General features: G+C 43.8%; 1 protein-coding gene across 6 annotated transcripts; it reads left to right on the forward strand.

Annotated features, from left to right (window-relative positions):
• The first annotated feature begins 39096 nt into the window (after window positions 1-39096).
• On the forward strand, window positions 39097-236461 carry STOX2 (storkhead box 2). 6 transcript variants are annotated; one of them, XM_027962615.3, is made up of 5 exons: window positions 39097-39538; window positions 215944-216096; window positions 222363-224628; window positions 224789-224837; window positions 229771-229884. In XM_027962615.3, the coding sequence occupies exons 1-4, from the start codon at window positions 39175-39177 to the stop codon at window positions 224793-224795; spliced, it is 2790 nt and encodes a 929-aa protein (XP_027818416.2). In that variant the 5' UTR covers window positions 39097-39174; the 3' UTR covers window positions 224796-224837; window positions 229771-229884. The 6 variants fall into 6 exon arrangements, with proteins under 6 accessions (XP_027818416.2, XP_060262895.1, XP_042097320.1 ...); XM_060406912.1 differs by having other exon boundaries at window positions 224789-236461; XM_042241386.2 differs by lacking the exon at window positions 224789-224837 and having other exon boundaries at window positions 229771-236461.
• The last annotated feature ends 43503 nt before the right edge of the window (window positions 236462-279964 follow it).

The following is a 279964-nucleotide window of genomic DNA, read 5'->3' on the forward strand; positions in this document are numbered from 1 at the left end:
ACGGGCCAGTTTCTGTGTCAGCAGCTAAAGCATAAAGGAATCCTCTTCCTGAGGACCAGCAGTCCAGGGCAAGATGCTGCCATGCAATGAATGCAATAGAGGTGGGCACAAGACCGGCGAACTGATGAGATGTGTGGGGATGGCTTTAAAATGCTCCAGAAAACAAAATAAAAAACCGGAAGACAACCTAGGTCAGTAAGAAGTGGATGAAACAATATTTGAAAAACGTTGATCATTCTTTAAAGCAGGTAAAGAGTGCCTGGGGGGCTGTACTTTTGGATATGTCTGCAATTTTCCATGATAAATTCATAAAAGATTCAAGGTCGAGAGGAAGCCCAGTGGAGGTGATTGTAGAGTGTGAGTGAGGAAGCAGCAGAGAGGAGGGGCTCACTCCTGGAGTGACACTGGAGTGGCTTCCACGTTCCTAATGAAACTCGTGGGGGTTTTTCCTGTAGGGAATGTGTTTCCATCGCCCCTGAACCAACACTGTTTCCGGGAGCTGGGTTTTTAAGACATAAAAGTTTGTAAACTAGACAGGTCAGGTAACGAAGAGGTGCTGGCTGATGTCGGCTCCTGCCCACCTCCTCGCACGCCAAGCTCTCTTAGTGTAGACAGACTTGCACCACTGAGTAGCGCTGGCTTTGTTTTCCTTGCCTGAGAGGTTCACATTTAGTGATAAAGAGAATTAGGGGAGGAATGAAACTCATTGAAAACTGAAAGAATGCTCGCTGCTCTTCAGCACTGTTGCTTCTGGAGAGCAGAGCTATTTCTGTTAGAATTTGATAATTTTGAACAAAGTCTGTCTTCTTGTTAGTTGTACAATGCTCTCATCAGAGTATTGAGTTGCAGCTTGAAAAATGTTTGACCCTGGATGGTAATCAAAAACCATAGTCTGAACAAAGGACTGAATCCCAAATACCCAACTTACCAGGAAACAGTAGGGAGCCCTACATTCAAGATGTGTTTAAATATTGAATTGTTTAAACACAGGATAGCTCATGTGTTGACTGAGCGACTTCACTTCACTTTTCACTTTCATGCATTGGAGAAGGAAATGGCAACCCACTCCAGTGTTCTTGCCTGGAGAATCCCAGGGATGGGGGAGCCTGGTGGGCTGCCGTCTCTGGGGTCGCAGAGTCGGACACGACTGAAGCGACTTAGCAGCAGCAGCAGCTCATGTGTCTATCAGAGGTGTTAGTGCCTACAAGTTGTTCAGACTACATTTACAATATTTTCTCTGCTTGTAATTCCTACCACTTAATTCATTTTACTCTTTTATAGAGAAAATTTCCAAACATATACAAGAGAAGAGGCTATAATACACCTCCATGCTTCTACTCAGCTCTGTAACCATGAATACTTTGCTATCTACCGTCTACATAGCACTGTACCCACATCTATTCCCCTTTTGTATAATTTCACCCATAAATAAAAGGACTTAAAAAAACATACAATGCAATAATATTATTACATCTAATAAGTTGCCAATAATTCCTTAGAAGTTGCCTAATATACAATATATGTTCAATTTTCCCTAATGGACTAAGCAGTCTTTTTAGAGTTGGTTTGTTTCAATCAGCATCCTAACAAGGTCCATCATTATGTTTAAGTATGTCCCACGGCTTTTTTGAGCTTCATTTACTGTAGAACAGTCCCTTCCCCACTTCTACGCCTTATCATTGACCTGTTGAAGAAACGAGGTCAGTGTCCTGTAAAGTAGTCCACACCCTGGTGTTGGCCGGTTGCTTCCCACGGTGTCATTGAGCTTGTTTCTCTCTTCCCTGGATTTCCTGTGGACTAGGAATTAGGGTTTAAAGCTCGCCCGAGTCCCTTTCTACCTACCTCCTCCCTTGCCCCATTTTTTTTTTTTTTTAAGAATATCTCACAGTTGATCTGCTGCATATCTATTGCCACACAGATCTGATTGCCTCACTTTTAGTGATGCTGAAATGGATCAGTGGGTTTACAGGATGACGGCCTAATCCCTTTATTATAAGGTTCAGCTAAACATCCATCAGTGGCAATTGTCTGAATCAGTCACTTAATTAGAAGTTGCAAAATATAATTTTAATATGCTAGCCTGCATTTATTGGCTAGAATTATGCTGTCGAGAAGCATTCTTCCCCCCTCACCTACTAGGTCTAGTAATTACTCTAATAAATAGTTCCTATAGGAAAGAAAGAATTTTTAATAACTTCTTTCTCTTTATAATTTTCAGGGTAATGAGGCATGCCTTAACTAACTCTTTGTTAGCCAAGAGCTTTGGTTTTTGTTTTGGTTTACTGGTCCTCTTCTTTTCTCCTATCTTATGAAATAATCGTAAATGAGAGACTGCAACACAGGGGAGCTGGTGTGAGGACTTTCTACATTTTGGTGGCTGTTGTCCCCTCTATAGGGACGCTCAGTGCCCTCCATCTGGCTTCATCTGAACAGAGGGATTCTTTTTTTTTTTTTTTTTTTTAACTTTATTTCATTTAGGCTATGCTGGGTCTTCATGTAGGGCATGGGCTCCAGAGTATGGGGTCAGTAGCAGCAGGTGGGTTAGTTGCCCCAGGGCATGTGGGATCTTAGTTCCCTGACTGGGGATGCAACCCATGTCCCCAGTCTTGGAAGGCAGATTCTTAACTGTTGGACCACCAGGGAGGTCCCCAGAGGGATTCTTATGCCTGTGTTTACCTCTGTAAAGTCTCTGCTTTGAAAAGTAAAGTTGGCAAGGAATCTTCAGCTGTAAGAATGAGACCAACAAGAAAACTACAAACTTCTGTCAGACACTCACTTCTGCAAACCTGGGCCAACCACACACTACAAATCAATATTACAGAGGTTCCAAGTGATTCCTGGAGGAATTAGTGCAAGAGCCTGATACAGAGGAAAGATTCAATGATGTTTAATAAATGGATTTTCTATGAATTCTTTGAAAACCGATGATCACAGCATGGTGGATCTTTCAACACAGACGCAGATACTGTTAAAAAATTTAGGATACTTGTTAATGACAGTTAGCCAGACTTATTCAAAAGAGGCTATTGCGATGGGGTTTTGTAGGGGAGCGAGATCAGATTCAACTCTGACAGAGATGAGTGTGGATTTGAAGGCAAGGAGCCAGTGGGCATCAGTGGATGGGAAATTTGTTGTTGCTTAGTTACTCTGCCATGTCCTACTCTTTGTGACCCCATGGACTGTAGCCCACCAGTCTCCTCTGTCCATGGGATTTCCCAGGCAAGAATACTGGAGTGGGTTGCTATTTCCTTCACCAGGGGATCTTCCCAACCCAGGGATCGAACCTTCATTTCCTGCATTGGCTGGTGGATCCTTTAGCACTGAGCCACCTGGGGATTTTTTTTTTTTTATTGCTGAGGCAAACCCTAAGGGGTAAGAGGGATTTTTGCTAGACCAACTCAACAGAATGCCTGCTGAAGGCAGCGGAGATGGTCGAGTACCATTCTCCATGGACAGGCAGAGAAGCCTGTCAGACCTGGTTGAGCAAAGGTCTCCAGAGGAGCCTGATTAAAGTTTGGTCAAAGGAGGGGTAGGTGCCCACTTACAACCATTAACCACAATGTTTTATTTTTCAGGTTAATCATTCTTCCTCTATCAGGTAGTAGAGTATTTGCTGCTTTCAAAGTCAAGACTGTCTGAGCGGGTTGGGTAAGCTGAACCTTTCTTTTCAAGTGTTGCCACCAGCTGCCTCCCAGAAGATGAAACCAGGGCCTCCCCTTGCGAGAGGCTCAGCTAGCATGAACAATGCTAGCTCAGGACGCAGGAGGACGTCGTCGCATGACTGACTCCACTCCGAGTTCTTCGAAGCAGAAAGAAATTTCCAAAGTGGTTAGACAGGCTGGGTGACTTCAGGACAAGGCGCCTTTATGTTTTAAAATCGGAACCCAGCTGTGACGAGCCAGCGAAAAGGTTTTCTTGTACCTGCTGGGATGACCTGCAGAAACCCTGGCTGGGCGGGTGAGCGCGGACTCCGCACGCACGCACGCACGCAGGCTCCCCTCCACTGCACCCCCGGATCCCCCCATCCCCGGGTCCCTGCACCCCCAGTTCCCTGCCTCCCCGCAGCGCGCGCTGAAGGGTTACCACCGCTGCAGCGGCAACCAGGCTGGGCTCCAGCGTGAGGACCCCTAGCGCGTCTGAGACGGATGTTCACCCTAGTGGGATCACCCCTGGCTTAAACGTGGTGCAGCCCCTTCCAGAAAGCCGGCCCAGCTGCTACTCTGAGACAGGCCCCTGAGGGCGTTTTCAAAGTGAATGCAAAAAAGCTTCTAAGGATTTTGCCAAGCCCACCTAGGGTGTGGAGCCCTATTAATTAAATCTACCTTTTCTTTCCAGGAGGAGGCATCATAGTCCAGAAAGACAGAGGTTGTGTCCAGTTTAGAACCTCCAGGCCACCCGCAGATGTAGGGACCGGGTGTCCTAACACCCCGGCCTTCCCGAGCTCCCGGCTCACCCCCACCGCTTCAGATGCTGATAGAAGAGTGGAGAAGCTGTGTCCAGAAGGCAGGCGGCTAGTATCTGAACCGGGAGTCAGTTGCTGACTGGCACTTGCCGTGGGGGCTCCCCATCCACCTCTACAAGGATTAAATCATCTGCTACTGCTGACCTCCGACACCCCCTGAAGGGCCGGGGGAGGAGAGCAGAAACGAGGCACTCTGTGCTTGGGGTGAACTGGCAGGACAGGTCTTCAGAGAGTTAGCTATGCTCAGGAACTAATTTTATGAGCCCAATTCTTGTATTTCCTCATATCTAGAAAAGCACTAAAATCCTTCATGGTGATGACTGTTTCTCGTGACCTAGCAAAGCTTCACGAGACTAGTAGAAACCTTCTGGAAAAAATATGTGCTTGATTACGTGTATTCCCCTTCACCAAAATCACATATATAACCTAACCTTTCCCCCCTGCCTCTTTGGAGCTGTCTCCTAGAGCTACCTGAGGCTCTGACTCCAGTCTGCAGTCCTCATTTTGCCCCAATTCTAACTGAACTGGCAACTCTCATGTTGTGTGTCTTTTTTCAGTCGACAGAGGCCTGGGGATGAGGGCAGTGGACGCAGGTGCCTCTGGAATGTTCCCTCCAGGAAGGGAGCGTGGCCTGCCTCGCAGGTGCCAGCACTGCTAGGCTCAGATCCTGCCTGCATTCTCTCTTTTCCTGTTTGGTTTGGCAGATCTGCAGAACCCTCACGGACAAGTCTGTCTTTGTTAGAAGGGCCCTCCTCCCTGGTGAAATCACCTTTATCCAGATACATAGGTCTGATCAAAGGGAAATACTTTAATAACACGGAAAATGGTCACTGGTACAGTGTTGTGGGGGAAAAAAAGCATGTTCCAAAACAGTATGTTATCTGATCTTGTTTTGTAAAACAAAACCAAACAAACACCACAAAAACACAAATACATACTCAAAGGAAAAAGATGAGAAATATATGCATCAAATTCTACTTTTGGCTTTTTGGATGATAGGTGATTTTAATTTTCTTCATTTTACTTATCTGTTCTACAGTGATTTCAACAGTAGACATGGTTTTTTCCTAATAAGAAAAAAAAATGACAAATTTTATCAAACAAACAAACAAACAGTGTCACAGGCCCAGTGGGAAAAGAGTCCATAGGTGGGCACACCTGGTGATAATATACCAATATACCCATTAGAAGCACCCGTGTGGATTGCTGGAGACTCTCTGTCTTGTAGAAGACACAGATCTGTTCCTGTTTTGCGGCCACTCAAGGAAGAAGCAGATGAACCCCCACTGCTTTTATAACCAAGATGCTTTTCTCGTACCCAGAAGATTCCTCAGGATATTGGTGACTCTGATCTGTTGCTTGGCAACATGTTCATTGAATTGGTTCTCTTCCAATTTCCAATCCTCTATGGCCAGGGGAATTCTCTGTCGGGCCTCAGCTTTTGGATCATAGGAGGCAGGTCTCAATTTAGGTCTCTGACCTTGGGGACGATGTCAAAGGGACCCAAAGAGCTGCGAAGTCTTAACTAAATGGGACCCAATAGCTTCCTTCTTGCCATAGCACCCTAAATGGGCCTTCCAGTAGAACCACAAGAATGTAAGTGCCCAAAAGATAGGTTTTATTCCCTGCGCTGCCTCTAGCTCCTAGAACTATTCCTGACACATTAGAAGGAACCGGTAAATATTGATATCAATAAATACAGCGATAAACTGTAGACTTACTGTTTGAAAATCTCTCAGGTGTTCAGATTTCTCTTTCTTTTACTTTCTTAGTTCTTATCCTTTGTCCCTCTTCTTTTCTTCTCACTTTTACAATTTATCAGGAGAACTCTTTCCTTACCCACCCCATGCCCATTTGTCATTTGCTCACTACCAATCCAGTTATTTACTAAAAACGACAACGAAACCCACAGGCCACAACTGTTGTCTGAGCCCTTGAAACTTTCAAGTCCCACCCAACAAAGTCTTGAGACATGGGAGAGCCAAAACCAAAACTCAAGCAATTCCAACTGTTCCCGTTTTTCTGATTTCCAGCTTCTTGTAAACGTGAGGATGACTGGAACGCTGGTATTTCCACACTAGGGATGCCAACGATTTTTTGTCAAAACATGAGAAGGAGGGCTTTCCCTGGTGGTCCAGTAGCTAAGCTCCCAGAGGGAGCAGAGGGTCCAGGTTTGATTCCTGGTCAGGGAACTAGATCTCACGTGCTGCTGCTAAGACCCAGGGCAGGCAAATAAATAAATATTATTTTTAAAACGTGAGAAGAAGAAGCTGTTTCAGACACTGCAGGCCAAGGGCCAGTGTAATTTGTGTAATTCGGAAGCCATAGGCACTGGACTCTGTTTCTCTTTGCAAAATCCCCTTGTCTCTCTCCAAGCTGTGTTTCTATGTCCTGAGCCCCAGTGAAAGCTCTAGAAAATGCTGTCTCTGGGGAAGAGGTGGAGAGGTGGGACTCATCTGCAAAGGTAAATAAAATATGAGGACAGTTTAATGATATTTTGATTTTTTTAAAAATTTCTTCAAAAATTCAGTATGGCATTTTCATCATCATAAAAATAAGAAGAGAGTCATCTGCCCAAGGATTAAATAAAGCAGGACATTCTAGGAGGAATGGGACCAAGGCCGAAGCAAATGTCGCTCACTTTCCCTCCTGCTGCCTGCTGTACTTGTGCTTGCGTCTTCAGGACCCTGATTTGTAAGAAAACTGTGTGTGTGCCTGCTAAGTTGCTTCAGTTGTGTTCGACTGTTTGCAATCCTATGGACTGTAGCCCGCCAGGCTCCTGGGATTCTCCAGGCAAGAACACTGGAGTGGGTTGCCATGCCCTCTTCCAGGGGATCTTCCCAACCCAGGGATCAAACCCGCGTTTCTTAAGTCTCCTGCATTGGCAGGTGGGTTCTTTTACCACTAGCGCCACCTGGGAAGCCCAAGAAAATTGTATTTCCTGCATTTGGAGTCCTGGTCTCCTCCCTACTGACGTAAGAAATAGGAAGAGGCGTGGTCAGGCGGCCATGTTGCCCAGTTTTGTCCACACTGAATTTTGTGACTGGTGGGTCCTAGAGCTATGCGCTGTGAATGCTCTAGAAGGAGAGAGGCTGGGGCCAGTGAGTCTGAGTATCACTGTGGGACATCCTGCTGGCCAGTGTCATTTCTCTATCTTAGTGAAAGTTCTCTGCAAGATTTTGCTAACTTACATTCTTTGCATCAAAAATAGAGTGATTTAAATTTTTTTTCTCATTGAAATCAAGGCATCAGGATGTGAGTCATGGATACATAGAAATAGAACTTTTCATTGTCTGATATTTCCCTCTTGGAAACCCCAAAGAGGCACAGTTGTTGACAGCACATATTGATCCTTCATTCTGATTTCTAGAGAACCTGGGCTAAGATAAGTTTATTCCAGAATACCTTTTCACTTAAATGAAAAATTTTCTTTGTAAAATTTTTACCCAGACCATTCACTTTCTTATTACTGTATTATTTTTAGTAGCATTATCCATGCAGAGCAGAAAACTTGGAAAATGCAGAAAAATATGAAGAACTCATAATCTCATTACCTAGTGATCAATACCTTGAACATCTTGGAGAATTTATTTCCAGTGTTTATTCTTTACATCAGGGAAGGTTATTTTCTGAATCATCTTGGTCTAAGGCAGCCAAAACCTATTATTTTCATACTATTTCTTATGCCTGGCAAGAGATCCATTTGCAGATTTTTACATGGGCAGCTTCAACTAGAGCAGTATAAAGTCACAAGTGTATTCTCAGAAATTAATGGACATTCCTAAAGTACCTAACATGCTTTAAACATGTTAGTCATGGATAGATTTTCTAAATACATGTAAACTCATCTTCTTTTCTCTTCACATGCAATGGCACTAATAATAAGCTCTCACAAGGATGCTCTGAGAACAATAAGGCATGGAGGAGGGCTGAGGTTGAATCACTATAAATAGGAATAGTCATGAGATTCAGTGGGGAGATGCTAGGCACTTAAATGTGTGTGTGCTTAGTCAGTCCTGTCTGACTATTGGCGATCCCACGGACTGCAGCCATTTCTTCCTCCAGGGGATCTTCCCAACCAGGTTTTGCATTGCAGGCAGATTCTTTACTGTCTGATCCACCAGGGAAGCCCAGCCACTTAAAGTGGTGATACCAAAATAAAGAATATTCATGCTGGTTTATTGGAAGTTATGCCAGTGTTTTGGGAGACTATGATGTCATTATTAATAACAGACTTTGTGATCAGCTGATTCTGACTTTTCTCTTTATATGTTGTGTGACACTTGGGTATTATTTAGCATTTTTAAGTCCCAGTTTTCTCATCTGAAACGTGAGAAGAATAATAGATGTCTTGCAGAATTGTTCATTTATTCAACTAGTATTTGCTCAATGCCAGTTATTCAACAAATATGTATGCAGTACTGTGCTAATCTTTGGGGCACCTTATAGATCATGTGCATTTGTAAGAAATAAAACAGAAGGATCTTGTGTACCCTTTACTAGTCTCCCCAAAGGTTTACCTTAGGTAAACCTAAAGTACAGTGTCACACCAGGACTTTGACGTTTTTGCAGTCTATCAATGTCATTCAGATTTCCCCAGCTATAATGACCTCAAAATAAAAAGTTTCATTTAAAAAAAGCCCTGCTCAGAGCTAACTAATGTTTTAAAATCAAATAAGGGAAATTTGGATGATGAGGATGGTAGTCATGGTGACAGTGGTGATGATGATACTAATTACCAATTTGCAGCATCACTGCAAATTCCAAGAGGACTGAGGAGTATTTATACCCTAAAGATCAGCAAATACTACATGTCAAGTTTGTTTCTGAGTTTGGTTTGTTTTGGTGTTTTTTTTTTTTTAATGTTTTAAACTGTTTTGAGAGCTGGCTCCTACACCCTCGGAACTCCCTTTTCTCTTAACCTTAGATAAATTCCCTTAGAATTGTTAGCCTATAAAGGCTGTGAGTAGGTTCCATGGATAGTGGTGGTTTGGTCCTACCCAAACCACCAGAGTAAACCATGTCACCTAATTTTATCAAAAATACTGTTTGAGGATTGTTTAAAGGTTGCTCTCCTATTGTGCTGATGGGGATTTGGAAATATTTATAAATGCTATTGCCCTGAATGAAAGCCCCCAGAAATGATATTATTGGGAATAACAATCTCTATGTCTTTATAATACAGTAATAATGTTATCATATCTTTATAGAAGCACTGTACAGTCTACACAGAGTTTTCACGTAATCTCCTTAGGAGAAAGATGGAGCAAAGATAATTTCATTTTGTAGGTGACAGAACAGGCCCACAAAAGTCAAATGATTTATTCATTTGCAGGTGACATGTGGCAGAGCTGGAATTTGAACTTGGGTTTTCTAACTCAAACCTAGTGATTTGCATTAAAGTGCAAATACATTTGCTAAAAATGCTTAAGTTGAGCTAATATGTGATCAAAATACAGGGCAGTGTTCAGATCGTTGGCCTCTCATGGACTAAATATCCAAATGTTTGACCAAATTGCTTAACTAGTCATCCTTGCATGGTAATATTGCTTTCTAGTTTGTCCACTTTGGGAAACTGTCCTGCACTCTCCTGGACGCTCAAGTTTAAAAGGAAAGTGGTGGCAAAGAGGTGTCCCCCTCAACACGTGTGATTCAGGAATGCCAGAATGTTGTATTCTGTTTCCCTCGTGTCCTCCACACAAATTCCTCCTGGTTCACTGGTGCCTGAAATTCCATAATTTATTGTTTTGGCATAAAGCCAGGAGAAAGGAAGAGACATAAATCTTTTCTTTTCTAGAGCTGACTATGTGCCGGGTGCATACTTATTTATTCTCCTCATCAATCTTATGCATTACCCTCTTTTATAAAAGACAGAACTGAGGCGCAGAGAAGTTGAGTAATTTTTTCAGGGTCACAAAGCAGGTAAACAGAAGGGATTGTAACTGGACCGGAAGCAGGTTAACTCTAAAAGCGATAATTTATCTACTATTTTAGGCTAACATTATGCTAATATGTATGCGCTGCTACTGTATGAAGTTGCAGACGGAAATGACAACCCATTCCAGTACTCTTGCCTAGAAAATTCCATGGATGGAGGAGTCTGGTGGGCTACAGTCCATGGGGTCGCAAAGAGTCAGATGCGACTGAGCGACTTCACTTTCATTTTCACTGAATGAAGTACTACACTCACCAAACAGCATTTATTTCAAAAGCAACAGACTCTGAATTCATGGACTGAACCAGGGAGAAGACCTTATTTTCGTTTTCTGGGACTGTCAGAACTAAGTGCTACATGCCTAGTGGCTTTAAAGCACGAAAGTTTATAATCCTGCAGTTCTGGAGGCTGGACGGTTGTGATCAAGGTGTCAGCAGGACCATGCGCTCTCAAAAGGCTCCAAGGAAGGACCCTGCCTTGACTCCTCTGAGCTTCTTCTCGTTGCTGGCAATTCTTGGGACTCCTTCACATGTGACAGCGTAACTCCAACCTCAGCCTTGTCCCCATGCGGTCCTCTTTCCTCCACACCTCTGTTTCCAAATTCCCCTCTTCTTATAAGGATAGCCATCATGGGATCTACCCAATCCAGTAGAATCTCATCTCAACCTGATTAGATCGGCAAAAATTCTGTTTCAAAATTAGGTCACATTTATAGATTTTGGGTTATAGACATTTCAAGGAGACATGACTTAACCCAGTATAGACCTCGGCTTGTCCGTATCTCTTGGCAACTTGCTCTAGGTAGCCAAAAGACCATTTTTCTTTAACCCCTTTGGACAAAATATTTTCCAAACATTTAAACATCAAATCTACTGATTCCAGTTGTATTTTTTCGATAGGTGTAGGCCATTCACTGTCTGTCAGAAAGGTCTGTGATGGGGTGGGAAGCATGGCTGAGCTCTCTGACCCTTGGGTTGGCCGTTTCGAGCTTACCCATTTTCTTTCCCTTTATTGTTATTGCTTGTCATTTCTTGTTGATGTTAGCATTTGTGTTTGTGTAAACCCTCTCTCACTTCTATCTTCTGTGAGTTGGAAAGCCAGAACTCCAAGTTTACTATAACTGTAAAATTTAGCCTTACACAGACTTAATAACCGACCAAGAGGCTTCTCTCTCTCTTTTTTAAACCTTTTATTTTATATTGGAAGTGTAGCTGATTAACAATGTTGTGATAGTTTCAGGTGCATCGCAAAGCGATCCAGCCACGCAGGTACACGTGTCCATTCTCCGCCAAACTCCCCTCCCATCCAGGCTGCCAAGGGGCTTCTCTTGAAACCATGTTGCAAGCAGCATACACAGGATTAAGACAAGATTCTAAAGGCTACTGACTTGGAACTTGTTGAGAAAGCTTGAACTCAACAAAATAGCATCACACCTCATTTGGAGAAGGAGAAGGAAATGACAACTCACTCCAGTGTTCTTGCCTGGAGAATCCCGGGCATGGGGGAGCCTGGTGGGCTGCCGTTTATGGGGTCGCCCAGAGTCGGACACGACTGAAGTGACTTAGCAGCAGAAACAACCCTATGTATTGGTATTCTATTCCTTGTAATTAGGGAACAGCTAATAACGTTTCAGTCTTGCAGCTAAGCATGCGGTCCATGTTTCAGCCATCCGGATGCTTCACCTTTGCGTGTTGTCCCTGGGCTGCTGGCTCTTCTTTTCCGCAGTAAATCTTTCCTGTTTCTTTAAGGCTTGTATTAGTAATCACAGCTATATGCCCTTTTTCAAAGCAAGGCCTTGAAGCATGCAAGTTTCATTAATTGATTTCTTTAAAGGAATTTGCTTCCCTTCGATATACTCCACAAGATGCGGACTGCCTGCAAGTTAACGGGTATGGTTACACAAGGCTCTGTCCATCTGTCTGTCTGTCCTTCTGTCTCTAATCCAAACACGGTCTTTCCAGGCCTGTCACCTCCACCCCTTTTCTGCTTTCCTGATTCCAACTTACGCATTTGCCGTGTATCTGAATGGTAGCTGAGTGAGGTGTTGCTGTGTTTACTTAGTCTGATAATGTGAAGAAGCTTAATTGGTAAAGGAATGTACAGTTCTTATATTACCGAGCCTCGTACACTCAAGTCCATTAACCTCCGGCCCCTTTTCCTGCCAGAATTCAACAAAGGAGAAGTCAAAAGTTGAACTCCAGGGTAGGAGGAAATTGACTGTATAAAGGCAGCTTCTTCTAGGCATAAAATGAGGGCTCAGAGGCTGCCCATTGGGTCCAGCAATCATTCCTTCTGAGAAGAGGGTCTGTAGGCTTTTCATTGAGCAAGTTTTAGACATTTTGCCATTAAATCCAGTTTTGCAGGTGCTGGTCTGGCTTTGGGTAAAACCATGATCATGGCCAAGATTCACTTGTTGCCTTCACAGCTGCCGTCTGACTCCTCCCCCATTCCACAGTCCCTTCTCAGATCAGGCCCCACACTGCTCTCGCCCCCCTAGACTGCCCCTTGTTTTCCAGATCCCCCTAGTTCTCAAAGCTTAGGCCTGTCCCAGATTCTGTTCCCTCCAGTCGGATCTAGACATTGACACAACCCAGAATCTGGGAATTTTCAAACTGAAGGAACTTTAGAAATAAATTCGATGGATTAATTTAGTTAAATATAGGATAGGGGATACACAAGCATATCTCATTTCATTGTGCTTCTCTCAATTGCATTAGCAGATATTGGTTTGTTTTCTTTTTTAAAAAGATTGAAGGAATGTGGAGACTCAACACCGAGCAAGTCTATTGACACCATTTTTCCAACAGCATTTGCTCACTTCATATCTTATGTTACATTTTGGTAATTCTCACAATATCTTGAGCTTTCCATTATTAATCTTTATTATTGTGACCCGTGATCAGTCATCTTTGATGTTGTTAGTGCAAAAAGATTATGCCTTGCTAAAGGCTCAGATGATGGTTAGCATTTTTTTTTAAGCAATACAGTACTCTTTAGTTAAGAGACATGAATTTGTTTTTAAGATATAGTGCTGTTACACACTCAGTAGACTAGCGTGTGCTTAGTAGCTCAGTCATGTCTGACTCTTTGCAACCCTGTGGACTGTAGCCCGCTAGGCTCCTCTGTCCATGGGATTTCCCAGGCAAGAATACTGGAGTGGGGTGCCATTTCCTCCTCCAGGGAGTCTTCCCAACCCAGGGATTGAACCCACACCCTCTGTGTCTCCTGCATTGCAGACAGATTCTTCATTGCTTGAGCCATCGAGGGAAGCACTTAATAGACTGGAGTATGGTATAAATATAACTTTTACATGTGCTGGGAAACCAAAACAATTTATGCGACTTGCTTTATTGCAATATCCACTTTGCTGCAGTGGTCTGGAATCCATTCTGCAATATCTTTAAAGTTTGCCTGTGTGTATGTACACACACACACAGACCATGTGTATGTACACACACGCACAGACACAATTCAGGTATAATATAGTACAGAGGTGGTATGTGGGGGTCCTCCCAGTTACTCCATATCAAAGGTTTACTCCCTCAAAAGACCTGCTTGGTAAATGATAACACCGCTCAAATGAGCTTATCTCTGGTTCAGAAAGCCAAACCCAAGACAGCATTATACTAACTAGGAGAGATGAGTGGACCATTATCTTCCTTGGGAATTTTTGTTGTGAGAGTTCACTCGTTATTGATGAGACTACAAACCTCTGTAAAATCTTGGAATTCAGTAATGCTTTGTATTTAGAAATCTTATTTTGAAATAATGAGATAATCACATCTCTTGCAGTTGCATCTAGTACTTTAGATTCAGGCTGTCATTTCACATTCTGTAGGGTGTGTTCCATACACAATGCTTGATGGATAGACTAATAAAATAACTATCATTTGTTCCTCGCAAATGGTCTCTTGAGGAAAGTAGTTTTGAAAATTACTGGGCCCAGGGATAAGATGTCAATGTTCCAGGTTATTCAGTGGTTTTGTGTTTGTGTCTTATGCATTTCTCATTTTTAGAGTATTCTTATTTAGTCTTTACACATACAATATGTTGTTGTTCAGTCACTCAGTTGTGTCCGACTCTTTGTGACCCCATGGACTGCAGCACACCAGGCCACCCTGTCGTTCACCATCTCCTGGAGCTTGCTCAAACCAATGTCCATTGAGTCGGTGATGCCATCCAACCATGCCATACAATATGTACTTAGCTCATTATGTCTTGCTGTTAATTAGTGAGCATGATGAACTCTACTCTGAGAAATGCTAGAACTTTCTTCGCAGACCTGGCCAGGAGCGAGGCATGAGCAGGGCAGTGCAGAGGCTGCATGGAGCTGAGGGCTGGGGGGTGGGGGTAGTGCCTTCCTGAGTTGTGAGGCATCTCTGGTCCTGGACACCCTGTGGCTCCCGGATACGGTTCCCACAACACAAAAGGAACAGAACTTCCTTTAGACCAAACTCACCCACAATGAGTTCTATTTATCATTCTTTCGTCTCCCTCTAGAATCCTGACAGGGAAAAACACTGCCTCGGGGTTGCTGTGCTGCAAAGAACAACAGCCCACTCTCAGAAGACCATAAATATTTGGAGTTTGAAGTGGATTGGGAACTTAAAAACAAAAACCCTTAAAGAACTAAAGTTTGGGAACAAGTTAGCCAAGCCCTGCTTTCCTTAAAAGGCGTCTGATATGCCTTGCATTAAAGCTGACCTTTTCGTAACAGTTTCTGGAGGAAAAATTGTGGTTAGTGATTTTTTTCCCCCCTTCTTTTAACATGATAAAGATTCACTCTGTCAGCTGAGCACATACGGTGGGGTGACAGCAGGTTACTTTCTCGGTGGGAGAGAGAAGTGTTAGAGCGAGGCCCTCCGGGGGAGTTCTTGATGCTGGCTACAGCTTTGACGAAGGCTTAAGCTGAAAGATACATTGAGTTTGAAATACATATTTTACAAGTGGGGGGCGCGGGACGGTGTCCTGGATTCCAGCAGGCATGCACGGAGCATCCTGTCACGCAAGGCAGAGAGCAGGGTTGAACTCATGCCTCAGATCCCTTGTGAGGGGAGATCCTCTCACTCACCCTCAGGAGCAAAATCACAGAACTCCTAAGACCTGTTCAGACGACAAGTCAACTCTCTCAGTCTGGGGAGGGCAAAGAATAATGCTACAGAGATAAAGAAAGGAAGAAAGAGAGGGAGGAAGACAGAGGAGGGAAAGAAGGAAGGGAAAGAAAAAGAAAGGATGGAGGCAGCGAGAGACAGAGAAAGAGAGGAACAAAGAAAGAAAAGGCAATTCATTTGACTGTCATTTGCTGAGGTTTTAAAACTCTCTCCTTCATCATCTGATGGGAAAATCTGAGAGCAATTATGTTGTAGGAAGGGGGGTCCCCCCTCTAGGGCCCCAAGAGAGGGCTTTTGTCTAACACTCAGGAAAGAATTGTCCGAGGAGACAAGTGCTGACAAAGCAAGAGGCGTTATTGGAAGAAGGCATCCAGGCGGAGAGCAGCAGGGTAAGGGAACCCAGGAGAACTGCTCTACCACGTGGCTTGCGGTCTTGGGTTTTATGGTGATGGGATTAGTTTCCGGGTTGTCTTTGGCCAATCATTCTGACTCAGAGTCCTTCCTGGTGGTGCACGCATCGCCCAGCCAAGATGGATGCCAGAGAGAGGGATTCTGGGAGGTGGATGGACACACGGTGTCTCCTTTTAACCTTTCCTGAACTCTTCCGGTTGGTGGTGACTTATAAGTTCCTGGTTCCTTACCTTATTAGTTCCCTGTTCCTCCTGTCATAAAACAACTGATGCAAATGGTTACTAGAGAGCCTGGCCAGGGTGGGCGGTTACAGTCAGTGTGCTTCCCCTAACAATTCCAGCAGTGGTTTGGTTTGTCCTGTGTAGCCATAGTTCTCAAGGCCATGAGCAGAATGGACGATGGGGTCAAAGGCAGGGCCTTGGTCTTAGATCGTCCTGTCCTTGGGGGCAGCCAGGGAGTGGAGGGAAAGAGAGCAGGGATAGAGTCAGGGCTGGGCTCCAGGATGGGGAAGAGCGATGCTGGCAGACGTGAAATCAAGCTCTTCTGACTTGCAAAGCAAAACTGTTCTTGTTTCTTTAAATCACATCCTCTGGCTGAAGACCACTATTGAAAGCAAGGCTAGCTCAAACTTTAGGTCATGGATTAACTCCACTGGGTTATTAATATTTTTAACATTTCATAGAGGGGACATTTGGTGACAACCAACGTCAAGGGCAGATCCCAAAGGAAAGAGAAAGCCAGGAGACATCACAAAAGCACCTTCCCCAGAGGTGTGGAAGCAGACAGGTAGCTCTGACCATTCCCGCCTTGTATCTGTGTATTTGGTTACTTCAGGTCCTTTTTACCAATGGCACCCCACTCCAGTACTCTTGCCTGGAAAAAGCCCATGGATGGAGGAGCCTGGTGGGCTGCAGTCCATGGGGTCGCTAAGAGTCAGACACGACTGAGCGACTTCACTTTCACTTTTCACTTTCATGCATTGGAGAAGGAGATGGCACCCCACTCCAGTGTTTTTGCCTGGAGAATCCCAGGGACAGGGGAGCCTGGTGGGCTGCTGTCCATGGGGTCGCAGAGTCGGACACGACTGAAGCAGCTCAGCAGCAGTAACAGTGGGGCACCAGGCTCTTTCTCCATCCTTCGCCTCTGACTCTGGGCAATTTCTCCACTAACTGCCCCAACCCTGTTGCCTTGAAGATAGCTCTGGTCCCAGGCTCCAAATGCAGAAGGACAAGTTCCCAAGAGTGCAAACAAAGGAGACAAAAGAATTGGAAAGAATAGCTCCAGGGATCCATTCGGATCTGAGTCTGGAAGTAAAGACAGTCATTGGCCTGACACTAGCAAAGTGGTTTTATTTTAAATTACCTTAGGATTAGGCTTGCCCAGTTTAGCACATAAAATAGGATGCAGTGATACACACGACAACATGGATAAACAATGAAGCCATGCTAAGTGCAAGAAACTGGTCACGAAAGATCACGTATTGTATCGTGAGTCCTTATATGTGAAATGTCCAAAATGGGCAAGTCTGTAAAGACAGGAAGTAAATTAGTGGTTGCCTAGGGCTGTGGAAAAAGGAATTGGGGAAAGGAGTGACTGATAATGACTACAGGGTTTCTTTTCTGGGTGATAAAATGTTTTTAAAAGTAGATTGTGATGGTGGTTGCGTAACTCTGAATAAACTAAAAACCACTGAATTGTACACAAAGCTCTGGAATTTTATGATACATGACTTTCTTAATAAAGCTGTCTTTAAGCATATAAGATGCCAAGTGAAATTTGAATTTGTGGCCCTAACAGCAAAATTTTAGTATATCCTATGCAATACTTCTCAAGAGGTGGGTCAGGGGGTCTGGTATTCCCATCTCTTTCAGAATTTTCCACAGTTTATTGTGATCCACACAGTCAAAGGCTTTGGCATAGTCAATAAAGAAGAAATAGATGTTTTTCTGGAACTCTCTTGCTTTTTCCATGATCCAGAGGATGTTGGCAATTTGATCTCTGGTTCCTCTACGTTTTCTCAAACCAGCTTGAACGTCTGGAAGTTTACGGTTCACGTATTGCTGAAGCCTGGCTTGGAGAATTTTGAGCATTACTTTACTAGCATGTGAGATGAGTGCAGTTGTGCGGTAGTTTGAGCATTCTTTGGCATTGCCTTTCTTTGGGATGGGAACGAAAACTGACCTTTTCCAGTCCTATGGCCACTGATAAGTTTTCCAAATTTGCTGGCATATTGAGTGCAGCACTTTCACAGCATCATCTTTCAGGGTTTGAAATAGTTCAATTGGAATTCCTGTTTGCCTCTTGAGAAACCTATATGCAGGTCAGGAAGCAACAGTTAGAACTGGACATGGAACAACACACTGGTTCCAAATAGGAGAAGGAGTACATCAAGGCTGTATATTGTCACCCTGCTTATTTAACTTATATGCAGAGCACATCATGAGAGACGCTGGGCTGGAAGAAGCACAAGCTGGAATCAAGATTGCCAGGAGAAATATCAATAACTTCACATATGCAGATGACACCACCCTTATGGCAGAAAATGAAGAGGAACTAAAAAGCCTCTTGATGAAAGGGAAAGAGGAGATTGAAAAAGTTGGCTTAAAGCTCAACATTCAGAAAACGAAGATCATGGCATCTGGTCCCATCACTTCATGGGAAATAGATGGGGAAACAGTGGAAACAGTGTCAGACTTTATTTTTGGGGGCTCCAAAATCACTGCAGATGGTGACTGCAGCCATGAAATTAAAAGACGCTTACTCCTTGGATGGAAAGTTATGACCAACCTAGATAGCATATTGAAAAGCAGAGATGTTACTTTGCCAACAAAGGTCCATCTAGTCAAGGCTATGGTTTTTCCAGTGGTCATGTATGGATGTGAGAGTTGGACTGTGAAAAAAGCTGAGCGCCGAAGAATTGATGCTTTTTCAACTGTGGTGTTGGAGGGGACTCTTGAGAGTCCCTTGGACTGCAAGGAGATCCAACCAGTCCATCCTAAAGGAGATCAGCCCTGGGATTTCTTTGGAAGGAATGATGCTAAAGCTGAAACTCCAGCACTTTGGCCACCTCATGCGAAGAGTTGACTCATTGGAAAAGACTCTGATGCTGGGAGGGATTGGGGGCAGGAGGAGAGGGGGATGACAGAGGATGAGATGGCTCGATGGCATCACTGACTCGACGGACATGAGTTTGAGTGAACTCCGGGAGTTGGTGATGGACAGGGAGGCCTGGCGTGCTGCGATTCATGGGGTCGCAAAGAGTCGGACATGACTGAGCAACTGAACTGAACTGACGCAATATTTGGGATGTATAATAAAAATGTTTTTATTGTTTGCTTAAAATTCAGTTTTAACTGGATAACTTATATTTTATTTGGCAACCTTATATTTCAATTAAATGTCTCAGAAACCACCAGTTTACAGAAGTAAGAAGAAATAGTTCATGAGATGTCATTTAAATGAGATTTAAGGAGACCCCTATGTACTTTGGGGATTAAAATGCTTAACAATTAGCCAAAACCAAGAATTTATTGATTTAATGATAATCATTTAAAAAAAATCTAATTGTAGCTATTGAAGCAGAGAGGTCAGAAAGAGAAGAAATAACCTTTAAAATGTTTTATTAAAAATTTCTTCAAAATATAAAAATTGTTTAGAAGAGAGAATTGTATATTTTATAAGAGTCTTATAGCTTTTACATTTTATAAATCTTGCCATTGAATTAGAAACATTCTGGGGAAAGTTTATGTGTGTGTAGCTTCAAAATTTTGACTTAAGTGGAGAAATTATTATTAAATATTTATTATATAATGATTGTTACCCAGTGATATTTACCATAAAGCAAAGACTATAAGATTGTTATAAGATTGTCATGCTTTGTGGAAGAAAATGGAGTCTCCTTCCAGTAAAGGTCTCGCGTTTAAGGCGATGTCTCTGTTTATCAATTCTGGTGAGCAGAATTCTTTAGGTTCACACATGCATAATGCTCATGTTTACAGAATGACCACACCCCTGCTTTGATTCTGGAAAATCCAGCATGAAATTGCTACAGCAGCATAAATCAGTGCAGGATTACTAAGCAGTTATTAGCAAGTGGTGCTTGTAAACCTCTGTTCATGCTCTCTCTATCTCTCTCTATTTTTTGGCTACCCCTGAGGCATGCAGGGATCTTAGTTCCCCCAGCAGGGATCAAACCAGCGCCTCCAGCAGTGGAAACACGGAGTCTTAACCACTGAAACAGCAGGGAATTCCCTGTTCACACTCTCAGTACAGTGGGAACAGCAGTCAATATTTTTCTTATCCTACAATTGGGAAAACATGAAATTGCAATAAATTGTTCTGGATTTAATAATTAGATAAATTGGAATTCAAATATGTTAGGGGTTACATAATGCAGCATTTAACCAAACCATAGATTTTTTTTTTGCTAAATATTTCTAATAAATCAATTCAGTTCAGTCGCTCAGTCATGTCCGACTCTTTGTGACCCCATGAATCGCAGCGTGCCAGGCCTCCCTGTCCATCACCAACTCCCAGAGTTCACCCAAACTCACGTCCATCGAGTCAGTGATGCCATCCAACCATCTCATCCTCTGCCGTCCCCTTCTCCTCCTGCCCCCAATCCCTCCCAGCATCAGAGTCTTTTCCAATGAGTCAACTCTTCGCATGAGGTGGCCAAAGTACTGGAGTTTCAGCTTTAGCATCAGTCCTTCCAAAGAAATCCCAGGGCTGATCTCCTTCAGAGTGGACTGGTTGGATCTCCTTGCAGTCCAAGGGACTCTCAAGAGTCTTCTCCAACACCACAGTTCAAAAGCATCAATTCTTCAGTGCTCAGCTTTCTTTACAGTCCAACTCTCACATCCATACATGACCACTGGAAAAACCATAGCCTTGACTAGGCGGACCTTAGTCGGCAAAGTAATGTCTCTGCTTTTGAATATACTATCTAGGTTGGTCATAACTTTTCTTCCAAGGAGTAAGCGTCTTTTAATTTCATGGCTGCAATCACCATCTGCAGTGATTTTGGAGCTCAAAAAAATAAAGTCTGACACTGTTTCTCCATCTATTTCCCATGAAGTGGTGGGACCAGATGCCATGATCTTCGTTTTCTGAATGTTGAGCTTTAAGCCAACTTTTTCAACCTCCTCTTTCCCTTTCATCAAGGGGCTTTTTAGTTCCTCTTCACTTTCTGCCATAAGGGTGGTGTCATCTGCATATGTGAAGTTATTGATATTTCTCCTGGCAATCTTGATTCCAGCTTGTGCTTCTTCCAGCCCAGCGTCTCTTATGATGTGCTCTGCATATAAGTTAAATAAGCAGGGTGACAATATACAGCCTTGATGTACTCCTTCTCCTATTTGGAACCAGTGTGTTGTTCCATGTCCAGTTCTAACTGTTACTTCCTGACCTGCATATAGGTTTCTCAAGAGGCACATCAGGTGGTCTGGTATTCCCATCACTTTCAGAATTTTCCACAGTTTATTGTGATCCATACAGTCAAAGGCTTTGGCATAGTCAATAAAGTAGAAATAGATGTTTTTCTGGAACTCTCTTGCTTTTTCTATGATCTAGTGGATGTTGGCAATTTGATCTCTGGTTCCTCTGCCTATTCTAAAACCAGCTTGAACATCAGGAAGTTCATGGTTCACATATTGCTGAAGCCTGGCTTGGAGAATTTTGAGCATTACTTTACTAGCGTGTGAGATGAGTGCAATTGTGCGGTAGTTTGAGCATTCTTTGGCATTGCCTTTCTTTGGGACTGGAACGAAAACTGACCTTTTCCAGTCCTGTGACCACTGCTAAGTTTTCCAAATTTGTTGCATATTGAGTACAGCACTTTCACAGCATCACCTTTCAGGATTTGAAATAGCTCAACTGGAATTCCATCACCTCCACTAGCTTTGTTCATAGTGATGCTTTCTAAGGCCCACTTGACTTCACATTCCAGGATGTCTGGCTCTAGGTGAGTGATCACACCATCGTGATTATCCGGGTCGTGAAGATCTTTTTGTACAGTTCTTCTGTGTATTCTTGCCACCTCTTCCGGATATCTTCTGCTTCTGTTAGGTCCAGACCATTTCTGTCCTTTATTGAGCCCATCTTTGCATGAAATATTCCCTTGGTATCTCCAATTTTCTTGAAGAGATCTCTAGTCTTTCCCATTCTGTTCTTTTCCTCTATTTCTTTGCATTGATTGCTGAAGAGGGCTTACTTATCTCTTCTTGCTGTTCTTTGGAACTCTGCATTCAGATGCTTATATCTTTCCTTTTCTCATTTGCTTTTCACTTCTCTTCTTTTCACAGCTATTTGTAAGGCCTCCCCAGACAGCCATTTTGCTTTTTTGCATTTCTTTTCCATGAGGATGGTCTTGATCCCTGTCTCCTGAACAATGTCACGAATCTCATTCCATAGTTCATCAGGCACTCTATCTATCAGATCTAGGCCCTTAAATCTATTTCTCACTTCCGCTGTATAATCATAAGGGATTTAATTTAGGTCATACCTGAATGGTCTAGCAGTTTTCCCTACTTTCTTCAATTTGAGTCTGAATTTGGTAATAAGGAGTTCAGGATCTGAGCCACAGTCAGCTCCTGGTCTTCTTTTTGTTGACTGTATAGAGCTTCTCCATCTTTGGCTGCAAAGAATATAATCAATCTGATTTTGGTGTTGACCATCTGGTGATAGTAGATGTTAAATTAATCTCACACACTGTAATGGCCTAACTTTTCCATTATGATATTAGTATGATAAAGGATTAAATTTCCTAAATAAAAAAAATGGATAAAATAAATTAAAATGAAATCAAATTGTCAAGTTCCAAATAAATTCAGAGAAACAGACCAAATACTGCCCTTTGAATAATTTCAAGGAATGTAACTAATGTTAACATAAATGATGGGTGTTATAAATGAGTTCAACATTCGGCAATGATTTTCAGAAAATTTTCTTTCTTCTGCTTACACCAAACGTTTTTAAAAAACATTATTCACCTAGGTCACACATTATGATTTTGATTCCTAAAATGCCATTGCATAATTGTTCTCCATTTACAAGTATTTTTTAAGGTAAGATGGTAAAGAATCTACCTGCTAATACAGGAGTCACAGGAGACATTGGTTTGATCCCTGGGTTGGGAATATTCCATGGAGTAGGAAATGGCAACCCGCTCCAATATTCTTGCTTGGAAAATTTCATGGACAGAGGAGCCTGGCGAGCTACAGACTGTAGAATTGCAAAGAGTTGGACACGACTGAGTGACTAGGCATGAAAGATCTTTAAAGAAAGAGTTGTCAAAAAAAAAAAGTATATACTTTTTTCAAAATAAGAAACAGAATATAAGAGCATGAACAGTATTTGGGAACGGAAGTGCTTAAAAGAAGACAAATTCAGGCAGCTGACTTATTTCTTAGACCCATGAAAGCTTTTTCTGCTGAAATTCTTAAAGACTGGAGTGTTTCTGGGGCCAGGGGCCAGGAGAGTGAGGAAGCCCCCAGAGCTGGCATTGAATTCCGGCTCCTCCTTTTCCTCCTTGTCTAGAGTTGGCTCGTGTTGTTTGTTGGATTCTGGCCCAGGCACGTTAATTAAACCCACCAAAGACATGAAGAAGTTTACATTTTCCTAACACACAGAGGTAGGAAATTTGGGGTCAAAACTGAAAGTCACAAAACTGGTGGAATCCGTAGTTCTTAGAAATGAGAGAGTGCTCACTGGCCTCAATCACAGGACTTGTTCCATGGGAGAGAGAGCAACGGAAAAGGAAGGGTCTTGTGCTTGAATGACTAAATGATTTAATTAGAACTGCTCATTAAAATTAACCACATCTCTCAGACTTTAGCACGCAAGAATATTTGCAAATTGCAAATGGTACACAAAGCTGGGCAAAAATGACCCACAGTGTTCAGACGTGGAACTAGTTAAAAAGCAAAGACAAACCTCACAAAGGCTGAATCTCTTAGACTGGGAATTCAACTGAATTGGACTTTGGTTTGGTTTTCAGAAATCTTGGAAAAAGGTTGTTTGTTTTTAGGGAGACTATGAAATATTTCAGGCTTCCCAGGTGGCACTAGAGGTAAAAAAAAAACCCACCTGCCAATGCAGGAGACACAAGAGACGCCGGTTTGATCCCTGGGTGGGAAAGATCCCCTGGAGGACATGGCAACCCACTCCAGTATTCTTGCCTGGAGAATCCCCATGGACAGAGGAGCCTGGTGGGCTACAGTCATAAGATCACAGAATCACACATGACTGAGCACGCATGCATGCGCAAAGAATATTTGTTATCCTTCAGCCAGAGCTTCAGCTGGGGATTTAAAGCCCTGAGCTCATCATTTTCTTTACCCAAGTTCTCCAGACTGTAGCCCAACAACCTCATTGTCTATAAAGTGCTTTTTTTTATTGAAGAAACTTCTTAGTCACCTAGAGTCTTGCTTTCTATGAACGTTTGATTGCAAATAATAATTAAAGTAATTTTTGCCACCTCATCTCATGGACTACCATTATTAGTTATTATTAATAATTCTCATCACTAATAACTTTAAATTGAGTCCAATCAGAGAACCAGTTTCAGATGGCCTAGAACTGAGAACACATCCTCTGGAACCATTTCTGATACAAATTTCTGTATAATCTGGGTTCAGTCAGAGAACCAGGATCACTGTAAGTGAAAAATTGATTTATTCTAGGAATGAGACCTCACATAATAGTGGAGGCTGCTGCAGGGCAGAGTCTATGCAAGGCTGTTGCCTCTGCATCTGGTGATGAGCCTGAGGCCTTTACAAGTTACCTGGGTTACCAACAGTGGGGGCAGGAAAGCTAGATAGGAAATGCGATCAGCCCAGGCCAACTGGGACCCACAAGAACAAACCAGAATCTGTCTATCTATCTCTACTGCCCCTAACCCTGCTAATACATGTAGCCTGCTGATGAAGCTGCTGCTCTTCACCACCGAGCCGCACACATGCCTGGTCCAGGGGTCAAAGAAGCTAGGCAATAAGATCCGGTGGGAAATGGAGAAGGAGCTGCTTGCTGCATCAGGCGTGGCCAGATCGGTGACACCACACGTGAGCTGACGCGATGCTTGGGCCCCTGCACTGACTTTATTCACAGGATTCAGAGCCTACAAACATGGCACAGGATTCACCTGACTTCCAAATACCGTGCAAATTTCTCTTGTGGTCAACCCTAACCCCAGAAACATGCTGGAAGAAAATGCTGGGCAAGTTCTTCCAGCCTAATCAAGCTGACATTGCATAATCACCCCCGCAGCAAATGATCAATAGTCCTGTTCTCATGGAGCTTACATTCTAGTGAGAAACCAGATTAAAAAATAGAAATATTACTATAGATACATACATATGCATAAATATGTTTGTGTGCATTCTTTATTACAGCCTTTGGAGATAAATACTTTTATTATCTCCATTTTATAGAAGAGGAAAGAAACTAAATGAGAAATAGGTGAAGTATTTTGCCCTGGTTCTCACAGCTAGTAAGTACTAAACCCAAGCTTCTGACTAAGCCCAGGGTACTAACTGCTACTCTGTTTTATTTGGCACAAAGTGTTCCCCAAACACTCACCTCAAACTGCACATTCTTTTCAGGTGATAATCACAGATTTTAGCAATTCATGGCATTCACATTCTAGTTTTTTTAATTAATTAATTGATTTGACTGCACCAGGTCTTAGTTGAGGCACCCAAGATCTTTATTTAGCTGCGGCATATGGGATCTAGTTCACTGACCAGGGATCGAACTCAGGTCTCCAGCATTGGGAGCGCAGAGTCTTAGCCCCTGGACCACCAAGGAAGTCCTGCATGCACTTTCTTTAAACTGTGTTGTGTTCATTGATAATTATCTCCTCCAGCTGAATATAAAACTCTCTGAGAGATGGTGTGAATTTTCTTTTTGCAGGCTCACCTCCACTGCTAATTAATAGCGCCCATTCAGCGGGCCCCTCAGAACCTCCCACACTGACTCAGTGCCTCGAAAACGTCAGAGTGAGGTGTGCAGACCCGGGGCCCCAAGCAGCTCTCTTTAGGAAAGAAGGTTTTTTTGAATTGCCTGTGTCCATTCTTGGAAATGTGCTGAAGCAAAGAGAAAGTAGTCAGGGTGCCTTCAAGGATTCCCCCGGGGGCTGATAATTCCCCGTGATAATCACATAATCCAGGCAAGTCAGGGCAGGGAACAGTCAGGGAAGAAAGAAGGGTCAGAGTTAGAGCCGGTCAGACGGAGCCAGGCGTTTACCTCTGCTCTGAAGAAGGATCATCGCAGGGATTGTTACACGAATTCCTGCAGTTCATTCAGCCTCGGAAGAGACAGAAACCTCAGGCCTAAAGCCTGTGTTTTTGTATACTTCCAGAATGAAAGGACTTTTGTTGTTTCTCCTTTAGATTTATTGAATGTTCAACCCACAGAAAACGGAAGGTGGGGGGTCGACCTGGAGGGGAAAGAGGCCCCCACCCACCGCCCATCATTTCAGCTTTTACTGTTATTGGCTCCCATGAAAACACCGGAGAGGGATTTGTTTTGTGGTAGGGCTTCCTTTTTTTTTAACATCATGACTAGATCTGCACTATTTCCTCAAATATGTAAGGGGAAGGGAGCGGTGACTTCCTAAAGGAAAGTATTTGTATTTTTAGACTGAAATATGCTTTGACAAAGCTTTTCTAAAAAAAAAAAAGAGAGAGAGAGTTCTGAAAAACAGAAAACCCCTCTTAAACCATAGTGAAGGCAGTTTGGCTTAAAAATACATATATTTTAATGTCATGAAAGAAAGATGAGCAATTTTATTTTCAAGGATGACCCCTCCTTCCCCAGCCTCCAAAAAAAAGCTTCTGGATTTTAGACTACTTGCCTCAATTCCACTTTGCTTCTGAACGTTTTTGCTTTAGGGTCACACATCAGCAGAATCAAGGAGAACCAGCCCCTGGGGAATGAAAGGATCAGAATAAGGTGACCAGTGTGGGTAATGAGTGAATGGAGAGGGAGTAGGTGTGAGGAAGAAGTAGGAGAAGGCCTGGGGAGATACTCCTGTGAGGACACAAACCACTCTGCTTTGTCGTGAACTTACAGTGTATTACATGTCGATGGAGTCCTGGAGGTCAGACAGTCCAGTGTTTTTGGTGTTTGAGTTGGACTGTGAAGAAGGCTGAGCGCCGAAGAATTGATGCTTTTGAACTGTGTTGGAGAAGACTCTTGAGAGTCCCTTGGACTGCAAGGAGATCCAACCAGTCCATTCTGAAGGAGATCAGCCCTGGGATTTCTTTGGAAGGAATGATGCTAAAGCTGAAGCTCCACTACTTTGGCCACGTCATGTGAAGAGTTGACTCATTGGAAAAGACTTTGATGCTGGGAGGGATTGGGGGCAGGAGGAGAAGGGGACGGCAGAGGATGAGATGGCTGGACGGCATCACTGACTCGATGGACGTGAGTCTGAGTGAACTCTGGGAGTTGGTGATGGACAGGGAGGCCTGGTGTGCTGCGATTCATGGGGTCGCAGAGTCAGACACGACTGAGCGACTGAACTGAACTGAACTGAACCATGTGCATCAGTTGTGTCTGACTCTTTGCGACCCTAGCCCGCCAGGCTCTTCTGTCCATGGGATTCTCCAGGTGAGAATACTGGAGTGGGTTGCTGTCTCCCCCTCCCGGGGGATCTTCCTGACCCAGGGATGGAACCTGAGTCTCCTGCGTCTCCCGCATGCATTGGCAGACAGGTTTTTTACTGCTGCACCGCCTGGGATGCGCATGCTGAATATGCAGCCTAGGAGAGTCAACCCGTCCACAGCTGGGACCATGGCAGTACTTCTCAAAGGAGCAGTGGGTGGTCCAGAGGAGGCATGGGACTCAGAGCAGCAGCCAAGTTAAAGCAGAACCCACTTTGAGACATGTGGCTTAAGGAGGAACATGGTGTGCCCACGTGGGTGCAGACAGGTGGATCTGGCCTCTGTGATGTCCTTTCTGGGTTCTGGGAAGACATCCGCCTCCCCCACTTCCTCTCACTACTTGCTCATCCTGAAATCCCTAAAAGAAGTCACAAAGCCTTTACGTCACAGTTGGAGATAAAATGCTCCTTAAAAAGGTAAGAAGTTAGCATAAACATACCACAAGTGAAGGCGATGTGGTAGCGGGCACCTGCCCGTTTCTGAGCAGATGTTGATATGGCAGGGAGAGGTGGCATGAAATGACATGGGACCCGAAAGGGAGCCTTGAACCAAGGGAGGGTCACAGATCACAGATTAGAAACCGGCCTGATAGCTCAGTTGGTAAAGAATCTGCCTGCAATGCAGGAGACCTGGGTTCAATCCCTGGGTTGGGAAGATCCCCTGGAGAAGGGAAAGGCTACCCACTCCAGTATTTGGGCCTGGAGAATTCCATGGACTGTATAGTCTATGGGGTTGCAAAGAGTCGGACACAACTGAGTGGTGACTTTCCCTTTCAGAAGATAAAAGTGCTGTTTACAAATTTTGTATTATAAGAATTTTCAAGCATTCAGGAAAATTAAAATAGTATACTGATTACTTAGATAATGACTTGTTTATATTAAACATTTTAACGTATCTCCACATTTGCATCATCTATCTGTATCTGTGTGTGTATGTGTGTCAGTCAGGGACGAACAGCTTCTTAAGAATGTGGAGTGCAAGACAGGGCAAAATGACACTGCAGAGAGGTGTCAGATGTACTCTGGGTCACAGACTCCGAGAGGAGGGACCACACCCAAGACTCCAGACTCTGCTCCTTTCCACTGAGCAACGTATCCGCTGATTCATTACAACGCTCCATCCCTCACCCTCGGACCATACTTCTGAGCCTTCAAGCTGCTTTCACATGATGCACGTTATTTTCAGTGTCTTTCCACCCAGGGTGAAGTAAAGAAGGAAATCACAGGGAAAGGGAGGTGACGTTGCATGTCAGGGTCTTGAACGAAGAATCTTTTCCATGAGGTAAGTTCCAAAGATGACGTGCGGTCTTCCTCGCACTGAGATTTACGGTTCTTTTGAAAATTTGAACAAGAAAACTGGAAAAATCAATTTGAGGCTGGAAACTCCTAAGGTGGGGCTATAGAACTTCACAGGGAAACCAAAGAAGCAGTTTTATTCAGAGGCTGCATTTCTTATATTCTGCACACAATGCTAGAACCAGGAGGAAGACTTACCTGGTTACATGCCCTGTTTCAGCGCTTCCTGCTGCTCTTGGGGCTCCTCACACACTGTCTCCTCTTTCTAAAATACCCTTCTTGGGTCGTGTGCCCTCACCCCACCCCAGCCTCTGCGCCCCACCCCACCCCACCCCACCCCACCCCACCCCACCCAGTGCTCACCCCTCCGGCTGCATTTTTAATCCGGGTTGTAATTTCCTGAGTATTTGTTTCCTCCGCTGGACCACAGACTTCACGAGGACTGAAACTGCATCTCGTGTATTCATAGTTGCTCAGTTGTGTCTGACTCTTTGCGACCCCAAGGACTGTAACCCACCAGGCTCCCCTGTCTATGGAATTTTCCAGGCAAGAATACTGGAGTGGGTTGCCATTTTCTCCTCCAGAGGATCTTCCCTACCCAGGGATCGAACCTGCATCCTTGCATCTGCTGCACTGGCAAGCAGATTCTTTACTACTGAGCTGCCTGGGAAGCATAATTGTGTCTTAACTGTCTTTATAGTCTCCCCGCTAAACTCAATCCCTGCCGCGAGCAGATGTGCAGTAACATTTGTTGAATGAAACCATGAACTCAGTTTTAACTTGGTGTAGTAAGGTTCAATGCAAGCGGAATAAAGTGTAGCCGGACTTGTTTGTGTTTCATTTTGGGGTTTGTTTTTCAAGGGTGAGAGGCAAGTGAGGGAGGTTGGCAAATATCAGAGGAAGGGAGGAAACAGACTTGAATATAGTTAAGACAGAGGCTTAAGTAGTTTGGAAGGCAGCCCAAGAGAATGCTTGAGGAGCTCATGACCCAGTCCTGGGGACAGAAGGAATGGAGGTGTTCAAACAAAGAGCTGCTTGAGCTCGGCGCTGCAGTCAGAGGGGGTAAGCGGAGGGAAGGACCAGCGGAGAGGGGAATAGGGGTTTGGCCACCGCCCTGCCCCGGAGCCACTGCCTTGCTGGGTTTCAACAAAGAGCAAAGGGGATTCCTCTCAAAACAAGCTAAAACTCTGTGGATAGCCTGAGCAGAACTTTCCCAGTTTCCAAAGGAAGATATATAAGTTTCCAGAGATGTTTCGACAATATATTTTAAATAACATAAAATTCACCATTTTAAGCCATTTTACAGTGTACAGCTCAATGGCTTTAGTATGTCCCCACTGTTGTGAACCATCACTGCCATCCATCTTCAGAACGTCTTTCATCTTCTCAAACTCTGTACCCTCGGGGGAGAAAAGGGGACCATCCATCAGGTCACCTACCCACAGCTCAGGGACCCCCGGCCCTAAGAATCTCTCCATGGCCGGTATATTCGCAGATTTCCCCGTGTGCCCTTGTAGGGCAGAGGCAACCTCTGTGAAGGATAATCCCTTAAAGATGAGGACTGGTAGGGTAGATAAGAGCCTGGGAGTCTGAGCCGCTGAAATGGTCTGAGTCTCCAGTCACAAAAGGACAAATGGGAGAAACAGACGTTGCCTGCGGGGATATTTTTAATATTTAGAATCTGATTCATCAAGTTCAGGTGGTAATCACTGAGATCCCTGGCTACCAAACAAAAATGTGCGAGAGCACTTAGCTCTTAATGAATGCAAGATAAAGCAGAGATGCCTTTTCCCTTTCTGGGGACACAATGCTTGGACCAGTCTGACCATATTCAGAACCACGGCTTTGCTTTTGTTTTGCCAATACTTTCTCCAACTCAAACCATATTATAATATTGGTATAGATATTAGGTGATTTGTAAAGATGCTGAATTATACCAAGATCGTGACCAAGTAAGTTTATTTTACTTTTTGACAGTCCCCCAAGTAAGTTTATTTTTATTAATATATTGTTCTTTAAATTTACCCAGATGGGTTGGAGATTTAGAAAACGGCCTACAGATCGCTATGTCGAGTTCTGAGTCAGGAGGAAAACCGAGCATCCATAGAGAAATCACATTTTCGTAGAAAGTATTCATTCTAGCTATGGCTGGGGTAGGCTTGTCTGTGATCTTCACTGAAAAACTAAGTCAAAGCCTGGGTTAGAGACAATTTAGGATCGTGATGGAAACAGTCTGGAGGAAATGTGGAAGCCAATTAACTGTAATAGGTTCTGAGCTTGGAGCCTATACACTCAGCTGTGCAGAAGTCCTAAGGAAAAGGCAACCCCAAGCCCTCTGCAGTGGTAGGTGTAACACAGCCTCCATCGGCATGATTAGAACTTGCCCAATCCCGTCAATCACCCACTTTCTGGTGTTTGGTTTCTTGTGTGAACCTAGTAGTCTGTTTGTGGTCCCAGCAGGGACAGTGACAGACATGCTGTTCCCAAACACAGATGCACACACCACATTCACATATTCCACAGGTGCAAATCACGTGAGCAAACCACTAAAATACATTCTAAGGGCATCCTTTGTTGGATCACGTCATCATTTTTATTTGCTTTTATCTTTACTAACTGCCTTCCCGAGATGTAACTTATATAGCAAAACATTCACCTCTGTTAAGCATACAAGTCAAAGAATTTTAGTGTATCCACAGAGTTGTGCGATCATTACCACTGCCTAATTTTAGAAAATTTCCATCATTCTTAAAAGAAACCCCTTCTCCATTAGCAATCAGCCCCCATTTCTTCCCCAGCCCTTGGAAGCTACGAATCCTACTTTTCTTCTCTAGAACTTTGCCTTCCTGGATGTTTCATAGAAATCAAAATCATACATTTGATTTCTGGACAAATCAAACACATTTTTGATCTGTGGTTGGTTGAGTCCACAAATGTAGACTTCACAGATATGGATGATCCACTGAACTATGGAATCTGGAACCAATCCCCCATGAATACTGAGGGTTGACTTATTCTGTGGCATGGATAGTCAACATTTTGCTATCCAGTCATCAGTTTATGGACATTTCAGTGATTTCTATATTTTGACTATTGTAAATAATGCTGCTATGACTGCTGTGGACAAGTCTTTGTGGGGATATATGTTTCCATTTCACTTCTCTCTGGGCAATCTCTAGAAGTGGAATTGTCGGGTCATATATAGGTCTGTTGCACTTTTTGAGGGACTGCTGAACTGTTTTCCAAAATGACTATATCATTTGACATTCCCACCAGCTCTGTATGAAGGCTTCAGTGTTTCCACATCTTCAACAACGCTTGCTATTGTCTGCCTTTTTTAAAATTATAACCACCCTAGTAGGTAAAAAATGATATATTGTCTAGACTTAAATCCATCCTTTGAGTTCTAATTTAAAAGATTTTCCTTTCCATTTTTGAGTGCTTGTACTGAGAAGTTTTGGGGCTTCACTAGTGGCTCAGTGGTAAAGAATCCGCCTGCCAGTGCAGGAGACACGAGTTCAATCCCTGGGTCGGGAAGATCTCTGGAGAAGGAAATGGCAGCCCACTCCAGTATTCTTGCCTGCAGAATTCCATGGACAGAGGAGCCTGGTGGGCTGTAGCCCATGGGGTAACATGACTACAACAAAAAACTGAGAAAATTTTAGGATGTCTACTGTGCTCTATTGCCAGAAATGGAAGGCCTAAATGTGCTTTTTTCTTGATAATAAATATGTTTTCTAATAAAATGTTGTTTTTATTGTATGTATATATTTAATTCTGATATGAAATATTTTTAGACATAGAGTGCTTATCTAATTACTTTTTCAATTTACATTTACACCCTTTAAAATATTTAAGTAGGATAAACAACATAAATTAACAGCTGTGTGCTGAAAACATACTAAGATTCACAATAACTGTCACAGATGGTAGACAAGTCTTGTTGACTTGCCACTTATTTTGCATTTCTAAATTTTCAGGACAATCCCCATTAACAGTATACAGGAAATATAACAAATTACAAATAAAGCAACTTCATTTTTTTTTTAGAAAGGTACATTTATTCATCTAGAATAAATGAGACAAATGCTTAGAAGTTAATGACTTTATTTTGAATCACCAAGAATGACTAACTACATATAATTAGATTTCTAAACTCTGGTTAGTCACACTTCAAAAACACCATAAGAATCAAAGTCCATTTGTAACTGAAGGCCCAATGTAGATGATTTTGAGTTCCACTTTAACAAATACAACACGAACAAGATCATTAAGCGTTCTCTTGCGAATGATTGTGTCTGTCTTTTAAAATGCTTTGCTATCTGCATGTTTCAGATAGCAGCTATCTGATTAACTATAGCATTTGCCTAAAACCATCTATTTTTAGTTGGCTCTTTTCTTGCATGTGGAGATCTGCCATCTGCAGTGATTTTAGAGGAAGGCGGGCCTGTTGACTGGGCAAGATGACAGGGTCCTGGCAGGTTATAATTTCCATTGTTGAAGATCTCAGACTCTGAGCATCCACTTCCATATTTGGAGGAGACAAAATCAAGGGTAGAACTTGGCAACTAGGTTAAAAAAAATCAACAGATAATGAACTGATTCCATTCCAGTTAGTAGGAGAAATACACGAGAATTATGTTTGTTTTCTCTCGTTGTTTTGTTATTAATATCAGCTGTTATTTCACATGAAAGAGCCACAAGGTGTTATATATGCTCATCCATACAATTATGAAATTAATGACAGTATAGTATGTATCATGGCAACAGTTTGCCATGTTTTCTTCCCCCAACACAGCCTACACAGAAGATGCCATTTACATGAGGGACCAAACCTCATGGGACCACTGGTGAACTGCACAAACCCTGGCAGGGTGGCTGTAACTCCAGCCCCTTTCTTTTGTATCTAAGAAAGCCTAGCAGAATATAAAGGATTGAGCAAACTTATTTCAAGAGGAACTTTGAATCTACCCTATTTTAAAAATAAATAAAAAGGAATCAGTCCCAAACAGGTGCTATTGTTTATAACCATTTTCTTGGACACACTGCCCAGCAACTAAGACTCACGAATGGATCATGTCCCTTATAGGTTGGAAAGAACTGTATGTACCATGTCAGCCTCATACAGTAAGTACTCCTCTTTCAAGTCTTAGTTCAATTTTATTCACTGTATGAAGTCTTATGTCATTCTCAATGTTGCCCATTTAATGAATTTTTCCTTCCTTTTATCTCCCTCCCCATTGTAATATGTACTGCTAAGTCGCTTCAGTCGTGTCCAACTCTGTGTGACCCCATAGACGGCAGCCTACCAGGCTCCCCTGTCCCTGGGATTTTCCAGGCAAGAACCCTGCAGTGGGTTGCCATATCCTTCTCCAATGCATGAAAGTGAAAGTGAAAGTGAAGTTGCTCAGTCGTGTCCAACTCTTAGCGACCTCATGGACTGAAGCCCACCAGGCTCCTCCATCCATGGGATTTTCCAGGCGAGAGTACTGGAGTGGGCTGCCATTGCCTTCTCTGCGTAATATGTACAATTGTCCACTATTGCACTAATAAGGCCTAATGTCATTTTGGGGGGATTACTGTCTGTCTCCTCTTGCAAACTGTAAGCTCCCCACAAATAAGCATTATGTCCTATTTACTTCTCTATCTCTAGTTACTCAGCATACTGCCTAGAATACAACAGTTTTTTGATATATGATTCTTAATGAACGGTAGTAAGATTTAGTAACTTCTAATCACTTTGAGTTAAAGACTGAGGCATGCATGCTAAGGACATGGACATCTGCTATTTAAAACACTTCACTTAAAAACCCACAATAACTTGATATGGCCGATGAAATTTTTGTTCAAATAAAATGGACTTCTGGCATAAAATTTGGAGTATGTTGAGTTGGGTTTACAATTATAGTCAGGAAGAGTATAAAGTATTTTAATAGGAAAACTAGGCTGGCTTCTATTCTTAACCGCTCCCATGTACAGCTTTAGGAAATGAACAAGAACCAACCACGCATAGAAACAGAAGACAAAGAAAAGTACATTTTACACACTGCTCTTTGAAAACTGGTTTCCGACTGGGATGGGCTTCTGGTTTGTGACAGAGATGCCAGGGCTGGTACAATATGAATGCCAGAATATAGAAGCGTCATGGCTGGGTTACTCTCAACAGAGGCATTATTCAGAAGATCCAAGAACCAGCCAGAGTTCATTTTTAGGCTTACATGAGGCTCTCAATTATGGCAGCAATATTAAACTTTGTCTTAGAAGAGATTCATTCTTTGGGGGCGGGGAATGAGCGAGGAATCAGCATAGCATTTAAGAGCACTTTGAGCTATTTTGAGAAAGTGTCTCAAGCCATCAAAAACTGTTCCCTGTAGGGAAGATCAATACAGGTCTTGACTAAGTGAGATATCTTTGGTAGGCTGTCAGAAGTGAAGCATCTGACGTCCTTTTGCAGTGTTTCAAACATCAAACTCATTCTCAACCACGATATTAAGCCAGTATCCTCAAGTGACACACAAGTGTGGCTATAATAACAAGATAATCAGTAACTCTTTAAGAAAAGTGGAGGGGGCCTTAATGCAGTTGTTAAGAACACCGATTCTGGAACCAGACTGCCTGGATTGAATCCTGGCTTGAGGACTTTACACCAAGTCACCAAGACCTTGAGCATATTAAGTTCATCAGGGTTAAGTTCTCTGTGGATCAGTTTCTCATCTATAAAGTTAAGATGACAAAAGTATCCAGCCGATAGGGTTTCTGCACAGATTAGATGAATGAGTATAATAAAGTGTCTACAGTGTATATGACACATAGAAAGCACCATGATAATGTTAGCTATTCTAATTATTAACCTGGGATAAACAGTATCAGACATTCCACTGAGAGCATCTTTCTGGCTAGTAGGTAAGCACATAGACATAAACATCAAACAGAATCACTAATACTGCATAAGTCATGGGCTTCCCAGGTGGCACTAGCGGTAAAGACTCCACCTGCCAATACAGGAGACATGGAAATGTAGGTTTCCACCCCTGGGTTGAGAAGATCCCCTGGAGGAGGGCATGGCAATCCGCTCCAGTATTCTTGCCTGAAAATCCATGGACAGAGGAGCCTGGTGGGCTACAGTCCATGGGGTCGCAAAGAGCCAGACATGATTGAGCGACTGAGCATGCAGGCATGCACGTGCTACAATTAAGGGGGTTGGTGGCTTACCCTTGAAAGAATCCTCTAGGAGGCTTTTAATTCGAATAAGCGGTAACTCCAGTTATAAGATCTCTGTGGGAACTCTTGGGCTTCTACTGCAGTGAGGTTTTATTGAGTGGTTTGTGCAGATGCCATTCTTCCTGACACATTAATCAATTGGTGCCTTGAATTATGGAGTTAGGAGTCTAAACCACCTATCACACTTGTGAGATAAAAATAACAGCAGAATTTCCATTTTGCTTTATAAAAGTTGACTTTCCAGAGGTGCCACAATGAGGACATCACTGAAATCTTCTTTCCTGCCTAGATTCTTACGTTAGACTTTCCCAAGAAGCATGCAAAATTACCACAGCGCAACATTAAGTAGTGCAAACATTATAACAGCGGTCCACTTATCTATTGCTTTGTAATCATGTACCTCAAAACTCAGTGATGAAAAACAGCTGCCATTTTATTATGCTCATAGTTGGGTGGATCAGGAATTGAGACCAGGCACAGCTGGGGAAGGGTCACCTTGGCTATACAAAGCTTCAGTTGGATTGACTTGAATACCCAGAGATGCCTGGGACAGCTCGATTGGGGGTTACTCCGGGGCCATGGTTCTACGATATTTGGTGTCTGCTGGGGCTAGAATATCTCTTTCACTCCTGTGTTGGTGTCTAAGCTGGGAAGGTGAGAATGGCTGGGAACTGGCCAGCACTGGGCTCTTTTCATACCTCCTCCTCATGACTAGCTTGAGCTTCCTCACAACATGGTGATCTTGGGGTACCTACACTTGTTACAAGGTGGCTGCTTCCAAGAAGCTTAACTGAGAGCTAAGAGGTTAATCAGTCTACTCCCAGAACCGGTACAGCATCAGTTCATGTGTGCAAAGTCACTTTAGTTGTATCCAACTCTTTTCGACACTATGGATCATAGCCTGCCAGGGTCCTCTGTCCATGGGATTATATCCAGGCAAGAATCCTGGAGTGTGTTGCATGCCCTCCTCCAATTCATCTCTGCTCTACTGGTCAAAGCAATCAGAGGTCCTAACCAGAGTTCAAGGGGTGAAGAGAGAGATTCTATGTCCAGACAGGGGAGTGACAGGGTCACATCATGAAACGCACACGCCTGGGAAGTATTGTGGCAGCTCTCTTTGGAAAACACAATCTACCATGAACAGAAATTCCAAAGTGATGGCCCTTAGTCTGGAATGCACCTCCCTGAGTGATGACTGTCTGAGTGTCTGTTATATCCCAGTGGACAACCAGCAATTGATAAGCCTGGAGCAGAGCAAGTTTAGCAAAGCCCTCTCTCCTTGCAGGAATGGCAAGCAGTTGACAGCAGGCAGTGGGGAGAAGGGCTGATAAAGAATTTAATTCACAGTGCTCTTTCATTCTTTACATCCCACTTGATCTTGAGCTTCAGTATGGAGAAAACTGAGGCAAGGGTTCTCCCCAGGGAGTTTGAGGATTTCTTATTTGATAAGTTACCAAAAATGTCTGATTCAAATCTTGGGTTTATCAACTATTCATTGTGTGACCTTGGCCAAATCAGTTAACATCATTTTTCTCCTTGGAAAAATCGGAATAATAATTGTTCCTCCTCTTTGAGTTCTGTAAGAATGAGGCACTGATAGATGTTAAACAGTTTTCCTTGGAAAATAACCAGGAACTGTCTCCACTACATGGGTCAAGATAAAGGTCTTGGAGCCTGAACCTAGGGAAGAAACAGTTCCTTGCCAAGAAACAATTTGCATCTTCCTTCATGATGATGTACCCAAGTGCCTCGCTGAAGGGGATGTAAACACAATGTAACTTTTCCAGGGAGATCAGCAGTGTGGCCACTGCAACCTTGGCAAGAAACCCTTCAATGATCCCTCTCATCATATAACATATATATATATATATATATATATATTTTCAGGTCAGGCATTTTCAAAGTGTGGCCCAGGACCACCACCAGCAGCAGTTAGCTGAGAATTTGTTAGAAAGAACAATTATTAGGTTCCACAACAGACCTACTGAATCAGAAGCAGTGAGACCCACATCCTGGTACCTCTGTTTTGACAAAAGCTGCAGGCGACTCTGTGAGCACTTAAGTTTGAGAAATGTTGCTCCAGGAAAATGTAACATGATACCTTGGGGTCAATTAGGGTTCTAGATATACTAGTCTTTCTCAGTGAAAAAGAAGAAAAACGGAGTTTGTACAGAAAGAAGCTTAATGAATCGGTTTTTTGTTTTGTTTTGTCTTTTGTTTTCGTTTTCTAAAAAAGTGTAATCATTACCTTTCCTGGTGAATTTCATATCCTTTTCGTCAATGGAAGAAGACACTGGGAATGACCGGGTTTCTTCTACCTTAGGCCCACAGTACGGGATGGAGATACGGGAGAGAGTTCCTACAGGGGTTTGGGAGGAGGGACTGATGACAATTTTTCGTGGTTGACTAAGTTTTTTAAAAAGCCACTTCCAAGGGCACATCAACCAGTCAGCGGAGGCACTTGTTCCAGCAGGAGGTGGGAGGTGGGGGCGGGGTGGAGCGTGGGGAGGAGCGACACGCGCAGCTCGGGGACTCGGGGCCTTCCGTGAGTCGCCGTGCGTCCCTGGACCCGCCACCCAAACGCACCCCGCGACCCGGCCATCCGCACCCCCCGGGACCACCTTCCGCTGCAGGCTGTTGGGGATTCCCCCGGACCGGTCCGGCCAGGCGGGTTCCCCAGCCTCAGCGCGAACTGCCCGCCCCCCTTCCGCGTCTCCGCCCCTCGCCGGGGCCGCCGGGCGCCGAGGGAGGCAAGGGTGCCACGGCTGGAAAATGAGCGGTGCCCGGAGGGTGGCCCGCAGCTGCAGGTAACGCGCGCCAGCCCCCGGCCCGAGAGGGCACCGCACACGCGCCCCGTCCACGCGTGGCGACCACGCTGCGCCCACTCGCAGGCTTGCGCCCAAGCGGGTCCCGGGGCGTCCTGGCGTCGGGGCGCAGGGTGGCGGGGGCGCGGCCGGCTCCGGGGGGCGGCACTAACGCTCCCCGCTTGTCCCCCAGCGCAGTTCGCGCGGCTGTTCCCGGGAGCGGCGGGAGGCGGCGGCGGCTGCTGTGAGTGGGGTCACGCGGCGGGCGCCGGATGCCTCCGAAGATGGAGAAGTTTCTGCAGATCGCGCCTCACTCTCTGGCCATCGTCCTGGGCCCGGCCGAGGGGCCGGCGGGGCAGAGGTCCGAGGCCGCCCGGCCCGCGTCCCCGGCCGGGCCCCAACAGCTCTCCCGGCACCACATCGGCTACGAGATCTTCGCCGACTTCAAAGCCGAGAACATGCAGCACTTCTGGAACAAGAAGGTCACGGCCGCGGTGGCCGAGACGTTCTTCCTGGGCTGGATCGACGAGCAGGTTCTGCTGATCCAGGGCAAGGAGGAGCATCTGGAGGCGCTGCGCGAGGGCTGGTCGCGCCGGGCGCTGCGGCCGCCCTCGGGCTTCCACATCCGCTGCCTCGGTGAGTCCGGCCGCCGGGCGCCCCGTCCCGTCCCGCCGGGTCGCGTCCGGTGCCGTAGCGCCGGGGACCTCTCCCCGCCCTGCCCGAGCCGGTGCGCAGGCCGGGCTCCCCCGGGCGCCCGCGCCTCTCTCCACCCCCGCGCCGCGCCGGGGGAGGGGCCGGCGGCCTGGGCGCGCGCGGGACAGGGGAGCTTCCTGGCACCGAAACCCCGGGAGCAGTACCTCTGCGCGCACGGCGCTCCTGGCCGGCCGGCGGGAGCCTCCCTGGCGGCACCTGCGGGGCGGTGCCTGGGGCCGATCAGGTGGGCGGCGGCGCGGGAGGCTTGGCGGGTGCTCGGCCGCTCCGGGTCTGCCGGGTTTCCATTTCTGCGCTCGGCTCTGGCCGCGGGCGCGCGTGCGGACGAGGGAGAGGTGGAGACAGACGGCGCCCAGGTAGCTTCTGGCGGCAGCGGGCTCAGCCGCGGGAGACGGCGGCTCCCGGTCCAGGTGCGCAGGCGCCCCCGGGTGCATCCTGTCCGGGGACCGGGACCCGGCCGCTCCGCGCCACCTCTGGCTGCCTCTGCCTGGCGGGAGGAGGGTGGGGGGGTGGGGGGGGGGGGGGGTGGGGGGGGTGGGGGCGCGTCCCTCCCGGGGTGGGTTGACTTTTAAGCGCCGGTGTTTCTGTGCACGACTGAGCTGTGTAGATTTCGTTGCCGCCCATACATCTTTCAAGTCATTTTGTGAGTTTGAAGGTAGGAAGAGACACGAGGACCAGAGAAAAAAGTCTGATCCTCAACAAAAGAGAAAGCAGTGTCCGGGAAGAGCCCGCAAGGTGCTGTTCACTGCTGCATTTCTAGCGCGTCTCGATCTGCTGATTATTTCTTAAATTGCATTACTTTTTCTTAACCCAGTCTGCATCTCTTTTAGACTATACTGTTTATTTTTGTACTTTAGGCTCAGTGGCTCAAAACGGATATAGTAAATAGTAATGTTTTGTGAAACGATTTCGGGAGAGAAACCATTCTTCTAGTCCCAAGGTTTAGAAATTCTTTTGTGACATTTTGGGAGGAGGTCAAGAGTTCAAACGCTAAAAGATGGTGAAGCGGCTCTTTTCGATAGCCAGGGTTGCTACGCTACCTTCTGCTGAAAGCAGAACTTTTTACCTGCTAACGTGCCTTCCTCTGCGCGGATGGCAAATTTATAGCATTTTTTTTGTTTTGTTGTGTTTTGTCAATTTTCGAATAGCAGAGATCTTTGCAAAACTTTCTTTAAATCGAGCAGACAAAAAACTAGTAAAGCTTACCTCTTGTGTGTTTTACAACCTGTGTTGAAATTTCGAAAGGTGCCTTCACTTTCTTTTTTGACGTTAGCAAAAACCTCAATGGAGTCCCTGTAATTAAGCTGCCTTAGTAAAAGGCCAAGATTAATATCTCTGAGATTTCATCTGTTCTACTGTAGAACGGCAACACACTAGGAGGTAAGAATATATGTAGTCATTTTTAGGCACTGCAGAGATTGCATTTCAGTAGTTTTTAACCTTGACTTCATACTTATTCTTTACTTTCTATTTTGGAAAATTTCAAACTATGCAAAACTGGTACAGTGGTTCTCTCCCTCTCCCCTTCTTTGCCAGGATATTCCAAGACCTTGAGTAGATGCCTGCAACCTCAGATGACTCTATATGTTAATATTTTTTTTCCTATACCTTCATACCTATGATAAAATTTAATTTTAAAATTTCTTACAGTAAGAGAATATCTGAATTGCTAGCATCATTTCTCTTCTGCTTTGGGGCCATTGTTTAGTAAAGTAATGGTTGCATGGACACAAACACTGCAATATCACCACTGTTGAAGTGATGCTGGCAGGGCAACTGCTAAGTGGCTAATGGGCAGACAGGTAACCTATGCATTGTGGATTCGCTGGGCCAAGGGATGATTTACATCCCAGGATAGGGTGGGATGAGGGAGTGAGTTCATGAAGCTACGAAAAATGGTGCCCAAGGTAAAACGTATGAATTGTTTGTTTCTGGAATTTTCCATTTAATATTTTTGGATCTCAGTGGACTGCAGATAACAAACTGCAGAAGCAAAACCTTGATAAGGGTTTTGCTTATAATCAAAAATGCTATATTGAACTCCTATGAACCCATTATCCAGCTTCAGAACTTACCAGTATATGACCAATCTCATTCCATCTTTAAATTTCTCCCACTGTTTGAAATCCCAGCTATTATAACAATAGCGTTTGATTTGTAAATATTTCGGTTGTTTGCATTATTTTTCACTTTAGCAGAATTGGTGAGCTTATGGGAATTGGTAATTTGTCATATCAAGCAAAGAGAACTATTTTGGCATTTTAAGGGTTACAGATTGCTGTGGTTCATTGACTGTAGCCTGTTGCCTTGGTATCTTGAACTGTCTCAAGCTCACTGGCAGCTGGCAGGTAGAGTAGCTGCACTGGCTCAGCCCTTACCTCAGTGCATGATGGCCAGCACGCAGAACACCTCCTAAAACCCGCAGCAGACCAAGGAGCGTGAGTGATGTCTTCTGGGATCCAGGGGGTTAGCTCTGGTGAAGTGCTTGGGGATTCAGTAACAATGGTAAAATATTGAATTGTTTCTGACGGTTCACCTCCTGTAAAACTTCTCTCAGGGAACCTCTGTGTTGGCTGCAAGGCTTCCTAATTTTTTGGTGGAAGATCTTTTATTGAGCTTTGAAACTCCAAAGTCCAGAAGCCCCTGATGACTGGTTCACAACCTTTTACTCTGAGGCACAGTATATATGTGGACAGGTTCATGCACTCAAAAATACAAGAAACAAAACCTCAGCCATGGATGTGTACTCAGAGGGAACCTAGCTGTAAATCTGGAAAGAGTGAGTGCCATTCTCATAGGCACTCCGTCTAATTTATATGCAAAAGTGGAGTTGATCATTATCTGTGAGACTTTATTACTAGTAATGCATTTCTGCATGATAACTTTCAGTGGATCCCTCAGACCGACTACCTATATTATCAGGTGCTTTTATGTGGTTTTGTGATTTTCCCTGATTATTTTGTGGGTATGAGACAGCCACAAAACCAGACAGAGAGGAGCCTTCCGGAGGGCATCATATTTCCTCTTGTTGAACTTGAATTAAATTCATCAGTCACAAGTAGTCCTCTTAAATAACTGGTAGGCAAATGCCAGTTTGCATTTTATTCTACTTATGGTTAATAATTATTCACAAAATTTGGTTGTTTTCCAGGTAGTCTCTGAGAGCTCATTTCTAGGTTGTGGTAATAAAATTGTTCTGTTAGATCCTCCCAGTGACGAAAGGGGAAGATTGCTTTTGTTCCATCTCAGAGTACCCTTCTCCTCATGGGGTGTGTGTGTGCGCATGCGCGCGTGCGCACATACGCATTAACCCATGGACAAGAAGTCTGCCCAGGCCCTCTTTTTTGGCTGGGCCCCAGCGCTGGTGAGGCAAGCCTACGCTTTCACCGCAGGATTGAAAACAATCTTGTCTTGCTTTGTAACTTGAAACATGCGTCTTGAAGTTGCCAGCAATTCCAGATTACTTTTGCCTGTAATTCCAAAAGTACACTTTTCAGGTCGAGGTTCAACAAGGAGGAGATGACTATGGATTCAATAAGAAGCGAGGAATTAAGGAACTCAAAGGAAAAGTAGTTTTGATTTGGGATATTCAAACCCACTGCTTAGAAATGACCTACTTTGGACATGGAGGGAATAAAAATTCAGACTTTTGATTTACGGGGCCCTCCAAAGGAAGGTGTAGGAAGAAACTAGCAGTGTTTTAAAGTTGTGCTGTGTACTTTAACACTCAGTTGGACGCCTGACTTGTTCCCTGAGTGACTGCTAGTCCCCGGCTCCGTGTCCTTCTGGAGGTTATGAAGACTGATGAAGGCTGCCGTCTTTGTAGAGATGCTGACTCTGGAACTGGGCATGTGCGGAGGCCTCTGAGCTCAGGGAGTGAGGAGCAGTTACTTCTTCCTGGTGGCCTGGGAGAGGGGTTCCTGGGGAAGAGGCTTGCCCTGAGCCTGGTACAGGGCTTCCTTCAGATCAGGACAGCTCTCCCACCTGGGCAGGAGCATAAGCGGTCACTGGATGGAGGAATCCCAGACGTGTTTGGGGGCTGGCTGGCTGGGGAGTAGGGGGACAGCGGTGTGATCAGACAGCGGAAAGGGGGGCTTGGGCCAGAGGTGCCCACTGAGAAGCCCTGGTAGCTTCTGAGCAGGGAAGGGAATGACGGGGTTTGATCTTCAGTATCCTGAGAATTCTGGGGCAGGGGAGGGGAGTGGGCCCAGGTACAGCAGCTGAAAGCCTATCGAAAGAGCGGTGGGGAGAGGTGGTGGGCGCTGTGAGGGAGCGTTTGTTCTCTCTCTCGGTCCCTTCCCGCGGTCGGGGGTTACTGTGCTTTGGAACATAGCGCTGTAGCCTGGTTGAGTTTGGAGGGCCCTCCAGCCTCCCCGAAGCCCCGAGGCCCTTGTGAGTCCCCTGTGGGGAGCCCAGATGTTTCTCCCTCCTAGGGCTCCTGGGGTTTCCCAGCTGTCAGCCTGATTCAGATCCGACCATCGCCATAGATGCTCCTAACTTCAGATCTCAGGGACCATGGCCCCTCCAGTGGCTCTTTATACTTAGATATTGTATTTTATTTTATATAGTATTATATAGAGTCGTGTCCAATTCTTTGAGACCCCATGGACTGTAGCCCACCAGGCTCCTTTGTCCATGGGATTCTCCAGGCAAGAATACTGGAGTGGGTAGCCATTCCCTTCTCCAGGGGATCTTCCCAACCCAGGGATCGAGCTTGAGTCTCCTGCACTGCAGGCGATTCTTTACCATCTGAGCCACCAGGGAAGCTCCATATAAATATATATTTATATAATTATATAAATACGAATAAATAAAGGTATATAAATTGAATCATATTATACTTTGTGTGTGTGCTCACTTGCTCAGTCATGTCTGACTCTTTGTGATCCCATGGACTGTAGCCCATGAAGCTCCTCTGTCCATGGGATTCTTCAGGCAAAAATACTCCAGTGGGCTGCCATTTCCTTCTCCAAGGGATCTTCTTGACCCAGGGACTGAACCTGTGTCTCTGGTCCCTCCTGCGTTGGCAGGCTAGTTCTTTACCACTGTGCCACCTGAGAAGTCCATATTATAACTTTATCCTTAGCTATTAACTTAGTTAGGACCAAACATACTTTTTAGCCTTTAAATCAGAATTTATATTTTACATTATAAAATTTTTAGCTGTTGTATCCCTGAAACTCACATAATATTATACATCAGCTATAATTCAATAAAAAAAGGAAAATTGTTTAGAACATAAGGGCATCAAGCATTTCTTCTATTCCAACATCTTTATTGGTTTTTTTCAAAGAGAGTTGCTCTCTTAAAGTGGCTTTTCTGAGTAGTAACTTTAAGACAATTGTTTTAAAAGGATACACTTCAAAAGAATTTGTGTATATCCCAACCAAAAGCTGATTTATTTAAGTCAACTTAAAATTGAATAATATGCCTAGGCTCATGTCTGGAATTGCCAAATGAGTGTTATAAAGCTTTTGGAATTAAAGGTACCGAGTCATTCAACAACTGAAGAACCTCCTCCTATCTCCTAGGATTTGTTCTGGGAATTGAAGTGGAGAATAGGTCAGACAAAGCCCTTGTACTTTTGGATATTCCATTCTAAGGGGGCAACAGAAATTTAAAAAATTAAACAAGAAGTAAGAATTTCAGAGTGTTTTAAGGGCTTTAAAAATTAAGCAGGTGAGGACTTCTCTGGCAGTCCAGTGGTTAAGACTCTGAGCTTCCACTGCCAGGATTTCAGGTTTGATCCATGGTTGGGGAACTAACATCCCAGATGCTGTAAAAAACAAAAACGGGTGATAGAGAGTGACAGGGAAACATGAGATGATAACTAACATTTATTGATCATTTACTATTTCATAAATGCTTTATTTCTGTTCGCTATTTAGGTATCACTATTTTACCCGTTTTACTGTTGAGAACACTGAGGAATAGCAGGACAAGTCCTTCTCCGAGGACACCTAGTTAGTAAGAGAGAGAGCTGGGGTCTGATCCCAGGCAGTATGCTGCTGCTAAGTCACTTCAGTCGTGTCCAACTCTGTGCGACCCCATAGAAGGCAGCCCACCAGGCTCCCCTGTCCCTGGGATTCTCCAGGCAAGAACACTGGTGTGGGTTGCCATTTCCTTCTCCAATGCATGAAAGTGAAAAGTGAAAGTGAAGTCACTCAGTCGTATCCGACTCTTAGCGACCCCATGGACTGCAGCCTACCAGGCTCCTCCGTCCGTAGGATTTTCCAGGCAAGAGTACTGGAGTGGGGTGCCATTGCCTCCTCCGTCCAGGCAGCATAAGTTTTGCTTGTTTTTCTTTTTCTGTTTGGTTATACAGATGAGATTCAAGTTCAGGTTGCTGGCCCCCAATACACACTCTCCTAGCAGTTTAGGGTTCCAGGTAGCCCAGAGGCCACGGGTTTGCTTGGAGGTGGCTGAGACCACACAGGGAAAAGGGAAACCAGCGCTGGTCCAGGATGCTGCGAGAGACCATCACGATTGAGCTTCCTTTAAGCCTAACAGTTCGGTCCATTGCTTTGTGTGGTTAATGATCTTTCTGTGGGGCTCACTCACAGGAGGGCAGATTCTTCATTTTCTGCCCAAAGCCACATTCCCCGCCAGGGCTTTGACTGACAGCTCAATAATACCTCTTGTTTTGAGTAGCACTTGAATGATGGATGAGGTGGTGGCCAGTGGTGGAGGAGCAGATGAAAATCAGCTTGAATGCCAGAGGGACAGAAAGGAAAGCCCTTGAGGCTGATGCTTGTAGAGCCAGCCAGAGAATGGAAGGTGTGACCGGAGATGAGGTCAGAGGGGCTGGCCGATGCCAGGTCATATGGGGCCTCTTGGTATTTTATTCTATGGTGACAAGGTTTTGAGCATCCAGTATAGTTAGGACACTGGGTTGGGGTCTGTAGAATATCCAGAAAAGCGTCAGACAGGGGACCCTCTCTTAGAGAAGCTTACCTCCCATATTAAAATCTCACTGTTAGGTCTGGACAGTGAACAAGGATGTATTTCAACTTTCATTAATTTCTAGCTAGTCGTAAAGATATTTTTATGAATTACCTCACTCTGGCTCGAAGAAATTTTCAGTAAAGGTGTGCCAGTTTCATCGTAATGAAGTGTTTAGAGTGAACTTCAAAGACTCAAGGCCTTGTGATAACTGTTGTAATTTAGATTACACTGACATGGAAGGATACAGCTGTGGATATTTTGATATCAGTCTCTCTTGACACAGATCTTGGACAGGGTCAAGGGTCAGAATTAGCGGTATCTCTTTAAAGAATTTGATAAATGATTTGGGTCAAGAGGTACAGGGAATTTATCAGAGCCTTTGGGGGTGTAAGTCTCCCAGCGAGGCAGACCCACGTAGCTGTGAGAGTCCGCAGGATGGTGGTAGGCACCCCGTGGCATGGCCCCCCGGGCTTGAGATATTCTTTTGATATTAATGCAATGAAACAGACCTCCCTACTGTTGATGTGACTCTTACAGCTCAACACACACAGTAAAATTCTTCCTCTTCCTTTATTTCCTGGGAAGGCCCTATGCTTGAATTTTCTATGAGAGCCCATCTGTGGATGTAAAATGGCATGTCTCTGAAACAGGGATGTCACCTCCTCTTCCCAATACCAAACACGTGGGGGAGGCTTTAAAGTCCCCTGGTCTGCGTGGATGCCAGCTGTTTAATAGTAAGTCCAAAATTACCTCCTTCTCACAAAGCCACGGGTCTCTGGAGGTCCCAAAAGGCTTACCAGTGTCTCTTAGCTGTGGACCCAGTTTGGCAGGATTGCACCTTCTGACCACCTGCGATCGCTGTGGCCTCTGTCTTCACGGTGAGGCCGCTGGTGCTCAGAGGATTCGCTGGGATGCTGTGACTGCACCCCCTCTCACCATCTCCTTCCATCCCTGTCACCCTTCCCCTGACGCTGTTCAGACGCCCTCCTCCCCATTTCTTCTACTTTCTCTCCAGGTTTGGGCTACTTTTCCTTTTAAATCTTGCAATAACGGGTGATGTCTTCTCTGCCTTTCTACTTCAAAAGCCACATGCCCCCCCCCACCAGCCAAGAGCCCCGTGCCCGAGTTTTTTAGAACCTGAAGTTCTCGTTATGTTACCATTTCCAGGACACCAGAGCTCCATCACCTGGTCTTCTAAAGAACATTGTCTTTGGCAATTCCAGGCTCCTCATTTTCCTTGGAAGTGATCTTCATGAGTCAGGATGGTTTTCTGACACTTTCACGCTGAAAAAGAGGGGAAGAACTTCTATACATTTAATGTCTCCAAGGGGACACCATTCCAGATGTGATTTTCAAAATAAAATTTTATTTATTTATAGATGTTCCCAAACATGTGGCTCTCACCCCTTGAGGCTATTTTCTGCTCTTGGGCAGGTCCTCTCTGAAGTTTTTTCCTGCCCATCTCACCAAGGCTAGGGGGAGCGTTACAGGATCTAATCTGTGTTCCTGCAGTAGAGGGTTTTTTCTTTGCTATGTGGAAACATCTGTCCAGTCTGGCTAGTTCGTGTAGCTTCTTTGTTTTTTCTTTTTTTTTTCCTTCATGTTAGTTATTTTATCTCTGCTTCTGGACAAAAATATCAGACACTCTCTGGACTCCTCCAGAGGAGGCAAAAGGATGACACAGTCCAGTGAACACTGCTGTCCTTCTGGAAAGAAATTCCAAATCTTTATCTCATCGATTATAATTGCGTTTATGCCATGTGTGTGTGCAGGCACACGCGCGCTCAGCCATGTCCTACTCTTTGCAACTTCATGGGCTGTAGCCCACCAGGCTCCTCTGTCCATGGGATTTTTTAGGCAAGAATACTGGCATGGGTTATCATTTCCTCCTCCAGGGGAATCTTCCTAACCCAGGAATCAAAATCTCATTCTGTTGTTACAGTTCACCCAGATCCTCAAACAGTGTTCCTCCAAGATCTTCTCTTGGCCTCTAGGTTCTGATGGCTGGTCCTTTCCTCTTTGGTTCATTCTGTTTGGGTCTTGTTAATATCAGCTCGGGGAGATTTGGAAAGCTTGCTGACTTTACAGTCAATATACAATCGCAGGATACATAGATAATCCTTTCATTTTTGTTATTATGGGGGACAACTTTGTGACCAGCATACCTTGTCTAGGTTGGTCACTTTCCTTTTATCAGAGTCCAGTTATTAGTTTGTAAAAAACAAATGGCTTTAGGTTAGTAGACTGAAGTACTAATATAGAAAAATGAGAGCGGTACTTTAGAATCCGTGTCTCTGAACGTGCCAGATGATGGTGGTTACTCAAGCATCCTTCTTCTCCTCTTTCCTGTATCTCGAACATTTCCTCTTACATCAGTACTAAAGAAGGACCATTTTAGAGGATGGTCTTTATGCTCTTTGCTCCTTCATTTTATTAAATGCTTACTTCAGAGTTGGAGAAGGGGTGAGTAGAGTAGGGAGGAGGAAAAGTCTGTTGATGTTCACTGTGGGTCAGGCATTGTTCTCAGCACTTTAATATAGTCTCATGTAACGTTGTGCTAATACTATTTCCATTCTATAGAAGAAGAAACAGATTCAGAGAATATTTATACGTACATGTTTAATACAAGTCCTTTCTCATCCTTTTCACCTTGAAATTTTTTCCCAAAATTAATACTGGAATATCTCTGCTTTTTGCTTGGTATATTGATTGCCACCTTTTTCTTTTTCATCTTTTGTATGCTTTTATTTTAGTGTGTGTTTTATAAGCAGGATATCGAGTTAGACTTTAAACCCAGTATGAAATTTGTCTTTTTAGAAATATTGAACCACTAACTGTATTGTAATAACATTTGTTTGCTCTTGCTTGAAACTTTTGTATGTCACATGGTAGGCCCTACAATGTCAGTTTTGTTTTTTTTTTTTAACACAAATCATTTATGTTGAAATGAAGTAGTACACTCTTTTTACAAATGAATTAAATACCTTCTTTGGTGCTTTGCTCTCGACCTTGTAACTAAAGCAGTAGCTATAACCAGCGGCCTAGTTATTCTGTAGCTTAGCTGAATCCCAAAATCTCTACCATCGACCCTAAGGAAGTGAAGCCAAGAGGGAGATAACCATAGCTGCTCCCATAACACCTCCTCAGGGAGGGAACCAGTATAGACCTGGGTTAGTAAAATAGTCACTTCCTGGCTTAGAAACCCTCTTTGGACAGTGTTGATTTGGACCAGAGGCTGTGGAGGCTGCCCCTGCAGGACCAAGGCTGAGGATGGGGAGGATACTTGGACAGGGCGCCAGTTAGCATTTGGTCCTATCCAAACTGGCCATGAGACATTGGGTCCTCACCCAATGGTCCTTGATACTTGGTCCTGTCCAAAACCATCTGTCATGGACCGGGTATGCTCACAAAAGTTTTGAGCAGGACCAAATGTCCTGCAAGGGTGGCCTTCATTTAGTCTAAGGAGGCTACATCAGTGTCATTTGGAAACTGGACTGTTTTCTTTTGTTTAGCTTCTGTTTTTATGAAAACTTGTCAGTTTATACTGTGCAAAGAGTCTTAGATCCAGGATCAAAAGCAGAAGGGTGAGGGATGTTGGATGTTACTGAGTTAAACTGGCTCTCAAGGTAAGCAGCAGGCTCCGGTAATTGTAGAGAGAGATTTTGAGGTGATATAAGAAAGAGTAGAAGCTTCTTGTAACAGAGGCGCATCTTCGGTTTGCGGAAGTCCATGAAGACAGAATTAGATGGAGACTGCTGATGGTGATAACGCAGTGACCTGTGACTGATGACTGTGGGGAAAAGGTTTAATTTGATGAACTTTTCCCCTCTTCTTTCAAAAGTGAACACACTGCATATCTCTTTGACACTGTGAAAGAAACAAGGCTCAGAAAGCCCCAAAGTTTCTTTCCTTTAAAAAAAAATTAAGTATAGTTGATTTACAGTGTTATGTGTTTTCTTAGAATACTATAAGTTTATCTTGTTTTCAAGTAGGTGACCACTCGTTATAACGTGACTGCTGCTGCTGCTGAGTCGCTTCAGTCGTGTCCGACTCTGTGCGACCCCATAGACGGCAGCCCACCAGGCTCCCCCGTCCCTGGGATTCTGGTGGGTTGCCATTTCCTTCTCCAATGCATGAAAGTGAAAAGTGAAAGTGAAGCCGCTCAGTCGTGTTCAACTCTTAGTGACCCCATGGACTACAGCCCACCAGGCTCCTCCATCCATGGGATTTTCCAGGCAAGAGTAACTGGAGTGGGGCGCCGTTGCCTTCTCATAACGTGGCTAATAGTAAGAAATCCTAGATTCCGTAAAATCCAGCATTATCTAGCTATAGTTGTGGTGAAAATATAAAAGCCAATTTAACCAGCAAATTTACATGCAATTTGAATAAGTGGGATTTTAAATTTCTATGTACTCAAACCAATGATTAGTTGATAAAGTTTTGTTGTGTATAATGCCTTTTTAATGAGCCTAAATATTTGAATGACTTTAGATTTAATAACTATTAAAGTGCCATGCTGAAATAAGTATCACATTTTTTTAAATGACTTTTTTCTCTCCTCTCCCATTAAAAATTCTGGACATTTATTAGCAGAAGAGGGAAGGATTGGTTAAATGCTAACAGAACATACGTTGAAGTTATTTCTGAAGAGCAGTTTGATGTGAGTTGGTGAGTTCACATCATTTCAGTGACTGTTTGTAAGACAGACTGTAAGAATGTAAATCTGGAGTGGCTGAATCCAAGGGTCAAGTGTATGATCTATTCAACAAATGCTTTTAATTTCAAGGGGAGGGATTTAGAGTATGCACAATTGTTCAAGGAGAGGGAATGTGAGTAATTTTCTCTGAGCCCTGACCCTGTGTACGCAAAAGTTCTGAGGACTTACGCATGCAGACTTGAATGAGTGAATGTCGTCCTTTGTAATATTGCCAACATATTTAATTTTCCAAGTAGGCAGGTCATTGTGTTGACTTTGTCCTCATGCCAGAACCATTATCCAGGCTTTTCAATTAAGATATTGCCTTCTCAAGTCACAAAAGTTGAAAATGACTACCATTTATATGCTCACCTGTTTTAAAATAACTGGCACTTATATTCTACTTGCTTATATTAGCAGTTCACTTTGAATGTGTCTTTCCCATTAGTTTGTCATTTCTTTGAGGATGGAGACTATAATCCTCAGTTATGTGTCCTACTTCAGTTCTCTGTGTGATGTGGATTTATAAGCGTAGCATGAGTGTACTTAGAAGTATAGTTAATGCTAACTGGCTGCTGGTGGTAATTTCTAAACTCCCTTTTGTGAAAATAATTAGACAAGAAGATCATTAAACTGGGGTAGCCCTAGTGTCTTTGGTAGCTTATGAAAGCAAACTGAATCCAGAGTCGACTAGATTTTTCTTGAATCTGAGAAAACGAAACTTAAGAACAACTACTAACAGCTGAGTAAAGTTTCTTACGTAAGCCAAACATTTAAGATACAGCCAAATAAATAATTACTTTGCTTCCCCTCTTCTCTATAAACACCTCTGCTGTAGCCCCCCACACTGGGAAGCCCCCTAACCACTTTTTGGTTTTGGCAATGCCTGAAATATTATAAAAGATATATTGATGATTATAGTTAACAGCCTATATTAAATTTGTTTGAGTTACAATTCTGCTTTAGAAAATAAGACTTGGGGTACAGGTTTTAAAAAATAAGTCAGATGGCATGTTAATTATATTTCAGTTAAAGAGGAAATAAATTGGATGATTGAGGAAAACCACAGAGAAACTGGCCTCCTCAGCTGTTTGAAAAGCAAGAGGGAAATCTACTATACCTCAATATTTTTGTTGTCAAGGGAGGGGAAAGAATTTGAGAGGAAAGGGTGTGAAATGAGATCATAATGGGAAATAATGGACTTTATTGTTAATGTGCAGCCATGTGACCTGAGCATGCAGGTTGCCATGTTGGTCACCCAAGGCAGCAGCCACAATTTGGGGCCTGAAATACATTAAAAGTGTTGCCGCAAAGTTACTGTGTTTTAGGAGGACAGAAGAAGACGTCACATTTATTCATAGACAAGTTGTATGTGCATGTCCTGAAAAGAAAACATTGAAAAAGTTGTGTTTGTATTTCTGTATCCATTAGGATGGGGTTTCCCTTGTGGCTCAGCGGTAAAGAATCTGCCTACAAGGCAGGTGATGCGGGTTGGGTCCCTGGGTTGGGAAGATCCCCTGGAGAAGGGAATGGCAACCCGCTCCAATATTCTTGCCTGGGAAATCCCATGGACAGAGGAGCCTGGTGGGCTGCAGTCCCTGGGGTCACAGAGTCGGACATGACTTAGCAACTGAACAGCAACAAGAAGTCCATTAAACAATATATTAGGATACACGAAATGATCAAAACATTTACTTCCACGTCTGGATGCCTGTAGCAGCCTTAGCCGCCAATGTTCAACTTCAGCGTCTTTTTTACTTTGCAGGCCTGTCCAAACAATCTTCAGAATTCCTGGGTGAATTCAGGAGATAATAAATAATTTCATGAGGCATTAGTCACACATGGATTCACAAATGTACATTGTAAAGAATAAAATGCATATTGTATAGTTTTTTAAAAGTAGAGTCATGATGTCATTTAGCCTTAGCCATGAAAACCTTATTTAGAAAACGGTGACTTTTTTTCCCCTCTGGGAAATTCACTTTTCTTCAGTACATGAGATTGGATGAAAGTAGAACAGGTTATCAGAAATTCAGAAAAGCTGTGAAAGTTTTAATTTGGGGAATCTCTTGGGGGCTTTTCAGGTGGCACTAGCAGTAAAGAACCTGCCTGCCAATGCAGGAGACATAAGGGATGTGGGTTCGATTCCTGGGTTGGGACGATCCCCTGGAGGAGAACATGAAGAATGACTCCAGTATTCTTGCCTGGAAAAGAAAAATAAGTTTTCATGAAAGAGAGTCTCATGAAAACTAGGTTTTTACATCCACCAAAACTCTTTTGCAGGGCAAGTGGAGAATTCCAGAGGGTGTCTGTCCACCTCTAAGGCCAGTACTGAACTGGCTGGATTGAGAACTCAGGTCAAGCTATTGAATTTTCATTGTAGTCCTAGCTCACTTTTGCTGTCTGCCGTGATCATTGAAATTTTCCTCCTGGTCTGGGTACCATATATACTGGAAGTAATGAAGGAAGTGAAAAGGACTGTCTTGTCTTCTTAAGGTAGGAGAGCACTCACCACCACAGCTTTGAAATGGTGTCTGCATCCTTGGAAGATTGTGAGTTGAGTCAAAGCAAAGAAAACCCTCTGACAATTTTTGGGCCAACTTAGAAAACACTGGCTTCCAAAACTGCTCAGTAATCTAGGAGAAGACCTCAGTCCTTACTCAGTGCTTTAATTGTGTCCAGGAGAGTATGTGAAACATCAGGGAGGTTCCTTGCTTGGTGAACCTTTTAATGCTGATCACAGGGTTCATCCTTTGGCACCCTACTCCAGTACTCTTGCCTGGAAGATCCCATGGACGGAGGAGCCTGGTAGGCTGCAGTCCATAGGGTGGCTAAGAGTCGGACAACGACTGAGCGACTTCACTTTCACTTTTCACTTTCATGCATTGGAGAAGGACATGGCAACCCACTCCAGTGTTCTTGCCTGGAGAATCCCAGGGACAGAGGAGCCTTGGTAGGAGGCTGGCTGTCCCACAGAGTCAGACACGACTGAAGCGACTTAGCAGCAGCAGCAGCAGCACAAGGAAATATGATTTCCAGGTTTGTGAGTAAAAACACTGAATACCCCAGTTTTGGGAGCTCCAGGGAAAAGGCCACCTTCTTTGCATGCATGAACAGTTTTCATTTGGAGCAATGCATATTTCGTAGAAGAAAATTGAAGCTCTGAATACACAAAAATCGATACTTAAAGTAAAACCCCAATCAATATTTAAAATAGTGATTATAAAGTGATTTTGTGTTTTCCCTCATTATTCTGTTTTGGAGGTGTATTCTCGTTGCTCAGTGAAGAAAATCTGAGAAGTCCAGATTAATTTTATTTCGATAATAAAATGATATTCTGTGTCCGTGATAAACTGCTTGGGCTTATGCCTCTCACTTTCTGTTTATTTTTTTTACTGCTTGTCCCTATCATTAGTGTCTTACCCATGAAGAGGTTCATTACATAATACCCTTTCCCTTTCTGCCTTCCATGGAAGGCTTTGGAATGCCTGAGCAGTCCCTGTAGCTCGCTGGCCTGGTGTATGTAAGCCTTTGCCAGGTGATAAGGCTGGGTGTGGTGTCAGAGCTCTGGTTGGGTTAGGGTTCTCATTTCCCCTCTGAATTTAGCAGCTGTGGGGCTCAGACCAGACCCTGTTCTGTTGGAGTAAAAAAACATAATTCATGAAATTAAAAAAAAAATACAAATATAGTCACTTAACCTACAGGACGGGGAAGCCTGGCGTGCTGCTGTCTATGGGGTCGCAAAGAGTCAGACACGACTGAGCTGAACTGAACTGAACCATTTTTATTTTTTTGGTTGGTCTACTTATTTTTACGTAATGATCTATTATTAGTATGTACATATCTTGTATCCTGCAAAGGACTGAATTTTTCGTGCTTGGTTTCCAAGGAGACTGATTGAATACCAAGCTGTTAGATGAGTGGAATTTGGCTGATTCCAGTCATGGTTTTTGAGATGTTCGAAGTCACCTTGAAACTGGACGTGCAGACAGTTGAGCTGAAGCGTGTTTTCCGCTCACGGTTCCGTTGGCGGCGGGGCTCTGCTCCCCTGATGCTAAGCCAATAGAGTGTAACGACGTTTATTTCGCTTCTGAATTGTACACAGAGGCTGGGTTAGGACCTCCCTTGGCTGGGCGCCCTCGTGTAAGCGTAGGGAACTTCACGGAATGCGGGTCACGGCTTCGTTTTCCTTTCCGTCTGAGGAGGCGGGAGCCTGTGCGAGCAGGTAGGGGTGCTTTTCTATGAAGCGCAGTGAAAGCAAGACGCCCGCGAGGTTCATGCCCGGCCCCGCGGACGGCTCGGCAGTTCTCTTGCCGCTACTGTCTGGGATATTTTCATCCGCGACTCTGAAGAGAACGGAGGGTGTTCCAGACTCTGGCTTTAAAGGTCAGGGCGCGCAGCTTCATGCATTTCTGTGTTCCTGGCTCTGATATCGCAGGTGCTGGGCCCGGGGTGGGGGGAGGGCTTGCAGGGGGCCTGGCAGGCGGCTGGGTCTCCAGGGCGGGGCTGCAGTGCCCCCCCCCCCCCCCCCCCCGCTCGAGGCTGCGGGGTTCCGCGGGAAGGAGGCCTTGATCTCTCAGGCAGCACCCCCATCCTTGTCCCGGTCGGGCTGGGCCCCCAGCTCTTGCCTCAAGGGGTCTGTGAGTGAGTAGGCAAGTAGCAGGGGGTACCTGGGGCTCAGACCTGGAGGTTAAGAGATTGGATCCAGACTGGCCCTTCAGACCCGGCGTGTCCTCCCCGAGGTGGCCCTTCACGCAGTCGGAGCGGAAGTGAGGAGAGCTGATGGGTTTGTGTTGTCTCAGAGTCCTGGGAGCCGGGCCAGTGACCAGGGACAACCGGGCCTGTGCCCCGCCCTCCTCAACCCCCTTCCCTCCTGCTCCCCTCGACCTTTCGGCTCGGGCCTGGGGTGTCTGCCACCCACGGCCAGCACACCCGAGGGCTGGAGTGAAATGGCGCAGCAGGGTCAACCCCATGCACTGTGAGCCTGGATGCGGTTCTTGTGCCCGTCCAGACCCGGCAGGCCCTTTTGCTGTTTAAGAATGACCTTACTTACTGTCCCTTCTGGAGAAGGACATGGCAACCCACTCCAGTGTTCTTGCCTGGAGAATCCCAGGGATGGAGGAGTCTGGTGGGCTATAGTCCATGGGGTCGCACAGTCAGACATGACTGAAGCGGCTTAGCAGCAGCAGCAGCTCTGTCCCTCCCCTCCATGGTAGATTCTGAAGTAGCCCATGTATATACATTAACATATTTAATCTTCAGTACTCTGGCCATCACATGTGAAGAGCCAACTCATTGGAAAAGACCTTGATGTTGGGAAAGATTGAAGGCAGAAGGAGAAGGGAGTGGCAGAGGATGAGATGGTTGGACAGCATCACTGACTCAATGGACATGAGTTTGAGCAAGCTCCTGGAGTTAGTGAAGGACAGGGAACCTGGCGTGCTGCAGTCCATGGGGCTGTAAAGAGTCAGACACGACTGAGCACCTAAACAACAACAGCAATTCAGTCTTCACAGAAACTCAGTGAGTTTCTTATTTCCATTTTATAAGAGGCTAAAATTCAGAGAGAGTACATGTCTTACCTGATGTCAGACAGGTGAGGGGGCGGTGCTGAGCTTCACCCCAGATCCGCCAGCCTCCATGCTCCTCCCACCCACTCCTGGGCACCCGTCTTCCAAAACACTCACCCACTTCTGCTTGGCCCACTGTGGTTCCCCTATAATCTTCAGGAACTCACCTAAGCTTTTGCAATCAATTTTTTTCTTCCAGTATAAATTTAGGATTTCCCTGGTGTCCGTGCTACCAGTGCAGGGAGCACAGGTTTGATCCCTGGTTGGGATATTGCATGCTGCCCGGCGAGGCAAAAAAAAAACCAAACACCCAATATAAATTTAACTACAGTCATCTAATAGGGGTTCCTTTTCTTGATTAAACGAGCGTCAAGAGGCTATGGCTGTCCAGAAGGAGACTATCCCAGGCAGACTGTACAATGAAAGGCTTTCCTTCCCACCCATCTCTGCTATTCCTTTTTTCCTGCCCAGTCACGTCGTCACATGTTTGGCCCACAAGAAATTACAGCAAAGCAAGTGGTCGCAGTTCTCAGCCCTAAGTGAGAGCGATGCTGACAGGAATCTGATGCTCCCGAGTCCGTCTGCTGGAGACGGTTCCAGCAGGTCTGAAGACTCGCCTGATGAGCCGGCCGTTCCGTTGTCTAGGGCCTCCTCAGTTCTCCTTGGCTCTTTCCATCTGTGCCCCTAGCTTGTCAATGCCTGCTGGGGGGAAGGTTTTGTTCTTTGGCACATGTTAAATATTGTAAAAGGCGGTGTACACTGTACATTAAAAAAAGGTCTAACAACAATGCAATACCACTTTGTCCATCAAATGCAGCCTTGGGCCTTGATCGTTTCCCCAGATACGCAGACGTGCACAGCCGTGTATTTTGTAAAACAGGCTGCCCTGCTTTCCAGGAGAAGTGGTTTTTAGCTGCGAGGAGGCATCAAGTGTTCAAGTTAATTTGACAGTTTTGTGTAACAGTTTCATTGAGCCTCATCCCCTAAACTGTCACCTGCTTGAAAATTATTTGGGATTAAAATAATCCAATAATAAATCCAAACTGGCCAGAGTGGGAGAATTTCAGCACGGACACGCGCCTATGAAACTTTGCTTTTTTTCTTTTTCTGGGTCATAAAGCTAATAAAATATACTTTCCACCTCCCGACGTTCCCCACGTTTCCATATAAATTATTTGTCACCTATGTTCTACTTTCCTTTAAGCCTATTTTATTTTCCCAGGCCAAGAGCCTTGGTTGATTTCCTTAGATAAATGTCGGTCACCTCTGATAAGAAAAAGCACACTAGAGAGAGTTAGATGGAGCAGCTAGCCATCTCAGTGAACTTGCAATGACAGATAAACAATGACGAAAATATTATTGTGTGATTGTGAAAACAAAACAACAACAAAACAACACTCAAAACAGAAAACTTCTTGACAAATTAGTTAACAGAGGCTCTTATTTGACTTGTGGGATAAACTTCAGAGGGAAGCAGAGAGAAAAATGTACATTTTATGAAAACAATGGTATGTCAACAGATGAAGCATTTTGTGTATATTACGGGATGCGTGGATACCAGGCACCGTAGGAGACCCAAAGACTGCGTGCATTTGGCCCCAGCGCCCCTGGGGCTCATGACTTCACCAGGAGCACACAGAAGGGGAGACTGGTGGCTGCTGAAGGGTTGAAACTTGTGCACCCGGGCAGTCTCCTTGTGTTTCTGGATGGGGGATAGGTCAGGCCAGCCTGGCTGCATTCCTGTCCTGATGAAGTGTGAGGCCCCAAGTTGGCTTTCTTCCCTGTCTATACGTCCAGAGAGCCCTCTCCCTCCTCACACAGCCTTGGGGGCTGTGGAGAAACATGGTGAATAATCCTTGACACTTAGAGACCCAGGAGGCACTTGATAAAAAAGGGCCGATGCAGAAACTGAGAGTTCAGGCTCACTCCAGGGTCTTGGGGTGTCAGTGGTGGGGATTCTGTTCGACGTAGCTGTGACATTCTTTGCCACCTGATGATGCTTTGAAGATCTTGAGCTAATTTTTCATGGAGGAGATGGAGAGGTGGTGGGCAAGGAAGAAAGGGGGTATTGTAAGGAGGAGAGAAGAAGATTGAATGGGGCCTTCAAAGTGGTGTGGAGCAAGGTGAGCCTGGGTGTTATCAAAAGCTGGCCCATGCTTTGGCTTGTGGTAAGCGTGTGTTGGGGTGGCAGAGGTCAACTCCTAGCCTCCCCTACCATCGCCACACTAGTGAAACACCCTTGCGTTTGACATTGAGGAGCCTGAAGCAGAAGGGCAGGAGGCTTTGCCCCAGGACTGTGTATATTTGCTCCCTGGTGCAGGAGTCTGAACCAGGGTTTTGCAGGTGTATGTAGGGGCTTCCCTGCTGGCTCAGTGGTAAAGAATCCACTTGCCAGTGCAGAAGATGTGGCTTTGATTCCCTGGGTCGGGAAGATTCCCGAGAGGAAGAAATGGCAACCCACTCCAGTATTCCTGCCTGGAGAATCCTATGGACAGAGGAGCCTGGAGGTCTACAATCCACAGGGTTGCAAAGAGTTGGACACGACTTAGGGACTCAACAACAACAGCAACAGATGTATGAGAACTGATCTGCCCTGCCAACTGGGCTCAGAGGATGCCCCCTCTTCTCCCATGCCCCTTGCCCCCGGCCTTGGTGTAAAGCCGTGATCATTACTTCCATTGCTCTCCTCTGGGAGAGCTTGAAACCTCAACCTGGGGAGACGGGGAGCTGCAGGGGCCTGACTTTGCAGGGCCGAGGCGTCCGGAGGAGTTAGATCTCCTCGCTCAGCAGTAGAAGCTGCTCTGGGCACCTTGGTAGAGGTGGGTGGGAGACAAGCAGTGTTCAGGGAAGGTGGTCTGGCCACAGGATGACCTAGTGAGGAGGGGGCGAGGGAAGTGACGGGTTATTTGGGTGCAAGCTGAAAACTGATGGCGTTTTCAGGCTCGGCACTTCTGGGTCATCTTTGACTTCCTCCTCTGACATTCCCTGTTTGTCTCCCCGGAAGTTCTTCATGTTCAATGCACAGCCGACTACCCAGGAAGCACGTGAAGAACAGATTCCGGGGTTCCGTTCCTGGGGCCGGGAACGGGCCTGGGAATCTGCATTTTCAACTTGCATCCCAGGCTATCCTAGTGCGGGGAACTGAGGACCATTTTTGAGAAAGCTGACCTGGTTAGTAGTCAGGGTCTATCAGGTTTGGAGCGTCTTTCTTCTTCTCTTTTGCCTTTCTGATCAGCCCCTTCTTTCTGTTTTCCCTGCCGCTGTCCTCCTGGCCCCCTGCCCTTCTTCCCCGCTCACTGTTCTCTTCCAGAGCCCGCTCCCATCGAAACGTCAGGGCAACCCCAGGCGGTCCCTCCCGTTAGCCTGGTTCCAGGGTCTCCTGTCTCTGTCCGCCACAGGCCTGTCTGGCCTCGCAGGCACAGCTCTCTTCCTCTTGCTGAGAAATCTGCCCTGACCTCCTTGCTAAGTAAGTGGTAGCCCCTCGCCCCCCATTTCTTTGCATTTCTGCAGCTTCTGTTCCCCACACTGCTTAGTTATGGGGATGTGTCAGTTGTCAGCGAGTCAGAGGAGCCCAGGCTTTGAATCTGGCAGCGACTCTCACCTCCAAAAACCGGTCCTGCAGGGTTTCCTGAGATAATTCCCGGAAAGAGACTTAAGTTTAGTGCTTAGTACATAGGATGTGTTTATTCCAATGTTGTTTCTTCCTCTTTGCTTATGTGTCCTGAATCCCCAGCTGGACCAAAACACCCTCAATAGACAAAAAATGGGCTTTCCGTTCCCCTCTGTTTTCAGCATTGAGCTTAGTTGGCTCGCTAGGTAATAATAATACAGAAAGCAGTCACAGTAGTGACGGGGGGTGGGGGGTAACGGTAATAGCCAACGTATAAGGTATTTGTGACGTGCCAGACGTTGCATAGAGCGTTACTCATTGCATCTTAACAGCAAAGCTTTGAGGTAGGTACTGTTACGGACACGCGACGAGGAGACCGGGGCATGGAGAAGCTGCGGGACCTGCCCAAGGGCACCCAGCTGCCAAGGCTTTGAATTTGAACTCAGAACGACTGGCTGCCACCGCTGTACTCTAATAGCACTGCAGTAAGAAGAAAGCCCATTTCATGTATGTAAAATATGTTGACCATATACAGAAACAGAGGGACGCATACAGTGCGTTCCTATTTAGGGCGCTTCAGTGATCACCATCGTGTCCTATTTTACTTTATCTGTAGCCCCACCCCCTCCTCTGTCTCCACTTTGTATTTATTTTGAGACAAATCCCGGACATATACCCTCCCTGTAAATACTTATGTAAGTAATCGCTCAGTTTTGCCTGACTCTTTGCGACCCCATGGACTGCAGCCCACCAGGCTCCTGTGTCCATGAGATTTTCCAGGCAAGAGTACTGGAGTGGATTGCCATTTCCTTCTCCAGGGGAATCTTCCTAACCCAGGGATTGAACCGGGGTCTCCTGTACTGCAGGCAGATTGTTTACTGACTGAGCTACAAGGGAAGTCTTATGTACTTACAGTACTTACATGCTGCTAAGTCGCTTCAGTCGTGTCCGACTCTGTGCGACCCCATAGATGGCAGCCCACCAGGCTCCGCCATCCCTGGGATTCTCCAGGCAAGAACACTGGAGTGGGTTGCCATTTCCTTCTCCAATGCATGAAAGTGAAAAGTCAAAGTGAAGTCGCTCAGTCATGCCCGACTCTTAGCGACCCCCATGGACTGTAGCCCACCAGGCTCCTCTGTCCATGGATTTTCCAGGCAAGAGTACTGGAGTGGGGTGCCATTGCCTTCTCCAAATACTTATGTGCTTATCTATAAATGATGGGTTTTTTAGTATAATCACAATGCATTTATCACACTTAAAAATGTTACCAGTTGTTCCTTAATCTCTTCAGTTTTGTGTTTAAATTTCTCTGATTGAACTAGCATTTTTTTTTTTACAGTTCATTGGTTCACATCAAGATCCAAACAAAAAAATAGCCCATTTTTCATGATGATTTTTATTTTTATTTATTTATTTATTTATGTCTCATGATGATTTTTAAAGCAGAATACCTGAAGATGTTTACTTACTGAGTTTAATTCAGCAGATATTTATCACGTGTCTGTGTGTTTTGCAAGGCACAACGTGAGGGTGATGAAAGATATTTTCTGGGAGCTGTTAACTGGCCGTGGTGACTGATAGGATTCAGAAATGGCAGAGGACATTGGCTTGTTTTGCCTCTAAGGTTACAAGCTTGGAGTGAGCGATGCAGGTATAGAAGGCCTGATGGAGAAAGGGAAGGTGGAAGAATGAAACAAGCCCAGGAAAAATGAGATGGCTCTGGCTTGTGGTTTGTAGTTAGAGCTTAAAATCATATTCTGTCCTACGTGTATATTGTCTGCATTCCATTCTTCTCTGACTTTCCACTTGATTCTTCTTTCAGTGGCAACTTGGAAGTCATAATACTGGCTTTGTTTTCCTCGAAAAAAATCTTAATATAAATTTAGGGGTGAGCTTCATGACGATTGTGTCTTTGAGTAAAGTAAATAAATGTGTGTGTGGTGGGGGGGAGGGTAAATCCACGCATTTCAGTGGCATAATCCCAGTGGTGACAGATTCAGGTTTTTAGGTACGTGCTTTTATTGTTCCATCTGACTCTAATGGAGGGGAAAATGTCTTGTCAAATGAGAAAAGCATTCAGAGAACGGGAAAAATTAAATTCTATGAAATATTTCTGTTTGCTTTGAGATTATTCATCCCTTTGTTTTGAGGGCCTTTCTAACTTCAAAGTGATTTACCTTGAGTTTGATGGAATCGGGCTTTAAAACTAGGCTGAGAATCGTGTGTATGCTGTAAAAATCTACCGCTGAAACTTGCTGCTGGAAACATGTGAGTTTCATCAAGTAGATTTAAGTTGGAACAGGCATAAGAAAGAAAACTGATTTGGGTGCCAACTGGGAGGTTAGAATAGCAATTTGCTTATTTCAGCTGTTTTATTCAGTAGCACTTATAAAGTTGACTAATTTCTTCCGCAAATAGTTTGCCAACTTCCATTAAGAAACAAGAGATTTCAGGAATAAACTTTTACTCTTTTCCTATCCAAAGAGGTGGTTTTCAGCTTTTTTTTTTTTAAAAAGCTATCAAAACTATCACATTTTTCTTTGGCTAGAGAAATTCTATTTGAATTCATGTCTGAATCATTTTTCATACTCATTAAAAGTTATTTATAAAACTGAATCATGAAACTACTGGATTTTTGGGGAGACAGTTAATCCAATGTGCTTTTAAAAAATTTAAGTATAGTTGATTTATAATTTGTGTTAGCTTGATTCAGTTATATATACATGTTTTTTTCAGATTGTTTTCCATTATGGGTTATTATAAGAGATTGAATAGCCCTGTGTTATCCAGTAAATCATTGTTGCTTGTCTGTTTTATGTACAGTAGTTTGTATATGTTAATCTGGTACTCCCACTTTATCCCCCCTTCTCCTTTTGGAAACCATGCTTCTTTCCTATATCTGTTTCAGTTTCGTGTATAGATTCATGTGTATTATATTTTAGAGTCCACATATGAGTGATTCCGGGTAATATTTGCCTTTCTTTACCTGACTTACTTAGTGTGATCATCTCTAGGTCCCTCCATGTTGCGCAAATGGCAATATCTCATTCGTTTATTTTATTTTATTTTATTTTATTTCTCTTTTCTTTTTTTTTTCTCTTTTTTTTTTTTCTCATTCATTTATATGGCTGAATAACATTGCACACCCCCAAACTACATCTTCTTAAGCCAGTTGTCTATTGATGGGTGCTTGGGTTGTTTTCATGGCTTGGTTATTGTAAATAGTTTTTGCCTGAACATTGGGGTACCTGTATCTTTTTAAATTAAAAATCTTGTCTTTCTGAGTATATGCCCAGGAGTGGGGTTGCTGGGTCACATGGTAGTTCTACTTTTAGCCTTTGAAGGACCCTCCATACTGTCTGTATTCCATAGTGGCTGCACCGATTTACATTTCCACCAACAGTGCAGGAGAGTTCCCTTGTCTCCACACCCTCTCGTAATCTGCTGTGAATTGAATTTAACCTCAGATCTGTAAGTTATTTTTTAAATATTAAAAATATTAATCTCTATATTCCGTATTCTCTGACTGTTTTGGGATTGAGTTGTAGAAGTGGCAGAGAGAAAAAAGAGAAAGCATGGAAAAAGCCTGTTTCTTTTTCCTATTAAAACTCTCAGTCCATTGTCATTTTATTGCTTATCTTTCTCTTTCAGTTCAGTTCCGTCGCTCAGTCGTGTCTGACTCTTTGTGACCCCATGAATCGCAGCGTGCCAGGCCTGCCTGTCCATCACCAACTCCCGGAGTTCACTCAGACTCACGTTCATCGAATCAGTGATGCCATCCAGCCATCTCATCCTCTGTCATCCCCTTCTCCTCCTGCCCCCAATCCCTCCCAGCATCAAAGTCTTTTCCAATGAGTCAACTCTTCACATGAGGTGTCCAAAGTAGTGGAGCTTCAGCTTTAGCATCATTCCTTCCAGAGAAATCCCAGGGCTGATCTCCTTCAGAGTGGACTGGTTGGATCTCCTTGCAGTCCAAGGGTCTCTCAAGAGTCTTCTCCAACACCACAGTTCAAAAGCATCAATTCTTCGGTGCTCAGCCTTCTTCACAGTCCAACACTCACATCTGTACATGACTACTGGAAAAACCATAGCCTTGACTAGATGGACCTTAGTCGGCAAAGTAATGTCTCTGCTTTTGAATATGCTATCTAGGTTGGTCATAACTTTTCTTCCAAGGAGTAAGCGTCTTTTAATTTCATGGCTGCAGTCACCATCTGCAGTGATTTTGGAGCTCCCCAAAATAAAGTCTGAGACTGTTTCCACTGTTTCCCCATCTATTCCCCATGAAGTGATGGGACCGGATGCCATGATCTTTGTTTTCTGAATGTTGAGCTTTAAGCCAGCTTTTTCACTCTCCACTTTCACTTTCATCAAGAGGCTTTTTACTCTTCACTTTCTGCCATAAGGGTGGTGTCATCTGCATATCTGAGGTTATTGATTTCCAACCTTAAGAACTCATCAGTATTTATAGATCTAGAAAATTATAAATAACTTGAAAATTTCTCTAAGCAGGAAGATTATTAATTGTTCCTAATTTTCTTATGTGTGTGTTTTTTAAACTGTAGGTCCCTGGGATCAGGAACACAACACCTTCTAAATTTCATATGGAAATCGGTCCCTGGTCACCTTATCTGAGCCCCCGCCCCTCCTGAGTCCAGCCTTTTCTCTGGGCTTGAAGTCACGTGAGCCACAATCCCCTCTGCAATTTTAAGCCAGCTGACTTGGGGATTTCTGTTACTTGCAGCCAAAAGCACTTACTGTACTTTATAAATAGATCTATTTCCTGTTGGAAATGAAAATGAGTAGTTCTCTTTTCTGGGTCAAGGAATTTATACTCCCAAAGAGACATGAAGAAAAGGGAACAATTATTGAACACCTGCTATATGTCAGGCACAAATGCAAGGTGTTTTTACAGACATTTTCTTCGTTAATCCTGAAGGTGGGCATCATTATACCTCTTTACCTGTTGCTGCCACAGTGAGTGATGTGGGAGGTGCTGGTCCTGGGGACCACGTTTCCCATGGTTGCTGGAGGGAGGCTGGTTGTGGCTGTCTCTGGGCTGTCCATGGATCTTTACCCTGCTGTGGGCACATGGCCTCGTGGAGGTGTGCTGTTTCGGTGTCTGTGTGACAAGAACTGATCTCACTTCTGCCCCTGATAAAAGGTGTGTCGGGATCACCTGGTGCCTTCTGATTTGCTTTTCTGCCAACTTGTTTTCTTTGCACGGAGTAGTAGAAAATTGGGCCAGATGTAACTTGATTTCTGACTATAATTAAAAAATTTCCCAGCCATTGGCCAAATGCAAGCAGAAGTGACTTACTAAATTCTGAACTAGCTGGAGTGCTTTCCAGATGAACTGAGAGATTCTGTTATAGGTCATGGCACAGCTTTCTGTATTCCACAGGGTGGTGAAATGAAGCTGTGATTGAATACACCTTCCTTTGGGGGGAAAAAAAATCAGAACAAAACATGTTGAGTGAAGGTTTAAGTGTTGGGATTGGGAGGGGCGGTCAAGTCTGTCTCTGAACCCAGACCTTGGGACTGACTTCACCTTTGACCTTGCTGTCTCAGTGAGCGCCGGGCTGGTCTGGCCTGGCTGTTTGTCATTCTTCATGTGGAGGTTTGATGAAGTATTTGAGGGTGATATAGGGCCCTCTGGCTTTCTCTGGTGACTCAGATGGTAAAGAATCTGCCTTCAATGCAGAAGGCTCAGGAGACTCAGGTTCGATCCCTGGGTCGGGAAGATCCCTTGGAGGAGGAGATGGCAGAGAGAGGAGCCTGGCGGGCCACGGTCTAAGGGGTCACAAAGAGTCGGACACAACTGAAGTGACTTAGCACATAAGGGAGCACAGGGCCTCTGTGGTGGCTGAAATTAGCTGGGGTGGAAAAACGTATCTTTTCATCCTAGGACAGCAGCTCATGGACAAGATATGAATCGTGTGCTTCGCTCACACCTGAAGGGCAGCAATTAAGGATCCTCTTCCAAGAACAGGAAATTTGTTATGGTTTGCTTGTCACCTGATCCACCATCAACACATCTGGGAGAGTCACGCTGATAAAGGACTATTGAATGAGAGTGCTACATGTTCATAAAACGTTCAAAAGGTGGTTCTAACAGGTAGGGCTGCATTTTTGAAAATAAAATCTTTTGGTGAGCTGCCTATAATTACATAGTTAGTGCAGTAAGGTTGTTTTCAGTTCAGAAGTACCCTCTGAGGTTTAGATCAGTGCTGCACAGGCCTTCCCTGGTGGCTCAGTGGTAAAGAATCTGCCTGCAATGCAGGAGACTCAGGTTTGATCCTCGGGTTGGGAAGCTCCCCTGGAGGAGGGCATGGCAACCCATTCCAGATTTCTTGCCCAGAGAATCCCCTTGGACAGAGGAGCCTGGCGGGCTACAGTCCATGGGGTCACACAGAGTTGGACTAAGCAGCGGCAGACAGGCCTTAGGAGGGCTGTGGGATTCTGGGTCAGCCCCTCTCGGTGGAGATGCCCCAGAACTGGGCTGAACTTCAGGCTTGAGCAGCCTGCGGTCGCTGGAGGCTGTGGGATGCTGTCTGCTGGCAAGTTTCCGTGGAAGTTGTTTGCTGCTTGCAGGGAGAGGAGAGGAGAGGCCACGAGAGGCAGGATACAGACGGTGAAAAGGTTGGCCTTTGAAAACGCACGCACAGAAAACTACGCACACGAGGAAAGTGTGGACAGGAAAGGAGCTTGGCTCTTTGTCCTCGTTTCTGCCCCTGGTTCTGCCTTGAACTTGGACACTCTTCCTCCTGGTGCTGCCAGATTGTAGCTCCTGTCAGGAAACAGGGTTAGACCATCCCTGAAAGCGCCAATAATTGTGTCATCATGAAAATTACTTTTTGATGACCCTGATGGAAAACTGAGGGAGGTGATATTTGGTGATTCTCAGACTTCAATTATGGGGAAAAGAATGGGCTAGAGATAATTTGTTCAATGTTGGAATTTTGCGGTGAAGAGTTAACTGACCCATCACATAAAAACTCGACTGTGTTGTATAAGAGCCAAAACTGTTTTTTTATGGCCATACTGTTCAAAGCCATCTATATGAGGTTTTATTTATTTATTTATTTATTTTTGGCCCTGTTGCTTGGCACATGGGATCTTAGTTCCCTGACAGGGGATCAAACCTGCGCCCTCTGCACTGGAAACGCGCTGAGTCCTAACCAGCAGACCACCAGGGAAGCCCCTTAAAGAAACAAAACTTTTAACCAATTTTTTATATCCTGTTCTTTGTCACTTTCTGTCTCTTTGGCCCCAAGTGCCCTGTGCCCACCTCTGAGTCTTTGCTTTGCCTGGTGTTTCGCTTGTTTGTTTGTCTGCTTTTTACTACTCTGCCCCAGTCCTCACTGATGAAAATATTATAAGCATGAAATAACCTTGAATTTTTTTTTTCATCCCAGGCTGACAGCAGTTTAGCTAAAGCAGTTAGAAAGAGTGATGTGCGAGTATGCTGTCACAAGATCCAGCCATGAATGGCCTTCCTCCAGTTACAGCCAGCTGGGAGTCCTGGGACGAGCCGCGTGTGACCTCGGGTCTCAGCGTTCACATCTGTAGAATGGCTGTGATAGTGTTCTTTGCTTAACAGGAGAGGAACCATTTCTTTGGGATTTTGCAGAGTGGGCTAATAGGCTGGAGAGCCAGAGAAGAGTAGGTGTTGCCGTCTTGACTCCAAAGCCAGTCTGGAAGCAGAGTTCCTTCTCTTTCGGGGAGCCTCAGTCTTTTTCTCTTGAGGCTTCTAGTGCCTGGATGCGGCCCGCCCACGTTATGGAGGTTCATCTGCTTTACTCAGAGTCTATGGGCAAAATGTTAATCACGTCTCAAAAATACTGTCACAGCATCTAGACTGGTGACCGAGTTTCTGGGTGCCATGACCTACTCAGGATGGCATGGTACCAGCGAGTTTAACATTCTCCTTGTTGCTCAGTCGCTCAGTCGTGTCCGACTCCTTGCAACCCCATGGACTGCAGCACACCAGGCTTCCCTGTCCTTCACCGTCTCCTGGAGTTTGCTAACTCATGTTGGTTGAGTTGGTGATGCCATCCAACCATCTCCTCCTATGTATGTGCAAAAATAGTTTACAAATTATGCAATTTTCCTTTTCGCCACTAGAGGGCACTCTGACCAAGGGAAATGGAAGATTCTCTTGAGTCTCATCTGCTGTTTCCTTCTAGAGCAGACACCATCAACACTTCAGAGAGCCTAGGGGACTTCTCCACTCTAGTCCCTCATTTTACAGTTGAGAAAGTTACTTCCAGTGGCGGAAATCTACGCTTCAAGATGACAGAGTAAATTAAAGATAGAGACTAGAGTTAGAACTGTGGTCGTTTGCACATTTCATATTCTTTCCATTTTAGGGCATTCTAGTAATTTGTATTAATTGCCTGACAATTAACATAAGTTAATAGTTAACGACCAGCCATACTTTGATGGAAGTAAGTTGAACTTATGAGGTATTTTGGTTGGTTCTTATAAGCTGCATGTGATGAAATGTCACACAGCATCCCTGGTGGCTCAGATGGTAAAGAATCCACCTGCAGTGTGAGAGACCCAGGTTCAATCCCTGGGTTGGGAAGATGCCCTGGAGGAGGGCGTGGCAACCCACTCCAGCATTCTTGCCAAGAGAATCCCCTTGGACAGAGGAGCCTGGCGGGCTACAGTCCATGGGGTCCCAGAGAGTTGGACACAACTGAGTTACTAAGCACACACACATTACAAAGTAATGCACTTTCCGAACACCTGCATTAGTTGGTACTGGGTCTGTAGTTAGCTTTGGTGAATACTCTAAGGGTTTTGTTTTAATTTTTTGTAAAATATTCCCTTTAATAGACACAGAAGGCTGGTGACACATGAAGGCTCAGCCTGCAAAATTTTTTCTTTTTCCTGTGTGTGTATGTGGGGTGTGTGTGGGTGAGTGTGCGTGTGGGTAGGGGGGGTGGGTATGTGTGTATGTGTGTGGGGTGTGTGTGTGGGGTGGGTGTATGTGTCTCTTGGGGGTTGATCGGGGAAAGGGGATGCAAGTCATGACTTGTCCCTTGGACTGCAAGGAGATCCAACCAGTCCATTCTGAAGGAGATCAACCCTGGGATTTCTTTGGAAGGAATGATGCTAAAGCTGAAACTCCAGTACTATGGCCACCTCATGCAAAGAGTTGACTCATTGGAAAAGACTCTGATGCTGGGAGGGATTGGGGACAGGAGGAGAGGGGGACGACAGAGGATGAGATGGCTGGATGGCATCACGACTCGATGGACGTGAGTCTGAGTGAACTCCGGGAGTTGGTGATGGACAGGAGGCCTGGTGTGCTGTGGTTCATGGGGTCGCAAAGAGTCGGACATAACTGAGCGACTGCATTGACTGATGGCATCTTTTGCACCTTAACTGGACTGTTCGAATACCTTATTAGAGGTAGGCAGTGGGCATAAAAGGCTGATATTTTGGAGGATGGGTGGGTGATTGAGCCTACCGATTCCTTGCCTGTTTGGAAAGCTCTGTGTCTGTTTCTGGTGCCTGTTCTTTGTCCTTGTACTGGCACAGCCATCCTTGTCTGAAGGATGAAGTCTTTTGGCTTTTGGGATGTCTCCTTTTCATCTGGTAGATTATGTTAGGTCTCCCCACCAGGGGGCAAGTGGAGAAAAGCAAAGTCAGTCTCAAAACAGCTTCATCACTGCAAATCCACGGAGGTGACGTTTTCTTATGGCCTGTTTATAGCTAGGAGGGATGTTATGTGTGGGGGGTGTATATGTGTGTATGTTTATTTGCTATATTTGACTGCATAGCATTGCCACAGTTGCCACAATTGCTTCCCTGGTGGCTCAGCTGGTAAAAGAACCCGCCCACCAATGCAGGAGGCACAAGAGATGCAGGTTCGATCCCTGGGTCGGGAAGATCCCTGGGAGAAGGAAATGGCAACCCATTCCAGAATTCTTGCCTGGAGAATCTCATGGACAGAGGAGCCTGGTGAGCTGCAGTCCATGGGGTCGCAAAGAGTCGGACACAGCTGAATGTACACACACACACGCGCTCAGCTTAGCTTCTTAGAAATCCTTTGAAAATGATTATGACACACAAAGGTAACAGTTTCAATGGGAATTCTGATACTATGGTGCTTGTCCCGTATGCATAATTTCAAGCTTGCCAGCTTCCCTCTTCCATGCCTTGGTTTGGTCTTAATCCATTTATCTGGCTACAGAAGTGCTCAGGCATGTGGTTACAGTATGTTCTCAGACACTGCAGACTATAGGTCTGCGGGAAAGCATTTTCATCCTACTGTTATTAAATAATCAGAATCCTCCATTGCGGGTGGGTCCTGTCCCGCCTCTTGCTACCCACACTGCTTCTTAAAGTGAGGTTCATTTGGAAGTCACTTCACTCGCTATTTTAGAATACTTAGAACAACTTAAAATATGCTCTTTTTTCAGTTAATTGAGATATAATTGACATACAACATAAATTTGAGGTATACAGCCTAATGGCCAGACGCCCATGCAGTGCAAATACAGGACAGCTTTTTAGAAAAGGTGAGAAGTTTAGAAAACAGGGGCAGGAAAAATAAGCAACTCATTGAGGATTTGTTATTGGATGAACTGTGAAAACCAAATACAGAATTGACCTTGCCTGAATCAAGATATTGAAAAATAGTGGGTAAGAGAAATACTTATCTTGGGAGTTTTATTTTCTCATGGACACATGCAATTCCAGAGAGTTATTTATATGGAAAAAGCCTTGACTTTGGGATGATGAGTCCTGGCCTGGCTTTCAGCAAATGCTCCATTCTGGCTGGTGTGTGGCTTACGTAATTAATTTCCTTCTTTAGTCCTTATAAAAAAATTTGGTGGATGATGAAGTCATTTGATCTTTTTATGTTCATTACAACTCATATTTATTAAAAATATAACACACAGGTGATTCCTCATTTGTCTGGTTGTTCTTATTGTCTGTCTTGATTTGAGACTTTAAGAAGTATTGACTGTCCCACGCATTCTGCAAGGCTCAGTCTTAATAAATGTAAACCAAAGCTGCTTTTTTAGTTGGAATCTAGCATGTAGCAGTTTACTGGTTCCATACTACATGAGTAAACTAACTTTTCGGGTGCTCTGAATGACATATAGAAGACTATGGCTTTACTAACAAAGCAAACAGGAAGACTTAGATCCTTACGGTCTGTTTCTATCAGTTTTCCTTTAATTGTTAATACCTACTGAAGTAGCTGCTAATGACTGATTACTTATACAAATAAATTATAGGTACTCTAAAACCCTGTTTGTAGTTTCTTTAAAGTTTCTGATTGGGTTGCCACCAGGTAAATGAGTGTGTGGGCCTTGTACAGGCCTATGAACCAAATTGCTTTGTGATTTTGTATATTGAATATTTAATAAAGGATGCTCCAGGGCTGTGTGCAGAAGGGGTTAAGCTGGAGAGGAGGAAAGTGCCTTATGACAAAGATTCTGTCTTTTCAGAACATACCATGTTGGCTGCCTGCGTTCTGTTCTTAGCAAATCAAGCCGATTGGATTTTAGCTCTGGTTTGTGTGGTTTTTCCATGCATAATGGCCCCATTTCATCCACTGCCTTTGAAACGTGCTCGAGTTTGCAATCATCTCTCCACGATAAAATAAGTCACGGTGCGTTTCAAACTTCCTTATTGTTTTTGAAAAGGAAACTCTTTTTTTCAAATAAAATCACACATGGCATCCCCATATATAAGGATGAGGGCTGAATGACTTTTTTAAGGTAGAGGGACTAGCCGCTCAGAGCCTTGCCCAGGTCTCCCCAGAGGGGCCTCGCCCCAACCCCTGGAACCCTCAGAACTCGGTGTGGAGAGCGCTGATGAGGGGGAAATTGCTTTTCTATCCAGGCACAAAAGTGAGTGCGTTTCGCACTCATTTTTGATACTTGCTTAGCCACGTCTGTGTACAGACGCTTTGGTCTACCGGCATGGGAACTGAACTTTAGATCAGGGATTGGCGGACTTTTTCTATAAAGGGCAAGATACTAAATATTTTCAGCTTTAGGGGCCGTGCGGCCCCTGTCACAGTGATCCAGCTCTGCGTTTGTCACACAAAAGCGGCCTAGACATATGTACATGGATGAGCATGGCTGGGTCTCATTAAAACTCTTTATACAGGCTCTCAAATTTGAATTTTGCATAATTTTCACATGTGAAGAAGTATTGTCTTTTTTCCAACCATATGAAAATGGACAAGCAAGTCTCTCACGGGCCAGGGAACTGCAAGCTGGATTTGGTGTATGGGTCCTAGTGTGCTGATTCCTACTTTGGCCATTCTATAGGGATTGCTTTTTTTAAAATTGCATATGTGTAAAGCAATAAATGCTGGAGAGGGTGTGAAGCGAAGGGAACCCTCCCACACTGTTGGTGGGCATATAAATTGGTACAGTCACTATGGAGAACGGTACAGAGGTTCCTTTAAAAACTAAAAGCAGAGCTACCATATGACCCTGCAGACCTGTTCCTGGCCATATATCCAGAGAAAAACATGACCCTGAAGGATACACGCACCCCGATATTCACGGCAGCACTGTTTACAGTAGCCAAGACATGAAGCAACCTGAATGTCCATCGACAGAGGAATGGATAAAGAAGTCGCGGTACATTTATGCAGTGGGATAGTACTCAGCCACTAACAAGAATGTAAGAATGCCATTTACAGCAATGTGGATGGACCTAGAAAGTGTCATACTGAGTGAAGTACGTCAGACAGAGGAGAAATAGCATTTGCCATCCCTTATCGGTGGAATCGAAAAAGAAATGATACAAATGAACTTACAAAGCAGAAAGAGACTCACAGACTTAGAGAACAAACTTATGATTGCATGGGGAAGGGATAGTTAGGGAGTTTGGGATGGACATGTAAACACTGTGATATTCAAAATGGGTAACCAGCAAGGACCTGCTGTAGAGCAAGGGAACGCTGCTCAGTGTCACGTGGCGCCTGGATCGGAGGGGAGTTTGGGGGAGAATGGAGACATGGATATGCATGGCTGGATCGCTTTGCTGTGCATCCGAAACTGTCACAGCATTGTTAATCGGCTGTATGCCAATACAAAATAAGTTTAAAAAAAAGATAGAAAATAAAGGTGATTAAAAAAATATTGTGTGTGTTTAGCTGAAGTTCAGATCGAGGTGTCTGTAGTTTGTTTCCGCTTCTCTGATGATCTGTTTTCTCTTTTCTCTTTCTGAGGCTGCCACCTTGTGTCTCACAAGCTGCTAATTCCTAGAGCAAAAGTTCTCTAGTACACTGTGCTCGGATGCAGTGAAATGCCTTCACACTGGGGGTTAGGGCATCAGTGTGTGCATTTTGGGGTGGGGACACGAACATTCAGTCCGTGATGCTCTTCAGCTTCCTTATTTCCATTTTCATAAGAAGAGCAAAATTGAAATGAATCCTCTCAGAGGGCTAGTGAGTTCCAGTATTTGCTGTTGCCAAGACCCCACATCATTGTCACCAAAACGTCACCTCCCAGTTTGTTTCTCTGAGTTGAGCAACAGGTTTTAAAGACTGGAAGAAGGAAGGGGTTGAAAAGAAGACGACGCAGGGACTTCCTGGCGGTCCAGTGGTTAAGACTTCGCCTTCTAAATGCAGGAGGTGCAAGTGTGACCCCTGGTTGGGGAGCTGAGACCCCACCTACTCTGTGGCCAAGAAACCAAAACATAAAACAGGAGGAATATCGTAACAAATTCAATAAAGACTTTAAAAATGGTCCACGTCAAGAAAAAAAAAAAATCTTAAAAAAAAGAAGACCCAGAGCCAGGCGAAGAGCTTAATTGGTTGAGACGCAGGCTGAAATTTACCTCTTCTTCCAGTAAATACCCATGCAGAGTTTTGCGTCTTGTGGCTTGTCTATTTCCTCGTACCCAGCCATCCTAGGCACGGGGCTAGATTAATGGTGCGGTGGTGTGGGGCACGTGTGTGTGTGTGTTATAATTGCCCTGTTATTTGCTATTCACAGTGGCCCTGTCAAGTTGATTGGCCAGTGTCTTTAAGCTCTGACCCCGCTGGCTGTCAAGATCAAGCAAGCGCAGAAGTGTGGGGAGTTGGACAGACTTGCCCAAGATCACATCACAAGTTCGTGACAGAGCTGAGATTGAAACTCACGTCCTGTGTAATTGACACATCTCGCTACTTCCTACAGCCTCCTGGGTGGTTGGAAAGCATTTGTCTTAACTTTATCTCGGAAGCTGGATAACAGGGTTTCCTGTTTCAGCTTCGCGTGTCCCGCCAGCTCTGTCATCTCTGAGCGTCTTGCTATTTCGTGTCTCAAATTAAGTGTTGGAGAAATTTTGTGGGGGCTGGGGATGGTGGTAAAGCCTTTTTCCCGCTAGGATAAAGTCATCATTCTGTTGTAGTCATTTAAGGCTAAATTCCCTAAGACATTAGGGATAAGCATATATTGCTTAGGAAATTAACAGTGACTCTTTATTGCACTGGCCAGATTTGTCCAGAATAAAGCATTTTAAAATTTAACTTTTTCTGTTGAAATGTTGGTTGAAGCAGAAACTTGTGTGGGAGAGGAAAAAAAAAACACAAAAATCATTACTGATAGAAAAACAATTTTTAAAGAAGCAAGATGAACAAGTCATTTTCTAATGGTAGCAAGTATTCAGGATAAGAATCTAGTTCTCTCAGGACTCTGAAGGAAATCTTTCTGTTTAGGTGATAAAATGACTTTACTAGGCTGGAACTTCCTACAGTGCTGGGGAATCGCGTTTGTAGAGCTGCTTCCTTCAGGTTGAGCGTGTTTATCTCACCAAGGCTTGGAAGAGAGGCCGGCTGAACCTCTGGACTGCCTGCTGACTCCTGCAGCTCGAGTCATTATGGGACAAGACAGAGGGACATGCCGGCCTCCTTGACTTCCATGAGCTGGGCAGTGGGGCATGCTTTCATTCTCCTAGACGTTCTGGGTCCCTGAAAGCAGTTGACATGGGTCCCCAAGAATTGCTTCAAGTTCTTTAAGGAGCAACTCTTGGGGCAGTCCTGGTCCCCAAACCTGGATTTCAGGCTTAGCCCCGTCCCTTGCTGCTGCGTATCCTCTGCCGTCTCTCTTTCCTTGTGCGTGGAATGAAGATGACAGAGTTGGACGAAAGTCTGAGGACCCACGAGAGGAGCTAGTACATTGCTCAGCGTGGTGACTGTCCTGGAGTCGCTGCTCAGTAAAAGGCCACTCGCTGTCCACCTGCTGTGCGTCTTCCCTTTCTCGGGGGACTCCAGGCAGCCGAGCCCATACTTGTCCTTCCGAGGAGGGGCTGAGTCTGTGCTGGCCCCAGACGCAGAGGCCAGAAACCTGCCAGGGCACTGAGTGCCTGCCGTTGTCTGAAGCTGGGTTTCTCCATTTGCATTCTGAAAGTGAAGTCGCTCAGTCGTGTCCGACTCTTTGCGACCCCATGAACTGTAGCCTATCAGGCTCCTCCATCCATGGGATTTTTCCAGGCAAGAGTGCTGGAGTGGATTGCCATTTCCTTCTCCAGGGGATCTTCCCGACCCAGGAATCGAACCCAGGTCTCTTGCATTGCAAGCAGACGCTTTACCGCTGAGCCACCAGGGAAGCCCCTGAAGCATTCTGAAAACTGGCATTTAAATATCCGTGTGTGTATGAACGTTCGCGCAGTTGTGTCGGACTCTTTGCGACCCCTATGGACAGTAGCCCGCCAGGCACCAGGCAAGAATACTGGAGTGGGTTGCCATTTCCTCCTCCAGAGGACCGTCTTGACCCAGGGATTGAACCGACCTCTCTTGCATCTCCTGCCTTGGAAGACGGATTCTTTACCATTGTGCCACCTGAGAAGCCCAGAAAGGCAAGTGCAAGAGGTTAAAGGGTTTTGGGAAGAGAGCTGTTCATTTCCCAACATTACATTAGATTTCCTCATGCCCTTTTGTTTAAATTTTACTCCAAACAAAGAGACATCACATATTTTTCTTTAGATATTCAGGTTCCCGCCTTCTGCCCAGCCCCCTCCCCACCACCCCTCCTAAGGAAGGGGAGTTATAACTGTGATCCACTGGGGTCACGGGCAGAGAATCTGTATTGCTATGTGGTACCATTTCCTTGAGCTGTTTGAAGACTTCAAAACCCTGAATGTCTGAAAGTTGCAAAGAAGGACTGAGGAGACCAGAAAGAAAGAAGCACAAGAGATGCACTTATATTTATAGAATCTAATGACACCAGCGATGGTGTGAGTACTGAGAACTCCTAATTATAACTAGGAGGCTGTTAAAAGGCTCGAATGTTCTGAGTCTGTTTCTTCAGAGGCAAAGAAAGCTATTGTTCACCTCTTCGAGAGTCAGCCGCTCCCCTAGGTGAGTAGGTTGTCATTAGCTGTAGTTAAATGACAGTTTACTAAATGCATTCTGCTACCTAAAGCAGTCCTGCTTTGCAGTGACCCTCTGTGTCAGCAGGGTGAGCTGTCTCACACTGATCAAATGGTGCTCTGGCTGGTTCTGCGGCTTCCCAGGTGCGCAGTGGTGAAGAACCCGCCTGCCAGTGCAGAAGAGACCGGAGATGTGGGTTCGATCCCTGGGTTGGGAAGATCTGCTGGAGAAGGACATGGCAACCCACTCCAGTATTCTTGCCTGGGAAATCCCACAGACAGAGGAGCCTGGTGGGCTACAGTCCATGGGAGCCAGACATGACTGAGCAGGCGCATGTTACATTACATTACTGGTTGTATAAAAGAGTCTCAGAGTTTGTTGAACTTTAGAAAGTAATCATGAAAAATAACTTTGTTGTCACTGACAGCAAACTTGTTAATATTTCCTTTTGCATTTCTTGGACTACTAAATTCAATCTTTTTATGACTTAGTTTTACAAATTCAACAAATGTAGGACAAACGTTCATTGAGTGTCAGTCATACCAGGCACTATACAGTCACGAAGAGAAACACTCAGTGGACAGAATTGTGGAAGTTCTTGCCCTCATGGAGCTTCTATTGATATATAATTTCAGTGTTTTTCCACGTTCTCATTGACAAGATGAAATAACCACTAAAGAAAGCATAAGCAGTTCCTTTGGCTGAAGTCTCAGTAGATTTTCAAGTACGTAAAATTGGGGGACACAGAGGGCAATGGCAACCCACTCCAGTACTATTGCCTGGAAAATCCCGTGGGCAGAGGAGCCTGGTAGGCTGCTGTCTATGGGGTCGCTAAGAGTTGAAAACTTTCACTTTTCACTTTCATGCATTGGAGAAGGAAATGGCAACCCACTCCACTGTTTTTGCCTGGAGAATCCCAGGGACGGGGGAGCCTGGTGGGCTGCCGTCTATGGGGTCGCATGGAATCGGACATGACTGAAGCGACTTAGCAGCAGCAGCAACATTGGGGGAAGGTAATGATTTTAAGAAAGAAGTATATATAAAAGTAAATTCTAGCTTAGTATATTCCCACCATTTAATAACATTATAGAACTTTCTGTTGTAATATTTCAGAACCTTTTCCAAATTATGAACAGTTTTAAATATCTCATTCCATTTGGAAACTAAACAGAATTTGACAGCCGACAGCCAATAGCCAAAGCCAGGTTAAATAGACAAAGCGTATTAATATCAATGATGTAAAAATACGCACTCTATAAACCAAGAAGGTCTTGGGTGGCTTTCAGACTTTGAAAAAAAAAGTATCTGTAAGAACCTTAGCCATTTCTTTTATGTTTGTCTATTAAAATAAAGATGGATTTGAAACTACTAAACATTAAGTGACACTAAGAAATATTGCAATAATGCTGTGGTCCAGTGGCTAAAATTTCTAATCTTTTTTTTATTTCTTGAGGATTGTGAGGGAACAGAAGCTGACAGGCAAATAAGAGGAGAGAGTCAGTTCAGCCGCTGTCATGTCCGACTCTGCAATCCCTCAGACTGGAGCACTCCAGGCTTCCCTGTCCATCACCAGCTCTCGGAGTTTACTCAAACTCATGTCCATCGAGTCGGTGATGCCATCCAACCATCTCATCCTCTGTCGTCCCCTTCTCCCGCCTTCAATCTTTCCCAGCGTCAGGGTCTTTTCCAGTGAGTCAGTTCTTCGCATCAGGTGGCCAAAGTGTTGGAATTTCAGCTTCAGCATTAGTCCTTCCAATGAGAGTTTAGGGGGTGTTTTATCAGGATTGCCTACCTGAAAATCAAACAAAGTAAACATGTTAAAATAACCAGCGCATGTGTTCCTCTCATTTATAAGAAGTAAATGCTGCTTGGAGAGGGTTTTTTTTTTTTTTTTTTAAATTGTGATCTTTTCCCTAACTAGAAAAGCACCAATATTAAAAAAAGAAAAGATTAATTACCCAATATTTTATTTGGAGTTTTACTTTCATACCCAAGAATTCTTTGTTTCCAAACTTGGTGCAAAGGAAATCTTCTGTTCCAAATTAAAAAATAGAGAACATGGTTTGTCAGTTATTTTCACACTTCTTGGATTTAACTTTTAGAGACAATTTAGAGAATAACAGTGCAGTAAACTGTAAGAGCTGTTTATAAACTTAGCAGAAAAATAGTAATTTTCCTAAGGGTTTTGTACAAATATATTTATTTGTATCAAAAGTTGAGAGACAGTGCACTAACTTGAGGGCAACAAAAGGTTTTTCTGGTTGATTTTTATTTCTGGGTTTAGCAAAAAAAAAAGCCGAAGCCCTGAAAACCAAAAACCCCTAGATTTTTTTTGTTTCCTTTGTGATTTGGTCACTTATAAAGGTAACAACATGAGAGACATTTTCAAAAAATATTCTATATTATTTTATAATTAATGTATAATTATAAAATATATTAATTATATAAAATATCACTATACCTTTATTTATTAATTATATAAAACATTAACTGTAGTGTTGATTACAAACAGACCCTATGGACTGTAGCCCACCAGGCTCCTCTGTCCATGGGATTCTCCAGGCAAGTACTGGAGTGAGTTGCATGCCCTTCTCCAGGGGATCTTCCCGACCCCGGGATCGAACCAGCGTCTTCTATGGCTCCTGTATTGCAGGCAGATTCTTTACCACTGAGCCACTGGGGAAGCCATTAATTAGAAACATATTTATAACTATATTATGCAATATATATTATATAAAGCAGTCCATCTAGTTTACATTAGTCTCTTCATGTGTCAGTATATTTCTAATAATTGTAATTATAGTTGACCCATAGTTCTGTCCTTTTATTTTTACTCAGTTAACATCTTTGTATATAATCAGTTCTACATAGTATAATCTCTTCTATGTCGTGGTGGTTTAGTTGCTAAGTTGTGTCCAACTCTTGGGACTCCATGGGCTGTAGCCCCCCAGGCTCCTGTGTCCATGGGATTCCCAGGCAAGAATACTGGAGTGGGCTGCCATTTCCTTCGCTAGGGGATCTTCCCGACCCAGGGATCTAACCTGCATCTCCTGCATTACAGGCAGATTCTTACCACTGGGTCACCAGGGAAACCCAATCTCATCTATATCCTGTTCCAATTTTGAATCTTAATAGTCTTAATAGACTTTTTATCATAACAAAAATCATTATTTGGTGAATTTTTTTCACTGCCTTAGAGAGTTCCGATGGTCCAGTTGAAAATTGTGGAGATGAAAAATGTCATCAGGAAGGTAACAGTTGATTTCTTAGGAAATCACACCTGTGAGCTCATTATCCTCTTCAGCTTGCCTGGCATTAGTAGGTCAGGGAGTTCAAGGCAAACAGCTGCTTTAGCTCCCTGTAAAATCAGCAGCTTTACTCGTGGAAGCCATCTTCTTGCCTCTTACATCTCCTGCATACACAGGCAGCTGCTTCACCACTAGTGCCACCGCTGATACTTTTTTTTTTTTTTTTAAAGTACTTAGAATGGCATTGCCTTCTGGCCTCCATGGTTTCTAACAGGAAATCAGCTGCTAAAGTTATGGTGGCTTCCTTGTATGTGACATGTCTCTCACCTCTTGCTACTTTTGAGATTCTCTCTCTCTTTTCTAATGCTTCGATTACAGTGTGTCTCAATGTGGGCCTCTTTGAGTTTATCATACTTGGAGTTTGTTGAAGTTGTTAGATATGCAGATTAAGTGTTCTTGGCCATTATTTCTTCATATGTTCTTTCTGCCTTTTTCTCTTCTCTCTTTCTGGAACATCCATTATGCTTGTGTTGGCATGCCTGATGGGATCCCATAGGTCTCTTAGGTTATGTTCACTTTTTTTCTGTGTTCTTATTTTTACTCTGCTAAGATTGGACACTCTCAATTAATTCATGTTCAAGTTCACTGAATCTGCTCAAATCTGATGTTGAGCTCCTCACTTCAATCACTGTACTTCTCAACTCCAGAACTTTTTTTGGTTTCATTTTGCAGACTGTTTTTTGATAGTCTCTGTTTATCGAGATGTTATTTTCATGGTTTCCTTAGGTTCTGTGTATACGGTTTTCTTTAGCTTTTCGGGCATATTTAAGATGATTGATTTAAAGCTTAGTATTTGAACTTCTTCAGAAACCATTTCTATTATTTTCTCTGTTTCCCCTGTATATGGCCATACTTTCTGGTGTCTTTATATGGCTTATAATTTTTTTTTTTTTTTGGTTGAAAACAATGTTTTGAATACTGTATTGTGGCTACATTGGAAATCAGGTTTCCCTCTCCTCAGGCCTTGTTCTTCTTTAAAAAATTTTTTTAGGCCTTGTTATTCTTGATTTTTGTGGTTGCGATCTTTGTTCAGTGGTTTTTATGAACCAGTTGTGTGAAGTCTTTATTCTTTGTCATATAATGCGCTTGGTGTCTTTGGTTAGTGTAGTAATCGGCAGTTTTGACAGAGATTTCCTTAAACATCTCAAACAAACAAACAAAAAAAAAGAGAGACAGGTCAAGCCTAACTATAATTATTTGAAAACAAGGTCTGCTCTGATTCTTCCAGCACCCGTAACCCACACCAGGAAAGTGGGTTGCATCTGCAAAACCACCTTTGAGTTGGGTAGGGGACCATGGGACCAGAGAAGTTAAGAGTGCCAGAAACCTCTTACACTGACATTTAGTTCACCTGGTTGCTGTAAACCTTTAACCAACTTTCAGATTTCAGATAAAGTTGACTCTGACAGTTTTTATTAGCTGTTTTGTAGAGGGACTGGCCCGTGGAATTCCCTCCTCCACCATTTTCACAAATGTCACTCATGTGCTTGTATATATAAAAGAAAACATATGTGTGAGCTGAGTGCCAATACCTTTGGTACAGAGCAAATTGGAGAGGAGAGAGATCGAATGAGAAGAAGGGAAAAGGAAATGAGGGGGATATTAATCGACCCAACCTCAGGCACCAAACACAGCACAGTCTTCCTAGAAAGTTATACAGTTCATGTGTCTGTTCTTTTAGGGGAACAGTATTTGGTTGCTGAAACAGAAACTTGAGTAATACTAGCTCAAACAGGATTTTCTTTGTCTCAGATAATGAGAAACCTAGGATGGACAGGCAAAGGCTAGAGGAGCAGCCCGATGATGCTGTCAGGAACGCAGGCCCTGCTGGTCTTTCTCTTCCCTGTCATTGGAATATTGGCTCCTGTGGCCTCTGTTTTTACCTTTTGGCCTCAATGTGGCTGCTGCAGCCTCAGGTGCCTTCCTGGGTGTACATCAGGAACTGATGCACCAGGTCTTTTCCTGTTTTTGTTTTCTTGTTTATATGTTGGGGCTGAAAGTTCTCCTCAGAAGACTTCTGTTTCATTAGCCATGAGTAGGTCTGCCATTTCATTTCAGTCACTGGTCAAATTTCCACGACAAGTGATGATCCTTTCCTTAGGGCTGAGGAAGGGCCTGTCCCTCAAGAGATCAAAGGATCCGGGACTTCCCTGGTGGTCCAGTGGTTAAGAATCTGCCTTACAATGAAGGGGACCTGGGTTCGAACCCTGGCCTGGGAACCAAGACCCCACCTGCTGTGGAGCAACTAAGCCCGCATGCCACAGCTAGAGTGTGTACTGCAGCAAAAGATCCCACGTGGCACAATGAAGATGTGTGCTGCAGCTGAGAGCTGACACGGCCAGGTGGATATACTGTTGAAGCGCTAAGTTGCTTCAACTGTGTCTGACTCTTTGCAGCCCCATAGACTGTAGCCCGCCAGGCTTCTGTGTCCATGGGGATTCTCCAGGCAAGAAAACTGGAGTGAGTTGCTATTTCTTTCTCCAGGGGATCTTCCCAACCCAGGGATCAAACCCACATCTCCTGAGTTGGCAGGCGGGTTATTTTACCATTAGTGCCACCTGGGAAGTCAGAGAGATCAAAGGATCAAGATTCTATTAGCCAGGAAGAAAGAAGGAAGGTAGCTGTTGGGTAGGCAGTGGATGGTGGGCATGGACAGAAACTAGGAGGGGTGGCAAGTAAAGGTGGGAGGTGGTTGCATGGAAGATCCAAGTGGAAACAAGGTGTCATTGTTATTGGGGAATTAAAGGGGTTAGAAATGAGGATCAGAGCACAGAGTGTCCAAAAGTCATGTAATGGGGGTAGAACTAGAGATGCCCACTGGTTACTTTGGCCAAAGTGAGCCAAAGCCCATGGTGTTCCCAAAGCTGGGACTGGGGCCTGGAGCCCACGTCACAGCCCAGGTGGAACAGATGGGCTCCTTCAGAGTGCCTGGGTCCTGGCTCTGGTGTTTGCCTGGTGGGAGTTTACGTTTCACTTAGAGCTGGCAAGCAGCTTCTGGCAGGTGTGGCAATCTGCAAGCTCTTAGACAACCAGCTAACTCTGGGTCTCAAGTCAGATTCCAAACACTGAACTGAAGATTGGGAAAGGGTTTTGCAGAGCCGACTTGGGAAACTGGCAAGAGTCCCAAATTCCAGGAGGAGCCAGATTTACCCGGCAGTTAGCAAGACAAGAGCTTGGGAACAAAGCTTAAGGGTGAAGCCCTGTTATTTGAGGGCTGGAGGCAGGCTGGGATGAGGGAACCAGGAGCCTTTTGATTAAAGCTTTAGGGAGGGACTGGCAGCCAGGGTACCTGATGGAAGACCCCAGGGCGGAGCTGGCTTGTGTTAAGTGAAGGGTCTCGCATCTCAGGGTGAGATTGGTGATGGGAACTGATGCCCTGACCGAGCCTACCGAGTCGTCCCTGTTGGGGAGGGAGAAGGAAAGAGGTAGCTTTGTAGAGGAGAGCTAAAAGTAGCATTTATGGGACTTGGCAAGAGGAAAGGCATCTTGGCATTTGAGCCTTGGTGACTGGCTTTATAAAAAAATATGAAATGTCCAAGCAGCAGTCATTTTCGATGCTAAAACCCCTTGAGGTAGGAATGTTAGTAATTGATACGTGAGGCTTGGGAGAGTGCCTACAGCTGGAAATGAAGGCTGGAGTCATTCACATCAAGATAGTGATGGAATGAGACTAGATAGAGGGCGGGCGTGGAGAGAGTTCAGCTTATGTGCCACAAGAAGAAGTTACTTCTTCCAATGGTTGTTGTTTGTTTCCTATTTACTTGATTTCTCCATGAATTCTTTCCTCAGATCCTTCATATTTCCGGTTGCTTCTTCTTTCTTCATGTTTCAGTTATACCCAGTTTTCCCAAATATCTGCATCTTCTTATGCCTGGTGGCTCAGATGGTAAGGAATCTGCCTGCAGTGTGAGAGACCTGGGTTCTATTCCTGGGTTGGGAAGGGCATGGCAACCCACTCCAGTATTCTTGCCTGGAGAACCCCATGGACAGAGGAGCCTGGTGGGCTACAGTCCATGGGGTTGCAAAGAGTCAGACACGACTGAGTAACTAAGCACACATGTCTGAAAGGCTGATTTAAATTCTTCAAGGATCAAAAAAAAAAAAAAAAATCCGAGGATACCATCTTCCCAATCCCCCAGACAAGGATCTGTGTTTATTCTTTATGATTCCCCTTCATAGCAATTGTTATTATGGATAACTCCCAAGATTCTTTAGTGATAGTTTTTTAAAAAATGGCCAAAGAAGAATGTGGTGTGACTTTTCCCCTTCATTTTTAAATCATGTAGCTAATGGGAGGACGGGAAATGCTGTCTTATCACAACCACATCAAAATTATTCTAGCCTCAACATCCTGACCACACCCTGTACTTCAGAAGAGCGTTCCTTTAAAGCCGCAAAGGATTCTTTTCTTCCGTATTAAGCTGGAGAGGGTTTTCCAAGATTTATATTAACAAGGAAAAAGGAAAAAATAATAAGACCAATATCATCAAATTGTTGGTTCCATAAGTTGGTGTAAGAGTGCCTAAGTGCAAGTTGTATTTAGGAGAAAGGTATACATTCTCAACAGTCAGGACAGTGAAATCATTATTTGAATGAATTATTTGAAAAATCATTTGTGATTTTGGGGGGAGAGGTGTCCACAAGTTTTTCAAACACACCGACTAAATGTAAAGAACTTTCCAGAACTGCAGTCAAAGCTATAGGCAAAGTGAAGTCGCTCAGTCATGTCTGACTCTTTGAGACCCCATGGACTGTAGCCTACCAGGCTCCTCTGTCAATGGGATTTTCCAGGCAGTAGTACTGGAGTGGATTGCCATTTCCTTCTCCAGAGAACCTTCTCCACCCAGGAATCGAACCCAGGTCTCCCACAGTGTAGACAGACGCTTTACCATCTGAGCCACCTGGGAAGTCCTAGCTACAGGTAAGGTAGCCAGTATTGATGAGAGCAGGACGCTATCGAGAGCAGAAGTCAATGTTAGGAAGAGTTACACACTAGGATTGTTTGGGCAAAACAATGTAAGACTTAGGTCACGGGAGTTCTGGATTTCAGTGGTGGTTCACGGGTCACATAATTCAAGGTGAAACGAAATGAAAGTCAGGCATTTCCTCCTTGTCCTGGCCTCTATATTGAAGCCGTCGTTTTGTTACATAAAATACAGGTGGTTCAAGGGCCTGGAAATGCGGAAATGAGATTGTCTTAGTCTTTTCCTGTTGCTTTTCAAGTCAAGGTGACGGTGTTTGGAGACTGTGTTGAGTGGATTCAGGGCCCAGCCCTGCAGGTACTTAATGACTTCAGTGTGGGCTTTTAATCTCCTGCCCAAGTGTTATCTTACTTGTCCAGACAAGTCTTCACCATTCTAGGAGAGTGTGGGAAAATTAACACTGCTGAGCGACCCGGCAAGGAGAGAAATGTCTGAAGCTAGAAATGAATTGCACTCGTATTTATTTTAATGCGGTCTGGAAACGTACAGCTTGAGATCTCTGTGCCGCTTAAGGCAAGCCCAGTACCCTTCCACGGAGGGGGGAAAAAAGAGCAAGAGGATTGAAAAATAGACAGAGCATGGCTATCTTTACTGCTGGAGTTAGCTCTCAGGAAACCTGAAATGCTGAATGTAATAAAATGTTGACAGCAGTTTCACTTAACATGCGGGAACCCTGGACCAGAACGACATCTTTGGCACCAAAGGAAAGCAGGAGAATAAAAACAGCAGTCGTCAGGATTTGAAGGAAAGCCACAGATTATTACCATCTGTACGTTTTCCAGACCCTGTGCAAAGCCAGAAAGCCAGGACCCAGCCGGAGAGTAAGTATATTGAACTCTGGTGTATGTTTTTAGACGGAAGAAAGTTAGAAATTGGTCTCAATGTTTGAACACAACGCTTCATAAAACCTGCCAATTTTTTTCTTTCCTGGTGACTATGTCCTAATAGTTTATCTGTTGAAAACCTGTGTGTTTCACGTGGGAGCTACCATTGTTATAAACCTTTGTTGTACCAGGCCATCATACTTTCACGGTTTCTCTGTACACATAGCGTTGTTTGTAAGTTGCTCTTCTATTTCAGATTGATCTTATACATCGTGTTTTCCTGTTCTTTCCAGAAAGTTGTGGAAAGATCATGGTGAAGCACATTTTAGTGTTTGGGTCATGAATTGATTGGCTCATCGCTGTCACCTGTCAGTTAGCTCATATTTTTCTGTTTATTATCCAGAAGAAGGTACTTTCAGATGAGCCAGTCTTTAAATATTTTTGGATTAATTTCCTGCCTCACATTGCCTGACGTTATAATTTGAGCCAACAGCTGCATTCTCTACAGTTGAAACCTATATAGAGACTAAACATAGAACACAAAAAGTTTCAGACTGTGTGTGCTTTAATCAGGGTTGATGTTTGTTCAGAGATCTGAGACCTCAACTTGTAAAGTCTAGCCCTTGAAAAGCGAGATTCACTGAGTGGGGCTGGGGATGGGAGTGGCAAGAGGGGAGATGGGTAATTCCTTTTTATAAAGGGAGAATGTCTGTTTTAAAATAACAACTAGTGAATAAGAGAGGCCTGTTTATCTAAAATGTTTACATGAAAGAATTAAATCCTATGTCAATGGGACCATTAGGTAAACTATTTGACATCTCATTGAGAAATAGAAACTTGTAAATGGCTTTTGATATGTAGCGCTGAGAATAAAATTTAATGGGATGATTCTAACTTGAAAACAGCAATTAATGACAGATTGTAGAAGTCAGCCAATTAATTGTCAGAGTGCTTTTCTATCCAACACATATGAAAGATTGTTTATAAACAGGGAGTATTTTTTTTTCAACATGCATACGAATTTCATATAACACTTGGCAGTTCTTGGCTAGTTTGGTAACATTAAAATCTTAGCTCTTAGACTAGTTTCCTGGAGATGAAACATTCCATGGATAGATCTGTGCTTTCCTTGCAAGCCTGGCAATCTTAATGTTTAGCAAGACATTCTTCTCTGCAGGGTTTTTCTTCAATCACCTCAAATTCTCAGAATAATTTAATATGAAGTGTTTGGACAAATCGAAAGGAGGGAAGGGTCCCACACCTGTTGAACCCTAGGTTTGCAACGACATTGAATCGCACACATTGTGCTTAATTCTGAAAGCTATTCATCCCAATGTTCATTTTGCAATTAAAGTGTGTATACGAGTCTCTCTCGCTGCAGGGTGTTCTTTCGTGTTAGGACAGCCCAATACATTTCTTTAATTAATGACGCAGAGTCTTAGTTCATGGACCAGTCTCAGGGGAGTAATTTAGCATATGTGAACGGGCTCACAAGGCTTTCTGGACTCTTGGGTCCTATTTGATAAATTATTGCTTCAATATATTAAATGGACCCCAGTGTCCTAAAAACATTCATATAATTTCCACATGTTCATTTTTTTTTCTTGCTGGAAAGTGCAACTTACAGCTAGAGTGGCTTAGAAATCTTGGCTCCTTCTTGAAGAAAAACCAATGGGCACGTTTAGCAAACCTTTCAAAAATATCTCAGTGCAGGAAAATCTTTGATAAAATCTATGAATATGTTTATAACATTTTTAAATGTCTGTGTAAGCATCTTAAAGCTTCAGAGAAAAAGTGCTAAATTGGCACAGTTGATTTTTCCTCTTGCAAAACACTTGTGAGCAACAAGGTCATATTGAGCAGAAGGTACGGTTGGAATGGCGTGTTGAGGAATGTTAATGATTTGTCTGAAGGGGTGTGCGTGGAGTGCACAGGCGGGCCCTTCACCTCCATCCTGCCTGCTTTTTGAAGTGACGTTTGGCATTTTCGCTGCTTAGTGATGCCAGCTCGCTAGGAATCTTGAGTTCATCACACAAATTCTGGGTCCCAGGTGCTCTGACATGGGTCAAAAGTGGGGCAAGCCTCACCGAAGCTGGTAGCTGCCTTGGCAGGTCTGTTCTGAGTCAGAACAGACCTGTTCAGTTTCCCATTCTAGAGTTTCATTCCTGGCCTCGCTGGGGGCTCCCGAATTGGTGGAGTCTTGCTGCAGAAATGTACCTTGTTGGAAATGTCCTAAGTATTGCACCCTTGGACCCGAGCAGGCCAGTCCTAGGATATTTGTCTCCATCCAAAACAAGAAGTACACCCTGGGGGTCTGCCTTCACGGAAGCTGCAGAGGCCCTTGGCCATCTGTCCCCTGACTGACTTGCAGCTGATGGCAGGGTGGTCCAGAATCATAATAGAGTAGTTGCCTTGCCGGTAGCCGGCATCAACCCTGGGGCTTGATGATGCCCTTGCCCGAAAATAGTGGAGAGTTTTGCTCTTAGGGAAAAAGGGAAGGAAGATGTCACATTGTTACTTTAAAAATAGTCCTTTTTTTTTTTTCCTGTAGCAGTGTCTGCTGAGAAGTGATTGTATCTTGTATTCATGTTGGAGCTCTGTTCTCTTTGGTACTTATCCTCTAAGCTTGAAGCAGTCAGCTACCAACTCTCATGGAGAATTTGCTGTGGGAAGTCCCGAAGGCTTGGTCCGTGCCATCTGAATGAGAAGGGAGGCATGTGGGACAGCAGTGAATACTGTGAGTGTGTGATTGGAGCCAGATCGTGTGGTGCTGGCCCTTTGCGGCAGGAGTTCAGAGGACAGAAACCCAGCCAGGCCTGCTCATCTGCCTCAGCGGTAATCCCCCTGCCTCCTATGAGGTTCTTCCCGCCTGGCCAACTCCTGCAGCAGCTGATCCTGTGCTTCCCTCATGCTAACGAGTCAGGCACCCCCCTCTCTGACGTGAAGTCCGGTCCTGACTCAGCTTCTCCTGGAGCTCTGTTCCTCCACCTCCTCACCCACTGCTTAAAAAGACAGTTGTGCTTTCATTTTCCTTTCTCCCTGAAATGATTCTCCCCGGAATCACCAGTGACCTCGGGATGCTGAGCGTTTTTCCTGGCCCTGCCTCCTCTAGCGCTCGGCCGCTGGGGTTGTGGCTGGCCCCTGCTCTGTTTTGTGAGTCCCCGCCCTTGGTTTCTGGAAAGTTGCGCTCTTCTTGTTTGGCGTCTCTTTTGCATGCCTTTTGTTGGCAGTGCCACGCCCGCCCACGCTTCTGTGATTCTTTCCCCAGTTTCAGGCCTGCCCGGCTCCTTATTCTTGCCCTTTGGTTTCTCCGCTCACCTCCCTGAGCTGTCGCGGTAGAGCACTCGGTCATCCACTTCTCCAGCGTGGGTTAAGAGCCTACTCTCCGTCTGGACGTGGAGGGTGGAACGCTGACCGGACACGTGGTGCCTGCCTCCTGGAGTTTGTGGTCCAGGGAAGGGGAGAGACAGGCGCACAGTTCACATCATTGTTGTTGGGGAGCTGCCCCGAGCCACAGGGTGCTGCGCCTCCTGTGGGAATCCGTGGGGGGCACCTGACCTGACCTGGGGGATGAGTCCTAAACCCACAGCCCCCTGGACCCCTGATGTCTCTCTTGAACTTCAGTCTCTCTTGGTTGGAGAGGGAATGGTCTCTCCTGGTGACCTGTCACCACCTCCAACATACCACGTCCAAGAGGAAGTGATCTTTTTCTCCCAGTGTGCCCCGTACTGTCTGCTTTCAGGCCCTGGGGCCAGCACATCCCCCCACCCCCTTAGGCTGGAAATCTGGGCATCACGCAGAGCTCAGATCTCCCTCCGGCTCCTCACCCAGTCGCTCGCCCACTGCTGTCAGAGGGTCCCCTGAAATCGCTCTCCACTCTGCTCCCGACTTTCTATTCCCAAGGCCACTGCCGGCCAAATCCTCACCACTTTCCTGCTCTCTTTAACATGTATAAATGGGCTGTTTGCTGATTCAGAGGAGATTTATAGAAATTACCAAGAATTTGTTAATTTACAGAATTAACAAACAATTTCTGTTAATTTACAGAAATTAACAAGTGGTTCATGTTCCTGCTGGAAAAATTTTAGAAAATGCAGGTAAACAAAGAGAACAAAGGGGAGAGAAAGCTCACGTGCCTCATCACACAGATAACATTCCTGTTACAACTCTGGTATTAACTTCCTGAACTTTTCTCTGCACTCTCTATACATCAGAATATTCTCATATATGAAGATGGGAAAACTATCTTACAAACTGTGGTTCTATTCTCTATATTGTTTTGGAGCCTACTTTTTTGTATTTAGCCTGTAAACATTCATCCCCTGACATCTTTAAATATAATTATTTGTATTATATTTGTATAATTATTTGTAATGGTTTTCCATGGCTGCATAAGGATTTGAGATAATTAGGATTTCAATCTCTACACTTATTTCAATGCCTTGGTGTACTACTGCTAGGTCATCTTCTTAAAACATTTTTTATCCTTGCTATTCTTTCATACAAAAAGCCATCAGTGGCTTTCTGTTGCCCAAATGCGTGTGTGTGTGCACATGTGGACACACACACACACCCCTTCCTGTTTATGTAAAGAGGTTTTTCTGACTTGGTCAGCCTTCAGCATTCCTTTCCTCATCAGGAATGAGGTTAGGCCACGTTTTGGCGGTTACCATACATCTTGCCGGACGGTGGGGCTTTGGGATGACGGCGGGACAGTTACTGGCATGCCCCCAGCACCTGGCTCAGCATCCTGCTTCTTCCCGCATCCATCCTCTCCTTTCACTGCCGTCCAGGGTCCTGGGGCTGCCAGTGTGACCAAGCCCCTCCTCCCAGCCTTGGCTCCTGCCCAGTGAGAGTGTTTGACAGCTGTGTCAACATGGAGATGCAATGGGGCAGGACCGCGGTGCCTGCCACGGGGGCAGAGGGCTCTATGGGGCGACTTTGGAGCCTGACTTGAAGTGCAACAGCACTTACCAAGTTAAGCTGGTGGTCAGAGAGGATGGGGCGGGAAGGGTGGAAAGTCTGCACAGTGGGGTGAGGGGGGCAGACCTTGGAAGGAAGGTGGGGAGCTGGATTGTGGGTATGGCTGTAGCAAAAAAAAAAAAAAAAAAAGAGAGATGGCAGGTCTGGAAAGGGGAGGGCCTCTGCAGGAAAGTGTCAGTCCCCCCCGGCAGACAGTTCTGATCAAGCCAACTAATTGGTGAAGCGCAGAGAAGCAGCATGGCTGTGGCACCCCAGGAAGTCATGATTGAAACCAAGATCAAGTTCTGTGTTTTTATGGTTTTGATATTGTTAAGTCAGATCTGGAAACCCATATATTACTGGGCAATCCAGATGATTTTATTGAACTGACTGGATTTGTTTTTTCCTAGTCTAGCAAGAGACTACAAAGCCTGTATGGTGTCTAAGACTTTATTTTCATTGTCACAGTATTTCTTTTATTAGGATTAATTCATGTCAGTTTTATTTACTGATATTAACGCAGACTAGAAAGTGTGTGTGTTTACATACTTGTCAACACATTAAAGCTAGGCTAACCTATAACTATACCTTTCTGGGGAAGAAGCGAAAACCCTTTTTGCTGTTCAAAGGTAATATATCTTTCCATAATTAAATATCTCTGTTTTAAAAATCACATCCCTTCTTGCTGTCTATACCCACTCATTGTGAATTTTTAACTCAAAAAAGATAACTTGCTCTAGTTTTTGAACAAGGAGACAAGAAGTTATTCAGTGTTCACAAATAGAATCACAGTGTTTTAAACTGTGAGGGACTTTCCATTTGGTCCAACCTCTTCATTTTACAGAAAGGGAAACTGAGGCAGTCATAGGTGAGGCAGTTTGTCCAAAGTGATGCAGCTAATCAGCAGCTCAGCCAAAACCAAAAATCGGGATTTCTGGCTTCCAAGTTCTATGACCTTTCCACTGCCCCATGCCTCATCCTAGTTTTATTTAAAAAAAAAAAAAAAAAAAACAGAAAGAAAAGAAAAAGATATCAGAGAATTGAACTGACACATTTCTTTAATTCTCCTGCCTCTGTCCAGGGTGTAAAAAATCCTGATATATTTTAAAAGAAACATTTAAAAATGTATCTGGATGGGTAAAGAAGATCAGGTATATTTGTGATATGCTAATTAGAATATATCTCATTATGCAAGAAACATGAAACTTGGCAGAGGGGGATGCTATTCAGAGTAACTTAAGAAAACTTCAAAGGTAGGACAAAAGAGGGTTCTTTTTATTTATTTGATAATGTGTGGTTGCCATCAAATTTCTGATAGGGTCTGACACCTTTATAATAAACCCCTGTAGAAACTGGGGAATCTGTCAGACACGTGGAAGGAAAAGCAAACAGCTCCGTTTCTCTCTGGGTTTCCTCGGGTGTAAGCGGGGGCCTTTCCTGCAGTGCTGGCCTGCCAAGCTCCTTCCTGTAGAAACCCATCTGTGCTACCACGAGTCGTTTGCAGAGGGATCATATTTTGGCAGCCAGGCTAATCCTTCCAAGGTGACCCACTCTTTGGAGAAACAGATCATTTGCAGTTGTTGTTACGAAACACGCGTGCAGTGATGCGCGTCGTTGTTTGGGAGAAAAACAAAGTGTGTTTTCTCCCCATGGCTGCTTGTTTTGCCAGATCTTTCTAAGTTGAAGCACTATTCTTTCAGAGCAGTTCTAAGCGTCCTGGGGAGAAACACCAGAACGTGATCAGGTTTCATGTTCAGGAGGAGACATGAGCTCCCTGGTGCAGAGAGAACTGTCCCCATCCCCAGGGGGGAGTCCAGAGACCGCCCCCTCACAAGATGAGAGGGGGCCGTCACTTCACCTTGGCAGGGCCCCCACCCCTGCAACTCTGGGGCCAACAGAGCCCTTCCTGCCTGCTGTCTGCCTTTGCACCTGACTCGACCATTTCTGGTGTGATTGATGCAAAGGTGCAGTTCGCCTGGCTGTGAAGTTCATAGGACAGAAATATCAGTCACCCTTGGGCTGTGACAGCCTCTAGGTAGGAAAAGTCCTAGGGAAGGATCAGGAAGGACACCTCAGGGTACCAGTTTGGAGTTTAGAAGTGTCGTTCAAGCAGGGTTTAGTGCAACACGTGTGAATTTTACCATTAGAACAGACTGCTTTGGAATCCCAGCTATTCTGTTCGTAGTCTTAATGTCATAATAGCCCAGAATCTTCTTGCCTAAGAACCCAATTGACTCCTGCAAGGGCTGAGGACTCTTGTGTCTCCAAAAGGTTATTTGTGGAGCATCAGTCACAGACAGTGCTCATGAAACAAGGGGTGCCTGTTGAGTAAATGTGGACTCGGTGCGCAACGTCCCCCTCGCCCCAACCCCTGCAGAGTGCCGGTGCCAAATGTCGCAAAGGCTCTGAGAAGATCTGCAGTGGGAAATACGTCCACCCAGGCATTCCCCACCCCTGGCCACAGAGCCCCTCTTTATATGCAGCATCCATCAGCATCTGGGTCAGTTCTGGGAATGCCATTCAGAAATACCAGCCCGGAGAGGTGCTATTTAGTATTTACTAAATGGTCTCTTGAAAGAGTTCAATTATTTCCTGAGACTCCCGTCTCTGTGAAAGGATTAGAAACCACATCTGTAAAGCACTTCCATATGCTTAGCACGAAGAACCTGGATAAACGGCGATTCGAAGTGTTGAAAAATCATAAATCCACTCCTGTTTTGAACACTCACGTTAATTGCTTTGCCCTTTGAACTCACAGCGTTTCCATTACTCTGGTGCCGGGATGGGCTTGTACTTCTGGATTCTTGGTTGCCAAAGCCGGAACCAGTCTTAACTGGTTTAAGAGATAAATGCTCTCAACCACGCATGGCTTTGATTTTGGATTATCATCTACAAGCATGTCTATGTACATGGAAAAGAGTCCGTTTGTAGATCACTTCCAATCTTCTCTACCTGGTTGCATACTGATTCCTCTTCTTTTAATTTTTTTTCCCTGCTCTTAACCAGGGATTTGCAAAACTATATCTGAAGCTGCAGGAAACGTTTCTGATAGATGTTCACAGAAACCCTCCTGAATTCTGGCAAGAGTTTGTGGAAAAGTGCCTGATTCACTTCTAGCTTCAACTTTATAATTTCTCACAGATTTTCACGTCTGCTAATACTTTTGTTTCTCCCTGTTTCCTAGTTCTAGCCCCAACTGTGTTGTCTTTTTCATTTTCTTAACTCTGTGGTCTACCCTTTTAAAAACATTCCTTTATTTTAATCCTCTGGCTGGAGTTCAGCACTTCTTAAATTAGGTTCTCAATACAAAATTTTTGAAATATGAAGAAACAGAGGTAAATAGGGCTTTTTACTGTAGGACTTCTGAGTGCTTTTAATAGTCTAATATGCATTGGAGAAGGAAATGGCAACCCACTCCAGTGTTCTTGCCTGGAGAATCCCAGGGATGGGGGAGCCTTGTGGGCTGCCGTCTATGGGGTTGCACAGAGTCGGACACGACTGAGGCGACTTAGCAGCAGCAGCATGCATTGTTAATCTCCAGAAGGGAGATAGAACAGTGTTTTCCTAACTTATGTAACTACTGAACCTCTACCTCAGCCCCTTTAATAGCATCTTAGGAATGTAATTCTGCAAATCCCTCTTTGCATCAGTTAGTTCAGTTCAGTCGCTCAGTCGTGTCCGACTCTTTGCGACCCCATGAATCGCAGCACGCCAGGCCTCCCTGTCCATCACCATCTCCCGGAGTTCACTCAGACTCACGTCCATCGAGTCGTGATGCTATCCAGCCATCTCATCCTGGGTCGTCCCCTTCTCCTTCTGCCTCCAATCTCTCCCAGCATCAGAGTCTTTTCCAATGAGGCAACTCTTCGCATGAGGTGTCCAAAGTACTGGAGCTTCAGCTTTAGCATCATTCCTTCCAAAGAAATCCCAGGGTTGATCTCCTTTAGAATGGACTGGTTGGATCTCCTTGCAGTCCAAGGGACCCTCAAGAGTCTTCTCCAACACCACAGTTCAAAAACATCAACTCTTCAGCGCTCAGCCTTCTTCACAGTCCACCTCTCACATCCATACATGACCACAGGAAAAACCATAGCCTTGACTAGATGGACCTTAGTCGGCAAAGTAATGTCTCTGCTTTTGAATATACTATCTAGGTTGGTCATAACTTTTCTTCCAAGGAGTAAGCGTCTTTTAATTTCATGGCTGCAGTCACCATCTGCAGTGATTTTGGAGCCCCCAAAAATAAAGTCTGACACTGTTTCTACTGTTTCCCATCTATTTCCCATGAAGTGATGGGGCTGGATGCCATGATCTTCGTTTTCTGAATGTTGAGCTTTAAGCCAACTTTTTCACTCTCCTCTTTCACTTTCATCAAGAGGCTTTTTAGCTCCTCTTCACTTTCTGCCATAAGGGTGGTGTCATCTGCATATCTGAGGTTAATGAAGTTTCTCCCAGCAATCTTGATTCCAGACCCAAACCTTTGCATCAGACCCAAACATCTTAACCTGTAAGTTCCTTAATCATTCCTGTAGCATTATGTACCGTTACCCCTTTGACTGTCTGTCCAAACTAACTGTATTATAATCATCCTGAAAACCTTTTTATTTCTCCAGATCTTCTCATGATATTCCCTCTCTTCCACACGCATCTAGTGATCTTTCCTAGCAAATCTAGAATGCTTTATTTTCTTTCTTCTGCACCTCTGTCAAATCGCAGCTTCTCTGGGAAAACTTGATTAATCAAACAATCTACAAAGCTTTGAAGTTCCAGGAAGCCATCACTTAGGACAGTAAGAGAAAGAGTTGTGACTGTGGAACCAAACCCTTGGGAGAGAGGCAGGACCAGGGCTGGTTCCTTTTAGGATGACTTGACCTCGCAGAACCTTGCTGGAAGTTGTGGCATCATGAAGAGCAGGGACAGGTGGGTCTCCCGGAGAAATGTTGCCTTTAGATAAGATTCACTTTTGTATAATTTTTTCTGGCATGCAGTTTGTCATTTTATAGAATGATGAGTTTTTTCCAGATTATAGATTACTGTAGTTTGCAATATTGTCACCGCTTCCTGTTAGCACAAGCATGCTGCTGCTACTGCTAAGTCGCTTCAGTTGTGTCCGACTCTGTGCGACCCCAGAGATGGCAGCCCATCAGGCTCCCCCATCCCTGGGATTCTCCAGGTAAGAACACTGGAGTGGGTTGCCATTTCCTTCTCCAGTGCATGAAAGTGAAAAATGAAAGTGAAGTCGCTCAGTCATGTCCAACCCTCAGCGACCCCATGGACTGCAGCCCACCAGGCTCCTCCATCCATGGGAGTTTCGAGGCAAGAGTACTGGAGTGGGTTGCCATTGAATAGCTAACAGAGGAAGGAAGCATAAAGGAGTTTGCATTTTTTCCACGAGTTGTTAGATTTGTTGGTGAATCAAATTTAACCTGAGCACAATACCTTGACAACACTTGAGGTCTGACTAGTGACCTCTGTGCTCGATGGTGATAATGTTAGAGCAGCTGTGAGTTTTGAATCAGATTGTTACTCTCATTCTGAATTTAGTATCTGATCTGTAAAATTTATCTTTGGTTTCTTATAGTATTTTTTTTCTTTTCTTAGTACTTCTCAAACTTTAATGTGTATCTGAGTCTCCTAGGAATCATGTTAAAACACAGATTCTGATTTTTTAAGACTGGTGTGTAACGCTTTACAATGTTGTGTTAGTTTCTGCTGTACAACAATGTGGATGAGTAATATGAGTGCATATATTGCTTTCCTCTTAAGCCTCCCTCCTACGCTTCACCCCACCCCACCCATCTGGGTCAGCGCAGAGCACCAAGCCGGGCTCCCTGGTCCCCACCAGCTATCTGTTTCACACATGACAATGTACATATGTTTGTGCTACTCTGTCAGTTCATCCTACTGTTGATTGAAAGATGCTCCCGGACAAAAGGGAGTTGAGAATCTAACAGATTATTTACACTGAGAAACACATTATTTCATTGCGTGCATTTTGCACCTTCTTTGCACCCTTTTGCACTTTGTACCCTTCTTATTGCTCTACGTTTTACATTGAAGTTTACTGTTACTTGAGAAATCTAGGAACAGAGCAAAATTTAGGCATGTGTAAGCATTTAATCACCTGGACTTTCTGGATGTCAGTAGCAGTCTTTGAAGTTTGTTTTCTTATGACTAGTATATTTGGACTGCCAATTTGGTTGTAAATTAGACTTTATTTTATTGTAGTCTTGATCGACTGAGACTCTGCACTCACTTGAAAGGGTATAGCATATTAGCTTATGGATAGTTGGGGGCAGGTAATGTAAGTCTATTTTAGGTATATGAAAGGATTACTGTATTTTATTTTGTAAACCAACAAAGTCTAGAGTTGAAGCAATTCATCCTCATGTTTGCTATCTGTGGTACAAATTAAAGGAAAGAAAGAAAAGCTGTCTTTTGCTGTTAGTTCTTTTTTTCTTTTTTTCCATGAATGGGGGCTGTTTTATGGGTCAAGGATTCAGTGACTGCACTTTCTGTCGCTGTGTTTCAACTGTATAGCTGCCTATAAACAATTTGGTTGGTTTTAGAGTAAATCAGGATAGGAATGTATTCATTCCATACACACACCATGGGCACATCCCTCAAGCTTTTGGAAACCAGTTTTTCACTAAACCTCCATTTTCATTTCCTGATAGCACTTTAGGAAATTCCACGAAGATCCTGATTGATTCTGAAACTCCCAGATTGCCTTTAAAAGCTACCGAGACTCTCTACTGAGGGTTTAAAGAGCAATTTCAAAAATACAATACAGGAAGAGAGGGTAAAAGATAGAACTTATTAAGCCCAAGAGCCCAGGGAGCAAAGGTCAGTGTGGTGAGTGACCAGCATCCATGTCACTTTTTGGACAGGGGTCCTGAGGGCAGTGTTGCCAAATGAGCTTTCTTGATCAGATAATCATTAAAGGTATATAAAATGGTCACAGGCTCAGAATAGTGGCTCAGCCAACCAAGATCCTGGTTTGCAGTGGGACTGGCCGTTATCTGTCCTTTGTCATGAGGAGAGCAGATTTTCCTTTAAGAACCCGGGGTGTGTCTCCCACCCAGGCTCTTGTCTCTCATGTCATTAATGCTTGGCTTCTGCCTTTGCTTTTGCTCCATTGATGATCACTGGGCCCCTTTGCTGGTCCAGGTTTTGTGCTGAGCTCAGGAGATGCAGAGGGAAATAGCCTCTCCTCTGGATAGCTCACCCTGGAGAAGGAAATGGCAACCCACTCCAGTACTCTTGCCTGGAAAATTTCATGGACTTAGGAGCCTGGTAGGCTGCAGGCCATGGGGTCGCAAAGAGTCGGACACGATTGAACGACATCACTTTCACTTTTCTGGATATCTCACAGACCCATAGAGCGTAACAAACGGGGAAGCAATTTATCACCATGTGTCGCTGGGGAACCCACAGAGAGGTGGGGAGGCAGAAAGAGGAGTCAGAACTCCTTCAGCTTTCCATTCGTGTTGCTTGAAATCCGTAGGCTAGGACATGAAATTAATATGCCTTTCAAACATTGGCGTGTACCTCATGCCGAGGATTCTTGCTTGGCAAGTCTGTGTTTACCCGAAAGCCTCTCTTTTAGCATTATCTCTCTCTCCATGACTGCAGTCTTGAAGTGGCATCTGAGATGAAATGTCAAGAAAACATTTGGACATCAGGCCAGTAAATCACAGAAGCTGTTTTGCTAGTCAAGCGTAGTGACGTTTTTACAGAAGACACCAGAATCTGCAATAGCCGTGGCTGTGAGTCCTTCCTGTACCTATGGGTTGATAATGGAAAACAGATCTGAACCTTACTAGGGTGTCCAGGTGGGCTGATGAGGTGGCGGAACCTTCTGCAAAGACAAAGGTCACCCATGAGGGGAAGGTGGCCCAGTTGCGCAGGAAAAGTTCAGGGGAATAAGGGATGGATAATTACACTGGGGGGAGGTGTATCCAGGAGCACCGAGTTCCTGATGCCCAGGAAGGATTCACACGCCCAGTTTCTCTCCTGGATGCAGCAATGTTAACCTTTCCCTCCAGTTCAAGACCTTATGGAATGTAGCAAAACCTCCAAAGAGTGGGAATAAGGTACCTGGCTTAACTGAATTTTCTGCCTTAATTAAGAGTAAACCCTTTTGTCAAGCTTCCCAGGTGGCTCCAGTGGTAAAGAATCTGTCTGCAGTGCAGGAGACACGGGTTGGATCCCTGGGTCGGGAAGATCCCCTGGAGAAGGAAATGGCAACCCGCTCCAGTATTCTTGCCTGAAGAATCCTGTGGACAGAGGAGCCTGGTGGGCTACAGTTCATGGGATCACAAAGAGTCGGACATGACTGAAGCGATTTCGTAGGCACACACAAACTTGTTAAGAGTAAACCCTTTTATTAAAAAAGGAAATCCTTTTATTAAAAGTAAGCCTTTCCTCCCCACCTTCTCTCCTCTTGTCCATGAAAATGTCTTTTATATGATACAGTGAATACCCTTGAATCTTTGAGATTTAGTTGAGGTTTTGGGATTTCCCCAAGTTCATTTGACTTTGGTATTATACTTCACAGTAACAGATGAGAACGTAGCTCTCAGAAATTCAGATGATTTTGTATAACTTTAAACAACCAAAAGACACTGGTTATGTTTTTATGTGTGATGTGAAGGTTCTGGTTAGTGAAATTAAAGTTTACCAGCACTATGGGATGCAGGCTGTTTTTAGTATCTATGACAAATGGAAAACATGTTCTTCTGTTATCTTACAACAGTTTTGCCACCAAAAGGAAAGAAAATAGACAATAAAAAAATAGAACCTACTACTTAAAATGCAGTCAAAGTAATTAAAGGTGGCTAGAAACTATCTTTGAAAGCTATTCCAAAACCATGTCTGGTATCAATGGCGCATATAGATTGAGGGGTAGAGACAGATGTTCCTAAGTTATTTCTAAGCTTTTTTTTTTTACTGTAGCTATAGGAATCCCATGAAGGTTAAAAGCTATAATTATCACCTTTTCAACTTGCTAAGTTATATTTTCATCATCGGAGGTAATTTGTATTACTGAATCTATATACCACATGATTACATAGTTTGAAAATAGGAAATGTTGTCATTCCTGAGATTAAATCAATAGAGATGGAATTTGGTGTAACTATCAGAATACTTAGAATGGTCATTTATCACATCATTAATTTGTTAACTCAGAATCAATCTTTATTCATTTTGGCTTTACTAATTTAAAATTTTATGATTAATTGGGCAAAAGTTGGACTAGAGTTATTTTCGGAATTTGTGAAAAGGCTTATTAGATTATATAATTGTATAAATAGAAACAGTCAGTGACTATTTAAAGGTGCTTAAGAGACCATTCTCTGGAAGTTTTCCTCTACTTGAAAAACATTGATAAGCTATTTAAAAATCGTTCCTCAGTCTGAAGGAATCCTAAAATGGTTTGCTTTTCCTTGCTCTCTCTGTGTGTGTATGATGTTGTGATGTGTTTATTTCAGGCATTATTATGGCCAGACCAAGGAATGGCCTCTGATGAACAGAGGACAACTTTTAAACAGACAATCCATAATGTGATATGGAAATCTTCACCAGCATTTGTTTCTGAGTTGATTTTGAGCAGCTCAGCACTCGTTTGCAAAGGAAAGAATCTTTTAAAGTAGTGAATATATTTTTAGACTGAACTACCCACCCAATTTCATTCTTCATGCAGCTGTGATATCAGAGTACTAGTATCTCCAAGCTGTGTGCTATTATAGAATGTACTAGAACTAGACAGCTAGAACTATAGTATGATTAAGGTGCCTTTGATGGGCTGGTTCACCAAAGTAGTACATTAATACTCTCATAATATTAAGTAATTTTACCTGTATGAGGGACCACGTTGGCTTTTTGTACTCTGGACTGTGACGTGCATTATCATTTATAACATGTTTCTTGGGACAGTGCCTTCTATAGCGGATTGCAGTTTATAAAATTTTAAGTCAGAGAACACCAGTGTACATATTTGATTTATGAGACTGAGAGTAAACTGTTTAATAAGAATCTTGAGAGATTTAAGAGTCTTTCTTTGAATAGTCTTGTATCACACGATTATGATCTTCATGGCATTTCTAACATGCTAAGTCTTTCAACATCATAATTATGAATTTCATTATTTCATTACATTGAGCAGGGGGGGTTCCATTGTTAGAACATTAAGAGTGGAGTTGCTTGTTCATAGGACCTTGTTTGTGGATGGAACTTTATCTTTAAAAATATAAAAGTATACTTTCTGGGAGGATTCTTTTAAAAATATTTAACAGCACCTTGTTTCTTTTATTGAAGTATAGATGATTTATAATATTATATAAAAGGATTCTTTATTTCACAGTTTTTATTAATTCCAGCTATTCTTCCCCTGGCAAGCCCACATTCATGGAGTTTCCCGAGTGTAAAAACGTTCTTGCTTGAAAGGTTCCATGATTCTATCTTGAAAGTTAACTTCAGACCTGGATGTCATGCAGATACTGGTTTTATGTGGCGTGTTTCATGCTTGGTTATTTATGAGGCCTCAGGTTATTTATGAGCTTTCTATTTCTCTGGTTCCTTCTCTGTCTTCCCTAAAAGGAGGCCACAACGATTGTTACGCTGGGGAATAGGCACCGTTCCTGCCTGGGTTTTAAGAAGAGATTGCTGGGTTGGGAAGATCCCCTGGAGAAGGGCATGGGAACCCACTCCAGTGTTCTTACCTGGAGAATCCCACGGACAGAGGAGCCCAGCGGGCTAAGTCCGTAGGGTCGCAAAGAGACAGACACGACTGAAAACAATTTTAGCACACACGTCGCCCTGACACGGGAACTCTTTGGGGCCAGGTCTTCGCTCCAGGTGTGCCCACGGTCTTGGGGGTTTTGTTTTATTTTCTTTCTCAGCTGTCTTTCTCCCTTTAAGGACTCTGAAATCCCTGCAGGGCATAGGAATTCTTTGCCCTCTTCTTGGCTGCCTTTCAGAGGGCATGTCTTTTTTTAGTGCCTCTGATAGGCGTTTCCTGCTCTCTCTCTTTTTTTTTTTTTTCAAATTGCTAAACTTGAAAAAGTTTTTGAACTTTAATATGTGTGTCCTGATCTACTTTCCCAACTCATGCCAGTGAGTAAAATTACGCTAATTGCTTTTAATCTCCCAGTCACTTCAGTTTTGGTGTGAGAACATTGTGGTACGTGTGAACAGGTTTTTGTGCCAGAAAAATAATCAAAAACCCTTGCTCAGAAAAATAGTGCCATTAGGAGCCATCAGCAGCACATAATAATGGCAATTAATGATAATCAGGGGCCAACTTACTGCCTGCCATATCTGACTTTTTTTTTAAAGGAGTGAAACATACGAAGTTTATTTTATTATTATTATTTTTTTACTTTGTGCAAGTATTTTTACATCTGCTTGCGATTAGTCTGCCTTGTAACTACCACCTCAGGCCCAGTTCTTTTTAGGGGAAAAAATGAATTCCTTATGTAATAAGTTATCGTTTGGAAAATTTCTCTGACAGACCGTGAGCTCTTCTTATGAAACATTCGATACAAAAAAAAAGAAAGAAAGAAAGAAAAAAAAGCACGCAACTGTAATTTACTACAGGAATAGGGGTTTATAATGGAGAGATAGTGGAGCTTATGTATCCACGTTAGTTACTTTCATAAGGATGAGCATTTGTACCTCGTATCGGAATGCAATAATGCAATACAAAGGGTTATAGCATAAAAAAACCCTATTATATAGGTGAACAAGAACTTACACTAAGAGAGCATGTTATTAAGGGGAGCCCTTCGGATCTTGTTCAAGATGGCTTACCAGAAACATCTTCAGTTTAGGCTTATATGGAAGTATAAACCCCCAAAGTAAAGTAATCATCAGATTCCAGAATATGTATAAACATTATATGTACTTAAAAAAAAAAAACCACAAGTGTATTCCAAAAACTTAAATATAAGAAAGAAATATAAAAGCTATGTGTCAGAGACCTGAAAGGCATATTTAACATTAATAAAAGAAGGGGCCTGGGCCTCTTGTAGATTTTGAAGTGGTGGTTTTTAAAATTAGAAGCTGGGTATGTTGTGACCTAAGAAGCATATGATATAGCTGTTGCTAGGGTAAGGGGACTGCTTTTGCCAAAAGCTGAGTAAACAAACAAGATCAACCCACATAAACTGATGTCTGTGGTCCTCACAGCTCATTGACCATCTGCTTGTTTTTTTGCTTTTTAAAAATTCTGTGTTTTCTCCCCTTCAATATCTGTGTATCTGACACTTTGGAATTCAGATCTGCTTAATGAGATTAGTCAGTCATCTTTGCGGTTCTGCTATTTGCTTTTTGTGTGTGTGTGAAAGTTTGAAGAATCTTGAAAACCCTGGAATCAACCTGAAGACCTAAAAATTTAAGAACATCTTCTGAGATTCGTGCCTCAGCTGTGAATGTTTCTCCTTGGATTTTTAAAGTGTTAACTTGTTTTTCAGACGCTGTCTCTTCATTTTGAATGCAAAGGGAGTCTTAAGTCTTTTCCCAGCATGTCACGTCCCGTTGGTGCGTTGCTTAGATCTGTCCGTAAGCATTTTTGGACTGTGCACATGTGAAAATGGGGAGGACTGGTTTGTTTCTTAGCGTGCTCGAGATTCTAGAAGGCTGTTGAAGCCTGCCTTGTCGACTGTTAAGGGGCTGTGCTAGCAGCCCTCGCTGCAACTCTTTTACTGAAACACCGTGATTTGGGATTGTTTTCATACATGCTGTGGGAGGAATAATGCCACTCTTTTTACTGTCTCGCAGGTATGTTGAAAGGCTGAGTGAGGCAATGTATGCGAACAGGCTTTTGAGTTCTTTGGAAGAGAGCTGTTTCAATCAGGCATATAATTAATTTCACCCCCATTATTATTGTGCTGCTTCTAAAACTTGCACAGGGCAGTTCCACGGTAAGGCAGCGTGATAGCTGAATAAGCCCGAAGGCAGTCAAGACTGCCCACCTTTCCCCCCCAACCCTTCCAGTTGGGAATGGCTTCATTTTCCCAGGATGGTAATCCCAGGGCTCTGCAGAGAGTTTGAAATGACGTCATCTCCATCAGAGAGTGTGGATGACCTCCGTTCCCCAGACTTGCTCTCTCTTCCAGCTGAGGTCCAGGTGCTTGTCTTTTGTTGTACAAAAGCCCACCTTTCTTCCCACCTGGGCTGCACCCACTTTGCCTGCGGCTCCTGTAATTACATGGTGAGTGGACCATCATTCCATCTTCCCTAGAAAAGGGGTGCTCTGACTCAGACTGGCTTCCACCAGCACCCTGGCAGATGGCAAGAAACACATTGCAGAGACTTGGAGAGAGGGAAAAAAAAAAATGGCTGGGTCCATGCTACCCACGCGTGGGGCTGCAGCTGTAGTTGGATATTGGCTTATCAGTGACATTGAGGGAAAGTCCTCATTTCCTGGGAAAAGTGAGTCTTTCTTTTCTTTGGAGGGGGCGGTGTCTGCTTTTGTCTAAACCCTCAGCCCTCCATGCAGTCAAAACTGCAGAAGGAAGTCTTTGGTATGTACTGTCTCTTAGAGAAAGGAAGAGCCATGGGGCCAGAGATTGGATTTATAGAATTCTCCCAAAGAGGCTGTCATCCTGGGTTGACTCCTCGAAAGCTCAAGAGAGTCTCAGGAGGACTGAGATTATGAATGAGCTTATATGACTTTTTTGAGCATTTTAAAGCATACTTATCATTGCAAGTAATTGTACAGAGCTCTTTTACCAGTATTTTCTCTCGGTTTGTAGATCCGTGGACAAACATACACAGAGAATATTGTTTTCCACTACAATTGAGTTTGCATGCTGTGGGGCACCTTTGGTTTCTGTGCGTACTCGAGAATGGAGTCACATACATGTCAAGAGCTCCTGTTCCTCAGGCTTTGAGTGGTTCTCTGTTGCCTCGTTCACTGGCCAGCTTTCTGCCCCAGTGGTCATCCGGGGCCCTTATGTGTTGAGGATTGTGAAGAAGCTGAGCTCCAGTTCCTTTTTTTTAAAACTAAAAAATATTTATTTATTTATTTATTTATTTAACTGTACCAGGTCTTAGCTGTGGTATGTGATTTTATTTTTTTTCAATTGTGGCATGCAAACTCTTGGCTGTGGTATGTAGGAGCTATTAATATTTCCCCAACCAGGGATGGAACCGGGGGCCCCCTGCAGAGGGAGCCAGGAGTGTTAGCCACTGGACCACCAGGGAAGTCCCTGCAGTTCTTTCATCTATTACTTTCTTAAAAGCAGAGGGTCTTCTCTTCTTTCTCTTTTCCCTGTCCTCTTCCTACAGGCTTTGATCTTGGACAGGCGGTAGCAGGTACCAGTCAGGGTCTTAGAGGATGGGGTAGAAGAAAGAGGGATTGGGTTGTTTTTGCCTCCTTATTGATAGCCTTCCAGAGGCTGAGTTGCCTTTCTAGGGAGTCTATATGTGTGCCCCAGGCCAGGTCTCCTTTTGGGGAGAAGAGCCAGGAACTGGGTACCACAGGGCTCTGTGACCCAGCGCAACCTTGCTCACATGCCCTGGGAGCCCAGCTTCCAGTGTCTCCATCCGTTGCCTCTGCCTTTGCCTTTGCCTTGGACGGAGCGGTTGTCGGTGCCCCTTTGCAAAGGCCTCTGAGAAACGTGAGTGACACTGTGCATGCGTGCTTATTCGCTCAGTTGTGTCCAACTCTTTGCAACCCCATGGACTGTAGCCCGCCAGGCTCCTCTGTCCATGGGATCCTCCAGGCAAGAATACTGGAGTGGGTTGCTATCTCCTCCTCCAGGAGATCTTCCTGACCCAGGGATGACACCTGCATTTCCTGTGACCCCCCCCCCCCCGCATTGGCAGGGGGATTCTTCACAACTGTGCCATCTGAGTAGTCCCGAGTGCCATTATGTCTGGAGGTCAACTTAAGCCCTGGCTCTTGAGAGGGAGGGAGGGTGTTTGGCTTATTTTAATCTTGCATCAGTACTTTGAATATTGTTGTCCCGGTGACCCCAAGTGGACTAGCATCTTTACAGGAACATTTTGCTGATGGTCAAAGCCCCACGTGCACCTCTGGTGGTCTAGGTCTCCTGGTGACCCAAGTTTTGTTTCTTGTAGACACCTGAACGCTGTCCCTGACACAGACTTTTTTGACTGAGACCTTGTCTATCATTTGAACTTGAAGGAGAGACTCCAAGCGGTCTGAGCCGTTACCCCTGACTTGGCCAGGCTCCAGGCTCTTGGCAGCCTCCCAAAGGGAGCCTTCCAGGGGGCAGGTGGCGGGTCCGGGGGCCTGGGCGTCACTTCCTCCGGGGGCAGTGCCCGCCTTGGCCCAGCCACCTACCTGGCTGGCTCTGACCCGTGAGCGGATGACGAATAGTCTTCCCAGTACTCCTTGTTTATAGCATTAGTAACCTGAAAGGGATCTCCACCGGAGAGGAGGTTTTTAAAAATGAAAGTAGTTAGTCAAGTTAAGCTGGTGGGACAGGAGGAGAGACTGCCAACTGAAGTGATTTGAGAGGTGTTAAAAGACCCCCACCAGGACGGAGGCCACCCCTAGGGCAGCCTGCCCTGCAGGGGCCCTGCCCCCACCCCACTGCCGCCCGGCTGTGGCCTAAGCCACGTGGCTTGAATGCTGGGCCCTCTCTCTCATTTGTCTGCATATCGGAGGGGTTGCCAGGTAGGTGCTGTGAATGAGTGAGGTGGGTCAATGTGGCCCTCCGGGTACCACTGTGACCTGGGAATGGAGAACCAGATCTCAGCGTGAAAGAAGTTTCCAATGGTGCTTGCACTGTGATGTGCAGCCACTGGTGTTTGGCCTTTGTTGGGGGGACAGAGGTGGGGAAGGACCCTGGAGCCATGGGCTCCATCCCCAGGGCCAGGGCACAGCTCCATTCAGGACTGAAGGCCCTGGGCTATGCTAGTGTTGACCTGAGACAAATAGAGGGCCAGAAGCCCTGCAGTGAAGATGGGTTTATTTGGGGTCAGCACAAAAATGCAACTCAGGGTCGGCAACCACGGAGAGCCACAGGGAAGTCCCCAAGCAGCAAGAGAAGAACTCTTTTATAAAAGAAGGGAAACGGAAGTTGGGGGGCTGTGGTAAACAAAGGGCTCCTCACTTTTCCTTTGCTGGGTCCTTGCTGAGAAAGAAGAGGTGTCTTCCTTTTTCCTGTAGGGCTCTGCTGACATCACAGGACGTAAGAGTGCCCCCTTCTGGTCTCCCAACTCTATTTAATTGAGGTTTCTGCTGATTAATTTTTTACAGTATCTTCAGGGTTTTTTTGGATGCTGTAAATCTGTAAAATTTTCCCCACTTTTAAAAATATTAAAGGATTAAAAATGAAAAAAAAAAAAAACCCTTCTGTGTGAGCTGAATTTGACCAATTTTCATCTTTGGGAGAAATACCAATCTCTTAAGTTCTCTCTTAGATCAGAATCTTACGGTCTTGGATTTCTGTTCCCCATTCTGTTCCAAGTGTGGTCCATGTTCCAACACATTAGCCTCAACTGAGAGCTCCAGAGAAATGGAGACTATTAGACCCCATCTGCATTTTAATACGAGTCCAAAGATTACAGTTTGAGAAGCAATGGACCAGAATATCATTTCAGGGAGGATTCTGCTAAATTATTTTGGAGTGGGGGAAAACATGAACAGTCATCAGTATGTGAGCATGAATGCAGTCTTCAGATTAATTCGTTGATGGAAAGAATGAATGGGTTCAAATACATGAAGATCACGGTGGACGAAGGAAGGAAACAGGCCTGTAACACTTTGGTTAGGATGTTGTTTTGTATCCTGTGGGCACTGGGATGGGATACATGGAAGCTGTGAGCTTCTGGTTGAGGGCAAAGGATTTTTGTGGTGGTTGTTTTTAAACTCGATGAAGAATTCTAAGTGCCTACCTGATGCCACACTTCGCTTAACTCTTTTGCATAATTTATCCCATTAAGTCCTGACAACGGTATTTTGCGATGAGAATGATCATGTGAAGGTTTTACAACAGGAAGCTGAGCACCAGGGCAGCTTGGGAAGCCTTCCAAGGCCACCTGCTGGGACAGAAAGACTGCAGTTTGCACCCAGGAGAGCTCAGGCTTCTCACCAAGAGAGTAGTCCAGCTCAAGCTCCTTTCCTTTAACTGGGCCAAGGCTGGGCCTTGCTGGAGACTTTAAACAATTTCTAATTACTTTTGGGAAAGGTTTTTCTCTTAGATGTTCCATTGAGGGTTTGCTCTGTAAAAAGTGGGAGCAGCTCCAAAATAAGAAATATTTGATACTTCTGTAAAGACTGATGGTTCTGTTTGAACAGTTGCCTCCTGCTCTCAATCTCGGAAGTTGGTTCCTGATTTTGATTTGAAATTTGAATTGCAGAGAATAGCAAAATCAGGAACATACATGCAGTCTTGGTGTTGAAAGAAAAGTGAAGGGGTGTGAATTTAAAAAGCATGTTCATTGTGCACTTTTTGTGAAAAATTTTCCTTTATAACGACTTCTTCAATTTAGTATTTAACATTTCAAAGGATTTCAGAGGACTCTGCCTTCTCAAAAGTTGCCAAAGATTTCAGCTATTGTCATTATTAGACTTCAAAGCAGGGACTGCAGGCGATTTTAATGCCAATGCTTTTAATCCTAACCTTTGTATTGAGATTAGGAACACAAAGCATAGCCCGTAAGGGGTAAACCAATTTTTTTTTTTTGGTTTTGCTTTGTTTTTCTTTCCCCCAAAGAATTACAATGAAAGCCCCAAAGCCCCACTCACTGGAATTGTTCTTTACTCATTGATATTCTTCTTTTTTTTGGAGCTGTAAGCTGTGATGAAATCTGCACAATGGTATCTGTCATTGAAAAAATAGCTGCTGTAATGAAAGGACTTGGCACCTACAACAGACAATTTCAGGTGCTCACAGCCTGTTTCTACGAAAGATAAAGAGCCATGAGTCTCTCCCAAATTATCTCGTATGTGTCATTAGTGTTTGAAGGGCATATGTGTGTATGAGGGAGTTAGTATAACTTAGCTGCAGTGACCTCAGACGGCCTCAGCCTCGCCTCCGCTGACCACTTAACCCACATGCATGTTCAGTTGCTCAGTCCTGTTGCTGCCCCTAGACTACAGCCCGTCAGGCTCCTCTGTCCATGGGATTCTCCAGGCAAGAACACTGAAGTGGGTAGCCGTTTACTCCTCCAGGGCATCTTCCTGATCCAGGGATGGAACCTGTGTCTCTTGCGTCCCCTGCATTGGCAGGTGGGTTCTTTACCACTAGAGCCACCTGGGATATAGAGTAGTGTGTGCCCATTAATCCCAAACTAATGAGGCACGGTTGTTTTTGGAGTTACAAGTGGCATAGTTGCTGCAGAGGGAGGGGTTAGCAGGACCTGTTTTAGGTGTGTGGCTGGCTTCATCAGAGGCTTAGGGAGTGAGATAATAAACAGATGATAAACAGAAGAAGGATTAGGTATACTTGGAAGGATGGAGATGAGAGATATGGAAAGGTGATAGTGTGTTATGGTACAGAAAACACTGAGTTCAGAAGTCAGATACCAGGGCTTTGTCCATGTTGGGCAGCCAACTTGCCACGCAAGCTTGGGAAACTTGTTCTGTAGCTCAGTTCCCTGACCATACAGTGTACGTGTGGGAGCAGACGGCTTTAAATGTCTTCTTTGCCCATTGTCAGACTACTTGATTCTAATCTGAAGTACCCAGGCATAAACCAGCCAGCCAGTCAACCATCCAAACAGGCCAAGAGACATGATGTGGAGGATAAAGCATCGTGCTAATTTTGCAGAGGAATTGAAAGATACAGTCAGAATTTTAAAAAGATAACGTCATGGCCTGATCAGAGACAAAGGTAATTTTTGTCATCTACATGAACTATACCAGGAAAAGTATGTTTGGATGCCACGAACATGGGAAAGACGGGACTGAAATGTTCAGATTAAGATTAATTTGGCATTTATGAAGATGAAACATACAGAAGAAAAGACCTAGAAAAAATTGTGAAAGAGACAGCAGAAAGATTGGACATTATTTTACTATTTTCCTCTCATTTTAAAGTTTGGACAACCAAAGTGTGAGATTTTAGCATCTTATCCCTGACAGACAAAGAACATTGTAGATAGTAGTTTTGACTGTTTGGTAATATATTTCTGAATAGGATTCAGTGATTTTTTTGTCCCATCTGTGTACAGACTCTCAGGAGGGAATATTTCCAAAGGAATACAATGGCTGGATATTTAAAATTTAGACCATTGGATAGATAGCAGTTAGGTTTGTCTAATTGGTTGCATACCAGGGGAAAGGATGAGGGTGAAAACTTGGTAAATAACACTGTAGGGTGGTCCCTACCCCTTTAAGATCCTTTCTGCCTTCAATGAGATTGAAGTGAATTATCTTATCTGAGCTCCAACTGCTGCTGAGGTTACCTATAAACTCAGAGATTGTCCAGGAAAGAAGTACAACCTCAGACACCAAGAGGGAGAGGAAGTCTTAAACAAAATCATGGAGAACAAGAAAAGGCTTGGTCAGTGAATTGAAAGGACATCACCATGGCACATTTTAAGATCTTAAACATTCGTTCAAATGACTAAATCAAAGTGTTGATCTTTGAAAACCAGAATTCAACATGAGTTACCACCTGGGGGCTGATAAAAACAATGTAATCTCTATGTAAAATGCTGTTTAGTCATAAGTGCACAGAAAGAGTAATTGTTCTATGTTTAATTATTTTAATCTCATCTCCACTCAAACCTATTTCATACCACAATTTAAATTTTCTATCTGATTTCATCCTTTCACTGACCTGTGAGCTATCACCCTTGTAGCTTTGTAACACAGGCAAATAATGACCAAAAAATTCTAATAGATGAAATATCTTTAGGCATCTCCATTTGGGAAGTGGAAGTTACTTTGAACTAACAACTTTAAAATAACCGGTTTCGCCTAGTTTGCCCTTAAACTGACCTAGAACTGAATTAATTACATGTCACAAGAGCCCCAGCTAAAGTACCGTTCTGTAACATGCTTTATGACCAACTACACTATTTGAGAAGTATGAGTAAGTGGCTGATATTAGAACTTCAGATCTAATGTACATAAATACCCGACTCACTGTTCTGAAAAATTACAGTGGAATTGTTTGTTCTGAAACAGATTCCAGTCTGTTCTCTCTTTACAAGGACTTCCAAGTGGAATTTGGAAAACCGAATCTCTGAGATGAAACTCCATTCCCTCGATCCGTGTCAGACCTGGCGTGGTTTTCCTGTGTATGGAGCTTTCTGTTCTTTGACTCTTTACTCTCCATTCACATCCGTCTTTATGGGTTTCTGAATGCTGGGTTCCCGCTTTTTTATTTTAAGCAATCATAAAAGAGAAAACAGGGCATTTCCCAGACATAAAACTCTTTCCTGTTCCCAGTGGATCAGTTAATCCTGGACCATATCTAGAGTTCAGTAAAACTTGATTCAGTTAAATTCTATCACTTCATTCTATCCCAATTCTGGCTGCATAAAGAGGAAGAAAGCCAAGACTTTGGCCAATGTCAGAAAAATATCTTTCTCCCAACGTTTAGGTTGACTGCTTAGTTCTTGTAGTTGGACAAATGTGCCATGGAGTTTTAGCAGCTGTTAGGATTTACTATGCCTGAGTTGCCCTTTAAACTGCTTGTCTGACATATTTTGCTGCTTATTTTTAAGTGGGCTTCATATTTCATAGTATCTTATAGGTGGAGGAGACCTTGGGAAACTTCTGGTTGAACCCATTTGCTTTAGAAATGAAACAGCAGAGCCCGCAGAAGTCAAAAGACTTGTTTTAAGGTCACAAAGCCAGTAAGTGGCAAGTGAAAGTCGCTCAGCTGTGTTCGACTCTTTGCGACCCCATGGACTATACAGTCCATGGAATTCTCCAGGCCAGAATACTGGAGTGGGTAGCTGTTCCCTTCTCCAGGGGATCTTCCCAACCCAGGGGTCGAACCCAGGTCTCCTGCCTCACAGGAGGATTCTTTACCCCCTTGAGTCACCAAAACCCAGGCTAGAACCCCAGTTACCTAATTCTTGCCCCAGTGGTTTGGTCATTTGTATCAGAATAGGATGTAGTGATATTTTTCACCTCTCTCCAGACTCAGGAGGAACATTTTCCAAAAAATGCATGTTATTATTGGAGATTTTAAAAACCATAGACCACTTTATATAGTGGTTACTTTTTTTCCCTTTTATTTTGCACAGTTTCTAATGTGCAGAAAAGTAGAGAGACTAGAAACACAAAGCCAATAGCTAGGTTCGACCATTTCTAATTCACAATTCATCTTGTTTCATCTGTATCCCTACCTTCTCTCCCACCCCATATTTTTCTGAAGTAAACTCAGACATAGTATTATTTCATCCATAAATAGATCAGTACGCATCTCCAAAAGATTGACGTGTAAAAAGATAACCACAGTACTATTATTAACTGAAATAAATTAGCAGTAATCCCATAGTGTTATCAAATATCCTATAGTCTGTTTTAAAAATCTGTTATAAATAATGTATGATCATTTTATTTTCAAATAATATTTTTCCTAGGCGAAACAAACTCAGTTAAGAATGGTGGGTGTAAAAAAAAAAAAAAGAACGGTGGGTGTTTGAGATGAGAGAGGGAAGAATTGGGAGTTTGGGGTTAGCAGATGCAAACTGTTATCCATGGAATGGATAAACAACAAGGTCCTGCTGCATAGCACAGGGAGTGATATTCCAATATCTTGTGATAAACCATAATGGAAAAGAATATGAAAATGTGTGTATATATACATGTATAACTGAATCACTTTACTGTATGGTAGAAAGCAACACAGCATTGTAAATCAGCTATACTTGAATAAAATGAAGTAAAAAGAATAGTGGGTATTTTAGGTCAATGAAAAGAGAGAGGGGCTATACATGACTGTCAACATCACTGATAAAAACATGTCACGAGTTTATAGTCAGCAAGGAATTTACTAGATATTCACTTGGTTTTGCCGTGTTTTAATTCTTTCTACCTAAACTGTACGTTTTCATGTGATATTTTCCAAAGACATTGCCGCTGTTCTCTTTGAATCCCTTCAAGTCAAGCATCAGGGTATGAAAGAGACTTGTCACCACGGAAAGGGAGAAAGTCGTGGCTATTTTTGGTGGCAGGTTCAGAACAGATTTTTCCTTTGCGTCAGCAGACGTGAATACCTTCAGCTCCTTGAGCTCTAGTTTCCTAGCATGGTACATAAAATATTTTCTGGCAGGGGACAGGTTCTGTTCATTACAAGTTAGGGAAGATGAATTGATTCTTTGGAGGAAATGGTTGACAATGCATTTGTCATTTCTTCAATTATTCCTTTTTTAAAAAAATCATTGTCTTTTTTATTTTGGCTGTGCTGGGTCACTTGCTGTGGGCTTTTCTCTAGTAGTGGTGGGTGCTGACTTCTCTCTGGTTTTGGTGTGTGGGCATCTTGTCGTGGAGCACAAGCTCTAGGGCGTGTGGGCTTCCGTAGCTGCAGCTGCAGGCTCTAGAGCAGACAGCGTATTAAAAAGCAGAGACATCACTTTGCCAACAAAGGTCCATAGAGTCAACACTATGGTTTTTCCATGTACGGATGTGGGAGTTGGACCATAAAGAAGGCTGAGTGCTGAAGAATTCATGCTTTCAAACTGTGGTGCTGGAGAAGACTCTTGAGAGTCCCTTGGACAGCACGGAGATCAAATCGGTCCATCCTAAAAGAAATCAACCCTGAATATTCATTGGAAAGATTGATGCTGAAGCTGAAGCTCCAATACCTTGGCCACCTGATGCGAAGAGCTGATTCATTGGAAAAGAATCTGATGCTGGGAAAGATTGGAGGTAGGAGGAGAAGGGGATGACAGAGGACGAGATGGTTGGATGGTATCACCGACTCAATGGACATGAGTTTGAATAAGCTCCGGGAGTTGGTGATGGACAGGGAGGCCTGGGGTGCTGCAGTCCTTGGGGTCACAAAGAGTCGGACAAGACTGATGACTGAACAACAACAAGAAGACCTCTAGAGCACAGGCTCAGTAGCTGTGGAGCTGCTGAGCTTAGTTGCTTGGCGGCATGTGGAATCTTCCCGGAGTAGGGATCGAACCCATTTCTCCTGCATTGGGAGGCAAATTCTTCACCACTAAGCTACCAGGGAAGCTCTCATTTCCTCCTTTTAAATGTCTTCAGTGACGGAAGTCAAGTGGATGGATCTTTTGAATGACTGTCCCATCTCAACACCTTCAGATAGGTGTAGAATTTAAGTTGCAGGATATGAAGTCCAAAACAAAGAAATCTCATTGCTTGTCTGCAGGAATAAGAAAGTTAGGCTCTTTGGCGAACCTGAGAACACCAGAACTGCTTACAGGAGACTTTTTACTCCTTAGAGAAAGATTAGGAAAATTGGGTCCTGGGTGGTGAGAAGCAGGCAGCAAGATTTTCCTGAAGGCAGCAGTCATGAAAGTCAACACCCTAGAGAATCAGCCAGCTGGGAGAAAAGAAAGAAACTAGCCGTGAAAGCACAGCCGCGTGCTTGGTGCTGCCCAGCTGTCACACACCTGAAACTCACAGCGGAGGGAAGTGCGATCTGAAACGAGCTGGAGATTCTGTCTAGGCCACACTCACTTTGGGGACATAATACACCTATGTCATGTGCTTATGGGGGCCGCAGGCACACCTGGGGATTTGCTTAAAGTCTTCCCTCCCGTTCCCATCCCCCTACCACCTTTCCAAACTTGGACGAAGTCCTGGCTCCGCATCCTTCCTAGTGTCCGTTGTTGTGTGCTTGTTTCACCTTCTCTCTCTGCCTTTGGTTTTGGCTGGTCTAAGAAGCACAAGTGTTTCAGGAGAAGAGAGAGAGAGAGGGAGGATTACATCGCTGATAGATCCTACAGCTGGAGCAGCTGTTTCTGTGACTCGGGTGGTTCACTGGGCTCTCCGAAGCCCTGCCTCCTGCGATGATGCTCTCCTGCTTGCGTCCTCCACCCTGGCCTTGAGATGCGGCGATTCTCCCACATCTGTGGGACTTGTGGGGCCGGCTGCCTCGTCTCTGCTGTGTTGCCGAGGCAGGAAGAGGAGACGCCGCAGCTTCTGAAATCAGAACAGGATGTAAAAAAATAAAGATGCACCAGCCTGGTGGGTGAGCAGCATCTCTGTGTCTCTCTCACTCCCAGGGTCCTGCTCATTCAACTTTTCGTGTGTAACTCATGGGATTTGTAGGACATCTTCCTTTAAAAATCCATTAAAAAACTACTTATTTATTCATTTGGCTGCGGTAGTTGTGCTGCAGTTACCTTGCTGAGCGTGCCACGTACTTCTTCATATTTATTTTTCACACAACAGTAGGAGAAAGCCATTTCCTCCATTTTACCTTGGAGGAAATGATGGCATCCTAGAGATTTTTGGACTTTGGTCAAGGTGATGCACCTAAGAAGTGTTAGATCCGGGAGCTTTCTAATACCTGCAGATGGAGGCAATTTAGACCCAAGTGTATTCTCCTTCACCACGGAAGAAAAATAGGGTGTTGGAGAGCTCCATTTTTCTTGTATTTCTGAGACAACTTAATTTTTAAATTAATTTTGTTTGGAGTATAGCTGTTTTACAATGTTCTGTTAGTTTCTGCTGAACCAACAAAGTGAATCAGCCATACATTTACATAAATCCCCTCTCTTTTGGATTTCCTTCCCACTTAGGTCACCACAGAGCATTGAGTGGAGTTCCCTGCGCTATACAATAGGTTCATATTAGTTATCTATTTTATACATGGTGGTGTGTATATGTCAGTTTCAATTCCCCAATTCATCCCAGCCTTCCTTTATCCCCTTGGTGTCCATATATTTGTTCTCTAAGTCTGTGTCTGTTCCTGCTTTGCAAATAAGATCATTATACCACTTTTCTAGATACCACGGATATGTGCTATTATACGGTATTTGTTCTTCTCTTTCTTACTTCACTCTGTGTGACAGTCTCTAGGTCCATCCACATGAGATACCTTCATTTTTCAAAGAATGGGGATTCAAGGCTCCAAACAAGTTTCGCCCCCTTAGCCTATGCCCCCCAAGCAGTAATAATAGTAGCTAACATTTGTAGATGGGGAAACAGTGGAAACAGTGTCAGACTTAATTTTTTTGGACCTCACAATCACTGCAGATGGTGATTGCAGCCATGAAATTAAAAGACGCTTACTCCTTGGAAGGAAAGTTATGACCAACCTAGATAGCATGTTAAAAAGCAGAGACTTTACTTTGCCAGCAAAGGTCCATCTAGTCAAGGCTATGGTTTTTCCAATGGTCATGTATGGATGTGAAAGTTGGACTGTGAAGAAAGCTGAGCGCTGAAGAATTGATGTTTTTGAACTGTGGTGTTGGAGAAGACTCTAATTTGAGAGTCCCTTGGACTGCAAGGAGATCCAACCAGTCCATCCTAAAGGAGATCAGTCCTGGGTGTTCATTGGAAGGACTGATGCTGAAGCCAAAACTCCAGTACTTTGGCCACCTCATGCAAAGAGTTGACTCATTGGAAAAGACCCTGATGCTGGGAGGAGAAGGGGACGACAGAGAGTGAGATGGCTGGATGGCATCACCGACTCGATGGACATGAGTCTGAGTGAACTCCAGGAGTTGGTGATGGACAGGCAGGCCTGGTGTGCTGCGATTCATGGGGTCGCAAAGAGTCGGACATGACTGAGTGGCTGAACTGAACTGAAAATTTGCACTGGCATCTCCGTAGCAGGCATTGTCTGAGCAGCTCGTGTGGATTCGTTGATTTAGATCTTGCAGCAGCCCTTAGAGTTCTGCTAGCATCTTCACTTCCCAGTTGAGAAGATTGAGACTCAGGTGGTCACACGGTGGGGATGGTTAGTGGCCCAGGGGATTCACCCAGGCAGGCGGCTTCCAGTCTCTGCACCTCCAGCCCTCTGATTGTACCACCCGGGTCCCAGGTCCATGGAGGCTCCGTGCTGTTGGCTTCCTCCTGGCCTTGAAGGAGCCTGGACCCGGAGGCCCCCATGAGGTCTGGCAGAGGCAGCGCAGCCTAATTGGGATCTGGATGCACGCTCCTGCCTGCTCGATGCCAACCCCGTGGTTACGTCTTATTGTGACTTGCTTATTTATGGGCCCTGGGGCTTGGCAAGGAAGGAGCTAGAGGGTCAGACAGTCTGCACTGGAACGAGACAGATTCTTGCTCCTGTTAATGAGAGTTAAACATCTCAAGGGCTACTTTTCTCCACCCCATTCTCCCACTTCCTTCTTTTGAAAAGTGCTTGAACCCTGCCATCAAGCAGATGGCCATGAGGTGGCTGCTTGACCCCTTGTTCCGTGGGCTCACTAGGATTCGAATGAGGGGAGGGGGCAAATGCTCCCATCTTCTCAAGCTCGGAAAAACAAGTTGGCTTCTTTCCAGCCTGAGTGATCTGCACAGGTTTACTCTAAAGGGAAGGTTTCCTTCCATAAGCTGCCAAGGAAGTTCTTGAAGCATTATTGGGCCATCTTGCTTGATTTATTTATTTTCTTAATGAATTCAACTTTGGTTTAGGAGTTTGCAGAGGTTCAAGGATAGTCATCAATAACATTCTTACAGGTTGAATTGGGTCCCCTCCCCCAGTTCCTTGGGCTTCCCAGGTGGCGCTAGTGGTATAGAAGCCACCTGCCAATGCAGGAGACATAAAAGACGTGGGTTCAGTCCCTGGGTCGGGAAGATCCCTTGGAGGACGGTATGGCAACTCACTCCACTATTTTTGCCTGGAGAATCCCATGGACAGAGGAGCCTGGCTGGCTACAGTCCATTGGGTCACAAAGAGTCGGATATGTCTGAAATGATTTAGCATGCAGCACCCCATTCTTGTGTTGACATTCTAAGCCCTGGGACCCCAAAATATTACTGTGTGTTTTTGTTATTTATTTGGCTACAGAGGGTCTTAGTTGTGGCATGCTGAATCCAGTTCCCCAACCAGGGATTGAACCTGGGCCCCCCTGCATTAGGAGCTCAGAGTCTTAGCCACTGGACTGCCAAGGAAGTCCCCAATACGACCTTATTTGGAGGTAGAGTTGTTGCTGATGCAAATGGTTGAGATGAGGTCATCCTCAGGTGGAGTGGCCCCTAATCCGATGTCATTGGTGTCCTTGTAAAACAGTGACATTTGAACACAGAGATACACACATGGTGGCATGCCGAGCGAAGATGGGGGGATGCAGCGGCAGCTAAGGAGGGCCAGGATGGCCAGCGCACCCCAGCAGCTGGCCTCCCAGCCCCGAGAAGGAGCCCACCGTGCCCATGCTCCGATCCATTGATCGTGCACTTCTCCAGAACTGTGAGAGAGTTTCTGTGGCTGAAGCTGCTCAGCGTGTGGCGTTTTGTTATGGCAGCTGTAACAAACAGATGCAAACTAATTCTTACAAACGAGTGAACAATAAAAATGAAAACGTTAGTTTAGCAAAGTTGGATGGGCCTGCCTGCGCTTTTGTGGAAAGTGAGCTTTCTTTTTTCCAGTATTGCAGCGACTTGGAATCAGAGGACCTTGGCACTGGGAGGGGCCCGGCTGGGGACTGACACTGCAGGGGCACCTGTTGGGCTCAGCCTGAGTCTAGGGTCACTAGCTCACTTCTGCTTCTCTCTACCCACACTTCCTTTCCATTCATTCGTGACTTCAGGTCCTTTGCCCAAGATCCATATCCCGGGAATAATCTCTGTCAATTTCTCTCCCCTTTTCTGCCTCTTCCTTTAAGCCTTCCTAGTTTTGATAGCGATGTGCCAGTTCCTTCCTTTCAGCTCTCCTGTACCAGAAGTGAAATCCCCACTCCCATCTGGCAGAAAAAAGATGCCCCCACCCCCAAATTTTAGATTCATCCTCCTTCTCCACCCATCCAGTTGAAAACCTCAGATTTCATAATTATTAAGACATGCTTTCTGTTTAGAGACAAAAGAAAAAGTGACCTGCTTGATTCCATTTCCAGCAGTGTAGCAGACCATATATTCTGAAAAGTCTCCCCGGATTAAAAAAAAAAATCACTATAAATTTCCAGGTGAAATATTTCATAGCATGTTTTGGCTCTTCAGTCTCATAAAACACAAATCCAGCTCCATTCACCTTTCAGTACCACTAGCAACTCATCCCCAGGGGAACTGGCCTTTTCATACTGAGCAAAGAGACTGGTAAACAGGGTAAGCTACAACGGGGTTTGATTATTTAAAACTAAAAGAAAGAGAGATGGGGAGGGAGGGGAAAGAAGCAGGAGGAGGAGGAAGAAAGAAGGGAAGAAGGAAGGAAGGGAAGGAGGGAACAAATCATTGGTCGACAGTCACCTGGGGCCAGTGATGTTTGTAGAGGGTGGGTGGCATCGTTCTCAGGTCTTCATGTTGTTTGAGAGAACACAGAGGTAGTGATCCTTAGGTTTTTTTCAAGACCAAGAATGCTTGTTGAAATATCAGGGTAATCACTGAAAGAATGAAAGAAGTCGGATTCATGTTGATGTGTGGCAAAACCAATACAATATTGTAAAGTGAAAAAAAAAAAAAAGAATGAAAGAAGTCTTGAAGAGAGAAAGAGAAGACCTAAATGATTTCACGTGGCACAGTAAAGAACTTCCTGAGCTTTCCAGGGGTGCGGCCCCTGACGTGGCAGAAAGAAGATATGGGTGTGTTCAGCCCTGGACCTGGTAGAGGGTGTTAATTAGAATGAATTAAATTAACATTTACTGAGCGCTAGCTGATTGTCAGGCACATATATCATGTAATCCTCAGAACAACCCCATTAAATTGGCACTTAGGTTTCCCCCATGTTCCAGAGGAAGAGCTGTTGACAGGGCATGTCTGAGGTTGCTCAGCTGGGAAGTGGAGGTGCTGGGATTTAGACACTGACAGATGCTCCAGACCATTCACTTTTAGCTCCTAAACTGTTCCACTTCAGCAAAATCCTTACAGGGAAATCCTTGTTGTTGTTTTTCAGTCATTCAGTCACGTCTGAGTGACCCCATGGACTGCAACACCCCAGGCTTCCCTGTCCTTCACTATCTCCTGGAGTTTGCTCAAACTCATGTCCATTGACTCAGTGATACCATCCAACCATCTCATCCTCTGTTGCCCCCTTCTCCTGCCTTTAGTCTTTCCGAGCATCGGGGTCTTTTCCAGTGAGTTAGCTCTTCACATGAGGTGATCAAAGTATTGGAGCTTCAGCTTCAGCCTCTGTCCTTCCAATGAATATTCAGGGTTGATCTCCTTTAGGATTGACTGGTTTGATCTCCTTGCAGTCCAAGGGACTCTCAAGAGTCTTCTCCAACACCACAGTTTGAAACATCAGTTCTTCAGCACTCTGCCTTCTTTATGGTCCAACTCTCACATCTGTACACAACTACAGGAAAAACCATAGCTTTGACTAGACAGACCTTTGTTGGCAACGTAATGTCTCTGCTTTTTAATATGTTGTCAAGTTTGACATAACTTTTCTTCCAAGGAGCAAGCATCTTTTAATTTCGTGTCTGCAGTCATTGTCCACAGTGATTTTGGAGTACTTGCCTTAGCAAAATTCTAAGTGGGGAGCAGAGAAGACTGTGTTCTTCCAGGATGATTCAAGCCCTCTCCTCTCCATTCTCCCTTCCTAGAGCTGTGAGCCACCTCCCAGAAGCCTGCAGCTGTGCACAGCTGGAGGAAGCTTTTGTTCTGATTTCATGGGTACTGCTGAAAGCTCTTAAACTTGGTCATTTGTCCATGAAATCACTTTCTCAAACTTTTCCCCTTTAGTTGCTCGGGTTGTGGTGGTGATTGTAGTAGTCTGTCATGACATGTGAAAGCAAATTGTATGTTCTCATAATTGTTGCATACTTAGGATATACTTAGCCTCTCATCTAAGTCAGTTATATTTCATTTGTTGGAAAAAAGATTCATCCTTTAAAATCCATCTGTGTTATAGTGTGGTTTTCCATTTGGCTTGGGAAGCTGGTCTGTGGTGACGTGCAAACAGAATTGAAAGAAAACATCCAAGATCGATTAGTCTGAAGGAGGCGCGTGGATTTAAGCCTAAATCTCTTGCTGCTATGGTGGAGTGCAGGGACAATGCTCTTTGGTGACCTAAAAGGGAAGGAAATCCAAAAAAGAGGCTATATATGTATACTTTTAGCTGATTCACTTTGCTGTACCATAGAAACGAACACGTCATTGTAAAGCAAGTGTACTCCAGTAAAAATTAATAAAGGCAAGTAATAAGTAAATAAATCTCATGCACAGTCTATATAAACCAATCAAGGGTGTCATTTGAGTTGTCCGAAGAAATGTGTCTTCTCTTCTACATGCACAAATATTCATGCTGCTGCTGCTGCTAAGTCGCTTCAGTCATGTCCGACTCTGTGCGACCCCATAGACGGCAGCCCACCAGGCTCCTCTGTCCATGGGGTTTTCCAGGCAGGAGTGCTGGAGTGGGGTGCCATTGCCTTCTCTGACATATATTCATAAAGCGTACTAGTAACTTAGAAATTGGAGGGCTATTCTGACAATATAAAAAATTCTGTGAACTTCATCTGGACTAACCAAAAGCAATTAACAAATAATTCCAAATCTAGTAACTGCCCACACTCATCATTATGGGGTCAGGGAAAATCCTGGATTGGGATTCTCAAGAGAGGAATTTGGGTTTTTCAACCTCTGTATGACTTGGGGGCAAATCATACTGCCATTGAGTCTTCATTTTTTCATCTTTAATTATGATAACAAATCTTGCCTCACTGACCTCAAGACATAATCCATTGAGGGCTCAAAGAGTCGGGCATGACCGAGTAACTAAGACACACACACATAGTGGATCTGAGGGAAAACAAAGTATGTATAATCTTTCTTTATAACCCTGAATCCACTTTACAAATTCATAGGCATTTGTTGGGCTTCTGATAGGAACGCTGTGCCATGCTGTGACATACTTCAGTTGTATCCGACTCCTTTGCGGCCCCATGGACTGTAGCCTGCCAGGCTCCTCTGTCCATGGGATTCTCCAGGCAAGAATACTGGAGTGGATAGCCATGCCCTCCTCCAGGGGATCTTCCCAACCCAGGGATGGAACCTGCATCTCCTGTGTCTCCTGCATTGGCAGGAGGATTCTTTACCTGCTGTGCCTGGGTGTCTTCTTTCTTTTCTGAACCCAGTTTGTGGATCTCCTGTATTATAGCTATCCAATTCAACAGCACCCACGGTTTCTGTTATTTGCTGGTAGCAGCTCTGTTTACCCCTGGAATTCAGCTTGTTTGGTCATCTGATGCAGAGCAGTATTAATAGATTGAACAAAAAAATCCAGAAAGGGATCAGTTCAGTTCAGTCGCTCAGTCATATCTGACTCTTTGTGACCCCATGGACTGCAGCACAGCCAGGCTTCCCTGTCCATCACCAGCTCCCAGAGTTTACTCAAACTCATGCCCATTGAACTGTCTCGTCCTCTGTCATCCCCTTCTCCTCCTGCCTTCAGTCTTTCCCAGCATCAGGGTCTTTTCAAATGAGTCAGGTCTTCACATCAAAGTATTGGTGGCCAAAGTATTGAAGTTTCAGCTTCAACATCAGTCCTTCCAATGAACATTCAGGACTGATTTCCTTTAGGATGGACTGGTTGGATCTCGTTGCAGTCCAAGGGACTCTCAAGAGTCTTCTCCATCACCACAGTTCAAAAGCATCAATTCTTCGGCACTCAGCTTTCTTTATAGTCCAACTCTCACATCCATACATGACAACTGGAAAAACCATAGCCTTGACTAATGGTAAAATTGGCTGTTTTTTCCTTGATGCCTTCTCCTTGCCAGCAGTGAATGGATACATTTATAGGTTTACCTCAGATCTTCACTTTAAGAGAGAGATTATTACCATCACAATGGAAACAAATAGAACTCAAAGACTGACTTTCCCCAGGCCCCCAACAAAGACATGTCTCCTTGGCATCGCCACACCTCACTGCCTCTGTTACTCTTGACTGTCATTAGTCTGGCCTAGAGATGGTTGCTGGGATTCTGCCAACCTGCTCCAGCCCCTGTTCTCCAAAAGACTCAGGCCCCTCTTGAGTTCCTTCTACTTGGTGAGTTCTTGCATCCCCAAACAACTGCTTTCTTTGGGAGCAGAATTCACTGGGCACCATGATTCTATATAGCCCTGTTGGAAGTGGGTTATAGGTGACGATGGACCTAAGTGGAGAGACTAAGAGAAATCCAGCTTAGATTTTGGTAAGAATGGAAAGACTGAAATATATGTGCAGTCTCATGATTCTTAGGACTTCTCCTAGACACCCCATGGCTTTATCACCTCCTACCACCTGTCTAGATCTGTTTGCCAAAAGGTGCTCCAGCAACAAGTGGTCCTACAAGTGGTCCTACGGTTAGAGCTTGATGAGCAATTTTGCTTTTTTTTTTTGTAGATTTACAAGGGGTGTTTGCACATGAAAGGCTCTGAGAAGTCCAGCAGGCATGTTGTAACTTGAACACATCTTCTGAACTTAGGGTTCTTTTTAGCCTTGTTTACTTCTCCGTATAGAAGAAAAGAGGCTTCCCTGGAGGCTCAGTGGTAAAGAACATACATGACGACTGGAAAAACCATAGCCTTGACTAATGGTAAAATTGGCTGTTTTTTTCTTGATGCCGTCTCCTTGCCAGCAGTGAATGGGTACATTTATAGGTTTACCTCAGATCTTCACTTTAAGAGAGAGATTATTACCATCACAATGGAAACAAATAGAACTCAAAGACTGACTTTCCCCAGGCCCAAGAGACGCGGGTTTGATCCCTGGTCCAAGAAGATACCCTGGAGTGGGAGACAGCAACCCACTCCAGTATTCTTGTCTGGAAAATCCCGTGAACAGAGGAATCTGGTAGATTTTGGCGAAGGGGTCGCAAAGCCACTGAGCAACAACAACCACTGAACTTACAATGGAAACTTCTTTTCAAGTCACATTTGTTAACATATCTCAGGACAAGTGTTCCCCAGAGCAAATTATCTGTTGTGAGCTGTGAACCTAAATGCCAGCAGTGTAATCACCGTGCTGGCAACCATATAGGTGGTCCGCACAGGAATAGAACATCTTCTAAGAAAGACAATAAATGCTCAAGCTTTCTGATAACATTAAAGCTAGCCGTTTGGGGTCTGGGTGAAGGAGCACAAAATGTATCTAGTAAATACATGGTAGTCCACTTTATTAGCTGTTTTTGGATGCCAAAATATCCCAGGTCATATGAATGTGCATACATATATACATACGAATATAGGAATATAGACATATATCACCTGGGCTTCCCAAGTGGTGCGTTGGTAAAGAATCCACTTGCCAATGGAGGAGACACAGGTTCAGTCCTTGGGTCAGGAAGATCCCCTGGAGAAGGAAATGGCAACCCCCTCCAATATTCTTGCCTGAAAAGTCCCATGGACAGTGGAACCTGGTGGGCTACCATCCATGGGGTTGCAAAGAGCTGGACACAGCTTGAGCGGCTGAACACACTGAATGCATTGCATAAGAAATTTCCCCAGTCTTCCAGCTCAAAAACTTTGGAAAAAGCCTCAGTCTCCTGGGACACACTGTTTCCATATTCCATTTAGGTTCATAAGCTGAGCCATACAAACACCCGATTTTAAGGTGTGTATATGTATATATCTTTTGACTAAGCACAGATTAAAGTGTTAATATCTTTTTCAAATTATATTTCAAGAAGCAGCAGAAAGATGAATGACTATCAGACTCAGAATCCTGATTTTTTTAAAAATATTTATTTATTTGTTTGGCTGTGCTGGGTCCTAGCTAGGGCCTGTGAACTCTTAGGTGTGGCATGTGGGAATCTAGTTTCCTGATCAGGGAAGCAGAGACTTAGCCACTGGGCCACCAGGGAAATCCCCAGAATTCTGATTTTTATTTAACAAATATTTCAATCACAAAGTTCGATGCACATGTCACAGCATACATAAATATGTAAGCATCCGTTTCCTTTCTGTAGACTCAGCTCTCTTACCATACCAAAGGGGAACTTTTGGTGTACAGCAAAGATAACTTATAGATATTTAGATCTTCAATGAATGTTCAGTGTACTAGAGATACAGATTCAAAATACCAAATTTTCCCTTATAGAGTTATAACTTGGAAAACCAAAATTTCCTTCAGTTTTTATAATCAACATTATTTGTTTGTACATTTGGTATTTTAAAGATGATCAAATAAAAACTGTAACTCTCAGTGGGCCTTTGAAAACACTTGATCAACTCAAACTAAAGACTAAAGTCCCTTTACTCAACAATTAAAACACAATTATGAAAGACTTCATACCAGATTTTTCAGAGTACTTAATCAGGCTTCCTTAGTCATCACATCTGAGCCAGTTACTGTGAGCCACTGGGCACAGCTATGAACAAAGCAGAACAATGAACTGCAGTGAACAAAATAAAAGTATCCCTTGCTTTCATGGAGTTTACATACTTGAAACTATTAAATTCATTTACCTCTTGTAAATCTAATAAACCAAAGTTTTAAATGAGGAGCATTATCAAAGTCAAAATTCTGACTTTCACCTTAAACCTACAAGTCTAAAATCAGAGTTGGCCCTTGAACAACACAGGTTTGAACCATCCAGGTCCAGTTATAAGTGGGTATTTTTCAATAGTAAATACTATATGGTCTGTCCATGGTTGATGAAATCTAAGAACTATGAGTGGGATGGCAGCTATAAATTATGCTTGAATTAACCTGGTTGTTTCAGGGCCAACTGTATACATTTGAATTAGAATCACAAAGCAAATGTTTGTCTAATTAATGTCACTAATGTATCTGATATGTAAATACCAAAGGTACAAATGATTCTTAAGCCTGATTAAAAAATTACAAATACTGTGAAAGTGATTTGCTATATCGTTTCTCTGTTTAATTCTAAACCATCCTACTAGGAACAACTGGGATTACACAGTTGAGCTTACTTAATGAACAGGTCATGACCTAGATACTTGATTGTCTCAAGTAGGTTGAGAGATTTGAAACTAGGACTAGAGACCTAGAAGCTGTGAATGACCAGAGTGAATCTTTGAGGATGGATCCACACACCGAGTCTGATTTTAACCGTGGCTCTAGTAATGGGACTCCACCTTTACATGGCATTGGTTTCACAAGATGTTGTTTGCTAGATTCAAGTCTTCATAACTTCTTTTGATGTTGCCACTTGCTTTGGATGGATAATTTCTTAACAGCCCCAATCTCTCCTGCTTTACTGATTTGATTCAGCTAAGCCACTCTATTTACTGCCTGGTTCTTCTGTGTCTGGCTATTTGGCTTTGGCTCCGAGAACATTCTCTTGTGTATGGACACTGGGTGATATCACTGCTCTGCAAAGGCCAGCATTCAGAGGTGGCTGAGTGGAACTGTAACTCTCCTCTCAAAATACCTATCAACCCTCCCTCATTCCTTCATATCAACAATGAATCCATTTTTCAGTTTTAAGTCGTGTGATTCAAATTCAAATCAAACCCTCCAGAAGAGCCCTGGATGACCCCTTCCCTAAGCAAATTCCCTCTTCTAAGCCCTCTTTATATAGAAATTTTAAAACTATCATTGCTTCTTTGCTTAAAACCCTTCATTGGCTCACTTACTACAATAGAATACAAAACCCTTAACATGCCCTGCAAGCCCTTGCATGATCGGGCTCTTAGCTTCATCCATGACCTCATCATGTGCGTTCCTCTTACACTCCAATTCCAGCCACACTGGCCTTCTTTCACATCTTCCCACGGAAACCGAGATGCTTTCCTACCTCAGGGCCTTTGTATCCACTGTTCCCACTTTCTGAAACATCATTCCCCCCACTCTTTGCTTGGATGACGCCACCTCCTGTAGGTCTCAGGTTAACCGTCATTTTTTCATAGAGGTGATTCTTCTTTGTAGACCTCAACACAATCTGTGTATTTATTTGCTTACTACTTAAGACCTTAAGTTACATGGGGCCATGTGTGGTGTTCTGTTTGGTCAGCACCCATCACAGCATATACCAGATAGTCAGTAATAATTTGTTGAATGAACAAGTATCACAGTTGCAATGTGTGTGTGCATGCTCAGTCACACAATTGTGACCCCATGGACTGTGGCCCACCAGGCTCCTCTGTCCATGGGATTTCCCAGGCAAGAATACTGGAGTGGGTTGCCATTTCCTCCCCCAGGGGACTCTCCCAACCCAGGGATCTAACCCAGGTCTCCTGCATCTCCTGCACTGGCAGGAGGATTCTTTACCACTGAGCCACTTGGGAAGCTCACAGCTGTCACAATCACCACTAGCCTTCAGCCACAACTATTATAATCATTCATAGAACCACTTTTGGCTCATGGGAGGTAGAGTAATTGTTTGTTGAATTGGATTGAGATATCTAAATGTCAGTATCTCATGCATCCATTAATACAATTATTTTTATTACCTTTATGGTTCTTTACACAGTCTTCTATAGCTTCTAAAGCTGGAGGCTTTCTGTTCTTAGCCGTCCTCTTACAGTAAAGAAGACATTTTAGCATGCCTTTTGGGGAACTGTCCTTTTCTAACTTTTAAAAAATGTCACTGAACATTAGCTAATTGGTGTAGGGTTGGTAATAAATCTTGATTAGTGTAAACACACGTTCTATAGGCTGCTTAGTGATTTCTATTTGTTTGTTTACCCTAGTTTCCCGAGAGAGGCATATGAGTAACCCTAGCCCCAGGTTACAGAGGGCAGCCCAGAGATGCTGAATGGAAGTTCTAGATTCTATCATGTTTGTGGCTTAAGCTCCGCCCTCTTCTGTGTCGTTCTCCAAGAACCTTGCCCCCTCCCCCACCCCAGCCCCAAATTAATGCCTTGGAAAAGCACCGAATTGTGCCAAGACTCCTGAATCTTAACCATTTAGGTCTTGGTGGCTTTTTTTTCTTTGCGGGGGAGAGGCTGTTTTTTTTTTTTTTTTTTGCGGTATCAGCCTGATCATGGCCTCATAATTTCATATCCCCGTCTCTGTACCTTGGCACCTGCGAAGATGAAAAAAACAGCATAAAATACTATTTTGAACGTTGCATCGTCACTCACGGAAAAAGGCGCAAAGGCGTAAGAAAAATCGGCTTTATTTTTGTTGTTTACAACACCTAGGCGTTTTTTGGAAACCCGAAGGAGAAGGTCAGGGTTGCTGGGGAAACGGCCGCGGGGCCGCGCGGTCGGGGTTCGCCGCAATGTGCCCGCGCGCCTGCGACTCGGCGTGACCCCCGCGCCCCGGGCCCCGCGCCCGGCCGGGGCGGCGCGTAGCCCCCTCCTCCCGTCCCGCGCCGCGCGCACTGTTGTCCTTGAGCGATTGGTTGGTTAGACCAGAAACAGCTGTGCAGAGCTGAGCCGTGCAGAGGGCCTGTGGACCTGAATGCAGGCTGTCGGGCTGGGAGTGACTGACCCCGGGGGCTCGAGGGAGAGAGAGGACAAGTCGGAGCCGCCTCCGCCGCGCTCTCCTGGCGGCGTGGAACCAGGTGCCCGGGCGCTGGCGGCGGTCTGAGGAGCTCCGGGTTGGCGCCCTCTTCCCCCGGCTCTAGCTGCCTTCAGGGTTGGTGCAGGTGGGGGCCAGGCAGGGCACCGCTGATCGCCCCGTTCCCACTGACCGGTTTCTCTTCCTTTCTGCGAGGGGGAGGCGCTAAGCCTCCAAAAAATGTAAATATCCAGGCGAGGACTCCAGGCTGGGGCACCCAGCCGAGTTCCCAACGCCGCCGCCGGGTGTTTTGCATGGAAATTGAGAAGCCAGACAGGATCGGTGCTCTAACTTGATGCAGCTAGGCGATTAGCAGGAGGCCAGGCACCTTCCCGGCTCCCGGTCCATCAGTAGTCTTTCTGCGCGCTCGCGACAGCGGAGCCGCGGTGCCGCCGTGCGGGGTGTCGACTGGCAGATGCCGCATCCTTGGCAGCCATGGCTCCCGTCGCCGCCACGGCCAGTAAGTAGGAGCATGCATGTGTAGGGGGGGCACATGCGTGTCGGCGCGCGCGCGCACACACACACACACGCACACACGCACGCACACCACCCCGAGCCTCGGAAGGAAGGAGGAAGACCGACGAGGCGCTGCAGTCGCGAGGACGACTCGGGCTCTTCGTGGATTCGGCAGGAGCCGGCCTGGCGCAGCTGCTGACTGCAGAGTCTGCCCCGGATCGTGGGCACACGCTGCCCCCACCCCCTCACCCGAGCCTCTGGAATGAAGACTGCCTCCCGAGGACTGAACGGGAGGCAGAGCCAGCCCGCGCCCGGGACTGCGGGCCGCGCGGCCGGTAGGCCCAGGGGGACACGACTTGGACGCTGTCATCCCCACGCCTCGCTCTGAGCCGCCCGGTGCCAAGAGGGTCTGCCGCCACCCGCTCCGGCTTCCCGGGCGCCCGATCCCGGGTCAACCCCGGAGGCCCCGGCTTCCTCATTTGTTTGGGGCTTTTGTGCCGGGGGCTCACAGTTGGCTAAGCACTCCAGCGCTGAATCGGGCCATTGTCTGCGCTCCCATTGCTTCCACGCTGCAAGTCTCGGCGCCCCCACCCCGCCCGCCCCGCTCCCCGCCTCCTCCTGGCCGGGGAGCCTCCTAACGTGCCTTTCTCCCCCTAGGAATCTGGAAGCTATAAGCCGGGCGGATTGCAAATGAAGTGTAATGCATTGTGGGACGTGTGTAAAATCGGAGCCTTCGCCGTGGGGGTGTGTGGGGGCGTGGGGAGGGCCGGACCCGCCGCTGGCGGTGTAGACGCCGACGAGGAGGGGCTGGGAAAATGAGCGCAGAGTCCTCCCGGGTCGTGCCTGCCGTAGACGGATGAAGCCGCGCGCTGCGCCCCGGCGCTGAGGCCCGGAGGATCGGGGGCGGCGGGTCGCCCTCTCCACCATGAAGAAGACCCGGAGCACAACCTTGCGGCGCGCCTGGCCTAGCTCGGATTTCTCGGACCGGGCCTCGGACCGCATGAGGTCCCGCAGCGAGAAGGACTACCGCCTGCACAAGCGCTTCCCCGCGGCCTTCGCGCCCCAGGCTTCGCGGGGCTACATGACATCAGGTTGGTAACCGCGTTTCTGCCCCCGCGGGCCGGGGCCGCGGGGCGTGCTCGGGTCCTTCCCCTGGAGGGGACGCGCGGTGATGGATGAGATAAGTTATAGGGAACGCAGGGGGGGGGGGAGAAAATTAGCTCCCATCCACCATTTTGTACCTCCGCAAGATCCACAGCAGGCCCTCTCAATATGGGGTTGGAGAGCTGTTAGTTAGGTAAAATCTGGGAGGGGGACGCGCCAGGCGTTTTGGCTGCACAGATAAATGACCGCCAGCCTGGGCGCCCAGCCTCCCTGGGCTTGTGGAAGAGCCGGCGTCCGCGGTTGCCCTCAGTACCGGGCTGGCTCGCTCCCGCTCGGTTGCCAGTTATTATATCCTACCGGGTATTTAAACAGCCCTTCTGTCTTACAAGGGAACAGGTTCCATGCACAGTTTTGAATGGTTTGAGTCAGGGGAGAGGTTGCAGTCAGGCTGGTCGGCTTGCTTGCACGCAGGGAGCTGTGTCGCGGCTCATTGAATGCATTCGGTGGGGTAATGGTGTGTATGCGGATTGAATGCTCACATGATTCTGCGTGCATTTAACATATGTTGCTTTGAATTAGGTTGTGTGGGAAGAATGGAGGCTGTGTCATGTGTTTGCATGCCAGACAGGAAGGACAAACAAGATAGTAAATAAGGATGAAGGCTTCAGAAAGGGTTTCGTCTTAAAACGCATAGAAGCCTTTCTGAAGGCGCCAGTTAGTTTCCTCTGGATATGCAGTGGAATGGCTTTGCTTGTGTGTCTTGGGAACCCAGGGATAAAATACCCGAAATGCTGAAGGAGGAGGACTGTAAGACTCTTCTCCTTGTTTTCTTCTTACTGTTGACCACTTGTATGTAGCTATGTGTAAGATACCAATTTTGGTTGATTTGGTTTTCATTCTGAATGAATTCATTTTCTTCGAAACAAAATGTCATGGAAGAACCGAGGTGATATTTGAAAACACATCCTGTACCCGACCATTCTAAATCCTGGGAAGACTGCTTTAAGCTTACAGTTGGTACTTAAAGTGTAGCTCTGCTATCTTTCTCCTAAAATAGCAAGTTTTTTTTTTTTTTTTTAAACCTAGGCCCAGTATTTCATGCTTTAAAAGTGTCTTGTGACCGCACTTCCACGAGTAGAAAACCTAAATAAAATAACCATTTTTTTTTAATTGCAAAATCTGGTGACATAAGGATGTACTGTTTTGGCAATAAAGCTCCCTTGATTTTCCCGGTCATGAAAAGCCAAATTTGTAAAGGAAGTGACAACTACAGTTTATGCTTCAGTAATTGAAGTCAATCACTGCTGTGGTTGCTTTATTCTTCAGGCTGGTGGCAGTAAATTTTGAAATACAGCTAAATCCAAATGTAACCTCAAAACACGTCTGTCCATAAACCCATGTCTGCTCTGGGTGTTCAGATAATCTCAGGTTTCATATGTTTGAGGTTTGAATGTCTTCATTCCCCTCTGAATGGTTCCCCCTCTTTTCTTTTTGCCTCTCTTCAGGAATCAGTACTGATACGAAGTGTGAGGCTGGAGGGGGGCAGGTGGCCCTCTTTTCTTCCACAGACCTGCAAGACTCTATAAGGCTTTCAGGCGCATTTCCCATGGAGCCCATTCTTCTCTCTCTTGGCATAGCGTCATTATGATCACCGTTTCCTTCTTTGCTAAAGAACTTCTCTGCTGTTGCCAGTTTTGCAAGCTAGTTTTGAGGGCTTGAGGAAGAAGCTTTTCATTTTCTTTGATTCTCTTGTTTCATTTCTTGCTCTGCACATGGTAAGCTGGTCCTAAGGGAATACTGAAGGATCAGCTCTTCCAGGCTGGTGGAGGTCTATGCAGATTTCACATTAGCTTACTGTTGAGAAAAGAAAACCCAAAGGTGGGGGAAGAAGAGCTGTGTGATTCATTCAGCATTTCATGGAATCTCCCCTGCCTCAAGCAGAGAGCCTTGCTAGATTCTCATGGGGCTGCAGGGTTGGGTATAATATAGTTTTGTCCAAGGATGGAAGTGGTTTTATTCTTTGTTTTGATTATTGTCCAATGCATGTAATAAAAGGGGTTGAGGCTCATGGAAGGATCTAATAATTATTAAACAAACTCCTCCAATAAACACTGGGAGAGTAGGTGCAATCTTATATACACACCTTTCTGGGGGAGACTGGAAGTAGCTTATCAATTCCTTTCCAAATATAAGTGTTGATAGTAATAGGTGGTATATTGAGACACTTGGAGATTATTTGGGAGATGTTCTCCTCCCCTTAAAAAATGTAAGAAAATCCATTTGTATCAAGTTAGTGAATCTGGGTGCAAACAGAGCCTTTGTCATTTAAAAATGAAATAGAAAATAAAGCAACTTAGAAACAAATGAGGCTTTTCATATTTCTTCTGTTTGTCCAGTCATTTGGCATAATAGCTACTAGTGTTTATCGTACTTCTCAGTGAAAAGAGATTTTGTTGTTGAGTTCAAAGGACAAGATAAGCTTCTTCAGAGAAGCACTAAATGACTTAATTTCAGTTGAGGTATTTTTAGAAATCCTCATCCAAAAAAAATTCCTTAAAAATATTGTGAAAATCACTTTTTTTTTTTTACCTTTAGGAAAGGAAAGATCCTTAGAAGTTTTAATAGTTCTTTTGGTCTGGCCTACTGTCACACAGTAGGTATTTCAAGTTTAAATGTGTTTATTTAAGGCAGAATTGCAGGCATTCCATAATAGCTTTCTAATGAGACAGCACCTTTTCAAACAGTCTTTTCTTCACTAATGCATAATTACCAGTTTGAAATGTGATTTGTAGCAATAGGCTTGACATTTAGCCTTAACTTTGTCGTGTACCTTCGGGATAAACTACAATAAGCTCAAGAGGTTAGAATAGACACATCTAAAAGTTAAAGAGATCCTGCAAACAGATGGTTAGATAGAGAATTCTGAAACTTTAAATTTTAAAGACTGTGCCTTATGTGACTATTTCAGCCCTCAACTCATGCTACCAAATCAAAAATAATCCTAAGAATTCACAGGCCTCCTGGCAATCAGCAAGTTCACAGGCCGTGAGATGTGTTCATTGTTCATCTTGAATGTTAATCTCCCAAAGGTGGTTTCTGGGCAGAAGGGGAAAAATCTTGCCTTTTGTTCAAATCAAGATGAATAATATGCATCCATGATCTGAATAAGAAAAAGGGTTAGGTCAAATGAATGTGGGGTTATTCTTCCACAGTTTCTGAAACTAGAAATTATGATATTACTTAGAAAAGTAAAACTCCCCACCAAGAGGGAAGTAGCTATATAATCCTTAGGGCTTCGTATATGGAAACGTGCTCACCTACCTTCACGAAATGATTTTCAAGGCACAGTACCTTTGTTAATGAAGGAGTTAGAACTTTCTCTGTTAGGACCTTGTGAACTGTGACCTCTTTATGCAAATAATGCGGCTGACTTTTAACTTTCTTACCTGTCCTCTCCCCCTGCCCCGGTGCTGGGGCGGGAGAGGGGGTAGCTGCTTCTTTATATTGCACATGACATGCCACCAAGTTTGGGGACATTTCATTGATAAAGATCGGTAAGCAATTTTTTTTTCCACCATAGAGGTTCTATGGCGCACGTGCATGAAAGGTATCTTTTATGAACTCGACATCCCAAAGTCATGGTACTTTTTGATGGATGCTTATCATTTGAAAGAAAAATAAGGCAGAGAGTTTTAAAGGATTTGCAAAGGAAGCCCCAAACTGAGATCTTAAGAAAATATAAGTCAGTTTCGTCTGCTGATCTAACTAATGTGAATCAGCGGGGAGGAATGGCCAGGCCACCACCTTGATGAGTTTATTAGTTTTCATTTTTTAGAAACTAATTCTGGGGCACAGTGGATGGTGTGTCCCAGTTCCTTATGTTGTTATTTTGAGAGATGTGAGAGTTTTTGGTAGTGGAGGATGGGCACCCAGGGTTCTAATCTGGGCCTGCCCCAAACCAGCTGTGTCCCTGGTGGGTAACAGGACCTCTCCTGTCTGTAATGGGCCCTCCTGGCCCACGTTTCCATCACAGGATTTGGCTCCGTGGAGGCTCTGTATTGAGCAAGGCCAGGATTTCTGAGCACTTAACACAGAAATTGTTAGAAATAACCTTTGCCCTTTCTTCTTATTGGAGTCATGTGCTTCCGTACCTGGGGTGTGTGGGAAGAGTGCTCTTTTGACGACGGAGTCTTATTTCCTGTCATCCCCAGGTGTTCCATTAAGTGACTGCGTTAGGGCTTGTCCTGGTGACCAGACCGATGGGAGTAGGGGGAATGAGGGACGAAGCCCTGGCAGGTTCTGATCATTTGGAGTTTTCATAAACAGCATCCTGTTGCCTCCTATTCCCTCTTTGCGGAGATCTATTTCCAGCCTCGCTGCTCCAACTGTGTTTTAATTTGAAACTACCTGTGTTGACTCCTTGCATCAGGCCTGTGGAAGTGAGGAATATTACACTTGGTGGTGAATGACTTTATTCTTTATTTCCCAGGAGAACATGAATGTGGTTGCAAAAGGTCACCTCTCTTGGTATTTCAATATCTTTTACACTCTTGTGAACGTTTTTATTTGAAAAAAGGAATATGAGTATACTGTATAAAAACCTTAGCATTTTTATACCTCCAGAGCGATTGTGGCTTAAATTCTCTATACCCCAGAGAGTTAGGGCAGTTCAGACACTGGTTTACTGTTTATGCTGAGTGCAGACAGAACCGAGGAATGAAGTCTGGCTGGACCCTTGCTGGTGGGAACACGCGCTGACTTTAGCAACTAGGACAGGTTTTGTAGATCAGCCATAGAAACTGCATGAGGCCTGATATGTCAGGTTTAGAGTAGAGGTTCTTGCATTTTGTAAGAATTTAGACTATAGACTCTATAGTGTAGCCCTCACCAGTTACATGAGAGAGAAATGACGTGGGTAATTTTTTTTTAAAAGTAGATAGTAAACTTTTCCTTAAGTAGTTAATCTCCAGACTATTTTTATTTGACATCGGAATGCACAACCAGTTGGCCAGAACATCCCATTGATTTCTGCCACCTAAATAGTTCTAAAATCTGCCCCTCCCCCTTCCTCTCAGTTGTTTGAATCTTCTTCTGTTCTATTAGGATGTCTTCTAAACCGACCATGTACAATTCATGCTCCATGTGTCCCCAGAGGGACTTTATTTTTAATTTTTTTAATCCCACTTAAAGCAAAACTGATCATATTCCTTTCCAATTCTTTTGGATGTTTCTCATGCCTGTGAATGAAGTCTGAGACCAAGGCTCATCATGGCGTGGCCTGCCCTACTTTTCCTTCCTTTCCTTCCCCCACCCACCCTGTGTTTCAGGTTCTGGAATCTCTCTACCTTTGGCAACATCTTGTTGCTGTTTGTGTGCCTTTTGCGATTTATGTCACTCCACTGAGAATGTGCTCTCCATCTTTAAAGGTCTGATATTTAGCTAATGTATAAAGCTAATGCTGTTGAGCCTTCCAGAACAAGCTCATATAGCCCCTCTCTTTCGACAGCACATCACTCACATGACATTTGTTTTATGCGTGTGTTACAGCAAAATGGTTCCATTGTATTGCACCTCGGGTTTGCTAGCCAGTGAATTCCTCAGTCTTGGTATTATGTGTTTGTACCAGCCATAGAGCTTAGCATATATCAGGGACTCTGGAATTGTTTATTGGACAAATGAATAAAACATGGCTTCTCTTTACAAAAGTTTGTTCGTTGAAGAGAAATCTTGAATTCCTAATGTGAGTCATCCTTTCATACTCACGAAGATTCTACTCTTCAAGGACCTCCTGTTGTGGTTGGTAGGACCAGCTCTGAGTCAACCATTCGAAAGCAGTACATACTGGAACATAATCATGAGTTAAGCGGGGTGGTTGATATGGCTGGTGTAAGTGGAACAGGAGTTTAGAGAAGAGATGCCTGGAGGGGGGATTTCCTTGCTTATTGAAGGACTGGGTAAGAGTTGAAGAGACAGAGGAGGAGCAGGACTGGGGCGGGGGAGTGGGGGCGTTGTAGGAGCAGTATGAACCAAGGCATGCAGCTGGCAAGGAGCACATCAGTGTGAAATTTGCCATACTGTAGCTGTGGGGTGTAACTAGAAATAATGTGTAGCTCGGTCAGGTAGGTGAGATTTAGAATTTATGGGACAGAAATTAGATTTGTGAGTTTGGGAGAGAAACAGTGAAAGGAGCGTCTTAGGAAGAGGTGTCTGGGCGTGGCCGGCAGTGTAGATGGAAGAGATGAGAGTTGGGAGGCTAGGAGACCAGCTGGAAGGTGGTGGAGGGGACAGACTGATCAGGCAGTAGTGTGTTGAGGGACCACCCCAGAGCAGTGTTTCCCAGCGCTGCTAGGCATTAGCACACCACCCTTGAGAACTTATAAATCATGTCCGCATACCATCTGTGCTTTTATTTATGTAATAGTTCTGTTGAACTCTACCCACTTTTATATTTAAATGGATGAAAAGAGAAGCATTTTTAACTTCATATGAAATGATGGGTTTCATTTGATAGTTGTTTTCCTGACCCCCTTTACAATTATTATTATATCACTATCTCAGTGAAAAACAATGATCCAACAAGATACCACCTGAAATGTGATGGTATCACCACTCACGTACCTGAGTGGTACTCACACGTCGTAACGAGAACGCGTCTCAGCCAAAAAAGGACGGATGAGCGTGAGCGTGAAGGGCGAAGGGAACATCTGTGAAAAGAAAGGACCTGGCTGTTCTTTCGTAAGTGACTGGATTGAAGAGGGGAGAGGAAATCAAAGGTGAATCAGAGATTTCTGTTGGGAGAATGCAGCACATGCCTGGGAGGCTGGGGGGAAATGGAGCAGATGCTGAGATCCATGCTGGACTTACAGAGTTGGTTGTCTAAGCGGAGAAGTAGGTAGACAGGTGATGGGGTAGTTTGGGGGTCACCCACTTAGCAGTGTTAGTGAGAACATGGAAGTACCTTAGCCGTTGTGGTTCCCATGCTGCTTCTTTGAGGGGGACAGATGACTTGCTTATTTTTATTTCCAGCAGATGGAAGGTCAGTTGGATTCCGTTAACGCCGGATCCTGCTTGGGTTTCTGAAAACCTACAGACTCGAGGTTAGGATTTAGAGATCACCTGCTCTCTTTTCCTAAAAGTAAAGTGCTTTTTAATGCTTGCATTTGTTTGATTAGTGTTTGCACTTACTCAGAAGCCCTTGTGTTGTTGATACAAGGGATATGCTTTTGGTATCTCTAGTTCAGGTTTGAAAAGAGTTTAGAGCTCTGCAGGCAGCAGCACAAAAGACTAGACCAGCTATGTAAATAATGTCTATTTCAAACATCTGTCATATACCGATTCAGTTGGAAATTTATGGCTTAGGTAACTCATATACACAGCTAAAAATCTCCATTTATCTTCGTATGTAAATCCATGATGGCCCCTTCAGGCCAAGTTTTCTCTTTTTGAAGATAAAAGGGAAGTATTTGGCAGGTGCCTGTGGGCATTAGAGGTAGCAGGACGTATGCCCAGCCCTCTCCTTCTTCTGATGGCCAGAGTTTCAGAGAGAGAACTGTCTGCTTTGTAATTAACACTCCCACCTCAGCCACACTGCAGATTCCTGTCTAAGCCGATTCCCCTCTGAGGGCTCATAGACCATTTATTGCCTTCGGCACATCCAACTTTTGCTTTGAAATCATTTATTTTGTTATTAGATGAAATGAAGGCCCCTATAATGATTGAGGTACCATGGATAACTGTCATTTTTTTGGCTGCCCAGCAGGTGAACTCTCTCCCCCCGTCTGTGTATTTCCCCACTGTCGTGAGTTCAATGTGTCCTCCCCAAAAGATAACGTCCAAGTTCTAACCCCTGGTAACCCTGAAATATGACCCTATTTGGAAATAAGGTCTTTGCAGATGGAATTAAGTTAAGATGAGGTGATACTAGAGTCGGATGGGTCCTGCATCCAGTACGGCTGATGGCCTTATAAGAAGAGCAAAGAGACACAGACACAGAGGAGACGTCCCTGGGAAGGTGTGGGAGAGATTGGAGTGATGGGTCAGCAAGCCAAGGCACTATGGGGATTGCCCGCAGCCTCCAGAAGCCAGCAGAAAGGCGTGGAAGGGCTTCTCCCCCAGAATCGCCAGATGGAAACAATCCTTCGCCTGTTGGCTTCCAGAGCTGTCAAGAGAGTAAATTTCTCTTTGTTTTAAGCCACCCAGTTTGTGGCACTTTCTGTCAGCAGTCCTAGGAAACCAGTACACTCACCCCATGGACCTTGGGACCCCATGGACCCCATGAACCTCGCTTCCCTGTGGAGACTGGCCCGCCTGCCTTGCGGTCATGATTTCACCAAGTGTTCACTCCTTCCCAGACTCTGCGTGTGGCGCTTGTAGGGCAGTGAGGTACGGCCCCTGGCTGGTGGTGGTGTGGCAGCATGATGGTGTTCTGCAGGCAGCGTCCCGTGTGTGGCAGTGTAGGCAGTGCCCGCTCAGCATGGCTGCCACGGTGTCCCCACTGAAGTGGCTCTGAGTTCCAAGCCTGGGTCTCCAGGCCTCCCTGTGATCTTGAGTTTCTCAGTACTTTTCAGTAAATTCCTTTTTGGAGGGGCCGTGTAGCAGAGTGATTTAGAGCAGACATGTAGCTCAGATGGCTTCATAATCCAGCTTTTCCAGTACTGAGTGGCTAAACTTGGACAAATTACCTCTTTTTGCATTGCCTCAGTTTCCTTACCTGTAAAATGGGAATAATAATGATATATATATATCCATGTGGTTTGGGGTGAATTATGTGAATAATATGCGTAAAGTATTGCTTTGGTTCCTGTTGAATAGAAATGGAAGAACCTCAAAGGAAGCAAATAGAATCTCAACAAGGCTTCACAATTGTCGCTTCAAAGTCTGCTGCCAAGTGTAGATTGTGTATAAACCACATTTAAAAAGGTGCAGTTAAGTTGTGCTGCGCAGCCACGTTGCCTTCATTTTGTAAAGACTTCAGGGCCCTTGTTGTCCCCTCTTCAGTAAGACCCAGTGTCCCCTCCACCTCGCGTTCAGCGGCTTGGTGTTCCACACTCTGCTCCTCTTTGGCCTGATGGAGCCGTTTCTTCTCTGTGCTCCTGTAGCATCCTTGTGCGCCTCTGACATCATGTACACACCTGTCGTCATCTTCTTGGCTGATCCTCCCTCTCGGCTGTACACTCTTTGTGCACTTGGTTCTAGTCTCACTTGGTTTTATTCCAGCAGTTGCTGGGTCGGTAGTAGGCATACAGTAGGAGCTGAAATGTGCTTCTACAGGGAATCATTGTCTTGCTTACATTCCTGATAGTTGCAGTGAAATATCTGACGTCTGTATTTCCCTTCTGTAACAGCAGTCATAGTTAGTCTCCTGAGGATTGATGATGAGAGGCCCCCAGGGTCCTTGTACCCTATCAGTAATCCTGACCCATTCGTACACACGCTACACCGAAGGAGTAAACTGGGGCACTCTAGATACCACCTGTTTGGTACATATATAAGCTTCCATACGGGAATTTCAAACATTCCAGCATGGATCTTTGATGAGGTTATAAAACAATATAGCTTTTTGGAATCCACCAAATTTCTAGGATAAAACATCCCTTCAGATGCTGGAGCTTATAATTGTAATGGGGCTTCCTGTGAATCTAGTGAATTCACTTGAATTTTCATTTTGACTGGTTTTAAAGTAATTGAAGGGAGTATTTGGACCTTTTTTTTTTTCCCTCCTACACTTGTTGACTGGTTATTTATAATGAAGACAGTGGACTGCTGTTGATAAACTGTTTTTTTTTCTTAAGTTTTTTAAAAAAGTCTCCTTAGCCAAGGATCTGGACATGCCCAGAAGAGCTGAACAGGGAAGATGGTCGTAGTCTCAGGTGGATTTTTCCATAATTGAAATAGTGGCTTCTTATGTTCATAAAGTTCCTTTAGGTAGTGGTAGGCTTTCAGATTTGGGGCTTAGATTTTACTCTTCGGCCATGCTACGCAGCAGGTGGTATCTTAATTTCTGGACCAGGGGTTGAACTTGCACCCCGTTGCATTGGAGGTGAGGAGTCTGAATCACTGGCCCACCAGGGAAGTCCCTTGATTTTGGGCTTGGAAGTGAGACAGGAGGTTGGTGTCCTGGTACCCGCTTGCTACCTATATAATCTTGGCAGTGTATCTTCTGCTTTTCATTTATAAAATGAGGATAAAGTAGTATCTAATGTGTAGTTGCCATGTGGAGTAAATGAGCAAATGCATGCAAAATATTAATAATAAGCATCGTGCCTGACACATAGTAAGAACGTAGTACATTTCTTTTTGCTGCTGTATTATTTCTTTGGGTACAAAACTCTACAAGAGTGACTGGTTCCTAAATATTTTATACTTCAGCATGTAGAAGAAGGGAGATGACAGATAACTTGTTCAGGGTCGATTGGAGTTAAAACAGCTTTCAATCTGATTCTTGTACTTTGGTCCTCACTTAATCACAAATCAAATATTCCGTTACCTCCTGACTTGGGTATCTGATCTTCTAAAAGTTTCACAAAATTATTCATTCACCTAAGCGGGCTCACTTGTCCCTGAGTTTCCATCTTAGGAACCATGGTAGAGAATTGTTGTGTTTTCAACATTCCCATGAGATAGAAATCAAGAGAACTTGGCTCCACCTGAAATCGGGGAAATGCTGCTCTGTCTGGCGTGTGTGTGCGCTAAGTTGCTTCAGTCGTGTCCGAGTCTTTGTGACCCTATGGAGTTGCCCACCAGGCTTCTCTGTCCATGAGGTTCTCCAAGGGCTGTTTCCCACCCAGGGATCGAACCCGCATCTCTTACGTCTCCTGCCTTGGCAGGTGGATTCCTTACCACTGCGCCATGTGGGAAGCCCATGTTCCTCCCTTGGTGACTTTTAAATAGTCAGGCCGGTGCCCTGGAATCTCAGGTCAGCGTGTCCCCTTGGGTTGCAGAAAGGGGGTGCTACCCTTTGGGATCTGCTTTTCGCTTGTGTTAATATTTCAGCAGCTTTCCTTCGAGCAGATGGCTTGGCAGCAGGACTCGGGGCTCTGGGATGACAGACTGAGCCGGGGAAGGAGATGAGGGTTTTCCCTCCTCCGCAGCTTTTGAAGCTGCCACCACCTCCGCCTCACCTCACTGTTGAGGCAGACACGTGGAGCATGGCCGGCCAGGATTTGGGAACTCAGAGCTTCCCGTTTTTCTAACACATCGCCCCTCCCCAGGTCTCCCTTCCTTCACAGTCCGGGGGAAAACAGCTGCAGGATAACCTCAAGTATATATGAAGTAGCTTGCCTTCTGTGGCTGCAGCCAACTCATTGGGCTTCAAAAGCCTCCTCTAATTATAGCTCCACAGTATGGCAAAAGCCTTGGCTTCTGTGGGCGAAAGCATGGTTTTTGGAGACGGCAGATCTTGTTTTCCCATATGCTGTACCCTGCTTGGTTGTGGGTGGTTTCAACATGTGGAAAATTTCAAAGAACATTTGTTTGGGATGCCAAAGGCAGAATGAGTGATGGTGTACCGTCCTGAGCTGAAGGGCCAGAAAGGAAGGTTTCCATTGTCAAGTGCAGCCGGAGGTGGGAAAGTGCGTTCTCCCCAGTGGAGCCGTGCAGAGCTTCACTGGGCTGGCCTTGATGCTGAAGGCCTCATGCCATGTTGTGTAGACAGGTCCCAGAAGGTTTCTGTTCAGCCTGGCAGTGGGAAGCTGGAGGTCAAAGGTCCCAGGCCATGAGCCCAGGGTTTCCTCTGTTGGTCTGAGAACAGGCTTCCTATCAAGATAAGAGTTCCTAAAATGTAGACACGAAGAGGGGGCCTTTTAACCCTCAGTTCCTCCCTCCGCCCCAAGAAGGGAACCATTGTTTATTGAGCACGTACTTGGTACCAGCCAATGCTTAAGAATGACCTCATTTTGTCTCAGAACAGCCCTGGGAGGCAGTCACCAATGAATATATGAAGCATCACAGGCCACGACCCTGAGATTTTTACACACACACACACACACACACACACACACACACACACACACACTTAAAATCTTGTATGTACTTGACTACTAGTCTACATGCTTGTTGTTGTTCTGTTGCTGAGTCGTGTCTGACTCTTTGCGACCCCATGGACTGTAGCCCACCAGCATCCTCTGTCCATGGGATTCTCCAGGCAAGAATACTGGAGTGGGTTGCCATTTCCTCCTCCAGTGGGTCTTCCTGACCCAGGGATCGAACCCACGTCTCCTGCTTTGGCAGGCGGATTCTTTACCACCGTGCCATCTGGGAAGCCCAGTGTACGTGCTACCTGTTGGCAAAATTCACTTCTTCTTTTAAAGTAAATGTGAAGTGTTTTCTTTCACCGCTCATTCGTCTTGTGCTCACTGTAAGGAGCCCGCTGGAGAGGCCTGGCTTGAACTAAGAGGAGAGATTTTAGAGTTTCCTGCTTACTCTAACAAATCTAACCTCAAGTATTTGTGTATGTCATTGGAAAAAAGAATCCCAGCTCTGCCAGCTGATGTTCTGAGAGTTACCACGCTTTGACCAAAGAATAGTAAGAGTCTCCTAAAGCCTGGCGGGGTGTCCAGGGGTGCATGGGAGGCTGTTGCTGGAATATTCCTGTGCTGCTGTTTGTCATGCTCCCTCTTATCACTCTAGAGGGGGTTTCTCATCCTTCTGCTGTGAGCTCCTTGCTGTCCTAACTTGCCCCGTGTTATCAGGAGCTGTCCATCAGTGTGGCGAACACCCCTGATTTTTTTTTTGGAGGAAATGAAATCCTTGGGATTGCACAGCTCTTAGGTCTTACTTGGTATGAATACCTGACAACCACGTTTGAAACTTCAGATGGAAAGAAGTTCCCCCACGGAGACATAATTTCATTCATTGGTAAACCATTCTCTTCCGCTGACTCATTTTCTCTGTACTCCTTTACTTTTTCTGTTAGGAAGAACTGGAGAAAGATGAGGTTTCATGCAGTCTAACTTTTGCCATCTGTTGTTCTAAGAGTTTACGCTGAGCAGTTTATTCTGAGCATCCCAGTAAGGCCAGGATACAAATCATGGAATAATTTGACAGTACCCTACCCAGTAATTTAAAATTACTCTATCAGGGGTCAAAAAAGGGGGAGTTCCATGGGTCTGAATGATACAAGATAGCATGAAGTCCAAGGTAATCAAGATATTAATAAACTAGGATTTTTGGTGAAGGTGATTTTTTAAAAAGTATCAATATTTAGCGGACTTCCCTGGCAGTCCGTTGGTTAAGGCTTTGCCTTCCAATGCAGTAAGTGCCAGTTCAAACCCTGGTCAGGGAACTAAGATCCCACATACTTCGTGGCCCCAAAAATGTAAAAAATGGGAACTATATTGTAACAAATTAAAGACTTTAAAAATGGTCCACATTAAAAAAAAAATTTTTTTTTTAAAGCTTGGATGGTTAAAATTGAGTAAATGAACCATGTCTTTGATGAGGAGGAGGGCATGGCAACCCACTCCAGTATGCTTGCCTTGAGATTCTCCATGAGCAGAGAACCCTGGCGGACTATAGTCCACGGGGTCAAAAAGAGTCAGACATGACTGAGCAACTAAGCACAGCAGGAGTCAGTTAACCAATTTAAAACACATCAGATATGTTTTTTGGGGGGAGAAAACTGTCCTTGTGATTTCCCCATAGGAGTCACTGAGAAAATCCTGTACAGTTTCTCCTATTTTTTCAGTGGTCAAGGAGGAGGAGTTCAGTCACCTATGGCAACGGAATGAACGTGAACAATACGAATGGGCAATCTCGTATTTAGTACGTCTGCTGGTGGGAGGACTTGCAGAATTTAGCACCTGCATAATCCTTGGAGTATGTAATATTTAAAGCATTGCAATACAGGAGCAAACTCCTGTTCTTTAGAACATTTAAAGAACAGCCTCAAAGTTTTATGATATATAGTTATTTTTTTAAAAAGCAAAAATTGGTTAAAATTATATGTCTTTTTAACCACTCCCTTCCCCCCGCCATGTTTTACCGCTGGTTAACTAGTGAATGCTTAATTCTCTATGTACTAGACTTTAAAATAGCAAATATGTATAATACAAAGTTGTCAGCTCTTAAATTAAAAAATATAATTTATAGTTTTTCTGTATTTTTAACATTAGGATCAAGGCACCGAAATAGATAAACTCATAGGATGAAAAAGATCCTTTCCTTGTATTCAGTTTCCTAAGATGAGTTTCTTAATATTTGCATATCTATGGTTTAATTTCTTGTTGCCAGGAAGGCAGTCTGGGAGAGATTTGACTAGTAAACCCGCTGCTTTAAAGGAAAGGGTTTTAACACTCTGCAGTAAGTTAAACGTCCAGAAATTACATTCATCTGAGCTAGAACTTTGACAGATTCACTGTGCCCTGCGGCTCAGGTCAGGAAGATGCTGCTTCAGCTACAAGCGTATTTGTAGGCTCATTCTTGGGGCTTCTCTGGTGGCTCAGATGGTAAAGAATCTGCCTGTCGTGCAGGAGACACAGAAGATGTGGGTTTGATCCCTGGATTGGGGAGATTCCCTGGAGGAAGAAATGGCAACCCATTCCAGGACTGTTGCCTGGAGAAGCCCATGGACAGAGGATCCTGGTGGGTTACACTCTATGAGGTCACAAGGAGTTGGACACAACTGAGTGACTAAACACACGCAAACACGCACACAAAACAAAAGGGTTCCTATCTCTTGTGCTTTTCTCTGAATGCTGTATTCTTATTTTTTCCCCCAGATGAGACACATACTTCACGATGGGTAATGTCAACTTCTGATTATTCAAATGCTATTCCTGTTCGTGGCCTGTGACAGGAGGCGGTGCTGTGGGATATAAAGATAGGAGCCCTTCTTCCCCTGGGGTTGCTTATTAAAACCCGGTTGAGAGCCCAGCATCTCCTTGGAGGTGAGCTGCAGAGAGCAAAATGTGGGACTTGTGAAAAGGCCCCAGTTCCCACCATGAGCTGGTGCGTGGGCAGCACTGGGTTGTGGTGTGCTTGTGGGTACTGGCCCTGAGTTGTTACTGTCCTTGCATTCTGGATATCCTCACCTGCGCACAGCCCAGACAGGAACATTCTGTGCCGACTGAGGCTCTGGGACACCGTCTGTGCACCAGCATCGAGCTGGTTCCTTCTGCAGAATCATCCAGGGAGCTTGTTAAGCAGATACGCATCTTGGCCTCATTCCTCCAGTATTCAGATTTGTAGTTTTGGGATGAGGGCCAGGGTTCTGTGTTTTTAGAAACTCCCTAGGTGATCCTGATGGACAGTTGGTTTTGGGGCCACTGATTTTGCATTCCCCTCTCAGGACTATGAGCCTTTCCGCTGATTCACTCATTTATTCAGTCACCTCCTCTCACATTTAACAAACTGGTACCCAGAGCTTGTGTGAAGGTTTGAGTACGTGGACTTGGCTTTAGAGAATGACAGTCAGTTCTTGCCTTGGAGATGCTCACAATCCCCTGGAGACACGTGGAGGTGGCTGCAGGATGCTGTAACCACACGGTGGAGGAGTGGAGTAAGGGGTACCAGAGCAAAGCAGGAGGGCCTAATGGAAACCTCGGAGCCAGGAAAGGACCTCAGAAAAGGCGCAGGGAGCCCCGAGTTGGCCCTCATAGATCTGATGGGAGTCAGCCACATGGTGAAGGCTGTGGGGAGGAGAGAGGCTGGAAAAGGTAGGGTTCCCCAGGCAGACCTCTCCTTTTGGAGGCTAATTGGGGATGGTGGGAGATGACGACCAAAGGGAGCAGAGACCACAACCTGCAAGGGTCTTACATTTCAAACGGAGGATCTGTAGTTTCATCCTGAAGGTAATAAGTCACAGAACGATTTCTGGGATGCTGGGATTTGCAGTTGAGAGGGATCATCCTAACTTAGGACGGAGGATGGGCCGAGGGACCCGAAGGAAGAAGCTGATGGGAGGAGAGTGGATACAGATGTGCTCGCAGGGGTAATGGGGTCAGAATATTGAGAACCTTGAGATGATGGTGTCTTGCTCTTCCTGGAAGCAGGAAGTCGGCCATTGGCTATGAGAGGTGGAAGAGATGCTGGGCGAGATGGTGAAGAGTTCTAATACTGATCACCATGTTGGTACCAGAAGAAGGATGAGTTGGTACCAGAAGAAGGATGTGCTATATGGATTGGGGAGCCACGTAAGGAGCCCAGCTGGGGCTGAAGACCCTGACTTTGCAGTGGCATTTAGTTTCTGTTGTCGTTATCAATGATAAACATTTTTTTTAATTCATATTTATTTATTTGGTTGTTCCAGGTCTTAATCCTGGCACTCAGGATCTTTTTTTTTTTTTTTTTAATTTTACTTGATTTTACTTTACAGTACTGTATTGGTTTTGCCATACATCAACATGAATCTGCCACGGGTGTACATGTGTTCCCAATCCTGAACCCCCTCCCACCTCCCTCTGCATACCATCTCTCCGGGTCATCCCAGTGCACCAGCCCCAAGCATCCTGTATCCTGCATTGAACCTAGACTGGCGATTCGTTTCTTATATGATATTATACATGTTTCAATGCCATTCTCCCAAATCATCCCACCCTCGCCCTCTCCCACAGAGTCCAAAAGACTGTTCTATACATATGTGTCTCTTTTGCTGTCTCGCCTACAGGGTTATCATTACCATCTTTCTAAATTCCATATATATGTGTTAGTATACTGTATTGGTGTTTTTCTTTATGGCTTACTTCACTCTGTATAAGCGGTTTCATCCACCAGTTTCACCAACCAGTTTCATCCACCTCATTAGGGCTGATTCAAATGTATTCTTTTTTTTTTAATTATTTTTTTTTATTTTATTTTTAATTTTAAAATCTTTAATTCTTACATGTGTTCCCAAACATGAACCCCCTCCCACCTCCCTCCCCATAACATCTCTGTGGGGATTAAAAAAAATGTATTCTTTTTAATGGCTGAGTAATACTCCATTGTATATATGTACCACAGCTTTCTTATCCATTCATCTGCTGATGGACATCTAGGTTGCTTCCATGTCCTGGCTATTATAAACAGTGCTGCGATGAACATTGGGGTACACATGTCTCTTTCAATTCTGGTTTCCCTGGTGTGTATGCCCAGCAGTGGGATTGCTGGGTCATAAGGCAATGATCTTTGATCATTGTCGTGGCGTGCGAACTGTTAGTTGCGGCACGTGGGATCTAGTTCTTTGACCAGGGATTGAACTCCAGGCCCCTGGCATTGGGAGCATGGAGTCTTAGCCACAGGATATAAGCAACTTCTTTATTTGGCTGAAACAGTTGTTCAGCTGATAACTTTTTTACCTGTGCAAACCCTACCCCAGAAGCATGTTATTGATTCCCATGGAGAGGTTAGGAAGCCAGGACTGTGCAGGTAGCTCTTTCCTCGTTGTGGGCAAACAGGAGTGAGAAACTTGGTTTCCATGATGCTGACAACCAACGGCAAGTGTTAAGAATTCTATGTAGCTGGCGCAGTAATCATTCATGACTTTTGTTTTGTTTTGTTTTCTGTTGAATATAGGCTGTTGACTTTTAGTTGGCATTTAGTTTTAAAGTTCTGGCTTCTTGGCCTTTTGGCTAAGATCTAGTATGGGAGCTTCCTAAGTGGCCCAGTGGTAAAGAATCTGCCTGCCAATGTAGGAGACACAAGAGACACAGGTTCGATCTGTGAGTTGGAAAGATCTCCTGGGGGAGGAAGTGGTAACACGTTCCAGTAGTCTTGCCTGAAAAGTTCCGCGGACAGAGGAGCCTAGCAGGCTGCCGTCCATGGGGTCGCAAGGATTCTGACACGACTGAGTGATTGAGTACAGTTTTAAAGCTAATTTAATTTGATTGGGTGTATTTTCATGACTGGTAGTCTTTAATCTGAGTGCAGAAGTGGAAAAACCAGACGTGTGGACTTTTCTGAGATTGGCACTTGGCCACGCAGAAGGATCAAAAGTGATCAGGAGGCTGATCTTTTCTCTCCCTGCTCCGTCACCTGTGGGTGAGGCTGGAGCTGATGTCTGATTTGAAGGTGTGGCCTTGAGAGTGGATGGGAAGGTGATCTGTGGACTCAGCTTAGTCCTCTGGATAGCGTTGACAGTCTGATGATAGTGTTCTAAATACTTCAAAGGTGAATCCAAATTAAATTTGGATTGGCAGAAATACAACAGGCAAAATATTTGAATCTTATTCTCAAGCTAAGTTGTTCAAAACTCACTTTTCAAGTTTTAAGAATAATTGAAATCTGAATATGGTGCCACTAAGAATTTTTTCCTAAGAACCATCAGTGTTATTCTCTAGCTCTAGTCAAGAAAAACTGATCATCTAATTAGGTCTTTGTCAGAAGGAACTTGCCATGTATATAATGTCCCACACTAGACAATGTAATAAATATAACTATGACTAGAACTGCACTAATTTGGGATAATTAGGAGGAAAACTTATTTAAATAAGTGAAAGACTTAAATTTTATAGAATGTTTAATGAAATGGAGTCATTACTTTCATGTCCTTAGGCTATCTAACAAATGGATAAATTATTTATAATTAGCATATCAATTGTTGCCATATAAGACATTGTTCCTTTATTATTTGAAAGCAAGTTATTTTTCCCTTCTTCAGAAATTGATATGGTCCCTTGAAACCTCATTAATGCTACTTATTTATACTAGCTAAAGATGACCTTTAGCCCAACCCAATTCTGTAATCCCCAAATTCCAAATTGGTAGATTTCAAATTAAAGTAAAATTTTGTTTTATGGGAGAATGAGGTAATTCTGAATCCTTAAAGACTGCAAGGAGATCAAACCAGTCAATCCTAAAGGAAATCAACTCTGAATATTCATTGGAAGGACTGATGCTGAAGCTATACTACTTCGGCCACCTGATGAGAAGAGCCGACTCATTGGAAAAGACCCTGATACTGGGAAAGATTGAGGGCAGGAGGAGAGGGGGGCGACAGAGGATGAGATGTACATGAGTTTGAGCAGACTTCGGGAGGTAATGAAGGACAGGGAAGCCTGGCATGCTGCAGTCTGTGGGGTCACAGAGAGTCAGACACGACTGAGCAACTGAATGAAAACAACAAAGACATTTTGGGCCTTTTGCTTTATATTTAGAAAGAAATACTTCTTTCTACCGTCTATATGGGAACAGGTATTTTAAAAATTCATAAATAATACCTTAAAATGCATAATATATGCACATGACATAGATATTCAAGAATAATGAATTGCTCAAGATAAATTTAAAAAGTAAAATTTTTTAAATGAAATCTAAGACAAAAATAAATAATAAAAGTCAAAAATAAGTAAAATATTTAAAATGGTAGTAAATAAACACTGTATCCCATAGTAAGTAAATAATAAACACATTGTTTTCCTCAAAGCCTGTTTCAGAATTGGTGATGATAATATCCTTCATTTATTTGGGAGCCCCTTAGATACCAATTACATTCTTCCATTTAATACAACAACCCATCCTGTGACGTTGGTACTATTATTATATCAGTATACTGATGAGGAATCTGCGGTTGGACATTTCCCATCTGATAAGTGGCTGAGCTAGGATTCAAATCCAGATCTAAGTTGTCTTAGTAAAAACCTTTAATATATTATCTTCCAGCTTACAGTTAGAGTAAAGCGAATGATGTTTTTCACCAGATCTGTAAAAGAATTAGGAGATGGAAACTGGGCAGTGAGTGAAATATCAGTGTCCTAGGAACAGAAAGGGGAAGAGTTGTGTTCAGTACAAAAATGGCAGCGCGGTGTGAGGATCAGAACCGGACATGATAAGAAGTATTAATCATTGACCTCAATCTTTTTTTCTAGCCAGTTATCAACTCTTTGCACATACAGACTTTCTTGTTTTACTGAACGTAGAGTTGACATCAAGTAGTGACTTCGGGCCCGGTTTGGAGAAGAGTGCCTGAGCTTGCATACAGGCTCTGCATGTCGGCAGCTTTGCAGTCTGGCCTCTCAGCCATCACTAATGGTTAGTCTTTTTTTGTGCAATGTATAGGGTGAGACCAAAAGACTATAGAACTGTACCCTGTATATCAAGTAACTGGCTATAATTAAATTCAATGCTTTGTGCTATTTTCTGATTCTTTGGTGACATTGGCCTTCCTTCAAAAAACCCAGTACGTATTTAGATACAAGTGTTTTAGGAATTCAGGGAAAAGAATGGCCCTTGGTCTGGTAAATTTAGAAGTATGTTCCCTCTCTTTATTCTAATTACATGCAGATATGTTGGGTCATTCTCTAACTGAGTGTATCTTTGAGACAGAATTTCTATCAATAACCGGTTGATTGTGTTATGTATATTTTGAGTATACTAAGTGAGACTGAGAAAGTGATAGAATCTCTGGACATAGTCACATCTGGTTCTTCTCAGCCTTTTGAAGCATTAAAACCAAATGAACAAAGAGGCTCTTTTGCTAAGGATTTATACATCTCATTTCATCCCCACATGTACCCCCAAAAAAGACCGTTTAGCAGCACTGGACGGTGGAGGGCCAAGGCATTGATGAGCTTGTAGTGAAATGCGTTTCTGAGGTCCTGAAACTGTCTTGTTCGCATTATGGTCACCGATTATTTTTGTGCATCTAGCACAACGAATTATCCTAGCTATATGACATAAGGGAATTGGTTTTCAGTATTCATTTTTAAAGCTTAATAGAATAATAGAAGGTATATTTCTTTCCTTTTTCTTGTGGGAGGAAGAAGCTATTTTTTAATGCCATCCATCAATATTTCTGAAAACTTGGTCTGAATACTGATACAAAACTACAATGTTTTCTTTCTTTCTCGAGTGATGATCCAAGAAACAGATGACTTCTGTAGATGTCCTTGTATCAGAGAGACGGAGCTTGAGCCATAATAGAAATTTCTACTGGGGGATAATGAAAGTGTCTTTTAGGATCAAAATGGCCTTTAAAATATTTAATCTTGAAACTAGAGTTTGTTAGTTTGTTGTTGAAATGACTGTATTAAACCCAAACCCTGGCTTGCTGAGTAACTTTTCCTTGTAATTTCCTAAAAGATCTTCATTTATCATCTACTACAACGTATTCCGTATAGAGTGACCTATTCGTGGTACTCTTCTCTTGGTTTATTCAGTGATCTCTAGCGTCTATATACAAGCAATATTTTAGGTCCCAGGAGTCTAAGGATGGTAAAAAAAACTCAGGCTCCTCCTCTAGTAGATGCTACGGACTATTGGGAGAGAAAGGAAGAGAAAGAGAGTCACTCTTCCTGGAAGGTAGTGTCCATGGTAAGGAGAAGCCAGAACTGAGCCTAAAGACTGAGACAAATCAGAAGGGCTTTGTAGGGAGGGTGACCCTACAATTTACTTCCAAACTGGAGTGTGTGGACCAGGGAAAGAGACACTGTTAATAAAGACACTGGAATAGCAGGCAGAAGCTGCAGTTCTCCCATGAGACACACGGTTACCTTACTTACTGGGTTAAGAGATTTGCAGGCTATTCACGAGGCAGTCAACGAGGAGCCAAGGAAGGTTTTTAATCTAGAAAGTGATGTGGTAGAAGTTGGCTTTGTGGAAGGCCAAAAGGGATGCATGGAGACGCAAATAAGGGCTGTTCCAGGGACCCAGGCCTGAGAAGGGGACCACTGGGAGTCGTGGTGACGGCAGAGAGGCAGAGTGGTGGCCAGTCCTGAGAGGCACTTTGGAGACCCAACCAGCAGACCTCGGTTATTACTGGATGCACCAGCTGAGCAGGAATGCAGGAGTCAAGGGTGGTCCCCAGGTTCCTGGGGAAGAGAGTGGCATCCTTTGCTGAGATGGAAGTGATGAGGAGTGGCAAGTTTGGGAGAGAGCATTGATGAGGTCCCTTTTAGACATGTTGTGTTTGAAGCCCTTATGTAGCGGGACAATAGACATGTTTGATAGATGTTTTTCCTCTCATGTATTAACCTGAAAATCAGTCTGCATAATATACTAATATTGTTACGTGTGGGTTTGATTCCCCATCGAGGTCTTGGGCCCAAAGATTTGCCTTGTTTTACTCAAGGGACCATGCCCATCTGGAATGGTCTCATTCCCATTTCGAGCCTTGTGAGAAGGGGTGTAGCTGGTCCTTCTTTCGGTTTGGCTGTGTCGGGTCTTGGCTCTGGTGTGGGCCTCTCTCTCCTGTTGCAGCACCAGGACTTAGCTGCCCGGCGGCAAGTGGGATCTCAGTTCCCGGACCCCACATTGAACCTGTGTCCCCTGCATTGAAAGGTGGATTCTCAACCACTGGACCGCCAGGGAAGTCAGTCCCTGGTCCTCTTGAAGAAAAGGTGGGGCTCAGCTTCCTACAGCAACAATGTTTCCCAGCTGCCTGTCATAACTTTGGAACATCTGGGTGTTTCTGTACCTTTAGAGCTAAAGAAATGTCCCACCTGAGAGCTCCTCCTTTGAACAATATTTGTAGCGTTTTGCAGAAGACTGCTTCAAAAATACCACAGTATTTACAAAGCACTTACTTTTAAGAGCTTGCCTTTATTTTTCCATATGTCCTTAGAATATACATGGGAAGCTGGCAAGAGGCGGAATTCACGTTATAAATGACAGTGATAAATATGACTTGGTTAATGTTTATATTCTCCAAATATGTATATTTTTAGTGGGCATCAATATAAAGGTTTCTCCTTAAGCTCCCAGAAGATTTCAGAAGCAGAATTTTCCATCCAACATGTCCATTTTGCATCCAACATGTATTTGAATTTGTGGCCAGAAATATCACACCTTTCCCCATTGCATTTTAGATAATAGTGATTAGTTTTAAATTTGATGTTGTAGATTTAGCAAAAGACATAATTGAGGACGACTTTTCTTAAGTATGTTTAATTGTATTAAAATCAAAGTGATTACATAAAAAGCTTTAAAAAACGGGGGAGTTTTATGTCATAATACATTGTGCCCAACTTGGGTATTCCTAACAATTTCAGTTTCGAACACGGTAGTTAAATGGTAGTATCTTCTGTTTGGAAAAGCATTTATTATTTGTTTATGTTCCATCTCATTCTCCCTCCCCCTGAAGTATTTGAAATGTCTTAGGGAGATTTTTAATATAATGTGATTTTAAATATTAAGTAAATGGACACAAGGAGAAAAAGTAAAAGTGAAGTAAAGTGAAGGTAGGATGTCTTAACTCACACAGAGATAATGTAGTTACTGGAAGCGACAAGAAATTCCATCGTATTTAAAGGTTAAATATAAAGAGGGCACTTCAGTGAACAATCACTGCTCCTCCTTCCTGAATGTCCTGCCCTATCCCCATTCTCTTAAATCAGGACCAGGCTTATTTGACACTTTGATCTAAGTGTATAGTCATCTTTTATTTTCGTATAGCCTATCTATGGGCTTCCCTGGTAGCTCAGTGAGTAAAGAATCTGCCTGCAATGCAGGAGAGATAAGAGACTCGGGTTCGATCCCTGGATTGGGAAGATCCCCCAGAGGAGGAAATGTCAACCCCCTCCAGTATTCTTGCCTGGGAAATCCCATGGACAGAGGAGCCTGGTGGGCTGCAGTCCATAGGGTCTCAAGAGTCGGACATGACTGAAGCAACTAGGCATGCAGCGCCAGAGTTAATTAAAACAGCTATCCAGATTCTTTTATTCAACAGTTCCTTAATTTAGAGAAGTAGTTGTCAACCTCCATAATAGTTGTCTTAGCCTTCATAGACTTCCTTTTTTTTTAACTGCAAATACTTAGGTGATGCTTCTGTTCCTAACCAGAAATATAAACTTACCTATACACATAATTTCAAAAGAATCGATTTGTTACCTCATTGTAAAAATAAGTGGGAACTAGAAGGTAATTTATAATAAAATAGTGTTTTGTCGATCACAAAAATTTTCATATGCTTGGAAAGGGCCCTCCAGAAGCCCTGATGGAGTTGTCAGATGCCTGCTCCTTCCAGAACAGTCACAGGTGCAAAGGCAGCTGAGCCAGGTGTCCTGCACTCGGGGCTCAAACTGTAATCCCCATGACCAGTTGCGGACAGTTTCCTGAAATGAGGACTAACTCAAGGCAACATTTCAAACAAAGCAAAGTTTGTTCCATGTCCAGTCGTAATCCTGGAAAAGTCAACATTAATTAAAACCTCAGGAAGCAGTTTTGTGTTAACATATAGAATGGAGTTCTGTTCTACACGCAGATAATTACAAATAAACGTTTAGCAGCTTGGATGCCCCCCTCCCCCACCGTGAACACTGGGAGGTACACGAGGGGAACACGTGTTCTGGGGGTCTGCTCTGGGCACTGCAGCACGTGAGCAAACGGGAACCTCCCCCTCCGAACCTCGGAGACACTCTCTCAGGCCTGGTGGCACACAAAACAGCCGCACGAATGTCCCGGACTTCTCTTGTGGGTTCCACCCTGTGGAAGCAGAAGCAAAAAGATGGAGAAAGGTTATTAGCGAGTTCACGTTCAGGGCTGCCTTTGCTTTAGACCTGGAACGTGGCGTTTGAGGATCAACTCCCTAGAGAACTGTAGGAGTGACTAGATCTAGAGTAGATAAGCCTGTCTACCTGTTCCAGAAAAATAGAAGGGAAATTGACGGGTGAGGCGTGAAAGATGAGATGAGCAGTCACAGGTGGGGCGTGGAAAGGGCAGAGCAGTTTGGTAGCTCCCGAGAAATCAACCCAGACTGAATCCTTGGTGTACTTGGTAGCTGCCTGATCTGGAAAAACCCTTTCAAACTCTTTTAGTCTCTTTCTTCACCTGCAACATGAACACTTATGCCTCATTTATAGGGTTAATATGGGAATTCATAGGATGATAATATATTGTAGTCATTGACATTGTGCCTGGGACCCAGATTGTACTTAAGATCTGCAGGCTTCCTCTGCCCCCTCCTGCAGTTCAGTTCAGTTGGTTCAGTCAATCAGTCTTGTCTGTACTCCAGGCCTCCCTGTCCATCACCAACTCCTGGAGTTCACTCAGACTCATGTCCATGGAGCCAGTGATGCCATCCAACCATCTCATCCTCTGCCGTCCCCTTCTCCTACTGCCTTCAATCTTTCCCAGCATCAGAGTCTTTTCCAGTGAGTCAAGTCTTCATATCAGGTGGCCAAAGCATTGGAGTTTCAGCCTCAGCATCGGTCCTTCCAATGAATATTCAGGACTAATTTCCTTCAGGATGGACTGGTTGGATCTCCTTGCAGTCCAAGGGACTCTGAAGAGTCTTCTCCAACACCACGGTTCAAAAGCATCAGTTCTTCGGCCCTCAGTCTTCTTTATGGTCCAACTCTCACATCCATCCGTGACTACTGGAAAAACCATAGCTTTGACTAGACAGACCTTCGTTGGCAAAGTAATCTCTCTGCTTTTTAATAAGCTCTCTAGGTTGGTCATAGCTTTTCTTCCAAGCAGTAGGCGTCTTTTAATTTCATGGCTGCAATCACCATCTGCTGCAGAGGTTTATAATAATGCTGTTTGCATTTCCAGGAGGGGGAACGTATGAATATTTGTTCTCTGCAATTTTTCTAGGTGCTTAATTTTTTGGTTCTTAACTTTTTTTTTTTTTGGTTCTTAATTTTCGAGGTAGAAAACCTGATGCTGTAGATGTACACTGAAGCATCCTGAATTTTGGTTGAAACAGAGCCTCTGTATTTTAGATGTGGAGTTTACATTTCAAAACATTTCTTGGAGAAAAAAGAATTTTTTTTTAAAATCACAAAAGAAATATTTTGTTGTAGGAACTTCAAATATTACCCTTGTAAATAAACTTAAACCTGAAGTCTCATCACTCCAATCTGACTTCTGATTTCTATAATAGAATTTTTAAATTCTTTTTAAATTGTTTCATGGTGTTTTATTATTGTTTTACTTTTTCTTTTTCTCTTTTTATTTTTTAAATTATGAAATACGATAATTTCATATTTAGAGACTTGGAAAATACAGAACAAGGTTACATATAGTTTCATTATATATTATAATTCTTTTTTAAGTAGAAAAATTAAGATTTTTAGTAGTAGTTTCAATGTCAAACTCTCAAAAATTAATAGAATGACTATGCAGGGAAGCAGAAGGATATAGTATACCTGAAAAGCACTATGAACCAATTCAACATAATTAAGATTTGTACAGTTTTCACACTGTTGTTGTTTTATTTATTTTATTTTTAGGCCATACCAAGCAGCATGCGGAATCTTAGTTCCCCCAACCAGGGATTGAACTCACACCCTGGGACTGCCAAGAAAGTCCCTGTAGTAGAATTTAAACTTCTTACTCCTTCAGCCTTCCTCCTGGTTTTAGCAAAGACTGTTCTTCCTTTGGAGTCTTTCTGTGCTGTCTTTTCGAAACTTTCTTACCTGACCTGCTGGAGTCATCCTTGTATAAAGTGTCCACCTGATTCCACTTATCGCTTCAGCCTGGCTTCTCTGTGTCTGCTGTGATTGATGTATATCTTTTTACATTTCTCCTGTAAGGGTTTTACGTGTTTTTGTTTCTTTCACGGTGGATCATGAGTTTATTGAATACACGGTTTTATTTTAGTGTAACAGTTATTTCACCTTCTAAGCCCCTATGGTAGTGGTGCTGTGTTTGTTTAAGAAAGTTGCTCAAAAATGAAAAATACAGACCACGGCATTGATATTATGATTATACAGGAATATTCTGTAGACAGAACTGTGTTGGAAGACCGAAAGTAAAAAAAAAAAAAAAAAACCAGATTGTGAAAAACCAAGAGCTTTTGGAGTACATTTAATCATAAATAAATTTATATAAGGGTGAAATACAGGTGCATGGAATTGTTATTTAGAATTACCAGCCTGCTTGTACTCTTGGAGGTGTTGTAAAAGATTGGTGACACGTGACTTTTTTGTCTTTATTTCAAACTTCATGCAGTTATTATCTGTTATAACCACTTGTGTGTCCTGTAAATGCTGTATCACTTTATTTCCATTATAACTAATGATTGAAATAAGGGTTTTATAAGAATGGACAATCCTCTAAAACATCTAGAGATGTAATTTTGTGGCCAAAGGATTGATGCTGTAGATATGATGACTTCTTTTTATTAATTACAAAGGCATTATCTTATTAATTTTAACAGCTTCTGAACTAGGCATCTTGAGTAAGGAGGGAAGTAATCATGACAGTGTCTTGAATTTACACTTGTATGCATTTTAATGAACTCCAAAACACTGCATGGGTATCAGATGCAGCATCCGATATGGGGACTGTGGTGATTTCCATTTCATTTGATGGACTTTTTTTCCCATTCCATTTGATGCGTTTCTCTTTCTCTGGGTCACTTCCTGCCTAAGAGAAAAGTTGCTGTGCGTGCTAAATTGCTTCAGTTGTGTCCGAGTTTTTGCAACCGCATGGACTGTAGCCCGCCAGGCTTCTCTGTCCATGGGATTCTTCCGCCAAGAATACTGGAGTGGGTTGCCATGCCCTCCTCTAGGGGATCTTCCCACCCAGGGATGGAACATGTATATCTCTTATGTCTCCTGCCCTGGCAGACAGGTTCTTTACCACTAGCGCCCCCTGGGAAGCCCAAAAGAAAGCTTCAGTTCAGTTCAGTCGCTCAGTCGTGTCTGACTCTTTGCCACCCCATGAATCTCAGCACGCCAGGCCTCCCTGTCCATCACCAACTCCTGGAGTTCACTCAGACTCAGGTCCATCGAGTCAGTGATGCCATCCAGCCATCTCATCCTCTGTCGTCCCCTTCTCCTCCTGCCCCCAATCCCTCCCAGCATCAGAGTCTTTTCCAGTGAGTCAACTCTTCTCATGAGGTGGCCAAAGTATTGGAGTTTCAGCTTTAGCATCATTCCCGCCAAAGAAATCCCAGGGCTGATCTCCTTCAGAATGGACTGGTTGGATCTCCTTGCAGTCCAAGGGACTCTCAAGAGTCTTCTCCAGCACCACAGTTCAAAAGCATCAATTCTTCAGCACTCAGCTTTCTGCACAGTCCAACTCTCACATCCATACATGACCACTGGAAAAAGTCTCTACTATGTTATTAAAACAAAACTCAGAAGCGTTTTAGAGATGTATTATTTCCTGTTAAGTAGTGCTGCCATCCATCCAGTTTAGATTAGAAAATTAACAAGCAAGAAACAAACTCATTTGTCACATTAAAAGGTTTATTGATATGCTTAGTTTTGTTCAGGGTATGCGTATGGACATTTAATATGGGGAATACTATTTCTTCCATAAATTTTGTCTCATCACAATTACAAAAAGAGAATTACAAGTGTAGTAGCATTTCTATAAATGAATTGTCTGTGAACACACTTTCAGCAAACAATACCTAATATTTGTCTTTTTTCCTATGATTTATTTGTTCTGATGATATTTATTGAGATGTAATTTTATATCTGTGTATCATGATAAAAATTTAGGAAAAAGAGAAAAAAAATTGGGCTTGCTTTTGACTTCTCTGGTGATCCAGGGGTTAAGACTTTGCCTTCCATATGTAGAGGGTGCAGATTTGATCCTTGGTTGGGGAGCTAAGATCCACATGCCTTGGGGCCAAAAAACCAAAACATAAAATAGGAGCAATTCAAATAAAGACTTTAAAAATGGTCCACATCAAAAAAAAAAATTTTTTTATAAAGCAATTTGTCTCTCATATCATTTTCCCCCAAGAATTCATTTTTATTGTATTTGCAAAAGTATCCTTCGCCACAGATAGTTTGAGAAGTGCTGGTATAATTAATCCATCTGAAGTTGAGGTAGCAAGCAGACATTTGGTTTGTAAGCACATCTTAGAAACACTCCTTTATCTGGGAACTTTTTAGAAATGCATATACATTGTGATTTTCCTGTGACATGCAGGGTTTTTATCATATCATTTGTTCCCTATTCTTTTAAAAGAATGATAGTGTTTTCGTTCAAGTTAATTTCCCATCACTTTGTATACAGTAAGATTTTATTACCAGAGTTTGCTCTTTGAACTGCTATAGCTTCTGTGTGATACCTTTGGTCTTCATAACTCTTTGTGACTTTGGAGATCACATTCTACCTAATTTTAGGATGTTTTGAAACGCACTTCAGATTTTTTTTTTTTCTAGCCCTGAACGGTAACGTCAGTCAGCTCTGATTTAAAATGCTCTTTTAATAGGTTACTCATTATAGATATTTTTTATTTGAATGAATTGTTTTTAAAACGAGAGCCATTGTGATAAAGTAGAGTCAGCTCCTTGGTGTATATAGGATAGAAGATGGTTTTCAGATTTTGGACGTATAAAGGTTTTCAGAGTTAACCAGGTAATTTGGATTTTTAAGTGATTTATAGCAGTCATTTGGTACCTTGGGCCTAAGGATGGTGTATTGGTTTCCTTGGGTTGCTATAGCAACGTGCCATAAATTAGGTGACTCACAACCACAGAAATATATTCTCTTATAGTTCTGGAGGCCAGAAGTCTGGAACCAAGGTGGTGGTGTCAGGGCCTGACTCCCTGCAAGAGTCTCAGGAGCGAGTCTTTGTCACCCTCTTGCAGTGTCTGGTGGCTTCAGGCTGTCCTTGTATCGTGGCTATATCACTCCAATCTCTGCCTCTGTCTACACACCGCCTCTCCTCTGCTCTGTGTCTTCTCCTCTGTCCCTGGTAAGGATGCTCATCATTGGATGTAGGGCCCACCCAGCCAAGCCAGAGCTTCCCTGGTGACTCCGTCAGTAAAGAATCCGCCTGCAGTGCAGGAGACCTGGGTTCGATCCCTGGGTTGGGAAGATCCCCTGGAGAGGGAAATGGCAACCCACTCCAGTATTTGTGCTGGGGAAATCCCGTGGACAGAGGAGCTTGCTGGGCTGTAGTCCATGAGATTGCAAAGAATTGGGCACGACTGAGCGACTAACACTGAGCACTGAGCAGCTAATCCAGGATGATCTTATCTTGAGATCCTCAATTTATCACGTCTACAAAGACCTCCCCACTGCTGACCTCGCCTTGCTGCTGCAGGGTCTTAGCTTCCCCGACCAGGGATTGAACCTGAACCTCTGGCAGTGAAAACGAGGATCCTAACCCCAAGACAGCTCAGGAATTTCCTACAAAGGCTTTTTTCTTTAATAGGGTCTCAATTGCTGGTTTTGAGGGTCACCACTCAATCCATTACGGATGGTAACAGATCTTATAATTACTGAGCACCTCCTGATGTGCTGCAGTGGTTGCTGGAGGCATGTGAGCTGTGGTAGAGTGAGAAGGGCTGATTGTGGGGGTTGGTAGCCCTGGGTCTGGGTTCAGGTTCTGGTAGTCTCCTAGCTCTGTGACCTGGGGGCCTGTTTTTCAGTTTCTTTGCACCTCGCCTTCCTCCTCTGCAGTGACCTGGTGAGCAGACGCAGTATGCCTGAACATTCTCCACGTGTGATAGATATGTCAACGGTGATCATGATTTCAAATACGGTGGTCCCTCATTTGAAGATGCACTTTTTTATATTTCCGAAATCAAGGTGCCTCAACATTCACTGTTTCCCTGACTTCGTGAATTCACAGTCCCATCCATGCCTAATGTTTTCTTGGCACTCCTGAAGCCAAGAAAACACCTCATTGCTGTGTTTACAAACTAGTTAGGTCCAAAGGACTAAAGAAGTATTTAAATGATGTCCTAACAGTTTATTGGCAATTTGAAAACTTCTTTTCCCCCCTTTGATTCTTAATTAACTCCAGTAACCTACTAAGGAGATGCGTGCACACGCTCAGCACTGCACAGCTTCTCAGACCTGGGAAGGAGATTGGACACTGTCACCCTTATTCATACTCTACGCCAATTTCTGCATAACGGTGCTTTTGATCAAAGTAACCACCCTAGAGCCAGCTCTTCAGAGGCATTGCTGTCAGCGAGAATGTAGCACAATCCAATTTGAAACCATGAGATAACACCAGCTGGTTGGTCGTGTGATGTCCAAGAGAGGTCATCATGTTTTCTAATTTGGTGATACTAAATTTACTTCCTAATCAGCAACATAAAAGCCTGGATGTAAGAATTTCTTCTTCTTCATTATCTTAAATAATTGGCACCCTATATTTTATTCTAAACATAAATTGCCTTTGTACATTTCCAACCCCATTTATTTTAATGCTTCAAAATTTTGTTTTCTATTTGCATAAAGTAATTGTTCAGTAAATGCGTGTTGAAGAAACTTGTGTCAAATAAACTAGTTTTCATTTAAAGTATAGTGTGAAAGTGTTGGTCACTCAGTCGTGTCCAATTCTTTGCTACCCCATGGACTGCAGCCTGGCAGGCTCCTCTGTCCATGGGATTCTCCAGGCAAGAATACTGGAGTGGGTAGCCATTACCTTCTCCAGGGGAATCTTCCCGACTCGGATCAAACCTGGGTCTCCAGCATTGCAGGCAGATTCTTTACCGTCTGAGCCACCAGGGAAGCCCATGTTTCATTTAGGCTAACACCGAGAGGAAACATTCAGGAGACACAGAGCTTGGTGTCGGATTGTTTGGGTTTTGATCTGTTACAGCTAACCAGACATTTTTAAAGAAGCAAGCTCTCATCTGGCTTCTTTTGCCTAGGCCAGAGATGAGGATGATGAGTTAGTATTTGAAAAAGCATTAGTCATCTTCAGTTTATCTTTATGAACCAAGTTAATTACTCTAGGAGATGACCATCCTGAACTCTGAGGTCAGTGTACAGATGGAGTCTTTGAGTAATATGCATTGGTTCATACTAGTCATTCTCACCCATTCTTTTGGCTCTCCTCCTACTCCTCGGTTCTTTCATTTATTCAAAAAATACTTCTTGGGACTTCCCTGGTGGTCCAGTGGTTAAGACTCTGCACTCCCAACGCAAAGGGCCGAGTTTGATCCTTAGATCCTACATGCCTCAACTAAGACCCAGTGCAGCCAAATAAATAAATTCTCAAAAAAAAAAAAATGTCTTGAGCACCCCAGTATTTGTGTACTGGGATCTGTTCTGCATCATCCTGCTGAGCATATGATGATAAGCAAGGTGGACATCATGTGATATACGCAAAACACTTAGCCCAGTGCTGGCACATAATAAGTTATTAGCAACCAGTAGATAAAATTCGTATTAATATTATCAAGTTCACGTATTGTGCATTAGAAAGCTCCACCAGAAGGAGCACAGGGATGTCCTGTAAATCAATAGATCGTGAATTTTTTGTTCTAGACGTTGGCTGGAGAGAGAATGGGGGACTTCTCTGTGCTAACAGACCTGATGAGCCCCCTGGGGACGTTCGTCCCTTCATTGTGCCCGGCGGCCGACTACCGCTCGTCAGTTATTAGATTGCACATGTGTTGACGGATCTGTCCTCAACCCATTAGAAAATATGCGTTGTCCTCAGGGGTATGTAGTACATCAAAAGTGTCTAAAACCCTCAAGGATTAGTAAGTAGTTAGCCTTCATGCCTAATGTGTAAACAGCAGAGGAATCTTTGATTTGGGCTCAATCAGTGTAATTTTGATGTTAACAGATCAGCAGCCAACAATTAAATAAACTTTGACACTGAGAGTAGATGAACACAGTCCAATTTGCTGTTGATCGATCAACCAGCTAATTTTGTTTTAGTTTAGACATTTGTTCGGCACTTTTCTCATGCATTTGTGATGCACATATGTGCAAAGCTTCTTGCTTGCAAAAAACAGCAAAACAAACAAAAAACCCTTAGATAATTATGGAACATTCATGACTCACTCCATCATACCAGACCTAAGGTCTAAGGTCTGGTACTCCTTAGTACTCCATCGTACTAAGACCTGAGGTCTTAGATCTGGTCTCAGGCATTTGCTGAAGGGTCACTAAGAGGCTTCTGATTCTTCTGAGCTCATACCTATGTAATCCTTCCACCTCCTTCTTTAATTTTTATTTTTCATAGTTCTCCAGCTCCCTTTTAATTGTATTCTTCCCCTTTTTAAAAAAAATTTCATATTGCATAATTGAATTGGTAAATCTACTTCTCGGGAACTCCAGAAAGAGAAGAAAAAAGCTCTCTATTTGTAAAACGTGGGCCAACTGTTGTTTCAACCTGAGAAAACAGATGGCAGGACCTTTATAGAACTGCAAGTCTAGTGCAGGCTCAGATGGAGAGATAGGTGATGTTTATAAAGATTTTTCTCTATCATGTTTTTTTTCAAACACTCATTTTGTAAAAGTTGGTTTCCTTTTGAAAGCACTCTTATTGACATGAAGTTATTTTTTAACATTATCCTAGTCATAAAGAATGGAAAAGGCAATGGCACCCCACTCTGGTACTCTTGCCTGGAAAATCCCATGGATGGAGGAGCCTGGAAGGCTGCAGTCCATGGGGTCACTAAGAATCAGACATAACTGAGCGACTGTACTTTCACTTTTCACTTTCATGCATTTTCGAAGGAAATGGCAACCCACTCCAGTGTTCTTGCCTGGAGAATCCCAGGGACAGGGGACCTGATGGGCTGCCGTCTATGGGGTCGCACAGAGTTGGACACGACTGAAACGACTTAGCAGCAGCAGTGGCAGCAGTCATAAAGAAATAGGCATTGACCTTTGTGTTGCTATTTAGTATTACAGGTCAGTTCATCCAACTGCTGGGACATTGAGTTCCAATTCTGACAGTAAGGAGTTAAAGCTTGTCTAGAAAAACATATGATTCTGGGATGCGCTCAGCTTTCAGAGTGGCATACAAAAGAAGCTGAGAGATCCTTAAATTTAGTAAGGTTTGGGCTTCCTTGGTGGCTCAGAGGTTAAAGCCTCTGCCTGCAGTGCGGGAGACCCGGGTTCGATCCCTGGGTCGGGAAGATCTCCTGGAGAAGGGAATGCCAACCCACTCCAGTGTTCTTGCCTGGGAAATCCCATGGATGCAGGAGCCTGGTGGCCTACAGTCCACGGGGTCGAAAAGAGTCGGACACGACTGAGTGACTTCACTTTCACTTTTCATTATTCCAGATGGAAGTTTAGGCTGCAAGACAACACCAGCCCTTCATCTTTAAACACATTTAATCATTTAAGTACGTTAATTGTTGGTATAGGATGTTATGGGGCAATGACCTTGTGTTTGCAAAGCTGACAATCCAGGAACCCTCTGTCCATGAGCAGGAGTAGTAATTCAGTCTTTCCGTTGATAAACTTAGCTGATGCAGGGAGTCATTTTTTTCTTTTTAATTGGAAATATTTTATTTCAGCTGAAAATACCTTTTTTTATGTAAGGCTAAGGACTCTTATTTGCATATGAATATGCACAGTTTTTCTTATGAAAATCATACCCATAAAACACTGTCTATGATTTCCAGTTTGGGTTTCTGTAAAAAAGGATGAAAATGGGTTGATAAGAGTATTCAGTATACTCATCTGTCAACTTTTGAGTGTTTAGAATTTTCCATGTTAAAAATGTTTTTAGAATAAAAATATGAAGAAATAAAGCTATCGAGCATTTAAAATATATGAGGAGAAATGGAAGCATAGAAATTATTTTTAAGTTTTATGATAATGTGCATGTTCAGTTGCTAAGTCGTGTCCGACTCTTGGTGACCCCATGGACTATAGCCCTCCAAGCTACTCTATCCATGGCATTTCCTAGGCAAGAGTATTGCAGTGGGTTGCTATTTCCTTTTCCAGGGGATCTTCCCAACCCAGGAATTGAACCCAGGTTTCCCGCATTGCAGGCAGATTCTTTACCCTCTAAGCCACAAGGGAAGCCCTTATGATATGTACTGAGTACGAAAGAGTAAGGCAACTATTAATTTCACAGTTGCAGAATTTGGAGGTGGGAGTTACGGAGACAGATCTCCTTTTAGCTGAGGACAGAGCTGTCATAGGACAGCCATTCATTGGTGAGAAAGCAAACTGACTTATTTGATTATAGCATGTTTCTTTATTTGGTGATTTAGTCGCTAAGTCATGTCCGACTCTTGAGACCCCCATGGACTGTAGCCTTCCAGGCTCCTCTGTCCATGGAATTCTTCAGGCAGGAATACTGGAGTGGGTTGCTGTTTCCTTCTCCAGGGGATCTCCCTGACCCAGGAATTAAACCCGGGCCTCTTGCATTGCAGGCAGATTCTTTACCAACTGAGCTACAAGGGAACCCCCGCTCCAATAAATTATTTTGTCCTTCAGATTGTATAGATCATTTCCAGGTTGCATGTGCATTTTAAACAAACGTTAGTAGCGCTCGCATTGGCTCTGATGGGAGCAAGGTTCTCTGAGTGCCTATTAGAAGTACGTTTAGAAATGGGAGCCCTGGCCTTTCTCTGGAGAAAAAGTTTTGTGAAAACAAAAAGGTTCAGTTTTCTTGGAAGATGATAAATGATGCAGAAGGTTGAGGAAAACCATGTGTAATGAAGTTGTTTTACATTCCTGAAGCCAAAGCACACCATTGTAGTGGCGACTCAGGGCTTCCCCGTTGGCTCAGTGATAATCCACCTGCAGTGCAGGAGTCGCAGGAGACACAGGTTCAATCTGTGGGTCAGGAAGATCCCCTGGAAGAGGGCATGGCTACCCACTCCAGTGTTCTTGCCTGGGAAATCCCATGGACAGAGGAGCCTGGTAGGCTGCGTTTCATGGGATCAAGAGGAGTCGGGCATGACTTAGCGACTAAACAACAGCAGGGACTCTGTAATTTAGGATTTGACTAAGACTTCTGGGAATGATCCCTTGTGCTTGTTCAATATATTTTTTCATCTTTGGTTTGTTTTCTTAGGATGCGTCATCTCCTCTGTCCTTGCTAAGAACTGTAGTCATCTTATCCTCCCTTCAGAATGTATTTCTTTAAGCTCTTTAAAAAGCTTCACTCACGAAATGCTTAATGTTCTAAATCTGAATAATACATTTTGAATGTAGCTACATAGCTCCCTTAGGATGCCAGTTTTTTAAATGGAACAATTTAAAATATTTTCTATGCAAATGGGCACTCGGGATGTAAGTATTTTGATAAGCATGCAGTCATCTTTTCAAGGTATAACTGGTCTCATTCTAAAACACATGTGAGGTATTTGCTGGATTCGAGGTCACAAGCGATTTTTGACTGTTGCAGATGACCTCTTGTGTTTAATAAAAGAGCAGGGTGCCTAGTGATTAAAATCATGATGGACTTTTGTTGTCAGACTGACTTGATTTCCCATTCTGAGTCCAGCATTTATTTGCTGTGTGACATCAGGCCAATTATATACCTTTTCTTAGCCTTAATTTGCTGTCATAAGACTTAACTACTTCAGAGATGATTGATGTGAGGATTAAGTGGGATTATGTATGTGAAAAGTGCCAAGCACATAGCAAGAAGGTAATAGTAACTAATATTTAACTGTTTGCCTCAGCATTTATGTATGTGCACGCTCAGTCATGTCCAACTCTTTGTGACCCATGGACTGTAGCCTTCCAGGCTCCTCTGTCCATGGGATTTTCCAGGCAAGAATACTGGAGTGTGTTGCCATGCCCTCCTCCAGGGGATCTTCCCCACCCAGATCAAACCCCCCACCTCTTGCATCTCCTGCATTTGTTGTTGTTCAGGCACCCAGTAATGTCCTATTCTTCGTGACCCCATGGACTGTAGCACGCCAGGTGTCCCTGTCCCTCACCATCTTCTGAAGTTTGCCCCCAAGTTCATGTCCATTGCATCAGTGATGCCATCTAGCCATCGCATCCTCTGCCATCCCCTTCTCCTCCTGCCCTCAATCTTTCCCAGCATGAGAGACTTTTCCAATGAGTCGGTTCTTCGCATCAGGTGACCACAGTACTGGAGATTCAGCTTCAGCATCAGTCCTTCCAAGGAGTATTCAGGGTTGGTTTCCCTTAAGATTGACTGGTTTGATATCCTTGCTGTCCAAGGGACTTTCAGGAGTCTTCTCCAACACCACAGTTCAAAGGCCTCAGTTCTCTGGTGCTGTGCCTACTTGATGGTCCAGCTCTCACAACCGTACGTGACCACTGGGAAAACCATAGCCTTGACTGTACAGATCTTTGTCAGCAGAGTAATGTCTCTGCTTTCAAAAACACTGCCTAGGTTTGCTATAGCTTTCCTGCCAAGAAGCAGTAGTCTTCTGATTTCCTGGCTGCAGTGATTTTAGAACCCAAGAAGAGGAAATCTGTCAGTGCTTCCATTTCCTGCATTTACTGGTGTATTAATTGTGTTGTTTGTGGGGCCGATCTGTCTTTTGCTTTTCATACAGTGTACATCCCCAGATGTGCCCTGTTGCTTCCATCCTTTGAGTATACAAAGAATTCAACTCTTCCTCTAGCTGTATACGTTATTTAATCTCTTCGTGGGACTTCCTTGGTGGTCCAGCGGTGTCCAGTGCAGGGGGATACAGTTTAGCCCCTGAGATATCCCACGTGCCTCACGGCCAGAAAAACCAAAACACAAAACAGAAAATAAAGACTTTCAAAGTGGTCCAGGGTTTCAAAAAATCTAAAATAAAGTCCCTTCCTGTGCCTGTTTCCCTGTGTGTAAAAGGGGCCAACAAGAGTACGACCTCACTGAGTTGTGAGGACGAAGTGATAGTTGCTTGCTCCTCAGCACTCAGTACACGTTTGCTCTTTTTTGGGGTATTATATTCCTTTCTTGAAGTGCCTCTCTGCCCCTATTCTTAGTGAAGACTCCTTGCTGGTCACCACCTCTGCTGCATGTTTTGGGGTGCTCCCAAGCAGAGCCTGATGTTCCTGCTTGTGCGTCCCAGCACCATTTTATACACAACAATATTGCGTCCGGTGCATTGAATTACAATTAGTTGTCTTTACACTTGATTCTGTGCTCTCCTAAGTTAAAACAAGACTCTGTTGTAGCAAGTTTTTACGTAAGGGTAAAATCGAGAGCAATGCTTGACAAGGACATGGAGCTTTCTTTACTTTCAAAAGTAAAAGCCAACAAATAGACTGTTTTTACGATGCACGTTTATAATTTGTTCTTGAGCTGGTATGTAGCATTTCAAAATGGGCAGCTGGAATGTTTTCCAATTTAGAGCCTCAGCACTGGTGGTTTCACACGGAGTTTGGGGAATTATCACCAGGCAGAGACTTGGGTGCACCCGGGCCTGTGACTCTAGAGACTGTGTTGCCTTTGGAAAAGCTATTAACTCATTAATGCTTTATTTTTTAAATTGAGGTGATGAGTCCTAGCTTAACTGCGTTGCTGTTAGGATTACATGAGAGATGATGTAAAATCCTGTTCTCGGTTCTTTGGTGGTGCTCAGGAAATCTTAGACCCTTTCTTCTCCCTGCCCCCAGTTTATCCATACTTATGTTTATAGATCGGGAGAAAAAGAGTATGTGTTATCTGTTTACTCAAGTTCCACACAGTAGTGGTGTTCTCATTTTGATGTTTTTAATGTCCTAGTGGGGAAATTGAAGCTGTTGCCATCAGAGTTGGGGAGAGTGTTTACAGTGTTCACAGAAAGATCAGACAACAAGGAAAGAAGCATAAATATAGCATACGGGAGAGAAGGCGGGCTCAGAAATGACCTCGAGTCGTAAAAACTCGGAAGTCAAACCGAACAAATAAACGTGTGCGTGCTTAGTCACTACGTCGTGTCCGACTCTTTGTGACCCCATGGACTGTGCCCGCCAGCTTTCTCTGTCCGCGGCATTCTCCAGGCAAGAATGCTGGAGTGGGTTGCCATTTCCGCTTCCAGGGGAATCTTCCTGACTCAGGAATCAAACCTGTGTCTCCCACATCTTCTGCATCGGCCGGTGGATTCCTTACCACTGAGCCATTTGGGAAGCCCAAACAAATAAATAGGCGGGCTTTAAAAGAATCACGGTATTAATTCTTTAAGCATGGGATTCAAAGTTATCACTGTCCTTCTTTTCTCCTATATCTTTAATTTCCAGAAGCTGCCTTTATAGTCCTGATACTTTGGACTTACAATTTGCTGTACTTTCTTCAGTTTACTATTTCAGATTTTCATCAAATATTTTTATAATTTTTAGTCATGTTTATTTATGAGTTGTTTTTTCAGGCTGAGAGGGTCTTACAGTTCTAGGAATTTTTCTAAATCATACTCTATATTGTGTGCTTTCATTTATTTGTATTGAAAAATAAAAATTTCAATTTTATTGAGCATTTACCCTCCACCTCTGGCCACGTTACCTTTCTGAACTTTTCTCCCATCATGTATGTACCTCCGAGAGGGTTTAAGGTCTCCCAGAGATAGGTAATAACTTGAATTAAAAATCATAAAATTTTCCTTTTAGGCCTGCTATTCTCTCCATTGTACAGGATTTTTTATTATATTTGATTAATGTGCTAACTGCACGACATGTATTAAATTACATTGTTATTTCCTAGAAAGGGTAGCTGAAATTCTTTTAGCTTTTATTTCTCCGGGTAGACTAAATCACTTAAAAATTAATTCATCCCTATACTCAGTGCACGTTGACTGTGGGCCTGGCCAAGGTCTAGATGCTGCTGGGCATTTATCTGAGGCTCTATGCTGGCGAGCAGAGGCCTCATGGACCTTCGGACCGACAGAGAGAACAGACCAGGAGGAGAATGAAACTGGCGGACAGGAAATTGAGAAGCAGGGACTCTGACCCAGGCAAGGACCTGGAGGAAGAGTGCTGCGCCGCAGGAATCAGTGGAGACTACATTGTGGCTGAGGCTCCTGAAGCGGTGGTGAAGACCCTGAGGACCACGGGACACCCTCAGCTGCCTCCATCAAGCAGGTGGCCTCATAAAGCCGAATTGATGCTTTTGAACTGTGGTGCTGGAGAAGACTCTTGAGAGTCCTTTAGACTGCAAGGAGATCAAATGAGTCCATCCTAAAGGAAATCAGTCCTGAATATTCATTGGAAGGACTGATGCTGAAGCTGAAACTCCAATACTTTGGCCACCTGATGCAAAGAACTGACTCATTGGAAAAGACCCTGATGCTGGGAAAGATTGCAGGTGGGAGGAGAAGGGGATGACAGAGGGTGAGATGGTTGGATGGCATCACCGGCTGAATTTGAGCAAACTCCGGGAGATAGTGAAGGACAGAGAAGCCTGGCATGCTGCAGTCCCTGAGGTTGAAGAGTTGGACACGGCTGAGCGACTGAACAAGAGCGAACCGGAGCGGTTAAAGGCGGGTCAGGGAAGTGATGCGACCACACTGAGACACGTTGCAAAGCCCCCTCTCCTGCAATGTGGAGAGAGGGCCTGGCGTGACAGGTCAGGCAGCAGATGCAAGACCCAGAAAGGGAAATCCCATAGCTTCCTCTTCCCTGAGATTCCCGTCGGTGACTTAGAAAAAGGTCGTCTCTCCAGTTTTTTTAAAGGTAGGTGATGGACCATTCTCACTATCCCATGCTTTCCCTCTAACTCTTTTTAGTTCTTATCTGTTAAAGTGGCTTTGTTTTCTATGCAGTGAATAGCACTGGATTTCTAGTCTCCCTTTCTCAAAAACCTTCAGCACAGAAAGAAGGTGTGTATGAGTTTTCTCAAAAGACAAGAAAGAGAGTGACTGTAAAATAATCCAGGTCATGCATATTTCAAAACAGGAAAACTGCTGCAGAACCCACATGAGCCTTTATGTAAAAGGTATTTTAGCGGAGGGCTTAGCAGGGAGGTTTGTTCTATATACCTCAGAAACCGTAACATGCACCATTTCACAAATTAACCACGATTCAGAGTATTCTTCTAAACGTAAGAGTAAAGAATCAATCAATCACTGATTTTACCTTCGTTCTAAAAGCTTCACTGGAGCTTTTCCTTGGCTCTAAATTATTCGAAACTGGCTGTATGGTCAAAAGTATATACAGATTTCTTCAATATGTATTCGATTCCTTTTTACAAAAGTCGCATAGTTAGGGGGTTTTCTATTAAGTAATATGTTCACTGCTTTAAAAATTAGGAAGTTTGTAAAATTTTCAAAATAATTGGGGGTAAAGCCGAGGGAATTTAAAGGGCTATGAAATAGGAGGGGGCGTATTTTAGGAGTGTTCCTCCATCTGGACAGCCTTAAAGTCTATGGCAGTGGCTCCAGAACATGCCAGTGGAGGAACAGTCAGGTCTTTTGATTAAAAAAAGAGTTCCATGGTCAAGCTGGTCTGAGAAACACTGGATTAAACAAAGTTCACCTCTTGTCATTATGCTTGGAGTGCTAAAGATGCTAATGTGAGTGGTGACTCTCCCCAGCCGGGTATAATGTGCTTCCCAGATGGATTTGACCACAAAAGTTTTTTAAAAGAAGTGCTTTCTGGGAGTAGTGTTTCCTGGAACTTCCTTTGGAAATGCTAATCTGTCTTGCGGGGGTGCCAAGATAAAGTGAGGTACAGGGATGTGGTTCCTAACCCCACACCTGTTCCCTCTTCAGCCTTGCACGGAGAGTGCCTGTTTACTCTGCCCACTGATGGACTGTCTCTTGTTCATTTCCCGGGCAAGCCCAGGACACCACTTACAACAGTCTGAGTCATAGGTGACTTGATTCAGTGTTTTTTCCTGTGCCAGGTACTGTTAATGAGATATGTATTTTTATTGTACTCATTTGGCAGTGGTGGGGGGTGGGGGGGCGCGGCACTGTGCCACATGGCCTTCAGAATCTTAATTCCTTGACCAAGGATTGAACCTGAGCCCTGGCATTGAAAATGGTGGGTCCTAATCACTGGACCACCAGGGAATTCCCTGTATTCACATTACCGATGAGGAAACCAAGACCCCAGGAGGTTAAAAACTTTTGTAAAGTCACACAGGTAAGAAGTGCTGGGCGCATGGGATGTGCTCGGTCAAGGTGTGACTGACAGATTGACATCTGCTGTACCTGAGCCTGTGCTGTTCACCAGTTTTGTTTTTATAATAATTCAATTTTTACTTTCACATAGGTAGTTACGTATACAGTCAGATAACAACTGTTACAGTCAGTTCAGTCGCTCAGTTGTGTCCGACTCTTTGCGACCCCATGGACTGCAGCACAGCCAGGCCTCTCTGTCCATCACCAACCCCTGGAGTTTACTCAGACTCATGTCCATTGAGTCGGTGATGCCATCCAACCATCTCATCCTCTGTCGTCCCCTTCTCCTCCCGCCTTCAATCTTTCCCAGCATCAGGGTCTTTTCCAGTGAGTCAATTCTTAGCATCAGGTGGCCAGATATTGGAGTTTCAGCTTCAGCATCAGCCTTTCCAATGAATATTCAGGACCGATTTCCTTTAGGATGGACTGGTTGGATCTCCTTGCAGTGCAAGGCATGCTTACAAGCAGTAAGCACATTCACACTATCTCCCCTGTCCAGTACAGTTGGTCCTCTGTGTCTGCAGGTTTTGCAAATGCGGGTTCAAACAACTGCTGATAGAAAACATTTTTTAAAAATTTCCAGAAAGTTCCAAAAAGCAACTTGAATTTGCCTTGCGCTGACAACTGTTTACATAGCGTTTGCATTATATTAATATTAGGTATTGGAAGTAATGTAGAGATGATTTAAATATATGGGAAGATGTGTAAAGGTTAAATGCAAATATTATGCAATTTTGTATATGTGCCGACAAAGGTCCTTCTAGTCAAGGCTATGGTTTTTCCAGTGGTCATGTATGGATGTGAGAGTTGGACTATAAAGAAAGCTGAACACTGAAGAATTGATGCTTTTGAACTGTGGTGGTGGAGAAGACTTGGAGAAAACTCCCTTGGACTGCAAGGAAATCCAACCACTCAATCATAAAGGAAATCAGTTCTGAATATTTATGGGAAGGACTGATGCTGAAGCTGAAACTCCAGTACTTTGGCCACCTGATGTGAAGAGCTGACTCACTGGAAAAGACCCTGATGCTGGGAAAGATTGATGGCAGGAGGAGAAGGGGATAACAGAGGGTGAGATAGTTGGATGGCATCACCGACTCAATGGACATGAGTTTGAGTAAGTTTTGGGAGTTGGCGATGGGCAGGGAAGCCTGGTGTGCTGCAGTCCATGGGGTTGCAAAGAGTCGGACACGACTGAGCGACTGAACTGAACTGATATGTAAGGTACTTGTGCATCCTTGGATTTTGGTATCTTCGGTCATCCTGGAATACCCCCAACTCCTCATAGGTTCCAAGTGAAAAATACAGTCACCTGTCACCCTCCATTTCCCACCATTTCTAATTCTCACTTTCCAGGGGCACTCCCTTTTGACTCTTTTAGTTGTTTCTTTGGTATTTATTCAGGTTTCTAAACAATGTGCTTGTGATGCTGTGTTTTGCTTTTTAAGTTAAAATTTTTATCTAAAAAATAGGCTAAATGAAAATTTAGTGTCCTTATATACTGACTTCCCATCCCCTTATCCTCCCAGTGCAGTTACACAGGAATTCAAAGATAAAGTCAATAATCAATGTTCATGGTATGATGGCTATATAACTTTCATTCTCTGAAGCACCAAGAATTGTAGGAATACATTTACTTTTTTATACAACTTTGTCTATCCATCCACCCAGCTATTATGTACCTACCTTATGTACCGTTAGAGAGTAGTTGCAAATATCATGGCACTCATAAATAACATGACATTTCATCCTTTCTTGTTTCTTAAGGGCAAGGATGTTCTTTTTCATAATGAAGCTAGAATGACCAAATTCAGAAAGTGGAGCATTGCTAAAATACTATCTAGTCTACAGATCTTATTTAAATGTTTCCTATGATCCCAATAATGTTCTCTATGGCTGTTTTTCATCTTATTTTTAGATTACAAGCTCTCGTCAGTCATCACATGCAGCATTGATTGCATGTCTCCAGTATTTTAATCTAGAAGAGTTTTCTAGCTCTTCTTGGCTTACATGACGGTGAAAGTTAAAGTCGCTCAGTCATATCCGACTCTTTCCGACCCCATGGACTATATAGTCCATGGAATTCTCCAGGCCAGAACACTGGAGTGGGTAGCCTTTCCCTTCTCCAGGGGATCTTCCCAACCCAGGCATCGAACCCAGGTCTCCCACATTGCAGGGAGATTCTTTACCAACTGACCCAGAAGGGAAGCCCAAGAATACTGGAGTGGGTAGCCTAGCCCTTCTCCAGGGGATCTTCCTGACCTAGGAATTGAACCAGGGTCTCCTGCACTGCAGGTGGATTCTTTACCAACTGAGCTACCAGACATGACGTTAACCTTTTTGAATGTTCCAGACTGGTGGTGTTGCAGAACGTTCCTCAGTATGAAGTTGTCTGATTATTTCAATTAGATTTAAACACCTGTGGTGGGGGTGGGGGCAAGAAGGGGGCTTCCCCAATGCTTCAGCAGGTAAAGAACCCATCTGCAATGTAAGAGACACACGAGACGTGAGTTCGATCTCCAGGTCAGAAAATAGCAACCCACTCCAGTACTCTTGCTTAAAAAATCCCATGGACAGAGAAGCCTGGTAGACTCCAGTCCAAAGGGTCATGGAGAGTCAGACACGACTGAGCGTACAAGCCAGCAGAAGAGGGGAACCAGAATCCTTCATAGGTTGTGCTGTGGTTTTCAGTATGTGGCATTAGCAGGCATGGTAGCTCTGTGTCATTGGTGATACTGTCTGACCATTTGGTTACAGTGGTGTCTGCTTGATTTCGTTTGTAATTTAAAAGTAATCTGTTTATTGTTCTGTTGTTCTGTTCACAGTTCCGAGACTGGGAATCTCTAACAACCTTTTAACCTGTGGCTTTACCAGGCATCAGTACTTCTTGCAGGGATTACTTTTATTGCAATGGTGGTGATCATTGCCAACTCTGGTTGTATAATACCTTCTGAAGCTATGAATAGCATTCACTTTTTTTTTTTTTAATTTAAAAAGCACTCTCCTTTTCTGCACAATCTGTAATTTTTTGTTTGTTTTTTAATCACAGTGAACTCTTGGATTCTGTTTTATTCACTGTGTCTTTTGCATACATGCTGTTTGATGCTTAACTAGTTACTGATTTAGCCATGAAAACCCTTTCAACTTGGTCCCTGAATCACTTGAGGTGTCACCATCAGGTTTTGAGCCTTTTTCCTGCTTTCTGGCGCAAAAAGATGTCCCTGATGCACTGAAGCGTTTCCTGCCTCAGACCTGGGGGCACAGGGGAGGTTAATCCTTTCTCTAAGGAACCTTTTTTGCTTGTAATGGGGAATAGTATTTAGAACCCAAGATCGTGAAGACTAGGTTGGCTTATTGGTACTTGTGTAACATTGCCTCTAGGGATTTCAGTGGACAAAGCTAGGGGGGAAAACACACACACAGATACGCATCACACACTTACACATCACAGAGCTCTTTCTCTCCTTTCCCCACTGCATATTTGTGTATGCCTTCTCCCACAATGTATTTACGAATTTTCTCAGTCTCACCACACACACAAAGTTGTTTCATAATGATGACACCCACACCACCATCCGCGGTTTGTTTTTTTCCCCTCTTGTATTATATTTAAACTTTCTTCACTCTCTTAATTCAGCTACCTCTCATCCATCTGCTTGTCCAGCTTCCAGAATTATTTGAGGGTGACATCTGCTTTCGTCTTCTCTCTCCTTCTCTCTTGTTCCTCTTCCTGTCGTTGTAGTGGGAGCTGGGAGCTACTGTTGACAGTCTACCATGTTTAACCAAGAGCCTCATCAGAGATGGTCCATCAGTTGGTTGCTTGGAGGGAGAAAGTAGACAATATTTACCTTTGATGAGACCTGAAACGGCCCTGCCAGTCATCTCTCCTTCACTTTCACAGCTGACCTTCTTCCCATAGCCCTCCAGACAAATTAGAATTCTGTACGGCTTTCTCAAGGTTTCTATTTCTAACCATCTCAGTGGGCGGGACTTCTTTCCCATGGGAAACGTTCATAGACCTGAAAAGAGACGTGGATGATACTGGAAAAGATGTGGCCTGCCTCTCTGACTCTGTGTTCGCATTGTGCCTGGTGGGCTCAGTACCACCAATCAGGCAGCCCTGGATGACTTCAGACAGAGAAAGGAGTTGACCTTCCTGCGAGGAAGCCAAGCCACTTACCCAGGTCTAATGATGATATCTTGATTTTCCCCATTTATTTGAAACAAGTGCAGACTTTTCCTATAAACTGTAACACTGGGGTTTTCAAAACCACTTTCATATCTGTTGTCTCTGCTTCTTCACAGTGAACATAGGCTCACATTCTAATGTTCTTGCTCCTTTGTTAAGGGCCCTCCTGGCTCAGACCATAAAGAATCTGCCTGCAATGCAGGAGACCCAGGTTCCATCCCTGGGTCAGGAAGATCCCCCTGGAGAAGGGACTGGCAATCCATTCCAGTAATTTCTCCTATATTAAATGTGTTAAGTGGAACACCGAAAGAGCAGGAGAAGTTTTGACCTTAGAATTCTAAGAATGCCTATGATATCAACTCTAGTTATGAGGTGTAACTGGAAATAGAATGGGAGTTTCTAAAAGGCCATCTCTGAGGCACCCATCCTCTCTGAAAGAGTTTGGGAGGTTTAGTTTATCTCGCTGAGCTTTGGTAAACAAAAGCTGGCATTTCTCTTTCCATGGGTTTTCAACTGCGAGCTGCTGTTTTCATCCTGCCCCCATGGTGGCACATTTTGGTGGGCAAATCTGAAATATATGGCATGCTTCACTGGCATGCTTTTTTGCTGAGAACCTCTTCTGGCACTTGCCATGTTGGCAGTTTTTATAGGGTCTTTTCATCGGTGCTCTATTTATTTACTCTGCTTGCATTGTGGAATTCTGGGTAAAAGGCTGCTTTAAATCAGAATCCAAAAAGAAATTAAAAAAAATATTTTTAAAGAACGTTTTTGGCTGAGAAGCTTGCGAACATTTCCACGTAAATCATCCTTGCCTCTTTCCAAACAGGAAGACCATCCTTCGCGACGTTCACGTTTTGGTTTTGCTTTGCTGCAGACTAGGTTTAGCGACAAATTCCATCTGGCTGAAGCTCCATGCAGTCTCTCTATTGATTGGTTATATTGGGACTTCATGGGAGTGTCCTTCAAATCGCTTTTCCCAGCATTTTTAAAAGCTCCATTGGGGGGAGGGGGAAAAGAGAGGGCGAGAGAGAAAAGGAGAAAGGACCCTGCATTGTTTCAGTTTGGGTCCAACATGCAAAACATAGTCCTAAATTTTTAATTAGCTAAGTGAGTGGTGAAAAGGGAAAGTAATATAACAAGCCTCGGTGAGCAGCTGGGATGTGTTGCCATGACGACAAGTTCAGCAGGCTGCCAGCGAGCATGTCAATGGGTAATATTGGGAGAGGGCTTTGAAACAGTGCCTGCTAGCCACAATGTGATTGGTCACGCCTCTGTTGTCTTTGTGTGAACCAGGGGATGCTGGGTAAGACCTACAGTGAATGCTCAGCTTGTCTCAAGGCTGCAATGAGGTAATGCTTCTGAATCTTTGGGGATTATGAGCTCCTGCCTCCAAAAGACTGCAGTCTCCAGTGTTTTCATTCCTATTTGCCTTAATGACCGACTATACCATGTTAAGAAGTTTTACAGCTGCTTTTATTCATTCTTTTATACGTGCATGTGTATATTATAGATAACACGTGTGTATGTTGAATATAGAATCTCAAGCGTATTCTAAAAAAAAGAGATAACCCTCCATATTAGTCATTCCGCTTAGAGTCAACATTTCTTTTGATTGCTGGCATCAGTGGCAATACCTATTGATGGAGAAATGATGTATTAAGGTGCATTTATGTTGGGTAAGCAAACTTGTTCATTTCTAGAGACTATTTTGGCGTTGATTACTTTCTGAAGTCTTTTATTTATTTTAAGTCTTTTAATAGATGTAAAGGGGGTTGTACAGAGTGTTGGCTTTGCTTGATCAGGAGGTGTGTGGTTCATTTTAGATTCCTTGAAATTAGTTGGTTTGTACCCTAATATATCTGATACAGTTTTTTTTTTCCTTTACTAATTGAAAGTAACATCTGACTGCTCCACAGTTATATGCTGAATAATGGTCTGACAGTTGAAACTTAAGCTCTAAAGGGGAGCTCTATTTACAGATGCAAAGATTTAGAAATGTTTATGGCCGGCTTGTGAAACAAATACATCAAGGTGCTGGTCTGACAGACACATGAGCTAAAATCCTAAGCCCTGATTCTGGTCCTCAATGATATGTGACTTGGATTCTCGCCAGGGTTTTTTCGGGTGGTTAGAGAGACTGTTTTTTTTGTTGTTGTTGTTTTTTGTTTTTTTAATCACATTCATAAACAGTAACCTAGTGCCCTGGAGAGGTCAGGGCAGCATCTCCTAAGGCTGTGGGTATAAGCTGGAGAAGCCAAGTGAATGACCTGATCCAGCACGTCACAGATGGAAAGGTGGTGAGCTGGCTGCTGGGCTGAGCTGTCGTATTGCCACCCTGTTGTATTTACCTCACAAAGAGTTCATAAAAATTTATAAGCCTTTAAATGGATAAAAAAAAAAAAAAAGAGTAAAAACCTTAACGGTAACAAATGGTTTCTGCTGCTCCTGCATAATGCAGTGAACTCTGCCAGCTCCCTCGCTTTATTTGAGGTCAGGCCACGGGCATGTGGTTGAAACCCGATGATTCTCCAGCCCCACCGTCACCATTCATGGAATCCGAGTCAGGATCTGGTCTTGCTGCAAACCACGCTTGCTTTCTTCTTTCCAAGCTTTTAAAGTCTGCCTTCATTTTACTCTTCTGGATGGTTTCTGTTTAGAAGTAAAGTAAACAAAGACTTATACACAGAGCCAAGGATAAATAAATGTGAAGAGTGTATCTAGGTTTTAAATAATTGGGTTCAAAATACTTGTGGCACCAATAGAATCTTGGGTTGTGACTTTTGCCAACATGTTGATTCTGTCTCGTGGCTCAAATGCTGCAGCTGAGCAGCCTGCCTTTACACCTTAGATGGGGAGGCCCTGGATGGATGCTAGAGTCTTTGTCTAAAACAAAGCAGAATGCAGTGACCCCGTGAAGCATGCAAGAAAAATCCACCTGTTGATAAACAGGCACTTTTTCTCTTATGAAAAATTTGATGTTCCCTTTCCTTCATTTCTTTGGGGTTATGTTACTTATGCAGCTTCAAATCACAGGCATGCCTTGCTAATTGAAACTGTTTTTTAAATTCATTAATGATTCAGAGTTTTCAGAGAATTGGATACTCTGGAATATGGTCCGGCTGTGACTGGCAGAATTTGTAACCCCGTGTTATCTTGCAGGCTGTGAGAGATCCATACTTTAAAATTCAGAAATCATATTTATTCATCCTTTAGGAGAAGGCATCTTTCTTTTGTGGATTGTATGCTAATTTGGTTCCCTTCATCGAGTAATAAAATTTGAATCTCTTTTATTTAGGGGATTTCGTGTGTCTCTGTGGATCAGATTATGATACTGTGAAACCCTCGTTATTAAGTCATGTTAGAGCATTTCACGTCCAAAATTACCATGTGAACAATGAAATGAAAAGTCAAGAAACTTTAATTTAGTGTCTCATAAGCTTTTTGCTAGTTCGGAAAGCCCTCTTGAAGAAGAGGAATGGCAAGTTGCAACTAGTATGAGTCATTACATCCTGTGACGGGCTCCACAGTAAATGACTTCTGATGGGTGTGAAGCCCGATGCTTAGAGATTAATGGCAGATACAGCATTGCAGGGCCTCCCTTGCATCGCTAATATTATCAAATGAAGCTAGTGGCTTAGCCAAGGGCTTTGTTCAAAAGGAACATGTGATTGATAATACTGATGGTTTGTAAAGTTTTCAAAAATATGATCCTTTGGGCAAATCCAGAGGGAAAAATATGTATTTAGATAATTTGACGGACTCAAGAGGTTTAAAAATACTTTTCTTTAAAAATCCACCTTTTACAAATGTTTCACATGCCCACCATATTTAGAAAATGGGATTTATTGAGCAGTGGAAGTGGAAGTTTTGGCAGGAAAAACAAAGAAGGAGAATAAATTAGGGCCTCTGCCAGATAGAATATCAAAAGTCTTAGGGTTTTGGACTTAGACAAAGTCCTAATTGTTCTCCTTTCCTTCAGTGTGACTTTTGGTTACTTATCCTAAGTTGATCCTTCTCCCTTGTCCGCTGGTCACAAAAGTCACTGCCTCCCAGAGGTCAGAAGGAGGGGACCCATGTACACACCCAGATCTTTATTCTAAGGGAAGTTCTTTCCAATGGAAACATGAGGAGGTAGTAACTCTTATCCTCAGCTGAGAAAAACATGGTCTCTGTTCTTATGGACTTTATGATGACATCAGAAAGTTGCATCTGTACAACGCTTAACTTCATTAATCAAGTGCCATTAAAGTAATGGTTGTAACTGACACAATTTCTTGTAAAGGGAACTCGGTGTTACATGTTGATTTCATCCATTTAGAAATGTTATGTTCTTTCTAATATGATAAAAATAAAACCTTAGCAATTCACAGCATGCTAATTTGATATGTTAAAAATTGAAACATGGGCCAGTATGAAAAGTACTTCTCCTCCATTCATGAAGAGGAGGGTTTTCTAGTTGAGTTAACAGCACTGGAAAATACTCAAGGGAGAGGACCTGCTTTAGATCAGTTCTTCAGATGGATTATTAATTAATATTCAAATGTCATGTTTAGAAAGGACAACTTTTCAGGTCTTTAGGATATAGAATCTCCTTCTTGATGGGTAATTTACCTATGTGTATGATTTTAATATGTCAAATCCTTTTGTATTTGGAGCTCTTATTTAGATTGACCACATGGTAAAGTTGCATGTAATATCTAATGCTATAATGGTGGAATAGCAGATGCTGCCTTTATGAATTACTGTATGTTTATCTTGGCATCCTTGAGTAGATTATTTACTTGGAGGCGGACAGTTGTTGTTGTTTAGTTGGTAAGTCATATCCAACACTTTTCTGACCCTATGGGCTGTAGCCCTGCAGGCCCCTCTGTCCATGGGCTTTCCCAAGTAAGAATACTGGAGGGAGTGGGTTGCCATTTTCTTCTCCAGGGAATATTCCTGACCCAGGGATTGAACCCGAGTCTCCTGCATTGCAGGCAGATTCTTTGTACCACTGAGTGACCTGGAAAAGGCTGCCTTTATCAATGACTGTATGTTTATCTTGGCACCCGAGTTGATCGTTTCCTTGGTGGACAGTACCGAGCAACTGAACTAAACTGAATTGAACCATGTCTTTATTTTCCTTTTGTCCTCCTAATGCTTGGTCTAGTGCTAAGTATGAAGTAGGTGCTGTTACATATATCTTATCAGGTTGCTAAAAAAATTGATGGGTTTTTATGTCAAAAGTTGCTCCTTTTAAATGAAGGTGTAGTTGATTTACAATATTGTGTTAATTTCTGCTGTACAGCAGAGTGATTCAGTTATACATAAATATGCATTTTTTCAATATTCTTTTCGATTATGGTTTATCACAGGATATTGAATATAGCTCCTTGTGCTATACAGTAGGACCTTGTTACTTATCCATTCTATGTACATGAGTTCATTTCTGCTAACTCCAAACACCCACTCCACCCCTCTGCCCCCCTGGCAATCACATGTCTGGTTTCTGTGTCTGTGAGTCTGTTTCTGTTTCATAACTATGATCAAATTTTGTGTCATATTTTAAACTCCACCTATAAGTGGTATCATATGGTATTTGTCTTTCTCTTTCTGACTTACTTCACTCAGTATGACTCTCTTTCGGTCCATCCACATTGCTACAAATGACATCATTTCATCCCTTTTTATAGCTGAGTAGTATTTCATTGTATATATGTACCACGTCTTCCTTATCTGTTCATCTGTTGATGGCCATTTAGGTTGTTGGAAAAGTGACTCTTGACTTCAGTCACAGGAGATGCAAGGGATCGCTGAAACCTGAGCTGTGTTGTCTGTTGAATTTCCTTATCAGCAACGGTTCTCATCTCTACCTAGTCCCTCCTTCAGTCAACGCACCAGCCTTCTGTTCCCGAAATGCGAAGTTTCAGTGAGAAAGGAAGTATTATGGTTGAATTAAATGTAAGCAGTTATACCATGTATAGAAATCTGTCATCTACACACGGCTCTTGTAAGCTTTGGCATTTTCTTGGGAAGAGCAGGTATGGAGGTGTAGAGCTTTGGAATACTAGACAGAACCCCATTTGAATCATGGTTGTACCATTTACTTCCTGGAGACAAAGAATAGATTACTTAGTCTTAGCTCTTTAAATGAAGATTATCCCTGCATCACAGGGTTGTATTGGTTATGTTTACCCGCATAAAGTGCCTGCTACATTGTCCCTGCTGTGTAGGAGCTGCTCAATAAATGCCAGTACACTTTATATCCTGTTGGCATTTCATTGCTCCAGTGACCAAATTCTTTTGGCCTTCCTGGGATATCTTCCCTGCTGGAATAGGAGAAAAAAATGATTTGTTGTTCAACTCTGATCCGTTATTCTAGAGGGATATCTTTCTGATAGGATAAGAAAATTTTATCAGTTGTGTTGATCCTTGGTTTTATCCACTTGAAATCAGGGATGTCATTGATATCAGTGTATTTAGAGTCTTTGATATTGATAACATCCCTACGTTCAAGCGTATGAAACCAGGCATGCTAGATAAACGTAGGAACATCAGACAGGAAGTGTATTCTGGCACTCAAGTGTATTTAGGGTGGGTGGAGGAGACCGGCAAAGGTGGTTTTCTGGTGGTCCAGTGAGGCAGCGATCTGTCTAACAGCAAAACGGGAGAGAAGTGGCAGGTTTAGACACATCCAGACAGTGAGTAGACTGATGGTCTTTAGGTTATGGAGCTGGTGAGGGATGGTCAGTGACGAGAAAACAGGAGTCTTCCATTCATGGTCACGTGTCTGCATCGACGGCGGTGCTATAATCTGGTTAGGAGACCCCAGGGTTTATGGGAAAGATCACACACTCAGTTCTGGACATGTTGAGTTTGAGGCACTGGGGCCATGGAGTTGTCCGGTGATGGCAGAGGAGAGAGAGATGAGTCAGGAGGCTAGGGAGGGTTTTAGGACCAAAGAGAGAGGGCTGGCCCCCATCGCCTCTGTGGATCTGAGGGTTACAGCCGGGGAGGGATCATGGGTGGGCCTCCCTTCGTAGGGGAGTAGCGAGGGCAGAGAGGCGGGTGAAGGTTGGCACCCTGGCGAGCCCTCCTTTCTAGAAGCAGCCAAAGGGAACTCAGACCCTAGACGTGAATTTAGAGTCCAGATTTCCCTTTAATGATTTACACATGACTGGTTTCCCCCAAAGAAACTGATAAGTCCACTGTTTGGAACTGCAAAGCCAAAGGTGGAACGAACCACCGTCATCTAAGTCAGCTCTTCTGCGTTTGACTGACAGACTGATGGGTCTCGTGAGTCCATCAGCGACCTCACCGTTTCATCACGCTGCACCCCTTGCAGGAACCCAGTCTCTCTAGAAGCTATGCTCAGCAGAGGTTGTGTGCTCAGGCCAAACCACACAGTTCGGTTCATGAAATAAAAGGATTACTACAGATGGCTATGGAGGATGGAAGACGCTAAACACTAACATTGAAACACAGAATTAAAAATAGTTGTTGGCCATCTTCAATGTGAGCACATAAGTTTATCATTAGAGGGGATGATCTAGGTTATGTGGAAATTGTAACTTAGTCTGCTAAATACTTTTGAGAGCTATTAAAAGAAGCAGATTGTTCCTTTGTTGAATTTTGCTTAAAACCTTTCCCCTTCTGTTGCTATAACTGTGTCAATATCATAGTTACCATGACTATCTAGCATTAAGCTGTTTATTGACTGGGTCCCTAGAGGTTACCCAACTCTCCTAGATTTCATGCATAACATGGAGATAATAGGATTTATTTCAAAAGATGCTTGTGACAGGTAAATGAAAAGGGATATGGAAAGCCTCCTTGATAATGCTTGGTACCTATAGACTCTCAATAAAGCATAGATTAACGGGCTTCCCTGATAGCTCAGTAGGTAAAGAATCTGCCTGGCATGCAGGAGACCCCAGTTCGATTCCTGGGTTGGGAAGATCCTCTGGAGAAGGAAATGGCAACCCACTCCAGTATTCTTGCCTGGAGAATCCCATGGACAGAGGAACTTTGAGGGCTACAGTCCGTGGGGTCGTAAGAGTTGGACACGGCTTAGAGACTAAACCACCACTGCCACACATACATACCTTCCCTGTTGAGCCTCTCTCCCACCCACCCCCAACCCACTCCTCTGGGTCATAGAGCTCTTTCTAATGAAACCATTGCATGGTATCCCCCTGGGAGGAGACCATTAGTTTGAGGGTCAAGTTATTTGTGGCTGGGGGTGTAATTGTTGAGAGGTAATGTCTGAGAGTTTTACTTTTGGTGCAATGTTTTGTGTTGATAGAGGGCAGAAGCTGTTCGGGCTCAGATGGGAACCAGTTGGAGTAGCACGCTTCTGGGGTCCCCAAACGCCAAGTGTGCTAAGTCAGTTCAGTCGTGTTTGACTCTTGGCGCCCCCATGGACTGTAGCCTCTCAGGCTCCCCTGTCCATAAGATTCTCGAGGCAAGAATACTGGCGTGGATTGCCACGCCCTCCTCCAGGGGAATCTTCCCGACCCAGGGATGGAACCTGCATCCCTTGTGTCTCCTGTATGGGCAGGCGGGTTCTTTATCACTAGCGCCACCTGGGAAGCCCCCAAACGCCAAGAGTTTAAAGTAGCAGTAGGAGGACTGGCCATACTTGAGTGGAAACCTCAGGCCGCACCTGTCTCCCGTCTCAGCGGCACGGCCTCTGCCAGGGCTGAGTGGGGGGTCTTTGAAGAACCCACTGCTCCTCTCTGTGCGCTGGAGATGAAAGACAGGGGTTGGGGGGGAGCGGGGCAATAATTGCATCTGATGCTAATGGTCTGCTTTGTGGGCAGCATCCACGTCTCGTTTCTCCTGGTCTGTCTGACACGGAAGACCAAGCTCATTAGTCCTCGTGCCAGACGTGGACTTGGTGAGCGAGAGTACGGCACCCACGTCCATCACTACAGCTTGCTCATTAGTGAGTCTAAAGCAAATACGGTGCTGAAGAGGCCAGGACCACCAAAAAGGAAGTCAGCTCTAGTTGACGTGTCCATCTGCTCTTCTCACGGAGCTGGGGAGGGGGAACTCTTTGGTATGTTGGCAGATAGATGAGCTGAAATGGTTACCTTTTTGAGGCTGAAGTTCTTCTGTCATCAAAGTTGTGGTGTGACTTGAAAAAAAAAAAGTTTGAAGAAATAGTGACCAAACGCTTTTAAATTTGGTATAAGACATAAACTTTCAGATTCAAGAAGCCTAATATCCTAAACAGGATAAGTGGAAAGATACCTATGTTCAGAAATATGGTAAACTGCTAAAAACTAAAAAGAGAAAAATGAAAGCATTTAGAGAAAAACAACACATACTAGAACAACAAGTAGAAAAGACTGGAGATTTTTTCATTTGAAACCACAAAGCCCAGAATGAAGTGGACTATTATTTTGAAAAGATCCAGCGAACATATCCTTCAGATATGAAGGTAAAGTAATGACATTTTCAGTTAAAAGAAAACCAAAGCATTCACGTCCAGAAGACCTGGTCCAAATGAAATGGTGAAGGACAGGAAATAATACCAGAGGAAGAGACTTCCCTAGTAGTCCAGTGTTTAAGACTGCCTTCCAATGCAGAGGGTGTGGGTTTGATCCCTGGTTGGGGAGCTGAAGATCCCACATGCCTCATGACAAAAAAAAAAAAAAAAAAAAAAACCAGAGGAAAACTTGAAACATCAGGAATGACAGAAAAGCAATAATGGTAAATATTTGGATGAATGTAGTTATAACCATTCTTAAGTTTTTTAAAAATATATATGATGATGGAAAACAGATATAGATGGAGTTTTCAGTATATATAGATGTAATACATAGGGAAACTATGACATATAAAGGAGAAGGGTAAGAAACCAGCGTGGTGGTAAGGTTGGTCACCCGAAGTGGTAAAAATATTACATCTAAGTAGATTGTGAAGTTAAGTACGTGTATGGAAAGCTTTTTGCCTTTTCATACTGTCCATGGGATTCTCTGGGGCTTTCCTGGTGGCTCAGACTGTAAAGAATCTGCCTGCAGTGCAGGAGACCCAGGTTCAATCCCTGGGTTGGGAAGATTCTCCTGGAGAAGGGAATGGCAACCCACTCCAGTATTCTTGCCTGGAAAATTCCATGGACAGAGGAGCCCGGCAGGCTACACAGTCCATGAAATCACAAAGAGTCAGACATGACTTATTGACTGGATAACAACAATTGAAAAAGCATAAAACAATAACTAAAAATACTATACAAAGAAATATAGTAAAAGCTCAATAGATAAAATAGAATAATTACATGATTATTTAGCTATTAATAAATACTATAAAAGCGTTCACTGCATCAAATATAAATAGTATAAACTACCAAATAAATAGCAGAAATTATTAGAATGGGTTTTTAAAAAAATGACCAAAGGCTACTTTGCCTAGTAACTGACTCATTGGAAAAGACCCTGATGCTGGGAAAGATTGAAGGCGGGATGAAAAGGGGATGACAGAGGATGAGATGGTTGGATGGCATCACCAACTCGATGGACATGAGTTTGAGTAGGCTCCAGGAGTTGGTAATGGACAGCGAAGCCTGGCGTGCTGCAGTCCATGGAGTCGCAAAGAGTTGGACATGACTGAGCAACTGAACTGAACTGAATATATTTTAAATATAATGACATGAGTAGGTTTAAAGGTTAAAAGATATACCATGAAAATATTAATAAAAATTAAATAAATGGAAGTTAATATTACATGGAATGGATTAATCAGATTAATCCAGGCTAGTTAAAAAAAAAGAAAGAAAGCTGGAGTGGACCTATCAATGTCAGAAAAAGTAGACTTTAGAGCAAGGAAAATTACCAAACATAAAGAACATTGCATAAAAATAAATGGATAAATTCACCAATATGTCGTTAAAAAGTATATGTACCTCATACACCATATACAAACATAAACTCAAATTGGAATAAAGGTTTAAATGTAAGACCTGAAGCTACAGAACTCTTGGAGGAAGATCAGAGGCAGAGCTGTATGATGTTGGTCTTAGGCAATGATTGTCATTGAATGATTTCAGTGATTATAGTTAGAAATCATACCCAATGTACAGACGACAAAAGCGAAGTTAAACAAGTAGGACCATACTGAAACTAAAAAGCTCTGCACAGCAAAGGAAACAATCACCTAAAATAAAAGGCAGGCAACCCACAGAACAGGAGGAAATATTTGTAAACCAGGTACATGTCTGATAAGGAGTTAATTTCCAAAATATGTGAGGAACTCCTGTAATTTAATAGCAGACAAAGAAACAAGCTAGTAACTGAACAACTGAAGGCCTAAATAGACATTTCTCCAAATAAGATATACAAATAGCCCACAGGTATATGGACAGATGCTCAACATCGCTAGTCATCAGAAAATCCAAATAAAAACCACAATATCACCTCATACCTGTTGGGATAGCTATTTTCAGAAAAGCAAAAACATTGGCAAAGATTGGAGAAGTTGCAGATCTTGTACACTGTTGGTGGGAATGTAAGATGATGCAGCTGCTATGGAAAACAGTGTGAATTTTCCTCAAAAAATTAAAAACAGAACTACCGTATGAGCCAGCATCCCACTTCTGAGTTTTTATCCAAAGGAACTTAAAGCAGAATCTTGAAAAGATATTGACACTCCCGTGTTCCTTGCAACATTATTCACAGCAGGCAAGATACATGGAACAATCGAAGTGTCCATCAGCAGATGAGTGGATAAAGAAGATGTGGTACTTACATACAATGGAATAGTATTTGGCCTTATTTAAATAAGAAAGAAATTGTACAATATGCGACAACATAGATGAACCAGAAGGACATTATGCTAAGTGAAATAAGCCAGTCACAGAAGGATGAATGCTGCAGGGTTTCACTTCCATGAATTATTTAAAACAGTCAAAGTCTGGGGCTTCCCTGGTAGGCCATTGGTTAAGAATCTGCCTGGTAATGCAGGGGACACCGGTTTGATTCCTGGTCTGGGAAGATCCCTTATGCTCTGGGGCAACTAAGCCTGTGTGCCACGGCTACTGAGCCCATGTGTGGCAGCTGCTGAAGCCTGAACGCCCACGCTCCACAGGAGAAGCCACTGCAACGAGAAGCTTGCACACCGCACCTGGAGGGGGGCCCCAGCTCACCGCAGCTGGAGAAGGCCCTTGTGCAGCAGTGAAGACCCATTTCACTGAAATGAATAAATAAATGTATATAAAATATATAAATAAATATAAATAAAATAAATAAATATAAATAAAAGACAACTCAAAGTCATGAAGGCAAGCAGTAGAGCGGTGGTTGCCAGGGGCTGGAGGAATTGGGGAAACAGGGGTGTGAAATTTCAGTAATGCAGGGTGAGTAAATGCTAGAGACTTCATGTACGACTTTGTGCCCATAGAGGACAATACTGTATCGTACACTATCGTCCACTTTAAAATCTGTTAAGAGAATGATCTCATGTTAAGTGTTCTCATCAAAATAATTGTTTTTTTTTTTAAACAGTACATTACATGTGTACAGACCTAACAATGGAGATTCGGGGTGAATAGGGCAAAATGAAACTGGAAGGAGACATGGATGGTTATAGTTGGGGATTCAGCCATTCTCTCAGTAATTGAACAAGTAAATGGAAAAGCAGGAAGGATATAGGAAAATTGAACAATACCATTAGGCAACTAGATCTACCTGACATTTATAAGGTGTTCTTCCTCAAAATAGCAAAATATACATTCCTTTCAAATCCTCAGAGAACATTCACAAAGATAGCTGCTATCCTGAGACAGAAAAGGAAACCTAAAAGCAGTTAAAAGAATTTAAATAATTCAAAGTATGTTATTTTATCATAATGGAATTCAACAAGATATCTATAACAGAAAGATAACTGATACGTCTCCCAATACTAGGAAATTAAACCATGTACTTTGAAGTAATCTGTAGGCTAGAGAGGAAATCTCAGGGAAAATAGATGTTTTGAGGTGAACAAAAATAAAAATATATCATATCACAATTCCTATGAAGCACACAAAGCAGGGCTCAGCAGAAAATAAAAAGACTAAATGCTCGTGTTCAAAAAGAAAAGATCTGTAATGAACAACCTAAGCTTCCGCTAAAGGAACTAGGAAAAGAAGAGCAAAGTGAGTCTAAAGCAAGCAGAAGGAAAGACATAATAAAGAGTAGGTATCAATGAACTGGAAAACAAAACTAATGGAGAAAACCAATGAAGTCGAAAGCGGCTTCTTTAAAAATAGCAATAAAATCGAGATGAACAAACAAGTAAGCCACACATTGTCAATAGGAGGCATGAAAGAGGATTATGTCACTGCAGACCCCACAGACATTGGAAGTATGAGACGCAACTGCTAGAGACAGCTCTGTGCACTTAAATTTAGCAATTGGATGAAATGGAAAGAAATGTTCTTTCTAAAAGAAAGAACATCCTTTCAGAACTCAGTCAGGAAGAAATAAATGACCTGAATGGTCCTGTAGCCTTTTATTTTAATTGTTTGTTTACTTTTGGCTAAGTCTGGTCTTCCTCGCTGGGTGCAGGCTTTCTCTAGTTGCAGCGAGTGGGGTCTTCTCTAGTTTCAGAGCACAGCTTTAGGTACGCAGGCATCAGTAGTTACAGCATGTAGGCTTGTAGTTGTGGTGCACAGGCTTGGCTGGCTCGTGGCATGTGGAATCCTCCTAGACCAGGGATTGAACCCATGTCCCTCGCGTTGGCAGGTGGATTCCCAACCACTGGACCACCTGGGAAGTTCAGTCCTGTATCCTTTAAATACATTTAATTTATAGTTAAAATTTGTACCCCCCCCCCGAAACCAAAACCCCGAAACAGGTTCAGATAGAATTCTGAATTCTGCCTGACATTTATGGGAAAATACCACCAATTCTACATGGTCTTTCCCTAAAAATAGAGGAGAAGGCAAAACTTCATAGCTCATTTTATGAAACCAGTGTTATCTTTATGCCAAAACTAGACAAAGATAGCGTAATAAAAGAAAACTGCAGACCAGTGTGCCTCATAAACATAGATGGGAAAATCCTCCACAAAATATTAGCAAATTGAATCCAGCAATTTATAAAAATGATAAACCATGACCAGGTTGGGAATAGCCCTGGAATGCAAGACATTTGAAAATCAATCAGTGTAATCCACCCTATTAACAGGCTAAAGAAGAAAAGTTATTGGATAATATCAATTGATTCAGAAAAAGCAGTTGAAATTCAGTATCCATTCCTGATTAAAAAAAGCACCTAATCTAAGAATAGCAGACAACTACATTAGTCTGATAAAAACAAAACTGCAGTAAAATCATTCTTAATAGAGAGAATACTTTCCCCTTAAGTCTGGGAACAAATGCAATATCCTATTCAGCATTTTGCTGGAATTCCTTTAAAAATTCCTTAAAAAAGAAAAGGTGGGTTAGTGGTAAAGAACCTGCCTGCCAGTGCAGGAGATAAAAGAGTCGCCGGTTCGATCCCTGGGTCAGTAAGATCCCCTTGAGGAGGGCATGGCAACCCACTCCAGTATTCTTGCCTGGAGAATCCCATGGACAGAGAAGCCTGGTGGGATACAATTTGTGGGGTCACAAAAGAATTGGACATGACTGAGCGCATATAAACACTTTATTAATAAAGGTGTGTAATCTAACTTCTATGAGACTGTATGGAGATAACCCTAAGAGTTGAGGTCAGCAGAAGAGGTTAGAGGAAACGAGAAGTTTGTGATAATGAACGCAAATAATGTTTTTTTTCCTTCAAAAACTATTGATCATTTTAAAGGCTGAAACTACTATTTTCAACCACTGTTGGGGCTCCTGCATATACAATCTGAACCCTGTTCTCATTCTAGGAATAGGGATTGAGGATCCATTAGCAGTCAGCTCAGGGCATACTGATGGAGAAGGCGATGGCACCCCACTCCAATACTCTTGCCTGGCAAATCCCATGGACAGAGGAGCCTGGTAGGCTGCAGTCCATGGGGTCACTAAGAGTCGGACACGACTGAGCGACTTCACTTTCACTTTTCACTTTCATGCATTGGAGAAGGAAATGGCAACCCACTCCAGTGTTCTTGCCTGGAGAATCCCAGGGACGGGGGAGCCTGGTGGGCTGCCGTCTCTGGGGTCACACAGAGTCAGACACGACTGAGGCGACTTAGCAGCAGCAGCAGCAGCAGCAGCAGGGCATACTGAAATGTCAGGAAAGCAGTCTATGAAAAGACTCAAGTTCTCTGAAGCCTGGGTTGGTTTAGCCGCTCACCCCTTCTGCCGGGTCCTATGGGAGCCAGTGGGAAATACGCATATAACCGAGCACGTGGAGCTCAGCTGCATGAGGGGAAGCTTTGGCCGGTGTTCCTTTGCTTGCCTGTCATCTGGACCTGGTTTCAGTCATTTTCCTCTCTTATTCATGGATTTCGTGGGGAAGTATGGTGATGCCTTCTTTTCATGTGTGTTTATGTTTCATTCCTTAGTTAATTGGAAGCACCTTGAGGTCAGAGGTTAGTTCTGCAGATATGTCTCCTTTGAAAAAATATGGCAGCTTTTGCGACTTTCATATTTTTTCCCCTGATTCCATCTTACAGAGGAGGAAGGATAACTCAGTCGTAATTAAATAACCCAGTGCTAAAGTAATTCAGTTTTCAGCTCTTTGACCTTCTAACTAATTCCAGTGAAAAGAGCTCTAGGACTCAATAATGGTATCTCTTTAAAGCAACAGAAACGCTGAGGATAACTTTGAAAGCTAATTGGGAGATACCCTTTCGGATGTATTTTCAAACGTAGTTGTTGCTTCTCAAATTGGAGGCATATTTGCCTCCAGGGACCAGGGCCCTCACTGAAGGTTTCTACAACTTCAACACCGTCATGGACAGTCTTCCCAGAGGGTGAGTTCACCTGTACATTTGGGGAAGTAATGTTGAATGGTGTTCAATGGATAACAGTTTTTATAATTTTTATTGTTAAGACAGAAGCAGTCTATTAGAGAGTATAATCCATAGCTTGTGTGAATTTCAGGGAGACTGCAAGACAATGACTTTTTTCCTGTGTTTTGAAAACTTTTCTGGGCATCCCGTCACTCCTGTGCGATGGAAAATATGATGTAGAAATGTCTGAGATGCTTTCAGGTGCATTAGAAATGAACAGTCTACAAATCCAAATGCTGTTGTAATAAAAGAAAAAGCATAATTTTGAGAACGGTAACCTCATTTTCCCCTCGCTTCTCCATAGTTTTCTTACCAGTTAATGTCAAGATATCATATTTCAACTCTTGTCTTCTAAATGGAAGACTCACAGGCTCTCAGTTTTTCTCACTTTACTCTTATCTTTTTCCTTCCTTGCCTTCTTTGGACATTGATGAGAAGAACTGCGGGCAGACAAACAATCCATCCCACAGTGCAGTATGGAAAATTGCACATCTGCCTCCGTAATTTATAGTGTCACAGCCAGAGTGATCTGGAGAAGCCTTAGAACTTAATTTTCTTTGAATAGATTGTACAGGATGTTGTGGAATAAGAGAGAGATGTCTGCACTGAGGCTCAGGCGGTCCAGATACTAATCCTAACTTTACTACCAACTCTGTGTGATCTTGGGCAAGTCATCTTCCCTACTTGAACCCTCAGGTTACCTTTAGTCAAATGATTATGTACTAGATGACTTTCTGTCTTCTCCAGCTCGAAAATGCCATTATTCTGTGTCCCTGATGCTGGGAAAGATGGAAGGTAAAAGGAGAAGAGGGCACCAGAGGGTGAGATGGTTGGATAGCATTACCGACTCAATGGCCGTGAGTTTGAGCAAACTCCAGGAGATAGTGAAGGACAGGGAAGCCTGGCATGCTGCTGTCCATGGGGTCACAAAGAATCGGATATGACTTAGTGACTGAACAGACAAAGAATCCTATGAGAAGTGACTGATCCAGAGACTTTTGAGAATTATAAGTTATGTAGATTAGCCACGCTCTTCACTTTGTGTAGATATTGGTGCTCGCTAACACTTGTAGGGATACCAAGTGTATTTGTTCTTTAAATATTTAGTTTCCTTGCCTGTACCGTGCTGCATCAAATCCAACTTTAATTGAAATTGTTTCTTCTACTCTAATAAAAAGGCACATAACTTAGTAAACCCAGGGCTATAAAGGCTTTGAAAACTTTGGAGCGTTCTGTTTCTGAAACCACTTTCGCTGAAGTTTTAATTTGTGCCTGTTCCCCAGCTTTCAGCCAACCAGCAAAGTCTGAGCTCTTATCGGTACCCAGAGGATTTTGTCTAGAGGGTTCTGTCTTTTCCCTTTATTTCTCAGTTTGAGCTACTGTTTTACCCTGGACTCTGCTCCAGACCATAGAGCAGACCGTAGCACACACAGTTGGGTAGATTCTGGGCAAGTGGTGTTAGGTGTGCACAGCACTTCTAGCAATGTGTTTCTGATGGTGTTCTAATATTTCCCGTTGGATGTTTTGGACAGGTCCTTCTGTGGAACAGGGAAGTATGTCACGCCTCTGTGCCTCTAAGCCCTCTTTGCATCTTATTTGGCCTCTCATCACAGGCTCTTCCCTTGTTTCAGGAATGAGTTATCTTCTCTCTTTGGATGCATCCTATACCCTGTTGCCAGAGAAACCTAAACTTTTCAGCATCAGTAGCATCACTCACCTGTATAAACCTTTAATGACTTTCTCTTAGAATTTCATGTTCTTCAAAATCTTACCTAGCCTGACCCACCATTCAGGTTCATCTCTACCCGTCTCCTCCCTGAATCCTCCTGTGCCAGCCATGCTAGACAGACCATTGGCCGTGCTCCAGAACCTCCTGGACGTTCTGCTTCACGTCATTACCCTGCACACTGCTTCACTCCTTGGAAAGGCATCCTTGACTTCTCTCTTCCTTCCCCCGTCCTTACCGATCTTCCAAGTCCCTTACCTGCTGCCTCCTTCCTAAAGCGCTGCCCAGTTGCCACCGTGCTTCCTTGCCATCTTTCTCCTGTATCAGAAATAGCCATCTTTCTTTGTTCTCATGGTATTCTGTCCCTCCTTGCCTTGAATGGCTTAGACGTTGGTGCAAAGCTGTGAGGAGAGGAGCTGTAACTTCTTCAACTTTGTACTGACCTCCTGACAAGCAGAGAGGCTTACACATGGTATTTCATAAATGTTTGACACATTGTATTTCATAAATGTCTGTTGAGTTAATTACGTTGAATGAGGGTAGGTTTAATATAGTATTGCTATAGGCTAGGGAGAAGGCAATGGCACCCCACTCCAGTGCTCTTGCCTGGAAAATCCCATGGACGGAGGAGCCTGGTAGGCTGCAGTCCATGGAGTCGCAAAGAATCGGACACGACTGAGCAACTTCACTTTCACTTTTCACTTTCATGCATTGGAGAAGGAAATGGCAACCCACTCCAGTGTTCTTGCCTGGAGGATCCCATGGATGGAGGAGCCTGGCCGGCTGCCGTCTATGGGGTCTCACAGAGTCGGACACGACTGAAGCGACTTAGCCGCAGCAGCAGCTATAGACTAGCATTTGGAGTGGGAGTGTGGGACTACCGGATGCAAACTGTTATACGTAGGACAGATAAACAACAAATTCCAACTGTATAGCACAAGGCATTGTAGTCGATATCCTATGGTAAACCATAATGGAAAAGGATATTTAAAAAGAATGTCTGTATGTGTATAATTGAGTCATTTTGCCATACAGCAAAGGTTGGCACAAAACTGTAAGTCAACTAAACTTCAATTTTAGAAAAAGAATGTGTCTGTAAAAACAAAGAGCATGCAAAAATCCTTCTTTTCACGGAGCTCATGTTCTCCCTGATGGTAGCCCTTTCCCCGTTGTCCAGATTCTAGGATGAGCTGGCCCCTCCCTTGAAGCCATTCCTGACTGTGTCAGCCCAGGTTCTTTCTCCCAGATTTTAAAAAAAAAATTGTTTATTTTAAGTGGAGGCTAATGACTTTACAATATTGTAGTGTTTTTTGCCATACATTACATGAATCAGCCATGAGTGTACATGTATCCCCCATCCTAAACCCCCCTCCCACCTCCCTCCCCATCCCATCCCTCAGGGTCATCCCAGTGCACCAGCCCTGAGCACCCTGTCTCATGCATCAAACCTGGACTGGTGATCTGTTTCACATATGGTAATATACATGTTTCAATGCTAGTCTCTCAAATCATCCACCCTCGCCTTCTCCCACAGAGTCCAGATGGAATGGATAAGAAAGCTGTGGTACATATACACAATGGAATATTACTCAGCTGTTAAAAAGAATGCATTTGAATCAGTTCTAATGAGGTGGATGAAACTGGAGCCTATTATACAGAGTGAAGTAAGTCAGAAAGAAAAACAGCAGTACAATATATTAACGCATATGTATGGAATTTAGAAAGATGGTAACGATGACCCTGTATGCAAGACAGCAAAAGAGACACAGATCTCCCAGATTTTTAGAGGTACCAATTTGCTACCTGTTCCTCCCTTTGGAACACACTGTTGTATTCTTGGTATTTTTTATATGTGACTATCTTAGCTCCTCAAGTGCACTAGAAGTTTCTTGAGAGTGGAGACCATGTCATCAGTTCATGAAAAAGTCTGTGTACCCCTGTAAATATTCATTGCATGTGTGCATGGTAAGTCACTTCAGTTGTGTCCGACTCTGTGCGACCTCTTGGACTGTAGCCCAACCAGGCTCCTCTGTCCATGGGATTCTCCTGGCAGGAATACTGGAGTGGGTTGCCATTTCCTTCTCCAATAAGTATCTTTAATTGATTTGAGAACATCCAGTACTCTCTGCGTTATCAAGTACAGTCGCTGTAAGACCACGCTCTACCATTAGTCATCAGTGTTTTTGAAGGATCCTGAGTCTGAGTCAGGACTGATGATGCTACTTAAGCCTCTGCTGAGGAACCAGTCACATGCCCAGCAAAGCCTCTGCCCATATCTCATCCACCAAGGAAATCACCTATGTGATATTCTGTATGATGTTTGTAAATCATTACCATAACACCGAAGCTATTATTCAAAGGAGCAAGAGGCAGAGAAGGAGTGCTAATTATGTCTGCAGGAGATGCTCGCATTCCTCCCTCCATCAGAGACTGGCACACGAGACAGCAGAGTGCCTTGACTTCGCATTAGCCTCAGCTCTTTGTTCTGAGTTGAGGCGAACGCGTGTCCATCATAAACTCGACTTCTTACTAGTAGGACTATGGCGTGAGCGTGTGGTTGTGGTTTTGGTAGGTCAGTTACGCTCCTTTGCATGGCATTGGGCAGTCTGCGGCTGAGGCTGGAACACACTCCATCAGGGGCTGGAAGACTGAGCAGAGGCAACCGCTGCTAAAGGGAGCCAGCCCGGGGGTCTCACTCTGCGGGTCTCATGTGCTAATGAGGTGAGCTGGCTTCCCTTTAAAGGTAAAAATTTAAGGATTTTTTAAAAAAAATTTGTTTCCAGTGGTTATTTTATTATAATAGTTGAGAGGCAGACTCTAAGGTCTCCTGCCCTAGGTTCAAATCTCGTCTCTGCACTTCATCAGTTGTGGAAGCTTGAGGAAGGCAATTAATCTTTCTTTTTAAATGGTGATTATTGAGACTTCCCTGGTGGTCCAGTGGTTAAGATTCCAAGCTTCCAATGCAAGGGTCATGGGTTTGATCTGAGTTGGGAACTGAGATTCCACATGCCTCAAGATGAGGCCAAACATTTTTTTTTTTTTTTTAAAGAATGCACTAGAAAATAAAGTTTAAAGAATGGCTATAACAACAATACTTATCTTCCCAAAAAAGGGATATATGTATATGTATGTGTGTGGCTGATTGACTCTGTCGCACAGCAGAAACTAACACAACATTTCGAAGCAACTCTATGCCAATAAACAAGGTGGAAAGTGTTATTAAAAAGAGTAATAAAGATCCACAATCTAAATTTTCTTTCAAGTAACAGTGCTTACTTTATTGGGTCCTTGTAAAGTTTGGATGAATATCTATACACGGGCAGAGTAGGCCCGCATAGAGATGGAAATATACATGTTTGGTATTAGAAAATCTGAATATATTTTTAGTGGTGATTTTCCGTCCCTTTTCTTTGAACATTTGTTGTTGTTGTTGTTGTTGTTTTCTTTATGTATTTATCCGACCTCGTCTGTGTCCTAGAGGAAACTTGAGTTTTTAGCAATCAAGAGCTGGTCCAGTGTCTCGAACTTCTTCCCAAGATGCTCTTAAATGGCCAGAGGTCACAATAGCTCAATTTAGATCTTAACTTTTACTCAGCACGTCATCGCTTTCTTAAGTGCAAGGTTTATTTATTAGGCATGGCTTTGGGCCTTATGGGCTTCCCTGGTGACTTAGTAGAGAATCTGCCTGAAATTCGGGAGACCTGGATTTGATCCCTGGGTCAGGAAGATCCCCTGGAGAAGGAAATGGCAACCCCCTGCAGTATTCTCGCCTAGAGAATCCCATGGACTGAGCAGCCTTGTGGGCTACAGCCCTTGGGGTCACAGAGTCGGACACGACTAAGCGACTAACACAACACTCTTGGACCTTATAGTGATCAGACTGTGCCTAAGAGGAATGGGCTGAGTTAGATGGATTTTGGTGGATTTATAACGACCACCAGCAGAACCAAGCTCAGAGACAGTTGAGTAAAGGTGACCTGCCTTGGTGGTGGTGGGTTTCAGGCTGAGTCATTGTCACAGATAGAGCCCTGGGCACATGTCCAATGAGGGGAATTAATACCTCCTGGAAGGGAAAATTACCATCAGACCATATCTGATGTCTATGGCATCATTGATGAGGTTTTCTTTTCTTTTTTTTTTTTTTAATTGGATCAATGAGACCTTATTTAAACACAGATAATGTAGAAAAGTTCTCTGGGGGTTGACAGTATGACACTAGCTGAAAGCCTACCACTGTCTCAGACCAAGTGTATATAGAGTCCAGAGTGGGGGAGTTGAGGGTGCCTGGGGAGACACGGCTAAAGTCTACCTGAGTCTTCATACAGCTTTACAGGGAGACTGACATGCCTGAGCGGGAGCAAAGGCAGCAGCCGTGCGGGCAGAGAGTTTGCGAAGGATCCGCTGGAGAAGGAGCTGAAGAAGCTTTGTTTAACCATGTTGAGATCACAAGTACCAGTGGACCCGTACATGCACATGGACTGTGTGTACTTACCTATGGTGTCCCAGACGGTGGGCAGTGAGCGAGGAGATGGCTTGGAATGTAGGGGTGGGATTATTATTTGTAGCCAGTGGATGAGTTGTGAGACAGATTTCTACATTGTTTAGTTTTCCGAGAGCAGGATGGGAACTGCTGTGTGGGGTTACAGAACTCAGTTCGTGGGGAAAGCCTTCACCAGAGGATGTGAATGACTTGGACAGGGCCCGAGCTCTGTGGAAAGTGGTCCTTGAAGATGGGCTAGGTGATTCCCTGGTGGTCGAGTGGTAGAGGACTCTGCGCTTCCCCTGCAGGGGTATGGGTTCCATCCCTGTTGGGGAACTAAGATCCCTCATGCCTTGGAGCCGAGCCAAGAAATAAACAAATAGAAATTTTAAAGACAGGCTAAATCACAGGAGTGAAGAGATGACGTGATGCTGTTGAGGCTTTAGCCTGGTGATCTTTCTAACTCAGGGCTGCAGGATAGTCTTACTGAGAGATGCATGACATTTTTGTACTTCCCAACTCCAGTCTCATCCTGTGCTTCATCCTTACTGTTGGTTAGCTACTGGAGAGGATGGGGGAGAATTTGTGGTGCAGGCATCCTTGGCTACCCAAATCTACTTCCATTCCGAGTAGGGGATAATTTATCTTTATCAACATCTCTTTGGTTTCTGAATGGAGCTAGTGAGAGGTGCCTGCCTGGGTATTATTTTGTTTGGAGGAATTAACACACCCTCATTCAGGTCGCTCTTAATTTTTCCGTTCCTCTTGGACTCCATTTTTCTCTGGTTTTAACGTGATGGTCAGCGTTCCTCTCCTCCCCTCCCCTCTCTTCCTCTCCTACCCCCTCCCACCCTCTTTCCTTCTCCAGCCATCTCTGTGTCGTTTCTTGTAAATAGAGATGAATCATTCTTCTCCAAGGTCCTGTCTAAATGAGTTCCTCCCCGTGTATGTGTGTCTGTGGGTGTGTAAATACAGTGAGCACACGTGCCTGTGCCCGAGGGGCTCGGCGTGGGGCTCATCCGCGCGTGTGGTGCGGTACAGACAGTGCAGTGAAACGATATATTTTGGCACAGATCTGGAAGGGATCGTGCGTGTGTGTGTGTGTGTGTGTACGTGTGTACGCGCGCCTTCCCGATCTGAGGCACAGCGATTTTTAAAAGGAAAAGAAAAAAAAAGCAGAGAGAGCAGTGCTGTAAAAGAAATCGTATGCACTCATCCCACCTCGTGCAATTCCGGTGGCAGTGGGAGCCACGGGGCTCCGCACGCCAGGAACGAGCTCTTGACACAGTGACCTCATTCCCCACGCCGCCCTCTTGGCGGCGGAAGCCGCGCCGGCTCCCCGGCCGCCTCTGCTGCAAGGCCGCTGGCGCCGTGTCCGGAATGATGCGACCCGGGCTTGCGAGGACTTGCCCAGCAACTGGAATTTATGACAAAAGAGCTCGCTGCAACTAAACTTTGATCCAGGGTGCGGGGTCGCACCGCCTGTTACACACAGGAGGGAGACACGTCCTCCTCTGCCATGAAAAGCCAGCCTTAGGGAAAAAAAAGGAACCAAAAAAAAAAAAAAAAAAGAGCGCGCGTGTGTCAGGTTTATGATTACGAACTGGTGAGTATACGTTGCCAGATCAATGTTCATGTGTGCGTGTTTTCTCCAAGTCCGGAGGCATCTGCCCTTTTTCCTGTTTTTATGATGAAAAGATCTGCATTGGTGCTCAGTGCATGGGAGGGGGCCTGGGCCACCCTTGGAGAGAACCATGCGCCCCTGGCGGCCCCCAGCGCCGCCCCCCCACCCCGGGGAAGCGTTGCTGGGGGTGCGATCCCAGCCCCAAAGTCTCTGCACCGCACAGACAAAGGACCCCATACTGACAGGCGGAGGCTGTAGCTTTTCTTGGAGTGATGACTCATTTCAGCTCACAAAGGATTCTGGGCAGGGTAGTGAGGAGTCAGGTTGGCTGATGCACGCCTATGACTTCACTTTGCAGAGGACAGGCAGCCGGGGAGTGACACTGCAGATTCCCAAGGCTCTGCCGTGGGCTGTCGGCTCAGGGCCCCCAGGGGCCAGTGATGGACGGGGTTGGGCATGGGCTGGGATGCCAGCTGTCTGGGCAAACAGGAGGGGAGAAGGGGAAGGAGGATTATTTTTCCCCCTAAAATCATGACCGGTAAAAGTCCATTCACAAAGCCTTTTCAAGGTGCTTTTTGTGCCAAGCTTTTGAACTGAACTTGGGCCAATATCTCCAGACCTGAACTGTCAGAAGAGCTGAGAGTTCTGGAACTTATTTATTTATTTTTTCAAGTAGATGTACTCAGGTAAAGTGCCAGATCCCTGTGGGGTCCATGGGCCCTCGGTAGCCCTTCTGAAATGCTCATTTAGAATATTATGACTGGAAAGTTTACTCTCTCTTCTTATTCCAGATTCTAGGACGTCCGTTTCTGTTACTGGCTCCTTCTTGTGCCTGAATGCTAACCCCTAGCATGCACCAGGCTTTAGCGCCAGAGCTACCTGGGGGATGGAGCCAGTCCAGAAAGGGCCAGGTAGGTCTCCCCTCGTTTTCTTTCAAGAGTGGTTGTGTGCAAAGAAACACGGTCAGATGTCTGCAGCCCCTTGGATAAGGGTGTCCTGTCCCCTGAAACATGATCTTGCTGTGATAATTCCTCTGCAGTCTCAGTCTCAGGCAGGAGAGGGGCCCCGTGGAGGTGACCACGAGATGCCACCTCCACGGCCTGATGCATCCCAGCCTCACATCAGAAACCAGAGTCAACTGCAGGATATGTGAATTGGAAACAATTAAACAGCTCCACATTTCCATCAGCTGAGATACATCCCTTTCACCCCTCTGATGGAGGCATTCAGTAAACATTATTTGCACTGTTTCTTCTCGATATCATCCCTAAATAATGTTCGTGTGTTATTTGGCCTGTTAACCTATATGCGATGCATTGAAGTCCCAGAAAGCCTGATTTATATGTGCAGGAGCTGTTTCCAGCACTAACATCAGACAGAGGTTGCTATTAACTGCTCAGGAAGTAAGCATATCTCATCAACATCTGTTTTAGGATCCAGGTGATTACAGGGCTGTTTTCTTACGACATCCATGGACTTTTCACACAAAAGCTCTTTTAAAAAAAAAAACAAAAAACAGTGAGACTGTAAAATTTGGTTCTCAAAGGTACATTACATGCTCCAAATTGAAACTTGGCAAATCTGGAAGCATGGTTTTATCATCTCATCAAATTGATGGTTTTAGCACTTTCTAGTAAAAAATATTTCTGAGAGTCATAAGTGCAATTTGTGATAATAACTAGAACATTTTAAAATAGTACAAACCCTACCTTGGGCAGGCCCCTTGAACATCTCTTTGCTCTCATATCCACCCCCATAGTTCACCCTTTCACTGAAGGAAAGAATGCTCGTTCCCTCCTTCATTGTGAAGTTGTGTCTTCCTTGTGACTAATACTTGGCATCTTCAAAGCAAAGTTGAGGATGTTGAGTCAGTTTCAAAGGATGTTTGGTCACATCATACCATATTGAGAATATAATGTCCCCACACCCATCAATTCTGCTCATTCTTAAAGACCTTATTCAAAATCTGCTTCCCACGAAGGGTTTCTCTGATTGTAGGAGGTCATTTCTTAGTCCTATTATAGAATTAACTTCTCTAGATAGATAGATGGATAGATGTAATTAGACCAGATTGCTATTAAGGGAGTTAATCTGCTAGCTATTCAAGTATTTTCTTTGTATATCTCTTCTAAGGATGTTTTAAACAGTAATTCGAACATATTATAATTGCTTGTATTTTTACACATTTATATCATGTTTCCCCCTTATGAATTGTAAGCCCGCTGAAGGCAAAGATCAAGATTTGTGCCTTCCTCTACAATTCATTTCTCCTAGCAGTTGCCTACACATGGAAAGCGGGCAGTAAGTAGTTGATTAAGAACAGAGATGGTTCAAAAAGCATTAATTTGTCATAGAGGGTGAGAATGCTGTTTGTTCATTTAAATAGTCTTCTTCGGGATGGGTTAATGCTGAGGTAGACCTCAGGAGTTAAGTGTAACTCTAGAAATTGTTCTTACCTTGAGGTATGTTTACAGACAGCGCCTTACACTGCTGGTAAAGGATTGTTGTTAAGACCAGATGTGAAGGTGGGTCCCTTAAATATGGACACTGGTTATGATTTACTTGAATAGAAAGAATAATATTCTTGGACAAACTGTTCTTAAGTAGGGAGTAAGCTTCCATGGTGGCTCAGATGGTAAAGAATCTGCCTGCAATGCAGGAGACCTGGGTTGGATCCCTGGGTTGGGAATATCCCCTTGAGAAGGAAATGGCAACCCACTCCAGTGTTGTTGTGTGAAGAATTCCATGGGCAGAGGAGCCTGGCAGGCTAAGGTCCATAGGGTTGCAAAGAGTTCTGATGTTTTGTATGGCAGTCACTTGTTTCAATTCTGTGGGATGTTTTCGTTAGAGGAAATGATCATGGTGACTCTTTGCATCCCAGATTCCATTAGAAATTATTTAACTCCTAGCATCACTGATCTAGCACATCAGGGTACTGAAGTGCTGAGTTTCCTTTCCCTTTCTTAGGTAAAAGATCGGCCCAGCCAAAAATCTTAAAATAGGCCAGCTTTCTCTATATCCCTGTGACTCTGGCCAAACAATTTCCCATCTTTTAGTGTTTTTCTATTTCCAAAATCCCTGTGTAATGGATATTTCCCAATCCTTTCCAGCCCAATAATACATCCTAATATTATAAATGCTATATGTTATAATAGGTTATATCATAACTTTTCTGCCTTCCAGGCAAAATATTCCATTCACTCGGTGCCCATGCTCACAGGTAAGAATCAAGAGGTGAGCAATCTAATCAGTCTAATTCATGCCAGAGTGAGAATGACTATTGCCCTCTCTGTTTCTCACTGATGCCTTAGATTACTTCTTAAAAGCTTTTTTTAAAGGATCAAATTATTTTTTATTAGTAGAAATTCAAACATCATAGAAGAGTAAATTGAATACATTTAGGTGAGCTTGGTGATGATCATTTTAATACTAACTACTACTTATTAAATATCTGTTATGTCTCAAGGACCATGTCAGCACTCAGCATCCATTATCTCATTTAATCCTTTCCATAACTCTATGAGGTGAGCATCACAGTGTACACCTTAGGAAAAAAGACAGTGAGCCTCAAAAAAAAAAAAAAAAAGAATTAATTTGCTCCAAATGACACAGCTAATGAGGAACAGAACTGGGCTCTGAACTTAAAGTTTTGGCTAACAAAGTCCGTGGCCTCTACCACTGTCTTGTAATGCCATACTTTTGAAAGAAAAGTTACTTCTGGTGCAGTGAGTTGGGAGTTTCCTCTGTGTGTATGCACGTGTGTCTGGCTTTTTGTATTCTCTCTTCCCTGTGTACCTGTCTATAGTTCTTTCAATAACAGTTGGAAGGGGTGATAGATGTGCAGTCCTTGGGGAGATGGTTGTAGTCATTCTGTATGATTTGATTTTAATTTGGGAATTATCAACATATATTTTTGAACTATATTTAATTGTTCTATTATGATTGTATTTTATAGAAGTTGGTCACAGTGTAGTTAGGACCTAAACAGATTAAGCAAAGACTACAAAGGTTGAGAATTAGCTATAGTGATTCTAACTTACAAAGAGTGAAAGAGTGACTCTGGAAATTTTAGATTGATTTATATTGAACTATAGCTGAGAAGTAGCATCCATGGATTTTGGAGCATCTGCTGTGTCTCTGTTGTCAGGCTAGGTTCCCATACAGAATGGAGACGGAAGAGAAGTAGCTTAAAATAGAAATTTAGATGCTGTCTTATATGACGTGCTTATAACAAAGAAAAGGAAAATACGACTCTGGTTAGCCAAGTGCCTTACAGAATTGGGGCTTCCCTGATAGCTCAGTGGGTAAAGAATCTGCCTGCAATGCAGGAAACCCGGGTTTGATTCCTAGATTGGGAAGATCCCCTGGAGAAGGGAAAAGCTACCGACTCCAGTATTCTGGCCTGGAGAGTTCCATGGGCAGTATAGTCCATGGGGTCGCAAAGAGTTGGACACAACTGAGCGACTTTCACTTACAGAATTACATGACATCTGAGAGCTCTTATTCCCTGTGGTCATCTAGGACTGATATTTCATTGTGATTTTATTGCTGGGGGTAAGCGGCCTTAAACCTAGCTCTAGGTGAGGGACTAGAGAGCGAGGAGACTGCTGATGGAAAACATCTCAGTGGTTTGTTGTTGTTTAGTGGCTAAGTCGTGTCCAACTCTTGGCCACCCTGGGAACTGTAACCCTCCAGGCTCCTCTGCCCATGGGATTTCCCAGGCAAAAATGCTTGAGTGGGTTGCCATCTCCTTGCCCTATCTCACTGGCTAGCCGGGTCTTACCTTGCCTCAACTATATATGTAGTACGTATTTGCTCGACAGCATTTGAGTGCCTTGACATATCAATAGGTTTATTCTGTAGTGCCTAAATATACACACCACGTGGGTTGATGTGGAGACTTCTTAGCAAAGGTTTGTGAATTACAGAAACAGATAAATTGGCCCAATGGCTCTTCTTTCCATCCTGACTTTTCAGCTGACAATCTATTGCACTAGTGGCATGGTCCAGACGTGTTCCGTCTTTGTGGTCAGAGATGGCAGTCATCATCCTTGCTGATGGTGAAGACAGCTCCTGAGCCAGGGAGCTCTCACTTCTCCCTATCCATCAATTGTCTTCTCTATCTGATTCTCCACCCTTTGTGGTTTGTCCATCTCTGCTTATCTTCAGACAGTTTATTTATTTATTTTTATCAATAGTCCAATCTCAGTAATGAGAGTGTTAGCTAATATGACTAATGAAAGCTTGTAGCTTGGGGAAGATAACAGGTTTCTTCTGCAAGCCAGTGAAGCAGCTGATTTGCATTAGACCTACCTAGTGCATCTCTGCATTAGACGGACTGCTAAATAGGTGATAACCGTGGACACTAACCCATTTGTATTTGTGCACATGTGCCGTCTGCCACTGTGACCACTCTTACTTAACTCTCATTAGAAGTTTCTTCAGAGAAGGCAATGGCACCCCACTCCAGTACTCTTGCCTGGAAAATCCCACGGATGGAGGAACCTAGTAGGCTGCAGTCCATGGGGTCACTAAGAGTCGGACACGACTGAGCGACTTCACTTTCACTTTTCACTTTCATGCATTGAAGGAGGAAATGGCAACCCACTCCAGTGTTCTTGCCCAGAGAATCCCAGGGATGGGGGAGCTTGGTGGGCTGCCATCTCTGGGGTCGCACAGAGTTGGACACGACTGAACTGACTTAGCAGCAGCAGCAGCAGAAGTTTCTTAGTAAGTCATAGCTGATTGACACCATTAACTGTAGTATTATTAATGAGAGCTTCTTATTTACATTCTCTTTTGAATTAAAACAAGTTATTCAAGTAATAGCTTAGGAGTTAGACCTTTTTTACGAGAACTCCATCAAGACTTGAAATAAAGTAACAGGGAGCTTTCAAAAGAATTTAGAGAGTTTCTAAATATTTTTTAAAAAATTTTATGGCCAGTGCCATTGATGATTGCAATTGAGATTCAACCTTAAATTTCTGAGATCAGTGGCATTAAGCCAGACATGCAGTAAACTGGTAAAAGAGCCTTTTTCAGTGCCAGTTTCCTTTTAAATTTCCGATACAGACATTTGAAAGTCAAGTACCATAATTTGATTTCTAGGGAAAGCTGCTTAAAATGAAGCATCATGTAAGTTGATGATGCTTATATGTTCTGCCCTGCTGAAAGGGTATTTCTGTCTGCAGGAGGGTGTATAGGAAGGGGCTGTATGTGTTTTGTTTTTTTTTTAGAATGGCTTTTAAAAAAGAGAACCATCTGTTAAAAGACCCAAAAACAACATGTATACATAAAATCAGGGTTAATAAATTAAACTTAATTGTAAAACACTAAGATTTGTGTGATGTTCTGCTTCTGAGAAGCTGTTCGCTTAACCTCAGAGAGCTTATGATTTCCTCAGGCCCAAGGGTATGGAAGATAAACCTTGGCAACATTCTTCGTCCTCTGAACAGCTTGTTAAAGGAATAGACTTGTATTATCGATATACCCACCATACATTTTACAGGCGTGTTTGACTGTTTTTATGAGTCATGGTATCTACTGCATGTGGTGATTTTATTGGCATCTATAATTTTAACTTTAGTGTTAATTTTGGCAGTCCACAGAACAAAAACAGGCACCCTTTGGTTCTAAGGAGCACGACTTTGAATTAGGAAAGAGTAAATTCTGAAGTCTTTATTACAAGGAAAAAATTCAGAGCCAACCTATTTTTCTGTCATTTAAAAAAATTAAATCCTACTTTTTCAGGTTGGATGGGCATTAAAATCGTTTTCTCCGACAAGATGGAAATAGAGAATCCCAGGGTCGGGGTAGCCTGGTGGGCTGCCGTCTATGGGGTCACACAGAGTCGGACACAACTGAAGTAACTTAGCAGCAGCAGCAGCAGCAGCAATATTGTATTATGCTTTTATGCCAGAATTCTGCTGTCTTGACAGAGAATCAGATTTGAGTCTGAAGGAATCTTTGAAACCGTGTCATCCAAACCCTCATCTTACAGAGAGGAAATAGACTCAGAGTGGATAATTGCATTTTGTTAAAAGAGCCTAGGCATTTAACAGTACCTCCTGAAAGCCTTTTTTATTGGCAATTTCCTAATGATAAATTAATACAGTTTGAAAACTACATTTACAAGGAGGTTGCTTTGTTTCATGAACTTCATTAGGGTCAAAGGTAACTTTTGAATCCTAAATACAGAATGAGTTGACATTTACAATGGAAAACAGCACTTAAAAATAAACAGGAAAACAGGATAATTCCAAGGGAATGCTAGTATTTGTTTGGGGGGAGATTGTTTAAAGAAGGCTAAGATAGAAGATGAACTTTAGGGTACTTGCAAGGTTGTAGTTCATTGTGATGTGATCCACCTGGAAAAATTATGGCTTTCCTTTTCATGTACAGTTGCATGAATATGGGTTCTTTAAGATGAAAGGAAATAGATTTAAGTTTGCTTTTCTGGTAGGTATCTTTTGGAAAGTTGTGAGTGTCATCTGGGAAGGGACAAATGTAAGTTGCCATGGAAGTCACGCCTTAGCTGTGTCCCCACCATATGCAAAGGTTGTGGAGCCCAGAGAACCTCAGATAGCAACTGGGGGGGAAATGGCATTCATAGAGAACTGAGCTTTATTATAGCTCTTTTTTTTCCCCTACAAAAAGAACCAAGATAGGAATAATTTTGGAACTCGAGTGCCCAGAGGTTTGGGGTATCTAAGAGGCACACTCTAAGATTTCTTGAAAGGATGAATTATGTGAGAGAGGATTTTTAAAAAATAATTCCAGCTAAAGTAACTGGCCTGAAGTTGGAAGGGAGAATAGATAGAGTTAAATAGTAAAAACGCACGTGCATTTTTCCTTATATTTCTGAGGTATAAGTCACCAGCTGTAGAAGATGAAAGAGGAAGTTGGCATGTGGGTGATTTCTGCCTGTTGTCCCAGACCCTCCTTGTCAATTTCTCAGTGATGGTAACGGTCACTGGTTTGTTCCCCACAGTTGCACCAGAGTTGATTTTCTAACACAAACATGTCATGTATAGATAATTCCTCTGTATAAATATCAGAGTTCCCATCAGCATCAGGGGTAAAGTCTCAGCCTTCTGGTCACCCAGGATCTGGCTCCTACGGTTCTCTCCATCTCAACCCCCAGCCTGCTCCAGCCATGCCAGAGGACACCCCCAGCTCCCCAGCTCAGCCTTGCGCATGCTCACTCCTGCCTCTGGTCCAGCCCCTCCATCCTTCCCTCTCCCGTTACCATGGATGCGTTTATCTCCACCCCCATGCTTCTCAGCTGACCTTACATGAAAGCAGTGGCCACATATTCATGGAGATATTTGAAATTGAATGTGAAATGCTTTTAAAATCGAAGATGTGTACTTAGAATTGTAATATTGCCACGCCTTCTCGCATTTTAAATTCACTTCACAGAAGTTTGCTCAACGCTCACTCAGTCCAAGGCACTGTGCTTGGTTTGATCTGAACAATCCTGGATTTGACAAATGTCCCCTGAGGACTGTACTTAAATGGATGTTTGTAAGAAAATAAAGCTGAAATAAAACCTATTTATCCCCGCTTTCTAGAACAATAGGACAGCATTATAGCAGTTTAGAATGAATTGGCTAGCCCACAAAGTAGCTGTGAGCTTTTACAGGAGTTGTCTCTATGAATACGTTCAGAACTAATTCTGGCAGTAGAAAAATCCATCCTATAAATTAGACAAGTAACAATTCATCGTTTATGCAAAATGTGGTTATTTCTGTAGATTATGGTGACCAGTAACATTATAGCAGTATTTATATTCCCTTGTTTTCTTCTTTGACCATAAATGTGGTCCACCTATTGGAAGAATTTTCTAGTAGTATGTTTAAGAGTGACTAGTTGGCTCCTTAAGTAGGTTTGACCTAAAAGCCAAAGAAAATCATGGTAACCTTGAATAATGTGTTATGTTGGGTTGATTGATACCTATAATTCCTTTTATTCCTTAAGTGCATGTCTTAATCCTCACATAATATATAGTTATTTTTTCTCTGGCAACTGCTATGTTTTGGGGGAGAAATTAACAGGGAGAATCTTAGAAATTGCATGGTTAAGTACATTTGGGCTCTCATTAAATTTTGTGTTTGTTTTGCAAATTATTCAGCAAAATATTTGAGTAAAATCAAAACCCTTTAAGTACCCTGAGCATTCCTTCAGATTTTGTTATAAATGGAAATTCATTTATTCATCACACATGTCCTGGGTGTCTAGTGTGGGCTCTGCTTTATTCTAGGCACTGAGAGCGTAGTGGGAATGTGGGGTTCACCTTCCTTCTGCCACGGAGCTTGTGTTCTAGGGGGTGAGACAGACAGTGAACCGGTACACAGAAGCACTCATGCATGTATTCAGAGAGTGAAGACGGGGCTTGGTAAGGCCCTGGTGCCAATTCCTCTGTGTGTGTGTGTGTGTGTGTGTGTGTGTGTGTGTGTGTGTGTGTGTGTGTGTGTGTGTGTGTGTGTGTGTGTGTGTGTGTGTGTGTGTGTGTGTGTGTGTGTGTGTGTGTGTGTGTGTGTTGGGGGGGCGCTTCCACTATACCAGCAAGTCTGCGACACCAGCTGAGTATCCTACAGTTCACTGCAATTCCAACACCATCTGTCTGAAAGCATCAGATCCCATGGGTTCAGGCCTCGGTCCGCAGACTGCCCTCACCCCAGCTCACCCCAACCCCGACTTCAGATGCCAGTGGCAAGTCCAGATTGTGGCCTGTGCTTCTGAAAGACCAGGCAGTAGATTGGAGGCGTCCATGACCCCCTCCTTGGGTTCAGTTACTTTGCTGGAGCAGCCTACAGGGAGAAACCTTTCAGTTACTACAGTAAGCAATAGTTTAAAATAAGAAGATTGTAAAAGAATGCACTTCAGGAAGAGCCAGATGGGAGAGATGCACAGTGCAGGGTGTAAAGAAAGGACATGGAGCTCCATGCCCTCCCCAGGTCCACCCCTGCCCCAGCTGCCACATGTTCAGCAATCTTAGAAGCTCTCTGGACCCCATCCTTTGGGTTTTCATGGAGGCTTCCTAACATAAGCATGTTTGATTAAGTCATTGGCCATTAGGGACTGATTCAGCCTTTAGTGCCTGTCTCCTTCCTGGAGGTCAGGGGCGGGGCGGAAAGTTCCAGCCCTCTAACCACATGGTTGGGCTTCCAGGTGGCGCTAGTGGTAAAGAACCCACCTGCCAATGCAAGAGACATAAAGAGATGCCGGTTCGATCCCTGGTTGGGAAGAGCCCCTGCAGAAGGGAATGGCAACCCACTCCAGTATTCTTGCCTGGAGAATCCCATGGACCAAGGAGACTGGCGGGCTATACTCCATAGGGTTGCAAAGAATTGGACACGACTGAAGTGACTTAGCATGCACATACAACCACGTGGTTGGTTCTCCAACAAAGATACCCTGGTCTCTCTCATCACTTAGAAAATTGCGCAGGTTTTAGGAGCTCTGTGCCAGACTTGAGGACGAAGACCAAACAATTATTTCTTATTAAAAACCGCAGTATTGGGTAACATGAGAGGGAGTGTGCTGTGGTTTTAGGATAGCATTAGATCTGGTGCCCTGGGCAGGGCTCCTCAAGGAAGCCCCGTTTAAAAGGAGACCCAGAGAAGGAGAAGCAGCCCGTCTGGAGAGAAGTGCCAGGAGCCCCCTAGATGGGGGCTCAACAAAGACAGAGGCTGTGAGTCGGGGGAAGATGAGTGAGTTCAAAGAACAACAGCAGTGGTGAGCCCTTTGCAAGGTGGAGGTGGGGAGGGCCTGGGGGATGCTCGCAGAGGTGGGTGGACAGGCTAAAGGCCAGTGTAGACCTGGCTGGAGTCCCCACCTCCTAGGCACAGCAGGCAGTGGAGAATTTCAGGCAGCGGCATGTTTTCAGTTTTTCTAAGAAGACCTGGCTGCTCTGCAGAGAAGGGAGTGTGCAGCAGGAGGCAGGGTTAGGAATCATCAGGCTATTGTGATGGACCAGCTGAGAGGGCACAGAGGCCTGGGGTAGGGGTCGCACTGGAGATGGATTGGAGAGAAGAGAAACACGTGGGCACAGTGGATATCGGATGGCTGATGGGGCTGGGGGTGGGACTGGAGCGGGACATGCTTTATCTTCAGTTCAGTTCAGTCACTCAGTTGTGTCCGACTCTTTGCAACCCCATGAATCACAGCATGCCAGGCCTCCTTGTCCATCACCATCTCCCGGAGTTCACTCAAACTCACATCCATCGAGTCGGTGGTGCCATCCAGCCATCTCATCCTCTGTCGTCCCCTTCTCCTCCTGCCCCCAATCCCTCTTAGCATCTGGGTCTTTTCCAATGAGTCAACTCTTCGCATGAGGTGGCCGAAGTACTGGAGTTTCAGCTTTAGCATCATTCCTTCCAAAGAAATCCCAGGGCTGATCTCTTTCAGAATGGACTTGTTGGATCTCCTTGCAGTCCAAGGGACTCTCAAGAGTCTTCTCCAACACCACAGTTCAAAAGCATCAATTCTTCAGCATTCAGCTTTCTTCACAGTCCAACTCTCACATCCATACATGACCACTGGAAAAACCGTAGCCTTGACTAGGCGGACCTTTGTTGGCAAAGTAATGTCTCTGCTTTTCAATATGCTATCTAGGTTAGTCATAACTTTCCTTCCAAGGAGTAAGTGTCTTTTAATTTCATGGCTGCAGTCACCATCTGCAGTGATTTTGGAACTGCAAAAAATAAATCTGACACTCTTTCCACTGTTTCACCATCTATTTCCCATGAAGTGATGAGACCAGATGCCATGATCTTAGTTTTCTGAACATTGAGCTTTAAGCCAACTTTTTCACTCTCCTCTTTTACTTTCATCAAGAGGCTTTTAGTTCCTCTTCACTTTCTTCCAGAAGGGTGGTATCATCTGCATATCTGAAGTTATTGATATTTCTCCCGGCAATCTTGATTCCAGCTTGTGCTTCTTCCAGCCCAGCTCATGATGTACTCTGCATAGAAGTTAAATAAGCAGGGTGACAATATACAGCCTTGATGTACTCCCTTTCCTATTTGGAACCAGTCTGTTGTTCCATGTCCAGTTCTAACTGTTGCTTTCTGACCTGCATATAGGTTTCTCAAGAGGTAGATCAGGTGGTCTGGGATTCCCATCTCTCTCAGAATTTTCCACAGTTAATTGTGATCCACACAGTGAAAGGCTTTGGCATAGTCAATAAAGCAGAAATAGATGTTTTTCTGGAACTCTCTTGCTTTTTCGATGATCCAGCAGATGTTGGCAATTTGATCTCTGGTTCCTCTGCCTTTTCTCAAACCAGCTTGAACATCAGGAAGTTCACGGTTCATGTATTGCTGAAGCCTGGCTTGGAGAATTTTGAGCATTACTTTACTAGTGTGTGAGATGAGTGCAACTGTGCAGTAGTTTGAGCATTCTTTGGGATTGGAATGAAAACCGACCTTTTCCAGTCCTGTGGCCACTGCTGAGTTTTCCAAACTTGCTGGCATATTGAGTGCAACACTTTCACAGCATCATCTTCCAGGATTTGAAATAGCTCAACTGGAATTCCATCACCTCCACTAGCTTTGTTGGTAGTGATGCTTTCTAAGGCCCACTTGACTTCACATTCCAGGATGTCTGGCTCTAGGTGAGTGATCACACCATCATGATTATCTTGGTCTTGAAGATCTTTTTTGTACAGTTCTTCTGTGTATTCTTGCCACCTCTTCTTAATACCTTTTGCTTCTGTTAGGTCAATACCATTTCTGTCCTTTATCAAGCCCATCTTTGCATGAAATGTTCCCTTGGTATCTCTAATTTTCTTGAAGAGATCTCTAGTCTTTCCCATTCTGTTGTTTTCCTCTACTTCTTTGCATTGATTGCTGAGGAAAGCTTTCTTATCTCTCCTTGCTATTCTTTGGAACTCTGCATTCAGATGCTTATATCTTTCCTTCTCTCCTTAGCTTTTTGCTTGTCTTCTTTTCACAGCTATTTGTAAGTCCTCCCCAGACAGCCATTTTGCTTGTTTGCATTTCTTTTCCATGGGGATGGTCTTGATACTTGTCTCCTATACAATGTCACGAACCTCCGTCCATAATTCATCAGGCACGCTATCTATCATATCCAGTCCCTTAAATCTATTTCTCACTTCCACTGTATAATCATAAGGGATTTGATTTAGGTCATACCTGAATGGTCTAGCAGTTTTCCCTGCTTTCTTCAATCTAAGTCTGAATTTGGCAATAAGGAGTTCATGATCTGAGCCACAGTCAGCTCCCGGTCTTGTTTTTGCTGACCGTATAGAGTTTCTCCATCTTTGGCTGCAAAGAATATAATCAATCTGATTTTGGTGTTGACCATCTGGTGATGTCCATGTGTAGAGTCTTCTCTTGTGTTGTTGGAAGAGGGTGTTTGCTATGACTGGCACATTTTCTTGGCAAAACTCTATTAGCCTTTGCCCTGCTTCATTCCGTATTCCAAGGCCAAAATTGCCTGTTACTCCAGGTGTTTCTTAACTTCCTACTTTTGCATTCCAGTCTCCTATAATGAAAAGGACATCTTTTTTGGATGTTAGTTCTAAAGGGTCTTGTAGGTCTTCACAGAACCATTCAGCTTCAGCTTCTTCAGTGTTCCTGGTTGGGGCATAGGCTTGGATTACTGTGATATTGAATGGTTTGCCTTGGAAACGAGTAGAGATCATTCTGTCATTTTTGAGATCGCATCCAAGTACTTAGTGCAGTATGAAAACAAAGACGATGTGGAAGAGTTATTCAGAGCATCCACCTTTCATTTGGTTCTCTATCCTGAGTTTAAAGTCATTCCACATATTCAGCCTTACAGTGAAACGGAGCTTTTTCAATATAAATGCATTTCAGACACTTAAGGCTTCCTTGCCTCTTACAGTTGGCTGCAAAGAGATTAACTGAGAAGACTGCTAAATGTTCGACCTTTGTTAGTTAAACTAAATAATTTCTGCTAAAAGCATAAGGACTAGCATGACCTAAACCAGGTGGTTTTGCTAGTGGTCACTCCTTTTTTACGGAAAGCTCAGGTTCCCTTTCACCTATACAAAATCAGAAAATAGACCCTCGTTTAAAAGAAAATATGTAGTATTTTTGGATCTTTAGTCTTCTGAGACTACGATAATTATGATAGGCAAATTCTGGAAGGGGTTAGCCTCCCGAGCGATACACTGATACGCTTGGAAGGCGCTTTGATCTCCCCATCCTTTGTCAGCTGACCCCATTGTTGTTTTCATCTGACTTATAAAATCACCCCATGTGGCCAACCTAGCAAATCAGCAAGAAACCTGCCTCACTGCCCTCATCCTCTTCTGTGGAAGGCGGAAGGGGAGAGAAGAATGCACGGGAGAGATCATTAGAGTATCTATGACTGAAATATGGGGCCACCGTGGGGAGGGGGGTTTGAACATCAGTCGCTCCAGACGCGCCCCCGCCCCTCAACTCCACTGCATCTCAGCACCACCGGTCATTCATCTTTCACACAGAAGCCTTTGGAATAAGGTTGTGTTTGAGTGAAGGGTACAACAGTCTTTTGAAGACTTAAATACAGTCTTCTAGGCAGTAGCAAGCTTGCCCACGGAGATGGTCCCGGCCCACATGATTCTGTCATTTTTGAGTCATTGATGTGAACTGAGCTTCACTAGCCAGTGAGTGAAACTCAGATCCTGAGAACAGCCCAAAATTCCGTCTTCCAGCTTCTGCCCACTGCTACCCCGCCAGATATTTGCAAGAATCTCTCCAAGGTCTGTCTGTCCATCTGTGAGATGTACATGCCACAGGCCCTGGCAGTTTGTGGGTTCAGTTCCTGGTTTCTGCTGGCTTTCATCTCCACTGGCCACCTGCTGTTCTGGACCTGGCACTGCCCCCTGGTTGTAGGGGAAATGTCTCCCTCTTCTCAGACCCGTCTTACAGAGAATGGAGCCACAGCAGAGCTGATTGGAGCCCGAGGGATGCCAGGGAGAGGGGAGCGCTGGACCGAGCTGGGCTTGGGGACGAGGTCGGGGGCGTCAGGCTTCAGCCTTTGACCTGGGGTCCCACTGCTTCATCTGGTGCACCTCTTAGACTTAACCTCTCACCTCGTGGTTTTCATCCCCAGGCGCTGTTGCCTGGTTTCATCCATCAAACCATCCAGTCCATCAAAGCAAGGTTCATGTTCTTTCCCAAAGGCCCTCGAGACTTCTCCCTGCCCCAGTCAAGCTAGAGGTCGTGTCTGGACACAGGAGGTGGTCCACCCCAGGGCACCCAGACACTGCCAGGCAGTGGAGAGGGGTTGCTCAGTGCACAGGTTGGCCTGAGTCCAGCTTTGGTGCATCAGGGTGATTTATTACAAGGGTGAGATCCTACTTGGAAGCAGAGGAGGAGAGATTATGTAAATCCATGTGAAAAAGAAGCTTCAAAGCTCACAGATACTCTGCGGAGAGCCTCACCCCCTTTCTGAACGGCCTTTCTCAAGCGAGACCTTACAGAACCCCAGGTGGGAACAGGTAGCCCCCAGATGTCAGGAGGGATTTCCCTGCCCTCCACCTCTCCCTCTGTAGGGGCTCCCCTGCCTGCCCCCAGAAGCCTCTCTGGGGAACGCTGGGGATCCTTCTCAGAACACGACTTGAAAATCACACTGTGATACAAGATTGCAGCAAGAGAGCCAGTTCCATGCGCCCAGTGTTGCCACCTCCCCGAGAACCGTGTGGGGCCCCTCGCTGCTGGCTCTGCACCCGCCCCGCCTGCTCTTTCAGATCCAAATGTGTGCGGGAGGCCACAGGCCCTGCTGAATGGCAGGCGCATCCTCCATGTGGACACCGGCGTGTCTTCCTGAAATGCACGTCTGACCCTCTCACTCCTTGAATTCCCTCAGGATGAAGCCCTTGGGCACTCAGTTCTTTGCTCATAGTTGTCCCTCCATACCTGTCCCCCTTCTCTGCGGCTCCCCAGAAAATAGCCCTGCACCTCGCAGGCTGCTGGCACACTCCCACTTCAGCACCAGATTCAGGCTACACGACCTCGGGAAAAACCTCTCACTTCCTGCTTCTCAGTCCTCACCTCCAGGTGTGTACGTCACTCTCCTCTTCTGCCCCAGATTATTGTTCAGCCTTCTGCATAGGGAACTTTTCGTCTGTCTGTCTCCTCCACTTACATAGAAACTGCTTGAGGGCAGAGATGTTGGTGGGAGGGAGCTTATTCACTCTCCCAGGTGCTTCTCAAGCCCCCAGAAGATGCTGATGTGCAGAGGGCACCCAGAGTTTGAATGAATGAATCTTCAAGTTACTGCAAGTGCACTTGTCAAGATGTAAATGACAGTTATTAAACAAATCAGCTCCAAGTTAAAAAAAAAAAAAAACAGATCATTGGAAAAAAGCTTCACAGTTGCACACCTTTCAGTAGTAAGTCTATTCCAACGAGAGCTCAGGTTTTAAAGGCAAGTTTTCTTTGTGGAGGCAGCTGAAGCTTCCGCTGTTCTGTGCAAGCCTTTCCACGTCTGCACGTGGCTGGGGCAGTAACACATTTCAGGGTTGAGGGTTGACTGTATTTGCAGCACAGGGAATAGGTGAGAGTCACGGGAGGGGTGTGTGTGTGTGTGTGTGTTTGAAGGTGTGTGTGTGTGACAAGTGGCTGGGTCTTAACGAACTGCTTACTTGGTAATTGTCTTTCTACAGGTGATGTATCACCAATCAGTATGTCTCCCATCAGTCAATCTCAGTTTATCCCACTTGGGGAAATCCTTTGCTTGGCCATCTCCGCAATGAACTCGGCAAGAAAACCTGTCACCCAAGAAGCACTGATGGAGCACCTGACCACCTGTTTTCCAGGTAACAGGAAAAGGGTGATGTACTTTCCAGATGGATGCGCACTCTGGCTGACCTGGGACTTTATATGGACACTTCATCCCATGATTAAATTCAATAGGGAAAAAAAAAAGTCTTTGCCAAAACTAACCTGTGACTTTTCTTAGCTCCACAATTAAAAATCAAGGCATCAGTGTTACTTCAAAAATAATTTGCCACCTTCTAATAATTTTTCATTGGCACTGAGGGCAAGAAACTAAATCAGGATCCACAAAGAAGCCTATAAAAACTACCACAATTCCATTTAACTTTTACAGCTCAACCTTCCTAAAGTACATGAGCATCTTGATTCCATGCAAGTTTTGTTTCCTGCCTGCTTGCTTTCTTTTCTTCCTTTCTTATCTCCCTTCTTTTTTCTTTCCTTCCTTTGATTTTCTGCTTTTCTTTTGGTGTCATTTAAGCTGCTTCAGAAGAAAACAGTTTAGAAAGCTTAATACTCTTCAAATTCTATTTGAAAAATTCATTTCAATGACAGTTCTAAAAGTTTGGAAGGATTTAGCTATCATATTTATATTTTTGTTTTTAAGCTAAGACTAGTTACTTTTTCATAGTTTACTATTTGAGAATAAAGTTTTGAAGTCTAACTGAATATTATTAAAATATTCAAACTTTTATTTTTAATGCATAAAAGTCGAAAAAATAGTCTAGATTTTGACCTCTATTCCTGTTTTGGACATTCACATCCTAAAGAGTTTTTAGTAAGAAGTTTTCTAGTGAAAATATCTGTAGGCTGATACTTAAGCCCTTTTATCATGCTTCTGTATTGCTTGAATTTTTGAAAACAACTTTTATATACCAGTTCACATTACAGAAATATGGATATTTTTAAAAGGATCTGAAAAGAATAATTGTTGCTTTTCAGCCTTCTAAATAGGTCTGCATACTATTATATGTAGAGTGGGTAAGCAACAAAGTCATACTGTATAGCACCAGAAACTGTATTTCGTCTCCTGTGATAAACCATAATGGGAGTGAATATAAAAAAGAATATATACATATATATATATATATATATATATATATATGTATGTGTAACTGAATCACTTTGCCATAGAGCAGGAATTAGTGCAACATTGTAAATCAACCAAACTTTTATTAAGAATAAGTAAATAGGTCCTTATCCCTCCAGAATGATCAGTTAAATCGGACCAGTACATGTTAAGTTGTTACACATGGATCTTCCTGGGAGGAAAGTGACTGCTTACGGACTTGCCATTGGCTTTGGAGTTTGCTGGAGACTATTGGCACTGATCTGTGCTGTACTCTGTCTCCAATTCATCCCCGTAAATCGCTTCCTACTGAATTCTCCCTCGGTCAGTGTCCTTCACGAACACAAAGAAATCATCCGAGGAAACCCATTAAGTTTTCAGTCTAAAGTTCTTACCATGCAGAACATGAGCATGTGAGTCAGCAGTTTGTCAGATTTGCAAGATTAAAGCAATATACGTCTAAATAACCTCCCATCGGCATGCGGTATATTTAAATAGCTATTTTTGCTTTGGGAGATGGAAAGATATGGGCAAGGAGAAAGGTCAGATTCCAGCCCTATATTAATATAGAGCTTACCTTTGCTCCTTACACCAACAGAATCTGAACTCATGATGAACTTTGGGACTGGAATCTGGACGTGATGGAATGTGCAAACCTTGACAGTCTCCATCACAGCCATCCCTTTACAAGTGAGCCCTGCAGATTTCTAGTGGAACCCTGAACTTCACAGACAATTGGAAATATCTGTCATTATACTGAGGCTTAATAGTAAAATAAAAATCATAGGTATCAGTGACTTTCAGCTAAAGCTTTGAAAACTCCCAGTTAAGGGTATGGAAAACAGATTGGACAGGGAATGTTTCTACTTGGTTTTTTCCAATTAAACATTATTTGATTGGTGTACTTGCAAATCCACGTCAAAACTTTACTGTAAATTCTCTCTGGAAACTCTTATTCCTTCATTTGTGAACAACCAGAAAGCGTGTTCTTCCTGATGAGTAGACATGATTACATTGTAGTCATGATTTCGTGTAGTTTCCTGAGTTTTCTAAGATCAGCACTTGGAAGACCTCCAATCAGCAGATTCTATAGTACAATGAAATTTTTGTCTTATAGCTATAATAGCTATAGCTATTTTTGTTATAATAGCTGTTTTTATGAATGACCCTTCTGCTTTCCTTTATTGTAATAGCGTAGTAACTTGTCAATCATGAATTCTTCTAAATAAGGCTTACCGTTTTTGAAAAACTTCCGTTAACAATGTTAATCAAAAGTACACTACCATGTAGGACAGAGTCAGTTTCAAATATGAGTTTGTCATCTAGTGCTGTGGTTCACAGCTCTAGTGGTTGTCGTTTGTGAGACTCTAATGTGAATAATGTCTTATCCTGAAAGTTGTATTCTGTGTAGCTGCTGCCCCCTGAAGTTGTTCAGCCGAACTAGAATAGTTTGTAGGGCTACTCACAGGGCAGAGGAGCTAAGTTGTTCATCTTCTGTTGTATTTTGGCTTTCACAAATTGCAAATATATGGCTTGGGTTACAACCCAATTCAGTTGAAACTCATTCTTGTTTTGAACAGAAACTATCATCAGTTCAGTTCAGTTCTGTCGCTCAGTCGTGTCCGACTCTTTGCGACCCCATGAATCGCAGCACACCAGGCCTCCCTGTCCATCTCCAACTCCTGAAGTTTACCCAAACTCATGTCCATCGAGTTGGTGATGCCATCCAGACATCTCATGCTGTGTCATCCCCTTCTCCTCCTGCCTCCAATCCCTCCCAGCATCAAAGTCTTTTCCAATGAGTCAGCTCTTCGCGTGAGGTGGCCGAAGTATTGAAGTTTCAGCTTTAGCATCAGTCCTTCCAATGAACACCCAGGACTGATCTCCTTTAGGATGGACTGGTTGGATCTCCTTGCAGTGCCAGGGACTCTCAAGAGTCTTCTCCAACACCACAGTTCAAAAGCATCAATTCTTTGGTGCTGAGCTTTCTTCACAGTCCAACTCTCACATCCATACATGACCACTGGAAAAACCATAGCCTTGACTAAATGGACCTTTGTTGGCAAAGTAATGTCTCTGTTTTTTAATATGCTATCAAGGTTGGTCATAACTTTCCTTCCAAGGAGTAAGCGTCTTTTAATTTCATGGCTGCAATCACCATCTGCAGTGAATTTGGAGCCCCCTCAAAAAAAGTCTGACACTGTTTCACTGTTTCCCCATCTATTTCCCATGAACTACTATACAATGTTTTAAAAAATTTTGATATTATATCAGCCTTAATAACCAACATACATTTGCATAAAACACAACATACATTTCTCGAGAGGAGAGCCTTAAACAAAAAGGAAACCCTGCTGCTCAAAAATTAAATAATTATGTTAAACGATACATCATTCAGAAGTACTGTTAAACCTTTTCTGCCTTGGTCACGAAGGGTGACTTCTGAAGCATGGGTGTGTACTAAGTCGCTTCAGTCATCTCCAACTCTTTGCCACCCCATGAGCTGTAGCCCACCAGGCTCCTCTGTCCATGGGATTCTCCAGGCAAGAATACTGGAATGGGTAGCCATTCCCTTCTCCAGGGGGTCTTCCTGACCCAGAGATGGAACTTGCATCTGTTACGTCTCTGAATATGTAGATTCCATCGTACATGGACTCTCTCCCCTTGAGAACTGCAGGCCATTTCTAGTGTTTTTGTATTTTACTTTTATAGTTTTGGAAGGACTGGGGGAGCCTAAACCTCTCAGCTTACCCAGTTATTCTAGGCAGTTACACAATGCTCTTTGAAGGTAATCGGAGTTTCCATGGGTCCTGACCCAAAGTTGAGACTACTGGTAGCTAATATTTGTGAGCACTCCCTGTGTCAGGCACTATTCTACATACATTAAACTCATTTAAACTCACATCATCCCTCTGAAGACAGGTACTATTGCTGTCCTGCTTCCCTGGTGGCTCAGACAGTCAAGAATCTGCCTGCAGTACGGGAGACCTGGGTTCTATTCCTGAGTCGGGAAGACCCCTGGAGAAGGGAGTGGCTACCCACTCCAGTATTCTTGCCTGGAGAATCCCATGGACAGAGGAGCCTGGTGGGCTACAGTGCATGGGGTTGCAAAGAGCTGGACATGACTGAGCGACTAAGCACGCACAGATTGTTATTGTCTACATTCTGTGACACTAAGTCGAGGCTCAGAGTCGTTAAGCAAGCTGCCTAAGGAGATACCAGCTGTAGTAGTTCTCTAGAGCAGTCTTAACAAAGTACAGACATCTATTGGATGCTGCAATTCCAAGATCAACATATGGGTAGGGTTGCTTGGTGTCTTCTGAGGGCTGCGAGAGAAGAATCGGTCCCAGCCTCTCCCTGGGGCTAGTAGTTCTCTGCCTTCTACCGGTTCCTCTTCTCAGTGTGATAACTCAGTGTCCACGGTTCCCCTTTGTAGAAGAACACCAGATATAGTGTGCATCAGGGCTCACTCTAATGACCTCACCTTAACTTGGTTGTCTCTGTAAAGACCCCATGTCCAAATAAGGTGACATTCTAGGCTACTGGGGATTAGGACTTACATAGGAACATGGGGGGCAGGGGGACTCACACTTAATTCAACCAGTAACGTCAGCTACCAGTGGTGAAGCTGGAATTTGGATCCTTGCAGTCTGACCCAGGAGCCCGAGCGTTCGGTCTCCCCTGAAATTGCCATTTTTGTGGGTCAGACACCGTTGCGTACTGCCAGGATGATTCCACCTGACCTATTTCCAAATTATATCATTCAGGTCAGTCTTAGAAATACGATCACCCTTGATTTGTGGCACTGAGGAAAGGAGAACATTAAAGAGATTAAACGCGCTACAGCCTGGAGAATTTATACTCTGTGGAGAATGTATGTTCTTAATAGTCTCTTTAAGCGCATTAAGACAGCGCTTAAATGGGCACACAAAACTCTGAAAACAGTCAGTGTACAAAAGAGCATCTGTGATTTTCTTCTGGAACATCTATTCTAGCAAATACAGCGGCTTGAGACTCAGCGATCAGATGGATGTAAGAGCCTCTAAGCCTTCACTGGTGTGTTTATTAGAGCTCTCTGCCTATGAATTTGAAAAATTCACTTTCCTGCCACCTTCCTTTTGCTGGCTTATGACAAGAAGGAGGAAGGTCTCACCTAACATCACCAGTGCTATAATCACATTCGAATTTGAAGATGATGATTTCAAAATTGGAGAGTACATCCTAAACAGTGGTCAAGTCTAGTTGACCTTTTATATAATTTATAAAATTAAGTTTATTAAATAAACTCAATCTTGGAATGAGAGTATGGAGCAGCTTCAAGCGAATGTGGTAGCCTCTATATATATTAGATTTCTTTTCAATACCAGGATGGCTCTCTCAACCGTGACTTCCTAGTTGCTTTCATTGAAAGTCTTTTCTGTAAACTTACAAGATACTGAAAACGTTTTTTCTTCTTTTAGGGATACTCTGTCTTTGGGACATCTCTGGCAGTCCAGTGGTTAGGACTCTGCACTTCTATTGCAGGGGGTCTCGGGTTCAATTCCTGGTAGGCGAACTAAAATCCCTCATGCCTTGCAGGGCAGCCAAAAAAAAAAATTCTGTCTTGAGCAATTCAGTTTAGTAAAGGTTTATAACAACAGTAACCACTTAATTCCATCTTGCATCCATTTTTCTCTTCCCAGCTTTTATCTTTTCCTGTTCTGTTGTTAGTACAATTCCATGAGTCATCAGAGAAAACCTAATGAACACCTTTGAATCCTGCTAGGTTGCTGTATGATGATACTTAGAAGCTGGGCAAAATTAACAAGATTCTGTCTTAGTCCATGTGGACTGCTATAACAGAATACCATGGACTGGGTGGCTGAAACAAAAGACATTTATTTCTCACAGTTCTGGGACCAAGAAATCCAAGATCAAGGCACCTGCAGATTTGGTGTCTGGTGAGAGCATCCTTCCTGGTTGGCAGACAGTCGTACCCTCACATCACAGAGAGAGAGCTCTAGTCTCTTCCTTTCCTCATAAAGGCACATCACAGAGGCTGCAAGTTCATGACCTCATCTGAGCCTAATCACCTAATCACCAAAACTCCCACCTCTTAGTAGCATTGCCCTGGGGATTAGGGCTTGAACATGGGGATCGATTTGGGGGGGGCACCATTCAGTCCATAAGCAGACTCAAAACACTCCAGGATCAACCACACCCCTCTCCTTCCATTCTCATGAGTGTGTCCTTTGGTTTCAGGTGTTCCCACCCCAAGCCAAGAAATTCTCCGGCACACTCTGAACACGCTGGTCCGGGAGAGGAAGATCTACCCGACTCCTGATGGCTACTTCATCGTCACCCCGCAGACTTATTTCATAACTCCTTCCCTCATAAGAACTAACAGTAAATGGTACCACCTGGACGAGAGGATACCTGACCGGTCTCAGTGTACCTCTCCGCAGCCGGGGACCATCACGCCCTCCGCCTCAGGCTGCGTCAGGGAAAGAACGTTGCCCAGGAACCACTGCGACTCCTGCCACTGCTGCAGGGAAGACGTGCATGGCCTGCACGCGGCCACCCTGCAGAGGAAGCCCGCCAAGGACTGCAAAGACCCTTACTGCCCTCCTTCCCTCTGCCAGGTGCCAGCCACTGAAAAGAGCAAAAGTACTGTCAACTTCTCATACAAAACGGAAACCCTCTCCAAACCGAAGGACGGTGAAAAGCAGTCCAAGAAATTCGGGCTCAAGTTATTCCGGCTCAGCTTTAAGAAGGACAAGACCAAGCAGCTAGCCAACTTCTCCGCCCAGTTTCCTCCCGAAGAGTGGCCCCTGCGAGACGAGGACACGCCGACCACCATCCCTCGGGAGGTGGAGATGGAGATCATCAGGCGTATTAACCCGGACTTGACCGTGGAAAACGTCATGCGGCACACTGCCCTGATGAAGAAACTTGAAGAAGAGAAGGCGCACCGGAGTAAAGCCGGGTCCTCCGCCCACCACAGCGGAAGAAGCAAAAAGAGCCGGACTCACCGCAAGTCCCACGGAAAGTCTCGGTCGCACAGCAAGACGCGAGTGTCCAAGGGAGACCCGTCCGATGGTTCCCATCTGGATATCCCGGGCGACAGGGAGTATGACTTTTGCGATCCTCTTACCAGGGCCCCCCGGGAGGGCTGCTTCATCATCGAACACAAAGGGGATAACTTCATCATGCATAGCAACCCGAACGTGATCGAGTCTCATTTCCCCATGACCCCAGAATGGGACGTGTCTGGGGAACTGGCCAAAAGGAGGACTGAGATGCCTTTTCCTGAGCCTTCCAGGGGAAGCTCCCACTCGAAAGTGCACCGAAGCCACAGCCATACCCAGGACCGAAGGTCCAGGAACGAGAGATCCAACAAGGCCAAGGAGAGGTCCAGATCGATGGATAACTCTAAAGGCCCTCTGGGTGCTTCTTCTCTGGGGACGCCTGAAGACCTGGCCGAAGGCTGTAGCCAAGATGACCAGACTCCCAGCCAATCCTACATTGACGACAGTACTTTAAGGCCTGCACAGACTGTCGGTCATCAAAGGGCTCACGTTTCGTCTGCAAGCTATAAAGAGGTGTGTATTCCAGAAATAGTCAGTGGCAGCAAGGAACCGCCCAGCGCTTGCAGCCTCTTGGAGCCAGGCAAAGCGCCAGAGAGTTTGCCATCCTTTGGTGAACTCAACTCTTGTCCAACAAAGACAGCTGCAGATGACTATTTCCAGTGCAACACCTCCAGTGAGACGGTGCTCACGGCGCCGTCACCTCTGGGGAAGAACAAAGAGGACCACGACACTCTGACTCTGGTGGAAGGGGTGAAAAAGCTGCCTCTGTCAGACAGGCAGGCCCCTCATTCCTCCAGGGAGCCTGCAGGGCACAAGGAGGAGTCACCAAAGGGGCCGGGCGGGGGCCCAATCACTCCAGGCGCGGTAGTCGAAGGCCTTGCCAACGGACGCCTCACCCAGCACCATGGCGCCGAGCCCAGCACCCTGGACAAGAGGAAAGAGATATTCAGCAAAGACACACTGTTCAAACCTCTTCATAGCACCTTGTCTGTAAACAGCTATCACAAATCAACCCTGTCCCTCCTCAAATCGCACCCGAAGTCCCCTGCCGACACACTGCCAGGCCGATGCGAGAAACCAGAGCCGTCCCTGGGGACCTCGGCCGCCCCTGCCCTGCCGGCCTCCCAGCGTCAGCAGGAGTCCGTGGGGAACCAGGAGGCCTCTTTCGACTATTACAACGTCTCTGATGACGACGAGTCTGAGGAAGGGGCCAACAAGAACGCAGAGGAGGAGAAAAACAGAGACGATGTAGGTACCATGCAGTGGCTCCTGGAGAGGGAGAAGGAAAGAGACTTGCAGAGGAAATTTGAGAAGAACCTCACCCTGCTCGCCCCAAAGGAAGCCGACAGCAGCAGCAACCAGAGGGCCACCCATTCGGCACGACTAGACAGCATGGACAGCAGCAGCATCACAGTGGATAGTGGATTCAACTCCCCACGGTAGGGAGCAGCGTCTGTGCGCACACACATACGTCCACCGGGGCCTGGGGCTTTATGCAGGTTAACTCAGAGTTTCTAATTTCAGTCTCAGTTCTGTGAAAGAGGGTGAAGAGTTGTGTGAGTTGTATTGTTAACAGCCTGTTTCTGACTTCTTTTTCAGGAATTGAAACAAATGTTTCTGCAGCTGTAGAGATCACCAATCTGGACTGGTGGGTTGGCTCCTTCCCATCCAATCTAAGACCAACATTTCCCAGTATTTCGATGTTGATATTGCCACCATGCTGATAAAGGAAGGGTTGTTGTTTTTTTTTTTTCTTTAAGTTTTTCAAAAAATAGTAGCTTTTTGAGTGAAATGAGTAGTCAGTGTGATGGTGGGAGGTAGGGGTTGGGAATAACTTGATTGACTCAAAGATGGGGAATCCATCTAGTGAGAATATAATAGCTCATCTCACAACCTCTGCAGTGGATCTAGAAGCTTGTTATCATCTCAACCCTGACTTTCTGTGCAGCCTGCACCCCTTGCTCTCATACACCTTCCTCTCACCACTCAAAAGTCTGCACGCACATGGAACTGGTCCCGTCCCAGGAAGACCGAGGGCCTGTGCTCTGTTAGATCGAAGTGCATGCCAGCACTTTTTCTCCTCCTGCAGAATTGGCGCTTTGTAGGCACACCGATCGTGGTGCCTTCTTTTTGGTAGGTGCTGGTAATTCAGCAGAGGGTTAACAGCTGAGTGTGCAGTGCCCAGTGGCCACAGCCAGGGCACTGAAGTGGTTCAGAGGGTTAGGAAGCAAAAGGGAGTCTATGCCACTTTCCTTTTTTTCTCCTTAATTCTTCCTTCTCTTCCAAGAGTGACTTGGGACCTGACTCTCCTTCTGAATTCTACTCCAGATTGGTGACTCTGAGATGCAGAAATACTGTTGAGAGATTGACATCTCCCATTAGTTGTGATTCCCAACTTTTTGTAGTAGTTTGTATTTGAACAAGTCCAAGATACGAATACATATTTCTTATATTTATTTTAATTTTAAGAATTAAAATTAGTTGCATTGTAATCCTTTGACTCTGTCTCTGGGTAATTTGGAGACAGAGCATCCCAAAACCAGAACTGGGAATCATTCATCTGTTTGTCTCATATTAGACCTTGGTTATTTCTTAAAGGGCTAGTTCTTTATTACCATTATTATTATTGTCAAGTAACGTTTCTTTTCTGAGTTAACACGTGTGGAAGTCTGATGTCTAAACAAACCACGGAGATGGCACCCTGGTTAACGTGGAAGCCAGGAGCTCCAGGTCTCCTCTGCCCACCCTCAGGGACCTTAAAACTTCAGGGGGGCCATGGCACTCAGTCGGCAGACTACTGGCCTGTTAAGTGACTTTGCTCAGAAATAATTTTTGCTAAATGTTTTTTAATCCCAAATGAAATCTTAATTTATATACCAATTGTTTTACATATTCTTTTCTCTCTGCTTCCCTCTTCTACTCTCGTTTTTCCTCTTGATTTCCTAGTAGGGGATAGCAGATAAGCGTAACTAAAAGTCTGCCATTGGTGGTAGACATTCACTACCATTGCTTGTGGAAGGTATGGGTTATTGGCCTGGACCTCCGGCTCTGCTGTTTCTTATTCTATGGGCTCTCCCTGCTCGATGCTTCTCCACACCAGTTTCCAGCTCTTCACGGGGCACGCTTGGCCCCTAGACCTCCACAGAGGGAAAACCACCATGCTCCAGAGATAGTTGCAAGGGGGACATTGAGAGGTTAATGGGTTCTGACTCAAAACCTGGCCACTGCATAATATTGAACGTTTTTTGTTATGGGGGCAGGTAAACAGAAATGTTCATGGAATTGTTGAACCAGTCTCTCCACAGAATATATTTTATTATCTCTGAATTAGGAGTACAGATTATGGAATTGATGAACAGGATCATTTCTTGAACAAAGCTTATTTGCATAGCTTTAATAGTGTACTCAGGGTCAAATGTGCTGTCCTGGTAGGTCATCCTGAGGAGTCTGTCTTCACTCAGGAGCTATCTTCCCTTTCTTATTAGGTAGAATTTTCTTTATGGAAATATGGAGATCACCCATAAATGTCATGCAGTTAGGCAATCTACAGAACAATTCCTGATCGCACCCCTTTTGTTTTTCATATCCTTTGGTTAGAACCTGAGTGAAAAACTTATTTTTGATATTTATTTTAAAATTATATTTCCCCTCTACTTAGATAAATTTACTAAGTTACCTTTCGGATGCATGAGGATTGTCTGTGAAGGAGAATATTTGAGTTACAGGGGGTTTTACTCTCCAGTGTAAGGAGTCTTTTAGCCAAATAGCATTATGATGCTGACACGGCTCCACCATTACAGATACAGGAATCTTCAGGGGCCATTTATTCAAATCTTTCCGTGAAAGAGCTCACTGAGCAACAAAGGTCCAACCTGCGCCACCACCCCACTGCCCCTGCCAAAAAAAAAGGTGATCTCCACACTGTCAAGTCTTCAGTGCTGACTCAGAAGTCATGTTCGGCCACATTTCCAAAGTTCTTTAGGCCCCCTTAGTCAGGAAGATCCTCTGGAGAAGCGAATGGCAACCCACTCCAGTATTCTCGCCTGGGAAATCTCATGGACAGAGGAACCTGGCGGGCTACAGTCCGTGGGGGTCACAAAGAGTCAGACAAGACTGAGCGACTAACACGTTCACTTCAAAGTGCGTTGAGAGAAGGAAACGAGGTAGAAATTTAAACTATGCCGTGAGATCGAAAGTTGCAAATGAAGACACCTGTCGTGCAAAGCCTGCTATTCCAGAGTTGAGGCTGAAAGCCTGTTGATAAACACAGTATGAGAATCAGAGGGCTCCAGGCTGCCCAGCACGTGTCTGATGCGTCCTGTGCTGTCCAGGTGTGGGCCCAAGGGGAGTGCATGCAAGGCACGGTACAGCAGGGCCTCTTGGTTCAGTTCTTCTGCCTATAAAATTCTGAGATTTTATAGGTTTTATAGATTTGTATAGATTGCACTCCATTAGCTCTCTTTAAAAAAGTATGACATTTTAAATGTGACGACTATTGTTACTGCTTACCTTCCATCTCCATGAATTGTTTCATTGTCATATCCACAGCCTTCCATATGACTGTCAAACACTGTACTCACTGTTACAGTAGTAATGAGATATATCCTTTGGAGACACTGGAATGCCCTGTTGTGTTTACCACTATTATTATGTTGGCCGTGGTCAAAGGTAGTCCGAGGTATCTTCGAGCACGTGTAGCTCCCACCTTAGGCCATCTGTTACAGTGATGTGTGTTGACGGTACCTGACGTACAGTAGGGACTTGATAAGTTAAATTCCCACTTCAAAAACTGGTTTAAAAGTGAATTCCTTGGACCTCAAAATGCATTTTCCCATAGGAAAAAAAAGTCACTAGTAATACATAGATTCCCAAGCCTCCCCACAGTGACTGGTTTTTTTCATGCGATGCCAGATGTACAACAGAAATAACTCACATTTGTCTAGCTTTTGGGTGTACAGATCTTTCCTGGTTGCTTATTTCTTCTTCTGAGTCACTCACTGAGTAGGTACAGCGCAAAACTCAACCTGCTTTAAAGATGAGGAAGTCAAATGCCCTAAAAAGTTGCTATTGTGATTACGAATGCAACCCAAGGAGCGTGTCACAACCTCTCTGGGGTTCTACATGTTTCTTGTCCTTTTTCCTTCCTCCACCTGACTCTCAGTTGTAGTCCTGGAAAAACATTGATGGATTTTCTTAGAGGAGATGTAAGGCAGGTAAGTAGGTAAGTCTAGTGTTTTTCCATCACTTAATGATGATATTTTGGAGGATTCCTTAGATATGCCCAGATTGACCGTAAGCATCATGAAAGAATGTGATTTACTTCTATGAATGTATAAACGCTCTGGAGGTACCCTCTGCAGTCAGGAAGCGTTCAGTTGTCTTTTTGGTAGTCGGTAAACAAACTCCCTCGTAAACAACTAACTCTTGGCTTTTTGATGAGAAACAAGCTTAAGGCCACAAAGGGTCAGGATGAAATACCCTGTCAGGCATGGCTGCCAAGGTATAATGTTCAGACAGACTCGCTATGGGTTTTGGATGAGAATGAAAGCCAGGTGGTGAGGATGTCCACTGGGTGGTTTAACTTTAAATCAGTGATGGGGACCAACGTGGAAGAATATTTTATAAACCTTGAATCTATCCAATCGGGTGGATGTTTTGAGCATCATTATGGTTTCTTCTACCTTTTTGTGAGCTGGTAAGTTTCGCATTACCATTTTGAGGACCTAGAACATGAAACCCACTCAGTTCCCATCAGTCAGGCCAAGTAATCTTATATCTGTCATTGTCCTACACATTTGACATGTTAAATGTTGTAAACCTCTTGGGACAATAAAATAGATTTAAGTATTTCTAAATTAGAAAAAAGAGAAATCGAAATACTAAAGCTCTAAAATCACCTCTAAAGATTCCTTTAAAAAGTCAAATATTTCTACCAAAGTGGAAGAAGGGAGGAAATAAATGCAAATAGAGAAAACCTTAGATTCCTTATCTGAAAACAGAACGTACATTAACTAAGGTGTTACATATTTAAAACAGAGGTATGGCGTCTGTAAAAAAGAATGTTATTCCCATCACTGCTGCAAATTGGCTAGTGTCCAGCTTGAAGTTTACCTCCAGAATCAAAAATCTACTAAGCAAGAATGAAAACAGAATCATTAGGATAAAGTATGCAGTTGATTCAGGAGCAATTCTATCCATGAATTTTGAGCCTGAAATGAAATCATTACCTTTGTATAATTTACAAAGTCTTTAGTCTTTTTTAAAAAAGGAACACGAGAGCCATCTATCACATCAGATTTTGAAGGCGTTTCCTTGAATGTGAAAGTCTAGGAAAGACATATATTTAGTTGCATGAAAACCCTTTACTCAGTGTGCTGCTGCTGATAACATGTCTTGTGAAAAGCTTCTGGAGTCCAAGTTGCTGGAGCATATGTGAATAATCAGTATGAGATGCTCTATACATGACATGATAAACCGACAGAAGAAATCCATTAACTCCATCATTTGCTCTTCCTCTAGGGCTCAATATATAATTATTTATGTTAAAAACCAAACCAAACAAAACCTTTTTACTCTTGTAGCACTCGGGAGAGCCTGGCTTCCAACACATCAAGCATTGTTGAAAGTAACCGTCGTCAGAACCCTACCTGGAGCCCGGCCCACGGCGGAGCTGGCCCGGCCTTCAGTTTCCGAGCAAGTACGGACCCCCCCACCAACGAAGCTGAGAAGTTACAGAAACCTTCCAACTGCTTGCAAGCTTCTGTTACTAGTGTGTGATAGTCATCCTGCCTCCGACCTCCCGTCTCATTCGATACAGCCAAGTTTACGACGCTGTGGCTGGTGTTTACATCTTTGGAAAGACAAGCATCTCAACGGCAGTTTTTGTGTTGACTTAAACTGTGCTGCTAAGTAGGCTAGGGCAAAAAACAACAACCGAAAAAATCTTTATTTCAGAGTATTGCTTTTCACATTTATGGCTCTGTAGCAACAAGAATAGCAGTAGGGTGATATGTATACTTTTGCTTCACTAATTGTAACTGAGCACACATAGGGAAGTCTAGACACTGTAAGTATAATACGCATTTTCGATGTCTTGCAGTTGCCAAGTCCATTTTAAAATGCCGCAGATGCGTGTTGCTCCCAGTCTGTGCCAGATGGTGCCACAGAACTGATCCTTGACACTTCCAAAAGAAAAAAAAAAAGATAAACAACTAAGCCACCATAAAATGTCAAATGCAAGGGTCTACCTTGAGGGAAATTGATGCCAAACTGACTGAAAGGGACCCCAGCCCTTTGTGTGTGAATCATTGAGGCCCCAGTCATTTTGCACTGTGAGTTTTTTTGACACGATTTTGTAGGAGCCCATGGAAGTGTGTCAGAAGGGGTCGTGATCCAAATACTGGGAGTGTTTGTTTTCAGGATTTTGTTTTTTAAGTGTCACGGATGCTTGTCTGATATGTTTAACCTTCCATCATCACAAACAGGAATATAGGCCTTTGATTTTGAAATGGACAAAGGAAGGGTCCCCCAGCCTGGCTGGGGCACAGCACTGAGTGATGGGAGAGGTAATGCGGATTTTTAAAAAGGTGTTCATCAGATAGTGAAGGAAGAGCATTTCTTCCTTGTGAGACTTAAGGGTGATGCTATCTTACTATCAGAGATAAACGATAATTTGTTTAAAAGCAAAATGTTCTTTGTGATACAAATGAAGACTATGGCCTGGGGACGTTATTCTTTCTAATGGAAGGACATAAATCTATTTTATGTAGTTTTAAATAGAATGCCTAAATTAGGCTGTGGGAGATAATTTTTAGTGGTTATAGGAAAGAGCAAATTTAGGGAGAGTTGAACTTCAGGCCTTTTATTCCTGGGAAGATATCTATAGAGAAAACTTTAAAATACTTTTTGATTAGAAATATACATGTGCCCATGTAATTAACAACAGAATGTGATCATTCTGCAAGTGTGGTGGAACCCTAACAGTATGCCCCCTAAATTTATCAGAATAACAATTATGCATACATGAACTATGCCAGAGTAATGTTTACAGAAACTTTGTAACCAATTTCAGGAGGCATTTTTAGGTGGATGTATAGTTTTTAGCCCAGTTTATTTCAGGATGATTTGTTAATTACATTTTGTTTTGGTTTACAATGTCATGATGACTACAGAGAAGGTTCTCAGCAACAAAGGGATTACAAATAATCAAGATTCATTTCTCTAGGAAAGAGATGGCTCCAAAGTTCCCGTGTCTTATTTTAGGAGAACCATGGAATAAATCTGTAGATAATGGAAATTTATTCACAAAAGGATTTCATTTGATACCAGTAAATGGTCTGACCAACAGTTTTATTTAGCTGAGTGGCATGTGATGTTTGGAGCCATATACCATAAAATAAATACCCAAAAATAAATCTAAAATATTTGCACCTCGGATTTCAGGAATTGGCATAAATTGGCAAAACACTTCTGCTTCAGTATTAGGTTGAGTCACTAGCCATCTGTTTAAAGAGTAGAGTCTTTAAATAGACACAGTTGGGCTGTTTCTTGAAACATTTAGAGACTCTCTCATGCTTTTTCAGATAGCTGGAAGTTTCGTTGGGTCAAACTGGACTCGTCAAGTTTAGTATAGTTTCCTTTCTTTGTGCTTATAGTGAAACGTGAGCACGTTTCTTGGCAAACTCCCACACCTTCAAAATGCTTCTGTCAGTTGGCTTTCAGTCTCACGCTTTATTTCCTCCAAGGCATGCCTTGATTGCTTAGAAATGCACTCTTGTCTCACTGCTTAAATTTGTCCAGAAGGAATGATAACGTATCCAATAGACTATACACAGAGTCTGTGTCCTTGGGGAGTTGTATACCACACAGTTACTAAATTCTTCTGTCTAAATTCTCTTTTTTTCGCCCCTAAACCTACCCTCCAGCGTGAATCATACAATCAGTTCATAAATAATAGAACCATTGAAACAATACATCAGCCTCTAGTTGATCCTCCTAAAGTAGCCATTAGAATAATCAAATACTGTGTGAACAGGAAAGAAAAGCATTACCTTTACAGAGAAGCTTTAAAATATGAATTTATCAATATTTCACAAGAAATAGGTTTACAGAAGACATTTGAATAAAATGTGTACACTCTTTGCCCGATGCTATGGGGTACATGATTTAGGGGGAAAAAAAGAACAAACTCCCTTAGACCAGCAGCCAGTAGCATAGAAACGATGGACTTCAAGGAGGATATGGTGTGAGCAGACGTTCCATGCAGATGCATACCCGTCTGAATCGAATTGGGATGCCTGAATGAATGGGGGAGAAGAGGGGGCTGGAAGCACGTTACGAGTACGACCCCAGATGGTCTGCGGTGATGTTCTCAGTAACCCGCTCCAACCTTTGCCCGCGTCCTTTTCCTCCGGTGAAACGATCGCTTTGTGGCCCACGGCTGCTTACCTAGACTTCACTTAGAGTTTATCAACTGAAAGGTTTACAAAACTGAATCTGGTTGAATCTCTGTGTAGCGTTCAACTTTAAAGGGTCAACCCATCTGTCGGCATTTTGCACACTTATGTATTATTATGATACAGCATATTACTTTATGGTAATTTTTATTTTTACATATAACTACCTCCATAAATTTGATGAAGCGGCCGCAGTGCGTTCAAGTGTATTGTTCAGAAAAGCAAAGTTGACAACGTTCTTAACCATTAGGCCATGGCATTCTGTGTGTGTGTCAGTGGTTGCCTATGTGGACTCGTGACTGTCTCATTGCCATGGTGTTTTTTTGATGGCATTATTTCATTCTCAGCTGTAAACCCGTCTCTTCTTTCCCACAGAAAGCGCACTTGATTTTGTTATGAATGAAAAGTTTAAATTTCTTGTCTCCCCCGCCCCTGCCCCCACCTCATTCCTGCTAAGAGCTCTCTCTGGCCAAGAGCCAGTTGATAAACATGATTTAGCAAGCTATTTACTCCTATGAAAATCTGATTTGAATTCTAGGTTTTCGGTCATAAGACACACCAGAAATTTGGACTGCCAACTTTGAAGCACTTTGGGCCTCTCTGCCTTCACTTGCATGCTACCGTATTGAGCCCAGATTTCATTGGAATTAAAAGAGCTGTGCTTTGTATCCACAATTTCCGTTCCATAATTTGTATTTCATTTTATATATTTTGCACATCTCAGGGGACCTTCATAAGCATATGAAAGGGGGTTGCCATCAAGTAGAGAAAATGGGAAGAGCTGAAAGAGGACTAGCTGGATAAAAGTAATAAATGACTGCTTTTCTGATGTTGTGAAGTTCAAGTTCAGGAAGCATCCAGTGAAAGTTAATCTGGAATCACAACGATGTGAACACCAGCTGTTCCTCAGTCTCCCTTTTTCATAATCCAACCAGCATTTCTAAAATGTAAGTTTAAATTATATTGCAGTCACCGTGGGGAGGGAAAAAAAAAAAGAAACCTGTTCAGCAGCAAAGAAAGCATTGTTTGTTTTTTAGGTTGGCACAGCTTTGTAAAATTCTACCCAGGACAAACCACTTATCACCACAAAGTGTACTTGAAAATAAAGTTTTTAACTTAAATGATAGGCATATTGCTCACCATACAGTAGTGATCTTGATTTGAAAAGCCTCACAATGTATAACATGGGCAGTGTTTGGAGCTTGATTAAAAACCAAGAGCAACCTACGAGCACTTCGCACATTCATTTTGGGACCTCAAAGTGCTTCCAAAGCATTCGGATTCACAGTTCACAAAGCAGGTCTTATTTGTAATACCCGTACTTGAACAAACAGAAGGAGTGACATAAGATTACCCAGAAACACAGTGGCAGCTATCAGTGATCTATTTTCTATCTGTTTGATAGACCATCATGAGAAATCACGAAATACAATGCTATTTTTCTGATGTGTGCTAATAAAGTCGAAGAAAACAAATACAACTTGACACCTTTGTCCATTTTCATTCAAAAAGTTCAGGGTGTTGGGAATTTGACAAAAAAAAAAAAAAAAAAAAGCCACCCAGATGCCCTTGGGGTCTGAAGTAGATCTGGCTTGCACACACGTGTTTGCAGTTTCCCATGGGCTTCTCTCAATCCCGTGCTAAAATACCATCTTTCAGGAACATGACTGCCCCTGGCAGTGGAAGGTGCTGATACAGAAACTTTCACTAAAAAAACCCTTTTATCAAGTCCTCTGCACAGTGCTTCTCAGCACAACTGAAATTGAGTATACTGAGCCCTAATCTGAAGAATCTGGAGTTGCCAGGGAAGCTGATCTAGTTCCAAGTGGGTTGTTTTTTTTTTTTTTTTTTTTAAATCTCAAATTAGGAGATAAAAGATCCTGGTCAAGGACCTTCTCCATTTATCACAGGCCAGTCACAGAACCAGCTGGCAGTGCACCATCGGGCGACAGTGGCCCCCACGGAAGTGATCCTTTCCTTCCCCCACCGACCCTGACTCTCCATCACCCACCCCAGCTCTCTTATCACCCCACCATCCTCAAATTTCTGCACACACAGGGCTTGAGGAAGCTAGGACGCAGGAAAAATGGAGGCAAAAGCCACGGAAGACATTGCTTTGCTCTGGGTTAGTAAAATACAGACAGGAAAGAGATTATTATCGGTCTGATCTTTGCCAAGTAAGATAAAGGAATCAGCCATCACTCTGTCAACTCTCCCAGAAGGTTTTACAGTATTCCGGATACATCCAATCTTTTCCCATAGATGTTTTTATTTGGGAGAGCTTTCATAAATTAGATCTATGAGAAAATTCATTACTCTATTTCCTGGGGTGTTGGAACCACACACTGCCATCTCCCTGATGGAGTTCATCTCTGCGTCTTTTACAGCACCATCCTAGCCATGGCTCCTCTCACAACAGAGTCCTGTGGGTTTTTTGTTGTTTTTTTTAATTTTCTATTTTTTTTTAAATTATTTTTTAATTGGAGACTAATTTACAATATTGTATTGGTTTTGCCATACATCAGCATGAATCCACCATGGGTGCACGCATGTTCCCCATCCTGAACCCCCCCTCCCACATCCCTCCCCATACCATCTCTCTGGGTCATTTTTACAGTTGTTCTAGGACTTACAGTGGCTGGTTTGCAAGGTTCAGAATTCTACAAGGCTCGAGGGGGACTATACCTTCTTCTGATGATTGTATATTACCAGTTACAGGGCTTTCTTTGCTCCTTACTGTCCTCAAACGTGAACATACGCACACACACGCTCTGCCAACGAGGAAAGGGGTTGTTTCCCAGGTGAGGTGGCCAAGACTCTGGAAGCCAGGGTAAGGCCAGAAGCCTTACCCATCTTTTCCGAGAATGTTTAATGTTTGGTCCACATACAGCTGCCTCCCTCTTTGTCCAGAGCCTGGTTTTGACATGCCTGTTCCCTTGTGCCCCGCCTCCCAAAAGAGGTACCAAACCCGAGATCTGAGGTCTCCAGCACGAATCCTCTGCAGTTATACAAAATCCGTCCTGTCGTGTACACACACAGCTCCTGGCCCGCCCTACCTCCCAGTCCGCCCTCCCTGCCTCCTCCCCACTTAGATCCCGATACACCTCCAGGGTTTCCACATCGGAAGGGCAAAGCAGTGTGTGGTACTGTGCGCACAAGGATGGGTTAGGAATAGAGCTGCCCTAGGGTCACCTTCATGTAAGTATTGACAGCTACAAATTAAGGTCCTTAGAGTAGTTGACGTAGATACAACTGTCTAGAAGAGAATTAAATTTCAACGTTCAGTTTAAAGGGATCATAATTCTGCAGGTATCTTTCTCCGAGTGACTGAATGTGACTATTGCATTAGGGTAAATGAATTAAGAAGTGCAAGTGGGATTTACTGTATGTTAGAAAGGAATTTTGCAGCCAAGACTGCCTTGAATAAAATGTGTTTGCACTGAAAAAAAAAATTTTAAATTACTTGGTCTCTGGTTGCTGTAAAGGTCATCCAAGATGGATGTTCTGTTTATATTGTATAGTATTTCATATGAAATAATTACAGTTCATGAAATGTCTTCCCTAATGTTACTGATTTATAACAGCACATTTGTAACATGGTTTTTATCGTGTCAGTGTACCATATTGTAAATGATGATTACTTGTCATGCTTAGTATAATAACTTAAAAGAAAAAAAAGCACAGGGATTTTTGTAAGTCTATATTTGAAAGTCCCTCCATATGGTAATATTGTGTTCATGTTGTTTATGTAGTGTTGTGTGAAATATCCATTTTGGATTGTGTTACTTTTTAAGATATTAAATAACATTTGGTTATATGTCTAAGTGGATTTTTTTTTTTTTTGGGTACTTGAGAGAAAAAAACCTTACATGAGACCACTTTATTTCTCTCCTCAATTAATATTACATCATAACAGAATTTTATTGCACAGTCTTGGTTATTAGAGCTTTTGAATTAAAACAACTGAAAATGGAAATTCCTGATCAACATCTTTTCCAGGAATGTTTAAAAAGATCCCATTTTTAGCCAGCTATTCAAATTTAAAACCGAGCGAGGCTTACAGAGGCATATAATTCAGTTTTCTAAATGAAATTATGAAGTAATGTGGTCAGTTTGTTTTCTTGTCACTCATATCATATCTTCTACCCCCGAGTGAATGTGGTTCCCCTCTCCAGCACCCACTCGGAAGCTATCCACGTTCTCCAGGGAGGCCTTTTTGTACCGGTTTTGAGTGCCTCCGTGTTTAACTGCCTTCAGAATCTATTATCCATTTCTCTGACTCTCCTCAGTGGTGACCAAACTTTGTCCTGGGAGAACGGACCTCCTTTTTTCAAACCCAAAGTGACCTGCTGTCGAACAAATGATGGAGCTGGGAAACATTATTAGTCAATAACAGTATGGAGCTGTAAAGTCTAGCCTCATTTTCTTGTGAAGGTGATACCCAAAGCAGACGTCCCAAAAGTGTTCTGAACAATGACAGAGCCATTTGGGTAAGTGTGGAAAACCTAAGGGGACTCCTTTGAAGGACAAGGCTTATTTTTAATTGTTTGTCTATACAGACGCTTCATGTTTCAAGCGTGTGATAGGGGAAACAAGAATACTGGAAGTATACTTTGAATTGTATGCTAGGAGCAAAATCCTCTATGCTGGAGGAAAGGTAATTGTTCCTTTCAGAACCTTCCGGTGAACTGGACACAGGAGGAAATGTAGTGACTCACCAAGAAGCTGGAAGGCAGGATTCTGACTCCTCTGAGAGAATGGTCACAGTTCATAAAAATCTTTTCTTTCGAAAGGAAATGGTATGGTTTTAACTTATTTTTAAGTGTTTAGAGTGGTGTGTTTTTTCCTCCGTAAGGAAAATCCAGAGTCCTCGGTATTTGTCATCTCCGCTCTTGCAGCTGTGAAATCAAGAGCCGCTGAATAATAAAAAGAAGTTATTCACCTGACTTTAATAATTTATTTCACTGTGAAACCTTACCCCTACTGTGGGAATACCTGGATTTAGTGACATTCCCCCTCTGAGCTCCGTGGCTCCAGACTCTTCCTGTAAAGCAAACAGCTAGTCATCTAACCCACGGGATAAGTGCGTGTGATGAATGTTCACAGAGCGTCACACACTGCACAGGAATTTCAAGAAAAAACAAGTCACCTGCATGCATGGTACCCTGGGTAAGGTTTGGGGTGAATCTTCTCAAAAACAGTGCATTAGAGGTATGATGGTAAAAGGGGGAAGAGAGATGCAATGTGTTAAAAGAGAAATAAGGCCAGAGATGTTAGCTTCGAATTCAGAGGGCAAGGTTGGACTACTGATGCTCAGTGAAGACCGGATTCTGTCTTCCTAAGTCAGATCTAGGACTGGTGTCTGGCTCACATGGAATGAGTGTGTCGGCCTGTTGTGTGTCTGAGTGATGGTGTCCGTGGGTTCCTTAGACAGCCTCTAAAGTCGGTCCAATACTCGCCTCCAGGCCAGCTTCCCTCACGGGCCCTTGTTGCTCTTCCTTGCTGTGAAGCTCCAGGCATCATTTTTCTTTTCTATTACCTGGGGTTTGTTTCACTTTATTACTCTTTCCTCTATATAAAACTAAGAATTTTTGTGTTACGCTTTCTAGTCTATTAATGTTTAGACTCATTCCTAATCTCAAGTGTATATCTGTAATAATGTAGCATATAATAATACAGAATAGGATATATAGAATAGGATATAACACTAATTATATTAGTAATAATAATAATACAGGGAAGCGTGGTGTGCTGCTTGGGGTCACAGGATCAAATACGACTTAGTGACTGAACAACAACAGGATTATGTTAATAAGGACATTATAGTACAATGTAAAATATAAAATTAATATAATGTATATTACTGTATACTTGTATATAATTCAGATTCATATACACTCAGCTCAGTTCTGTTCAGTCACTCAGTCATGTCCGACTCTTTGCGACCCCATGAATCGCAGCACGCCAGGCCTCCCTGTCCATCACCAACTCCCGGAGTTCACTCAGACTCACGTCCATCGAGTCAGTGATGCCATCCAGCCATCTCATCCTCTGTCGTCCCCTTCTCCTCCTGCCCCCAATCCCTCCCAGCATCAGAGTCTTTTCCAGTGAGTCAACTCTTCGCATGAGGTGGCCAAAGTACTGGAGTTTCAGCTTTAGCATCATTCCTTCCAAAGAATACCCAGAGCTGATCTCCATATACATTATATATATTTATATCGTATTATATCTAATAATAACACATGAAAAGTTACATACATAATAATTTTGTATATAACTACAATTGATTACTAGCATTTAAATTTCACATTTATAGTCTTACACTCCTTGTATCCAGAGCCCACTGTCTTTGCTTGATCTCATTTCCACTCACCTTTGCACTGAGAAGTTGTTCTCCAGCACAGGGATATAAACTTATCCCAGCTATCAAAGGCCTGAGAAGTCACTAGAAACTTTCATATATATAGATGGATGATGATAGACAGATAACATAGATATTGCATTAGACCAAAGATCTCCGTATTTTTTTATAGTCTGTAAAAGACAACAGAACGAGAGTGTGACTCTGTTGTAATGATGTATTGAAAATTTGTTTTCTTGGGAAATTGGTTTGGAACCCTCTTGTGTCCACGCTTCAAGCCAGCATCCGCCATTCTTTACTGTATCCTATACTGTGGGGAAAATTTCCCCCGGTAACGCACCTCGTTCAATGTCAATAACAGTTCAATGGTTCTAGCATTTAAAATCTCTTTCTTGAATTTTTCCCGCAATCATGAGATTTCCGCTGTTGCCATCCCATCTGACCGCAAAGGTGGCAGTGGGTCTGCCCTACACGGTCCAGCTTCACACTGCCTGTCGTTGTTGACAGGACATGTGACGGACTAACAAATCTTACATGGGTTGGAAAAGACAGGCATTGTTCTTTCCATTCCTTCCCTTCATATGTGTTTGATGGCCGTTATGGGACATCTGTGTCAATTGTCAAGAGATCGATATTCAGGCTGGGAACATTTCAGGATTCTCAGGGAGAGATGCCCTTGGAAACAGGAGATGCCATTTCCACAGCTGTATCCCTTCCGTGTCTCCTGCCTGTAAAAGGGACCCAATGAGATGGACCAGGGGCTCCATCTGGCCCTATAAGGAGTTAGGGAAATGGGTGCAATAGAGCTTATCTTTTACAGCTGACTTTTGTTCTAGCCAGTTGATAGAACTACCAGTGCTTTGAGAGACTGCCCTAAAGATTTCAGCCGTCAGAATATTTTGTAGATAGCTTATTGAGAACAAAGCACGTCCATTGCACTTTTAGACTTTTTTTGGCTGCTCTGCACAACTTGTGGGATCTTAGTTCTTCTACCAGGGATTGAGCCGGTGCCCCCTGCCGGGGAAGCATGGAGTCCTAACCACTGGGCCACCAGGGTGGTCCCCCGCCACTGCATTTTTAAACAAACATTGTATTACAGTTTTAGAATTACAGAATTATTGTGACTGCTGTATGGAGAATGCCTGTGTAGCTACCCCATCACCAGTTTCCCCTGTTATTAACTTTTTGCTTTAGTATGGTACATTGGTCATAATTAATGAGCCAATATTGACACATTATGAACTAAAGCAATACTTTATTCAGACTTCTTCAGTTTGTCCCGGCTGTCATTTTGTCGTTCCAGGAGGCAGTCTGGGACACCACATTATTATGTGGCCTTCGTCTCCTGCAATCTGAGTTTCTTAGACTTTGTTTTTGATGACTTGGTGGTTTTGAGGAGTACTGCTCAGGAATTTTGTATAATAGCTCTCAATCTGGGTGTTTCATGCTTTTCTGAAGATTAGGCTGGGCGTACAGGTTATGAGGGGGTCACAGGGGTCAAGTATCATTCGCATCATATATCAAGAAGGCATATTAACAATATGATTCATCACTGTTGACGGAAACCTCAGTCACCTGGCTTAAGATAACGTGAGGTCTCTTCACTGCCAAGTTACTCTTTTTCCCTCAGTTCTAGCTGTCCTTTTCGGAAGAAAGTCCCTAAGCTCAGCTCACACTGGAGTCAGGATTTACCCTCCATCTCTTGAAGGGTGGAGAATTTAAACAGATTATTTGAAATTCTGTATAGGAAATGTCTTCTTCCCCATTTATTTTGACATAATTGAGTCACATCAGTATCTGCTCAGTGTATGCTCGCTTGATTTATGTGTTGGGTTCCTACTTTTTGTATGTTATGCCTCAGTTTTTTTCAGCTTCTGCTCTCACTTGCTGCTTTGATGGGCTCCCATATCCCTTTGACCTACCCCCATTGTTATGATGGTTTGTTCATTTCTTTGTGAGCACGTCCTAATTTCCCGGCATTATAGGATGCTCTAGGCTCACTTTGTATATCCCACTCCAGTCTCTGAATCAGTCATTTCTCTACAGAGCACCTAGTTTCTTATATTGAAGGATGATAAGAAACCAAGATCTAGGGGATAGTTATGCCCACCCACCAGTATACTGGAGAGCCGTAATTCCTAAGTTTCTTCAGCTGATAGAGCGAGGAGAGACCTGTGTGTGTACTAACCTGTGTACATACATGTCAATAAATATCTCTGTGTGGAACATCGGTTATCTCTCATAAGCTAAATGTGAATTGACACTGATGTATCCAACTCTGATCCATTGCTACACAGATCCTTCTGCCTCCTGCCTCTGCTTATCTGTAACCTCCCACCCCAGCTGTGAGAAGAATCCTGGCTCCCATCATCTGCCATCCATCATCCATTTACTTAATCAGTTACAGTGTACACATTTAGTAGCTCATCCTTTGCATTTTATAAAACTGATTAGATAAATATGGATAAACATGGAAGTGAAAAAATGGAACATTTTTAACTTATTCTTGCTTACTATGGAAGTACTGTGAAGATCGTAAACCTTGGGCTTGTTAGTTCCTAGTGGGATTGCTCTAAAGAATTTTAAGGTTCAAAGGGTAAAAGGGCACGATTAATATTATTTAATGTGCTCCTTTCCTTATGTCACACTGTTAGTACTTGGAAAGAAAGTGGTATGTTGACTTAAGAGCAATATCCATATGTTTGATAAGACCTTACTTTTTTCTCCCCACTCCAGTCTGTGCAAATCTGAATTGTAACCATATTCCAAGGTCCAGATCAAATGTCTTCTCCATCACAAGGCCTCTCTGAACATCCCTTCCCACTTCTGTGTCCTGACAAGAGTATGGCCTCTTGCCCGCTCCTGCAGTAAATGTACCGTTTCCAACTCTGTGTTCCCAATTTTCGTTTTAAAGTCAGGACTTCAGACTCCCTCCCAAAACCATGACATTAACTAAACAATTTATGTCACTTTTATAATGATTACTGGATTTCCTGGGTTCGGGGGGGTGGGGATCTCCTCTTGTAACTGTTTCTCAGTGGTCCTTATGAGCTTGGAAAGTTCAGGTAGGCTAGGCAGTATAAGAAATGGGCTCAGTGAGGTGGCTTCTAGCAGGATTCCAACAACTTTAGGGGCTTATTAAAAGCGGAATGGGAAGCTTTAGTCCCTTCTTGCAAGGTTATCCCCATCATTCACTCCTGGGCTGTTACTCGGGAGCCACTGAACGAGCTGCTAACATGTGAAAGGAGCAGGCCTCACCCGCTGAATATGGGGAGTCCTTTTGTGTCAGTGTAAGAGACTGTGGGTGCAGAGTGGGTCTTCCCAAAGTGGTGGGGGTGTTGATGACCGTGGACACACTTTGTTTCTTTTTAACTGTATCTTAAATGTAAAGACTGCTGACTATTTATGCAAATGTTCCATAAAAGTATAATGAAAAGTTTACTTTCTTGATTTCACGGGTTTTTTCGCCTATCTTAACCACATGTTTTTCTATTTCTTGTCATTTCTTTCCCCAACCTCCAACCTCTTTTTTTTTTTACATCTCTAAGATTTTGACAACTCACTTTTAATATGCTCATTGCTCTCCCCTCCCCCATCTCACACTTTTAAAACAAGTCCTTGATTTTTCTTCCTTGATTATTGTTGTCACATCTGCCTATGACGTTGTCCCCAGCTGTGACTACTCATTTTGTAGCAGTGACTATTTTAAAAGCCCAACCAGGTAATAGCAAAATTCCTTGCTGCTGCTGCTGCTGCTAAGTCGCTTCAGTCGTGTCCGACTCTGTGCAACCCCTTAGATGGCAGCCTATGAGGCTCTCCCCGTCCCTGGGATTCTCCAGGCAAGAACACTGGAGTGGGTTGCCATTTCCTTCTCCAATGCATGAACATGAAAAGTGAAAGTGAAGTCTCTCAGTCATGTCCGACCCCATGGACTGCAGCCTACCAGGCTTCTCCGTCTATTATTCCCAAATACTCAAATTAGCTTTAAAAAAAGTTTTAAACATTGCTTTGGATTGACTGTGTACCAGATCCCCTCCCCTCAAGCTCTAGATCAGCTGTGGTGTTGGGAGTTGGCTTATTCAATAGGTAAGCTGGAACAACGTTATTCTCTGTGGCCCCAGGGTTCAGAAATGATGATGCAGTTTCTACCCTGGGGTGTGGTTTCGGGTCAGGATGAAGTCAATGATGACATAGTCTAGTTCCCTCTGGGGGTGTTTTAGGTAACTTAAATAGTCTTCTAATTCCATTCTTCCTAAAAGTCATGCCTCTACGAAATCTACATCTTAATTTTAGTTTTCTACCTATTCCAATTTTTCTACAGTAAGCACATATTGTTTTAAAGTCAGAATACTGTTTGTGAAAATGTAAAACATTTAAGAATACAATAAGTTGAAGAAGGGTGATAAATTGTGAGTGATGTGTGTCCTGTGTTTTAATCCTCCCTGGGCAGCCAAGTCCTACCTTTCCTCACAGCACTTTGTGGCCACTTCACCTCTGATGGGGACTACATGCTGAACCTTGAGATTTTTCTTGAGTATAAAAAGCCTTCTTGATTGTTCAAGTTGCAGATCTATGTATTTCCTGCTTTCCAGAGCATAAACAGTCTCCTGGTCTCAATAAAACGCAATCCAGAATTTCCTCAGATGAGGTAGGATTAAGAGAGGGGAAAAAACAGGATTAAAAGTAAGGGTTACTCTTCTTTTAGGGGCAGAGTAAAAGCCATCACGTCGGGGGGACGGTGAATCATTCGGAGCCCGGATAAGCTGGTGCTTGATTCATTTTCCTTAGTTGTTACTTTAGAAATTGAACATTCTTCCCAAATGATTTATCACAGCTAACTCATTTGCCCTCAGAATCCAGTTGAGAAGACTTTGCTGTCAGTCCAGTGTTAAGACTCCGAGCTTCCAATACAGGGGGCGTGGGTTCAATCCCTGGCTAGAGAACTAAGATCCCACATGCTGTGTGGCTTGGCCAAAAAATAAATATTAAAAAAAGAAGAAAGATTTTTTTTTTTCTTAAAGAATCTAAGTAAGAATCTTTAGATACTTCCTACTGCATCTGGAATCTAGTATTTATCAATTCATGTTGTACTTAATCAATTCTTATCATAATTTCTAATAAATATATCGCAATCATAGACATTAAAAAGTATCACCTCAAAAAGGTAGTCCATTAAGCAGTTGCAGTTTAAAAATTTAGGGCCTTGTAGGCGTAGACCAGATCTTTGCAAAACTAGAAAAGTAAATGAGGTCTAAATTGTTCCAGTTTTATTGAGTTATAATTGACATACAGCACTATGTAAGTTTAAGGTTTGTATATATTACATAATGGACTTCCCAGGTGGCACTGGGGGTAAAGAATCTGTCTGCCAATGCAGGAGACTCAAGAGATGCAGTTTCCATCCCTGGGGCGGGAAGATCCCCTGGAGTAGGAAGTGGCAGCCCACTCCAATGCTCTTGCCCGGAGAATCCCATGGACAGAGGAGCCTGGCGGGCTACAGCCCATGGGGACACACAGAGTCGGACACAGCTGAGCGCACACAGACACAGCACACAGTTTTGCAGATTCTGCTCCGTTGTAGGTTATTAGCCGATAATGGCTATAGTTCCCCACACTGTTCAGTATATCCTTGTTGCTTACCTATCTTTGTAGAGTAACCTGGATCTTCACTCCCTTACCCCCAACTTGCCCTCTGCCGTTCCCGCTCCCTGTTCATAACCACAAAATAATACAAATGAATGTATAAGCGAAACAGAATCCAACATAGTTCTAAAAAGCCAAACACGAGGGTATGTCACTGCCAAGCTGGAGCGCATTCTATGGAGATGTTCTGTACAGCCACTAACATTTTCCAAGGACAGGCAATCCTTTAAAACATTCCTTCCTACCGTTACAAGAATCCTGTTTAAACCAAAAGCCTCACCCTTAAGACAACCTGGAGATGTTAAGGTTTCTACTAGAAGTGAATAATGTGCCAGCTGTTGGCACAGCCTCTCACCAACACAGACCCCTGGAGCCATTGCTTCCGGATTCAATGTCACATTCACCCTTTTAAGGATGCTCTGTAGAAGTGAGCGCCGTACTCAAGGCTGCCCCTGGGTGGACCTGAGAAATGGGTGAATGAGCCTCGCCCTGGTCTCTGCTCATCAGTTCTCTCCTACAGCCTTGTCTCTCGGATACAGGAGGAAAGCCAACAACTATCTAGAAAAGTTCTCTTTTCCAAAGGGGTTCATGTTATAAAAGAACCTACAAGAGGAGAAAATCCTAGGGGGCACAACCTTCCGCCTAATCTCACAAGAGTCTGTCTGTGTGTCTTTCTGTCCCGTCAGTCTGTAACGAACTTCTGGAGGGGAAGGGCTGTTTCTTAAGTCATGGATGCTTTTCCTGTGCAGACACAAACCTCGATGTTTATGAAGGAATGAATGGATACACGCGCAAACAACGGAAGGCGTGCATGAGAGTGGCCGACGAAATGTAGGCACTGACGGTAAGATGACCTGCGACAAAGACTCAGATCCATGAGAGCCACCTGGAGCTCATTTCATTCTGCTTTTAAAGTGTGGCTAACCAGATGAGGAGACTGTGGAATAAAGGTCCATTCTTCCAAGAAGCCTCTCAGAAAAACCATGTGGCTCTGATTCTGATATCTATGTGGGGGCGGGGGGTGGCATTCTTGTCAATGTTCCTAGCGAGGTGTGATTAGCAAGAACTTTTAAAACAGAAACAATGATATTTGCAATATATTTGAGATAGCACATATTTATGTAGTTGAACACCAACTTCAGTAAAATTAGAATTAGGTTCATAATACAAATCTCTCCTGAACCCTTGTACCACGTGACCACTGCATTGTACATGGCTGGAGAGATTCCAACACATACATATGTATTCACGCATACGGACAATAGCAGTGCAGTATCGTACAAGTAGTGTGAGGAATGGGACAGCCATTCATAGGTGGGGAACAGATAAACATTTGGAATGTCTGGTCTATGTGTTATCCCTCACTGATATTAATGGGTTTTTTTGTTGTTGTTGTTAAAAACAAATATATGTTTATTATAGGAAATCTGAAAAATTATAAGAAAGCAGAAAAGAAGCAAACAAGAATTATGCATCATCATATCTCCCAAGATGATCACAAGTATTGTACAGTATGTATTTCTTGTTAATGTTTTTACATACTTTTTAAAAAAATTGGGACCACCTAGTCCAAACTATTTTGCAACCTGCTTTTCCCCCAAAGTTTTCATGAACATTTCTCATGACTTTAAATATTCTTCTGCCATGTTCCTCTAAATGGTTGCACAACAGGTCTTTCCTTGAATCATTTTCCTTCTGTTTCTCATTGTTGAACTATTCCTTAAACGTTTTCCTGATGCTGGAATTTTTAGGCTGCAGCGAACATCCTTAAAGAAATCTGAATGTTTCCTGAAATTAGAATTCCTGGGTCAAAATCTGCATGCATGTTTAAGACTTTTAAAATATATTGTCACGTTGCCTTTCCCAATTTGTTGTGTCCAATTACCCTCCTGCCAGAAGTTATGATAAGATTTATTTTCTAAAGTATTTAAAGGTCAGTTTTACTTTGGTATGTTTATAACTGTATCCATTCCTTTGCCAGTTATATTCAAGGGTTAGATTCTGGTGTCTAATCTGCGGAATTATTCAGTCTGTTGATCGAGCCTTTAGCAGGAAAGATATTAATATCACACATCTCCTAATGAAGCTTTAACAAAATAGTATTAGAATGACAGATTTTCTGACTTTTCCACCTTTAGAAGTACACTGTGGGAAAATGAATCAGTCATGTCTTGTCATAAATATGTTGAGAGAAAGGAACTTTTTGCTTATGTATCTTTTTCACGTGGATGGCCAGCAACCGTATTCCAACTCAGAGTTGTTCCCGCTTTGTTGTCTCAAGTTGGAAGCACAGTATAAGTACGATTAAGTCTCCAGCTTGACAGCAAAACACTTACAGTGTAACCCAGATAGGCTCACCCTGTATGTACAGGTTGAGTGAAAGCATCTCTAATTCCCTTGAGGATGCAACCTCTTATGTTTTTCATTTGAGTCCATAGTGAAAGCTGCATGGAAACGCCTTGACAGTATTCTTCTCTATCGGGAACATTAGATTCCCAAGATGCAACATGTTTTCAGATTTATTATTCTCCTATCATGAAGAAACTCAAGGATACTTCAACCTGGAGAAGCTTTTTATTTGACGTCTTTCTTTCAAGGTAACAGCTCTGCAGCAGTTTGTTTCATATGTACCCGCTTATTAGTGGTAGCTTTTGGTGAAAACATGCTTATCAAAAAAGGATGATATATAGTGAAGAGCAGCTGCTCCAAATCACAAACTATTCATAAATAGCTTCCCACCCCCACCCTGAGTGAGGCCCTCTATTCACCAGTTATAACAGTCAGCAGAAAATGAAAACCCTGTAGGGTGATAAATAGTTGAAAAAATATTTCTCCCTAGTGTTTCGAATGTTGTCTTATAATGCACTGCACTTTCACTGAACCAGAAATTGTCTGTAATAAAAGAATATTGAGGGGGAAATGTTTAGATTCTCATTGAATGCTAGAACTTAGAAGACATGCTCTGCTTTCACTGACAGAGGTTAATAGCCGAGTATATGTCATCAGCATCAATAAAATGAGAGGTTTTGGTCCCGAGCCCCTAATAAACAATTACAATTTTTAACATGTAAAAGCTGGAGACCTTTTTTTCCCCCTAATTTAAAATAACAGTCCAATTATCAATAAGCAAATGATCACTTTTTTAAAATTCTATAAATATTTCATTTCTTTAAAGCCATCAAAAATCAAAGACCACTTCTTTCAGGTGTCTTTTGACTTAAGACCGTCTTTTCCATTTATCTAAGAAACAAATACTATTGTTTCTGGAAAGTATGCTGCTTTTTCTCCTGGTTATTAATCATCTGTTTATACGTTGTAGGGACCATACTCCTACACATACTCTTAACTTGGAACTTCCTTCCTTATAAAAGGAATTTGGGCAACCCAGAAATCATTTCAGAGTCGTCCCAAGGTCTGTTGAGGTGGAAGTGAACTCTAAATGGTCAGCTGTGATAACAAATTCACTGTCAGTTCCGGACTGTGATTTCTCTACTTGACCAGCTTGGTTCCGCTAGGGGTGAATTGAATGTCAGTCTTGCCTATAGGTTACTCTTTTTCGAGCTATTAGTACAGTAATCATCCAGTATCTACTGGAGAGAACTGCAGTTGTAAACAGCTTGACTGTGTCTAAAGTGCAACTCTGTTCTTACCCTAGAGGACTAAAGTCTCAAAGTCCTTGAACTTTTAATTTTTTTCTTTCTAGTGTGTGCACTAAAGCAAGCATGCGAGCTGGTTTTCCTCAGTCTGAGTCTTCCTCGAAACAGATGGGGCTTGTACTTATCTGGATGGTTGGGGGGTGGGGTTGGGGGAGTCCTGAGGACTCCCACCTTGACATTGCAATGAAAACTTTCCCTCAAATCTCTAAATTCTCTCATCTGGCACAATAAATTAGAAAAGCCTGCTGTTCCCTTTGGTAGGCTTATGGAGTGCCCCCATGTTAGATTAATATCCAGAAATCATCTCTTCTCTGGTGGAGCAGAAGGCAGGTGATGAGTCCCAGATGTTTCTGCACGACCGTCATTCCCAGACATAATAGATGACATCAGGGAAAGAGCTGTGACTTCTCTTTTTCTTTCTTCCTCTCTTTTTTCCCTCCTTCACCTCCTCCTCCCCCTACTTCTTCCCTCCCCCTCACCCCCGCTTACACACACACATGCACACACACAGGCACATACGCAAACACACACATCTTTTCCTTTCTTTTCTAAAGGATTCAGAGGGTTTGAAAGTTGACTAAGTAACCTCACGTAATGGCTCAGTTGGTAAAGAACCTACCTGCGTGCAGGAGACACAGGATCGAACCCTGTGTCGGGAGGATCCCCTGGAGGAGGAAATGGCAGCCCACTCCAGTGTTCTTGCCTGGGAAATCCCACGGACAGAGGAGGCTTGTGGGCTGCAGTACATGGAGTCGCAGAGTCAGACATGATTTAGCAACCAACCACCAGCAGCTGCGTTTGATGGAATAACTTGCCGCACATTTCAGTAACCACAGCTGGCGCTGAGGGCAAAATAACTTGGGGTTGTCGGGAGATACCTCAGAGGTGGCAACCTCAGATGTGGGACTTGGACATGGCAATGTAGAGGGGGCTGTGAACAGCATCGCAGGACAGTGGTTCACTGGGTTGTCACTCCTGCAGTTCTTCTTGCTCAGAGCTCTGGTTGAGTCCGTCCTCTTTGCTTTAGCCCTTGTTGCCTTAGAATTATAGGGAGAATTGTCAGCTCCCTGGGAAATTCCAGGAAGTCTCCAGCTGCCTTAAGGAAAGTGAACTTGGTAATAATTGAACCTCCCCCACTTGTCTTGTATTATGCTGGCCCTTCTGTTAGACTAGAGACGATGACTTTCAAGGATGCATTCAGCACCCTGATTTCTTAGATGAGGGGTCTAGGATTCAGGGGAGCATGTGGTCCAAACATGTGAACCCAGCCTGCACATCCAGACCCGTGTGACTCTAAAGCACATGTGCAGGGGCCCGTGGGCACTCAGTGCGCCCAGCCCCTCAGATTGCAGGCTCTCAGCACGACAGCATGATGTCACCGAACCCACAGTGTTGGCAGAAACGCTCTTTCTGCCTTTAGGGGGCCCACAGTCGGGGCTCGGTGCTCACTGCTGGTCTCTAGGCTTTCCTGTGGCCATGTGCTGTGCTGTGCTTTGTCTCACAGTCATGTCTGAGTCTTTGTGACCGGGTGAACTGCAGCCCACCATACTCCTCTGTCCTTGGGATTCTCCAGGCCAGAATACTGGAGTTGGTAGCCTTTCCCTTCTCCAGGGGACCTTCCCAACCCAGGACTCGAACCAGGTCTCCCGCATCGCAGACGGATTCTTTACTGTCTGAGCCACCGGGGAAGCCCTCCTGTGGCCGTGGAAGTTGATCAGAAGCTTTTCTACAGCGCTGTCTCTTTTATTGCTCTCGAGCCTCATCCACCCGGGATGAATGGAGTTTATCTTTCTCAAAGAAAGGAGTTTCCAGAACTAGAGAACAGAGAGGAAAGCCAGTGCCATGCTGGAGCAACCCCTGTGATGCTTTCACCAGAGCAGACTTGCTTCATGAGCTTAACAATCTGTAAACACTTTTCCTAGCCAATGGTTTCCCCTCTAACTGAGGAGTGTGCATGGAGACTCACGTGCTCCTATGTTTGGATGTAACCTCCCAGGGAATCGGTCTCCGAGGGAGGAGAAGTGAGAAGCGTTCTTCAGCTCTCCACTCTGTGCTCCAAGAGGTAGTCCATCAGAGTCTGTTGAAAGTGTTAGTCACTCAGTCCTGTCCAACTTTTTGTGACCCCATGGACAGTAGCCCGCCAGGCTTCTCTGTCCCTGGATTCGCCAGGCAAGAATACTGGATTTGGTAGCCATTCCTTTCTCCGGGGGATTTTCCTGACCTAGGAACTGAACCCAGGTCTCCTGCATAGGAGGCAGATTGTTTACGATCTGAACCACCAGGGAAGAGTCTATTGGGCAGGAGGGAAACTGAGACTTTGACTCCCTTTCTTGCTGATGAAAGCAAGCAGCATTTAAGAGCTTGGGAATGTTCAGCCATCCACGCCCATCATCCACTCTCCCTTACCTCCTGTGCCCGCATCAGATGTATGCAGAGCTTAGCCCTGGAATTTAGATGGCTTTCGTAACTCACCGCTGTCAACTATTTTGATCACACCACCAGGGTAGCTTAAGTAGCCGGCATCCTCTCATTTTCAAGATGGGGAGATTTGGACTCAGAGGTCAAATCTGTTGTCCACAGTGACAAACAGCAGAATCAGGAGTCAAACCCCAGCCAGCCTCACCCCAAAGCCTAGATCTCAGGGATGTCAAGCTGCCTTCTGTACTTTTAGATAAATGGAAAGTATCATTTTGCCTTCTATTTATAAGACTGTTACTTATACAATTCGTGATTCCAGTGTTTTTGGAGTGTAGCATGCCAAACCAGGCTCGCAAAGGGTCACAGCAGAACGTGTCCACAGTCTAACCACAGTGCTGTTTACAGAAGACAGACTTCAGAGCCAGAGAAATTCCACAGAGCATTGTGTTTCTATGAAGCCAAGCCATCAGGAAGTTTTCTTTTTAAAATAGTATTTAACTTATTTTTTCTGTTTATAAAAATAACACACAATCAGTAAAAAAGAAAAATAGAAAAAATAAAAGCCACCTATAATGTTACATTATGGTATATACAGTTTTAATACTACTATTTGTACATATATATGTATATGTGCATATACAGGACTTCCCAGGTGGTACTGGTGGTAAAAGATCCCGCCTGCCAATGCAGGAGACATACGAGACCAGGGTTCGATCCCTGTGTTGGGAAGATCCCCTGGAGGAGGGCACGACAACCCACTCCAGTACTCTTGCCTGGAGAATCCCATGGACAGAGGAGCCTGGTGGGCTACAGTCCATGGGGCTGCAAAGAGTTGGACACGACTGAGCGACTAAGCACACGTGCACATGCACACACGTATACATCTTTTAATAAACATGTAATGTACTAATATGGCTTGCATATTTAACATATTTATAATAGTATATATTGTATATATAGAATCTTTTAATAAAGTTAGACTAATGCTATATAGCATTACTCTAATTCTATGTAATTATATATAAAATATACATATGATTTTATATATACATGGCTGGGGTTTCTTTTAAGCATGATGCTTTCTCTCACCATATGGCCAGCCATTAGCCACTCCAGGGTCTTCCTCCAGGGCATCTCACTTTACAAGCAAAGTGCTACCGTGGGAGGATTTCCGGTCCTTGGCTGCCCCCAATGGGGCTACAATGACTGTCAACCCACTTTGGGCTGGTTCAGGCATCTGGTGGAAGGCCATCTAAATCTGGCTTGACTTGCCATCTCTTTTCATCAGTTGGTCATTGGGAATTCGCCACGAGGCCATGGGCATCAGCTGAGGTCACCAGTGTGGCTGGTCCGAGCATGCTGCGGTACGACTGACTGGCTTCTGGGCCTAATCTGTGCCTTCAGGAACAGTTAGGTATCAACCTGTGTATATCACCTTTCGGTAATGGTTGAGCACTTCTTGAAATGTCCAATTTTATGGTCAAGTGAACCAGATAGCACACGCTCATGAATGGCAAGTATAAGGTGTCTGTCTGGTCACTTGGGGGACTGCGGTGAGCTGCCACTCTGCCCCTCCACCCCACCCCCACCCAGGTTCTAATGGCAAGCTAGGAGCTGTTACCCCCAGAAGGAGAAGAGGTATTTGTTGGGAACAAGCTTAAATCGTAAATCTTAAGGTCCTGCATTTTTGATGCTCCACTGAAGCTTGAGATAGGCTCCAAATGTGTCCTGTCCATCAACTGGTGAGTGGATATGGTGTGTTCACACAAGGAAAGTTATTCAGCCACAAAAAGAATGAAGTACCAATATATGCTGCAAACTGGATGGATATTGAAAGCATTATGCCAAGTGAAAGAAGCCAGATGCAAAAACCCACGTGTATGATTCCATTTATATGAAATCTCCAGAATAGGCAAGGCTGTAGAGACAGAAAGCAGAGAAGCAATTACTGCAGCTGGGAGAAGGTAGGAATGAGGTGGTGTTGGGAGCATGACTGCTTGGACGGCATGGAGTTTTCTTCTGGAATGATATAAAAGTCCTAGAACTAGACAGACGTGATGGTTGCAAAACACTGTCAACGTACCAAACACCTTTGTGTAATGGTTAAAGAGGTGAATTATATGCATTTTACCAGAACTTTTAAAAAGTCACAGAATTGCATGAGCTTTCTTTTTGTAAGCACCCTTTTGTCTATCTGGGAGTTTTAAGTTGTTACTACTTTTTTTGCGTTGCTTTTCTTGATTATGTCCTCAAGCTTTTCAAATGGTCTGTAACAGTAGGTATTTCTCTTGTGCCCAGTGTTTTCCAGGAAACCCACCATTCACAGCCCTGATTTTCCTGATCTGAAAGTGAAAGTTGTTCAGTCATGTCCAAGTCTTTGCAACCCCATAGCCTATACAGTCTATGGAATTCTCCAGGCCAGAATACTGGAGTGGGTAGCCGTTCTCTTCTCCAGGGGATCTTCCCAACCCAGGGATTGAACCTAGGTCTCCTTCACTGCAGGCGGATTCTTTACCACCTTGGTTAATTTCTCTGCAGACTTGCTCCATGGAAATTCCCTTGACTTACCTTCACCTATTCTTTGCCTGCACTTCTGTTTCCCCTCACCTTTTATGTTTCTGTTCTTTGCTTAATTTAAGCGTATCTTCAAGTAATTGCAGATTGTCCCATCTGGAAATGTCTATAACCCACCCTTAAAACTGATCAATTAATTGCCACAGTTAAATATACTTGGCCCTCTGCTTTTTTCTAGGCTTCAGTGTTGCTTCTGTTTTCTCATATTTTGTATGTTACTTGTTTTTTCTCCCAAGGAAAGAGAGATTCTTCTTATTATCTTTAGTATTCTGAAATTTCATTATGATATGCTTGGATAGAAGCCTTTTTTCATGCATTCATTTGTTCACGTATTCAAGTGGTCTCCAAAAATGTAAAGACTTTTATTTTTCAACTCAGAAATTTTTCTGTTACATCTTCACTAATTTTTACTCCTCTATTTTCTCTAGTCTCTCTTCCCCAAACCCTTATTTGGAAGGACATCATATATATTTCTAAAAGATGGACGACGTCATATATAGTTTTCCTAGTTTTTTATAGTTTCTTTCAGGCCTGTCTCTCCCAGGTTTTTTTTTTTTTTTTTTTTTAAGAGATTTCCTTGACTCCTTCCTCCAATTACCCTATTGATTTATTTCATCTTGCCTCTCATTTTTTTTAAAAATATTTTTATATGGGCCATCTTTAAAGTCTTTCTTGAATTTGTTACAATATTGGTTCTGTTATGTTTTGCGTTTTTGGCCATGAGGCATGTGGGCTCTTCACTCCCTGACCAGGAATGAAACCTGCACCCCTGCATTGGAGAGCAAAGTCTTAACCGCTGGACCACCAAGGAAGTCCTTCTCATATTTCTAATTTGTAAGAATTTTCAACTTGTTTCATACCCATTCCTTTATCAAAACATCCTGCTTTAATTTATAGATAAAGTATAATTCTTCAGTCTTCTGGGGAATGCCAAAGTTGTGTGTTCATTTAGTTATTTCTCTATTTTCCACATCATTCCTTCCTTCTGAGATCACATTTTCAATCTGTTTATCATGAAGTCTGTACTTTATATTGATCTCAAGTTATCCATTCGTATTTAAGAGTAAGAGTCGAAAAGAAGGTTGAGAGCATTATGAACTGGAATAAGGTTCTTGTTTTGTTGTTGTTTTGTTAGGTCATCAGGCAGGAAGGCAGCTGTTACCATTAGGAGTCCATCAAAAGTCAGAATGTGGAGGTTTTTCAAGGGGAAGGTAGTCATTTCATTTTCCAAAAAAAGAAACTCTGATTCTTCAGCTTTGGAATGCTTAGGTCATAGCATTCTGTGGAATAGGCTGGGACGCTGATTGCTTAATTTACTTAATTTACTTTTAAAGAAGCCACATGTTTGCAGCCTCAAGTTTCAGCTCCCTCTTGGCCATTCTGAAGTCTCCAATTCCTAAGCCTGGAGGAATCCCGCAGGGTGCACCATCTCTCCCTCCCTTTCATCCAGATTCCCCTGGGTGAGTCCTGGCTGCTTTCTTCCTCCTCCCTGGGTAGTCCATCCATCATGCTCCCCAGGCCTTCTTCCCTTCAGAGTTTTGTGGAAATCCCTCATCTGCGGATGGGCTCTCTCCAATCTCTCTGGCACTGCAGGTTAATATGTTTTTAATCTTTTATTATCCTTACATTATAGGGTGTCTCCAGGGAGAAGATCTTTTTTTTCCCTCTTTTTACTATGGGCTTAACCTCTCAATTTATTAATTTCGCCCAACTGCAAAATGATCTTTTCTAAAGTTACTTATAATTTTAAAATTCTGTTATAAATCTCTTCCCTGCTTGTGAGTTGACCTTATATCCCCAAAGCCTCTGCTTCACCAAGTTGCTTCAAGTCTTCCTCAGACTTAATGTTGACTGAGTGAATAATTTAACTTTTTTTTCTAAAGGGACTGATTTATTTTCACCTGCTTCATGATCTCCCTAGAGTTCTTTGGAGAAGCATTAACCATTACATGTGGTTAACAACTCCTCTCTCTCACCTGGGTCAGCCTGCACAGAGTTACTCACGTGAAAAGTATCTTGAAGGCAAGTGTTTGCCCTTGTGATTTTCAGGTTAGGGCTTACATTGGAAATGTCTCTGATTTTTGTCAATGGCATCTTAATATTCGTAGATGTCTCCTAATTTTCTGTCCTATGAGACTTTGGTTATACTCGAGTTTCTGCTGTTCTGGACAAAGACTATCATTTTGAAATTTCCTTTGGCACTTTCCCAAAGTGAATTTCGACCATACCACTCATTCTATTTTTGAAGTCAGATGACTCTACATTTGGAGAAAACCTGTCTGGATATGTTGTATGATGCAGATAGAAGTTTAATTTTTGTTTTGCTCTATTTTTGGTTTTGTTGATTGATTCAATTTAAAACCTAATAAAGTGTGTATCAAACAAATTTCTTCATCATACAATACTATTGAGAGGAAACTCAATATTACACTTAGTTTTTCTTATATGCCAGACACTGTTTTGGAGAATTTGTATTCATTAATGCCTTTAATCCTCAAATGATCATGTATTTTTACATTGTACGGATGAGAAAAAGGGAAGCCAGGGTATAAATTCAGGCTGTTGGGCTCCAGAAGGGACATTTTTGTGGAAAGTTGTTTCTTTTAGAAATTGTCCAGATAATACCTCTTCCTAAGGAAGAGACAAGAACCCTAGAGTTAATTTGGTGGACAAATAAGAGGAAGAAGGTAAATATCTCAGAAATCAGGAGATGATACCCTTGTTTGTTAGGAATTATAAAAGTTTCATTAAAAAAAAAAAAAACCAGAGGAACCACAGAGCAGAATATCCAGAGACTAATAAGCCTTCTTGGTTTTAGAGGCAACACTCTCATACAAATGTTTTTAAATTCTTCCATATCCTACATTCAATATCACTTTTTGATATATTATGGAAAAATATTGAAAAGAATTTTGTACCCAAATTGACTTATCTACTCACTCATTCAACAAGATTTTAATTCACTGATACTTCTCTATACATACATATATATATACATACCTATATACATTCTTTTTTTAATGTTCATTTCCATTATGGCTTATCATAGCTGCACTCTTCACAATAGTTAAGATACAGAAACACCCTAAATGTCCATTGACAGAGGAATGGATACAGAAGAGGTGGTACTTATGTATCGTGGATTACTAATCAGCTATTTTAAAAAGGACGAAATAATGCCATTTGCAGCAACATGGATACAACTAGAGATTATAAGTGAGGTAAGTCATTCAAAGAATATTTTTTGAGCACGAGCTGAGAAGCTAACATCATTCTAGGTGGAGAGGATGTGTTTGTGAACTAAAACTGAGCTAATCTCAAGCAGGTTGTTGGCAGGTGGGGGCAGCACCGGCAATAAACATCAGAAACGGATGATGTGGTAGAGGACGCCAGGGAAGGAAGGGAGAACAGCCCAGCGTGAGGGAGATTTGGAATCCCGAAGGAGACGGGCACAGGTTACAGTTTCCAACGTGGTGGCTGGGATAAGCCCTGAGAGAAGGTTAGGACTGAGCTAAGGCTTGAAGGAAGTCAGCACGTTAGCCTTGCTCTATCTAGGGGAAGGCTGTTCCCAGCAGAGGGAAGCGCTAAAGAGGAGTACCCCAGCGTGTTGGAAAAACAGCAAGGAGGCCCCCCAGCAAAGGGAAGAGATGAACTCCGAGAGGGGTTGGGGGTCCAGAATGTTATGAGCTTCGTAGGTTGTTTTGGGGGCCATGACTTTTACTCTGAGTGAAATGGAAAAGCATGACAAGGTTTGACACAGTCCAGCTTGGGTTTACAAAGTCTGCTCTGGCTGCTGTGTTGAGAAGAGATTACGGAGGAACAGGAAATGGATCAAAAGGATTGCTAGGAGACCAGCACAGTAACCAGGTGGGAGGTGATGGGGACTTGAACCGTTGCAGGGGAGGAGGTGAGGAGTGTTCAGATACGAATGTATTTTGAAGTTGGAGCCAGTAGAATTTTCTTATATTGGACTTGGGTTGAGAGAAAACTCAGGATGCAGGACTGAACTCTGGTTTTTAACTTGAGCATCTGATGTCTCTTCCATGAGGAAGATGGGGAAAGTGGTGGGTGGAACAGTTTTGGGGATCTGTACCTATCGAGGTTGACATGTCAGTTAGACATCTGAGTGTCAAGCAGGCAGTTAGATTATACAAGTGAGGCATTTGGAAGGGAAGTGTGAGCCAGAAATATAAATCACTCCCGTGAATACTTGACTACAAGCAATTCATCTAGTTTACAATGGGGTATACTTTTAAAAGCAATCATCGGGAGCACTTAGGAATTTGTATAAAGTGAGAACCTTTAAAATCTACAAACTGTCTCAAGTAAAGAAAATATTTGTGAATTCTGAGTCTAATAATCAGATGGACATAATATGTTTTATAAATATTATGGGCTGAACCGTGTCTCCCCAAAATTCCTCCATTGAAGTTCTAACCCCCAGTATCTCAGCTTGTGACTGTGTTTGGAGATGGGGCCTTTAAAGAGGTAATTAAAATAACATGAGGGCATGGGGTGGGCCTTAATCCAGTATGACTGGCGTCCTTGTAAGAGGAGGTTACAACACAGACACATGGGCAGGGACGCACACATGAAAACACAGGAGAAGGCAGCCAACTGCAAGCCCAGGAGAGAGGCCTCCGAAGAAACCAACCCTGTGGATGCCTCAACCTGGGACTTCTAGCTTCCAGAAATATGAGAAAATAAATTTCTGTCATAAATGCCCTATCTGTAGTACTTTGTTGTATATTAGTACAAGGACACAACAGATAGCTAACTGAACCTGAATTAATTATGTAGGCTTTTGTATTTTTACAGCAGTTATATATATATATATATATATATATATATATATATATATATAGTTTGTTTTTTTTTTTTGCAGAGTTTTGTAAGCACTGAAGTATGTTCAGAGTCTGGGCATTGAACCTGAGGCTGAAATGGCGCTGGGGAGGGGTGGGTTGGGGCGAGGGAGGCACTGTGGTCAAGACAGAGAAGGCTTTAACTGAAGGCTTGGAAGTGCAGAATTTCCTCCCGAGAGGATGAGCTTGCCTGTTTTATTCAATGTGTATCTAGAGGGACGATAACTTTGTGTTTTCTCGTTCTGTCTTTTCACTAATTTTTTCCTGTCTGGGTGTTGCCTTTCAGGGGAGAAACAATGACTTTTTAACTGCACTCCTTTCAGAAGAAGGCTGTATTAGCATCTTTATCTTACTGAAGGTGAGGCGAGTCGTTGAAATTTAATATTGTTTATTATCCAGAATCTAGTGTGCGCCGTGTGTATGTCGATTTAAATGTGTTCATGAATAAGATATTGTGAAAACAGTTGTTAGGAGATTTAACTTAGTGCAATTAATAGCCAGCAGTTGGGTGCAGCTGAACAGATTGAGTCACTTGGTCATGTGCTTATCATTTGCTCAGTGGTGTAGAGCCTCGAAACAGAGCATGGTCAGCTGGGATCCATACCCAAAACTGACCTTGCAAAGATCCAGAAACCCATCTCTGAATTGCTGGCAACACTGGATATTCCTGGAAGGGAGGAGAAAATGAAACATTCCCACTCACTCAGAGATAAGGCTTCGAAGGGAGCTGGCTGGCGGAGGCAGCTGTCACCGATGGGAGTCTCAGCTCCCTGAGAGCCAGGTGTGAAGCACCCTGTAGTAGCTTCCGGAACATTCCCTGGGGCCCAGCACAAAGAAAGCCTTGAGTACGTCAAACAAATAGATCTGATATTTTTTTCCCCCGTAAGAGTGAGTTTTGCTAGGAGGTGGGGCGGGGGCGGGAGTGGTGAAGAGCCTAGAATGCAAGATCAGCACTTTTTAAATAAAACAAGTGAAACTAACTTTCTAATGAAAATTCAATAAATCCAGAACTCAATTTAAAAAAATCAAGAATCAAGGCTTGGACCCGGAAGGAGACTCTCTAGCTGGAGAGGGATTCCTGGGCTCCCTTCTTTGCTAAGGTTTTACTTCTGCTGGTGTTCGCTGGGCTCTGCTGACCTCAGGGGTGTCCCTACTTGAAAAGTGCTTGCCTGAGCCTGGATGCCATCACCTTCTCTGTGTTCCCTTCAGTATAGCTACAGGAGGTGGGGCCCTGCAGACAGGGTTCCAGAAGGTGGAGCAGATGGAAAAGAAGACCCAGTACACGCGAGCATCGGAACAGCCCCACTTTGAAAGACTGAGCTAAAGCCTTTTCAGCTCCAAAGACCTGGCACAAAACCAGGTCACCCCTTGTGGGTTCTTGAGTCCCAGCTCTTGGTTTTGCTTCAGAAAACGTACCCGCCCATCAAGACTGTAACCCCGAAATCCAGGGTCCCTTTCTCTGTCCTGTCTGAGGCTCTCCCTCCAAATTCCAGGTTCAAGTTGGAGAGATGGGCTCCCTTCCCTGATGACTCACCTCCCCCGCAACATTACTCTTCCTCCAGTGAGCCCTCCATCCTTACAAGCAGAGAGGGACCATGTGCTGCCCAAGAGCCACCTGAGCACCGTAAGCCAGTGTAGCCTCAGGGAGCGTCTGTCACACGCAGCCACGGTGGGACTAGCTGCCACCGTTCCCCGTCCCACCCCAACCCCAGCACATTTGGAGGGAGAGAGGAAAGACACATCGTGTGAGCAGCCCTGTGCCAGCCGCCCTGGACCCCCTGGGAACCAGCTCTGCCTGCTTTCCAGTTCCGCCCCCGAGCTGCTCTCCATTTACGATATTTGAGTGGGGGATTCGGAGGATTGAAGTAGAGCGACTGTGTCTTTAAAGTGGTCACAGGAATGTCAAAAACACGCAGCAGCTCCATTTTAATGGTTTTTCTTGGGGAGTAGACACCCTGGCCGCCAGCACTGCCTCATCTGTGTCCTGAGTCAGGGGCTCGTGGGAAGGAGAAGGATGCTCCAGAGAGCACGTGGGGCCACTTCCGTTCTCCTTGGCTGGGATTCGGGGTGTAAAACTCTCAGAACAAGGCTGGTCTCTCACACCCGTCACTCCCTCAGCCTATCCGTAGGGTTTTCTGGGCCTTTCTCTGTCATTGGCTGCATACATGCGTGGTTAGTCACTTCAGTCGTATCTGACTCTTTGCGACCGCATGGGCTATCGCCCGCCAGGCTTCTCTGTCCAAGGGATTCTCCAGGCAGGAATACTGGAGTGGGTAGCCATGCCCTCCTCCAGGGGATCTTCCGGACTCAGGGGTCGAACCTGCGTCTCTTAGTCTTCTGCACTGACAGGCGGGTTCTTTACCACTGGCGCCACCATTGACTAACAGATGCCAAATGGCTTCACGTTCTAAGCCCCCCTCCACTAACTTTTCCATCAGCCCCACACCCACCCTTGTAATGGTCCTGAACTTGCTGTTATTCAAACATGAGCTCCTGAACTGAAAACTCAACTTTATGATTTAATGCACAGGTTTTGATTTTTTTTACCCCTAAGAAATTTATCTGATCTTGGCCGGGTTTTAGTTTGTCATTATGCCATATGTAATGTTCTTAGATTAATCTTTCTTCTCACTCCCTCAGCTTGGCTTTATATTAGTCATACCTGGGATCAGAAATGCTTTATTTCTTCATATTCTGAATACTGATATTTCAGATAGATATGGAACATCTCTCTGGAAGCCTCAGAGAGGCTTTATTTGGCTGAGAAAGGGGTTGAGGAGAAATATCTTGTATCCTTTGTAAGACATAAAAAAGGCTTCTCTGTGTTTTTGTGTTTAGATTTTTTTAAAGGATGACCTAGGCTACACTTGAGACTTCTTGAGAGTTTGAGTCTGTCTGGCACTTTTATCTTTTACTACTTCCCGTCTCAGTTTTATTCAGCGTGGGGCAAAAAAAAAAAAAAAAAGTCACAAAACTTCACCACAAAAACATTTGTCAGAGGTGAACGCTTTGTTCTTTGCCAAAACCTTGGAGAAAAGGGAGGCTCAGAATTTAGATTCCACCCCCACCCTTGTCTTTCCTAGAAAGAGCTCTTCTTTGGAAATAACTCAAGACTACAGATTCTTCTGAATCCCACCTGTCTTTGAATCTTTGTGATTTTCAGTCTAAATAAAGTCAATGTTCTTGACTTTCAGTTGGGTTTCTAAATGAGGAAGCCATGTGCAAAGTCCCTCCACAGGGTTCTTCTGGTATTTGAAACTTTAGTTCTCTCCCGAATGATGATGGTTCCTCGGAGAATCTAGACAATAATTTCTAAATTAGCCTTGTCTGAGCTTGTGCTTGGTAATCTCAGGTATTTAATTGTAAGTGTCATAGATTCCTAGCATTTCCAGGGCAGATGTCAGATTAAAAAAGACAGTTTGACATCCTCATTGCGTGGGTCATTTTAGTCATTTTCCACACCAGGAGCAAGGTAATTAATATTGTCCCCTCACTGCAGGGCTGCAGTACATGTGGCACTTCCATGTGCGGACTGTGATGCACATTGTACCAGCGGTTTTTCTCATGAGGCACCACAGAGGATACCATGGTCAGAAAGCCAGACCGTGAGAAGTAATGAGGTAATTCTATCAAGAAGCGGAGTAGCCAGAGCTAATGCACGGTCCTGTCTACAAAAATGTTTATTTTACATAATTCTTGAAAAGTGAGCGGAAACCATGCTTTTAAGTTGGCTTAAGAGAGATTGTGTTATAGGGGAAGTCAGATGCGCAAAGTGTTCGAAAGAGGACACTTTGGAGCTTAGAGTCAGATTTGTTGTTCTTCAGCTTCTTACCAATTGAGCAGAGCTCACCGCTGGTTTTGAAATCAGTCAGGCTTCTGGACCAAGTAGGAAAAGAATCAACCATGGGGAGATGGCGATTTCTGGTACCAATTTTGATGTTGCTTCACAGTCAATGTTTTTTTCTGCTGCTGCTGCTACTGCTAAGTCGCTTCAGTTGTGTCCGACTCTGTGCGACCCCATAGATGGCAGCCCACCAGGCTCCTCCGTCGCTGGGATTCTCCAGGCAAGAACACTGGAGTGGGTTGCCATTTCCTTCTCCAATGCATGAAAGTGAAAAGTGAAAGTGAAGTTGCTCAGTCCTGTCCGACTCTTAGCGACCCCATGGACTGCAGCCCACCAGGCTCCTCCATCCATGAGATTTTCCAGGCAAGAGTACTGGAGTGGGTTGCCTTCTTCCCAAATATTTATCCCTTTTCAGGCATCAGAATGCTCAAGTCCTTACCTCCTTTTTAGCTGGAATTTCACTGGAGAATTTAAGTGCGTAATCAGTAGGTTGCTTGGTGAGCAAAGGGATTCAGAGACAAGGGAAGTGAATTGTTTCAGGGGAGGGTACCTCTGGGCAAGGGAAGGACCCTTTTCTAGTGCCTGCAGACAGCAGCCTGGCCACCTCTTCCGACTCCATCTGTGTCCATCCGTTCCCTGCTTCTCTGCATGGGTTGTACCCCAGGAATCTTGTCAATCTCCTCTTTGGGCTTTACCTCTTTTTCCAAGTTCTGGATATGTATCCACCCATTGCCCAAGTCATATACATGAATATACTTAGAGAGCACCTGCCTACCAGGCTTTGGTTCCCAATTTTTCTCCAATCAAGGCATCATACAATTGATTTTGTGTCCCCTCACTAGATCACACCCTAGTCCCTGTCTTCTGAGATTGCCCCATGTTGATTTTAATAGGATTAGAGATGGTTTCAAACTCAGTTTAGTTTACCAAATGAAAGTTTACTGGGTATATACCATTGAAACGGAAAACATCCAGTGTCTCTTTTGGAGGAATTCAAAGGGAACCAGAGCCTAGTAAAGATGAGTAGAACAGAAAAGTATTTCTGAATTCCTCAATGGCATTGCTTACTTCATGGATTCATGCCATTACTGTTATTTTATATTACAGGACCAGTCTGTCGCATTTCCCCCTGTGGTGGGGGGAGGGAAATCAGTGAATGGTGCATCTTGGACAAAATTTGAAACAGATGAGTTGTTCCTCTTCTGATCACCTGCGTGCAGAGCTGATGACTGTGGGATAAGAGAAATCAGTGGCCAACTTCCAAAGATCCCAAATAATGTCCTCAAATAGAGGGATACGTAAGGATCTGAATTTTTTTTTTTCTTAGCTTTTTTGAGGTATAATTGGCAAATAAAATTGTAAGATAAGATGGACAACATGATTTGTCATGTTTATACAATTGTGAAAGGATTCTCTCCAATGAGTCAATTAATGTGCCCATCACCCCCATATTTAAATTTGTGTGTTTAAGTTCTAATCTCATAGCAAATTTCAATTGTAAAACACAGTATTATCCACTAGAGTCCCTGTACTATACATTATGCTGCTGCTAAGTTGCTTCAGTCGTGTCCGACTCTGTGCGACCCCATAGATGGCAGCCCACCAGGCTCCCCTGTCCCTGGGATTCTCCAGGCAAGAACACTGGAATGGGTTGCCATTTCCTTCTCCAATGCATGAAAGTGAAAAGTGAAAGGGAAGTCCCTCAGTCATGTCTGACTCTTCGCAACCCCCTGGACTGCAGTCTACCAGGCTCCTCCGTCCATGAGATTTTCCAGACAAGAGTACTGGAGTAGGATGCCATCGCCGTCTCCGATACCTTATGCTCTCAGAACTTATCCATCTTATGGCTGAAAGTCTGTTCCCTATTTCCCCCACCCCGCCAGCCCCTGGAAACCACTTTTCTATTTTCTTTTTCTATGAGTTTAACTTTTTTTTAAGATTCCACATTTAAGTGATACCACGTGGAATTTGTCTTTCTCTATCTGACTTATTTCACTAAGCATAATACTCTCGAGGTTCATCCATATTATTGCAAATGATAGGATTTCCTTCATTTTTTAAGGCAGAATAATATTCAATTAGCCATGAAATTAAAAGACTCCTTGGAAGGAAAGTTATGACCAATCTAGATAGCATATTAAAAAGCAGAGGCATTACTTTGCCAACAAAGGTCCATCTAGTCAAGGTTATGGTTTTTCCAGTGGTCATGCATGGATGTGAGAGTTGGACTGTGAAGAAAGCTGAGCCCCGAATAATTGATGCTTTTGAACTGTGATGTTGGAGAAGACTCTTCAGAGTCCCTTGGACTGTAAGGAGATCCAACCAGTCCATCCTAAAGGAGATCAGTCCTGGGTGTTCATTGGAAGGACTGATGCTGAAGCTGAAACTCCAATACTTTGGCCACCTTATTTGAAGAGTTGACTCATTGGAAAAGACCCTGATGCTGGGAGGGATTGGGGGCAGGAGGAGAAGGGGACGACAGAGGATGAGATGGCTGGATGGCATCACCAACTCGATGGACATGAGTTTGGGTAAACTCCAGGAGTTGGTGATGGACAGGGAGGCCTGGCATGCTGTGATTCATAGGGTCGCAAAGAGTCAGACATGACTGATTGACTGAACTGAACTGAATATTCAATTATATATATATATAAATTATACATGTATCTCACATTTTCTTTATCCATTCACCTATGGACATAGGTTGTTAGGTTGTTTCTGTATTTTGCCCAGGGTGAATAATGCCACTAGGAACACAGAAGAACAGATACTTCTTTGAGATAATGATTTCCTCTCCTTTGGCTATATACCCAGAAGTGGAATTGCTGAATCATATGGTAGGTCTATTTTTAATTTATCCAATGTGCTTTATATATTATATTATCTATTATCTATTTTATACATTTACCTATTTTATATATTATATGTAAAGTATATATTATATATTTATATATATGATGCCTTTGGTGCCTGCCATGCCTGTAGGCCCTTCTGGGAGTTTAGAGGAAAGAGAAAGTCAGTGAGCAAAGTCTTAGATGGTGGAAGCCTTGGATGAGCGGAGGCAGGAGGAAGAGTTGGCTCTTCAGCCACGGCCTCAGAAAGGCTGGGTTCCCAGAGTGATGGAGCTATAGTGTGAGGAGCAACGGGCAGACCCTACCAAGGGGACTGATGACAGCACCTCTAGAACTTGGCTTGCTTTCTGGCTTCCCTGCCAGGGCTGGATGGAGCTTGGCTGTTCTGGGCAGGTTCCCTGGTTTCTCTGGGCTGCCGCACATGCCCACCCCAGATGTCTGAGGCTGAGGTCACCTGAGTGGGTCTCACTCCTCACTGCATAAAAGAGCATATTTACCAACAAGTGTCAGGAGCTTTGGGAGATCAAAGTCCTACGAGATGAGCTTTGCTTGTGCTGAGCCCTAACCTGTCACCGAAACTTTGGGCTTCACTTTTTCATCATAGACTTCCCTGGTGGCTCAGATGGTGAAGAATCCACCTGCAATGCAGGAGACCTGGGTTTGATCCCTGGGTTGGAAAGATCCCCTGGGGAAGGGATCAGCTACCCACTCTAGTATTCTGGCCTGGAGAATTCCAAGGACTGTATAGTCCATGGGGTTGCAAAGTCGGACACGACTGAGCAACTTTCACTTTCAGGCTCCATGTGTGAAGATAAGGCTCTTAACTCCGCCCATACAGCACACACGTTGAGCTTTTTGTTTTTCCTTAACAACAGTAGGGGAATTTTGCTTATTCACCTATATTCTGGATGGGTTTCACTCGTCTTGTGCCCAACAGCTCACATTTTACCATACTTGGCATTTAAAGAGGCACTTCCTGAGATAAACAGTGGAGGTGGGTGGCCTAAAGGGAGGGGATGGAAAGGCCAGGAGGGAATTTTCTCTTCCTATCCAGTGAAGGTGATATTTTTATTCCAAACAAGAAGTCGAATTCACCAACTGATGGACTGGAGGATGATTTGATAAAGAGGGAAGTAGAGTTGCCCACAATAGAGGGGTGTGTGTGTGTGTGTGCGCGCGCGCGCGTGTCTGCGTGTGTGTGTGTCTGCGTGTGTGTGTCTGCGTGTGTGTGTGTGTGTCTGCGTGTGTGCGTGTGTGTGTGTGTTATGATATGTTCACCCAGACAAGGGGTGTGTGTGTGTGTGTGTGTGTGTGTGTGTGTGTGTGTGTGTGTGTGTCTGCGTGTGTGTGTGTGTGTTATGATATGTTCACCCAGACAAAACCTTCCCAGCCAGTTCCTATGGATGTTTGGGTCTCAGGAAACATGTGTCAGGATCGAGTGGTGGTGGTCGCAGGACTAAAATGCAAATGATTCTTAGGGAAGAATTGTTAGTTTTTACAGTTAATGGAAATGGGAATTTACTTTTTTAAAAAAATTGCACTCAGCTGCAGTTTATATATTTATTTATGGCCGCCCTGTGTGGCATACAGGATCTTAGTTACTGAGCAGGGATTGAACTTTCACGGCCTGCAGTAGAAGCCTGGAGTCTTATCCAGTGGGCTGCTAGGGAAGTCCCCTGGAAATCTACTTTTAATTGGACAATTTTCTTTTCTTCTTTATAAACTAAAAGCCTTACTTTATAATCTTAGTACAAAAGGTAACATACCTTCATTTTAGATAAATTGGAAAATACAGAAAGCCCCATATTTCCCAAGAAATAAAAATCTTAGCTTTCATTCTTGGTCCCTTTATTATTCACCTGAAGATTGAATAAGAAATTTCCAAAAAGGTAGAAAGCTCAAATCCAGATCTCACCTTCTCAACACTTGCTGCCCTTGAGAGGACTGTCTCTTCACTCTCCATCAGCCTCTGCTTGCCAGCGGACAACCGAGCTCCGGGTGGACCCATCTCCTCCCTCCCTTGCAGGCTCTCCTGGTTTCAAATATCACCTCTTGACTCCAAAATCTGGATTTCCAATCTCGACAGTCCGTGTAATCAATCTTCTACAGAAAATGCACAGTTCATTCCACTTTCCTCTCTCCTTTTATCGCCCTAAGACATCTCTCTTACCAGATGCCAAGACTGTGACAGCATCCTCTAAACTGCTCTCCCTCACTCCAGGGCCTTCTTCTAACCCATCCTTCATCCTGGGATTAATTTTAATTTTCTAAAGCAATGCTTTGAATGTTGCCTTTCCCCTGTGTCTCTCTGGTGCCTCTAGGGTAATGTGCTAACACTTGACCCTGAAAATCAAAATGCTTTGCAGTCTTGCCCTTATTTACTTGATCGACTCATCTTTCCCATGACAGTCCAGCTATGGCAGAAACATTTCACTTTCACTGAAAATCTACCTTCTCCCTTGCATCTCTCAGCTTCTCTTGCTATTAGACTGGGCCCAGGTGGCTGGGTTCAGCCCAAAGAGATGTGGGTAGAGGTAAGGTTTGTCACTTCTAGGCTTGGGCACGACAGCCCCTACCTGGCTGTCTAGTCTCTCTTCAGGTTTCATAGTGCTTCCAGAGGCCACGTGTTGAGAAGGTGCTGCTACAATACAGTGGCACCTCCATCAGCCTGGGACCCTGAGTGTCCATGTGGAATAGAATACCTTGTTGACTCTTGCTGGACATGTAATATGAGTAAGAAGTAAGTTTGCCCCTGGTGTCTGGTAAGGAATCTGCCTGCAGTGTGGGAGACCTGGGTTCAATCTCTGGGTGGGGAAGATCCCCTGAAGAAGGAAATGACAACCCACTCCAGCATTCTTGCCTGGAGAATCCCGTGGACAGAGGAACCTGGCGGGCTATGGTCTATGAGATTCCAAAGATTCCCACATGACTAACACTTTCACTTTTACTTTGAGATTTTTTTACACTCAGTTTGTTACTAGAATTCTTGATTCTGAGTTAAGAGGTGGGAACACTCTTGAGTGGTCACACCAAGATGTGGGTAATGAAGGGTCAGGGTCAAGGGTAGGGGAAGGCTTCTCACAACTACTAATAACTGGCAGGGGTGGGATCTGAACCCAGGTCTTACTCTACTGAGAACCACACTGCTCTTGGGACGTTGAAGACTTGACTCTGCAGGGCAAGCCCACAGAGCTCCCTGGGTTTCCCAGAATGACTCTGGGGCCATCATTTGGCCCCTCTGTTGTTGACTCCCAGATCCTGGATGCTACCTCAGCTTACTTCCTTGTGCCTGGTTAGGTCTTTCTAGGCTCTTCTGAAGGTCTCTTCTCCTAGGAACATTTCCAAATTTGAAACTGAGGACTTGAGCCTTCTCCCTCTCACAGCATCCTGGATATATATCATAGCAGGGTACTTCCTGTCTGCTAATTATCCACTTCCTGTATTCCATGATGGAGTTGCTCTAGGCAGTGTGGACAACCTATCCCTGTATCCCACTGCCTCCTTCATTTGCCCATCCTAAACCTTTGACACGTCTGTTCAATAAATGAATGAACGCATGTCTGAATGACCACATCTAAAAATGCCTCGCAGTTATTATGCTGTCTTGCATTAGAAGAAAGATGTGTTAGGTGTTTGAGACATTTTTTTTTATCATGTTTACTCTAAAGGATTGAAATTTTCTTCAATTACCTCTGACTATAACTTATTGACATCTTCAGCCTGAAACAGTATCTAGCAGCTTTCCACTGTGCCTATGGGGGAGCCTCCTGAGGGCACATTTTGGGTGAATTATAAACTCCTCTTGCTCTGTGTCTCAAACAGGTGTCCCACTTTTCTTTTTTACCTTCCACAGTTGTTGAAGACAATAAAGATTTTAAACTTCACCTTCTTGACCTGAATCTGAAAATAATGGCTTTCTCCTCCCAGTTCCAGTTGCAGCACTTAGGTGGAGTGACAGAAGGAGCTCTGAGTTAGATAATCATGACCCATTCTTGGGGAGGATTTGTCCTGCTTGAGACTGGAATGATGGCTGGCTTAGTAACTCTTGTGGATGGAAATGAATCTGGGAGGGAGCAAGGATCCATCGGTGTTGAGCACCTCACCTATGCGTGGTCCTGGGTGCCAGAGTGCGGAGAGAGACCTCGGGGTGTTCACCTGTGTTCCTACCCTGGGCCTCCCAGGTGGTAGATCACCTTCCCAGTGGCGTGAATCCATCCTTACTCAGCATTGCCAGAAAAGGGCATTTCGGGGCAGAGGGAGAGAAAATAGCAGTTACTTGAGCACCCTCGTCCCACCCTAAGCCTTTTACTCAGAGAGTTTTCTTGGTTGTGCTCAACACAGGGATAGGCCAGGCGCCCTGGCTACACCCCAGCAGCAGAGCGCATGCCCCAATCTCTGGCTGGTGGAGAGGCTGCTGGAAAGGGAAGTTGTTGTTAAGTCGCTCAGTTGTGTATGACTCTTTGCAACCCCATGAATGCAGCAGGCCAGGCTTCCCTGTCCATGGGATTTCCCATGCTGGAGTGGGTTCCTTCTCCAGCGGATCCTCCCGACCCATGGGTCTCCCACATTGCAGGAAGATTCTCTACCCCTGAGCCACCTGGAAAACCCCTGGAAAGGGAAGGATAGCCCCCAAACCAGGCACAAGATTCAACCACTCCCAGCTCATCCTTCTGAAGACTGCTGGACCCCAAGACCCTGGTGCAAGGCCGAAGGGTTGCAAGAAACTGGTGAGACAGAGGCCCTGTCGCAGGTGAAACCACCCACAGTGTATGACCTGGCTACCTGGCTGGGTTTGCACGAGGCCGGGACACCCGGTCAGTTCAGAGAAGGCTGTCACCTGTGTCCTGAGTCACCTGGTGGCTGGTGCAAGGCCCCTTTCTTCCTCATCATCACCAGTACTGACTCCCACACAAACTGATGGTCTAAAACTTTACTGGATTTTCCTTCGTGAGAGGATCTTCTCACATTCACCCTGTCTCTCTCAATTTAGAGAGACAGTGAGAGCCACAGAATTTAAGTTATTCCCTGAAAGGCAGGGCCTGGGTGGGCCTCCAGCCACCACATCAACAGACCACATCTACCAGCCAAAATGTGGCTCCCTGGCCATCCTCCTTTTCTGATGTGTAATTGCTTCCTGATTTTCTCTTTCCAAATGGAGAGGAATTTTATTTTATTTGGTCATTTAGAGTTTTACAATAATGCAAAATTAATATCAGGAATTCTGATGAAGGAGAAAATAGCAGATCAACCAAAGCACAGCATTTATGTTCTTATTATTTTTATTACTAATAGTTTGATTATCATTATTAGATTATTTTCTTTAAAATTATTTATTATCAGATTATCATTTTATTATCATAATTATTTTTGATTGGTGTAAAATTGGCTTAACATTGGTGTAAAATTTGCTTAACCATTTTCAAGGGAGCGACTCAGTGGCATTTGGTTAATTCCCAATATTGAGTGACCACCACCTCTATCAAATTCCAAACCATTTTTCTCAGCCCCAAAGGAGCCCCCAGACCTACTGGCAGTCCCTCCCCATTCCTTTTTCTCCTTGGCCTCTGGTAACTATTAATCTGCTTTTGGTCTCTATGGATTTACCTGTTTTTAATATTTTATATTAATGGAATCACACCATATGTGATCTCTGTGCCTGACTTTTTTTCAATGATTATTTTAAAGCATAGTTTTCTACAGTAAGAAGTAGCTAAATGGAAAACATTAAGCTCAGTAGGATTATTAAGTATTCACTCCTGAATAGACTTTCATGTTCAAGGGTACAGTGGTGTTTTATTTAATCTTTTTGGTTTTTTTTAACCATGCTATACTGTACATGCTCAGGACTAATTTGTCTTATAACTAGAAGTTTGAACCTTTTGAACACCTTCACCCATCCCCTACTCCCTGCCTCTGGCAACCACCAACCTCTTCTCTGTGTCTATGAGTTTGAGATCATTCAGTATTTAACTTCGTCTGGCTTATTTCCATTAACACAATCCCCTGAAGGCCCACTAAGGTCCAATAAATAAACAAGTGTTTCATTTATCCTTGGTGCACCCCTCTGCCTGGGCAAGCTAGTACCACTGTCTTGTGCCTTATTACTACTGTTAGTGAGCTTCCCTCGTAGCTCAGTCAGTAAAGAATCTGCCACACAGTGCAGGAGACCCGAGTTCAATCCCTGAGTCAGGAAGGTCCCCTGGAGAAAGAAAAATGGCAACCCACTCCCATATTCTTGCCTAGAAAATCCCAAGGACAGGGGGTACAACTTAGCAACTCAACCACCACTATTGTTATTACTATTAATAAAGCACAAAGGGCTTTATTAATTAATAAAGCACATTAATTAATAAAGCACAAAAGCCCCCAGTGGTACTAGGGGCTTCCCTGGTAGCTCAGCTGGTAAAGAATCCGCCTGCAATGCAGGAGACCCTGGTTTGATTCCTGGATTGGGAAGATCCCCTGGAGGAGGGCATGGCAACCCACTCCAGTATTCTTGTCTGGAGAAACCCACGGACAGAGGAGTCTGGCAGGAGGCAGTCCATGGGGCTTCAAATAGTCGGACATGACTGAGCAACTAAGCACAGCACAGCATTACTATTAATACACTTTATTTTCAGAACAGTCTTAGATTTACAGGAAAATTAAGCAGATAGTACAGAGAGTTAAAATAGAGAGTATATAGGAATGTACCACCCTCTGCCCTTTATACGATTTCCCTTACCGTTAACATCCTACGTTAGTACGGTAATGAACCGTTGTCACAATTAATGAGCCAGTGTCAATGTGTCATTGTCAAAGTCCGTAGTTTATTCAGATTTCCTTAGTTTTTTACCTAATGTCCTTCTTCTGTTCTAGGATCCCATCCAGGACGCCCCATGACAGAGTAACGTCATGTCCTCTGAGACTTCTGATGGCTGGGACAGTCTCCAGCCCCGTGACTTTGAGGACCTTGACAGTTTGAAGGAGCACTGGTCAGGTTTATTATGGGATCTCCCGTTACCAGGATTTGTCTGATGTTTTTTCCCGAGACTGGCGTTGTTATGGGTTTTTGAAAGGAAGCTCACAGATGTAGAGGCTCCCCTGGTGGCTCAGACGGTAAAGTGTCTGCCTGCAATGCGGGAGACCCGGGTTCAATTCCTGGGTTGGGAAGATCCCTTGGAGAAGGAAATGGCAATCCACTCCAGCACTCTTGACTGGAAAATCCCATGGACGGAGGAGCCTGATAGGCTACAGTCCATGGGGTCACAAAGAGTCGGACACGACTGAGCGACTTCACTTTCACTTTTCACTTTCACAGATGTAAAGTACCATTTTCATCATATTTATAAGAAGGGTACAGATCAACATAATGTATGACTGTTGATCTTGACCTTGGTCACCTCACTAAGGCAGTGTTTGTCAGCTTTCTCCACTGCAAAGTTACTCTCATGGTCCATCCCTTCCTGACTTTAAAATTTCAAAAAAACACAAAAAGAATCTTGTTCTCAGGACTAGATTGCACTGTTTATGTAACCAAGTGGATGTTTTGTATAGATGCAGCCTTGAGGGTTGGAGTGGCCTTGCTGTCTGTTCAGCATTGCGGCCGTCAAAACAGAGGCAAACCTATTCAGGGGCTGTGTGTGCCCCAGAACCGCAGCCCCGGTGATGAACACGGGGCACAATCCACACTGACGGGAGAACCGAAACAAAGTTTCTGCTGGTTCGCTGGATACTTCCCGAGAACAGTCAGCGGTTCTTCTCTGCTTGAATTCTTCTTTAAAGCTCTTCCCAGTTTTATCAGTCATGACGGCATAGCTAGTGTGAGCAGGCGCAGGAATGCAGGAGCAGAATCATATTTCATGTAGTCATTCAACAAACTTTCTTAAAATGGGCCCAGCATTCAGCAAGGGCATGTCATTAGGGTCATTAAGCACCCTGTGACAAACAGGTTTTTGTTCTGCTTCAGTAAAGTGAGGAAATCTATTTAATACATGATGTATAATAGAAGCCCCAAAGGTATGGTTGCAAAACCTATCAAATAATCATGCTGTTGCTTTCATGAAAATTCAAGTAAATGAGAGATGAACTCTGGGCTCTTGACACCTGGATTTAGGAATAAACTTTTTTTTTGGTTGCCTCGGGTCTTGTGGCATGTGGGATCTTCCCTTGCAGTGCTCAGACCCTCTAGCTGTGGCGCTCACGCTTAGTTGCTCCATGGCCTGTGGGATCTGAGTTCCCTAGAGATCAAACCTTCATCCCCTGCATTGCAAGGTAGATTCTTAACCACTGGACCACCAGGCAAGTCCCTAGGAATAAACTTTGGCCTGGATGTTTTCAATTAAAGTGTAACAGGACAGATTTGGATGGTGGCGAGAGAACGTCCAAGGTCCTTTTCATTATACATTGCTGATACTTTCAGAGTTCTTCAGTGAAAAACTTGAATGTCCTGCTTGCCATTAATAAAACCTTCGGAAAAGACAGGAAGAAAATAAGCACCTCTCTTTATCAAATAAGACTGGGAGGGAACTGAATAAAGTTATCTGGGTAACTGGATACTTTACAAAATTATGTGGAACGTAACTTTCTGGCTGGGAGCTTAAAGTTCAGGACAGCATGTGGCTCCACTGACCCACCCTCTGGCTACGGCCCCAGAGCATGGGAGGAAGGGAGAGGAGGAGGGCAGAGGGCATGGAGGAAGAGGGTGGACTCAGCTGGGCTGGGTAGCTTGAGTCTCGGGGGGAGGTTGTTCTGGGGCTCAGGTGACAGATGATGAGCAGCAGACAAAAGCCTTTGCCCAGTAAACACACTTCGAAAGGTGATGGAGCAGCTGATGCTCCATCATCACCATCACCCTGGTCATCGCAGTATGGTCAGCTTGCACAGGGCATTCTGCTCTCCGAGGGCTGTTCTATCCATTTTCTCAAGAGATATTTAAGAATGGAGATTTCAGATTGGTCAGTGCCTTTGACCGAGTGACACAGCTGTTACAGACTGAATGTTTGTGTCTTCCCCAGTTTATATGTCACAGCCCCAACCCCCTAGTGTGGCTGGATTGGAGGTGCAGAGGAAGGAATTAAGGTCAAAGGAAGTCATAAGAGTGAGGCTTCGATCAAATAGGTTTACTGTTTATAATAAGAGACATCAGAGAGCTTGCTTTCTCTCTCTGTCCCTGTACAGACAGGCCGAGAAAAGGCCAACTGAGGTCACAGTAGGAAGGTGGCCATTTGCAAGCCAGGAAAAGAGACCCCACCAGAAACGAAACATGGTCTTGGACTTCTGGCCTCTAGAACTGTGAGCAAACAAACGCCTGTAGTTTAAGCCACCCGGCCTGGTATTTTGTTACGTTGACCCAAGCAGACGAAGACATTTGGAGGCACATGGAGCCTTTCAGCTGGAGCTACAAGACTGTGCTGTACTTGCCACTGGAGGTGAGGAAATAGGCTTATAGGCTTAAAACCTTCTTATATTGGGGTACTTTGCAGTCACTGCCCAAGACGTGTTTCAGTCTCTCAGGAAAGAGTGAAAGGAGCTCTGAGTTTGGTTCAGGTGCTGTCTCTGGTCCACCTGGCAGGGGGCTGGCTTGTCTGATTTTGTCAGGTTTCATCACTGCAACTCCACTTCAGTCACCTGCCCCTAATATCTTCATTTGAATGACCTGGTTTATGAATAACCTGGATTCCCTTAGTCTGAAATTACCAGCGGACTTTGGGGTGGGTCTCTCCCGACTCCCATAGTGAGGGAGCGGGCTGCAGGCACGGCTGCACTGGGAACCAAGGTCAGGTACGGGTCAGGAAACCTGAAAGCCTCTGTTACCATCTAGTGACCTGGTAGCACCATTGTTCTGATCAGCTGATCACATCAACTCTGCTGAAAGCAAAATGCCCCCAAAGCTGGAGCTTGGGGCCAGAGAAAATTATGGCAGAATAGTCGGAAAGTTCTCGGGTTTGTGGCCGAGTTGGGGAATTCCTGAAGAGGAAATCCTGGGAGAAACTGAGTTGCATCAGGGCCCCTAAGACCTGGCTTCAATAGAGGGGGATCTAGGAAAGGGTGGGCTGATCCCATTTCTAGGGGAGTCGCCTTTGGGACTGGCAGCCACTCCACGACTCCTACCAGCTTTGATCTCCAGGGCAGGCCAAACGGACCCCTTCGATTTCCCTGAAATGCTAGGATTTATTTATGTCTGTATCGTATCTGCAGACGTGTATGATGTGGGTTTCCTCCACTGTGTTTCTTCAGCTGCACTTTCATAATTTATTCTGCCAGGCTCGGCCTGTCCTTGACATACCAAGCCATTAACTTGAAATCAGAAAAGGTCTGAGAGGCCTCTACATTCTTTCCTGTGATTATCAGGCCCTACGCTAGCTGGATATAAAGTCACCGGGCTGGAAAGGGGAAAAGAATTGGCCTAAACGGTCATGGAAAAGTCTAAACAGAAGATTTTCTTTCTCTCTCCACTGGCAATGATTTATTTTCATGGTTTTATGAGACTTTAATGAGGAAACCTTATCTCTATGCCTGGTAATTATCAACCAAATTCCCATTTCCTGTCAGAAAATCCACCATAAGTAAAAACAAAAAAAGGTGGAATCGAGAGACTCTTTGACCTCAACGAGCTGTATGTCTGAGGAATCATTCACTGCCACGCAGAGAATGTGACGGCGAAGCACGTATGTGACGTCCCTTGTACAATGACAGCTGCTGCAACTGGACTGATCAGTGCAAATCAATTTAGTGTAACTCGGAGCAAGCAAAGATGCCCTGGTCCTGCTGAATGCTGTCTCAAGACACAGCTGATTAGGACAAAGGGAAGTGCCATTCCCCCCTTCAATGCTTAGTCACTAGGTCATGTCTGACTCTCTGCAACCCCATGGACTGTAGCCCACCAGCCTCCTCTGTCCATGGGATACTCCAGGCAAGAATACTGTAGTGGATTGCCAGGCCCTCCTCCAGGGGACCTTCCCAACCCAGGGACTAAACCCAGGTCTCCCACATTGCAGGCAGATTCCTTACCATCTGAGCCACCAGAGAAGCCCAAGAATACTGGAGTGGGTAGCCTAACCCTTCTCCAGGGGAACTTCCTGACCCAGGAATCAAACTGGGTTCTCCTGCATTGCAGGTGGATTCTTTACCAGCTGAGCTACCAGGGAAGCCCCATTTCCCTCTTTATGATTTAACCTAATTTCTAGTCTGGTTCAGTTCCCTTCTGCTGGGTAAATGAGTTCACACCTAAAGCAAAGGCCTGACAAGATGCTATGAATTTTGCCTTTTGGAAAGTTGAGTTTGGGGTTTTTTGTTTGTTTGTTTTGGGGGGGGTTCTCTGGCAACCAGTCACAGCTCTTGCCTGTACATAAAGAAGCTACAATGTCAGTCACCTGGTGAAATTGCCATGATTCAAGCCATCAGAACGGATTCTCCCCAGCATCTTGGGATTGAAGCAGAGAGCTTATCAAGCCTCCAGACCTCTAGGATGGAACAGGAGCTCAAACAAGCTCACCAGAAAGGAGGAGGCCAGTGACAGTGTTAGAATCTTTTTAGAATTTTAAGGCACCATAGCACCCAGAGCAGCCAGGAAGTCAGAACACATCAAATCTTTATTTTCAGTTCCAGTTTTGTTAACAAGGTGAGAATCTCTTTTTCTTGCACTTTTCTCTAGGTGTAAAATTTGTCATGCTCCCAAATAACCTACGAATTTCTCCCTGCCTGTTCTGTCATTTAAAAAGAATTATGTTTGTGCCTTTATCATATCTTCACTGGCATCTGGGCCAGTGATAAGAGACCCATAAAAAGAATGTAATGACTTAAAGAAATACTCTTCAAAAAGGTATTTTCAAGTCACTGCAGATAGGACCGGATAGCCTTGTTTCAGGTTCAACAAAGTGAACTCTGGGAGAAAGTGAGATGGCCTTCATTTGCTCTTGCCCTCACTAGAGCTGGGTACCACTTCCCTCACCCCATTGCTGCATCCCTCCTGTTCTTCCCTTCCCCAGGAGGGTAGGTAGGAACAGGACCCTAGACAATAGAGTTACTCTGTAGCACAGAAGTGGTCAAGAGGTTTAGACATCACTGTGATTTTTATTATCTTTTTAGTGATTAATTAATTTATACCCTTGACTGTATATAATGCAGGGGTATTCATGCTTGGCAGACTTTTTTGGACTAATCAGTGAGCTGGGTCAGGCTTTTTTCTTCTTCTCTTTTCTCTCTTGAGGAACCATTACAATTTAATCACCTTGCTAAGATCACAATGAAGAACAGGCTCTTGACACACCAGTATTATCCAGAAGAAGCATATGGCAAGAACTAGGACTTCTATAAATTAAGACCCAGACAGTATATGGATCTAGAACAATACTATCCAAGAAAAATATAATGTGAGTCACAGAAGAAATTTAAAATTTCTGGTAATGTCATTAACAACAGAAAAAGGAAACAAATGAAATTCATTTTAACATATTTTAGTTCACAATGCAATTCTAAAACATTACTATTTCCACATATATCAATGAAAAAATGCTAATTAAATCTTTTCTCTTTTTTGCATTAAATCTGTTTAATCTGGTGTCTTTCATACTTATATTAAATCTCAATTTGGACTTAAATTCAATCTCACATTTTAAGTTTTCAGTAGCCACATATGGCCAGTGGCTACCCAATCACACAGCTTGAATACACAATATTTATCTGCTCCAAATAACTACTTCATGTTGATGAGTGGCAAAACCAATACAATATTGTAAAGTTAAAATAATAATAATAAAAAATATATATTAAAAAAATAACTATACAACCTCAGTCATTTATTTGCTGCTCTGGGTACATGAATGACTGTACTTAGTAATGGTGTGGAGTCTCCCCCAGAAAATTCTGCCTCCCCTATCCTCTCCACTATCCATTCTGAAGCAGAATTTAGGGACTTAGCCGGTAGTCTAGTAGCTAAGACCCAGTTCAATCCCTGGTCAAGGAACTAGCTCCCACAACTAAGATCCTGCCTGCTGCAACTAAGACCCAATACAGCCAAATAAATAAATAAAATATTTTTTAGAAATAATTTAGAACAAGGGTTAGAATTCAGTTAGGCCCAGTCTATCCCTGCCTTCAGAGAATCATGCCTTACAGCTGGCTGTAAAATTTAGATCCCTGATTCTCAAAAGTTGGGATGCATAAGAATCAGCTTACTTGAATTCAGATTCCTGGGCAGAACTCCAAACTAACCGTGAACTCCAAACCAAACTGGCAACCATGATGGTTTCTAGAGGTAAGGCCACCAAGTAATTTTAATTCTCCTTGAAGTTTGAGAACCACAGACACCTTCAAACAACTTAGGATGGTGTTTCTCTAGGGACTTCTGGGTCGCTACTCGTTCAGGGATTCATTCAACTTCCTGCGACAACTCGCGTCGCACACGTCATCCCGGGCGCGCGGAGCCTGCTGGGAAGGCTGCGGGTCAATTTCCGCCCTACATGTCATCGTCTGCTTGCTCTCAGCCAGTTGCATCCAGAGACCTATATAAAACCCACGCCAACCGAGGAACAGCCCTGGGGTGTATTTTTAAGGCTCCAACTCTCCTTTTGAACTTTCTTCCCTCTATTTTTGTGTGTGCCAACAGAGCCGGCCAGGTGCACCACCTGATGCCTACACAACCACAGCCCTGGGGGCTTTCAGGGTATTTAGAAAAATCTTCTCATTAATCTTCAGGGCACCCCTGTAAAGTAAATGACAAGTGAAACTGTCTTCATTTGGCAGGAGGGAAACCGAGGCAACTGGTGGTTGATGTGTGAAGAAAATTGGGGTCTTCCCCTCCTCCCACCACCCACTCCCCATTTCCCAGCAGCAGAGGTAGGCGGGACTCAGAAGGTGTAGGAGGAAGGGAGCTGGTGACTGGAACACCTCCTCTTCCTCCACGTGCTAGAACTTGAGCATCCAGGGCTCTGAACCGCCTTCTGCTGCCTCTTTCAAGCCACAGGGAAATGACAATGCAGGCTTGTGTTAGCATCTTGTTGAAAAGTCGAATTAAGCATGGTGAAGACAGGACTCATTTATCTTTTCTTCCTTTATTCCCATCTGCTGCACTTCCTAGTGTTCATGGCTAAAGAGGGGGCCTGCTGAAATGTTGAAAAAGAAGCCCCTGCCCCCTGGATTCCATGTCACACATTAGTCATTTGTCAAATCCTGCCACTTTCTACAAAAGATTTCCTGCCTCTGGCTTTTACAACTTATCACTACTGTGAGAAGCTCTGTCCAAATTTAGGTGATCTTCTGACCAGAGCGTCCTAAACTTTTCCATTCCTTCCTTCCTTCCCTCCTTCCTTCCTTCAATAATGCATTCATTTCACCAGGCAATTATCAACTGTTTTATGGGCAGACTCTGCTGGTGCTACAGATGTGGTCTGGTGACCTCATGGAAAGATACAACCCCAGCATTCTGCTTAGCTTACAGCCTCGTTGGAGAACACTTGACAACAGATTATTACAAGGCAATGTGATTTGCTCTGCAATAAATGAAATAAGAAAAGCGTTACAGAGACGGCTCTGAAGGATAAATGAAAGTTTGCTAGATGGAGAGTGGGAAAGAGCATCCTGGACATGGAACCAAGGTAGGAGAGTTGACAATGGTTCGTCCGGGGGCTCAGCTGAGAATTTTGACATGAAATATCCAAGATGTAGAGGGACGTTAAACCATAGAAATGGATGGGAGGCAGAATTTGGAATTTAATTCCATAGGAATGAGAGACAAGGGTGGTTAGCTGATGCCTTTTTCATTGTGTTACTGTTTCCTGTGAAATTCGCTCCTTGCATTGGCCATAGCAACCAGAACATTTAATTCTACAGAAATAAGAATTTGACTCCTCTCAAAAATGGAAGAAATAACACAGGGAACTATATTCAACGTCTTATAATAAACCATAATGGAAAAGATTATGAACCTAACCAGAAACTAACACAACATTGTAAATCAACTGTACTTCAATAAAAAATAAAATAATTTTTTAAAAATTGGAAGAAATGAAATGACTACCTTGTAAATTCTGTGAGGACAGGAAAGATAGTTTTTCCTCTATGCATCCCCAAAAGGTAGCCCAGTACCTGGTGTGAAGGAGGAGCTCAAGAAATCCTTGATGAGCTAGACT

The sequence above is a fragment of the Ovis aries genome, chromosome 26 (genome assembly GCF_016772045.2).
Source record: "Ovis aries strain OAR_USU_Benz2616 breed Rambouillet chromosome 26, ARS-UI_Ramb_v3.0, whole genome shotgun sequence".
In the NCBI taxonomy this organism is placed as follows: domain Eukaryota; kingdom Metazoa; phylum Chordata; class Mammalia; order Artiodactyla; family Bovidae; genus Ovis; species Ovis aries.

Excerpts from the sequence above, each read along its gene's own strand:
- STOX2 (XM_042241386.2), top strand. The coding sequence starts at position 39,175 with ATGCCTCCGAAGATGGAGAAGTTTCTGCAGATCGCGCCTCACTCTCTG. Across the intron at positions 216,097-222,362 it reads CCTGACCACCTGTTTTCCAG|GTGTTCCCACCCCAAGCCAA; the intron begins GTAACAGGAAAA and ends CTTTGGTTTCAG. Across the intron at positions 224,629-229,770 it reads AGTGGATTCAACTCCCCACG|CACTCGGGAGAGCCTGGCTT; the intron begins GTAGGGAGCAGC and ends TTACTCTTGTAG.